The 259,235-nt window shown below is 41.5% G+C and overlaps 9 protein-coding genes and 2 long non-coding RNA genes across 20 annotated transcripts; 7 read left to right on the forward strand and 4 right to left on the reverse strand.

Moving 5' to 3' along the window:
• Positions 1-9,787: 9,787 nt before the first annotated feature.
• On the forward strand, positions 9,788-65,157 carry KCND1 (potassium voltage-gated channel subfamily D member 1). The gene is made up of 7 exons (XM_026711488.2): positions 9,788-9,981; positions 11,095-12,824; positions 50,106-50,268; positions 50,380-50,463; positions 53,086-53,181; positions 54,939-55,186; positions 64,941-65,157. Exons 2-7 carry the CDS (start codon positions 11,710-11,712, stop codon positions 65,155-65,157), a joined length of 1,923 nt encoding a protein of 640 aa, XP_026567273.1. The 5' UTR covers positions 9,788-9,981; positions 11,095-11,709.
• On the reverse strand, positions 30,841-36,101 carry LOC148127140 (uncharacterized). The gene is made up of 3 exons (XR_015741969.1): positions 36,064-36,101; positions 31,969-32,043; positions 30,841-30,878 (listed from the first exon to the last, which is right to left on the reverse strand). It is a non-coding gene; the product is annotated as an uncharacterized LOC148127140 (long non-coding RNA).
• A 5,757-nt stretch (positions 65,158-70,914) lies between the features above and the next one.
• OTUD5 (OTU deubiquitinase 5) lies at positions 70,915-132,577 on the forward strand. Of its 3 annotated transcripts, none has more exons than XM_026711325.2 (9): positions 70,915-72,152; positions 81,280-81,370; positions 123,509-123,573; positions 124,378-124,534; positions 124,667-124,815; positions 127,720-127,905; positions 128,076-128,286; positions 129,917-130,030; positions 130,846-132,577. In XM_026711325.2, the coding sequence occupies exons 1-9, from the start codon at positions 71,568-71,570 to the stop codon at positions 130,965-130,967; spliced, it is 1,680 nt and encodes a 559-aa protein (XP_026567110.1). In that variant the 5' UTR covers positions 70,915-71,567; the 3' UTR covers positions 130,968-132,577. The 3 variants fall into 3 exon arrangements, with proteins under 3 accessions (XP_026567110.1, XP_026567109.1, XP_087781812.1); XM_026711324.2 differs by having other exon boundaries at positions 70,916-72,152; positions 81,277-81,370; XM_087925686.1 differs by having other exon boundaries at positions 70,923-71,055.
• Positions 132,578-139,509: 6,932 nt separating this feature from the next.
• On the forward strand, positions 139,510-146,426 carry PIM2 (Pim-2 proto-oncogene, serine/threonine kinase). The gene is made up of 6 exons (XM_026711501.2): positions 139,510-139,805; positions 142,650-142,756; positions 143,076-143,126; positions 144,022-144,394; positions 144,975-145,151; positions 145,690-146,426. Exons 1-6 carry the CDS (start codon positions 139,766-139,768, stop codon positions 145,860-145,862), a joined length of 921 nt encoding a protein of 306 aa, XP_026567286.1. The 5' UTR covers positions 139,510-139,765; the 3' UTR covers positions 145,863-146,426.
• Positions 146,427-154,115: 7,689 nt separating this feature from the next.
• On the forward strand, positions 154,116-168,999 carry SLC35A2 (solute carrier family 35 member A2). 2 transcript variants are annotated; one of them, XM_087925691.1, is made up of 5 exons: positions 154,116-154,253; positions 156,864-157,046; positions 158,539-158,690; positions 159,821-160,542; positions 167,674-168,999. In XM_087925691.1, exons 1-5 carry the CDS (start codon positions 154,199-154,201, stop codon positions 167,699-167,701), a joined length of 1,140 nt encoding a protein of 379 aa, XP_087781817.1. In that variant the 5' UTR covers positions 154,116-154,198; the 3' UTR covers positions 167,702-168,999. The 2 variants fall into 2 exon arrangements, with proteins under 2 accessions (XP_087781817.1, XP_087781818.1); XM_087925692.1 differs by lacking the exon at positions 167,674-168,999 and adding an exon at positions 155,405-155,611 and having other exon boundaries at positions 154,153-154,253; positions 159,821-162,462.
• On the reverse strand, positions 168,940-175,943 carry PQBP1 (polyglutamine binding protein 1). Of its 3 annotated transcripts, none has more exons than XM_026711575.2 (7): positions 175,343-175,943; positions 174,048-174,158; positions 173,718-173,829; positions 171,968-172,077; positions 170,578-170,688; positions 170,401-170,461; positions 168,940-169,702 (listed from the first exon to the last, which is right to left on the reverse strand). In XM_026711575.2, exons 2-7 carry the CDS (start codon positions 174,112-174,114, stop codon positions 169,546-169,548), a joined length of 618 nt encoding a protein of 205 aa, XP_026567360.1. In that variant the 5' UTR covers positions 174,115-174,158; positions 175,343-175,943; the 3' UTR covers positions 168,940-169,545. The 3 variants fall into 3 exon arrangements, with proteins under 3 accessions (XP_026567360.1, XP_026567362.1, XP_026567363.1); XM_026711577.2 differs by having other exon boundaries at positions 175,403-175,638; XM_026711578.2 differs by having other exon boundaries at positions 175,580-175,599.
• Positions 175,944-176,019: 76 nt separating this feature from the next.
• TIMM17B (translocase of inner mitochondrial membrane 17B) lies at positions 176,020-184,233 on the forward strand. The gene is made up of 6 exons (XM_026711581.2): positions 176,020-176,084; positions 178,019-178,118; positions 178,849-178,912; positions 181,619-181,747; positions 181,848-181,958; positions 182,954-184,233. Exons 1-6 carry the CDS (start codon positions 176,059-176,061, stop codon positions 183,040-183,042), a joined length of 519 nt encoding a protein of 172 aa, XP_026567366.1. The 5' UTR covers positions 176,020-176,058; the 3' UTR covers positions 183,043-184,233.
• Positions 184,234-184,491: 258 nt separating this feature from the next.
• LOC113443381 (chemokine-like protein TAFA-1) lies at positions 184,492-186,401 on the reverse strand. Its single transcript, XM_087925694.1, has 4 exons — positions 186,127-186,401; positions 185,477-185,617; positions 184,814-184,938; positions 184,492-184,625 (listed from the first exon to the last, which is right to left on the reverse strand). The coding sequence occupies exons 1-4, from the start codon at positions 186,269-186,271 to the stop codon at positions 184,608-184,610; spliced, it is 429 nt and encodes a 142-aa protein (XP_087781820.1). The 5' UTR covers positions 186,272-186,401; the 3' UTR covers positions 184,492-184,607.
• A 270-nt stretch (positions 186,402-186,671) lies between these two features.
• LOC148127141 (uncharacterized) lies at positions 186,672-215,473 on the reverse strand. The gene is made up of 4 exons (XR_015741970.1): positions 215,407-215,473; positions 191,733-191,839; positions 188,765-188,852; positions 186,672-186,748 (listed from the first exon to the last, which is right to left on the reverse strand). It is a non-coding gene; the product is annotated as an uncharacterized LOC148127141 (long non-coding RNA).
• Positions 197,648-208,528, forward strand: CDK20 (cyclin dependent kinase 20). The gene is made up of 10 exons (XM_087925688.1): positions 197,648-198,086; positions 199,342-199,429; positions 200,465-200,554; positions 200,661-200,774; positions 201,444-201,632; positions 201,774-201,895; positions 202,228-202,290; positions 203,369-203,492; positions 203,622-203,777; positions 206,129-208,528. Exons 3-10 carry the CDS (start codon positions 200,480-200,482, stop codon positions 206,315-206,317), a joined length of 1,032 nt encoding a protein of 343 aa, XP_087781814.1. The 5' UTR covers positions 197,648-198,086; positions 199,342-199,429; positions 200,465-200,479; the 3' UTR covers positions 206,318-208,528.
• A 1,338-nt stretch (positions 215,474-216,811) lies between the features above and the next one.
• On the forward strand, positions 216,812-242,176 carry GATA1 (GATA binding protein 1). Of its 5 annotated transcripts, none has more exons than XM_026711444.2 (6): positions 216,812-216,981; positions 234,112-234,312; positions 235,639-236,031; positions 237,152-237,297; positions 239,446-239,571; positions 239,974-242,176. In XM_026711444.2, exons 2-6 carry the CDS (start codon positions 234,150-234,152, stop codon positions 240,286-240,288), a joined length of 1,143 nt encoding a protein of 380 aa, XP_026567229.1. In that variant the 5' UTR covers positions 216,812-216,981; positions 234,112-234,149; the 3' UTR covers positions 240,289-242,176. The 5 variants fall into 5 exon arrangements, with proteins under 5 accessions (XP_026567229.1, XP_026567232.1, XP_087781816.1 ...); XM_026711447.2 differs by having other exon boundaries at positions 216,812-216,899; XM_087925690.1 differs by having other exon boundaries at positions 216,838-216,981; positions 234,128-234,312.
• The last annotated feature ends 17,059 nt before the right edge of the window (positions 242,177-259,235 follow it).

Genomic DNA, 259,235 nt, shown 5'->3' on the forward strand with positions numbered 1-259,235 from the left:
TGCTGAATCATTCTAATGCAGGTGGTTTTTGTTGTGATTGGAAGGATCGGGACCTGTTAGGAGTTTTGAATCTGATGACTGTTAAATCGTGGATTGACGTCAGAACCAGGAAACGTTAATCTGTAGGGCAAGCCAGTTAATTAGCACGTTGCCTTAATGGGTATAAAAGGACACAGCTGAGCTGGTGCCTTTTGCCAGAAACAAAATGTCTATTTTAAATGAGGACGTTACTGCAAAGAGATCTCTGTTTGTTTGAATTTTGAAGGGAAGTCCTAACAGTTTTTGCCAGCCGTTATCTTGTTATTTTCTACAGTTTGATTTGATTGTGAAACGGCTGCTTTGTGTTTGTTCATTTGAATCTCCAAGAGGAGACATAACAGTTTTTAAGAATTCTGTCCCTACCCCAGCAAAGAGGGATTTGAAAAGGTTTAAGAGGTGATGATTGCATAAAAGGTTGTACTATTAAAAAGCTACACATGTATTATTCACACACACACACACACACATATTGTGGTTTTTAAGTCAATGAGATGTAGCTGCACATTTCTCAGTATAAATTGCAAGCGATTGGCTACTTTTAACTTTCAAGGAAAAGCAACAAGTAAACTTGGTTGGTTGATGGAAGTACAAAAATCTGGCTTTTCCACCTGTGGTCTTGAAGCCTAGAAATTTAGCAAATAATTCCTTATCTATCACATGTCAACAAACTCTTCACCTATTGAATTCTGCCTACCATGCCACAGTTAGTCAATCCAAAAGCCTTGAACATCAGAAATAAATGTGAAAAACTTAACAGCTGACTTAAGGTTTATCAAGGAAAAAGAGTGGGCTGGGAAAAAGATCATCTTAGGAGATATTCAGATTTGGTATGGTTGCTCTTGCCACCGGTTTGAACCATTGCAGACATGTTTCAAAGCTGTACATGGGTTCTTCATAAGAACTGGTATGTTTCAGAAGAGGGAAATTTTGATAGTACCAGTTAAAGAACCATAGTATAAAGCTCACAATGAACTCATCGCAGCCATATGATTCTTACAATTGGGTGTGTTCCCCTCTGAATGTTTTCCCTGGGACAACACAATTTTATATCTTATGTTCCTGTTACATCAAATGAAGAAAACTCCCCTTAGCTTGATTTTCTGACCATGCTCATCTCCTTTCCATCTCCCATCTAAGCAATGTAAACTCTTAGTTCTTCCAGGATTAAGAACCATTTTCAACTTAGATTGGTTTTCCCCAAAAATCTGTGCGTTAAACTATAAACAGGTCTTTAAACAATAGCTTTGGATATTGCTAGGGCTGCTGTATCTCGGTGATGAAACTCCAAATACTAGGTGGCAGTAAGGAGACTGTTTTCAGTATCTTGCCTTTTAATGGTGGTTTGGACTTCCTGGAAAGAGGACTGTAGTCTGTCAACCCAAAAGTTTGATGCAGAAACATCAAGGAAGCGTCATACTTTTCATACAATTGTCAACAAGAGCCCCATTACATCCTTTCCTTTTTGCTATGAATTTTTCTACTTTCCAAAATCAGTGTTTTTCTCCTTCCCTTTCTGAAATGGCTTTCCAATACACAATATTTGAGAGGCTGCAAAGATTTGCTTACAACTGTAAAGGTGAACGGGCCCCATGCCTAGTATTCATCAGCAAACTTGGCCTTCACTGAATCTAATGAAGTCGCTCCAGGTTCCTTAGTTTATTTAAAATAACCAAAGTTTTCTCACATATTGTCAGGGCATACTAAAGAGATTTCCTAAAGCTCAGTGCATTCTTTGCACTTTATTAAAGTTCACTGCAGTACTGTAGCTTTGTAGAGGAACAGTGGATTGGATGTTTCCATCTAACCAAGGATTTCAACTCTTCTGGGACAATCATTTCCCTTATTTTGCTTTGTTGGCTTGCTTCTTTGACATTGTGTACATTGCCCCATCATGATTGTCACTTTATTATTATACATTTAACAGCAATACAACAATTTGCAATCGTAAGCAAGTAATTACATTCATTTCTCTAAATGGGAACTATTGCTATGCAGGTTTCAGCAGAACAGACTTTGAAAAAAGGTACCCAACCAGGAAAAGTTAGTAGGATTTACAGTTCTGATCACTTGACAATCATACAATGGATAAGATGTTTTAAGGGTGCTCTGTTTTTTTTTATAGCTTTGCACTAGCTAGAAATCAACAAGTTATTTTTCCCCCAATACAGCAAAAAACCTGTACTGACAGTCATATAGCTGTAAAAATCGACATATAGTCTAGAGGAAAGAAAAAGACAGGAAGTTGCTTTATCATAAACCGGGGTTCAACAATAATGCTAAACCATAATGAGGATGGTATTTATTTTTAACTTGGCTTAACACTACGTGTGTGAACTAAACACACTATCTTGAAGAAATCAAGGTTAAAGCCAGAGGTGGTATTCAGCAGGTTCTGACCAGTTCTGGAAAACCGGTAGCAGAAATTTTGAGTAGTTTGGAGAACCAGCAAATGCCACCTCTGACTGGAGATTTTACAGGATCCTTCCCCTGCCACGCCCACCAAGCCACACCCACAGAACCGGTAGTAAAAAAAAATTGAATCCCACCACTGGTTACAGCAAACTGTACGGTTGCATAGATGGGAACCTAGCAAGTGCGTCCATCTACCAGGCATCCATATCTGGGTTATGCAAATCTAAAAGACCATTAGATGGCAACACAGAGAATTCACCAAGTTCTTTGTTATGGTCTGGATGTCATCTTCATTTTTACAGCCCAAAGTATGCTTATTTACTTCAGCACTGTACTTTATGATTAAAGCAACTCTCTGTCCCAGGTCTCCCCTAGAGGCCTTTTCTATCAGTTGTTACCTCATACTTTCAAGTGGAGATATTAGGGAGTGCACTACTGGGTTCTTTCTGCACCCCAAATAAGTTCCTGACCACCAACTTATGTTTGCCTTCAAATTGCATATACTTTCTGTGTAAAAGAAAATAGTGACTTACAGGCAAGTTACTGGGAGGAAGAGCTGCTTATCTTTATCCTGTCAACAACAGTGATCAAGATTATCTGGCAGAAGGAGGAAGATGGTGTAAGTGGTGAAAATGCAGAATGTTTGCTAATGGGCTGTGCAACCAGTGGGCCTCAGGGCCCCCCCAAATTGCACACCCCTGACTTGTAAAGCCAGTTGTCTTTGGCTCATTAGCTTAGCCAAATTAAAATACCGGTAAATCAAATTGTGGCTTGGGGCCATGTTGATTGGAATCTTTTTCTCTCTGGGCAGTGAATTGTGGGAAGTTGCTGAGATATTATTTATTTACTACCTTTTGAAACCAGTGATCAGCAACAGCTGTAAGACCAGCCCTAAACCATGAATGCAGAAATTCGTGGCTAAAGATAATGGGCGAGAGACATGCAAGGTTTTCATTATTTTTAAAGGCTTTCTGGAATGGGAAAAGGAAACTTGTAAAGACTTCCATTCTCGATGCGTTTATTATCTCTGGACTTTAAACTGTCCCAGGAGATGAACAAGAAAATAGGAAGTCTTACCACCGAGATACGACGAGGTGCAAACAAAAAACAAAACAAAACAAACCACACGTTCCACTTGGTTTACAAACATTTCCAGGTGCCTGTACTGGGTCCCAGCCTCTAATGGTCTCTCTCTTTTTTGCAGCTGGAGAGGGGCGAAGGATACAACGCAGCCTCGGGATCCCCGCAGCCTGAGGGAGTTCTTGGCCTGCCATGTGGCTACGACCACGTCAGAAAGTGGCCTCGGACCTCAGTTCCCCCAACCTCTCTGCAGGTGGCCGGGTTTGTTTATCAGCATCCACGCCTTCATTTAGAAGGATGAACCCTTTCTTCCTAAACATGGCTAGGACCTTTACAGGTAAGTCCTGATAGGTCAGAGGTCTCCAAACTTGGCAACTTTAAGACTTGTGGACTTCCAGTCCAAGAATTCTCCAGCCAGCTATGCTATGTGGTAGGCCCTTGACTTGCAGGACAGAGGGGGGGTGGGAAATGGATTGTTATAATAATCGGAATTAAAGAAACATGTGATCACGGCATGTTCTCTCCCTGCCGCTGGGGAGTCCTGCGTTTCCTCGTTCCTCTGACCTTCAGGTACGGCGCGGTCCTTCCCTGCTGTAGCCGGGCCCCTCAGATTAGGGGCAATACCTGGCTTGCTGATGATTCAGTGGCTGCCGCTTTCCCCTGATTTCAGGCAGAGTTTGCTAGGGGACTTGGAGGCTGAAAGGTAGGAAGAACAGTTACAGGAATGTCCGGTGGTGTATTAACCATTAAGCAGACTAAGCACGTGCTTAGGGCACCAGGCCCAAAGGGGGCACCACAAAAACTTTTATGTAGCCTAAGCTTGGCTTTGTTTGTACAATATGTACAAAGGGGTGAGGGAACCAAGATTTGTCAGTGCTTAGGGCACCAATGAGCCTTAATCCGTCACTGGGTATGTCTAGCTGCCCAACCCAACAGTTCTGCAACCCAACAGGGCAGACACAGACTTCAGAGGGTAACTAGGACTGCAGAAGAAACAATTACTACCAACCTGCCTTCAATCGCGGACCTGCATACTGCACAAGTCAAAAAGAGGGCTGTGAAAATATTTACAGACCCCTCACATCCTGGACATAAACTGTTTCAACTCCTTCCCTCAAAACGACGCTATAGAGCACTGAACACCAGAACAACTGGACACAAGGACAGTTTTCCCCTGAACGCCATTACTCTGCTAAACAACTAATTCCCACAATACTGTCCAACTATTTACAAAGTCTGCACTACTATTAATCTTCTCATCACTCTTTATCACCGATCCCCTCCCACTTGTGACTGTATGACTGTAACTTTGTCGCTGGTATACTTACGATTAATATTGACTCTTTCCTAGTATGATTGATTGCTTATTGTACCCCATGACTATCATTAAGTGTCGTACCTTATGATTCTCGACTCTTGACGAATATATCTTTTCTTTTATGTATACTGAGAGTATTTACACCAAGACAAATTCCTTGTGTGTCCAATCACACTTGGCCAATTAAGAATTCTGTTCTATTCTATTCTATTCTATTCTATTCTATTCTATTCTATTCTATTCTATTCTATTCTATTCTATTTGATTCTAAGGAAAAGAAGGACAAGGGGAGACACAATAATACTGTTCCAATATTTGAGAGGCTCCTACAAAGACAGGGCGAGGGTGGCAAACTATTTTCCAAATCCAAAGCAATAACAGGCAAGACAAGAAACGGTGGTTGAAAACTAATCAAGGAGAAAAGCAACCTAAAATTAAGGAGCAATTTCCTACCGTGAGAGCAATTAACCAGTGAAAGAAGTTGCCTTCAGAAGTTATGGGTGCTGCATCACTGAAGACTTTCAAAAAGGGGACTGGATAACTATTTGTCTGAAATGATCTTCTGCTTGAGCCAGGGGTTGGACTAGAAGACCTCCTTCCAGCTCTATTCTTTTGTGTTCCATGATCCCTAAAACGAGCAAGGTCTCTTGCTCTGTATTACTTTAAACTGGTAGAGAAAAATAAGGGCCAGGTGAAATATTCAGAGGGCTTTTGATCTGAGAGAACCAACACAGGCAGGGAACATCTGTGGGTACCAGGAGATGCTTACCTCTGCCTGACCAAAATAGCCTTCAAATTTGTAAACTGCCTTCCCCTTTGGGGACAGGAGATGGTATCATGGACAAAGGAAAGCTTTCCTACTGTTTTCCCTGCTAATGTAACTGAGTTTATGCTGGTTCTCTCATCTTAAAGGAGAGAGTTTATAGTGTATGTTTGGGATATGACCTAGAACAGGGGGCTCCAACCTTGGCAACTTTAAGACTTGTGAACTTCAACTCCCAGAATTCCTCAGCCAACTGGCTGAGGGTGGCAAACTGGCTGAGGAATTCTGGGAGTTGAAGTTCACAAGTCTTAAAGTTGCCAAGGTTGGAGACCCCTGCCCTAGAAGATGTATAAACAGTTTAAGAACAGCCTTGTGAATTATTTGGAATTTTAATCCATGCTGCTTCCCTCAGTTTCTGCTACTGAATAAGCATCAGTATCTTCATTTGCTCTTATTTAGTTTCTGTTTGGAAATGTGACATGATGTCTCATAGTCCATAACAATATAGCCATACCTTGTATTAGCTAAATAGGCTTACACACTTCCCTCCTTTCCTTGCCTCCATCTAACATGCTATACTGTAATAATAAGGTACAGGTGGCAATCTCAGGAGTACTTAAAGATGCACACACATCAATTGAGCAAAAGCAAGATGAAGTAAGTGTGATTTAGATCATTAAATTAAATGCAATTAAAGTTAATACGGCTACTTCTCCTGTATACTATTTTCCTCTTGGCTTGAAGTGACGTGGTGTATGCAGTTCATCTGCAAATATTCTATTTGCTCTGAGCAGTGGTGGCATTCAATTTTTTTTTTACTACTGGTTCTGTGGGCATGGCTTGGTGGGTGTGGCTTGGTGGATGTGGCAGAGGAAGGATACTGTAAAATATCCATTCCTACCCACTCCAGGGGAAGGTTACTGCAAAATCCCCATTCCCTCCCCACCCCACTAACCTGCTTTCCAGCTCAGTTCTCCTCTGTGGTGCAATAAAAGAAGACCCAGACGATCAGCTGGGACTTGGAAGGCAAAGAATAGTCAGTCAGAGGTGGCATTTGCCAGTTCTCCGAACTACTCAAAATTTCTGCTACTGGTTCTCTAGGTCAGAAGCTGCTGAATACCACCTCTGGCTCTGGGGAAGCTGAGGAGGAATACTGACTTAGCTTGTAGATTTGGTGTAAGCACTATTGAGGAATATATGTGAAATAAATTGAACATACAGGGATATTTTGGGTGTTGATTAATGTTGTTAATATCAGGACACAATCCTGTAACAGAATACAGTAACTCAATAACAGGACGCACAAGTCTGCACATCAGTTTTTGCTGACAAATTCCTTTGACCGTATCTTTGCTATTAAAATTGGATTTCTTTGCTTCTGAGGTTGGTAATGTGGGTTCTTGCTTTCTGCTGCCATGATGAACTGTCTGTCCAGCCTAATCCACCAGGCTTCCCTTCCACTCCTTGTTCTAGCCAATTCACATTTTAGCTTTTCTGCTAAAGGAAACCAAAGTCCAAGCAAGCTATTATCCTCTCCTGAAGAAGCCATATGTCTTCATGGGCATCTGCCAGCTGGGATTTTCTCAGGTCAAGAAGGAGCTAAATTCAAGCACCTTGAATGGGGGCGGGGAAGAGAGGATGCTAGCTATTGTGTTGTTGTGATGACAGGGGATTGCATGTGAAATAGAGTACGGTGAAAGGCAGCATCTAACCCTAACCTTGGGATGGAGACTGGGGGAAATTAAGAATATGGGGAATATGTTGTGAATATGGTCACAAAAGAGTTGCTAGGGAGTTTGCCGTTGATTTTGCCCAGGGAACAAAATAGGTTACAAAGCACTTGCTATATTAAAATCCTACTCATCTGCCCCTTGTATTTCTCCCCCTAAACACACACACACACACACTTACACTTTTGCAGGACTTTCCCCTTCTACTTCTTCCTATTGTCCATTTTTTTGCCATATGAACAACTTTACAAACTATAGTTTGGGATACTTGCAGCTTTCATTTTAATTCTATGGAAGTTTAAGAGACTCATGTGGGGCCCAAGGACATTCTCAGAATAAAGATGATGTTGATGGTTTGCTATAGGGCAGCTTTGCATTATTACATTTTATGTTACCATGCAAAAAAGATTCCTACCTGCATATTATAGCCCATGGTTGTCCTGCTAGGAATTCCTACAATAAATAGAGCAAGTTTCCTATCATGTGAATGAAGCAATAATTCTCCCTTTCATTTATGTTACAGGCTTGCCATTATCAAAAACCAAGAACTAAGCAGGAAGAGAAGATGATGGTATTGGGTGAGTTGGGTTGGCTTCAGAAGTGATGGGGGAATGAGAGTTCATCCTAGACACAGAGTGTGAAGAACTAGGAGTGACAAAAGTTGCAACTGCATGCTTTTTTGGGCAGATAATTTTTTGGTGTTTTTTTTTTGCTATTTTATACTGCATGATGTAGATTGATGAAGAGATATCATTGATTTATTGCACTTGCAAGTAGCTGTTTCTGCCAAGAGGCACTCAGAGAAGCATATATCAATTAAAAACAAAAACAAATCAATAAAACAGTAAAACTTAGAAATCATAAAAACACCACAGCAATCATAACATTAACTTAATAAAACATTGTCTTCTCTGTGTTACTTACTTATTGTTAATCTCCAGGCCTGTATGTATTAGTTCAGATGAAGGGAAATTTAAAAAAAAAACACTTCACAGCATTCCAGCAGGATCAAGAACTTAACCAAATGTAGGGTCCCTGATTTGTGCCAAGTGTAGGCCCTGCTGCTACTTTTGCTCCCATACCAGAAAAGAAATTTGGATGTTGAAAACCATCCCTTCCCAGCCTTCCTCAAGGGAAGGGGGATTATTATTTTGGGGGGGAGGGTGTTAGTCTTAAGAGGGAGAACAGTCCCCCTTGGGATCTTGTCACCCCGTTTCGATTTTGCGGAATCTGTATGAACCCAACGGTCAGAATGCGGGGCGCGCTCTTACAAGAAGAGCCGGGGTTCAGACGGAGCACCGCTCCCCGGGATCGCCAGAGGGGGCGCTGTGAGGGAGAAGCCCGGGATGTTTCTGTGCCGGGATCAGAAGGGAGGAGCGGCAGCCCAGATTCATTGAGAGAACCTCGCCCCACCCGCGCTGGAGCGATATTCTGCCCTCTCTTTCCCCTGATCCTCCTCCCCCTCTTTGTACTTTATCCTGCAAGGCACCAAATTTGAAATTCCTTATGGAGGCTCCTAAACGTTAAGGCGGCAGCCCTGCGCGCAGCTTGCGGAACACAAACCACAGGTCTGAAGAGCAGCCCTGGGAAGCAGGTTTCCAGCAGGAGCAAAAGGGGAAAGAGAAGGACGCGTGGGGGGGGATCCCTTGATAGTGGACCGGGGGGGCGGGGAGGGCGGGACGACACACACGCCTGATTCCTCAAGGCGTTTGAAGGGCCCGGGCGTCCTTTCTGCTTGCCTGGTCTCGACGGTCTTCCGGATTTCTTTCCCACCTGCTTGGCTGGCCCATCCCGGGCTTCTGCCTCCTTCCGCCTCAGGTGTCTAAGCACCTTTCTGTGGCTTGAAGATGCTATCTGTTGATCGGGCACTTCTTCCAGCCTCCCCCCCCCACCTGCCCCCGCTTCCCGCCTCCTGCAGCTGCCCATCTCTAGTTTCTGACCGGTCTCCAGAGCATCCCGGCCACGCTCGATGCACTCTTAAGATGTCCGGTTTATTTATTTATTTGTTCCCTACGTGATCTCAGTCAGGAAGCTCTTTTCCCGGTCCCGGTCCCTTTTTTTTGCCTCTTCACGCCAGCCAGGTTCTTCCTCTGTATCCATTCTGGGTTTTTGCTTCATTCTCCTGTTGAACTCCTCCGCCTCTCCCTGTTTTTTGTTCTTCCCTCCATTCCGGGCCATTCATCCCATTCCTTTCCTGCCGCCTCCGTCTTCCCAGACTCTTGCGGCCACCACCACCACCACTCCCTCCCCAGGCTGCGTCTTCCCTTCCTTCCCAGCTCCTGCTGGCCCCCGGCCGGCCCGAGCTTTGCCTGGGGTGCGCGCCTCCGCCGCCTGCGATGCAGCCACTCACTGCTGCCAACCGCTCGCTCTGCCCCCCTCCCTGACGAATGCAGCTCACCCACACTCGCGCACACACACTCTCAGATACACAAACACACACGGCGCCCGGAGGGTGGGAGCGAGGCACAGTCAGACGGGCGAGCCGAAGGGAGCGATGAGGATCGGCACCGCCGAGGGCAACCGGAGCCTTGTGGCTTGCGTCCTGGGGGCGGCTCGGCACCTCCTAACCCGAATCCCATTACCACACACCGGGGTTTGCGGTGGTCAGGCTACTGCCTGCTTCTCGGACAGTCTCCGGGGTAAGAGCCTTGCGTTAGCCTCCCCACCCCACCCCAATTACTCCACATACCAGTTAGATTGGGCTTGTTCATGCCTTCAGCGTCTTAGATTTGAATGCTTTACTCCTCCGAGTTGCCACCATTCCATCAGAGATCACCGCCTTCTCTAAATTTGCCCTTCCTTCCTTCCTTCCTTCCTTCCTTCCTTCCATCCTTCCTTCCTTCCTTCCCACAAGGATCTTGTTTTTTTTTTTCCATTTTCAAACTTGCCTTGTTCTTCCTTTTCCTCCTGCCCAAATTCTGGTCATCTTCTTTTCTTGATTCCCATCCCCCTCCCAGTTTTCCCCTGCACCTTAATTTGTTGGATTTTTTTTAAAAAAAATTCAAATTGTTTATAAAGATGTGGGCATGTCAGTAGTTTGAGTCTAGCTTCCAGTTAGAGGTGGGAACTCTTGGCACAACTAAATGGGAAAGTTTGTTTGGATCCTGCGGGTGTTTCCTGAGAAATGCTCTTTTCTCTCCCCAATCTCTCTTCTCTGGGGCTGTTGTTAGTTTGCCCTGAGAAACAGCAGTTTTCACACCCCTAGTAGGTACGGAGAAATGACAAGTGTTCCCTTGCCTCTGCCAAACTCTTTGACAAAGCTTCCTCATGCCACATCTTGGACACAGCATTATGAAGAGACATCATACTTTTCTGTCAGTGGCCTTTTGACTCTTACAATATGAAATAAGTCCTGTTGGCTTCTCTAATCATTTGAGCTTTAGATTCCTAGATGCTGTTCTAGCTTAGGAGAAGGATTTACATAGTTTTCTAAGAGCTGATTTCCAGATGTCTTCCTCGGGGATGGTGTGCAATTGTGGATTTCATTCCTTTGACCACTTTCTAGGTTTCTCTTCCAAAAACGCAGTCAAAAGATTGGATCCCAAACTGGTGCCTCTTAGGATTAGCAGTTAATTAAACCATATTTCTCATGTAGCATTTTGGGATTCTCCTTTTCAGAAGCAAGACTTAATAACTTAAGAACTGCTGCATTCACTCCAAATGCCATAATCTAATGGCATGCAGTTATTTCTTTCTCATAGTTTGTTGTTTTTCTATTTCTCTCTCTGTCTCCCCCCAACCTCTTTCTACAGCAATGTGCGTCCTCCCTAAAGGTGAAGATATCAACTGAGCCCCTTTCTCCTACCTTCCCATCCCATGTTGGTATCCTGCCATCCATTTTCTCTGCCAACAGGAAGAAAGGATCAAAAGACAAAGAACAGCAGAATGATATAATTCACTGCAGGTTTCCCAAGAGGAGTGTCCATTATGTTCAGTCTGGACAGGACCAAATGGTCAAATTAATCTGTCACCAGGCACAAAATATGGAGAAGACCCCTGTCAGCTGCATTATCTCTTTCTGATTCCACAATTATTGATAGTACAGCATCTTGATCTGAATACAGAGCTGGAATGCTGTTTGGCGGCAGGTTCTCGAATGCATCCAGATTTGTTAACAACCACTGAAAACAGCTTGGATATTTTTGCACAGGAGAAAAACGTCACTTTTTGGGATAGTTTGTTGTGCTTGGATATTTTAGACAGTACTAATTCAGATGCTATGAGACCTTCTAAGTCACTGACTTATGGTTGCAACTGACCAAAGTAACCAGCTGAAGAATTATTTCAGGCACCTTTCCACTAGATAGCCCCTATTTACCAAGAGTCTTAGCGCATAAAGGATTTGATGGTGATACAGCTTATACAGTATGGCTGCTGGAGTGGCAACCTGGCTGCCCTTTGCTCGGGCAGCAGCTGTGGGCTGGCTCCCACTGGCCAAGAAGCCTATGCCCAAACCTCCTCTCGATAATAAACGCCGCCATGATGAAATCTTAGTGGTCAACGTTAGTGGAAAACGCTTCCAAACGTGGAAGAATACCCTTGACCGTTATCCAGATACCTTGTTAGGCAGTTCCGAGAAGGAATTCTTTTTTGACGAAGACAGCAAGGAATATTTCTTTGATCGCGACCCAGAGATGTTTCGGCACATTCTCAACTTCTATCGTACCGGCAGGCTCCATTACCCCCGCCAGGAGTGCATACAGGCCTTTGACGAAGAGCTGTCCTTTTATGGAATCATCCCAGAGCTGATTGGTGACTGCTGCTTGGAAGAATACCGAGATCGCAAGAAGGAGAATGCAGAGCGCCTGGCTGAGGATGAAGAAGCCGAGATTGCCACGGACACTGCCTTGCCGCCAGATAGCACATTCCGCCAACAGCTCTGGAGAGCATTCGAGAACCCCCACACCAGCACTATGGCTTTGGTCTTCTACTATGTGACTGGTTTCTTCATTGCCGTCTCGGTCATTGCCAATGTGGTGGAGACAATCCCATGCCGGCCAGCTCCTGGGCAGAAGAGAAGCATGTCGTGTGGGGATCGTTTCCCCAAAGCTTTCTTCTGCATGGACACAGCCTGTGTCCTCATCTTCACTTTTGAGTATTTCATGCGGCTTTTTGCTGCCCCAAGTCGATTTAAGTTCATGAAGAGTGTGATGAGTATCATTGACGTTGTGGCCATCATGCCTTATTATATTGGGCTGGTGATGCCAGAAAATGAAAACGTCTCTGGGGCCTTTGTGACCCTGAGAGTCTTCCGTGTCTTCCGCATCTTCAAATTCTCACGCCACTCACAGGGCCTAAGGATCCTGGGCTATACTCTTAAGAGCTGTGCCTCTGAGTTGGGCTTCCTTCTCTTCTCCCTCACTATGGCTATCATCATCTTTGCTACAGTTATGTTCTATGCCGAGAAGAGCACAACGGAGACCAACTTCACCAGCATCCCTGCTGCCTTCTGGTACACTATCGTCACCATGACCACACTTGGGTGAGTTCCCCTCTTTCAGACATGGCCTTAAGGCCTCCACTCTACACTATTTATCTCATTCTTTTCCCTGCTCAAATAGGGAAAAAAACCCTCTAATTACACTTCTTTTGAAAGTTGATTATCAAGTTGATGTCTAATGGCATCCTGACTTCCTTGTTAATTAATGTGCCCCAAGTCCAAGCTGTCAGATAATGAGCTGTGAGAATTAAGAGCTTGTCAGTTTCCAGAATAGACGTAAAAGCCAAACCATTTAGGAGATGGGTAAGTATTGAGTCCATACAGGTCACTATATTGGTTTGGAAGTTATGTCATCTACAATGGGGTCCAAATAGCCTCTTCCCCAGACGCTTTTATAAAGTGGTGGAAAAAAGATGGCTCTGCCAAATGAAAGAGAAAACATGTGCTCTCACCTTTAGAGGATTCTGAGATCAATGTGGCATTATCTTCAAGGAGTTACTGTCAAAAAAGTATCTTTATCATTAGGGGAAGGTGAGAAGGCACCCATATGAGAACCAAGAGAAATGATGGAACCTATTGAGGTCAAATAAATGGGAGTTGCAAACTAAAAGGGCAATGGGTGAAGGAAGGAAGGAAGGAGGGAGGGAGGGAAGGAAGGGTGGCTTTAGGAAAGATGTATAAATATGTGGATCTATTCCCTCAAAACTAGAAGCATCATTTTTGCATCTGTTATGGATGAAAACTTTATCCTATTCTTTCAAATATAACATTTCCTCCATTTCACTATTCTGTACACAATGTGCTGACTTGTAATCATAGCTCCGGCTGCTGTACAGAAGCACTAATCTTCCCTTTTAAACTACAACATTGGGGGATTTGTATGCATTCTAGAACTGTATTCTGGAAAATCAAAAAGTGATTTTGGGTGCTCTTGTGCATGCATACTTGCCGGTTGGATTTTTAAATGTTGAAACTGGTGGTCTGGTACTTCAGAATGTCAGCAGCCTTCAGAGATTTATTTTATTCAGTCAACTGATTGATTCCCTTTTTCCTCTGAATTCCACTGCATATCATGTGTTACATTAGAACAGGAATAGAAATCTAGTGCCTCAAGATCTGTATAAAATTTTAGTTCCAGTTCATTTCTGGGGCTTTCCAGGATTCACATTCCATGATGGGGTTAGTACCGTATGATCATTTTTAGAATTAAGAGGTTAAATCAAATTATTACTAAGTTATTAAAATCATGTTGTTATTGATGTACCTTACATAATACGTAGCACTTTATAATTTACCATTAGCAAAAAAACAAGTTCCTTCTCTCAAAGGTTCATTTACAATATAAAGAGAAATTGAGACATTGTCAGAAAAAGAAGGTTCTGTGAGAAAAAGCAAGATGTGGGTGGCTATTTTGAAAGATTCAGGGTGGTATAGATCAAGGGCTTTTGGAAGTCTGCAGGAAGCCCTGAGGCTATGCGATGCTACTAGGTTTATTATTAACAAAGGGCTTTCCTATATTCCAATGCATCGTTATTTCTGGCATCTATTTTTGTACCTATTTTGTTTCATCGTTCCTGGGAGCATTCAGGCTGCCACAAGATTTCAGCGTAGAATCAAAGTTGGGGAGTTTTTATAATCCATCGGCTTCCATCTGAGAGAACTAATGAACGTGTGTTGAGACTGTGTGAAACCTATTTTTATTTTTAATTCTTTAATTCTCCCTGTAAGATTCTCCAAGGGTAGTAATGTCTGGAATTACCCCCAATTTACACTAACAACAATCTCTGGAGTTGGTCCAGGGTAACAGAAAGGGCAGTTAGAAAGGAGTGAGTTCTGGAGAGCCAAAGGCAAATGTCAAGGAGATTTGAAGAATCTGGTCAGATATACTGGGAGTACTTTCAGAAGTTGTCCAGAACAATCCTTTGGCCAACTATTAATTTCCAAGAAGAGGGCTCTCAGGCTTCAAGCCTCCCTGGGAGCCATTCTCAGTCTGCCTGACCAAATTTCCTAAATCCGCTTGACATTCGCTTATGAATCTCTACCAGCAAAGGATAAGAGAAAGAGATTTTGACTACAGAGAGAGAAAATATAAGTGCTGCTATATCAGATACTAGGACTCTGGTTGAAAATAAAGAATCGGGGGAAAGGAAAAAGGCTAGATAAGAAGTTAGTGTCATTTACTGGGAATTTTTTGGCTTAATTCTGATGAAGGGAGGGGGGAGGGAGGGAGGGAGGGAGGAAGGAAGGAAGGAAGGAAGGAAGAAAGGAAGGAAAGAAATAATCCACTTCTCAGAGATCAGTAAATTATTTATTATCTTACCAACTGGAATTAGTGTTTCTGCTTCAAACTGAAAATCTGGCTGATGGATTTGTTAAGGCAATCACCAACGATCACTTCCATTTTTCCATATTCTGACTGTGCGGCTGATAGTTCAGTGCAATGATGGGTTGGCCAGAAACACAGCAGGGGTTTAGGATAGAAGAAATTATTATGGTAGAGGGAAGCTCTGATACGTGCTCGTTTTTGATTCAGAATGTATCCATATGGTGATTTCCTGACGGTTTTGAATCATGAAAGGGTAGATTGTGCCTCCAGACAAGGAAAAATGGAGCCTTGATTCGCTCTATGTTGGAAGTGGGCCAGGTTGGGACTGAAGGCCGATCCTTCAGGATCAGGACTGTTGGGAGTCTGGCAAAGAGGAGAAGGAAGAAAGGAGCATGAACAGGTGGCGACTAGTTTGAATGAAAAGAATCTTCGTTCTCTGCTGTGTCTAAACTTAATGAGGATCCACTGGTTGCTATAACATTTCCCCAGTGTCAGCAGCTGAGCTAGCAAGAACTCTTGGTTCCCCTCCTTCCCAGTCTCTACTAGGCCTCTGTGGAGAATTACCCTTCCCAATAAATCCCAGCCATAACTCCCAACTCTTTTCCTATTCTCAACTAAGCCACAAAGCCCTGCTTCTCATTCCACTCTCCTCTCCCAAAATCTGATGGTTCCCATTACTGGGAAGTTTAATTATCTGCCCTGTTCCCATCCTGCTCAATTAAGTTTTAATAACTTGCTTGCCCTTGTGCCAGAGAGACACCCGCTGTCAGCAAACATACCCACTCCCAGTTCCAAGCCCTGAAGACGTCTGTGAAAGCCTCTGTTTCCACATAAAGGGGCACCGAGGCATCTGAGCTGCTTTCCCCCTCAGGAATTGGGCTAGGAAGCGAGGTCTCCTGGTACCCCCATCTCCACCCAGAATAAAGTCTCTCTTTGTCTTCGTGGCATTCTCCCTTGCCTGTTCTATGGCAGCCCTTTCTTGTTCCGCTGGGTGCCCATGGGCCAGCCTTTGATACTTTAAGCGACATAATATTAAACCAGACTCACCATTAATCACCACAGTAATCCCTGTGGCTCTGCAGCTCTTTTAGCTTGGCAGAGGCACAGCTTTTTCCTTCCCCCATGAGATCCCAGTGGGACTCCTGCTTTCCTGGGTGGGAAAAGCTCTTTGCAGAGAGCCCCGATGATGGACGGTCTTAGTAGTTTGGATAGAATGTATTTTTCTAGGAGTCATATAAATAACAAATCAAGAATTCCTGCTGTTGCCAAATATTACCTTGGGTATGCTTTCTAGAAGGAATGTACAATTTTATTTATTATTAAATTTATGAGCTGCTCATCTAGATGTGGGCCTACTCTGGGAGGCTCTGGTGTGGACTAGTGTGTAATATTAAGTCACAGCAGCCATTCCTCAGCAGTCTTTGGCCTTGGACTTTTGTCACACAGGCAGGAAAATCGTGGAACTGAGCTTCTGAGATAGCTGGAGAAATCCATTTGTGGGCAAAAATTAACAAGGTCCTACCTCAGGGGTCTTCAAACTTGACAGCTTTAAGACTTGTGGACTTCAACGCCCAGAATTCCTCTTCCAGTCATGTTAGCTCAGAAATTCTGGGAGTTGAAGTCCACAAGTCTTAAACTTGCCAAGTTTGAAGGCCCTTGCCCTACCTTGTCATTTCTATTCTCCACCTGTAAAATGGGAATAGAGTGAATTACCTTTCAGGATTGATGTTAATGCTTAATGGATCCAGTGAATCATATCAGGCAATCAAGCTTACTGCAACAGTTGGCCACTTAATTTAGATCCATCTGTGAGACTGACCTCTCTAAATTGCCTTGCTAGTTCAGATTGCTGCTGTTACTACCTCATATAGACTTTTTTTGCACAGTTTTTGAAAATACAGGAGACCCCCTCAGACTCTAAAAGGGCAGTTCAGGGACTTCCCCAACAAGGTCATGCATGCATGGAATGATGGGAATGGTAGTCTTCACACATTTGGAGGTAGGTTGGCTTGGGAAGGCTGGCTGGATCACCGTTTCCAGAATATTCTTGCTGTTGCTTGCTGCCATACTTGTCCCCAGGGCCTGGGTGAAGCTTTTCTCCAGCTCTCCATTCTTCAGCCTGACCTCTGGACAACGTCCTCAGTTATTCAGCATTCTTTCTGTGCCATCCTGCCAGGGGCACCTAGCTTGTCTTGCCCTGAGGAAGAATAAGTTGTACATACTTCCCTGGCTGCTGCATTCTTCCTCCTCTTTCCTGTCTCTTCTCCTTTCTGTTCCCAGTACAGTTTGTCTCTTTTCCGTCAATGTTCTTTTGCTCATGGATTTCTGGATTCTTAGCAGCAATCTCCTGACAGCTTTCCTTCCCCTCAGTTTTCTAGCCCTTGGTCTTCCCGCATACTCAGCTGACAGGACACCATCCTTCATGCAGAAAAGTCCAAATTAAAAATAGCTCTGGGGTGCTGCAGCTTCTTGTATAAGTGGGTGCCTTGCCACAGAATGGGTGGCATCAACATGTACTCAGAGAAAGGCTCAAGGTACCTTGTTGCTCATATAATAAGGCTGGGTCTTATTTTTTTTTAAGCCCCGAAAAAATGGCTAGGCCATCTTTTCGGGGGTGACTTAATGCCCCCACCTTGCATCCTCGGGCAGGCGGGCGGCGACGGCTTGGATCTGGACCTTGGTGTTGGTGGGGCAATTCGTATCAGGAGACCTTCCCCCACCGTTGCTTTCCCTTCTCCCATGCTGCTGCAGCATTTGGAGCAACGCCATGGCATTCAGCGCAGCCACGCAGTATTTGGCGCAGCCACGCTGAGCCGGCCAGGGCTCCTCCCTGCAACCGGAACCCAGTGGAGACACACAGCTTCAGGCGCTCCTGTCGCCGCCTTCCCGGGAATCGTTCAAAGGCAAAGCCCATTCTTTTAAAAACGACGCCCACTACCGGTACGACAAAGCCTCCCCTGCCCAAGAGGGCAGCCCAACCCCACACGGGGAGGCGAATCTTCCAGGGCCGCAGTGCAGGATTGGCCCACCCCGGGAGAAGCGCCCAGCTGCCATCCCTGCCTGGCACTGGGCAGAGCGCAAAGAGCTTCGCCTGGGGTGCCCAACGCAGCTGACAGGCAGGCCCTCCTGCCCGGTGGTGGAGCTCTGGCCAAAGCAGCGAGCGCCTCCCTGCCGGGCCATCCGCTCATCCCACCAGGGCCACACCGGAGCTGGGTGGGCTTGGCAGAGCCAGGAAAGCGAGCCGCGGGTGTGCCCTGCTTGCCAAGTGAAAGAGCCGGGCCGACCCGAGCTTGGCTTCCTTCCCAAGTCCCTCCAGCCTGACCCCGAAGTGGCCACTGGGAGAGGCTGCCCGAGGCAGTGATAGCGCCCACCCATCCGTGGACAGGGAGGCAAGGCAATGGCCCGTGCCGCATCCTCCAAGCTGAACCCCACCAAGTGAGCGCCAATGCCCATGCCGCTGCAACGTTTCGAGCTGCCAGCATGTTTGGAGATGCGTGGACCAGGACGGGGTGGGTGAGGGGTGGAAGGGACGGGCAGCTTCAGGCTGTCTCTGCTAGACCCACCGGCCAGGGAAGCAGCACCTGAAGCCGAGTGTCTCCGCCAGGCTCCGGTTGCAGGGAGGAGCCCTGGCTTGCTGCGCGTGGTTGCACCAAATGCCGCTTGGCTGTGCCAAACACCGCGGCGTTGCTCCAAACACTGTGGCAGCACAGGGAGAAGGGAAAGCAATGGTGGTAGAAGGTCTTCCGATACGAAGTACCTCACCAATGCCGAGGTCAACGCAGGCAGCACCATATCCGGGTGTGCAACAAAAGTACTTCCTAATGGCAACCCCACCCCCCGCCATTCCCCCCCATTTTGCATGTTTTAATATAGGCCTTAATTTGGGGGGAGGGGCTTAATTTCATTTCATGCCTATAAAACATGCTGGGACTTCCTATTGGGGGAGGCCGTATTGTTGGAGAAACAGGGTACATCTGGCTGCTCTTTCTATTCGACATCGCTCCATCTTTGCATCAAAGAAGACGATTGTTTAATTTAGTTTAATTTAATTTTGTCCCTCCCTCCCCCCACCATGAGGTGTTTTGAAAGGCATCTTTGGCTGTTTGTCCACTTTGCAGGGGCAATGCCAGTGCTGGGTTTCCCTAGCCTGGATGCAGCCAGGTCAGCAATTCCGAGCTTTTATTGTTGTTGCTGAGTAATTTCTCTTTATGGGCTAAGTCACTTAATGTGTAACCAAAGGGAGGAGAAAGAAATAAATAAATTTCCAGGCAGTGAAGAAGCCTACGTAGGAATTGAATTATTTATAGTAGGACCACAGAGAGAGGAGAGAACTGGCTGCCACTGAAACAGAATTCTGTTAAAATCGTGGCTGCAGGAATGGACCCTTTGGGGATGGAAATTTGGCTTGAAAAAGAAGGAAGGGGGCTAAATTAAGGGGTAAAGAATTATTAGGAGGAAGGACTAGTGAAAATGAAGAAGAGCTACTGGCTGCTTCCCATTGAACTCTACTGATCTGACCAGCTCCCCAACCTCAAAAAGGGAACTGGTGGGTTATTTCAAAATCTTTAAACTCAAGAGATTCTGGATCCTTTCTTTGCTCCATTTGGGCGGAGGGTGATTGGCACCAGTTTTCTTTTCAGAATTTTTAAACTTAAAATTCAGAAGCAAATACTGGTGAGGTTAAAAAGATGGTAATACTTGGATTTTGGGGGGTGGGTGGGTGGGTGGGGGAGCCTGAATTCAATTGCAGTTATGAAATAGTTCACAAGGTGCCTTAAAAAAGGCAGGGAAAAGTCAGCTGCCCTGCCCTCAAATTGGCAGCATTAGATTAAATCCTTGTGAATTCCTCGTTGGTTCAAGATCAGTCTGCACTTAAGCATTTAAAACATTTAAATGTTTAAGATCTCCAGCTTTAGATTTGGGACGTCTTATAGGGATGAAATTTATAAAATAGTTTGAAATGGAGTACAGTTTGTCTCATCCATTCAACCTATTTCAAGAGCTCATGTCAAAACTTCATCTAGTCATGGAATAAATCTCTCTCTAGGAATACCAATACAATGAGCAACAATTTGAGGAGGAGGCTCAAATCACTTTTTATTGTAGATGCAAAACAAATTAATGGTGAGGAACAGCTACTGCAGAATCTAGGAATCTAGCCATATTTATAGTTCCAGAGTTTAGGCCCTCCGTCTGTTTCTCCTCCTTTCAATGGGATAGAATTGAAGTTGCCTTTTCTCACACTTGAATGCCGATGAAACATGCTTGGGGTTCTTGATTACACAATTTTTGTCTTGCCACTTTCAACCCTTGTTAACTGGGCATGTGGGAGCAATGACTAGACTGTTTCTGAGATTCTATTTTCTCACTATTCAGTAGCTACAGCCATTTGCATCTGACGAGGGCAAATATGGATACAAAGAACCCCAAATCTTCAGAACAAAATGCAGTTATTTATTTTTTAAAAAAACAAAGAAAAATGCAAGTATTCACACCAAAGCTTCCATAGTGATTTTTTACTTGGCACAATTTTGCTGTTGCTTGTAGCTCTTTTCACCATGACTCCTGAGATTACCATAAGGACTAGGACCTTGCTTCTTTTTATAATGAAAATTGAAATTCTCAGGAACCTCCACTGCCCAAGAACCTCACCTGTACTTCCACAGAATTATGGTATATATACATTGCCCTGCACAGGGTTGAATAAACCTTGGCAACTTTCTGTTTAGAAAGAAAGGCAGAATTTCATAGCAAGGAGCTACCACTGAATAGACTTATTATGTAGGCCAAATGATATGGTTAGTTGATGGAAAAGCAGAATCACAAGTATGTGCGGGAGAGGAATGCATCTATTTTTATGCAAGCAATTATCAGGACTTTGAGGCTGTGGGTGAAATGAAAGATGGCAGTGCCAACCTAACCAGCTAGCCAGAGCCCAGTGGTGTTGCTGAATCATTAACCCCATCGTTCTCTGAATGCTGTATTAGTTGACTGCCAGGCTGTGGAGGGCTCCCGATTTCTACATAAATAGCTGCCTTGCCACAAGCCAAACCAATAATTCATACTGATCCTGAATTTTCAGGTCTTTCCTGAGATCCCTTCAACAGAGATTTTCTCATTTGCAGTGGAACATGGACTTTATCTCTGAGATGGGGCCAGGTTTGGCCTAAGGAAGATCCACGTTTTTCCCAATCTGCAGAGCCCCCTCCTTGTTCTCTCATAGGATTATTCCTCATTCTACTGCTGAAATGAATTTTGCTGTTAGGTGCCTAATGATTTATTGGTTCAAGCATTGGCTTTGTTTGCCTAGCACACTAAATCAAAAAATGTGGTTTACAATCCATATATTGAATTTTAGCTAAGCCATATTATGGTCTGCTTCTTTATGGCTTAGCATGGTGCAATCCACCAATTATGATTTGTTTAACAAACCATGATTAAGCAAGTAATGGCTTTGCATGGCATATGAAGTGAACCACTGACTTTCAGCTCTGTTTTAGGTAGAACAGAAATTAGAATAGAATAGAATAGAATAGAATAGAATAGAATAGAATAGAATAGAATTCTTTATTGGCCAAGTGTGATTGGACACACAAGGAATTTGTCTTAGTGCAAATGCTCTCAGCGTACATAAAAGAAAAGGTACATTCACCAAGAGTTAAAAACCATAAAGTACAACACTTAATAATAGTCAGGGTACAATATTGCAGCCTTGATGCACTCTTTTATTCTGAGTTTTCTAATCTATAGCTTTCTTTGAACCACTTTAGAAGTTTGGCACCAAGATCTCCAAATTGTTGTTATACTCCTGCTATTGGGAACACCTTGTGCTTAGAAGTATGAGCGTGTACAAAGGGTTCTTCCTCAACTACTGTTGAGAGTGAAATTTTGCAAATTGTTCATTATGTTGCATGCTGAATTGGAAATCCAGTTGACAGAACAAAATCTGTTTCTATGAAAAGAGGCCCCTTTTATTAAGTCCTGAAGAGCTTCTCCCTTGGCCAGAGTGGACAGGTCATATTAACCCTTCAGGTGATGCTTTGCAATGGATAGACAACAATGGCTGGGAAACTAATGTGGGATGTCATCCAAGGGAAATAGAACCACAGCCAATACTTTCATTCCCCATTCAAAACTTGCTACAGAAATTTCCTTTTATTCAATGCAGTCAGTTCTCATCTACTTGCTTTTGGCAAGCATTTTTCTCTTGAAAAAGGGTTTTGCAAACTAAAACACCCTGGGATCGATCACTTGCTTGGCTCAGGAGACCTTTGATGCATTTTAGATCCCTAGTCTGGTGCACTCTACCTCTGTAGGAAGATAATTCCCATTTCCCCCAGCCAGCACAGTCAACAGTGTTGCTGGCTAAGAAGAGTGAGAATCGCAGCCCAGTGCACTGGGAGGGCACTAGGCTGGGGAATGTCATTCTGGGTGTTTTTAATTTTTTTAAAAAGAAAGGTTTGGTGATGCTGTTCATTCTACTTTGGGGGATCTGTATGCAATGGTGCAAACAAAGCTCCTTGCCTTTGAAGCCCAGAAAGCAGCCACTTCCTCTAGCATCCTGTTTCAGAGGACTTCATAGCTATCATGTGTGCAGTTCCCCCGTCACTCACAGTCTCAGCAGGAGTGAGCTGGGTTTTTTTTTTTTTTTTGCATGAACACACACATGCAGGCAGCTGTTTTAATGTTTCAGGAAAGGAGGTGGTTTTGCTCATAACTGATCTGCTATTCAAAAAACTACCCATTTGGAAGGCTTTGCAGCTGCAGTCTACAATCACACAAAGCCATAGTGTGTTTGGTTTTGGCTTAATGCAATAAGGGGAACCCAACGGTTAGGTTTTTTAAAATCATAATTTAGAATGTTAGTGAACTCAGCCAGTGGTGGTCTTTCAGCATGTGTTGAGGAAACATGTGTTGGGGAAACATGGTTCATACTGAAACGGTCACTCAATCTCTTTAGTGGTGTCCATGGTTTTGAAGAAGGAATGATCATTGCCTAACTGTTTTGCCTTTGAGGAGGGTGTGACTCTGATGGTTTTGGAAGAGATCCAGAGTCCTGGGATGGAAGAGCAGGTGACAGCAGCGAAGGCTTTGAGAAATGGGCAGATTTGCCAACAGAAGAGCCTGCTATTGCCTTGACAAGAATGAGATTTATTGTTACAAATGTTTTCTTCAATATAGCTTTGCTTATGCAGTTTTTTTCTTCTACCACAAATTAGTAATGCTGCAGTCTGCTAGCTATTTGCTTGGGAGTAGAACTCAGTAGGGCTTGGTTTTTTTTTTTAAACTTTTAACATTTTATAAAGAATGAGGAAATAAATTTCTGCCCCATGGTATATATATACCCTGGAAATATATCCAAAAGAGAGAGTTGAGGAGAGAAAGGGAAATGAAGACAGTTCTATAGGAAAATTATTAGGTTTCTGAATTCATGCTGCTCTATCCTAAAATGGTGATGCTTGATATGGATTTTTACAAAAATTGTCCTGAGCAAGGATCATCTTTAAAGGATAGCAGATATCAATGGTTTTTTTAGAAAGGCCAATTGATTAATCTTACGTTTCAAAGCTATTCATTTATGTATAATATTAAAACAAGCATTTTGCAATGCAAACTTAGTCTCCAAAATCCATATTCCTCAGCCAGTAAACATGAGACAAATTGAGAGCATTTGCCTAATTTATTTTCATTTCTAACTCTACCTTGGTGTCTGATGGGAGAGGAATAGAACTCTGGGGACTTTATTCAGGTCTCCCTCTGAGTTCAGAAATTTCAACAGGCCCTCATTCCTCTAAGGCAGGGGTCTCCAACCTTGGCAACTTTAAGACTGGTGGACTTCAACACTCAGAATTCCTCAGCCTGCTCTAAGGAACAGAAACATAGGTGTGGTGGGGTTTTATTCCCAAAAAGCACAGCTGTTGTTCTCAGGATCCTTATTCACCCGGTCTTCCCTGTTTCTTTTTCCTTTGCCCTCTCACTATGTTTCTACAGAAGAAAATTGGAATATATTTTATATTTGAAGGGCAAGGCAGTGATGCAAAGTGTGTGTATATGTGTGTGTCAGGATTTTCTGGCTTATTTTCTGTATTTTTGTAAGACGTGGGTTGTTTTTTCCTTGCTTAATACAAACTTAAACCCACGAAACTCTAAACCTGATGCTTGATCTTTGGGACAGGAGGCTGCAGAGTAAGTTGGGCACCAGAGCACTCCTAGATCATAAATCTCATATCCTTGTCATAGATGCACACAGCTCTTGCTAAATTATATTAACACAGTAGAATCCAAAATCATCCCTTTCACTTCACTCAAACACTTTTCAAGTGCAATTTGATTTCTGCTGGTTAATCCAAGCAAATTTTAGTGGATTAACCTGGCATTTAAAGCTAAGTATTCCTGCAGTCCTTCGTGGTTGCCAAACTGGTATGAAGTGAAAATGCCTTGTCGTGCCACAAGCCCACAACTGTGCCTGGTGTTTATTTCTCTTCCTGTATAGATCCAGGCAAGTTCCTTCTTACGAAAGGATATGAGTAGTGCTGCATCCAGCAGAAGGGAAACCTACACTGACAAACCAAATCATATCCATACACACTCACACCCATTGTTGAAATCTTCATTATTGGTGGAGGATGTCGCTGCAATAAATTGAGTGGGGCTATTGACTCTCTTGGCTTTCTTAAGAACAGGCTTGGCCAGCAGACATGCTTTCAATGCATCAAAAACATCTTCCACCCATCCTGGACACGGGGAATTTTGCCAGTCCAATTTTCCCATCTCAGCCTATTCTCTGCTCACCATTTCTGTAGTGTGATAGTCTGCAATGCAAGGTTACTGCATCTTCTTTCCAGTGGAGTGGAAATGCTATGAGTTGGTACCTAGGGATTATATGAATATTTCATGCTATCCGTATTTATAATCAGTGCCAGCAAAGTATATCCTCCTTGAACGTAGAGAGGAAGGATCTATGGTGTTTCTTTTACAGCTGGTTGTCATATTTGTTTCCTGTCCGTTGCAAAAATGTACTTTCCCTTTTGACGTCTGCAAAGTAGAAAAAGACAAACATCTAAATTAAGAGTTTCTAATTACCAACTTGCCTTTGACTTGATCTCCTCCTGCTGTACCCTCAAGGTGGACAGAGATTGAACATTGATTTGTGACCAAAAGGAAGCCGGTCAGACTGGAAGTTATCAGTCATTCTTTGTAATGATAAAGATTGATATTGAAACTGGCCTAAGACACTTTATTGTCCCTCCACTTGGTGCTCGGCAACCAAAGAAATACCTCTTGGAATCAAGCAGTGTGAGCACTTTTCCTGCAACATTGCAAAAAACCTAGGTTTCGCCTTTTTGAACTGCAAGGAATTTCAATTGATGCTTCCTCTTCCAATGCAGTATTTGCATTTGAGTGGATTGTGGGTTGTGTTTTTTTTTTTCTCCCTGGAGCTGGAGCTCACCTTTTAAAGCAGACATGGCACTGCTACAAGCAGTGTGGTCCAAATCAAAGTAAACAACCAAAGAGATTGCAGTAGATGAACAAGAGGCCACAGGAGTTATTCTGAAAGAGAAAGGACGTTTGAATATTGTCTCAGTTGTCTAGGATAGAATAGACCAATGAGTTAGTCTTGCAGAAGTTGTTGGACTTCAACAGTCAAGGTCAATAAGTCATGGTGATGGAGGTTGTCAGTAAACATTTAAAAGGCTATCAATTTCAGCCCCTGTTCCGTGGTTTTGCCTTCAATCAATGGGCTGAGTGAGTTTACCCCTGGTCAGTTGCTAGCTGTCATGAGGGACTTGGGCCAAGAGATCTATAGGACTGTCTTCTTGCTGTTGTTACCACCAACTGCCAAACTCTGAGGCAACAGCATCTGCTTAACACCAAAAGCCATTTTCCAAACACAATTCTCCTGAAGCCTCTTCAACAAGTTTGAGAAGAAATTGAGAAGAAGGGGAAGGGAGGGATCATAAGAAATCCTGTTTCTCTTCTCAAACAAATATAGTGCCACAATACATTAAGGTGGAGATTTTCATTCATTCATTCATTCATTCATTCATTCATTCATTCATTCATTCATTCATATCATCTTCATGAGAACTGGTGAATTGGCTGATCCTTTCATGTAGTGGAAGAACTTACAGCAATCTCCAAAATCTTTATCAGTTTGGGAACCAACCATGACACTGATCACCTGGCTTGCTTTGCTGCAAAGAAAGAACCATGGAAGTCAGATTGATGCTTCTTCTGCTCCTATAGCAGGGCTGATGTCACACTCCTGGCCCACGGGCCGAATGCGTCATGTGCTGGCCACGCCCATGCCCGGTTTATGAAGGGGGAAAAGGTCCCAATATGTCACGTGGTGCTACTGTGACAACATGAGTTTGACACCCTGTCCTATAGCAATAGGAGCAGAACCAACTGACCATAAGTGTTTGCAATGGGGTCAGGTCCTGGCAGATGCTCAGTGATGGCAATCCTGCCACCCACCCACCCTGACCACTAATCAGGGATGTCCATAGGAGAGTCAAAGCAGGCAGGATGAGAGTTGTAGCATAGCAATTGAAGCCCTCCTATTGTATACACCATACAAGAGAAGTAGGCTTGGATTGTGATGCTATGACTCCATGCTGCAGACACCGCTGCCACTAATTGTGACTTGAGATCAATCATTATCTCTTTGGTATCACCTATGTTTTTGGAATTTTCTTTATTTTATTTTATTATTATTTTTGCTAAAACAGAAAGATTATAGGGTAGGGAAAGAAGAGAAACAACTTTTATAGAATGTTGTTCATGCTCATTTAATTGTCACAGCTCTTCTCCCCCAAATCCTGAATATAATCCTGAGAATTGGAGATTGGGATGGAGACCCAAAGAACTCTGTTCAAAACCTGTGCTACCTGCTGTATTTATTCTTTTTCCTCACTCATACCTGTGCTGAATTTCATTTGTGTGGTTTTCCTGGAAATTCAGATGTGTGGTTTTCTTTGGAAAAAGAACGGATATTGAACCAGTTTGATTGTAAAACTGGTATGTCTTGAGGAGAACGGATGGATGGGATGAAAGAGTCTTAGCTGGGGGGGAGATATAAGCCCTAGTCTTGAAATCATGGAAGATTTTTCTAATGGCTGTGCATTGTATCTAGTAATTTTTCTTTAAGGAAAAGCTCTGTGTAAACCTTTTATGCTGCACTGTAATTTCAACAGAGCATTTATTTCTTACCCAAAATAAACTGCTGCCCAAAACGTCGACAATGGTTTTCCTGATCTTCCAGAAATTAGAGATACAGAAAGCATGTCCTTGGGCAGGAGGGAACAGGTAACAGGTCCCATGCGGTTCTGTTGCTGAGTCTATATTGTCGTTGAAAGATTTATTGTAGCTTTCCCCATTGACAGTGCTGGCTGGGGATGATAGGGATGGCAGTCCAGGATCTCTGAAAATTTGTTTTGTCAGTTCTTTTTGTTGCCCTTGAAAATGAATAATTGTCTTTCAGGTTTTGAGTGCTTGGTGTGACATTCCTCTGTGGCTGTTCTGAACGCCTTGCTTTTTAGCTTGTATAGCAGCCTTTCTCCAGCTGCCATAATCTCAGGCCATTTACTATGCTGACTGAGGCCAGTGGATATTGTAGGTTCAAACATCTGGACTATGCTAGGTCAAGAAAAGATGTCATATAATCAAAGAATGCCAGTGTGGTACTTTGTCAAGATGATTTGCCATTCATTCCCACATTGCTTCCTCTACAGTTCTTTGCAGCTATTCTATAAAATTTCAGTCAGTTTAAATAAATGATATGGCTTTCTATGGCTTTTGAGCCTTTTGTACTCATTTTAACAAAGCAATGATGGGATCACAGAAATCGTGAAATTTCAACGTGTTCAGTTCATTTTCTGAATCTACTGTCATTATTATTTCTTTCATATTGTAAGCGCTCCCTAAAAGACACAGGGTAGTGGGTACTCCACAAGTAGATAGGTTCAGTGGAACCTCTCCAGATAAGGAGTGGATGGGAGATTACCCACATGTATAATTTGGAGAAGAAATAGGGTATGCAGTTTGGAGAATGGGGTCTTCCAAATCGTTGCATGAATGGGGCTTCTTCCGTTCTCCTAATCGTGCACCCATTTTCCTGAGACCTGGAAAAGACCAGAAGATTTCCAAAGGATTGTGAGAATGGACCCCACAATTTGGAGAAAAAAATGGAGTATGCAATTTAGAGAATAGTGCCAAGTGGCCACAGGAAGAAGGCCTGGCACAGCTAAATAGTGTTTTGCATAAAGTCACATCTCATGAGCAGCGGGAAAAAAATAGCAGAAGTCAAGTGGGTGTGGCAGAAACCCTCTTCAGCACCCCAACACACTTCATCTGCGACCTCTTCAACTTAATGACCCATGATTCTTGAATAATGATGGCAACTAGGAGCACCTGGACTGGGCTCACTGAGTGATGCAGTCATGTGACTTCTTGCATAACAAACACATTGTTTAATGACAGAAATTCTGCTCCTGATTGTGGTTGTAGGTTGAGTACTACTGGTATACTTGTGATGAAAATTGGAAGTCATTTCTTTAAATATTTTTCTTTTTTGTTTCCTTTCACTTTTTATCCTTTCCGATTTCTCTTTTTCTCACAGAGTTTAGTTTGTGTTTGCTTTTACTACGCGATCAACATTTTCACTAACAATTATTGAAAAAATAAACAAAATAATCTTTAATTTCTGAAACTTCTGTAAAAAAAGGCCCTCTTCATCAACCAAGTGGGTTAACAAAGCAAGAATATTAGCAACTTATATAGAACCATGGCAAATTTAGCTTAGAAAGCAATAGGCAGGGTTTTGGTTTCATCTGCCTGGAACTATTTGAAAAATAAATATTTCACAGGTTCAAGAAAGAGATTTACTTTAGAAGAGGTATAAGAATCCTTGACCTACAAGCATAATGGAACCTGGACAGGGGTGGGATTCAATTTTTTTAACAACCAGTTCTGTGGGCGTGGCTTGGGCAGTGGGCGTGGCTTGGTTGGTGGGCATGGCTTGGTGGTAATGTGACTGGCTCTGCATGGCCAACTCAATATCACTCACATCGAGGCATGCATCTCCTCGCCTGGCCTCTCGTGACTGTGGGGATGCTGCAATAGTCGTAAGTGTGAAAAATGGTCATAAGTCACTTTTTTCAGTGCCATTGTAACTTTGAATGGTCACTCCACACAAGCAAAGTACCAGCAAAGGAGGGGAAAAAAACTCCAGAGGCGTTCCTGAGATAGGAAGCCTAGTCCTGCCAAGAATGTAATAAGGGTTAACGGAGAGGCAGTTTCTGTAAGCAACACCAGAATGTTTCCTTCCTGCCTTTCTTACAGGATTAGGCCAGTAATTTCTCCTAACAAGCGGTTCTCCGAACTGCTTAGAACGTTAACAACCTAGTGAATAGGTGCGAACTGGTAGAATCCCACCCCTGAACCTGGAATTGCCATCACAAGTCATGATGTTTGGAAGTTGAAGCACCCATATGACTGACCTGATTTTGCAAACATTTTTGTGGCTGTGATTAAATAAATGCCACAGTTCTTAAACAAGTCAATGTATTCCTACAGATGTCTTTTGCTGGAAACAGACCGAAAAGCCCAGTTTCTTTCAAAAAATGTTGTAAATTTCATCACATGACCACCAAATACTGCAACTGGCTGTAAAGGAAAACCAGTTGTCAAGTGCCTGAAATGTGACCATGTGACTATGTGGGGGAAGGGTGCTGCCATCAGAACTCCAGAACTGGAGATCCTAACCAGTGGTTGGATTCAAAAAAAATTTACTAGTGGTTCTGTGGGCATGGCCTGGTGGGTGTGGCATGGCTTGGTGGGTGTGGCAGGGGAAGGTTACTGTAAAATCCCCATTCCTTCCCCACCCCACTAACCTGCTTTCCAGCTCCATTCGCCTGTGCAGGGCAACAAAAGAAGACCCAGCCAATCAACTGAGACTCAGGAGGCAGAGAGGCAGGGCCAGTCAGAGGTGGTATTCGCTGGTTCTCCAAACTACTCAAAATTTCCACTACCGGTTCTCCAGAACTGGTCAGAACCTGCTGAATACCACCTCTGATAAGCACCGCTTGGGAGGTCTGTTGTAAGTCTGAATAACTGCTAAGAAATTAGTCAGTAAGAGAGGACTACCTGTATTGTAACTTCTAACCTGCTGGATCAATGGTAGTCCTAGAAATCAGATGAAGGAAGGTGTATTAATGTGAGCCTAGAAATGACTTAGGGGAAATTCATACTTCTCTGTCTTAACAGGAATTGTCACAGCAGCACAAAATAGTCATTTGACTTCATATTGTTTGATCTATTTAGACTATACAGGTAGTCCTTGACTTACAACAGTTCATTTAGTGACCATTCAAAGTTACAATGGCACCGAAAAAAGTGACGTATGACCATTTTTCAAACTTACAACATTTGTAGCATCCCCATTATCATGTGATCAAAATTCAGGTGCTTGTCAGCGGGTTCATACTTATGACCATTCCTGTATCCCAAGGTCATGTGATCACCCTTGGCGGCCTTTTCACAAGTAAAATCAACAGGGAAGACAGATTCACTGAACAACTATGTTACTCACTTATCAACTGCAATTATTCACTTAACAACTGTGGCAAGAAAGGTCATAAAATGGGGCAAAACTCACTTAACAAATGTTTCACTTAACAGCAGATATTTTGAGCTCGATAGTGGTGGTAAGTTGAAGATTACCTGTATTTTGCTCATGCTCAGACATCAGGATTTAGGAAGGAACATTCCTGAGAAAGAATTCACATGATTTCAGTCATGTAGAAGCCCTTCTTTTGTTTTACAGAATCCCCAAGTTTACTAGTGTTGAGCACAAATGTAAAATTGTGGCTCAAAGAGTAGAAACTGACTGAAGCAAGGCGATGTCTAGAATCCATTACAGTATGTACACATGGCCTAAAACTACACCTCTGGCCTTCCAGATATTAAACTGCAATTCCCAGAAGCACCAGGGTTGAAGCATGTTGGGGATTTTAATTAAAAGCTAGAGTCTAGAATCATTTGGGAGAGGAATTTGATACTCATAGTGGCTTGTCTCGTGAGCAGTGGGTATTTGATTCCTATAGTAAATTCTCAGTTCTTCCCTCATCTAAAAATACAACTTTGAGACGGAAAATTTTTGGCTAAGGTCAGTTATGGTAATGACCTTTTAAGTATTTTAAATTGTGTCAATATAAATTTCCATATGATAGATGGAAAACACAAACTAGATGGACTTGCAGATGGAATTAAACATTATCATGCAGGCTACAGCAGCTCTTTTACTGTTATTGTTGTTGTATTTGGGTTACAAAATCTTTGCCGATCATTACAAAGTGCCAGAAATCTGATTTAGCATTTGCTTGCCTCTGATGATCAGGTCTTTCATTGATTTGTCCCCATGAACTTCATATTAGCCTTTCCATTCTCCCCTTTGCATTTTTTTTTCATATTAAAATTCATGTCTGTAAATACCTCAGGACATAAATGCTAGCAAAAATCCATATTCGTGCCCAGAAGGCTCCTAGTATCAATTTCAGCTATAAAGAAAATAGCAAAGATCAGGAAAGGAATTGAAATGAAATGAAAGGGTCTAACAAAGAAAGACTGTTGAGCAAATTATTAATATGTATTTCTGGTTTGTAAGAAGGAGGATTTGGTGGCTAAGACACAATCTTATTAAAAGAAGCATGTTTTAAAGAGAGAAATAATATCTTAAATGTTGATCTGATCCATATCTGATATCTTTCAGATATGTTGGGACTACAACTCCCTGCATTCTTATTCAACATATCCTTCAGTCAAAAGTTAGAAATTCTGGAAATTGTAATTTTTTTATACCTGAAAGGAAGATAGGGTCTGTTATTTATTCCAGGGAATTTTTAGTTTGGAGAGCAGTAATCCAGAAGGTATAATCTGTAAAAGAGATAACATCTAATGTTAATCATTCCAGCTGTATATATAACATATATACATCAGCCATGCAAATTATTTTTCCCCAATGGCATCATTCATACTGATCTTGGCATTTAAAATTTGTGAAGTCTTCTAAAACCACAGAATTGTAAGTGTTAAAGCAAGGTATTATGGGATAGCATACAAGTGAATTGATGGAGTATGGTGGCTAATAGCCAAGTCTGGTGAGTTCCCACCTCCAAGCTTGCCTTAGTCATTTATGTGAGGTAGACTTTCGCAAAGCCTAAGGGTAGTTTGTCATGTGAAATATACCAGTCATCATCATCTTTCTTGCCAGGTTTGTGTCCCAGATGATAAATTTCAAGGATTTTGAATATTCTTTGCCAGTACACTATGAAGAATCTGTCAGGGAAACCTAAAGTAGAAACGCTTTTAATGTTCAAGAATTCCTGGCCTTGCACCAATCAGGGTAAAATGTGGGGAGGCTGCTTTCCTTTCATGCCTCTTCCCATTGGTTGGGTCAGCTGACATCAGATCAGACCCTTTGGAAGAACCCATGAAGAAGGAGGACACTTAGACTCAGGAGTGGGCTTCAAAAATTTTATTAACGGGTTCTCTGCGAAGTTGCCGGATGGGGTGGCCATGGTGGGTGTGGCCTAGTCTGCCTACAGCACCACGGTGGGAGGGGGGGTTTGCCCTCCCTGGCCTCTGGAGGAGAAAACGGCCTCCCCGGGCTCCAGAGGCTCTCTCTCCCTTCCTGGACTTCCCGGAGGCCCATTTTTCTCCCTCCCTGAGCCTCTGCGCTCACCCTGCACTTACCTGCATCCAAAACGGGCCACGTGGGGACTCCTGGGAGGGGCAGGGAGGGGTGGGCAGGGCCAGCCAGGAGTGGGATTTGGGGGTTCTCCAAACTGCACAGAATCTTAGCTAGAGGCTCTCCCACAAACCCCCAGCATCCCACCCCTGCTTACGCTCCTATAGATGTTTCTCATCTCTGTGAAACCTTCCCTCCCACAGCATCGCCAGTGAGCATGCGATAGGGTACCACCAGCTAATGACATTTGGTGGCAGTAAGTCTGTTTTCCATCCAAGAGGGAGCCCTGATCAGACTGAGTTGTCAAGCCCACAGAATTGCTTAAGGTTATTATTAATGCTGTGATCTCGCATTTTTCAGTCTTCCATGAAATGAAGGTTACCAGCTGATCAGGAGCCTGGTCTGCTCCCCACTGTAGGTTCTGAATAGCATCTGGTCCATAGGAATTGGCAGGCAGTGTTATGGGGCATGGAGATAAAAACTGCCAAGATCCCTTTGGAATCCCTTCTGGGAGTCCCCTTTCCCTTTCTAACGTCTTCCCTCCGGTGAGGAACAGCAGTTTGGGGATCCCAGGCAGAGTGCTGTTTTCCCAGCTGATTCTTCATCTTTCCCCCACCCCTTCCCTGGGGCTCTTCCCATTTGAGATGATGGCCTTTGGGTTCTTTCTTCCTCCAATCAGCCTTTATTTGATTTATTTCTGCTCCCTTTCAATTAGTCGTGTCATTTCTGAGCATATTTTATTACATGATAGCAGATCACCTTAGTTAGATTAATGATATCCCTATATAAAGCGATTTAGCTTTCTGCAATCTCCTAGCACCAGTCCCTGTCCCAAGAGGTAGTGCTGTACTGGCTCACTGAAGAAAAAAAAAGGACGACCAGTTTCGGTCAAATCGATCTTCCTTCAGGCTGTTGTCCTTTTCTAGAGGGCAGAACTAAATGTGATGGCAGCAGACCTCTATTTTGACTGTGAGTTCAGCCAAGCAGAATAGGAATGGTGGTGGAGAACAGTGCAGGGAGGGAGATCCTTGTACTGGAGTGGAGAGCAAAGGCCCCTGCTTAGGCAAACTATATCTATTCATATCCAGATAATGAAGTTTGTTTTAATTAGCGCATCGTATCATGTCACAATTTGTTCCTATTAGATGTTTTCTCGAAATGCTGTAAATTCAGAACCATTACACAGATCTTGACTGGCTTGATCAGAGACTTCATAATTTCCACTTTTCTTTCATTCTGATTCTTCCATGTTCTTTATGAAAAGATTGGCTCTATTCAGAACAGGAAATAATGGTTTTGGTAAGGGATATAATGTCGATGGAGGATATTAGCAGCAGCAGACTTTCCAGCCTAATTTTTGAGGTCTGCTTTGTCAAATAAAACAGATGAATTAAATCTATTAGAGATTTAGCATATCTATTTTGTTTGTTTGTGGTTTTTTTAAATGGAAAAAATAGTGCCAGTGATTTTCAAATTTCATCTCTGGGGGGATTGCAGGAACAAGGAGCTACATACAGTTCTCAGGCTGGAGTTGAATGAATTGATATGCTGTCAGGTAACTTTTTTTTTAATAAAAGAAGAAACCCTGGCACAATCAATCAAGAAATAAGAACAAGGGTTAGCACCTAACCAAGTGATACTTTTGAAAGGCCTAACAAGGACTTGAAAGTTTTAGTTGTTGTACTAGATTAGGAAAAGTTTAATTAGTCCCACAATGGGCCTGGAACCTGGACAAACACAAGAAGCCTGAGTACACTCAAATCTGTATGGTTGTGACTGGACGCATCAGAACTTGCCTTTGCTACCTGGAACTAAGGGCCTTGTTTATTCAGAATCATGAGACTTCCTGAGGAATAGGCAAATTGTGGGATCTAAGATACAGATATGTATGCACATCTTTGCCTCTCTCTTCCAAAATATTGACCCTTTATAGACAGGTATATATATTCTACTTGATCATATACCCTAGTTTGGTTCTGAGTGTAAAAATTTCTGGCTTCCGGATTCGTGAGTGAAGCTTTATTTATCTGATGTGTTTCAGAAAGAGAAAAAGAGAGAGAGAGCACTTTCCATTAGTCAAAGCAGTTAGAAATAATAGAAAGCAAGCAAAAATCAAGCAAATTAAAAATAAAATTAAAAGACTTAATGAAAACATCGTTTAAAAAACAAGAACTATCAATGTCCACCCAACTCAACAGAAAAACGACTTAGGCCTGCCTCCATAAGAATGTCTTTGTCCACTGACAGAAAGAGAAAAGCTTAGATTTCATATGACTGTACCCTAACCCAGTATGCTTACTCTCCATTTCCTGACCAGTATCCTGATGGGTTTAAATTCAACATAGGACAATCCCCACCACAATTCTCCCCATCTAATCCTTTTCTTTTCTTTTGGACAGCCTTAAAATATTTGCAGCATCTGAACTGATTTAGAACTGTTTGAATGGGTCAGAGCGCTAGGTTTCGGCTCCCTCATCTGATGAACTTGAAGGTGCTGTGTACAATAAATATAAAGAGCACTAATCTGTGCTAAAACAAACCCAGAATCTTTTCAAGATAATGCAAATAAAGCCCTGCTCTGTGACATCTTGTTCTGCCGAGTAAGCATCTTCGTATGTATATTTGCTTAGTCTGCAGCCCTCTGTGCATTTTCTGGAAAGGAAGCCCCCATTGAGTAAAGTGGGGCTTTATTCCAAGGAAAATTGATGAGAATCAAGCTGTATGCCTGCATCTGTGCTGATCATGAGTGCTAATGTTAAGCAATTACATATAACCTCACCACTAGGGCCTTGGTCTGCATCAACTGCTGATTCTCAATAGCCTCTTCAAATCCTAAGATGTTGTCAAGGACTTGCCTATATATTATCAAACTTACTCAGTAGCTATGAGAGTTATAAATGTGGGCAAGGAGGGGAGACATGAATAAAAATATGGATTCTAAAGGACTTCTATTATATATGCTCTGCAGCACTGATGAGGATGTTTTTGAAAAAGTCTCCCTTCTTCATTGCATAGTTGATGAAATGGTTCCTTCTTAATCTGTTGCAACACACGAAAGAGTTCATTTTACTTTCAATCTGATCCTTCAGGTTGGGTACCTTTGAAACTGCAGTACAAATACATTGCTCAGTTGTTCCACGAGATAGATTGGCAGCAGATTTTCCATTTATTTTAAAACGTTTAGCTGAATCAGAATACTCCTTTACCTCGCATTCTCCACTCTTGATATAGTCCTTCTTCACCAACTAATGTAGATACTAAGATAGGAAAGATGGAAAAAATGGAAGGAAATTACTAAATAGAAGGTAGGAAAAAGCTGCATTTTTTTTTTCCTGGAAATTTATACACGGAATTAGAAAAATTGACTTCTGACCTAAAAGACTTTAACAGATTGGTGCTACTAAGACTAAATTATTGGGCACAGATCTTGGTCCAATCTTGACTCTTGGGGTTCTAATCTCAGTACCTACATAATATTAAAAATCATCAGAGATATTGCCACCTCCCACTTCTTTCTCTGTCCCTCCTCCTTCCTCAAAGTCTCTCTGGACAAGTGAAGACACCACAGACAATGGCTGATTTGTTCTGCAGGGCTCCCAACTGCTTTTAAATGTAGAAGGAGAGAAACAAAAGGTGCCTGTTAAGAAATAGGAAGGGGGATGTGCAAAGGAGGAAGGGAATACTAACAATACTCAGAAGTGTGCATATTTTCATGCACCAAGAAGGTATCTATCCTACCCAAGCGTCCTCAACTCCAGCAGCATGGCTGTTGTCTCCATCAACACTCTGACCAGCCTCCCATATTCTCTTATCTGCCTCTGATATGAGGATCAGGAACTAGAATGAAAGACAAGCATTTCTCTTTCTTTCCTAAAACTGGAGCCCGAGGTCTTGCAGCAAAGCTGAATAATGGGGATTCAAGACAGTCGACAGGTAGCACCTGTCCATACAATGCAGGTGGGAATAAACTTTATAGCTCCATCCAAGTGCTGTCCACCTCTGCCTGTGCTAGTAGAAAGCTACAGTAACATAAAATTGATCTCTGTGGTCGGGTGGGATTCTATCAGTTCAGCCTGGTTCTATAGAACTGGTGGCTCTGAAGAGCAGCTGACACTGAACCTTTTCTTCGGCTGGGCTTACCCACCCTCCTGGGCTCTAGGCTGTCCTTTATTCTTACCTTAGTTGCTTTGCGTGACACAGCTGAGTGCCGCGCGTCAGCAGGAGATGGTATTGCTTGCAGGAGAAGATGTTTTGCAAATACTGTGCACATGCACACTCACCAAACCGGTTGTTATGCAGGTAGGATCCCACCCCTGTCTGTGGTAGTGCCTGTATTTACAGCATACAGTACAAATAAGAATAGGATTTGGTGCATTTTCTCAGCTTTGTTTGTCTCTCCCCTTTAACATGGTCCAGGGGCTGGTCTTGGAAAGGAGATGAATTTCCACAGCTAGTTTATTGGAGTTAAACATCTGGCAATATGTGGCATGTTTTTGCATAAATATGTTCATAGGTTCTTTTTGACAGTTCGAGAGTCAAATAAAAAACATGTCCTTGACTCCTAGAGATCTTCCAATACATAAAATATTAGGCTTTTTACCTCTCACCAAGCTTAAGTCTAGGAATCTGCTTTGGGATAACATGCCACAGTCTTACTATCTAGATGAACAATGGCTATTAAGATGGGTGACTTTTAATAACCACCACTGAACAGATCGCATAGATCCAACAAAACCACGTTCAGGAAGGCAGTTGCCCTGAAAAATATGCAGCCACCTGAATAGAATCATTACAGGCCATGCCATAACTAAGGCAAAGCTCTTTAAATGGAGATGACAGAGACACCGCAATGTGCCTGTGATACACTAGACAAACAATAACACATATAGTTCAAGAATGTCTCCTCAGGAAATTTCAAGGCACTTGGGATAATCTTAGCACAGCCATATTAGAAGCAGTTAGATGGTTAGCTTCCTCAGATATTAAATTATAACATCTATCCCATTGCAAATCTATGGCTCCATATTATGACTATTTTATTATGGTTTAATCTTAATTTAATATTTTGTCTCCTATATTGTCTGCATCTATCTATCTATCTATCTATCTATCTATCTATCTATCTATCTATCTATCTATCTATCCTGATGTTTTATTTAAACTAAATTTGTACATCAGTGACTGCATGACCTCAGTAAGCTCAGCATGCCATAAGCTAAATAAATAAACAAACAGGTTCTTTTTGAACATAACTTTCATATTATTTCAGGAGAGTATTAACCCTGCTGTTGGTCAATCACTGTTCAGATTAATCCAGATTTCCAATCTGTTGAGTACAAGGAAGAAGCTGTTTTGAAACAACTGCATTTTCCCAATGCCAAAAAGAGAATGGCCCTGTGCCGAACAGTCAGAGAGAACACGGGGGCGTATCCATATCAGTCTAATGTGGCCAATGGACGCCACATGGATTGCATGTATTAGAGATGACTTCACTTTGCTGCTAATAGTATTTTGGGTGACGCTTGTTCACTGTATCCATGGTAAAACATGGTTTGGGAGAAGGAGGAAGCACTACTGTACTTGAAAACTGGGCAGCTACAGGGGACCTAATCAGAGGTGGTATTCAGCCAGTTCGGATAGGTTCTGGCGTACCAGTAGTGGAAATTTTGACTAGTTTGGAGAACCGGCAAATACCACCTCTGATTGGTCTCACCCACCCACCCCTGCCATTAGCTCTCCAATATTCCCTTGTTTTTTACCTCAGCTGATTCGCGCGGCGGAGCGTATTGCCTGCCTCAGCTGAGCTAAAACACAGCTCAGCTCACTCACCAGCGTTCGGACAGAGGTTGGTCTTTGAACCCTGTGCAAGCATAGAACTGCTCATAGGACCAGTAGGAAAAAAATTAGGAACCCACCACTGGACCTAATGCTATCTCATGGCTGAGCTGGTGAGCAGATGATGGCGATTTTAAGAGCAGAAAAAAGAGGTTGCAAGGTCATGTTTCTGCCACAGTTAACTTCAAGTGAACAAAATCCTCCCTAGAGAGCCACAGGTTCTTCACAGGCAACTGATTCAAAAGATGTCCTGTGCTGGAACTTTTCAAAAATGGGTGCCAAGGTGTTTTTTTTTTTCATGCAAACAATTTCTATTTTCTGCGGATATGGTTTGATTTAGTTCTGCATGGGTTTTGCTAGCACCTATACTATAGGTAGTTTTCATTTATTGTCCACAATTAGGACCTCCAAGCTGGTCAAGAGATTGTTAAGTAAAGTCATATTTTTCAAAATATTTTAAATTAGGTACATTTTCTTCTATACTTATACTTCAGCTTTCCCTTGTTTTATGGACCTGGGAAAGACCGTAAAAGTCACAAAGTCACTTTTTCATTACCATCGTAACTGCAGATGGTCACTAAATGAGGCAGTCACTAAACAAAGACTGCTTGAAATCAACTAATACAAAGCAAGAAATTATGCTTAGTTATTTTTTAAAAGACTTATTAAACTTTATAGGATAGGGAAGCTGTATCTCTCTAATCAGAAGTCGGCAAACTGTGGCCCTCAGGCCAAATCTGGCCTGTTTTTGTATAGCTTGCAAGCTAAGTATGTACAGGTGGGCAGGTGAGTGGCAGATTGCCAGGTCTGAGACTCAATCAAATCTTCTGATTTTAAACAATATACATTTGTTTAAATCTGTCTGTGAATCCAAACATAAAATTTCCCTTCTCGTTCTAGCATAAATTTGTCTTTGTAACATTCTAGACAATTTCTCTGGTGATTTACCAATGGTACATCATTTTATGAAAATTCTATTTATAACCTTGTGTAAATTTCAATACTTTCAGCCATATATTTTTCCATTGTTCCATCTATATATTATGACAAAAAATTTAGCTCAGTTTATTATCATACATTCTTTCACCTGTTCTTCTGTATCAAATTTCAATAAAAGTTTATACATTTTAATAATTATATATTCAACATTTGTACTAATTCTATTTCAAACTCAGTTGTACAATGTTCAAAACCATAAATACTTTTTTCGAAGTGCCAGATGCCTCACCTATAAAAATCAAGGAAGTTTCTGAAGTTATAAAGAAAATTAAATCAAGAAAGGTGCCAGAACCACATAGTATTAACATATTTATTATAAATGATTTAAGGAGGAACTTTTACAACCTTTACAAAACAGAACTTTATTTTTCAAGGAAGAAAAATGAGAAGGACATGACCTGAGATTTGGGTGGCATGGATATTTCAGGTATTACAAGGTCAAGATTAATGTGGATTTTAAGAATTAGTATGTTAAATGTGCCATATTGAGAATATAAAATAGATACAAACCCAGATTGTGCCCAAAAACATCTACGTGGTTTTCAGCACAAGGAGCATTTTATAGATGAGAAATAATAGGCAAACATAAATGGCTAACTTATCATCAGATGCTAGAATTTTGTGAGGAGAATGTAAAATACGGTGAAGTAAAAAATTGGTGGCAGAGGGATATTGTTGTCAAGGGTTTTCTTATTTACTTTTTAGTTAATAAGTCTCTTATTTTTGCAATAGGATCCTATAGTATTAGATTTTAGTTTAGTATTAGTTTATTAGTCAGGATAAACTTGGCCCTGGTTTGCTGAGTGCTAGTAAGAATTCAGGTTAGCTAACGCATTTATAGGGAATGCAAGTTAGATAAATATATAAATAAACTTGAGATCAGAGGACAGCCATAGCGAAACAGTTCTCATAGGCAAGGATGAAAAAGTTTGCTCTTTTGTAATAAAGCAAAGATTCTAATTATTATCTGGGTTTTTAAAAATGCATAAAGATGGAAGTTCAAGGGCTAATATAAATAATTGCGATAGCAGCAGCTAGGGGCAGCAACCAATTGTGGGAGAGGAGCAGTATGAAACAGGGCACCAGGAAGGAATGGAAGATAGGCTTGATGCTCTAAATCTAGCACTAATTATAATCCAGTTCTCAGTCCCTGGGATCCAATAGAATAGATAAAAATACAATCAAACTAAACTAAACTAAAGGTATAATCAATATAAGAGCGATTCTGACTCCATAAAAGACAATTTTTCCTCAGGCCTGAGACACAGAAAGGAGGCTGTGTGAAGCAATTTTTTCACTACAACATCACTGTTCAGGACAATTCAGATTTAGAGTGTAAGGCATCCAGAAAGTATCCATGATATCAATCACTCCGAGACATTTCTGTCCTATTTATTTATTTAGAAACAGATCTGGCATGTCAAAGGCAATTTCCCAAGTGAAATTATTTTTGCGCATTACACAGAATCCACCTTCTCTCCTCCCTTCTCTCCTCCCACTTCTATACTTCATAAATTACGAGAACCAAGTAACTGCCACTGGAATTTCTTAATATGACATACAGAATAACCTTGAACTTTTCAACTCCTCCAACTCTCTTAAAAAAATGTGGCAGCTGAATTTTAAAGCTGACAGGCGTCCCCCCTTGAAAACTCCTCCTCCTAAAAGAAAGGGAAAAAAAACCAGATACAGGAGTTAACACATTTTCCTTAACCCCCTCTCCCCCCTGCCCCATGAGGAGCTTTCAGTTTGTGGGGAAAATCCTCATGGAATTGGTTAACCAATTGATCAGCATGAACATCCCAACTCTTTACCCAACTAGCATCCGAGAGAGGGTAAGACCAAATATTGCAATCGGCCACAGTGTAATCTAGAATTGAGAATTTTTTGAATTTCATAATGTGTTTCCCCCTGTACCATTAACAGTTTAGGGGGAGCGATTGGAGATGGTCTTATCATTTATGTAGTAGCTGGTTTTAGTAAACTACAATGGAATACTGGATGAATTTTCCTCAATATTTGAGGAAGACTTAATTGGACAGTGACCGGATTGATTATCTTTGAAATTGGGAACAGACCCAAGAATTTTGGACCCAGCTTCTTACTGAGCAGTTTCAACCTAAGATACTTGGTCGACAAATATACTTTGTCCCCTACTTTAAAAGGCGGTTGAAGGAATCTATGTTTATCCACCTGTTTTTTATAATTTTTTGCAGCTTCGGTCAAAGCTTTTTTTGTATCTTCCCATCCTTTCTTTAATGAGTTCATCCATTCTGTTAGGGACATGGATGAGGGAGGTTGTCTAGGTAACTCTGGCATTGGGACAAAATCCATTCCAGTGTTGATTTGGAATGGAGTTAATCCCGTGCTGCTATGTACTGCATTATTGTAAGCAACCTCTGCAAAAGGTAATAACTCAGCCCAATTTTCTTGTTGATAATTTACATAGCATCTAATGTATTGTTCAATCATGGTGTTAGCCCTCTCCGCTGCTCCATTACAAGCAGGATGGAAAGCTGAGGATAACCCTTGAGAGGAACCAATGGATTTCAGAAACTCCCTCCAAAATTTTGCGGTAAATTGTACCCCTCTGTCTGATATTATTCTACGAGGTACTCCATGTAGTCTATAGATATGTTTCATGAACAGCTTTGCAAGTTTTTTTGCAGGCTATAAAATGGGCCTGTTTAGAGAATAAGTCAATTATAGTCCAAATGATCGTATTCCCTTCACTCTTAGGTAATTCAACAATAAAGTCCATTGCAATCTCTTCTCAAGGTTAGGTTGGTTCAGCAACTTGTTGCAGGAGGTTAGGGGGTTTTCCAATTTTGTTTTTCATTGTGGCACAAATTGAGCAACTTTTTACGTAGTCCTCGACATCAAGTTTCATTTTTGGCCACCAGAACTGTCTTCTCAGTAAATGTAGGGTTTTTAGGACTCCAAAGTGGCCTCCCAGCTGGGAGTCGTGACTACGCTTTAGTACCAGTAGTCTTAGGGTTGTGGGTACATAAAGCTTAGTCCCTTTCCAAGCTAGTCCATCATTCATTGTCAACTCGGTTTGATGGTCCAGGAACTAAGGGTCAGTCAATAGGGCCATTTTCAATTCTGTAGTCAGCTTATTTTCCAGGTGTTTGGGGTTGTGGTTGGCTTGGGCTTGAGTGGTCACTTGGCCTACCGATTGAGCATCTGAAATTAAGGCTTGTACTATTTCCTCTCAGCTGTCAAACTGAGGTTTTCTGGACAGAGCGTCCACCAGTACATTTTTCCCTCTGGGGATATATTTAATGTTAAAGTTGAATCGCTTGAAATATTGGGCCCAGTGGATTTGTTTGGGCAATAATCTCCTAGGGGTCTTTAGGCTTCTGGCACCCCTTCTAGAAAATGCCTCCAAGTCAACAAAGCCCATCGTACGTGCAAATGCTTCTTTCTCCCAGATCGCCCACCTTCGCTCTGTGTCTGTCAGCTTTTTGGACACATAAGTGCAATGCATCAGTCGGCCTTGAGAGTCCTTTTGCAGCAAATGGCTGCCACCACTACATCACTTGCATCCATTTGGACAATAAAAGGCTTGGTCACGTCTGGGTGTGGGAGGATGGGCTCAGCTGCAAAGAGGTGTTTTAAGGCCTCGAAAGCTTTCTGACAGTCCATAGTCCAAGCCAGGGGTTGACTTGGCTTTGGTTTGGTGGGCGATGGGCCCGTTTTTAATAGCTCCATCAACGGGAGGGCAACTTCAGCAAAGGATGGAATGAATTGTCTATAGAAGTCAGCAAAACCCAAGAAACTTTGAAGTTGTTTTCGGGTTCTGCGGGGTTGCCAGTCCAGCACAGCTTTCACCTTTCCGGGGTCCATTTCAATCCAAAGATTGGATATTCGGTAGCCTAAGTAGTCCAACGACTCTTTGTGGAATTCGCATTTTGAGAGTTTCACATATAATTTGGCGTCTAGAAGTTTTTCTAGAACTTGTTGGACCAATTGAACATGTTCTTCCATGCTTTCGCTGAAGATAAGGATGTCACCCAAGTACACGAGGATCCCCCGGAAAACGTGTGGGTGTAGCACCTCATTGATGAGCTGCAAAAACACTGCAGGAGCCCCCTGAAGTCCGAAAGGCATGACTTTGAATTGGAAGCTACCCAGAGGGCAGTTAAAAGCAGTTTTCCACTCATCTCCTTCTTTGATGCGGACCCAGTAGTAAGCTCCCCTGAGATCTAGTTTGGTCTCCTTCTTCCAATCAGACAGAATAGCAATCTGCCTGGGCTCAAGAAAGATTTCTCTTCAACCAGCTGGGTTACCTCTGGGTTTTAACAACTTCTTGAGTTGAAACGCTTCGGTATAGCTCCCAAACCTCTTTCCTCTACTGTCATTCTGAAAGCTTCTATCATCTCCTCAAAACAAAGGCTTGCAGATTCAATTAATGTTCCGGAGGGAGCGCCCCCATACTACCCCCCTTGAATATCTCCAACTTTGGCTGATTGTTGATAATTCTCCATCTCAGGAAAAAGAACTCCGGGGTATCAGCCAAGTCCCTTCAAAAAATAAAAGTTTAACTTGGGAAATAAATGTAAGGCATCCAGAAAGTATCCATGATATCAATTTATCCGAGACATTTCTCTCCAATTGATTTATTTAGAAACAGATCTGGCATGTCAAAGGCAATTTCCCAAGTGAAATTATTTTCGCGCATTACACAGAATCCACTTTCTCTCCTCCCTTCTCTGCTCCCACTTCTACACATCATAAATCACAAGAACCAATTAACTGCCACTGGAATTTCTTAATACAACATACAGAATAACCTTGAACTTTTCAACTCCTCCAACTCTCTTTAAAAAATGTGGCAGCTGAATTTTAAAGCTGACATAGAGTTAATAGCCCCAGGGGCTGTCCCGTGAACCAGTTTTGTCTGTCATAAAAATTGAACACAAACTCTGCATGCCCAGAATCCCAAGGAATGGGTGGCCTAGGGCAGAAATGAACTAATTTTCATGAATTTATAGATAGTACCTTTGATAACTCTAAACCAGAGGTGGTATTTAGCAGGTTCTTACCAGTTCTGGAGAACGAGTGGAAATTTTGAGTAGTTTGGAGAACCGGCAAATATCACCTCTTACTGGCCCTGCCCACATCTATTTTCTGTCTCTCGAGTCCCAGCTGATCGGCTGGGTCTTCTTTTGTTGCCCTGCACAGGAGAACGGAGCTGGAAAGCAGGTTAGTGGGGTGGGGTGGGGGAATGGGATTTTGAAGTAACCTTCCCCTGGAGTGGGGAGGGAATTGAGATTTTACAATATCCTTCCACTGCCACGCCCCCCAAGCTACACCCACCAGGCCATGCCATGCCCACCAAGCCACGCCCACAGAACCAGTAGTAAAAAAAAATTTGAATCCCACCACTGCTCCAGGCTAACAATTTCACCCAATAGTTTCATGTAGATATTAGAAGGAGGGAGAGAGTCAAGCCCTGAGACATAATAAAATGGAGGAGCTCAGGAGCAGACACAGCTGAGTGGAACTGGCCTTGGAAGAAGAACTATGGTAAATTATGCTTCCCCCACCCCCTAAGTACGCCTGCTGGCCTTCTGCAAACCTCTTAAGACCCAGCTTGTCTGTCAGACATGGTGGTCAGCAGATTGAGCTCATAAGTTACATGAATTTGTTGACTGATTTACCCTCAGTGATCATTTTTTTCCTATTTGATACAGCTTTATTAATTGCATTTTGTTTTGTATTGATATTTTTATTGTGTTAGCCACCCAAAGTCACTTTATGTGAGATGGGCAGCCATATAAATCTAATGAATAAATAAATAAGCTATGATCAATGGTATTGAACACTGCTAAAAGAGCAAGCGAGGACAGGGTGATACACTACCCCTATCCTAAGCCCACCAGAGATCAACAACAAGCATGATCAGTACTATCTCAGTACTATAATCCGTCCTAAAATGCAACTGAAAGGAATCCAGATAATCTGCTTCCTCCAGGGTCCTATGGAATTTCAGACCTGTAACCTTCTCAACAATCTTCCCTAATAAGAGACAGTTGGAGACCAGACAAAAGATTAGATTCAGTGATGCTTATTTCTGAGCTGCCCAGAGTCACCTTGAGTTTGGGGACCATACATGGTATATTAATTAATACATACATACATACATACATACATACATACATACATACATACATACCTTCTCAAGGAACCACCACTTTACCATGGCAAGCATTCTGTGTCGGAATTTCAAAAGATAGTCCATCTCTGGATAAAAAAAAGGAATATAATTCTTAATTGCTACTGAGAACAATATGAAGCTAGATGGGACCTCCCAGGAACACCAGAGCTGTCTGACTGATTAGTACATAAAATTGTAGAAGAGTGTAGCATAGTTGCATGCAAATATTTGGCATCCTGCTCAAATTTGTATTCCAGTGAACGATATTTGGAAGCTGTCATTTTTATCAAAGAAAATCTGATTGAAAGAGTACCCAGATTTTGGCATTTCCCATATTCACTGCTTCTTCTCTGAACCTGTACACAATTGGACATAAATTGTAAGCATGCATTAAAATTTACAGAAATATATGTTTAACTCAGTGTTTAACTCAGTACCAGGCAGAAATTGTTCAGCTTGTATGCATAGCTTGAGTTAGAGTGTTTCAATACTGTCCTTGATCTTCTCCAGTAAGTCACAATGTATGCTGGAAACGAGCAGGGACTCTTTTTCTAATAGCATGCCTATATATTTTGTATTTAAACTGCCTATATTTAACTACAAGGCCCTTGGATTCAGAGCTGTAAAATTTAGTGACCCCCCACCATACCCCACCCTACATTCTTTAACCCAACTAAAATGTGCACGTACAGGGAAGTTCTGGAAGTCATTGGGAGAAAGCAATGCTGAGTTGGATAAAATATCTGACCCCCGTTTGTTCATACCTTCCTTCCTTCTGGTCTCTGCTCAGTCTTAATATTCAATTACCTGCTTCCCCTCTTTCTTTCCTCAGCAGTGGTCCTATTAATGGTCTCCCAAGGGCCCATTCATCAGAATAGAACTAAAGAGTTATTAAGGCCGTAATTCTTGGAACCTGCTGTTCTCTGACAGGTGCCATAGATTCCCAGTCCTTAAGTCAACTGGTTTCATAGAGTTTGCTCCATTGTGGGCTGGAAATGACAGCTAGGTGGTATCCTTGGGGAGGAGGACACACAAGAAAGATGAGGAGGAGCCAGTTCCACCTACAGAATTTTGGGACCAAGATGACATGGGAAGATGTCCAGCTCAACCATGAAGCCATACTGCCAGAAACACTGGGGTATGTGTGTGGGAATAGTGGGTGGGGAATTTATCTCTCTGGATCATTAGGTATTTAGAAAGATATGTTGAAGAAAAAGAGGGGAAGAGTTTAAAGCCTGATGCTGGTGGATAAAAGGGAGTGGGAGTGGAAAGAGATTGATGCTTGAAAAATAGCAAACTTTTTATTATATGAAATGTGTCTGCCTATATTTGATGGGTTAATATTCTTTGAACTGATTTAAGTGATGTATCAGGGTTCCTTTCCAAGTCCAGTGTCCTCCAGATGTAGGATACCATTCCCAGCATCATCCTTCATCATAGCCCAAAGTCATTGAGAGTTGGGTGGCATACAAGTTTAATCAATTAAATTATTGTAGCCATTAGGTGGGAATTATAATATTTCATCCCAGCTATATGGAGGATGCAAGGATGAGGTACTTTTCACCAGACTTATATACAGAGAGATACGTTTTTAGGGGGAGGGAAGATCAGTTTCAAAATGTGTTGGACAATCATGAAATGAAACATTCATTACTTTCACTATTGAAGAACCAGGCTGGACATTTAAATCTTCTGTAGCAGTAGGATTAGAGTTGGTAAAATGGTGAAATTTATACATTGAGTCATATAATATTCTTACTAGTTCTAAGCATACTTATTGGTTTCATTTGGCTGCATGAAGCTTCTTTTGGGACTGAATATTTAAAAAAGTCATTCAAAACCTCATCAATCTATACTGCAAATCCTGCTTCTTCCTAAAGCAAATACCATTTTATTACCTTGATCCATTCTGATTTTTAGTGGCCAGTGAAAGTGGCTGAGGTTTTTTTGTGGGGGGTGGTTGTCTTCATATGTCTTTGTTTTCTTCTCATTGACATGAGTCTATTGATGTAGACACAAATTGAGGATCAGATAATTTCATACTAACTTTTGCGATCAATTCCACTAGATGTGTTGGATTCCAGCTTCCATCATCCCTATTTTGCATGCTGAATGGAAATGATGGGAATGGAAAGCCAACGCATTTGGAAGGCACCAGATTGGGAGAGATTGTTTTTCTACTCACTTTACAAGTAAAAAAAATTCTTTACTGTATATAAAAAAGATGGAATTCCTAATCATCCTTCTACAACACCAGTGGTTCCACTTCCCAGTAACGATATGAAAGTGATCAACCATTGTCTTCTTTGAAGATGTTTTTTCCAACTTCTGGTATTGTTGTGGTTCGCCGGCAGCAGGTGCAGACAGCTGAGGTCTTGGAGAGCGAGGACTCAGATGAAGGGTCTGCGTGTGATGCAGGGATGGGGCCAGGACTACCAGGGAGTGGCATGATGCCTTCAGAGATTGTGGAGGCTGGCATCAGTGATGAAGAGGTCCCCGAGGAGCCTGTGCCCAGTGCACGTGCACGCAGGGCTGCTCGAAGGAAAGAGCAGCTGCAGCAGCATGGGCGACTCGGGAGGAAGGCTGCAAGGTAATGGCCCCTCCCTTAAGAGATAAAAGCCAGCTGAGAAACCGGAGTTCTTTGCAGGAAGCAAATAAGTTTTGTACTCAAGTCTGGTGGACGTTCAGAGTATCTTGGTTGGTGTTTGGAGACTCTTTGTGTTTGAAATATTTCTTAGTAATCTAGTATTCTTGACAGCTTTGCACAACTTTGGCAAGGCTCGGTCTTATCAGAGACAATTTGTTTGGAAACAGCCTTTTAACTGTGAAGGAACGGAATTCGTAAAGAATCATTAAAAGGTTTTGCTGTTACCTCTGTTTCGTGTTTGTTTCCTTGGAATTTGGTTTGGGTTAGAACAGGTATATTGGTGGAATCTCATCCAACTATTAACCAGGGTCATTCCTCTTTAGCTTCTCAGCCTAAAAGCTATTATCTGAATAACTATTAGAATGCCACTTAGATATTGTAAATTTAGTCATTGTTAAAAAAAACATTTAAATATATGATTAAACCATAAATAACATTCTTGTAATACAAATTTAATCATTCCTTTTTGTAAAATATACTTAAAACTCACATAATTAGTATGGATATTTAAGCAATTATTTTCAAAAACTACATATGGTAATAGAATTGACTGGTACAATTGAAATGAATAACAAAAAAAGAATCTTTAACAGAAACATATTGGAAGTTCATGCTGGTCAAAGAAAGTTCAAGTTTATATGAATCAAAAATTCCAGTCTTGTGCTTACATAATCCTTATGCAGCACACACAACCCAAGCTATCTAGTAGATATGCCACCACTATTATTTAGTCATCCTCCTGGGTCCTTAATAGCAGCTTGTCACACAACTTAGCATTTTCACAGCATGGAAATCAAAGATCAAGATCTTTTCATTTGCTTGATTTTTTTTTACATCAAGCTGCTCTTCACAGTGTGCTAGAGGGGTCAATGAAAAATTCAGCATCCCATCCAAAATTTCTCTCCCCCTGCCCTCCCTCTCTCTCTCTCTCTCTCCCTCCTTCCCTCCCTCCCGCCTTCTCTCTCTCTCTCTCTCACACACACACACATACACACACACTCTCTTGATTCCCCCCACCCATCTACATTTATACTCAGCCTGATTATTGATTGTGAATCTGAATGTAATGATCCTATTGTATGTAGGCTCCCTTGATAAGGCAATGAGCCTGTCTTCGGTAGTGGTACCTACTCACTGACTTTGGAGTAAGCCCTGTTGTTTTCATCAGAAAGGCAATATAGAGAGAGGAGTAGAGGTAATACTGCCTATTGTAAAGATTTATTTTTCTAACGATGAAGAGAAGGGAAGATGTTTACGTGAATGATGACAATCCTAGTGAACTGCAGTATACCTGGTGCTGGCAAAACTGCAGTCCATTTCTTATTTGCCAGTTTGATTACTTGGTGGTGGGAGGACAGACGCAGACTGCACAATCTTGGATTCCAGACTTGAAAGTCCTGATTATGCTGCTGAACTGTCAGCTACTTTCTCCCCAGCCTTCTGTAACACTGGCCAAGAACAACCTTCCAGATACATTGGATTTCAATTCCTTTAATCCAGTGGAATATGACCTAAGGGTTATCGGAATGGAAGCTCAGCATATCTGAAAGGTTGGCAACTGTGAAACGGCTTATGGGCTGCAGTAACTGTTGTATCTCTTGCAGCTATGGTGACATGGTTCCAAGCACCATTGCAGGGAAGATCTTTGGATCCATCTGCTCTCTAAGTGGGGTGCTGGTCATCGCCCTTCCTGTACCTGTCATCGTTTCCAACTTCAGCCGTATCTACCACCAGAACCAGCGTGCAGATAAACGACGGGCTCAGCAGGTAGATTTGGGAGGAGGAGGAGGAGGAGGAGGAGGAGGAGGAGACTACAGACACGGGGAGCTCAATTATCTGTGACATTCCACAAATGGTTTTCTGTTTCTCCCTTTACAGAAAGTTCGCCTGGCCCGAATACGCCTGGCCAAGAGTGGCACTACCAATGCTTTTCTTCAGTATAAGCAGAATGGAGGCCTTGAGGTATGAACTCAATTGTCTGTCCACTTGGGTGCCCTCAGTTTTCTCCATGCTGGGAATCCTTAAAACAACGGCACAGATTGTTTTCTTAAAGCAGTTGCCTTTTCCTAGGTAAGGAAAACAAGGATCAGTGTGAATGGAAAAACATATGCTGTTCCTCCTCCTTGCTTGGGTCAATATGCTCAGTTGTTGTTATTGCAGTCAAAATGAGCAAACTGAAACCTTTGCTCTTTGGGGTTGACTACAGCTGGACTGTAGACATTCTCTCCACTGCGTTCCATCGGTGTTAAGAATTATTTGCCAGAGCTGCATGTTAAGCCAAAGATAGTTTTAGGCAGAGCTAGTCGCCGAAAGATAAGAAAGAAAAAGTAAAAGAATGGGATATACCAGCCCTTTTTCCCTTTCTTGGCCATCCACTTTCTGTCATATCTGTTATTGTTTTTTCTCTCTTGATCTGTTTTTCTATTCCCCCATTTATTTACTTTATTTATGGGGATGCATGCAGCACTTAGCCTAATTTCAGAAACAATCTGCAAATGATCAGTCTAGACCTCTGGCAAAAAAAGCCTGTCTCTTCTCTGGCAAAAAGAGAAGTTGATGTGATTGTTTTCAGAGGGCTTTAGAAATTAGGCTGAGTACCATGTTCATCCCCAGGGCCAATAGTTACACATCCTTGGGCCAAGCTTAGAACAGTGCTTCCACCATGAGTCACTTTCTGAAACCAATGCTGGAATGCTCTTCCCCAGGGAATAATTCTGGTTCTCTATTAACTCCAACACTTGTTAATACAATCACAAAATCCCTTGAATGGGTCATTGGAAATGTTGGCATTTGATTTAGATTTATGTCCCAAGATTCCCATCTCTATGTCTCCCTTTCATCCGATCTAGGGGAAGCTGCGAGCTTCTTTTGTGCAAAGTCCCATTCATTAATGAGAGCAATTTAATTAAAGTGCTGTCCAAATAAAACAAAGGCTCGGTTCAAGCATTGCATTATACTACAAAATAATTTGTTTTGTGTTGGCTTGGGTGAGCATATACATTGTTGTTTACCTAGCCTATTTTCATTTATTCAACAAATGGCAACTTAAAGAAATCATAGTCTACTATGTTTGCACCTATTCATTGTTAAGGAGAGGAGGGGGTCAGACTATTCTCCAAAGCACCCGAAGGCCAGACAAGGAATAATAGATGGACACTGTGAACAGCTTCATCACCGGAAGCTTTCAAGAAGAGACTGGACTGCCATCTGTCAGAAATGGTGTAGAATCTCCTGCTTGGGCAGGGCTGGACTAGATGACCTACAAGGTCCCTTCCAACTCTGTTAATCTGTTAAAGCTGTTAAAGGATAAAGGAAGACTGGCTGAAGAAACAGCTACTCTGGATGGTCTTCTATTCCATCAAAGGACCCAGTTCATAGCTCCTGGATTTTCAGGGCCTGCTGTTGTCCTCAAGCCTTTCTATCAGCTTTAGCTGATTCAGATACTGCAGAGGTGTCAAACTCAAGTTGTGTTTGACCTGTTTGACCTTGGGGGGCGTGGTCAGGGGGCATGGTCAGCTCCACATTACTCATGTTGGGGGCACCTGTGGTGGCCCGAGCACTCTGCCAGCAAAAACAGGCTCCCAAGCTCCATTTTCAGCTGCAGCAGCCTCCTGCAACCCTCTGCCAGTGAAAACAGAGCTTGGGAGGGCAGTTTTAACTGGCAGAGGCACTGCAGGCCTTTTTTGGCAATTTCCAAGGTGGTCCTGCAGGCCAGTTCTATGCACACGGCAGGCCAGGTTCAGCTCCTGGGCCTTGAGTTTGACACCCATGAGATACTGTGTCTCCTGTGGTGCAATAAACTTAACTGCTGTCATTCATGCATTGGTGTTTTCCAAAATACTCTGTGAGTCAGACTGTCCTTGAAGATGGTTTGGAAATGTCAACTGCTGCACAATGCAACCTCCTACATTGCTATCAAGTCTTGCACCACTTGGTTTCTGTTCTGATTGCTAATTCTTCCTCCTTTGTTGGTCAATTCTTTGATCTTAGTTAATACAGGCATCATAGAAGCCTACTCTTAAAATCTATCTTATTTGCGATATATTATATGACAGTATGTAAATATTTTTTTTTAAAAAATAACTTAAATAAAGTCTAATCCAGTGCTTCTCAAATGTTCTAATCTCAGTTCCAATTTTAAATAAGCTCCCGACTTTATAATGCAACTGGAGTATTCTTTGTTGGAAGGCTTCCTACTTTGAAAAGTATCAATTCCCTATAGACAGAAAGGTAGTCCATTAGAGAGGACAAATGTAACCACACCCTAACCCTGAAGTATTGTTTTCTAAATGCAGAAACCTTCTTTTCAATGGAAGGCCCTCAGATACTCAGCCACCCTTCTTGCAATCTGAAATGCAGTAATCTAAATAATGTTTAAAAATTGAATAGGTTTTAAAGCTTATGCACTTAAGTTTCCCATTTTTACATTTCCACTTCCATTTTACATTTCCACTTCCAATGATGGCTCTGATAATTTAGATATGTGGATATTCAAGCTGGCACTACCAATTGTTGAAATGGAATGATTATATGCTGGTATGTGCATCAGATATCCCATCTGCCTTTATCTTCTTTCTCCGTCAGGACAGAGATCCTGATGCACATGCCTTGGCAGCGCGCAACCGATCAGCTTTTGAACAACAGCACCACCATCTCTTGCACTGCTTGGAGAAAACTACAGTGAGTAATAGGAAGCGGGGGGAGGGGAATCAAAACAGGGGAGGAATCAAAAATGGGAGGAATATGGGAAACAGAAATGGGACTGATGGGTGAAGCCTGCATTTGTATTTACAAATGAAATCTGCTTTCTGTCCAATACTTTGTGAGTCAAGTTTTCCACTTTACACTCTACAAAATAGTGAGCTACGATTTTGATGCTCGGATGGAATAATGAGGCTTTTGTTGCAAAAATACTTGAAGGTTTCTTACTATGGGAGAGGTTGGAACTGTGCTGATTTTATTCTTAAGCAGTTTTCCCCCTGCCCCAGATACAAAGATGTATATGAAGAACTGCACCTAAAATAAAAGCAGCAACATTAAAGGGGAGAGACTCATTACAGTAACTTTGTAGGGCAGATCCCTCCCCCAATAATGGCTTCATTGCTTCTGGTAAAATGCTAGCTACTTTTATTGTAACAAGGATAATTGAAGTGCAGATTGCCAGCAGATGCAAAACTAAATTAGTTACAGCCCTTTGGTGTTTATTATTAAATTATAGTTTAGTGATTAAACTATAATACAGGACAGAAATCTTAGGATGCTATGTAGGTCTTGAAAGACTGAATTGTAGTCCCCAGAAGCTTAGCGTGGTAGTAGTGGCATAGACACAGTTTAATTGAGAATAACTCTGGAGACTGCATTATAATGTTCATATGGTGTAAAGTTTAAACTGTAAGCTACGGTCAACTAGAGTTCATATGGAGCTGTCCAAGGTCCTGTTTTCATTTGTTCTTGGTGCAGAAAGACTTTTGCCTTGATTCAGTTTATCTCAGCTGAACTTCATCACTGTCTTAACATTGTTCATCTTGATTGGAATATGGCTGCCTAGATTTGATATGAGAGTCTGAACTGATTCTACAGGTTTACAAATGTATGTTCTATATTATTCTGCTCTAATTGACAACTAATGAATTAGAAATGAGCAATGATTATGTTTTGCAACAACATTAATTTACTAAGATAGTTAAAACAAGAAGGGGCAGCAACGAAGGACAAATTTCTCTTCAGGCCTGGGGAAATGGTAATAAGATAACAGACTCGCTGTGAAAAAAGACAAGCGATGGGTATTGGGTGCCCTCCCGCCACCCTTTTTTCATAAAAAGCTGTTGATGGCTGAATTTGCAGTAACTGACCCAAGAAGGGGATTTTAGAGTTTTATTACTATTTCAATAAAAATGTCAGTTCAGTGCAGGAAAAAAGGCAGAAACTATATTTTTAGTCATCGTGAATGGAATTGATAATAAAAGTGCTAGAATCATAATGCCTTAATACAAATTAATGGTGTCTCCATTCTTAATATCCTATTCATAGACTTTTTTTAGTTGCGGTCGGTATTTCTCGGAAGAGTACTGAGCTGAGAATGCAAAAACAAAGTAATCCAAATGATTAAAAATTGTTGGAGCAAGTTCCTTATGAGGAAAAGTTAACAATAATTGAGCCTTTTTAGCTTAGAGGGAGGGGTGGCGAAAGAGGCAAGTGAAGGGGCCATAATAGAATTGTATTAAATTACACATGATGTGAAGAAAGTGTTTAGGGGGAAACTCTGATGAAGTATTAATTTAACAATCTGATGTGAATACACTTGCGGAAGAAGGGGCATTTGGGAGTAAGAATAGGTTTGTCCACTCACATAGGTTTGTCCACTCAACCTCTATTGTTATTTTTCTCCTTCTCTCTCTTCCCCTTCTCTGACATGTTTTTCCCTCATCCACGTGCAGAGTCATGAGTTTACTGATGAACACTCCTACAGTGACTTTTGTCTGACTGAACCCCTGGGTTACCGCACCAGCCGCAGCACTTCTCTCTCCTCTCAGCAAGGAAGCAAAGGGGTTCTAAGCACCTCCTGCTGCCCCCGCCGCAACAGGCGCCGCACCACCCGTCTCACCAACTCCACCATGTCTGTGAGCCGTGCCAGTGCTCAGGAGCTGGATATGCTGAACAGCCAGAAAAGTTCTGCCCCCCAGAGGTAGGAAGCATGCCTACAGCTTTTAACACCCAGCCAATGGAAAGAAGGGATTGCTTCCACTTGCATTTTTCATGCTAAAAAAAAACAAAAAACAAAAAAAAACACCTTTGACTACTTCTATTATCTGTAGGAGAGAGTGAGGATGGGGGAGACCCACTCAAATGTGTTACCAAAGCTATTCAGTACAGAGTGAAGACTCAGCTCAGTAGCAAAGCATTTTAAGCAAGTATTCTCAGGTTTAATCCCCAGGTGTTTCCTGCCTGAAGGGCCACTGATAACCAGCGCTGACTGTATTAGCGCTGACTGCTCCCAGATTTTTTTTTTAGATTGATATGCTGATAATGTAAACTGTGTCTCACTAATAGTAAAAAAATACATTACATATAAACAAATAAAATTTAAAAAAACTCATAGCCTTTCATTATTTCCCTTTATCCACCATGATTGTCATTTGGTTGGGGCTGCTGGGAGTTTTAGTTGGGTAATATCTGGAGTGTCACTGGTTCCCCATCTGTGCCTTCCTCCCTGAAGACCAAAGACCATCTGTAGAGTATGTAAAAATACCTCATGGTGATGTATAAAGAATACCCCTAGAACAGAGTACAATTAAATTTTTCAAAATTGTACACATTTAAAATAGAGTAACCTGATGATTTAACCTCCAGGTCAACAAAGTTTTTGGCACAGTAAATACATTGGTTGTCTTCACTGTAGATAAGAAAGTAAAAAAAAAAAGTCTGGATAGTGAACATTGCAACACCTGGACACAGCAGAATAGAAGGGAAAGAATCAGAGAAAATCACAAAATACAAAGACCTGTGCCAAAAGAAAGCAAAAATGGTATCAATAGGAACAGATGCCATGGGTGCAATTGCAAAACATTTGGAGCACCACTTAAGCATCATTGATAAAAATCCCCAATTGCAAAAAAAGCTGATTTACTTGCAACAGCTTACATCCTGCGACAATATCTCTAACACCATCAAACAAAAACTCCTGCCCACCCCAGGTCCTTGGGAAGGAGTCGATAGGAGGACAAAAATGCCAAATCCAATCTAAACATCTGGCTGACTGCCTGATTGCATATATGGCAATGTAATATATTGCTATTGCTGCTTTCCTTCTATCTCTTGCATAACTGATTTTACAGCTAATAAATATGACCAGATTTGTTTAATAATACAGCGGGTCAGATTGTACTTGCAGCTCAGCTATTCTATCAAGTACAACCAGATCCACCGTAGGATGAAGCATAAAGGACATTTATGACCAGTTTACTTTAAAAAAAAACTATTTGGGCTCTGCAGGAGGAAGTTGGGCAGTTATGGCCTTAGATAAATTGGATAGAGAAGTTTAGGGTTAGAGTTAGGTTAGGCTAGGGTAACATGGAGGAAGGGAATCAAGAATATAAGTGATATGTTAGTGCCCATGGATGTTGCAGATTGTATCAAGGCAGTCCTCCATTTACCACCATTCATTTAGTGACCATTGGAAGTTACAATGGCACTGGAAAAAAAAGTGACGTATGACCTTTTTTCACATTTATGACCATTGCAGCATCACTACAATGATCAAAATTTGGACGACTGGCAACTGGCATGTGCTTATGATGCTTGCAGTGTCCCAAAATCACGGAGGTCACCTTTCGGGACCCTCTGACAAGCAAAGTCAATGGAGAAGCCAGATTCACTTAACAACAGTGTTAAATAACTTATCAGCTGCAGTGATGCCCTTAACAACTGTGGTGAGAAAGGTCGCAATATGGGACAAAACTCAACAACTATCTTATTTTGCAACAGAAATTTGGGGCTCAGTTGTGATCTTAAGTAAAAAAAACTACCTGGAATGATTTTAGAAATTTTGCTATGGTTTGGGGGGCAGTTGCCATTGTTTGCCACCCAGGGTCACCTTTGTGAGATGAGGAGCTATACCAGTTGTTCAAATAAGTAAATGACTCAGGACTGGAGACTAAAGATAAAAGTCTCCGAGGTCTGACTCTAGGGGGCGGTGCTCATCCTCATTTCTTAGCCAAGGGAGCCTGCATTGTCCAAAGACAATTTCTGTGGTCATGTAGCCAGCATGGCAAAGGTGCATGGAACACTGTTACTTCCCACTGAAGTGATACCCATTAATCTACTTGCATTAGCATGCTTTCTAACTAATAGGTGGGCAGGAGCTGGGGCAAGTAATGGGCACTCACCCCATCTCAAATGCGGGCTGTCAACATCTTTAACTACTGGGTCATGGTTCCCCTTATTGCTGGTGGCTGATGGGAATGAAATCCCAAACACCTGGACACCTTTGCCTTCCTAGACTAACACATGAGCTGGTCTCTGTTGCTTAATACATATGAGATCTATGCCATGCAGTTCTATTGATTGATTTATTATATTATTCATAGGCTGCCTTTCAGGATTAAGTCTCCCCTTGTGGTTTGTAACATATTAAAATTTAAAATTTTCTTTAGAACTCTTTACAATTCAGAGCCTTGTACTCTAGAAATATTGTAGCAGGGTTATAGCAATGTTATGGCAGCAATAACATGCATGAATGCTTAAAAGTACACCCCATTGTGTTAAGTGAGACAGACACTTATTCCATTATAAAGAACTGCTGTTTTCTAATCACTAATTGGATAGTGATTAACTACAGGTGTCAGCAAGTAGCTGACCTTGGCTATTTCCCCAGAATCAAAGTTGATCTGACCTGGTTCATACATGGATGGGAGACCACAGGGAACCTGCTAAAACTATAGAGCAAATGGTTTGTAGTTAGGTCCCCACTCATTTTATTTAAATGGATTTCTGAGGGCTGTGAGGGGCATGGGTGATCAAACAAGGGCTACCTTAAGGGCTTTAAGGTAGAAAGTGAGAATTATTTCAGTGCAATGGGAGGGCAATGCTGCAAATCAGATTTTTCTGCCTCGTTTTGTTGTAATATTAGATTATTTTAGGACCATAAAGAGGTGCTGCATGTAGCTTGTTGGTATGAGTGCTTGCCTCACGTGGCTTTATTCCACAAAACACACTATACTACTTCCCACCAGAGTGGGGAAGCAAGGAATGTTATGGGTCCCCTTTCCTAAGAGGCCCATTTAATGGAATCAAGAAAAAGGGCCTTCTCCGTAGTGGCTTCCTCCCTGCAGTGATAAGATTGGCTTCCACTCTCACACTATTTTACGAGGCCCTGAAGGCATGGTTCTGCCAACAGGTTTGGGAAGCCCGGGATGATATGAAGCCCATCAACTGGCTGGTCTTGTTTTTGTTGCCTGGGAAATATTTGTTTTTGTACTGGGCTTTTATCTTTGTAAGCTTCCTGGAGTCAGTGAGAGTGTGTTGGGCAGCCATGTACATTTTCTTAATTAATTAATTAAGCCTTGGCTTAGTGTTCTACATGAGCCCAACTACTGTGATTCATTCACCCTAAAGGCTTTCATATTGTATGACTCCAGCCACTGCAGTGTCAAAATCATAATGGTTTGTTTCGTGAACCTCCCCAATGTTGGTTTATTCAGGAAAAGCATGGTTAAGCAAACCATAGCTCATTCTAAAACCAAGCTGGAGCTTGTCTTTACTGTGCTAGCTCCTTCTTGCTCTATACACATGACCTGTTGAAGCCTTTCTTGCTTAAAGATATAGCAGATACAGCAGTTTTTCTGGAAAGCTACATTAGAGTGGTGATCTGCCTGTAACTGATGAAAGATGAGAACAAAAGGGTTGGAGGGAGGCTTTCCATCTCTCCACATCACTGTTTTCATTTTCCTGGGAAGATTCACTCCTGCTGAGAATCTAAGGCTTAGTGCAGATTTAAGATTGAGTTGCATTAACATGTGAGGGGGTAGGATGACAGTTGATTACATCACCAAAAGAAAAAAAAATGTTTGCCTAAAGAAGTTACCAAATATTCAGTGGACATACTTTTAATAAACATCCCCTTTCCAAGAATGATTCTGGGGGGAAACTGAACTGATAGATGGGTTTGAATGGAAAGAAGTTTGAGGAAAGGCTGAAAGAGGCTGTGCAAGCACAGAGAAAAGAAGTTTTAGGGAAGAAGCATAAAAGCCATGTCCATTATCTGAAGGAAATGATAGGGAGAATGGCTGACTGCTTATTGGCACCCGTTCAGCAAGAAAAAAAGAATCTACTGCAAGAAAGCAGGCATAGCATCAGCATCTGGAAGGACCAGAAGAAGCATTCACTGGGGAGAAGCATTCAGTCAGGGGTGTTTTGTGTCAGAACTAGATGGCTTTTGATTACTGCTCTAGACTCCATTTGTGCTATTTCTGTTGAATCTTCCAACAGAATGAAGAGCTTGTCAGTCAAAAGGATGAGTTAAGTTATCTGCAGATTGACTGCTATAAATGTGATCTCTCCCCACACCCCACCTCCCTCTTGCAGTAATTGAATCAGCTGCTCTGATGCAACTGGACATTCAGGAGAATGAATTAGCCATTATGTGTATGTGTGTGTGTGTGTGTGTGTGTGTGTGTATGTGTATGTATATGTAAATATATGTAAATATTTTTATGGAGCATTTTCCAATAGTTTATAACACACAATGTTTACAATGTTTTTTACAATGTTCGCCATAATATAATTGAACTACTGCATAGGAAATGGAAGAAGCCAACTTTTCATACACTGAGGTGAGCAAAGTAAGGCAGAAGAATGCACACCCAGCTGTAAAATGGAAGCTGGCTGGGTGCAGGGATACCAGTAGTCTAAGGGCTGAAGGAAAAACGGACAAACAAGTGGAAAAACCGGAAGACACAGGAGACCAAGGAAACCTTTTGGGGGTCTGGAATATGGAAGTAATGGTACCCAAAAGACAGATCAGAAAGAGGTCCAGTCAGCAACTCAAGAAAGTGGGGGAGCTGAATTTAATATATGAATGATAAGCCAAATGTTAGGCTGCAGGTTTCCAAAATTGTTAATTCCAATTCCTTAATTTCAGCAAGACTCATGTTTCTTACAGGTTTTTTTAAAAATAATGGATCTTCTGCCACCTCCTGGTAGAAGGATAGCAACACCAGAGGAATAGTACTGAACCAAGAGCCAAGAGTCAACCATCCCACTGTCATATGCAGCAGAGGAAACTCCTGGGACATTATTTTACCAAGAGATCCGTATAGGTACAAAAGAAGCAAAGGCAGTTCTGAGGTTCTGGCACAAAAGGTAGCATAGTTAAACTCCCCCTTTTCCTCCCCAGGCCACCCTGTGTCCATTGTCCACCAATACCATTCAATCATATTGTTTTGGGAAGCAGTCTGCGCCGCACAAAAGGGTCCCATCAAGCGACCTTGAAATGTCGGGATTTTCTCAGGCTGCAAACAGCTCACATGAATGAGTAAGAAACATGAGACTTGCTGAAATTAAGGCTAGTATTTAGGAACTGAATTCAAAAATGTTGGAGACCTGCAGCCTAACACTTGGCTTATTTTTTGAAATCATGGATCTTCTGCCACCTCCTGGTAGAAGAATGGCAACACCAGAGGAATAGTACCGAATCAAGAGTCACCAAAGTCATTAGCTTAGAGTTAGAAAGGAGGCCTACTAATCATCGCCCTAACTTGGCATGTACACATTAGGCTAACTCAGAGGTAATGTGGCTTTCTTTGTTTGAAAGCCACACCCAACTTACCTCAGCAAGGCTGTATTCCAAAAGTAGATAAGGAAATGCTCCATGGGGTTCAGGGGCTTTAAGAAGTGAAACGAGTGCTTAAGACTTCGAAAGGTTTCAAGTACACAAATGGCTCCATAACTTTCCCAAACATACAAACATACAAAGCCAGGGTCTGAAATATTATAACCACAGCGCTTGGCCAACAGTATGGGTCATGATAGAGATGAGGATTGCACTCCAAAGCACTTTTGCCTGATGTGAACTCAGCTAATTGTGTCTTGCAAACCATGGCCTACAACTTAGCCAATTGCGTGAACCCAGCCATTTAGATCACACATACAGTAAGCTACAATGTGGTTAGTTTATTATATGGCAGTTTTAGTATGTTGTATGAATGCAGCCAGTGTTGTTTGTAAACTCTATTTAATTGTTTAGCTTGTTGCCCGGACCTCATCAATGGTGAGCTTTCTTTTTATCCTTTGACGTAACGTTTTCCCCCCTTACTGTATATTTCTATATTTTTAAAATATACATATATTAAGTACATTTTTACAAAGTGAAAAAGATAAATACAAAATTGTATAAAGAAAAAATTACAAAATGAAGGGAAAAAAAGTATTTAATCCCTTACTGGACATTTCTGAAACTGGGTTACATAATGAGAAAAGAATCACATTCTATACCTGCTGAAAGATGCACCTCCTCCTCAGCCTTGGCTGAGTTTTTAAAATGCTCACGCATGATTAAGAATAATTTTCCTTTGTAAGCACCACGGGTGAAAAAAAAGCAGTGCCGACAGGAAGCCTTCAGAGGCAAGTTTTCACTCCATTAAAACGCCTGAAACTTGAATGGCACACAATAAGTGTGAAAGATTTACCTCAGAGCCATTCATCTCTTTAGTTTCCCTGGAATGACTTCCTTCCTTCTCTCTTTTCTTCCTTTCTCCCTCTCCCTGTCGGCACACATATATTAAATCACTTATGCTTCTTTTGGTCTCATGAAGATGATCAAATAGAGTCTTCCTTTCAAATGATTGACTGACTATAATAGTTGCATCAAAATATAGAAAATCTATTAGGATGTTCATAAGATATAAGCATTTGATTCAGATTTATTTATTTATTTATAAAGTTTATTGGCTGCACGTGTTACCACAAGATGGTAAGTAGCTTATAGTAAAAAAAAAAAATCTATCTACATTAAAACATAAATTAAAGCCAAAGATTAAAATCTTAAGGACACATGGGGTGGGTGGGGACAGACTGGGAGGAGGTAGGATCCGTTGTTTTTCGATCAACCATTTCTACTGTTCTGCTCCCCCATTGGGACCCCCAAGCCAACTGGCAGAGACAGGTCTTTAGGCCCTTATAAAAGGATAGGAGGGTTGGGGCCAAACTCATATTGTGGGGGGAGATATTCCAGAGGGCAGGAGCAACAGCAGAGAAGGCCCTCCTCCTGGACCCCGCCAGCTGAAATAATAGGGCTGATGGGACCCACAGCCTGCCTCCTCTGCCAGCACAAGTGGGACAGGCCAGATGAAAGATTGGGTGCTGCATATTTACCAGCCAAATGCAGAAATCATTGGATAAGAATGTGTACAGTTCCAATTCCCTCACTTCACTCTTGTATTCTGTTACATATTTGGTCTCTTCCTTGTTTGGAGTGGAACTGGGCTATAATTCTCAATCATTCAAATGATTGAAAAATCTTTCATTTAGTAAAAGAAATTATCTTCACAGAGGCTGAATGCATGCACTGGGGCTAAGCCAAGTGTGACTTGTTTTATTTATTTATTTGCTTTTTAAAAGTAACAAAAAAGAAAAGGAATAAAGCACAAAGATAATTACGATTGATACCTTCTCAAAGGAAAGAATACATGAAAAGTGCTTTAAAAAGTTTTAAAATATCACCAAAAAGAAAGTACAGTATAACATTATCAGTTACAATATACAACACTGAAACTTATCTAATGTAAATATTATTCAAGTGTATGTATACTTTATTTCTATGTATACATTTATATAACCATTATTTTTTACCTATTGCATTTTATAAAAATGAGTTCCATATCTCGTTATACTTATCCATACAAAATCTATGTCTATAGGCAATCTGCTCCAAGGTGGCAAGTATAATCAGGTCTTCAATCCAGTGAAAGGGCCATTTATCTTTCCAAAATGCGATATCAGTATTGTTTGACCCTCAAGAAGAGCCATTTACATTGTCCACTTGTCACATTCCATGTTATAGATATGTAATTCAAGAAATCCTCTGAAAATTTTAACTTTTTGTCCAAAAGTCATATTTGTATAATCCACTACTTTCTCCCAACATAGTAAATAAAGGACTTTGTCAAACCATGCATTTTTTAAAAAAGCATTATCCTTATTACATCTTAGTCTTTTCTATACAAACATAGTAAAAACATAGTAAAAAAAATTGTTGTGTAAGTCTTCGTTTAAGATCCATTGGCACTCTTGCTATAGATGTTAAGAAACTCTTCATCATCTAGGCAAAATATAAATCTCTAATTGTTATTCCTTTCATTTCTTATCATCTTCATATAAAATTGATTTATCAATAAGTACTATAGGAATGAATTGCATGTTTTTTAGTTGTATAGGATTTAACAAGTTGTTCTACAATCTCAACGGTCTCAAAACCTGAAAATGCTACTGGTCCAACAGTGTTGTTAACAAATGTTGTAGCTGTAAATATTGCCATTTCAGCTACTAAGTTATTTTTTTGTTTATGGCTTAGCAGCCATTGTGAATCCGGTTGCTAATCTATATATACTTTTAAGACTCATTTATCTCAGCATGAGTATTCCCCCCCTTCCCTCCCACATTCCTCCTTTCTCAATATGATTAAAGTCTTTGCAGGGATCATCCTGTAAATCAAGCTATGTGGTTTAGTATCATTTGAAATATACCACATATTAATTTTTAATTTTTGCCTGTTATTGTTTTATTGTTATGGTTTTTCTTTTTGGAGTTTAATAAAATGCGTTTTTAAAAAAGCGACCACCGAGGAGACTGAAGGAATACAAGCAAACTGAAGATAAAGCAGCCTAGCTTTTGGACTATATATCTGAAATATAATGGATACTTATAACTAAATATTCACAAAATGCGGGGGTGGGATTCTACCAGTTCACACCTATTTGCTAGAACCGGTTGTTAACATTCTAAGCATTTGGAGAACCGCTTGTTAGAAGAAATTACTGGCCTAATCCTGTAAGGAAGGCAGGAAGGAAACATTCTGGTGTTGCTTATAGATACTGCCTCTCCATTAACCCTTATTACATTTTTGGCAGGACTAGACTTCCTGTCTCTAGAACTTCTCTGGAGTTTTTTCCCCTCCTTTGCTAGTACTTTGCTTGTGTGGAGTGACCATTCAAAGTTACAATGGCACTGAAAAAAGTGACTTATGAATGTTTTTCACACTTACAACTGTTGCAGCATCCCCACAGTCATGAGAGGCCAGGTGAAGAGATGGTGGCTCAATGTGAGTGATATTGAGTTGGCCACACCCAGCCAATAACATGACCACCAAGCCACTCTCACCAACTAAGCAACGCCCACATAACTGGTTGTTAAAAAAATTGAATCCCACTCCTGACTAAATGGAACTGTTAATTATTTGCTGATGGGTTATAAACAGCTGAGGAAACTGTTCTAAGGTTTGGACAGGGAACAAATGATGGAAGATGGACATGATATATTTCAAAATAACTAAAATGTTGGGAATCAGCTCTTTGGGAGAATCAGTTCTCTGCCATAGACCTTTGTAATCTGTAACCTCTGTAAGGAAGGCTGAAGTTCATTCAGCCACCTCAGAAATATATTGTCTGAAGTGACTGCATTTTTACAACAGGCTCCTTTTATTTAGTTTTAATATTTGTTAGGAATTTTTGTGGTTCAGCCCATCGCTGAGCCTCCTGATATGGCTGTTTATTTGCATTCTTCAGCATTTGCTATGGGAACAGGGAGTTATTGTTCAGCAATATCTGGAAAGTTTTTGATTCTCTACCCAAGGTCTGTTATTAAAGAATCTCATACTTTGAGGCTGGGATGACCTCTTCATTCATAATTTCTTTCTCTCTTCCTTCCTTCGTTTTCTGCTTCTCTAGTCGTTCCAACCTGAATGCCAAAACCCATGACAACTTGAAGCTGAACTGTGACACAACTGACTTCACAGCAGCCATTATCTGCATCCCCACTCCTCCTGCCAACACACCAGATGACAGTCACCCTCCGTCACCTAGAGGCCCGGGTGGACCCGTACGCAATTCCAGCCTTTCCCCTCCATACCTTCTTCACGAGACTGTCAAGATCTCCTCCTTGTAAGAGGAGGCTGGGGTGGGGTCGGGTTGGTGGTCCTTTCTCTTTCTGGAGTCCCTGTTGGTCAACAGAGTCTTATTTAGGATGTGGGGATGGGCTCTTCCACATCAGTGTTCCACCCCATCCTGTTGCTGCAACCTGGAGAAGATCAGAAGGAACCAGCTTTCTTTTTAGGGGTGACATTGATACCCACCAACACAGGGAGTTCTTACATAAGAGATGCCTGCCCAACTCCCATATCCCACTAGTCAAAGCCATAGAGGAGATGAAGTGGATCCCAGATGCTATGCAACTTCAGAAGAGTAGAGCAATGCAGGGAAAACTGGGTCACAGTAGATGGATCTCTGGGGTACTCAGGAACATATCCCAGCTATGGGGGATGGGTTTTTTACCCTTTAGATAGTTTTCACAATACCAAACCTCTTGTCTCTGAAGTTGTGAACAATGAGCTTTTTGTTCTCTCAACTGTAGAACTGAAGAAGGCTTTAGATTCTAGAGCAGGAAAGGAATCAAGGACTTTGGCACTCATGGCTTCAGAAAGGAAGAATCTAATGGGGAACTTGTAAGTTACCTACAGGAGTGTGGCCAGGGCTGACAGATGAGTTGCTGGCTGAATGTACAGCCAAAAAGGTCAGAAAACCTAGTCCTCAAGGTCTAGGTCTCTTAAGAGAGAGAAAACCTCTTTAATTAACTCTGTCCCCAGCATAGTCAAGAAAGTGCTGTGAAGTGATTAGAGTAACGACCCATGGATGCTTGCAAGATTTAAGGAGGGAAATGAAAAGGGGGAAAAAAGACACAGAATCAACAAAACTTCCAACAATTTTTCTATCTCCTGGCTAAGCCATGACATCACTGGGGTGGATGGAACCTGAAAGCTTCCCCAAAACCCCAGCTGCCACTTTTTCTCTTTTCTCTTATTCTCTCCTCTCTCCCAAAACCTGTTCGGTCTCTTGGAAACTGCACTTTAAAAGAAAAAGAAAAAAAAGCCTATTGCACCAAAATGCTACACCTCATGGGAATCTCATGTATTATGATCCCAACCATACAGACACACACACACACAAAGAGAAGCCTGCACTTCCCCACATTGTGTAGCATAAAGACTGTGCATGTGTATTATACCTCCAAGAGGGAGATCCCAAGTTCACAGCTGCAAACTGTCACATGCATGTATAGCTGGGTTCCCATCTCATCTCACCACCCTGATGGAAGATATGCTGTGAAGAACTGAACCAACTCTGCAGAGCAGGATACACTGGTCCTTGTGGCCATCCTTCTCCTACAGATATTTTTTGGATTAAATTAGCAGGGAGAGAAAGACTGGATCTTGATATTAACCAAGCACTGGGGAAGGAATTAAAGATGGTAGAAGGCAAAGAAAAAACAAAAGCACTTTGGTGGGATAATGGATACCGTTCTAGGTATCAAACCAGCCACAAGGCCCATAGCATGCATCAAGTTGGCCAGCTCTCATGTCTTGAAAAGGATTTTCTCTCAAACAGGAATGGCTTCTTTGTTCTGACTGTGTCCATCTTGACTGTTTTTTGTTTTCTGTTTTTGTTTTGCTAATTATGTTGGATTATCTCTCCTGGATACGTATCTGGAATAACAATAACCTACTATGAGACAGCTGAAAATCACCAGTCAATTAAGACACAACTTAGGGAATGTCATACAGCCTTCCACAAATTGCTGTCCTCCAAATATACTGGGCTGTTTCCCACAATTCCTCAGCCAGCATGAAATTTGGCCATGCTAAAGAATTACGGGAATCGGTGGTATCAAATTACAAAAAATTGTTCTACTGAGGCCTGCAAAAAAGCAGTATATTAGTGAATATGAATGGAATGAAATACATTCAGGCCAAATTCCTAAATTCAACTTTTACTGTGGCAGGTAGTTGACAAATGGGACCCATGGGGTGCTGAAAGTTAGTGTCCTCAGACAGACCCACATAACGCATACTCTGGCCTTTCTCCCTCTCCATTTGTTTCTCAGGGTTGCTGTTCATTTATGCACCAGAGTTTCCCACCCACAAGTAAAGCAATATCTCTATGTGTTGGATAGTTAAAGAAATGCTGTCATTTTTTTTCTGAGCACTGTAATGCTGATCACAAAATCTACTTTTAACAAACTGGGAACTGGATGATATCAAAAGAAAAGAATATGTCTTTTATTCTTTTTTAATCTCTCAAGAAAACCGGAAATGCAACTATAGTTTTAAGTACAAATGCTTGAAAAAGACCACACAGACAGGTCAGGAACAGAATATAATTTGTTTGTTTTCCTGAAATCACTTTGTTCCACCCTCACCCCCCCACTCCCCCCACTTAATGGTGCTATCAGGCATTCTGGGAATAAAGCAGCCCAACTGCACAATGAAAATCTCACTTATAACCACCCTAAATGTAGAATATTTTACCCAGTGTCTAACTGCTTCAGAGTTAAATTGAACAAGAGTTCTCTATCCTCATGAAACTGATAGCAATATTCCCAAGTTTTAGAATATATGCAAAGGGAAATTTGCATTTTCTTCCACATAGTTCCCTTCTCCGATCTCCAGATTACCGTGTGATCTGTCTCAAATGAAGGCCATAAATATGAGCATTCTTACACATCTAACAACAATGCACCAGAATCCACTTGCAAAGCTTTTTCTGGATTAGATAGTGTACTGCTTCAAGAATGTTATGGTAAAGGTACATGCCTGAATGATCCTCTCTAGGAGTAAAAAAACATGTCACCCAAAAAACTAGAAGGGACTTTTTCTAACTTGTTTATTCACCATATGCAAGATGTTTGACTTTTGTTTCTGATATGCAAACAAATCCTTTCATTTTCTGAGTGTCTGGGACAATGTTACTTGTCCATTTTGCTGAATATATGAATATTCTGGACAGCCCTCAATATGATAAAGTTCTTGCTTAGCCCTGTAGGAATGAGAGAAAAAAATTGGACTAGAAAAGAATTCCCTTTGTTCTCATGCTGTGTGGGCTTGTGATGTGTATAACTGTAGTTTCACATCAACTCAGGTTCTTATTTGGGTACAAATAGGAGAAACAAAACTGATCTGGACTGGAGGGAGGTTGTGTGTATTTTGAGGGAGAAATATGTCAAGCATATGGGATGGGGTTAATGGAGGGTTGGGAGGCATCATTACTGAATTATACTGGGAGAAAAGATGTTGAAGAGAGATGGACACTGTTGTAGTTTTGTGCCAATAAACAACATTGGATGAGAGCTTCAAAGCAGCTTTGTGCTCTTTTTATTCCATGTCGGGTTTCAGAGAATTTGAGGATGAGGTTGTATACTAGCCACTTCCATTATTATAAATATCATTTGGAAAGTTATTCAAATTATTATTCTATAAAACATTTTGTAATTAAAATCTAGAAAAAAGAAAAGCTTCAATCAGATTATCTTTTTCAATAAAAAATGTTTTTAAAGCATACATTGTTGGCATGGAAAGGCAAGTCTAAATGGGGCTGATATAAACTTTTTTTTTGAAATTTTGAAATTACACTGATACCTTGACATGCGTAAGATTTGTGAATCCATATGAATGGATATGGAATTTGACTACATATCACTACACTTGATTTTTTAAAAACCTCATCCTTAAAATAAGGAGAGCTTATTTATTCACAGGGTAATTTGAATCAAGAAATCTTTTACTGTGATTAACATTTAAGTATATAAAAACCTGAAATAAATATTTCGAATTGGCCTTCTTAAACTAGAGCTCTGTATTGCTACTAAGGAATTTTGATGTACTCCAATGTATTTTGGAGACACCAATACTGAAAATCAGTAATTAGGAAAAGGGTGGGGAACACTGTGCAAATATCACACAGCGTTGAACAGGGCTATTTTAACATATTCTGCCCTCTGCTTCCACAAGCAATTTAAATGGCATAATCTGGATGTAACAGTGAGGTTCAAACGTTGTCTCTGGTTCTACTTTTCCAGAATGTGCGATCACCAAGTGATTCAATTATTTAGCAAGTTATCATGTGACTGGACCCCATTTCTATTGCAGTTCTTAAGTGAATCACTGTGGTTGTGAAGTAAATCATGCAGTCGTTAAGGGAATCCAGTTTACCCCATTGACTTTGCTTGTTGGGACCTGGGAGGAAAGGTCACAAACGCCATCACATGACTGCAGGATGCTGTAACTGTGGTAAATGCCAGGTGCCCAAATTGTGATCACAAGATTGCGGGACGGTGCAACAGTCATAACTCTGAGGAGATATCACAGGTCCCTTCTTTCAGTACCATTGTGATTCCAAACCATTGTTAAATGAAATGGTTGTAAATTGAGAATCTACACTGCTAGATAACAGCACAGAGATACAAAATACAGAAACCTCTTGCTTCTCAATGCCATCTAGTTTAAGTCATCCAGATACTTGCAGCTCAGTATTCATGGTTTCTTAGCTGCTGCTACTACTAACAGAAACCATGCTTATAAATTCAGTGTCGTGTGCAATGTCCAATAGAAATCTTGTCCATATGTATTAACAATTCCCTTTTAAAACGGCTACTTCTTTTTAAAAAATTGCCATCACACTTCCCTTTAGAGTTACCTTAATGCAGACAACCACACCCCCTAAAAAATCCAAAACACCTAAACGAAAACAAATGAATAATGAAAACGATCCTACAAAACTTTAAGCCAGGTGTTTTTATTAACTAAAAGATTCTTCATACCATCCCTGGACTGTCTCTGCACCTCCCATAGGAAAGTGCACCTCAATTTAGGAAAGCTTGTATTAAAACCATGTTTCTGGCCCTATTTATTGCCATTATATTTATTTATTTGATTTGTCAATCGCTTACAAAATAATAGGCATAAGTATAAACATGAGTAAGAATACAGGAAATAGGTACAAATAAATGGGGACAATAGGACAGGGACGGTAGGCACGATGGTGCACTTATGCACGCCCCTTACAGACCTCTTAGGAATATATTTTATGTATTGCATTTAATAAACTCTAAAACCGTTGAGGAGCTTATTTCTAAGTTCATCTATAAAATGACGACTAATTTAATTTTCTCTCTCTCTTATACAAGAAAAGCAACCTGTTTAGTTCGCTCTCGACGGTTTTTTTGTTCACATGCTTCGGAGACACGGCCGGCGCAGTCACAAAGTGGGACTGCGATTCTCGGCATACTCAGAAAGCACGTCCTTTGAATAAGTATTCTGGGAATTGTAGTTTCAACTGTTGGGATCACATCGAGTTCAAGAAAACGAATATAAAGCACCGGAACACACTTTCTCGACTTGGACGGTTTAGGAATCGGGACTGTCGGAAAGCGCGCAGTAGCCAATCAGATCGAAGAATTTCGGGACACCAAAAAAGCCGCAAGAACTTTTGCCTCAACCTATCAATTTTTACACCCGGGAGAGTCCCCCAGCCAATCAGAAAGACTCTGCCCGTTTCCGCCAATTACAAATGAGATTTGCATTTGTTGACGAATTAAGGAACGGTAATTATATTCCTTAGCCCTATCGGAAGGAAGCCTGCCGCTAAGAACGCTTAAAAGCTTCCGCCTCCTTCACTCGGTCAACGGTGAAGCAGGGAGGACGACTAAAAAGGCAGGGTAACAAGCTAACTGACAGTAACGCTGACTACTCAAGGAAGGACTTCCGCCACTACCGGTCCATGAGTGTTTAAATCACGTGCCGCTCAACCATTAAGAAAGGGATGGTTGCTAAGGTCTGCCCAGAGACCGCCTCAGCTGTTGCTAAGGGGCGTGGAAACGGAAGTGGAGTTCGCCGGGGTCAGAGGCCGGCTGTGTTGATGTTGACACTAGGCCGGGCCCATAGATGGGCCATAGAAGACGCCGCTGTCAGGAGACCGCGAGAGGCCCGGAAGCTTTAGGTGCCAGCGGGAAAAGGTCCTTTCAGCGAAACTGGCCTGCTCGGGACGGCCGCTTCCCTCTCGGGCGCCTCCTGGGGATTTGAATGCTTCGCTTCCTTCCGCCTCCCTGCTGAGCCGAGCCAAGGCGCCGTGGGACGGCCATACGTTGTGCTTGAGCCTGTCATCCGGGCACTTCCCTCCACCTTCCCTCTCCCTTCTGCCGTCCCTTTCGACTCCTCGGCCCCGACGTCGCCCTTGCCTCCCTCCGTCCGTCCCCCTCCAAGCCTCAACCCCTCCCCGAGCCCTCCTCATCCGGGTAACCTGCCCGTGGCTTAGCCCTCCTCATCCGGGCACCCGGCGGCGGTCGGCCCCCGGTGCGCGGCGGTCTTCGTCCGGCCGCCGCCGCCGCCGCCGCCGCTGCTGCTGCTGCCTCGACACGCGGGTCCTTCCGCGAGGCTCCTGCCCAGGGGTCTCGTCCCTCGGTGCTCCTCCTCCTCCTCCTCCTCCCTGCCCCTTCCTGTCCCCTTCCCTCCCGTCCGCGCTTTGGCCATGACGATCCTGCCCAAGAAGAAGGCCTGCCCGGCTGCCGGAGACGGAGATAGGGACCAGCCCGGCTCGAGAGGGGGAGGCCCCGGCGGCCCAGGGGGGCCCGGCGGCGTAGGCGGCCCTGATTCCCGGGGCTGCTCCGGCGCCGATTCCCACCCGCGCGGCGTCGGCGTCGGAGGAGGCGTCGGACCCGGGGATCCGCATTCCGGGCGCGGCGGAGCCCGTCCCCGGGCTTCGCCTCCTCCCCCACCGCCGCGCTGGGGACTGCCCCCCGCTGGGTCCCCTCCGCCGCCCAATCCCGGTGTTGGAGCCGGGGGCGACGGGCCCGGCCTCGGCCTACTCGACCCCGGAGCGGCCGAAGCGCGGGGCGGAGTAGGCGGCGGCTGCTGCTCCGGGCCCGGCCACAGCAAGCGGCGGCGGCAGGGGGGGCCCGGCGGCGGGCTTGGGCTCGGCGGGGCGGCGGGGCCTGGGGGAGGGGGAGGCAACAGTCCCGAGCAAGATGACGTCGGCGCCGGTTACAACAGCGAAGATGAGTACGAGACGGCGGCGGCCCGCATCGAGAGCATGGACCCGGCCACCGTAGAGCAGGTACCCCTCTAGCGAAAGGATCCGAAAATCGAGAAGGGAGGCCTCTGGACGGGCAGGGAAGAAGGGAGGGCATCGGGCTGGAAGCCACCTTTGGTGTGATAGCCGAGGGAGGGCATCGGCTCAACTCTGGTTTATAAGACAATTATGGTTTACTTAGCGCTCCCCCTCCCCCCAATGGTTAGACATGGTCAACCGAGATGTGGCTAAAAAGTACGTGGCTGGCCTACCAAATTGCTGCCCCTGTGGTATTCCCGATGAGTTTAACCCTTGATGCACAGGTTTCCTGACCATCTGCAACTGCTGCTTAACCTGTATGACCTGGATGCTATGCCTCTTTTCTCTTGAAAAAAAGTTGCACCATCTTTAATTTTTAGTTTGCTTGTCCGTGGCAATGAGGTGTGCAAATTCATGTGTCTGAAATAATTTGCTAAATTGTCAGGATTGCATCAGAAAGAAATAATCCTTTCCCTATCTGGATATAGGCCTTTGCCATTTTTATTTAGGAAGGGAGTTGGTTCAAAAGGGGATTGGGGGAGGTGGGGTATTGTAGTAAGGTGTTAGTATGCGATAATCCTGAAAGGAAGAACAGTAATTGAGGATGTGGATGAGAAAGTGAACCTCTTCTGCTAAATCTGCTTAGCTGATAGTGACCATGACTTTGGCAATCATGGAATATGAAGCTATGCTAATGTGAGGCAAAGGAGAATGGGGATACTGATGTTTGGGTTCAAACATGTGAAGAAGGGGGGAAGCTGTCCACTGGAGTTCTATGTCCTGTTTGGGAATAAAACAACCTTGAATCAAAGAAAACTTTCTTCCCCAGATTCCAGTTTGGTTTTTGATAGCAGCAATAATGATATTGTGTCTCTTGTTCCTGTTTTAATATCATTTAAAAAACATTTTTTGCCCAAAGCTTCATGCAATAGATTAAATTCACTTATTTTGGTTGTTTCACTCCCCCCGCCCCAAATTGGTTAAGCTAGTTGATTGATGGTTAACTTTTATTTCTTATGTAATCACAACTAGGATATCATATTTGGTGATGTGTACGAGAGATGGATTATACCTGGTGAGGGTAAAAAAAAGGGTGGGCATGAAATGTTAACTTTAGTGGTAGGCAAAAAGGGAACAAGGGTTCCATTGTAATCAGGAAAAAAAAAGGCAGGTTTGTTTTAGGTTGAGAAAGTATAGCTGTAGAAGTCAGTGAAAATTGTGATTTTTTTTTTCTGCAGTTTTGGAAGAGATGCAAATATAGGTCTCCATGCTTGATTATTACTGATTAATCTGTGATGACAGTTATGTATTTGGCAACTGCCTAACAATGTGGAGGATATCTATACAAGAAAGAATTTGCCTATTGTGAATTGGAGAGACTGAGGAAAAGTTTGATGGAAGAAATACTAACCGTTGCAGTTACAGGTCCAACAAGTATGCTATTCAGAAATTAGATTCCAGCATTTATATGCCTGTACAGTATGTATGGCTATATAACGTTGGTTAGGTTTTCACTTATGTCTAATTATGAAACCCAGAACATTTGTTTTTAAATAAGCTGTTCTTCAGGACTGGGCAATGTGAACTTTTTAAAGTGGAAATATTTAATTGAATTTAAAATGTAGTGTGTGGTTAGTAAGCTTTGAGCCCCTTCCATTTTAAGAATAAACAGATTTCTTTTTGATCCATTAATTGCCCCCATGATGTTCTCAATAGTGCTATTGCTAAGCATATGCCAGACATCCCAGATAAACCAGACGCATGATCGGTTGAGCTAATTCTGCTTTATTGTGAGGTACATTAACAGAGTCTTGCAAGTCTGAAAGTACAAATCTCCTGCTGTCTCCTTTGCAGTCTGAGACGAGGTTAGGGAGGGTCCTTTTTGAGCCCATTTCTCTACTCGTTATGCAGCTATGGGTTATGCTCTCTCTTACCTGATCATTTCCTAGGCAGCATCTCCCCATTCACTCTCCACTCAAGATGTTTCTTACATAACATTTCAGCATGCTTAAGTTTTAACTTTCTTTATAGTATGTCATTTCTTGAGAGTATGTCAGTATGTTTTACCACGCTTTATTATCAAAGAGCCTTCTTAGCTCAGTTGCTGTAAGATAGGTCTTATGGAACATGCAGAAGAAGTTCTGGTATTTGTGATTCAAATCCCTGGCTTGAGGTAAACTAGAAGACTGTCGAAATTGTGAAATACAAGTGAGTTCTCTTTATCCCAACATACCAGTGGAAAGCTAATTTGAGTTAGGCACTACCAGGCTGGCTCTAAAGCAAAATTATTCATGTTTTTAGCTTAAAAATACTGTATTTTCCTTGCCTTTAAATCTGCTGTAGAATCATTTCATATTGTATTGGATTATAGGCATATTTTTAGTAAAATTAAGCCATTTGAAGTTATTTCAGCCAAAGAGATATGTGATGTTAACGTGGCAAAAGAGTAGCTGGAATATTCTATACTACCACCCTAGCCTTCTTTTAGAATTGATGCGAAATCTGGATGACAAATAGTTGAAACAGAACACCTGACTTGGAATTTAACTTAAGGTTCTGGCAGATGCAGCAATTTAAATATATTAAAAAGCCAGATTCCTTCTGCCATAGAAAAAGAAGGCAAAGCAGCTGTTTTAAACTGTAGCACTGTGAATTTGAGTCCAGCATTAGAGGGAAAACCTATTAAAAGCAACAATTAGACGACAAAGCAAGTTGTTTTGGAAAATCGCCAAGCTTTGTGAACTGAAAAAGCCCATTAAATGTTTATACTGATGTATCTAAAAGTTTGGGGCAAGTTAATTTGTCTTTCGTCACAAACGTCAAATCAAAAAGTTCTTAATTCACTTAAAAGGGTTTTGAGTAGCAGTGCAATTCAATTAAGTTCTGGGACAGGCTAGCTTGATACCCTGTTTGTAAGTGTGTGGTACTAAAGTGCCAGATCCTAATTGGTGTACTATATTCTGTTAAGATGTGCATGATTGGACTGTCAGCAATAATTAGGAGGAGTAATACAGTCAGGAGCATGTGAGCAATGTATTTTAGGGTTAAACCAGGCTGTTTGTCCTTTCTTCTAAAGAAAGGGGAGAGGATATATTTTGGTAAAATTCATATTAGTCTTGCTTCTTCCATTGACTGGGTCTTCCTCTTTTGATAAAAAAGCATGCTTGTGAGTATGAGGTGGTTTCAGAGGCTTAGAAAATTGTAACATCATACCTGTTCCACTGAGGTAGAACATTGACATTTGGCAATTATATTATTTAATAAATAGACTGCAGTTTTGGAAAAAAAATCAGTCTGGCAACTTCCCTTGGGATAAGAGATCCAAGTTGTAAGCCAGCTACAATGTTACCCTATTTTAAGGTAAGACCAGAAATTATGGTAATAAAGCAACACTTATTATAGAGATCATTAAAGAAGACCTACACAATACACAAAGTTATTTCAGACCATGAAAGGCAGCTCATCATAATCTCTCTGAAATGTTCTAGATATAGCAGGTAGTTTTGGGGAAGATACAAAAAGAATAAACTTATGTATAGATTATAACTGGGTTATCACTGTCATCTTCAATCTGTGACTGTCAGAGTATTTTTTAGGTATTGGGACTCAAGATGCTTATATCTGAGGAGGCAGTTATTTACTCTGAAGTGTCCTACTGTTGTATCTACCTAAGCATCCACATTTCTTGGATTGTAACTTCACTCAATAAGTTGGTCAAGGATTGTGCGAGTTACATAAGAATATAGTTAGAGGGGGCCCACATGGAGTAAAGCGAATGTAGTTTTTACTTTTTGTTTTATTTCGACCTGGGTCTTGGAATCAGTATTGATTCTGGTGACTACCTGGAAAGCCTCTGCAGTTTTCTTGGCAAAGATTTCAGAAATAGTCTACCATTGCCTCATTCCTAGGGCTAAAAAGAGTGACAGGCCAACTGGTTTTGTGCCTATGGCAGGACTAGAACTAATGGTCTGGTATCTACCCTGATGTTTAACCACTGCACCAAAGTGGGTGTCTCTGATTTTTGCTTAGGTCCCAAAATCCATATTGCAAAATGTGCTACTACAAGTAGTTCAGTGGACTCCTCGACTAAATGAAGTTGGATTCCATATGTGCATAGTTTTCTGTGCATTAAGATTTGCACAGAAAAGGAGTTTGAACTACAGTATTTAGATACAGGTAATCCTCAACATAAAACCACAGTTGGGACAGGAATTTCCATTGTAAGTCATTGTGATTGTAAATCCTTGTGATCATATGATCAGATCTGATTTACCAAAATCATAAGTCATTTCACTGTGATTATAAATGTGAATCTAGCTGAAAGAATAGTGTGCTTCGCTAAAAACTGGCAAAAAAAAATATGTTACAAATCATGCTCATTACAACCAGTTGTAAATGTGAGCTGATTGTGCCCAAATTGCGATCATGTGACTGTGGGGGTAAGGTGAGGGTTGTAAATTCGAATTTATATCATAAATGATTTTTTTTCAGAGGCTGTTAATTTGAACTGCCATTAAGCAAATGGTCATAAGCCTCAGACTACCTGTGAAGCTATGTGATAGTGCATCATAATTACAGATAAATTAAGCCTTGAGCAAGAGTTGCATTTGGCATGTGACATGGCATTGAAACATTCATATCAATAATGTTACTAAGATTTCTCATGATTATGATATATCATTTGAAACAATGGTGCCTTTCAAAATAGTTTACCACCGGTTCGGTGGGTGTGGCTTGGGGGTGCGCTTTGCGCACGTGCGTCAAACACGCACTTTGCGCAGGCTTTTCGACTCAACCTCCTGCAGTCCTGCATTCTCCCTGTCGCTTCAGCAGCTGACGCGCGGTAATCTGCTGTGGCGCGCAAAGCAACTGTGCTTCAAAAGCAGGGAATAAAGGTCAGTATTGGAGCCCAGGCAGGTGGGAAGGCCCAACAGCAGGTCATCCGAGAAAACCATTTCAGTCTCTGCTGATCTTCGGTGCTACCGATATGCCAGAACTGGGCCGAACCGGTAAAATACCACCACTGATTTGGAATAGATGAAAACTGTGCCTTGCCCCTTCCCAGTTAAGGATATAAGGAAAGGAAGATGTTCATTTTCATATTTTGTAAAGCGGTTAGACAAATTATACTCTCTGTGTGTGCAATTTTTTCAGCATGATTGTGATAGGGGCATTACTCATTTCTTAAGAATGATTGAAGGTCACTTGCATATAAACCAGATGTATGTAACCAGATTGGCTGTAGTCCTGATCTCAACTGGTTTCCTTTGTGCTACCATCCATGTACTTACCCACTCTAATTTCATATCTCAATATATTTATACATTTATTTCTTAACTTCAGTTTAGAAGTGAATTGGTAGATGAAGGACAATGAAGGTGGAAAAATGATAAATGATTTTTAACAATTGAAGTGATACCTGTATGATTTGTTTACTGAATAGAAAGAATATGAACAAGAATGTTACTGTTGCATAGTTGAGAGGTTGAGAATAACTGTTTCCTCATCCTATAAGTTTATGTTGAATTGGGATGGAGAATAGAAGCGCACCGTGTGTGATGAAACTTGAAATAAAGAAATATTGCAAAGTCAGGAACTATATAAAATAAGGCCTTCTTTCTCTTGCTGCATGTTCACTTCAAAACACCAAAGATTTATCCTTTTTTTACATATCCCAAAGAGGAGGTATATAACCTTATATATTTTGGCATTATCTGCTAGTTGTATATAAAAAGGAATTTCCTGCAAGTTAAGCGGACAGCAAGGTGAAGGATAATGGAATTTTCTTTTTTTGTGCTTAGCACAGAAATATAGCAAGTTGTTATGTGAGAAACAGAATATCCCAGTCTTTTCTACTGATCTGTAGGGAATAGTAAGTCAGCAGAAGGGTGAATTTTGTGGAGTCGCAAGTCTGGATGTGTTGTTGATGTATCTTGGAGTTTCTATAGCCTGGGTCATCCTTCTAACTCCCTAGCTCTTCTTCCTATTGCTGAGAAGTCTGGGAATTGGAGTCATCATATACCAGTATGTGATATACTCAGGCTGCAGCACGTACCCATTTCTTACAATAATTACACTGCATTTTCTTATTATATTCATCTTCTCTGCATTTCTTTTGTGCCAGATTGCCTAGAAAAGTTTCTAATGAACTAATCAACCTAAGTGTCATAGTGTTCCTGCCTTATCCAGTGAAAAGTATAAGTTCTTTTAAAGCCTATTAAGTCTAAATAGTCACATTGTGTGGTTACCTGGTAATACAGGTGGTCCTCAAGTTACGACCACAAAAATTGAGCCCCAAATTTATGTTGCTAAGTGAGAAATTTGTTAAGTGAGTTTTGCCCCATTTTACTACTTTTCTTACAACATTTGTTCAGGGAATCACTTCAATTGTTAAATTGGTAATACTGTTGTTAAGTGAATCTGGCTACCCCGTTGACTTTGCTTGGCAGAAGGTCCCAAAAGGACATGACCCCGGGACACTACAACTGTCATAAATACGAACCAGTCGTCAAACCTCCGAATGCAAATCACATGACCATAGGGTGCTGCAATGGTCGTAAGAGTGAAAGTGGTCGTAAGTCAGTGCCATCTTAACTTTGAACAGCCACTGAATGAACTGTGGTAAGTCGATGGCTACCTGCAGTAGAATTCATTAGAGATCTTCATGCATATAAGCCTAAGGAATCTTCACAGGATAATAAAAACATATTGGTTTCCCCCCACCCACCCATTTCCCCTCTTTTTCCATTTTTTCCCTTCAGTGATAAAGACTGCTAAATTGGCAGGAGAGCCATAAAATCACAAACATCTGGAAAACACTAGTTGGAGAAGCCAGATCTGTATTCTCTTTGCTAAGTATTAATTGACGGTGAGCATGCCAGTTTGAAAAGTAGCCAAAGAAGGAAGTTTTACATCAAAACATAGCACTTGAAGCAGCCACAGTAGTTGTTTTCCTATCTGGGGGTATATTCCTATTTGTTCATGGTTGGTCTTTGTCTCCGAGGAAAACAGTTGGAGTAAGCCTAAACTTCTAGTAATAAAACAACTATGAATTTGAAAATTTTTGTTTTCAATCTAGCTTCAGGTATGAAGCTTTTAAGAAACCATCAAGATGTTGTTTTGAAGGGTCAGTGCTCCTTTTTAATACAGGATTCATTAATTGGTGCTTTGCTTTATGCTCTTTTTGTAATCTTGTAGCAAAAAACATTCTGTTGGACTGAGAATTGCATTTTTGGTTTTCAGAAAATTGTTGCATGATTGAATGTTTACAAGATTATAGAGTAAAGCCAGAATTAAAGGGAAAAGAAACACCAGTTGAGGTCACCTAATCTTCCTTATGTCCCTAACCTAGTGACCTGACTCTGCAAATATCCTCTTTCCCTAATCTGTTCAAATTCAATATTACTGGGGCTGATAGGGAATGGTGAAAAGATAGAATTGCTAACAAAGGGAATAAGAACATCTTGATTACTTGAAAACCTATCTCTCTCTCTGTTGCCAGTAGATGGCAGTGAAACTATTTGAGCCAAAGACAAAAGGCTCAATAAATTTGGCGTAGCATTCTTTTGAATTACCCTTAATGTAACTTTTTTGAATTACTTGTGTGCCATCATGTTGGTATCAACTTTTAATGACTAAAGTCTTTGATAGGTTACTGGAAGACAGTATGTTGTTGGTCATTAAGTGAGCATTTCTTGAACAAAGTAATGTACCTATTCAATACAGATATATCTCAATTAGTGCAATAAATGAATCTCACAAAAATGGTTGCATTATTCAAATTTACAATATTCAAAGTGATATTTCTATGAAAAATAGGGTAATTGGCTCTAGGATGAAACATAAATGTTTACATATTAATGAGACACTGTAAAGGAGGATACATGCAAAGTACATTTGCTATCTCCTATATATTCTGCAGGTGCATTAAAAACAAGTTCCTATCACTTCATAATTTGCAGTAAATCAAGTATTGTGCTATTCAAACTCACACTAATTGTAACCTACTGGTATGCTTGAAGCAATGATATCATATGAAATTGTGAAATTTACTTTGAAAGTGACTAAATATGTTTATTTAGGAGAGAAGAAAGGATTATTTAATCAGAATGTGAAGAGGGTGCTTTTATTTCTTTTTTTTTTTCCTTTTGAAAAAAGCAAATTGCTAATCCTCCTATAGGTTGCAGAGTTGGATATATGGGTAGGATAATGCAGAAAACAGAATTGTACAACTAGGCATGACTTAAGTGCTATTCTTAAAGCGCTGGGTATTTGCAAAAAATATGGGTGTTGTACCAAAATGAGCTTGTAATCATGAAGCCTCTGGAAGGATGCCTTGTCCTGTATGAGTTCCTTAGCTGTTCTCTTCCTGCGTCATTACCTCTCGCCTTCTCTGTACAACAAGCATGGAAGGTGAAGAACTTTAATTTGACTTTTGAATATGGGAATTGTGCTTACTGGGTTCAATCTAAGAAGTTGGGGCTGACCCGTATAGCCTTAAATGGCTTAGGATCAATAAAGGGATTATTTCCACTGTTGCAAACCTGACAATCTGTCAAGGTTTGTAGGAAGAATCCCATGCTGTCAACAGCCCATCTTTCCGGCACGCATAGGAAAAGAGCCTTTTCCTCTGTTGCTGTCAGAAAAAGGAGCACTTCCTTAGGAGTTTCCCATCAGGTTTTTAATTAATTGGATGCAGTACAAATGTCACTGTTAATTTATGTTTTGTACTGTTTCAATTTTAAGTCTTTGTTAGCTGATTTACATTCTTATAAGTAAAAAGGCAAAGTATAAAACAGATACATAAATAAAATTGTGCATGTTTCTATTAGTGCCAATCCTATATAATTCTATTCTTGGTTACAGCACAATTTGGAATTAACTGGGGCCAGGGTAGTAATGATAATTAACACAGGGTTGTAATGATCGCTGCTTGGTGTTCCCACAGCCTTTAGTGGTTACCTATTGCATTTGGGTAATCTTTTTTCTCCAATGTGGCTTTTCCACCTGGTCTCCCTTTTTATAAGTAATCATGGGTAAAACAGGAGAGAAAGTTGGTTATGTTGCCCTCCCTCATTTGTGGGATGGGGATGCTGTCTAACTTGCTGACATCTGCCCCTCATGTCACCAGCAGGAACACAGGTTCGAGAAGGCGCTGAGAGAGAAGAAAGGGTTCATCATAAAACAGATGAAGGAAGATGGGGCCTGCTTGTTCCGGGCTGTGGGTAAGTCCTGCCTGCTGATGGGATCTACCTTAGAGACGTTGGACAGAAGGCAGCACTCAAGCTGAAATGAATCTCTTCCCTCAGTTTTTAAAGTCACATATAGCCTCAGGTCAAATATTTACACTGTGTTAGTCATAGTATTTCAGATCCAGTGTTAAATTTCAGTATTGTAGATTAGATCATTAACATTTAACATTTGATAACTGGTATTGCAGCTGAGTTTAAAAAATCCAAATGTCCAATACCCTATTGAAAATGGAACCCAATTACTGGCATATTGGAAGTAAGGCGATCATCTTGATTTTTTGGTCTGCCCTGTTGCTGCCACAGTTTCACTTTTAACCTCATTGGTTCCTTGAGCCAGAGACCTAGTAGTGGGATGGGATGGAGTCAAATACTTGGGCAAATTCAGACTTCCAGTATTTTCTCTGAGCGGGAAATGTTAGTAGTTTTTAACTTTTGCTGAGGAAAAACAATCTACCTATACTTTATTATTTTATTTTATTAGCTAAAACTTTTGGCATTCAATGCCTGTTGTTGGTTATCTGATTGATGTTTGTGGAAGAATCTGTTGCCATGTATATACCAGTGATGGAAAATCTCTGTACCACTAGTTATTTTCTTTTCCCCAAAACAGAGAACCTTCTTCAATTGGGAATGCCTCCTGCCTTATAAATCAGGAAATAGGCATCTTGGCAAAGCGGAGTTGTTGCTTAAAGACGCTAAGGCTTTATTGTGTTCTACTCACTGGTGGATAGGCTATGGGATTGCAAACTAGAAACAAAATTTTTGCACTCCGTCCTCTTCCCACTCCTGAAGGGGTGGGATGAAAAATTCTGGCCATGTTTATAGGTTTAAGGAGCAAATAAATGTCAATTGGTCCATTATCTAGATATTTATATTGCTTTAATACATCCAATTTGGTTGATCTGATATTTATTCTGTACAGTCTTGATATTATCTCAAACTCTGTATGTATGTATGTATGTATGTCCAAAATTCATTATTTATTTTATTCATCAATTTGTCACCCATTTTGCAGTTCAGACAAAATTTAACATCTTAGTTTTCTTCCTTAGCGATCTTCTCACTGATTTTTTTTAAAAAATCTATCAATATTCTTCTTTATTTGATTAGCTTCAATTCTTAACTCAGAAATTCTACTCTCACTTGTTCACAATCATGCAAGTTTTCCTTGGACAGAATAGTGAAAATCATGTTCATTGTCATTGGCAGGCAGAAACCCTGGTTAATTTTACTCTTGTAACTTCAACTTTATATTGTTCCTGCTCCAGTCACTCTATAGTTTTGTAATTCTTATAATGCATTGCCTTTTTGTAAAGCCCTAAATGGTTTCCTGTCTGTATTTCATATAATGGCTGTCCTTTCATCTTCTGTGACTTTCCTCTATATCCTTATCTGCAATATACCTTTGTCCTTTTGAGATAGGGAACATTTGATCTATAACCTGGATGTACCCAGTTGGACTTCCTCTTTCAGCCCCAGTTTGCTATACCTTCTGTATAGCTATGACACTTTAAAAGATTGCAGCTTTTCAAATGTCCTTGTGATTTATTTTATTTTGGGGGGGGACGGACGGACATGGTGTTACCTGGGTAAGGAAGAGCCAATCTCCCCCCCCCCCTTCATATACTATGACAGACACTTCCTTTTCTGCAGCACAGTTGTTCTGAATGGATACTTTCTTAAGGCCAAATGTTGAATAATGAAGAAAAGTTTTGCTGGGGAGAAAAGGGAATATAGAGGTCAGAAGGAAGAAAGTATGATTATGAGATAACTCCATTTGCACCATTGATGATATGTGGCTTTGAGTATATTTCCTGCAGAAAAATTCTGCACTTTGGGTGGAAAAGATTTCTCATCTCTAACCCTGCTTCTGTTGGCAGAGTTTTATTCATTCATTTGTGAAATGTTGTAGTCCTACAATCATGTATGTGTGATGGTATTCTTTTCCAAAGAATTGTTGTAAATTTGATAGGCAAACAAGAAAGGAGTGCTTGGGGCAAAAAAGGAAAAATAAGACTTAGAAGAATGTCTTGATTTCAGTTCCATGGACTTTTGCTTAGTTACCATAAAGTACAGGTAGTTTTTGCTTAACGACAGTAATTGGGACTGGCAACTCGTCAATGAGTGATGCAGTCATAAAAGTGCAAAGTCACATGACTGCACTGACTTACGACAGCAATTGCAGTAGTTATCGTTAAGTGAACCCATAATGGGTCATTAGGTATCACATCACATGATCACTATTTGCGACCATCTGCTGGCTTCCCCATGAACTTTGCTTATCAGAAGCTGGAAGTGAAGGTCGCAAATAGTGATTACATGATGGTGGGGAAAGGCAACAGCCACAATTATGAGGGTTAGTTGTAAGTCTCCTTGTTTGGTGCTGTCGTAACTTTGAACGTGGTTCAAAGTTCAAGTGATTGTTACATGAGGGCTTTCTCCTCCATGCTGCATCGAGAGCCCAGAATGGGTTGACTCCTTCCAGTCATAGCTGAGTCTGTACTAAGATATAAAAGCCAGCCCCTGGGGGGGACCCCAGCTTTTGACTCAGCTCCTTTCAGTCAGTAGCTGTGTCTCTGAAAGTGTTCTGAGGGATCGTAAACATGATGGGCAAACTGATAAGAGCTCAAGCCAGCTGATCGTGTAGCTGGTTACTGTGTTTTTCCCTTGCTGACTTCGCTCGGGACTCTGTATAGCCTAAGGAGCGATTCTTCAATCTTGGAGCCTGTTTTCCTGTAGTCAGTGGCCATCTTGGATTCAAGCCTTCCACCACGAGGTGAGCAGCCATTTTGTAAGCCCGGGGGCCATTTATACCCTAAGGGGCTTAATAGAAAAATTTCTAAACAGCTTCTTTCCAACGCAAGAGCCTTTATTTTACAAATGGAGCAAGATAAGGCTCTGGCAGAGCTATCCCCCCCAGTGGAACTGTCTCTTAAGCCCAATAGGAGAAAAAGACATAGGCAATGCACCCAATCAGTCCAGAGGGAGGTGGCTGCTAAAATCAAAGCTAAGGCTCTAGCTCCTAAGAAGGCAACTCAGGCTGAATTGAGGGCAGAGGAGTGCAGACATGCAGCTCTAGAGAGGCAGTTCAACAGAACTATTCAACAGAAGAGAGTGCAACTACAGCATGTTTCAGGTGATACTCGTGGGCCCCAACCAAGCCCTTCCAGGGGAGGAGAAGTTATCTATGAGCCTTTCCATCCTCCATCCTGGTCTCCTAAGGCTCTTGCTGTACAGTCAGATCCTCAGGATTTAAGCAGATCTGGGCCTTATTTCCAACAGGCTTCTGTGCCCTATGCTTCTCCCCCTCCCTCCAGGTCTCGAACCTCTCCTCAATCTAGGCCTGAAGCCACCTTCACTCCCACAGCAGCGGGCCTTCGGCCTTCTGCCTCTACCTTCGAGCATAGACCAAGGGATATCCAAGAGGTAGTCTCATCAGCCATTAGGCAGGGATTGGCTGAAGGCTTCAAGCAAATTCTTCAACCTCTGGAAAAGGTTCAGGCCCTTCTCCCTTCTCAATCTATAAGTTCCTTGCCTCATCATCCTGATTTACACAGGCCTCAAGACCTCAGGGTCCATTCTTCTTCTCTGGGAGGAGATTGATGAGGAAGGAAGGCCTTCACCATCTGAACACAGTTACTCCTCTCATTCAGAGAGTGAAGAGGGTGAGATTTTTGACCAAAATCTTTCAGAGGAAGAGGATTCTCGCCCAGAGCAGACATCCTCTGCCTTGATCTTCAAACCTACTCTCTTCAGACCATTACTCAGCAAGGCCTTGGTCACTACCAAGCTGTCGCCAGAGGAAGAGGCTCCCGAGCCACAAGGAAATCCCTCTAGCCAAGGGGATTCCGCTCTTCTCCAAGCCTGTAGTGCATGCAGAGGTTTTGCCTTCTCCCATTTTGTTCCTGGACATGGTCAAGGAACAGTGCACTTCTACTTCGGCAGGTCCTCACCCATCTTCTCTAAATAAGCATTTCTACAATGTCAGCACAGCTCTAGACAATGTCTTGGCAGTGCCTTCTGTTGACATTCCAGTTCTGGCCTCGTTCTCATCTTCTGGCACTTCCATGGAGCCAGAAGATATCCTGAAACCGGATGATAAATGTTCCGAACAGACCCTCAAGCGCAATCACCAGGCTGCTGCTTGGGCTGTTCAGGCTTCAACAGCAGCATCCTTCTTCACCAGAGCATCCATATGGTGGCTGCGCCAAATCCAGAATAGATTGCCTGCTTCTGACCTTCGGTCTCACCAAGACCTTAATAAGATTATTGCAGCGGCGGAATTCACTGCGGATGCCACTGTCAATTCCGGCAAATTTGCATCCAAGGCCATGGCATCTTCTGTAGCAGCAAGAAGATTTTTATGGCTCTGAAATTGGCAGGCGGAGTCATGCCGAAAATGGAAGCTGGCTTTAGTTCCTTTTGCAGGCGATAAGCTTTTTGGCGATATTCTGGAACCTTATCTCATCGAAACCAGAGATAAACATAAAATTCTCTCTTCCTCTGGGAAGAAAGCCGACTATCACCCTGCCCTTTATCGCCCTCCTGCCTTCCAAGCGGAGACCTCATCTCGCTTCCCCCGCTCTCACAGGCCATACTCCCAATGCCAAGACCAATGGGCAGAAATATCTGGCAGGCAACAACTTTCTGTTGGTAAACGGCCCTTTCGGGGGGGAGGGGGTCGTTCCTTCCATCGCTCTAACTAATCCCTCGTTTTCCCCACCCATCGGAGGTCGCCTAGCCTTCTTTGCCTCCAAATGGGAGGAGTCAACGATGGACGCCTTGGTGCTCAACACTGTTAGGTCAGAGTTACAATTGGACTGTCTAACCCCACCCCCCAAAATTTTTTTGATCTGTCCTGTGTCTCGGGACATTTCCAGGCAAGCCCTCATGAATCAGGCCATTCAGCACCTTCTTGAAATCAGGGCTATTCAACTTGTTCCCCCATCTCAACGGGGACACGGGCTTTACTCTCGCCTTTTCATCGTTCCCAAAGCCTCAGGGGGGTGGCGAGCCATCCTGATCTCAAATTTCTCAACCAATTTGTAAAATGCAGGTGATTTAAAATGCAGACTCTGCATTCTATTTTAGAGAGCGTTCGGGAGGGCGACCTCCTCTCTTCCATTGATCTCACTGAGGATTACCTTCACATCCCAATTTGGCCTCATCATCGCCAGTTTCTCCGTTTCTGTTATCAGAATACCCATTACCAGTATCGAGCACTTCCCTTCGGCCTCTCATCGGCTCCAAGGGTCTTCACAAAGGTTCTGGCAGCATTGGTGGCATCTCTGCGTTCTATTCCGGTGAGGATCCAATGCTACTTGGACGACATTTTGATTCTTTCCTCTTCCATCCTTGCGGCCCATCGGGATCTGCAAATTACCCTGTCATGTCTCCAGAGCCATGGATTTTCCATCAACACCAAAAAGAGCCAGCTCTCTCCTACAACCAAGTTGCAACACTTGGGAGCAGTCATTGATACCATGTTGTGCCAGGTTTTCCTGTCCCCAGCTCATGGAAAGAGCCTTGCAGAGATCATCAGCCAGATCCAGCAACATCAAATTGTCCCCCTGTCGCTGCTGTCCAAACTTCTGGGGAAGATGGTTTCCTGTATTGAGATCGTCCCGTGGGCTCGGCTCCACTCCCGAGCCCTCCAATGGTTCCTGCTTCCCTACCAACGAGTACATCCATCAAGGTCCCACTCCCACCACAAATCTGGAGATCTCTCAATTGGTGGCATTCCCCATCTATCTGGAGGGGACTCCTGTTCAGGGACCCAGACAGGCTAGTGATAACCACCGATGCCAGCCTCCTGGGTTGGGGTTCCCATATGCAGGGCCAGATAGCTCAGGGCGTTTGGTCCAGATCGAAACAGACCTTTCCCATAAATTGGCTAGAGCTCACAGCCATTTTTCTGGCTCTCAAGCATTTCAGGCAATCAGTGACTGGCTCTCATGTTCTAGTCCTTACGGACGACATGGCTGCAAAGGCTCATGTCAACCGGCAAGGGAGGACGAGGTCCAAAGCCCTCATGAGAGAGGCTCTACGGCTGGGGTTATGGGCAGAGAAACATCTGTTATCGATCTCGGCGGACCACATCTCTGGGGTCGACAACTCCCAGGCCGACTGGCACAGCAGGAGCCTAGTCGACAAGGCAGAATGGTCCATTCCTCTGTCTCTATTCAGGGATCTTTCCCTCAGATTCGAAACACCGGAGGTGGATCTTTTCTCCACTCCTCAAAACGCCCAAGTCACCAGATTTTTCACCAGGTTTCTTTGCCAGGGAGCGGAGGGGACCAATGCTCTTTGGTGCAGATGGCCCAAGGGTCTCCTCTACGCCTTTCCCCCGCTTCCCATCATTCCGGCAGTAATTTGGAAGAGGTTGAGGAATGTGAGGAGCTCCTCCTCCTGGCACCCTATTGGCCAAGGAGGCCCTGGTTTGCAGACCTGGTCAACCTATTGGTGGCTTCTTCTTGGAGGATCCCTGCCCATCTAATCTCCCTTCACCAGGGGGCCCTGCTCCACCCAGAGCCCCAGTGGTTCAAGCTGACCGTGTGGCACTTGAGCGGCAGCAGCTAGAGGGGGCTGATCTTCCAGAAGGGGTCATCCTCACTATCCTGGCTTCTCGCAGACCTTCTACAAGGTGCATCTATGATGCCACCTGGAAGGCTTTTTCCCGATGGTGCCTCAGGGAGGGTCTTTCTCCTGCTTCAGCCCAGTTGGCAGAAGTTCTTAGCTTCCTTCAGCATGGGCTGGAGAAAGGTTTGGCCCCCAACACCTTACGCAGGCAGGTTGTGGCCCTCTCCTCAGTCCTTTCATGGGGTTCGCTTCCTTCCTTATCCCATCACACTTCAGTCAGGAGGTTTTTGAAAGGGGCTTCCAACCTGCACCCTCCCGTGGTTCACCGGTATCCTTCCTGGAAACTTCATTTGGTCCTTAATGCCTTTACAAAGCCCCCCTTTGAACCCCTTAGAACAGCGTCTCTCTGTTTCCTGACTCTGAAGGCAGTGTTCCTTGTTGCCATCACTTTTGCCAGGAGAGTTTCCGAGCTTGCTGCTCTTTCCATCAGACAGGACCTTTGTTCCTTTCACGATGATAGGGTTGTTCTTCGTCTGGACTCCTCATTTATTCCGAAGGTTAACACCTGGTTTCACAGGTTCCAGGACATTGTTTTGCCTGACTTCTGTCCTCTCCCGCACCATGACTTAGCGCGGCAGTGGCACACGCTAGACATAAGAAGGGCTCTTAGAATATACATTAAGCGCACTTCCTCCTTCAGGAAGTCGGAAGCCATGTTTGTTTCCTTTTTCCCTTCTCACTTGGGGCACAAGGCCTCTTCTCTTACTATTAGCAGGTGGGTCAGGTCTTGCATTGAGCAGGCCTACAAAGCTGCGGCCCTTCCTGTTCCCCGAGGTCTGACGGCGCACTCTACCAGAAGCGTGGCCACTTCTGCTGCCTGGGCAACCCAAGCATCCTTGGAGGAGATTTGTCGGGCGGCCACGTGGACATCCCCATCTCCTTTCAACAGACATTACCGTCTGGATGCTTTTGCCTCGGCGACTGCAGCCTTCGGCAGATGGGTGCTTTAACGAGTGGTTCCACAGTCAGTGTGATGAGCCAGACGAGGCCCCACCCATGGACATGCAAGCTTTGGTATGTCCCATCCTGGGCTCTCGATGCAGCATGGAGGAGAATGGGCGTTGGTAGAAGTTACCATGAACGCCCTTTCTATCTATGCTGCGAGAGAGCCCAGGAGAGAGAGCCCTCCCTTGATTCGTTCGGAGAGGGTAAGACATATTTCTGTATTTATTTTGGGCTTTCAGAGACACCTTTCAGTCTGTCAAGTATCTTCGCCAAAGCTGGGGTCTCTCCCAGGGGCTGGCTTTTATATCTTAGTACAGACTCAGCTATGACATCACAGGAAGGAGTCAACCCATCCTGGCCTCTCGCAGCATAGATAGAAAGGGCGTTCACGGTAACTTCTACCAACGCCCAATCTATCTTAGCTAGAACTAGGAAATGATCCAAACCCTTCCCAAAATAATGAGATTTGAGGAGTTTCTTAACCTCTTTTCTTCATCAAATGTCAGCCATGTGATAAAGATCAGTGGTGTTTTACTACTGGGAGACCTTTGGACAAGGGAATAGTAGAGATGGATAAGTGATGGAAAAGAAATGCTGAGAGAAAATCAAGAGTTTTGAAAGTTAGGAAAAGAACTTTGTGCAAGGTTAGGGACTGGATGAGAAGTCAGAAAAGGGCTTAGGAAAGGCATAGGATCAAAATGATGAGACAAGTAATTGCCATTAGCAGCTGAGTATTGAGTGGATTTGATGGTGATTCAATAAAAAGGGCTAGAATTCTCCAGGCAAAAGGTGTCCGGATCTGACAAAACATTTTGCTGGATGGAGAAGGGGCTCACCTTATTTTTATAATGGTGTAAATCACATAAATGGGGTGTCAAAGTGGGGGGGGGACATCATTTGTACCTGATACTGGTAGTCCTTATAACCAGTCCCTTAGCAATCTTTTGATGTTATTACCCAAAACATCACTAAAACCTGGTTCTGAAGTTCTAATGGCTGCACCTACCCCCATGGTCTTGTGACCACATTTTGGGCACTCAGGAACCGGCCCACATTTATGGTTCTTTGCAGCAGTCGTGTGATCAAAGTTTACAACATTTTTGCTGGAAACTGGTGTTTTCTTCCATTTTCCAGTTTAAAAAAAAAGATCCATGCTCATTTAACAACCACCCCGCAAAAAGTAAAATCAAATTGGTCACCTGATGATCTACTTTATGACTATCACAACTTATGAACGGAATTTCCAGGTTTAATTAGTTATAAGTCGAGAACTACCTGTGCAGTAGGGTAAACATTGTGAAATGGTTCTTGAAACTACATTCTTGGAATTCCCATGTGGCTCTAAATTTTTATAGAAATCTGAAATTTCATTTAGTGTTACTTTTAAGTGAGAAAGCACCCCTTTCTGTTTCTCTTTTCTTCACCGCCTAGCTACATTTACTGGAAAGACTAGTGACCTGGTCGCTTTTATGAGAAACATGCTAGAAATTTCCTGCTAGCTAATGGTAATGAGAATACTGACCACTTGTTACTCATGCATTGAATTTTCTGAGCAAAACCTCATTTCTACTTTAAAATGTTTGGTCTGTGCAGAGCCCCATATATAATTTAGTGTTAGATAAAACAATTCTCCTTTTCTTATATAGCATAATCACTGGCAATTTTTAATATGATACATTAATACAGCAGGTAACATATGAAGTAGTGAAATTTGAATCGTTTCAACAAAGCCAAAAAAAGAGGCTTATCTGAGATTAAGTGGATATAGCCCTGCAATAATGAGTGTGGATTCAAATTGCAACATAGTCATGCAATTGTCATGCATCTGGACAAACTAACTAGCCGTTAGCCTCTATTGCTCCATCAGTAAATAGATTCAATTTAGTTGCTGTTATTATTCATTGGCTGCATTCATCACTGAATTAGAGAGTAAGCTACTTTCAATCTGTTTGCTATCATTTTGCTTTTCTTCGTTTTCATGTATGGATATTCACTGTGGGAAACGTATCAATTGATATGTTGTCTGAATTTGGAATGTGGGCTAAATACAGCTAGAGGAAGAATGCTTTATTTGTGAACAATTATTATTTAAGGCCAACAATCCTTGCTCATGACAGGATGCTGAATTTTGAAAGTATGTATGCAAGCTATGCCTGAATTCAGAACTCTTCCTCTGGAATTCCAGATTAGCCTTTTACAAGTTAACGCTCCCCAAATGTATTGTGCCTGCAGTTTGTAGAACTTTTATAAATCCATGCTGTCTGGGAATTGCAATAACATTACATTCAGAGTGCAGCAGCTTGAGGAAGACAGCTCCAGATGATTCATTCATACAAGTAAGCCAGTTGCTTTTTGTTGCAATCTAAAGAATCAAAGGGCACATATGAAGACCTCCTGCAACAAAAGTGGTGCCAATCAAGCTGCCTCTTACATCATTATTCTTGCCTGAGTAGAATTGGATAATACTTCTAGGTAGTTAGAACTTACAAAACCTGACACATACCCTACTCCACATGATAAATACTGTGCTAGTACCATCGATGAATAAAGATTCTTCCTTGTTGTAAAGTCTAAAGAGAGCTAGTATCATTACTTAACTGGGTAATCAATTCAGGCTTGAGATGTTCAAATGTCAGTTACAGTCTAGCATTATAGTTTGGCTGATAGGTTTGGAAAGCTTGTAAAGCAGTTGTCTTTTAAGTGCTGAATGTAGAAAGTTCACTAACAATAATATCCTGTAGAAAGTTCACTAACAATAATATCCTGTTCCATATGGAAACATTTATAGTTGTTCCATTTACTTCCCTTTTTTATTTTTGAAATGGTGACAGATAGCTTTAAGTGCTCCTTTTTGTTTCTGAATGTCTACCTGCCTTTCTAAACCCTTCTTCATAAGTGGTTTTGTCCTACAGGCCTTTTTTTTCAGGAAACCACAAAGCAGCAGTAAATATCCATCATGGGACCCAAAGAGCTACATTTTCAGGCACTTGCACATTAAATCATACAAAATGTAGTACATGTTGAGAAGCCTGCTACATTACAGGCTGAAGTAAAACTTTTCAAGCATTCCTTTCTTCACCCTATAGTAACTTACTATTTTTTCCTTTTAATTATATTAAACAAGATAATTTTCATCTTGTCTTTTTACCAGCTATTCTCCTATTTTGTTTAACTAATTGAGTTTCTGGGAGAATTGACATACCTTCTATAATTTTATTCAACCATTAAACTTTTGGCTCTACTAACTCACTTTCTTTCCTTGGAGATATCATAAAGTAGTTTCTTCAGCAGACTTGAATCACTCCTCACAATGGCCTTCTACAGTCTTGCTGCTTATAGTCCCACTATTGATAAACTTTCTACTTTGTATTACTGAGTATTTATCAGCAACTCTGCCAGCATGGGATTTAATCTCAGAAGGAAGATTTGGTACAAACCTCCCTTGATTGGTATTCTTCTGGACTCTGTATAATATAGATGATATCAGGAATCTGTCAGGATAAATGTCTGTGGAGATTCTGTGATCCAGGTTATGGTTGTCCCAAAGGTGCTTTTTCAAGAGGCAACAGGACTTTCTTTAAAGTCCTGTTTTTCTTTAAAGATGTTTTACTTCTCTACCAAGAAGCTTCTTCAGTTCTGACTGGACGGAGGCAGTGGTGGGCTGCAACCCGTTTAACCACTGGTTTGGTGAGCACGCGCAGCGTTCAAAAACCACCCCTTTTAAGCTTGAAACTTACCTTCTATGTTAGCGCTGCTGAGTAAAACAGCTGAGGTGTGGCAATCCGCTGTGCCACACAAATCAGCTGCCTAAAAACCAGGGAAATATAGGACAGGAGAGGGCGGGGGAGGGGGGGGGCCCAGAGATGGTATTCAGCAGGTTCTGAGCAGTTCTGAAGAACCAATAGCAGTTGAGTAGTTCGAAGAACTGGCAAATACCCCCTCTGACTGGCCCCGCTCCCATCTATTCTTCGCCTCCTGAGTCCCAGCTGATCATTGGCTGGGTCTTCTTTGGTTGCCCTGTACAGGAGAACGGAGCTGGAAAGCAGGTTAGTGGAGTGGGGAGGGAATGGGGAATTTAGAGTATCCTTCTCCTGCCCCGCCCACCAAGCCACGCCCACAGAACTGGTAGTAAAAAAAATTGAATCCTACCACTGGTGGGGCCAACTGCTCACCAGAACTACCAGTTTGCTAGAACTGGTCCAAACCAGTAGCAGCCCATTACTGGCCAGAAGGGAATGGAACTTCCATTCCCCACCATCCAGTCAGAACTGAAGAAGCTTCTTGGAGGAGAAGCGAAACATCTTCAAAGAAAAACAGGCCTGGTTGCCTCTTGTAAAGCACCTTTGGGACTACTAGGATAAATGAAAGAACATTCTTCAGCTGTCTTGAGGTCACTCACATTGCAGTCACTTCATGGCCACGCTGCTTCCAAATAGCACCTTGGATTTCAGTTAATTACATATGCTAGAGTAGATCACTGGTCCATTCAGACTCAATTTTTTTTATGATTAGTCAACCTATAATTGCTAGAAAAGCCTCAATACAGCAAAGCGTATCATTACATCCTGGCCTTCTACTCCATATTCTTTTCAGATTCAACCACCAAATTATGTCTCCCTCTACTGAGGCTACTCAGCATCAGAGCAGGATTCAAAAACCTTATCCAATACTAGGACTGTTACCTTGTTTCAGCCACTCTCTGTGATACCATTTGCATCTGGAACAAAGACCATCCTTTTTTTTTAAATAGAAAGAGCATATTGTTCCGTTGCTTCTTGATAGATGTTGGCACTGTCTATACCCAGTCTTTGATTTGATCATGACATTTCTCATATGGGTTATTAGAAGACTGCCTAGCTTACTTTCAAGTTGTAATTAATGATCTTTGGATCTGGACAGTTATCTTGCTTGGATTTCGTAACAAACTCCAGAGTAATCCCACATCAGATTGTCCTCTTGCTTCTCAGGCATTCCAAGGATTACTTCTGGAAGTTTCCCTTTTACAAAGAAGCAACTGAGAGCATTTCTGAAGGAGTGTTCTATGGGGTCTTTCCCCCCCCCCCCAAAAAAAATATTTTACTATAACTAAAAAGAATGGGCTGAGATCCATATCGGATTTTTCCCGTCTTAATTTTTCAGATGCTCTCATTTTGTGATGATATGAAATGAAATTATTTCCATTAGTCCCTTCTTGCAGAAGAGAATGTGGCTCACATTTATGGATTTGCAAGATGCATTACTTTCACATGTCCTTAATAAACTACCCTCACTTCTTCCTTTAGATGCATTCACCAGTTTCATTTCTTATCATTTAGATAGATGCTCTGTGACGCCAAGAATTTTTTCTACACGCAGAGCTATTTCATTTCATTTTCTCTTCTCCAACTATCATTATGTAGATGATACAGGTGGTCCTTGGATTACAACCACTCATTCAGTAACTATTCAAAGTTGCAGCAGTGCTGAACAAGGGGACCTGTGACCGGTTCTCAAAGTTGCAGCCATCAAATCATCCTCACAGTTACGTAATTCCAATGCAGAGTAGTTGGCTACTGGCTTGCCATTATGTTTGCACTGTCCTGAAATCATGTGACCACCATTTGCAACTTTACATGCTGGCGTCCTAGAAACAGATCCCACGGGAAAGCTGGCAGGGGGTCGCAAAATCTGCTGCCACTTATTCTCCTGAGGAGCCCTCAGGCGGCATGTGGATCTTGTACTCCATAGCATCTGCCTGTAGTCTGTAGTGCCCACCTGTGGCACCCACCTGTCCATACTCTGTAGCAACGGTCGCCAGCCAGTGGGCCGCAAGAAAATTTTGCTGGGCTATAGAGAAATCTCACCCCCAGAGCACCCTGCAAAAGCAATTAATCCAGGCTACGCAGAAACACAAGGCTGCGCCACCCACATGGCCTGTGGGAACCCTCCCCACCCACTCACTCCTTACCTGGCAAACTTGCCTGCTAAATTGCTATTTTTCCTTTTTCTGACCATCAGCTGTTCTGCTGTGCCGGGAAATTTAGATTAGCTAGAAAGCAGGAAATGGCTGGATTTCTTGCTTTCTAGCTAATCTTTAGATCTTCGGCTCTGCTTTTAAGCACAGCTGAACCTCCTTTAGGACTGAAGATTCTATTATTCAGTGCAGACTCACGGCAAGCAAATTTTATGTGACAGACTGAGCTAGCCGATGGCAGATAGATAGATCACTGAATGATTCTGTGAGCAACTCAACCTGCCTGCCTGCCTGCCTGCTCTGGGTAAAAGTTGCTCTTTTTTAAATAAAAAATTCAATATTTATATAAATATAATATTTACATACAAGCTATACCCAGCCAGTCACATGACCACCAAGCCACACCCACAAATTAGGCCACACCCACAGAACCGGTTAGTGGTCCCTGGGATTTAAAATTATGAGTTTGGTGGTCCCTGAGGTCCACAAGGTTGGCGACCCCTGCTCTGTAGCACTTGCCCACAATACCCACCTACACTCCAAAGCGCCTGTTGTTCATGGCATTTGTCTCCCCATACTGGATAGCACCACCAGCCTTTCCATACTCAATAGAGCCTGCCTATGGCACCCATCCACCCACACTTCGTAATGCTTGCCTATGGCAGCCGCCTAGCCTAGCACTCCATAGCACCTGTTCACAGTACCTGCTCACCCATACTGAGTAGCATCCACCTGCCCATGCTGCAGCCCCTACCTGCCTGCCTACAGCTCTCACCGGCTGGTCTAGTGCCCAGTTTCCACACCTCTTCCCATATCACAGTCATGTGTGGTCCTCATTTAACAAGGGCAATAGGGATGGTTGATATTGCTGTTGCTAAGCAATATGGTCACATGGTGTCATGTTTTATGACCGGATCTCTTGGTAATGGAAAATGTAGTTCCAATTGCGGTCATAACTTGAGGACTACCTATGGTTTCTTACTTGCATTTGTGTCTCAAGTTGTGTTATAACATAGCTCAAATCCTTCTGCTTCTGTAGCATTTCATCTTTCTAGTTGTCTGGGAAGCCTTGCTTTCTTCCATTGGAAATAGTTTACAGGGGGAATGCTTCATGTTATACAAGAGTTATTTCTTCACTGTTGTTACAACTTGGTATGATTTAGGTCCTAGTACAGAAGATCCCCTAAGAAAAATCGGAACCCACATTGTCCTGCAGCAGCTAACAATATGGCTGTCCAATTGTTTGCTTCAGCCATCTTTGGATATGTTCCTTACAGTGTGGCATCTGCATTCTGCTTCTCTAAGACATGGAAATAAGACAGTCCTCCTCTCAGTTCTGCCCTGTATCAAGGAATCCTTCTTCAGATGGTTGTTTTCAGACAATCTCATTAAAGTTCAAAGCTTCCCCCCCCCCTTTCTTAATGACTATCCCTAACTATTGCAGTGTGAATGTCTGGATGGAGAATCTCCTTCTAAGACAGGTATTTGGTCCAGGTGAAACACATCAGCTCTTCTTCATAATTAGGAAGGTATATGAAGCCTTCCAAAGGTGGTGTGGGTTTTTTTTGGCCACAAGTTCTATGAGATCTGAAACAACATTGCAAAAGTTTGCCCCTCCTTTGAATTATGGATTTGACATAGGTGCCTCCATCACTCCATGACAATTCATACGACTAGAATAGCTGATCCTTGTTGCCCAGATCAGCCATTTCAAACAGTCTATACTGTAAATGAAAAAGATATCCCCATTAAATTCTGTTGGGGCAACCCCAGAGCCAGTCTGTTTATTGAGAGTTCTTAATCTTTTGCACTAGTGTCAGGTGGACCTTGACCTTCTCAGAAATGTCTTTACATTTTTAATGGGCTTTTTATACACTCCTGTATCTTGGTGGCCTTGATAACTGCAGTTTATCTCCAGTTGCTGTCTTTTCCATGGGGAATCTATGCTTCCCAGCCAATATGTATTCCTCTCCTTCCATCATCCAGAACTCAATTTCTTTCTATCTTGATGCCTGGAGGTTTCATTTGTGCAATCGGTCTGAGACAAGGTAAAACAGATTGTGCTTGCTTTGGGCAATTAAATGAACATCCTTTGATACTTTGTGCTTAACCAGGGGTTAGATTCCCTGCAGTGTCAAGATCATTACCTTTTGGGGCTTTTTCCTTTCTTTTGCAATTGTGAGACTTGATTCTTTTTCTGTAGAAATATTTCTGTTGCCGGTTCTTCTTTTTTTCCTTTGTCAGGAGTTGTTTCCCCCTAATTTTTTAATTGTTTCATTAAATCCTAAACTAATCTCTGTTCTTCAGTTTCCCTGTTGCTTTTGGCCTGCAGCCTCTCCCTTGTTCCCATTGAATAAATCAACCTTCTTGGGAAAATAGCTTTTTGGATAGCTGTGATGTTGGTTCATCAAGTTGGAAAACTCTGGATTCTGTAAGGAATTCTCCCTTTGCCCAGATATTTCCTCCCCAAGTCAGCCTACCATTTTCCCTATCCCCTAACACCACTGAAAACATTGTTTAATTTTTGAGGAGTGACGGTGTTCATAGTGTTCTGCCTTATTGCTGGAGCCATTGTTTATTCCTCACCTTCCAAGACTTACTTAAAGAGAGCAGCCTTTTGGTATAGCATTTCTCCAAATGTGTATTGGCAGCTGTCAGGCTTTTTTTTTTACAAGCAGATCAAATTACTGTGTACTCTTCCAGTCTGCACTCCCTCCAGAACAACACAGGCACCATTAGATCTTTTCTCTAAGATATTGTTGGAATTATGCCAAGTGACCAAGTAGCTCTATGGATTGGGATCTCTGCTTCCTGAGAGATGCAGATTTTGAAAGAGCCATACTCTCTTCTAGTTTTTTCCCCCTTGTGATGATTGTACCTTCTTTAGGTAAGAAGCTTGGTCTTCACACACATATGTACAGTATTATGGTGATCACAATAAGGAAGATCCTCTTCTATCTAGCTGTACTTCAGTTGTCTGTGAACTCACACAGCCTATCTTCTAACCCATTTGGTCTCGGGTGATTTCCCTGTTCCATCAAATCTTTGTGTTGGTTTTAGCTATGGAAGGGTTTTGGTGGGAGCCACATCTGTCATGTAGTATGGGGGGAGGGGGCCTCAGAGCTCCTGCCCCCAAATTCTACAGCCTCTTAAAGGTTCTCAGTTGAAATTGCACACAATGCACTAACGTGCATTCACAAAGGACCATTCAAAGAACATCAGTGATGGGTAAGTCACCAATACTTATAAACCATATTTTATTTGATCTAGTGTTACACAAGGCATGAACGTTTAGACGGCTTATATACCATTAAGACTATTTTGAAAAATACAGAAGGAATAAGGGAATGCTGTAAGGTTAAAAAAAAGAGCTCCTCTTGGAACGAGGTAAGATAGCTCACATTAGGCAGCATTTTGAAATCTACACTTCCATATTATTCCATGATGTACTTTTTTATGTACAGCAGGGGTTCCCAACCTGGGGTGCTCGCACCCCCTGGGGGTACGAGACGATATTCCAGGGGGTGCAAGAAAAGTCCAGGTAAATAATAGGATATTGGCTATATGTTGGCATTTTTATTTTCAGGGGGTGCGAGGTTCGAGTGAAATTTCTTTAGGGGTGCGGGGCGAAAAAAAGGTTGGGAACCACTGATGCACAGTATTTTTGTATTTGAATGAAATTAAGTTCACGGGTAGTAGTTCCCATCTGTGGTCTGCAGAGGGCAGCATAAGGCATTACAGTACCTTACCCAACTTCAGCTGCTGCCTAATGATAAAGCCTTCCAGAGAAGTTCACCATAACACACCCTGCATTTACTGACTCAGCAGACCAAGAACCCTTGGAGAAAGCATGACTCTGCCTTTTTTTTTTTTTTCTAGTGACGCTGCATTTTTGAGAGAAGTGGGACTGGAACAAATGGCTAGAAACCTTTGCTTTTAGTCACGCCAAACTGCAAGATTATATATATATATGTGGGAGATGGAGTAGGAAAGTGTTGCAAAACATTAGAAACTAATATATTTGCAAAACAAAAAAAGATATGCTTCTATAATTCGATGCAAATGGCTGGGAGTATGAAATAGAACTCTTGCTTCAGTTAACTGACATTTTAGATGTGTATCTGAAAGCCCTGCATAATGTTACTTGATTCTGTTAGACTGCGTAGACAAAGTAGCCCAGTGCATTTGTGGCAGTGAAATTGGCAATATCTGTCCCAATCTATTTTCAGAGGCAGAAGGAATGGGACTCTCTCATTCTTCTGTAATTTATATGGATCCATTTGATGAAAAATAATTAAATGAATGGTTGATACTATTATTTAGTTAATGCACAGTTCCATCATCTAACATCTATATATCATATTTTCTTTGAAAAATAGAAGACCATAGTTAGAAGATATACATTTTGACTTCTGAATGTTTATTTCGGTGATTTTGGATTTAAAACAAAACAGATGCATTCCCAAACTATCGTTTCAAGCTTCGGACAGCCTCTTCGGACAGATATTTTGAGCTCAAAAATTTTTCCCCCGGAGTTTTATTTGTAGGCTACAACAAAATACTCAAAGCATTTTGAGTTTGTTTTCCCTGATGGAACATAGGCAAATCATAACACTTGAAATGGAGCTGTTCTTTTCTGAGATCAAAACAAAACACATTTTCTAGCTCTTGTACATTTTCTGGTCAGGTTCCCAAATCATTCTTAATTAAGCTGAAATGCTTTTCAAACTCAAAACATGGTGACACTTGGCACCTTAATTCTGAAGCAACATGAATTGTGTGGGTGGTCTTGTATTGTGATTACTGCCAGTGCCACTTACCTAAACTAAAGAGTTCTCTTCTTCTCCACTCTATCTCCACTCCACTCTAGATACCTCCATTGGTTTTAATGAACTCATTTGAGAGTGACAAAATGGGACATCACTGCAATTCTTTTTCAATCTGCTTAAATACAATTCTTATTGCTGTTGCAACTCTCTTTCCTAGTGTACCTCTCTAGCATGTGCTGATACATGCAGCTACCTTCCTGTACCTCTAGATGACTAAGACCCTGTGATGTCCAGCTTCCATTTCCAGCTGATGTGCCCGAGCAGAGAGTCTCTTAGTTGCTACTATGATTTTCCTTGTCTTGTGTCATTCAGAACATTCTTTATTTATTTGAGGACATTCTGTTCATTTTCTGTAATGTCAAAATCCATATCTGCATCAGCAGTGTTTCCCAGTTTAGTTCTACTTCCTTTCCAAGGCCAGCAGTAAATAACAACCCCTAGAATAATCTTAGAGGAATTCCAGGAATTAATTTACTCCTTTCCCTTTCCCTTTCCCTTTCCCTTCCTCTACCTTGTATGCTCAAAAACTCAGGGTGGCTCACAGCAATCAAAACAAGGACATTGCAATTAAGAAGGTTAAAAAAGAAAGAAAGAAAGAAAAGATGGCAAAAATGACAGACCAGCTGGCAAAAAAAACAAAGGGCTTCACTTTCTATTGTGAAAAGCCTGGGCAAAATGCCAGGTCTTCAAGGCTTTTTAAAACACCACCCGGGTGATGGTCAGTTGGATCTCGGGGAGAACCTTATTCCACAGGACAAAGACCGCCACAGAGAAGTGCTTTGGGATTCTGATAGATGGCAATACTTAATCATAGGAACCCAGAGCATGCCAACCTTGCAAGAATTGGCTGGGTAGGAAACAGGCAGCTCCTCAAGTATTCAGGCCCTATTTCATATGTGGCGTTATAGGTAACCAGTACTTTGAACCACATCTGGAAGCAAACTGGCAAACAAAGCAGAGGTGTTACATGGGCATACTAAACTGGCACGTTCTGGAACAGTTGAAGCGTCAAAGTGGTCTTCAAGGGCAGCCCCATGTAATGTGCATTGCAATAGCACAATAGTGAGGTGAACAGGACACGTTACATGATTATTTGCTCTCTAGTATACAAGGCTTTGTTTTTTTTCCATCAAGCTCAGAGCAAAGGGGGCGGGGGAGACAGCTGCTTCCTTTAAACCAATAGTACCGGCAATCCTATGACTAATGGGGACAGCTAATCGTGTCCTGTAGTTGTCCTGTAGTTCTGTCCACTTCTGAGCAGAAACTGCTGCTGCTGCTGCTGCCGCCGCCGATGATGATGATTTTCAGCTATTCTAATCATGGTAGAGATTAGAAAAAGATTTCAAGCCTTAACAGAGGTTGTCCATCTGAGCCTTAAAGTTGCCCAGGAAGACAATTCCTGTTGAAATATCTGAAATATTGCAAAAGAATGCCTTGCAATGTCACAAAAAGAACAAAATAGACACAAGCAAAGGGAAGCTCCTGATTCTATGATGAATGACAAAGGGCAAAACAACCAATAAAGGGGTGTCTCCAGAATTAGAGGCTGGAGCTGGCTGAATAAAATAGGTTTGCCTTGATATTGTTTTGTCAACAATATTCACTGAACTTTGACCTTTATATTTATTTTGTCTATTTTTTAAATAAAAACTGATAATGCAGGAGCAGCTGTGATAATTTATACTGTAACCTGTACAATCAACTTAGCTTGTTTTTAACCAAGAAATCTGTTAAAAATTTGTGGCAGAGAGTTATTTGCAGCAAGAAAAGAGCAATAATTTTAACAAGCTAGTATTTTGCTGCAATGGGTTGGCTTTCAAAAATGGCAGGTTTTTAATCAGCAAAGTTCTAATCCCTTCAGCCTACTATTACTAAATTTGATTCAAAGTAAGTAATGAATTACTACTTTTGCCAAAAAAAACCCCACCGTCCCTCAGTAGCTTGATCTGCATTGTATTAAGCACTGAAGGATTCTCAGAAGCCTCTGAGTCAATTGTTCTTAATGTCACCAGTTGATAAATGTTATCACTCTCTCGTGGTTAACCACTATTTCTTACGGCCTGTTGTCTTGCCAAAACCACGCTGTTAATTCTGGTGTTCCTAAACACAGCCTTTCCTTGACTTGCTCTCTTCCTTCAACTCACTCAATTCCTTTGGCAAAGCAGGTGTATAAGACTGATTTTAACATTTCTGCAGAGCATCAGATCTCTAGCAATCATGTCATTTTTTTTCCCCTGCCAATAACAGAGGGCAGAGAGGGGCAAAAAATCTCTTCTTTTATATTGTCGAGTAAGAAATGCATATTCTAAGTATGCAAGTGTATGTGTTTCACAGCCAGAAGGTCAGATATAGTGAGATTATCCAGGAATATCCTTGAATTCTTTGGTGGCCCTTGTTAGTTGTCTCTTGTTTATTTATTTCATAGTCGAAGCAGCTCTTAACCTCCTCCCTGAATGGATGAGCAGAAGCGTACTGCAATAGGTAAAGGCAACTTTGTATGAGGCTGACTCCTGATTAATGCATTGCACTTTGGATTTTATAGCATGGGTTTACTGTTTAATATCCAGTTCTGCCCATTCTTAATCAGACAGTCTCTTGTCCCAATGCTTTTCCTTTCTCTCTCCTTATCTCTTTCTCTCTGTCTGTTTGGCAGAAGTTGTTTGCACTCATATCAGCCACATACACTAACTGGGAATCTAGATTCTGACGCAGTAGCTGGCATTCCAAGAAACTTGCTTTCTTTTCCAGAGTCTGTCTTGTTCTTAGCAAGAACCGGGGAGGGGGGGGGAGAAGGGGGGGGAGACCGGAACGCAGTACTGAAGGAATGTCAATCCACACAGGCTGCAGCAGCTATAGTCAAGTGTAGGAATTCAAAAACTAATTTTGAGATGTTCCTCTTGGTGTCTTGTGAGCTTCCTGATTTAATAAAACAGAACCAAGAGACACAAGGAAATTCATTTGCATTATTAAGTTTACACCAAAAAACAAAACAAAAGAGCATGAAGTATTTGTGGGGTAGACAGGGATATAAATAAATAATAACTATTTTAAAGGTTTGGATTTTTGAGATCATGTAAGAGCTGGTCAGAAATTCCCCATGGCCTTGGAACATTGCAACTGCCTCCTAGTTTGCATGATTATGAATAGTAACAACTGATTTTATCTGTTTTGTAAAGTTTATTGAGTGGATGAAAAGTTTGAGTGATCAATTGATTGATTGGTTTTAAACGCCTTTGGGCTACGTATTTCTAAGCTCAAAGCAGCTTGCAACAATAAAAAACCCCAATGCACAACCACACAATCATTTTATTTATTATCTTTGTTCATTTGTTTGTTTAGAACTGTCAAACTCAAGGCCCAGGGGCCGGCCCGCAGGGTGCTTAGATCTGGCCTGCAGGACTGCCCTGGAAACAGCCCATGGTGCCTCTGCCAGTGAAAACGGAGCTCAGGAGGGCCGTGGGCAGTTCTCCTGAGCTCCATTTTTGCTGGCAGAGGGTTGCAGGAAGCTGTTGGAGCCGAAAACAGAGCTCTGGAGCTTGTTTTCGCTGGCAGCGTGCTTAGGCCACCACATGTGCCCCCAACACAAGTGACGTCAAACTGGCCATGCCCCCCCGCCCCCCCAAGGTCAAATACAACCCTGATGCAGCCTTCAGTGAAATGGAGTTTGACATCCCTGGTTTAGAAAATTTCTATACCCACCCAACTTAAATACATAACTCTGGGTAGTAAGCAATATGGAAATTAATAATAATCCATAACAAAAGAAAAGAAAAAGCAGTAAACAATAGTTTTACAAAAACAAATATATCGGGCTCCCCTAACATCCTAACCCTAACAAATGATGTGGGGGTGAGGGGGGGAAGGAATCTGGTCTTAAGAGCCCTGTAGAAAACTAAGAGGGACGGGTTCTCCAAATCTCAGCCCAGAGGATCTTCCGTAGGGCAGGCGTTGCAAGAGAGAAGGCACCCCTCCTTGGTCCTGCAATTTTGCGCTTTTTCATACAAGAGACCTGGGACACACACACTCCTGGTCAGATCTGATGGAATGAACAGAAACCCTCAGAGACAGACAGTCCTGCAAGTAACCTGGCCCTGTGCCATGCAGGTGATAACCAGCACCATGAATTGCACCCAGAAGCATACATGAATTGCATATGGAAGCCAGCGTGCAAGATAATGTTCCATTCAAATCATTTAGATCTAAAAGCCCAGGAATGCCAAGTAACAGACATACAGCCAACCTGTTGCTGGTCAAAGCCTTCCTTAATGCAATGGTTTTCATAGCTTTCCAAAATCCTAATCCAATGATGACTTGTCTCATCAGAGGGATAAGGTGTTGTAAAAGTATTATATAAATATGCAAGCTGTTATAATAATCAGCTATACTGAGTTGTTAAAAGGTTATTTTAACTTGCACTGAAAGTGGCTGGGGTTTAAAACATGCACTGAAAGTCTGTGCTATAGAGAGCATGTACCTTAGGGATATGCAAAACATTCTGAAATTGAAACATCTAAGCTCAAGGTGGCTGTTTTGAGTTCAAGAAGCCTTCTAGTTTAGAAATGTTTAAAGCTGGAAGCAGATGTATTTTGGCTCAGAACTCTTCAGGCAAAGGAATTACAGCTACAACAGTTCATTTAGTGACTCTTCAAGGTTACAACGGCGTTGAAAAATGTTCTGACAGTTTTTCATACTTACAACCTTTGTAGCATCCCCATGATCATGTGATCAAAATTCACATGCTTGGCAACTGGTTCATGCTTATGACTGTTGCTGTGTCCCAGGTCATGTGGTCACCTTTTACAATCTTTTGACAATCAAAATCAACGGGGAAGCCAGATTCAGTTAACAATTGTGTTACTAACTTAACAGCTGCAGTGATTTACTTAACAGCTGTGGCAAGAAAGGTTATAAAAGGAGGCAAAATTCACTTAACAAATGTTTCACTTAACAACAGAAATGTGGAGCTCAATTGTGATCGTAAGTCAAGGACTACCTATATTGTTTTAAATTTAGAATCCAAGCTGTTTTGTAAATAGTTGTGTATGCATATCAGTACAGATATATGTGTACCAAGAAAACGTTGTTTTATGGAATATATGTGGTTATATACACAACAGGCAACCAATATTTAGCTCTCCATACTTCTGAGAAGACAACAGCAGTGCAGATTGTCTCCAATTTTGGGCAGAAAGTTTATATGCACACAGTGTAAGCCTCCAACAAGTTTGCCACATCTAAGGCTAAATCCCTAAACCCTCCTAAAAATGTGAATGGTGAATCTGAAACTCCTTTAGTTAGTGATGTTACATCATCACTATGCCTGCTCTGACTCTTGATTGTTGGGAAAAAGTTTAGTCTCATTACAAAATTGTCTCCTGATGCCATACACACCCTTTCCTGTATCTGAATATGTTTCTTTAATATTGCTTTCTTGGTAATGTCCTCTCAGGGAGCTTCTTATTAGATGGACTCTCAGTTTTCATGATTTGATTGTTATGTGTGGGTACAGCTTTTGTAGTTACCAACTCTGTGAGCCAATGGACAAGTTTGCCAAAATTATTTATCAACAACAGTTTCTTGGGGACTAGTACTGTAGGTGCATGCTTGTAAAATCAATGATTATCAACCTCTTTTTCCATATAGTTTTCGATTTTTCCAAGTGTCAGGGTCTTCCTTCTGGATTATATTTCCAAAATACTTAAGCTTTAACTTCATTGTTGGTACCTACTGGGTTGTCTGTTTTTACTTCACATGATATTAAATTATTTGTCCAAGATACTCTGAACTATTTTCTCCAGTACTACAGTTTAACAGAATTGATATTCATTCATCCCTTTGATCCAACTATCATAGCCAGATTTACAACTGGGAAGGGTTTAGCCTGCTCTTTGTCAGTCTTTATTTTATGTTTTAAATTAACTTTTTTGTGGATTTTTGAGGCCAGGAATATAAAAGTCTCTTACTGCATCCATATCTACTTTTGTTGACTTGACACTAGCAGTTGACATTATCTCAGGGATTTTTTTAATGCAGTATATCAGAGTGACCTTTACCCTCTTATTTCTTCTTCATAAGAAATTTCTTAAATTTTCCTCACTTCCTACATGAAAGTGGTTTCATTAACTTGATTCTTTAATGTTAGGAGTAGGTGGTCTGGTACACCCTTGTTTTGAATGTCTGCCCACACTTACTTGTGGTCTGTGATGTAAGAGGTCTTTGTATGATTAAGAAAGCAAAAATAAATATCTTCTTTGAGATATTTATCTCAAAAATATTTAGATATTTATCCCATTCTATCTTTTAATCCATTGTAGCTCTGATGGCCTCCATTTAATGTATTCTTGCTCTTTGGGCAGCAATATTTCGAGCATATGAAATAAATGCAATTGTTTAATTGTTTGAGCATTCATTAGTATTGCTCTTTTTTGTATTGAAATATATTTATTCGTTTAGAAAACATATATGGCTCACAATGACATTCAATAGGAACACAATAAACATAACCAACAGCACCCCACAACAACACCATGCATCTCAACCCCACCCCCCATAATGCCTTATTAATTCTACATTTCCTTTTACTGGGTTTGCTTCTGGCCCGGTGCCTGAGCAAAGAACCAGGTCTTCACAGTCTTCTAGAAGGTTAATATGAAAGCTAATATAAATTAATATTTTTCCATCTGTTTAGACTATACTATGTTTTCCATATCTGCTTACAAATTGTTATTGCTGTCATCTTCCAAGGCTTTAAAACATTCTGCTGGTATTTCCTCAACCCCTTTATCTTTATTTTTAGTAGTATTTTCTAGGATTCTCTTAAATTTATTTTCTGAAATATCTGGTTTTACATTCGTTTGAAGGGCGGGGGGGCTTGTATAGTTTCCCCTTTATTTTTGTTATCTCCTCCCTTTATTTTTTTTAAACTCCAATGGGTGATTGCCATATTATGCTTACTTTTGTGTAACATTTTCCTTACTTTTCACTATTTTTCTTTAAAGTATTGTCTATAGGGTGTTGCTTATTTAAATATAGCTCCCTATCTCTTCATTGGTCTTTGGAATCTGATGTTCAGTTGGATGCATTTTCTTTTGTTGTTGCCTTCTGCTTAAAACCTTTGTTCACCTATTTTTATTATAACAGTAGACCATCATTTTGCCACCTTCTGGTTTGTACAACATGGAATAAAGCGCTTGATCTTCAATATCAAAAATTTCAATTGAGAGTTCTTCAGACTTTCTGTTGATCAAATCTAATCCATTAAATCTACCCTTTATCATTGTTACATTATGTGAAATGTTGATGAGATTATGTACTGTTAGCTTGATTGTTGTGTTTGCTTTCATTAGTTGGAATTTTGCAGGATTGTGAACTGAGCCACAATCAGCTCCAAGTCTTGCTTTTGTTGGTTGAGTAGAGTTCCCCATTTTTGCTTGCAAAATATATAGACGGTATGATTCGAATAATGTCCGTGTAGTTACGTTCACATATGGAGTCATCCTGGGATAACTCATCTTCTTTGTTTCATATACAAAGAAATAATATAATTATATAATTTATATCTAAAACTAATAAATTACAACTGTTGAAATTTAGATCTAATTCTTTTAACCTATATGATTTAATACTTTAAAAGGATTAAGAATATAGAGTAGAACTTTTAATAGTCCTAGTAAAAATCCTGCAAGATATAGGCATTACATAATTTGCAGTATTGGGTGGGTCCCTTTTTCCTTTAATCTAGCTGCTCTAATAGCATGAAAAGCATCCTGCTGTGTCACAAGTTGTAAATATCTTATAAGAAGTATTTCAGCTTACTTTCAACATTCCAATTCCTCATATCATCAAGGAATGGAAATCAATAGTGATCCCTATATTTAGCACCCGGCAGCATTCCAGTAGGTAACATATCAGCTCTTCTATTTCATCTGCCCTCCAATACACAAAGTCTGTCTTGCACTGAGATACTTCAGAATCTGCCCGGTTCAATCAACCAGTCGCTCAAATCTGAGACAAGAAAGGCTACAACCCCTTTCATTGGAAAAGGCAGATATTTTTCTTCTTGAAATCAGGATTTAATTCTTACTAGCTATTTTATTGAGTATGTAATTGAGTGAGCTGCTATGACCCTCTGTCCTCTAACATCAGATGTTCTTGGTCTGAAAATGTTTCTTACATTTGCGCTGGGTGTACTTAAAGTCTCTACAACCATAGTGTAACGACAGTTTTGGAAATTTCCATAATCAGAACTTGTCAGGGAATTTGAACCATCTGCTCATTTAGAAAATTTTAGGAAGCTTACTCTTCACTCCATTGGAGTTTATTTGATCCAATAATTAAATATATATCTTAAAACAACATTACTATTTATATCTAAAATGGATTATATGTACAGTATATCTACTGTACTATATTGATGATATGTGCTGTGGAAACTCTTGACAATCCTAAGATCAAACATAAAAAACAACGCTGAACATTTTCAGTTCGCTTAGTTATCAAGAACTTGTTCAAAATTGGAATATTTTTTGCCTTCAGTTCATTCCTCTCTAAGCAATGCAGGGTCCTACAGATGGAAAAAAAACCTATACCCATGTAAAGAAAAGATCCAACCTATTCTACTCTATGGGAATTTAAAAACCACTTATATTGCTTTTTTTTCCTGCAGAAAGCCACCACTTCATTAATCATGCAATTAATTGCTAAGTCATTGTTCAGCCTAAACTTTCATATTAAACTTTCTTGATTCTTTACATAACCTCACCTGGATTATGGCTAATTGTTGGCATTTAACAGAATATTTAATCTTCTATCCAAAACTATTGGTATATGGAAATCCTGCCTGTAAACCGTAGATTTAACCCAGGGCTCATATGCATCCTTGACATAGTTTTGTTAGTAGATGGGATAAGATTATTGATGATTGATTGTCCTTGACTAAAACAGGCTGCTCTTCTGCTAAAATGGAATTTTACTCTGCCCAGTCAATCCATCAATTTCCGAAGGAGGAACTTTGTATATTTTTTTTGCTGAAATATCAGAGAAATTGGTCTATAATTTCTGAGGTCCACTTGATTACCTATGTTAAACAATGATACTACTACCGGTATACTAAGCTTCCATTCTTGGGGAGTGCACCCTGTATTATTTATGTGGGTGAACAAACTGGTCAAACTTTCGCACAGCTTTATTATTTTTACTGACTATGTTAGATTTTTTATTTTCCATATAATAAATGAAGACTATTTGTGTAAATCAACAATGAGGATTACTTACACTTGATTGTGAGAAAGAATACTAATATTGTGGTAAATTGGATTAATATGAATGATGCTCAGAACCAACACTATTCACACATAATATGGATGTATATTAAAAACAAACCTCCCGAAAAGTATTTTCTTGAAGGAAAAACTTGCATTTCCTGAACAACTCAGCATAAAAATCATAATCCAACAAAAAACATGTTGGATTTTTACTTATATATTCTCCTTTTAAAACTGTTTAAACATTTTCAATAAGCAAAAGCTTTGGGATTAGAACTTTTATTATACTCTTGTCTAAGATCTGGCCTAAGTTTAAAGCCTTTGCACTTTTCTCATTGCTTTCCTTGCATGCATGCTCAGATCTCTGGGCTTGATACCAAGCTATATAGATTTTGAGTTCATTATGTAATTAAATCTGACCTATGTTATTAATAAAAAGTCCAATGAGAGAACAGATAGACTGATAAGCAGGTAGTACAATGTCAAAGTTTGAATCTGTAGAACGCACAGTACTGCCCGGATGCTCCTCCTGCCTCTGAGGTCAGAAAGGTTTTAACTTTTAACAAGCTCATTTGCTGCCATTTTAATCTTTTCTCATATACTCAGTTCAAATTTTGTAATATCCGTCTGTCAGATAGAGATATTGGGCGTTAGATCAGATTCTAGGAACAATTGTGTAGATATCAGTTAGCGATTGCTCTCTGCTCTAGTACGAACTGAGATGCCAGAAAACAAATGTCCTATTTTGCTTAGGTATACATTGGAAAATTCCATTAGTCTACCAATTTTAAGGGAGATAGTCTGTTCTGGCAGTAAAGTCATTTGATATAATGATTAGCACATATAGGTAAACTATTTCTTCCATCAATTTTCTAAACAGGAAGTAGATTAACTGCAGAATTGTACGGATAGTTTACTGGAGGAATATTATTTGCCAGGATTTCAATTACACTTGGGGATTTTAAATTAAGACCTATTCAATTCCAGGGCATGTCAATATTGACCACAATTTACTTGACAATCCTATGTCTTCTTTAACAAATATTGACAGACCACCTATTGCTCTACTCTTATCTTTGATTTTCAAAGCGGGTTTAAGCCATGTGTTATCTCCTGGTGACAGATTATCTCCTTTAATTACAAACGAAGTTTCTTGAAGTGCAATCCCATCAAATTTGGAGACTAATTCCATCAAGCCCTTACTACAGATGCAAGGTTTCCAACCAGCTATGTTCAAAGAGATGGTTTTTAACTGGCAAAATTGTGGAATGGGAATTGCGGCTCGCAGGATGGAATTATATCTGGGTAACCCTCAACTTACAACAGTTGATTTAGTAACTGTTCGAAGTTACAATGGCACTGAAAAAAGTGACTCGGGACCATTTTTCACACTCATGACCATTGCAGCATCCCCCTGGTCATGTGATTTACATTCAGATGCTTGACAACTGACTCACATCTGTGATGGTTGCAGTGTCCCGGGGTCATGTCATCTTCTGTGACCTTCTGACGAACAAAGTCAACTAGATTCACTTAACAACCGTGTTACTAATTTAAGAACTGCAGCAATTCGCTTAACAAATGTGGTGAGAAAAATTGTAAAATGGGGCAAATCTCGCTTAACAAATTCCTCACTTAACAATGTAAATGTTGGGCTCAATTGTGGTTGTAAATTGAGGACTACCTGTATTTTTGTTATACCTTATATGATGCAAGCGGGGAAAGTTCACTGCTGATCTTCTAACTGGTAGCAATGCAACCTGGTATCATTCTGGATTAACTAGTTTGAACAGAGGGTTGCTCCCTTCTGGAATCCAAAGGCATATAAGTTCATCTTTGAATTGACTCAGTATACTATCATTGAACTTTGCTGGACACAGTGTCTACAGTTTCACTTGATATTTTTTTTCTCTCAATCACTTCCCAAGCTGCTGTTATCTGTGTGCCTCATTTCAAGCCAGTTTGCATCTATATCAAAACCCTTTCTGTGTACTTCGTTTGACTCAAGTTGCTTTTGCAACACCAACATTTGTTTTTGATGTAGTAGCTCCTGTAACCCTCAACCTTCTCCTAGGGTCTTTCTTTTAAGCTTTTCTTCCTGGTGCAATTTCTCCACTGCTATAATTCCTATTTAATCATTGCATTGTTTACATTCCCTCATCTCACAGTTGTGTCTACTCAAGATTCCCCAAGAGATATCTGTTTTTAAATTAAACAATTCCTCAGCTGATCTTTTCGGTCGAGGCTCTACTTGAAAAATTGCTGTCCAGGACCAGAATGTAGTCAAGAAAGCTTTCTGTTCAGGGCAGAAAGATTCTATCCTTCAATAGATATTTGTTTGATATGTGAATAAGCACCGAAGTTTTCCAGTTTGACTCCTGAGACTATATCAGGCAAGATGGAATTTTGGAACCAATTAAAATAAACATATTGAGGATATCTGTCTTCCATTTAGTCCTTACCTTTAGGGGATACCTTTTAAACATCCAAAGGAGATTGATTTTCAAGAAATCTTACAATAGTTAAACCATACTCGAAGAACATCTCTTTGGCTTTTCATGATCAATGATGTAGTCCAGGAGTGTCAAACTCGTGTCGTCATGGCAGCATCACGTGATGTATTGGGACATTTTTCCCCTTCGCTAAACTGGACAGGTAGTGGGGCCAGCAGATGACGCATCTGGCCCGCGAGTTTGACACCACTGACATGTCTGTTTGATTGTCTGTTGGAAGTTCTTTTTATTTGGTGAGGCTTATTTTGCTTAACTCCATTATTATTTTTGCAAACATCAGATTTTAACTGATTAGTCTCTAAAACTGGTCCTTTACCCAGGCTCTTTTTAAAGATCCTTTCCTAGCTATAATGGACCTTTTTACTCCCCTTTCTGATTATTTTTGATATTTTTGCTTTTCTCCTGGGTTTTTCAGGCACCTTTGGAATCCATTTTGGCTTAACAGATATTGACCACTAAAACAGAGCAGCTAAAATTATATTCTCAGCTGGACAGGATTCACAGAAACAGATGAAATGTGTAACTTTAGTTAAATTCACATCTATCTCTCCAAAACGGAGAGATCCAACAACATCCATGTAGAGCAAATGGAACAGCCATACCTTTCTCAGAACAGACAATACCACCATAGACCATTCTTATAGTTTCTACATACCTTTTTAATTAATTTATCTTGCAAATTAAAAAGAAAAGTCTGTGGGATTTAACACCTTTTATGAAACTGGTGCATCTATGCAGTGCACTGCTCACCAGAGCAGGGGCAGTTGTAGCGTTCAAGCATTATGCCACTTGTCCTGGTTCATGAGTGATGAGGTAAAAGATGAAAATTCTTCTCCAGCATAGGAAATCCTCAACTTACAACCACAAGTGAGCGCAGAATTTCCATTTGTAAGCAAGGCAGTTGTTGAGTGAGTTTTGTCCCATTTTATGACCTTTCTTGCCAGAATTTTAAACCAATCACTGCAATTAAGTGAACGATGTGGTTGTTAGGCGAATCTGGCTTCCCTCATTGACTTTGCATGAAGCCAGCTGGGAAGTTACAAATAGTACAAATGACCCCAGAACAGTGCAACTGTCATAAATATATGCCAGTTGCCAAGCATCTGAATTTTGATCCTGTTACCATGGGGGGTGCTACAGTGGCCATAAGTGACAACTGTCCAGTTGGCAAATGCAGAAAAAGAAACTCATTGGACATTGTTTTACCAAGAGTATGAACTTTACTGAATAAATTCCACATTGGCACAAAAGCAGCGAAACCAGCTCTGAGCTTCCCATGCGAACACACACATAATTCATTTCACCTACATCATGTCCACCAATCACTTCTATCCATTTGTTTTGAGAAGCAGCCGATCACGCTGTGGCATTGACTCTGGGTTCCCTTGAGGAGAGGGGAGCCGGCATACAGGAACCAACAATTCTGGGAAGCCACCCCCCTCTCCCTTGCATTCCAATCCACACACACACACACACACACCCATTCTTTGGTCAAGCTGCAAGCAAAGCAGAATATAGATGAAAGTTCGAGTCAGTCTTGACAATAGATGTGAAAAACGGTAGCAAATTGTTTTTTTCACTGCCGTTATAACTTCAAATGGTGACTAAATGAACGTTTGTAAGCCGAGGACTACTGTATAGGAATTTCCAGCAGCACTACTATTTGAAATCTTTAAAGGAGCAATAATCTCCCAACGTCCTTGGCAAAGAACTGAAAAGGAGATAGTACAAAGAAAACTAAACAAGAACAGAGCTCAAAACCTTGAGGCACAGATTAAATCAGGTGTCCTTTGCTTACTGACGCTATGTTGCCGTCATTATGAGGAGGCCATGACGTGGCTGCCTGCAGCCCACTTGGATTGCCTGTCCTGTCCGCTCCCTTCCCATCTTATAGCAGAGGCCACCCGTGTGGGAGGAACTGTGGGAATCTCATGCTCAAAGAGCTTAGTTGACTGCAACCAATAGTTTCAGTTTCTGTCAAAATACTCTCAGGTTTCCCACCTTAGGTTCTTTAGTGTAAAGTTAGGTTCCCCTTTTGTTGTATATTTTAACTCCTACGCACTATTTTTTTTTTAATTAGCATGGAAGCCCCTATAGCTTATTGACAATAAATGCTCTGCTTTGTTCTGTTTTTTTCACCCAGAATGTTTATGTAAAACAGTGGGGTTTTTTTAAAAACAAGAAACAGGCAGAAAATTGGTGGGGAAATCTCACTGATGAAATAAGGATATTATAGGGAATCTCCAACTTGGAATGTGTGTACATTACTATTTTATTGGAGACATTTGTGGACCTTATTATTTGAAGTTCTTACTTGCCATGTAGTAGAAGTAGGGAGATTTAAAACTGGAACAAAACCAGCCTGCCCAGTAATGCTGAAGTCAACTTTTCCAGCTTGAGTTCTAGATATGGCCACAATGGCTGAGAATTCTGAATATCATCATCTACAATATTACCTCTCTCTCATCCCAAATCCTGAAAAATTTCATAATCACCTTTATGGAGACACGATTACAGAGCCAAACCTCCAAATTGTCTTTTTTTTTTCCCCTTTCTTTTCAGAGATTGGATAAAACCCTTGTTAGTTTCCCCAGCTTCATTCAGTTTCATTTACTCTCTCTGAAGTGGCTCTTTATTCACAGCTGCACGAGAAGCGAAACGTGACCATGTTTAAGAATGTGTAGACAGGAAAATATGACTTAGGAACCACACACACACACACACACAGAGAGAGAGAGAGAGAGAGAGAGAGAGAGAGGCATGTGCACGCAACTCTGGGCAGGATAGGGTAAGTGGAAAGGATGATAGGATCTCTTTGTGTGTGTTTGTCAAAAAACAGGAAAGTGAAAAAGTGTCATCTTCCTGGATGTCAGAAATTAATGTCATGTCATGGAGCTGCAATTGTTTTAACCATTTCAAGGGTGAGACATGTTGCCACATAAAGAACAACCAAGTGGCCCTATAAAATTTATATTTTTGTAGCATGAATCAGTTTTTTCTCATTGTATGACATTAGTTCAAGAAAATGTTAGAATACAGCCCATTTCATCATCTGTGTCTCTGTAATTGGCTGTAGTACAAAAAGCATACTCAAGCCTTCCTCCCGAGTAGATGCTCTCAAAATGCGGGTTGAGCCTGATATTAGAGAGTAGTATTAAAACATGTTTTTGGCCTTGAACTGGTAATCCCCTTAAGACTCTTGCACAGAGATCAAGAAACAGGTGTACCGATATTTATTTTGAAGCCTTCAAGCAGGAGCATTTGGTGGACTGTTTCAACCTTCTTGCTGAAATATTTTCTTCCCTGCTGTAGGGTTTTCAGTTGAGGGGTATGAAATTAAAGTGCTCTTCCCATTGGGTACCTTTTAAACACGTTGGCCAACAATGGTTCTAGAAGAGCATACAATATTATACCCTGGATCAACCTACAGGAGGATCAGCCTTCTCCAATGGTTGTGGTAGCTGGCAGTTCTGGAGGTGAAACTAGGACATACTTGGAAGGTGGCAGACTAGGCAAGGACATCCAATATAGTTTCACTCCTGAAGCAATTTTGCATCTTCTGTCAGTGGTGTCCTTCCTTCAGCGGGCCCAGGTTGCTTGACTACAGAAGACTGGAACAAAGAGGGAAAAAAAGGATAGCTGACTGAATATGGATGTGGTGGATTGAAACAAAGGGACCCAATTGAAATGATGCCGAAGGATTGGGAGTTTACAGTGCATAGTTTAAGCAAGGCCTGCTGTATTTGTGTGAAGGAATGATGATGAGGTGGCTGTCTCCATTTGGGGAAAGCAGCTACAATAAGGCAAAAATGCTTCCCACTCCCCACATCCCTCAGGCTAAGCCCAGGCTTGCTCCCAAAGAGCAATAAAAGTTTACAGGCTCCAGAACCTTGAAGGAGATAGGCTCATCTACCCATTCCTTCCTTCCTTCCTTCCTTCCTTCCTTCCTTCCTTCCTTCCTTCCTTCCTTCCTTCCTTCCTTCCTCCCTCCCTCCCTCCCTCCCTCCTTCCTTCCTTCCTTCCTTCCTTCCTTCCTTCCTTCCACCCACCTATTTCCCCGCTCCAGTTTACTCACAAGGATTCAGATGTCAAGCTAATTGAGCCACACCTTGGCATTTTTAGGAACATGCCAATGCTCATACACAACTTCCACCTCATCTATCCCCCAACCTACCAAAGTGTGGGTATGTAGGAAAAGGGGATTAGAAGACAACAAGCAGACAAGGAAGCGGGAAGTACAGTCTGGGAAATATATAATGATTATAGGCAAGTAAGAAAACTATCAGTCAAATGCCAAGACCACAAACTGCAATAAGCAGCCTGTGGCCTGTTTCCTGCCTGGAGCTTGGTAGCAGCCAGAAGAGGCGTAGCTATCCTGGGGTTGCACCTAATCCCAACAGGGGCAATAACTTTTGGGGGGAGACAAAGGTTGAATCCTTTATAAGCTTTAAGACTTTTATTTGTTACATGGTCTTATTTGTGTGGCTACTCAACTTGCAAAACTTAGGAGGGTGGAGTTAAACAGCAGCCTATTGTTGAGAAAGTTGTGTGCTACAGTAAAACATTTTGTACAGTTATCTTCTGTGCTGTGTCTGATCCATGGAAAACAATCCTCACAATCTACGGTCTTTCTGATGATGCTGTTCACAAGGAGTACCTTCCAATGATAAATTTGTGCAATTGCTTTTACATACTGTAGCCTCAAATTCGGAAGTTCTTGCCAGATCTACTTCTGCAACTTTTGAGTAGAAATGCAAAAAGTAGAAGGATGCCAGACTTTGCCTGGAATCTCTCAGGATAATTTTGAAGATTGAATTCTTTTGCATCTTCTTGGGGTGCTGCATTTTTATAGTTTATTATAACAATAATATGGTTCCATTATTTGATTTTATCATATGTTTTGTTTGTTATAAACTGCTGAGACTCAACCCCAATTTTAGTCAATTCAATCAATCAATTAATAATTGGTGGACTTTTTTTCCCCCCAAGCAAAGCCACATAAGTTTTACTGGCAACCTTTGGCCTCAGCCTTTATTGAATGGGGAAGGGGAATGACACAGGATTTATTGATAAAGATAACTTGGTTCCTTGAATGAGATAGAACTTGACTCCCTAACCTCAGGTTTGGGGGTTTCTTTTATCACCTGGATAATTAAAGGAAGTAAAATGGGTTCTCTGAATGGTTCAACTTGATTCTTGAAATAGTTTAGTTTGTTTGTTCATATAAATCAGTCAATCCAGGGAGGGAAAGAGCTTTTCAAGAAAGCAATGATTTACTGTACTGATGTACTCTTAATTTATCTACTAGCTAATTCACTGCAAAACAACCTTTCCTGGGCTTTATCTAGTGCAGATAGTCTCTCTTTTAAATCTAACACCTTGCTTAATTTGTTTTTAGATGTGTGGGGGAATTTTTTGATGTAGGCTGATAATTTTTAGAGCCCAAAGAGCATAGAGTTTCTTTGAATTGTATTGTAGTTGATTTTCTGGAGATTAGTCACTTGCCTCTGCTTCCCATTTTAATGTAATTTAATTCTACCCAGAAAAAAATAGATTCTGATAAGACAATGCTGCAAGAGAAAAGGAGACACAGAAATGGAGCGCCCATTATTTCTGATCAGGAAAGTTTCTTCAACTTCTTCCTCTTTATTATATGACCTCCAAGTCTGCATTCTTCATTCTACCTCTGGCCTTCACTGGAATGCTTTGGGGGTTTTCCCCCTTGATTTTTTCAAAAGAAGTATTTCTGATTATAAATCTGTGGGGTTTCCCCTGGACCATTTGTGCTCATGTGCAAATAACCCTGTTTGATGGCAAAACAAGAGCTCACATCCCTGAACATCGTAAGACAATATTCAGAATCTTGTGATCAAAAGATGGCTTGAGCTTGCAGGACTTAACGTTGATGTGACTAGCTTTGACATCAATTTCCTTGAGACATCCACAGCCTGGTGACTTGGCTACTGATCAGTTAGCCTTAAAGGACAGTTTCATCAGTACCGGTTGCGCTGCCAGGTGTTCTCAAGGAATTATTAAGCAAGATGGATCAGCTTGTTAGCACTTGGTTGAAAAAGATGTGAGCAGATCATGTTAGCACTTAACTGCTTCTTTCCAGGTCTTTCAAAAAATAACGCAAGTGTGTGGCAATGTCAACTAATCAGGACTGAGGAGCATCTTGATCAGTTTTGCACACGCACTGAATCAGCAGCGCTACTCCTGAAATTCTCTGAATTTCAACCGTTTTGAAAGTGCAGATAAGAGAGGCAACAATACTATGGGGTTGTGGTCAACCTTATTGTAAAGCTTGGACTTCTTCACCCTTGTGCCCTTGATACACATTTGTTTTACTGGGATATTATTGCTGGTTGGAATGATGGGAGTTGAAGTCCAGGACCTCAGGATTTAGGGAAGGGCTGCCTTCTATGTTAAAAAAAATGTTTGGGGTTAGAAAGATATTCTTGGTATCTGCAGATAACGTAGCTTATATTGGGGAATGCTTGGTGAAGTGTTTCATTTACGCAATTGTCTATTCCAACAGTTTTCTCTAGAAAAAGATCAGTTCTTGAGGTAAAAGTAAAAAAACTGAAAAAGGAACATATAAAATAAGATTTTGTTCTTCAGCACTTTTGCTGTCACATTTTTATCCTTAACATTTCTCTTTATTTTCTACAGCCTTTCCTCCTCTGCTTTAATGGCCTGGCTGAGGGAATAGCATCACAGAGGCCTCTTTTTTTAAAAAAAAGCCCACACAGTCATGGCCTGGAAGATAGTGTAGAGATCCAAAGTCCCAGTGATACCTGTATCTTCTATTTCTAACCCGTAGTTGGTGCATCTGTGTGTAGTATGCACATTTACCAACAAAACCGAAGCTTAGCTAACCGCAACCCCAGTTTCGGAGAAAAGCCCATACCCCATGTGATTTGCTGGAACTGCTGGCTTTACTTCTCCACATCAGAAACCACATCCTTGTTTACATGGGGGGGTAGCAATGAGTCACTTGTTCCCATGATGCAGTGTGCAGCAGCCCGCCAAAATATTTTTGAGCAATATCATTTTGACTGTTGCTTTGACACTGCTACCTGATGAGGGGATGGTACTAGAATGAGCTTAGGTGAATACAGCTCTAATGAGACCGGGTGTGTCTAATCCTTGAGAGACAACACATCTAATAGCTCCTGTTTCCTCTCTCTTCCACTGTACAGAAAGTTCCAGAACATCACTGGCATAGGGTGGCTTTGAGGATAGGTTTCCTTCAGTAACACCATGTTAATGTCATGCGATGTGCCATTCCCCTGGCTATTCCTGCTTTCCTGCCTGGCTAAATTCTGAATCTGTGCAGTCTTGTGGCAGGCCAGGTTTCCCCCGCCCCCCTGAGCATTGTACAAGGAGTCCTCATTTAGCAACTGCCTTGTTTAGCAACCGTTCACAGTTACAACAATGATGAAAAAGTAACTTTACAGACTTTGCAGGTCTGCAAATCAAAGGAAAATTGAAATAAGGTCTCAGTCACAGTCACTTAGTGACTGGCTTGCTGAACGACCAACTTGCTGCTCCCAGTTGTCGCTAAATGAGGACCACCAGTAGCTCCCTATGTATGTATTCATTTACTTCAATTTTGATGCTACCCAACTCCCAAGTGACACACTGCAGTTCACAATGTAAACCAGTCAATAACATAATTTAAAAAAAAAAATACAAAGGGAGAACGTTTGGTGCTGGAAAGCTGGCTAGTCCATCAATTGACTTCTCAGATGAAGCTACCTTAAGTAACTAGGAGCTGTTGTCCCATTCTCCTCCGAAAACGGGTCAGAGCTAAGCATTTCAATAAGGATTGGCTCTCTGAATGACTTAAATTTAGTTTGCAGTTGTGTTTGTGGAAGAAGTGTAACTTTTATTTAAACCTCCTCAAAAGAACCCGCCCAAGAATAACAAGAACCTGCTGCTTTACTCTCATTGATGTGCCTTTCAAATGGGGGTGGGGGGTTGTTGCTGTTTGCTCCAGATATACCCCATGAGGATGTTGTGGTTCCTGACAGCTTCAGAGGAGTTGCACAAAGAGTCTTGTTTATGCCTGAAGCAATGGCAGATCTGCTAGGTGGTTGTGAAGGCAGGAAGAGAAGCTACCAGGGAAGGCAGAAGGCATAGTGCAGAAAATGGGAGGGATTGTGGCTTACAAGGATTTAGGTAGAAGCAGGAAGCAGGCATGGTGGAACCTGATGCCATTAAGGAAGGGGTCCATAGGTTTTATCCTAGAAAGTCGGTCGTGCAGTTTTTTCTGCTTTTTAAAATTTGCTTCCTCCGCTCCCCTGGTTCTTCCCCTGCCATGCTAGCTCCACTGAATGGAAAGATGCAAAATTCTCCCTCATCACTGCTACAGCAGCTTACAAGCTCTAACACACTGTATTGTCACCTAAGCTTTGCTTTCCACCAAGGTCAGACTGTTGCACTAATCCTCCCACAGTCATTGATCAGAGTTGTTAATGAGAGTTGTAATTAAACACATCTGGAAAAAGTCTGCAGCAAAGTAGTGCCTGTGTGGTTGAGGGTATCTCCTTACTACAGGTAGTCTTCAACTTACAACCATCGCTTAGCAACCGTTCAGAGTTACAACACACCATTCCCCCAGGGATATTTGCCACCCAGATTTGAAGTTCTGATGTCTATACACACACACAAACACACAGACAGATGATCGTATTTTGGTGCTCAGCAACCAACTCACATTTATAGCTGTTTGCAGTGTCATGGGACTGCAATTTCCAGCAAAACAAACATACAAGCACCCAACATTGCAGTAAGTGGGTTCACTTTTCCACCATGACATTTGCTTTAATGACTGCAGTGTTTCTCTTCACCGCCAGAAAAAAGGTTGTAAAATCAGGTACAAACAGATGGGTGGCCCACTTAATGACTGGCACAAGTTATACAACTGTAACTCCTGCCTCAATTGCAATTGTTAAGTCAAGGATACCTGTAGTTCCTTCTGTCCCCTGTAGGGAATGAGAGGGTGGTCTGCAAAGAGTGCAAGGGACTCCATTTTACAGTTTGCCCAAGGGCCCTGCGCCAAGATTGCCCCTCTGAAATGAGCTTCAAGACATAGAAGTTTTCAAGCCCAACTTTTTTTTTTCTTTTGCAAAACTATAAACATAAAATTATTTTTTTATTTGAAGGCCCTCGTGGTCTCTCTTCTCACCTCTTCGGCCCATCTCACAACTGACTGAAGAACAAGACCATATTGCCACCATTTGCACCAACAATTGTAGGGTATGATCCAAAAGGACATATAGCTCAACAAAGAAATCCCTCACACTGATTTTGCTGTGTTTAATTGGATTCTCAAGGAATTCCTCTCTGTTTGGGATCCCATTTCCCATTTTCTTTGGATTTGTGCTTTGATAAGAACAGAACTTGGAATCTTTTTTTTTTTTAAACAGTCTGAATGAGATCGACTTTCACAAATCTAGTGCTACTGATTGAATTAAGTTAATTCACTAATTTAATTAAATTCTGTTATGTCAGTTGCAGCAGGACAAGGAAACAGAAACTGTTTAAACAACTCAAAATAGGAAGAAGTGTTAGCACTTCTCTGTAAATGCTTCTTTGATACACTATGGTGCAGTCAACCTTATTTATTTTCCAGAAATATTCCTTTGCCTGCCTCTCATTTTCGTGATCCTCCTGAACTTTGCATCAATAAGCTTTTTCCTCACTTGTCTCTGGAATTATCTCCATCTAACCTGCAGAGGCTTCCATTTTAAGATGGGAAAGCTGCTTTGTCTTGCTTTTCGTTGTCTTTTCAGCACCTCTTATCAGTTTCATTACGGTTTCATTTGTTCTTTCATTGTGGTTTTAGTTGATGAAGAATGGAACCAGAGCTTTCGGGTTTTGATTGCTAGATTACTCAGTGAAAGATTTAGTTTGACTTATTTTTGAACTGCACGTAGAAGGGTAAAGTTATGGCAAAAGGGGGAAACTAGTACTAGAAGAAAGAGGAAACAAATATTTTTCAATTTAATGGATGTCCCTGATCAAGTGTTTTTTAACTGATGAAACATATAACAAAGATGTGTTGCAGATGGTACTGATGGAGTAAAATTGCATACTATAAAGGCAAACCCCCTAATTCCATGTTTAACTGCCATGAGAAGATTTGAATCTTGATGGAAGTTGTAGAAGTTGATCAACCAAATCCTTCAAAATGAGACATGGGATTGGTAGTACTTGCCTTCAAGAAAGTATTGAATTGTAGAAGCCAAATAATGATTGCTGACTTTGTATTTCAACTTAAGAGAAGGAGAGAAGCCAATGTCTTTTATGGCATCTTTTACTTCCTCCTTCTTTGATTTGTTGTACTGCTAAACAACTTGTATTTAGTTTGCTGATGACACAACAGTGATTGGTCACATTCGAGACAACGATGAACCCGCATACAGACAACTTATACAACTTGCCTCGTGGTGTGACAGGAACAATCTGGAACTGAACACACTCAAAACCATAGAAATAGTGGTAGACTTTAGAAGAAACCCTCCCATTACTACTACCTCTTACAATACTAGACAACACCGTATCAACAGTAGAGACCTTCAAATTTCTAGGTTCTACTATATCACATGACCTAAAATGGACACCTAACATCAAAAACGTCATCAAAAAAGCACAACAAAGAATGTTCTTTCTGCGCCAACTCAGAAAGCTCAAACTGCCCAAGGAGCTGCTGATACAGTTCTACAGAGGAACAATTGAGTCTGTCATCTGCACCTCTATAACTGGTGTGGTTCTGCAACCCAACAGGATAGACACAGACTTCAGAGAGTAATTAGGACTGCTGAAAAAAAAAAAAAACTACTAACAACCTGCCTTCAATCGAGGACCTGTATACTGCACAAGTCAAAAAGAGGGCTGTGAAAATATTTACAAACCCCTCACATCCCAGACAGAAACTGTTTCAACTCCTTCCGTCAAAACGACATTATAGAGCATTGCACACCAGAACAACTGGATACAAGGACAGTTTTTTCCCAAAAGCCATCACTCTGCTAAACAAATAATTCCCTCAACCCTGTTCAACTATTACGAAGTCTGCACTACTATTACTGTTAAATCTTGTCATCACTCCTTATCACCCATCCCCTCTCACTTATGACTGTAACTTTTTTGCTTGTATACTTACAATTTATATTGACTCTTTCCTAGTATGATTGATTGCTATTGTACTCTATGACTATCATTAAGTGTCATACTTTATGATTCTCGACTGCTGACGGATGTATCTTTTCTTTTATGTACACTGAGAGCATATGCACTAAGACAAATTCCTTGTGTGTCCAGTCACACTTGGCCAATAAAGTATAGTATTCTATTCTATTCTATTCTATTCTATTCTATTCTATTCTATTCTATTCTATTCTATTCTATTCTATTCTATTCTATTCTATTCTATTCTATTCATAAATAAATAAAAATAAAAAAACTTATTTCTTTGCTCAGAAAAAATCTGGAACTGAATTTCCATCCCAGTTAAAAATATCAAGATTTGGGGTTGAGGCTTTCTTGGCTGCAGATTCCAAAAGAGTTCACTTTTTTTACTCTTCTTGATCATTCTTCGGGATCTTTGAATAGCTTACATACAGTCAGAAAACTGGTGGCCTGGAAGATATGACACCAAAAGGAAAAAAAAAAAAGCAAGGTGTAGGACTGGGTGAAGAGCAAACCTGGGTACTAATTGTTAAATAGTATTGCTTAAAAGGTTAGTTAAGAGGTCAGAGTAAAGATGAAAAGAAAGGCTTAGAAATTGGCCTTCAGGCATTGCTGACGATGGGGTGGCTCTACGCCTCGTCTCTTTCCCAGAGATGCAAGGAAAAAAAGGATTGAGGCCTACATTTCCGCACCTACTTTTTCTAGGCCTTTCTCGGGAAGCCCCAAGTGTGGTGTTGCACTGACGCTGCTCTCCTGTTTCCTTTTCCTAGCTGACCAGGTATACGGTGACCAAGACATGCATGAAGTGGTCAGGAAGCACTGCATGGACTACTTGGTGAGTGAGAGCGGGAGTGCTGTGGAGGGCAGATTTCCACCGCCATCTCTGGGTCTGACATTCAGGACTGCAGCTGTCAGGCATCCTGGCAAGAACCAGGGCAGATCAGGTTAGGCTCCTGGGCAGCTGTCTCTGGAAAAAGTGCCTCTTTCCTGCAGAGGAATTTCTCTGAAACCTGAAGCTCTGTATCTGCTATTACACTCCTCAGTTATCCAGCCAGTGAAAAAAAGGCCTCCCTTTTTTTAAAAAATTTTTTTGCGTCTGCAACGCATAGCCGCATTTCACTGTTAAGAACAAACCCAAAGCATTCCTGTTCCCCCCACACACACACTCCACGCCCACACCCCCAATTTGCTAGCACAGATCAAAAGGTGTCAAGACTAAATTTCAGTCTTAAGCAGCTGCTTCTGAAGGTTGAGGTTCAGGCAGCCATCTGTAAATGGCTTCCAAGCGATAGGGGCAGCACTGGCCTTGCACAATCTCATCGAAAGGGAAACGATTCTGCAAAATTCCTTTGGGTACACGGGAGGAGAAGCTGCTTCCCTCCCCACTCCCCCCCAACAATTCCCATGTCTTTGGGTTAACTCGGTTGTACAGGTGGCCTTGTTTAAACATGACTCCCACTGTTTGAGCTCCAGTGATCGGGGAGCCAAGGGAGCCCTTTTTTTCCCACTGACTGGATAAAACGTCAAGGATTTATATTGCAAGACCACCTTTGGTCGCTTATTGTCCTCCTCTTGCTTCTTTTGCCCACCTGGGAGTCTGTCTGCTTCCCTCTCATCCTGAGGCCATCTCTCATTTCAGATGAAGAATGCCGACTACTTCTCCAATTATGTGACAGAAGATTTCACCACTTATATTAACCGCAAACGGAAAAACAACTGTCATGGCAACCATATTGAGATGCAGGCTATGGCAGAGATGTACAACCGACCTGTGGAGGTTTACCAGTATGGCACAGGTATAGGCACCTGTTCCCTGTTTCAGTTGCATCCCTGATTCTTCCATCCAGGCAAGTGGAGTTGTTGTTTCCCTGCCTGTCCTACAGAAGAGCCAAGGTCACCCATCCTGTGCTGCCATTTTTCCCTTCCAGAGCCCATCAATACTTTCCATGGCATCCATCAGAATGAGGATGAGCCCATCCGGGTGAGCTATCACCGCAACATACATTACAACTCCGTGGTGAACCCCAACAAGGCCACCATTGGGGTGGGACTAGGGCTGCCCTCCTTCAAGCCAGGGGTGAGTTTTTCCTGGTCGATATCTGGGGGGAGGCTTTTTAGGATGGGCAAAAGGTTGGTGACCAATGTCCTGTTCCATTCTCCTTCTTCATGAGCTGGACTATTATTAGCTTCACGATTATCCAGGATAATAGCCAGGAACGTGGCCACAGCCTGGCTTTGGAAAATTGGGGCAAAGAGAATTTTATAACTGTTATAAGTTACAAGAAACTTGCATAGTGTGTTTTGTGAACACAACTTTCCAATATGGACACACAACATTGGGAGGGGATGTTCTAAGATCTGCATTTGGCTTTTGCAGCTGCATTCCAAAAAAGGGCATGTCTAACATAAAGTAATATCTGGACCCTAGGCAAATTCTCATTTTGATTGAACTTTAACTTAATTCAAGTCCTTAACTACGGCTATCATATAATTATTTTCCTTGTAATCATTATGTTACTATTTTCCCTTTCTGCCTCATTCAAAAATACACTGCTCAAAAAAATAAAGGGAACACTTAAACAACACAATGTAACTCCAAGTCAATCACACTTCTGTGAAATCAAACTGTCTACTTAGGTTAGCAACACTGATTGACAATCAATTTCACATGCTGTTGTGCAAATGGAATAGACAACAGGTGGAAAGCATAGGCAGTTAGCAAGACATCCCCAATAAAGTGGGGTTCTGCAGGTGGTGACCACAGACCACTTCTCAGTTCCTATGTTTTCTAGCTGATGGTTTGGTCACTTTTGAATGCTGGCAGTGCTGTCACTCTAGTGGTAGCATGAGACGGAGTCTACAGCCCACACAAGTGGCTCATGTAGTGCAGCTCATCCAGGATGGCACATCAATGTGAGCTGGGGCAAGAAGGTTTGCTGTGTCTGTTAGCGTAGTTTCCAGAGCATGGAGGCGCTTCCAGGAGACAGGCCAGTATATCAGGAGACATGGAGGAGGCCATAGGAGGGCAACAACCCAGCATCAGGACCTCTACCTCCGCCTTTGTGCAAGGAGGGACAGGAGGAGCACTGCCAGAGCACTGCAAAATGACATCCAGTGGGCCACAAATCTGCCTGTGGCTGCTCAAACGGTCATAAACAGATTCCATGAGGGTGGGTATGAGGGTCCGACGTCCACAGGTGGGGGTTGTGCTTACAGCCCAACACCGTGCAGGATGTTTGGCATTGGCCAGAGAACACCAAGATTGGCAAATTCACCACTGGTACCCTGTGCTCTTCACAGATGAAAGCAGGTTCACACTGAGCACATGTGACAGACGTGACAGGGTCTGGAGATGCCGTGGAGAACGTTCTGCTGCCTGTAACATCCTCCAGCATGACCGGTTTGGCAGAGGGTTAGTACTGGTGTGGGGTGGCATTTCTTTAGGGGGCCGCACAGCCCTCCATGTGCTTGCCAGAGGTAGCCTGACTGCCATTAGGTACCGAGATGAGATCCTCAGACCCCTTGTGAGACTATATGCTGAGTGGTTGGCCCTGGGTTCCTCCTATGCAAGACAATGCTAGACCTCATGTGGCTGGAATGTGTCAGCAGTTCCTGCAAGATGAAGGCATTGATGCTATGGACTGGCCGCCCAGTTGAGACATCTGGGACATCATGTCTCGCTCCATCCACCAACGCCATGTTGCACACACGAACTGTCCAGGAGTTGGGGGATGCTTTAGTCCAGGTGTGGGAGGAGATCCCTCAGGAGACCATCCACCACCTCATCAGGAGCATGCCCAGGCATTGTAAGGAGGTCATACAGGCACGTGGAGGCCACACAGACAACTGAGCCTCATTTTGACTTGTTTTAAGGACATTACATCAAAGTTGGATCAGCCTGTAGTGTTTTTTCCACTTTAATTTTGAGTGTAACTCCAAATCCAGACCTCCATGGGTTGCTAAATTTGATTTCCATTGATGATTTTTGTGTGATTTTGTTGTCAGCACATTCAACTATGTAATGAACAAACTATTTAATAAGAATATTTCATTCATTCAGATCTAGGTTGTCTTATTTTTGTGTTCCCTTTATTTTTTTGAGCAGTGTATATGTTCATGGCCACATTTGGAGTGAAGGATGCTGGAGAAGAGGCCTACCCCCCAAATTTGGGGGAGCTTTAACACACACACCTCTTTCCCAAAGTATAAAACGGTTGCTCCAATAGATCTTTGTCACATTTGATAAAACATAATTTGACCCTACTTTATCTGTCTTCAAAAATACATTTTAAAACAGATAGCTCTTTTTAAGGTGTAGTGCAGTATTTTTCAGCCTAGGCAGCTTTAAGATGCGTGGACTTCAACTCCCGGAATTCCACAGCCAGCATGTTCACACATGCATCAGCCAGTCCACACATCTTAAAAGTCATCAAGGTTGGGAAACACACACTGCTATAGTGCATAGGTCGGAGGTCCCACATCCTGTAGGGACAAGGGAATCTGTTCAATTCATGGCCTACTACTGTAGTCATCCTGATATCTCTGTACGTTTCTCAAGTAACCACCTGGCCAAGCAGCTCTTAGCACATCCTCTCAGCTGGGGAATTCTGGAAATCCACATATCTTCAAGTTGCCATGATAATAGAAACTTTTCCCGGCCTGGCCCCTCAGCTACTAAGAGACTACCTCTGGTCTCCCTCCTAGTTCTAGCAAAGCAACCATTCTCCAAGGCTGTTTCTATATTGTTTACAGTGATTTAACCCATCTCTTCCCTGTGCCGGGGAGAAACTGAGCACCTGTCTGTTGTCTGTTCTCCCTAGGTGACCACCGGGAAAATGCTTCCCATTCTGCCCCAGTGCTGGTATTTGGAGGGATATTCACATTTTGAAGCTTCTCTGTTCAAGAGAGGAAGAGAGAGAGAAAAGGCTTCGGGTTATTGGGACTGCGATGGGCTTGCTAAATCTCCTTTTGCTCCTTGTAGTATGCAGAGCAGTCCTTGATGAAGAATGCCATCAAGACCTCAGAGGAGTCCTGGATCGAGCAGCAGATGCTGGAGGATAAAAAGCGAGCGACTGACTGGGAAGCCACCAATGAGGCCATCGAAGAACAGGTTGCCAGAGAGTCTTATTTGCAGTGGCTGCGTGACCAGGAAAAGCAGGCCAGACAGGTTTGGCTTTCTTTTCTTGGTACAGGGAGGCAAATAAGAGCTGTCGGGATACCTCGGGGTCCCTGCAGGACTGCGGGCACGGGCATGAGTATAACTAGCCCTTTTTGGCCACGGAAATTTTCAAAAAGGCCCTAGCCCCCTGACGGGTACCCTTGCTCTTCTTCCCTCAGCCCCGCAAAGCCAGTGCTACTTGCAGCTCTGCCACGGCGGCCGCAGCGAGCGGTTTGGAAGAATGGAGTGGCCGTTCCCCACGCCAGCGCAGTTCAGCTTCTTCCCCAGAACATCCCGACCTGCACAATGAGCTGAGTGCTGCCAAGCCCCCTTCTCCTGGAAGCACTGCAGCCCTAGCACTTACCAAACCCCCCTCGCCCTGTGCTCCAGGTGAGTGTTCTGTGGATTGGGGTGTAATGCTGTAAGATAATTCTGTGGATTGGGATATAATGCTATAAGAGTCACGCTGCCAGACGCTGCCCTATAATATTCTCTCTTGTAGCATTTGGGACATTATAGGGCAGTGTCTGGCAGCGTGACTCTTACAGCATCCTTAGACAAGGCCCGGGACCTCCCAGTTTACAGAAATGTCTGGGATCTCCCTGGGTTACTACATATTATAAGACTGCAGTATTGTCGTGCGATATCCCTAAATTCTTCATACCATAAGTTTTCGGACACTTAATGTTTCTGGCATGAGGCACTCAGACCATTACGTGAAAAGATTGCTAAATGAATTGGGAAGTTGACTTTTCCTTGAGACACAGGACAGCCAAGTGCCAGCACATCATTTCAGTATAACAAAACACCTGCAAGATTTTTGGGGGGATGCGGGGAGAACAAGGCTTCTATGTATTTTTAATTGTCAGCCATAAGACAGGGATGGTTATGCAACATGTCAGTTCCTGCCTACATAGGAAGTAGTTGCCCTGGGTTTTCATCCAGGAACCAAGTTACTTGTGCAATAGTATTAAAACCATACTACAGATGCTACTAAACAAACTACAATATATCTTAACTTACAGAGACTGGATGAAGGTGCAAAGGGTGACTGGAAGAGCACTGTGCTTTCTTCCTTCATAGCTTCATCCTTCCCAGCCAGTTTTGAATTCTGACCATGCAGTTCGGAGAAAATAGATGATAATCTGATGAGAGCAGGAGTGAAGATGAGAGAGCTTATTTTTTCATACATTCGGGAACTTGCCAGACACTTTTTAATAGAGCTCTTTGAGAAACTATATTAATGAAAATATAATAGTGTGTTAAAGTCTACACAAACAAAAAGTCAGAGATAATGCCCTTTTTGGCCCAAATATCCAATTCTTAAGCACAGATAACTTTAACATAAGATTTAGCTTTGCAGAATTACAAACTAAAAGAAGGCAATTCAGAAGAGCAGAACAACCCAGAGACGCAAATAGCTTAATACCTAGTAGTTAGAAAGGAGGCTTTTTTTCCCCCAAAGGCAGACCTTCGTATCCATGTTCTGCTGAAGTGCCATTGTTGGGAAGGGATATCCTAATCAGAATTTTATCTTTGTTTTCTGGCCTAGGGGGTGGAAAAATCAACCACTGCAACCCATCTACCCAGAGTTTAAATGGCATCTTGAATGATTCTATTGCAGAGAGAATAGTAAATGGATGATGAAGTTAGGTCATAATTTATGTGTCATGTTCCACAGAATCCACACTGTTTTTTTAACCCTTGTGCGTTACATTAGGATTGGTAGCTACACCGCCCCCCCCTTTTTTTTTTTAAAAAAAAGTTGAAATTCTTAGGAATCTTATCTTGCCTTGTGGATTGTTTTATCAAGGCTAATTTCTGCCTTGCAAAATAGTGACAGACATTTTGCATTCCCAAGAAATGTAGATCTTTTCAACGGAAAATAATTGTTGGCATTTGTCTAAAGAAAGTTGCACTTATGTAAACTTCCAAGTCTTCAGATCACCGTCTGCAATAGGTCACTCAGTTCTGAATCCTGCAATGCAAAGTTTTCATTTGCAGTTTCCACCTCTCACAGGTACAAGCAGCCAGCTGTCTGCAGGCGGCGGGCGAGTAACCCCACCCTTAGTTTCATTGTATCCAGCTCTGGAGTGCCGGGCAATAATGCAACAGATGTCGCCCACAGCGTTCGGTAAGCGCCCTCATTTTGTCCTGCAGGCATGGCTGGAATCTGGGATTAGCTGGTTTTCAGCTTTCATACCTTTCAAAAGCAATGCCTTCTGGAGCTGAAAGCCATGCCAGTGTTATAGTCCGTCTCTTTAGTTTCACTCTACAGAACCTCACGTGTTAAAATGCTCCCAACCTTTGATCTTTAATCTTGTGGACTGGATGTAAAGGTTTAAACTGCTCTACGAAACAGCTGGCTTTTACACAAGGTGACGTTGTCTAGTAGCTGCGGCCACACAGGTTTCCAGGGCAACCAGATCTTAATATTTATTTATGCACAGCGTGATGATGATCACTTGCCTGTTTGTTTTTCTTTCTGGTATAGGAAAAAAAGAATATAGTCAAAATAAGGGCGTTCTAATTTCCATTAGAGCAGCACACTTGTTTTTAGAATTTACCCAATTAAAAAAAACGGGAAGGGTGGGAATCTCGCCCAAATTCAGCAGCACAGGGTCCATATGGGCTCTGTAGAAATGCACCCGGGAAAGCTTACAAGGGGTTAAACGCGCAAGGTCTCCGCAGCCCTGTTCAGAGCATTACATGGGCTAGTGGGAATGGATTTGTGGCAGGGGAATTAAACTGACTCTGGGTGTGAAAGAGGACGGTGGCCCGGAGAATCAAGAGAACAGGTGACGTGGGCAGTACAGAGCAGGATTGGAAGAAGTACCCCGTTTCCCATCCTTGAGCACGGACCGTGCCGGTAGAGGCAGAGCCGAGCTTATTCGATAGGCACGATTCCCTCATTCTGCTCTCTCCCCTCCTTTGACTGTCTTTGGCCAGGTCTGAGCGACTGGGATGACGATGAGATCCTGGCCTCGGTGCTGGCCGTCTCGCAACAGGAGTACTTGGAAAGCATGAAGAAAGGTGCCCTGCACAGAGACAGTGGTTCTGACAAGAGTTGATGCCCGATGCCCGGCTCTTGCGCTCTCCTGACACCCCTTCGGTGCATGTTTTTGGCAGGAAGGATGATAACACTTGGGACCCCTCCCCTCCTCCACCGCTGCTGATCAAGGCTCCTTCCATTGCCCCCTTTGCTCCCCACTTTTGGCTCTCCACAGAAGACTCTTCCCCCCCTCTGGTGTGCTGAGAAACAGACCGGTGCAAGAGAGGGACAGGATCTCTTCCACAAGGAGCTGAAACACTCACAGACTGGGGCATGCTGGGCTTCCCCTTCATCTGCCGTTTTTTCATTATTAAAAAAAAAAAAGAAAGAAACAGGAATTGAACTGGTCCTCGAGAGAGACCCCTTCCCTTGGATTGGAGAGGTAGAGCTTGCCTGCGGGCGATGGGGGGAGAGAAGGGGAGGAGAACGGACGTTGGCTTTAAAGGGTGTGGAGAGAGAGAGCCTCAATAGAAGGAAAATGCCACTGTGCGGCCTGCTGGTTTCCCTCACCCTGGAGGCTGCGGGGGAATCGTGTACTTTGGGGGCAAGGAGAAGAGGAGCTGATAGGACACCACTTGTTTCTTTGCTCTTTCAGCCACATTCCCTGCCCTGAGGGAAACTTTTTCAGCAAAGCAGGTCCTAAATCTGCAGCCATTTGAAATCATTCTGCCTTCCTCCAAAGAAAACTCCCCCTTCCCTCTTATCTGTAAGATGCTGTCCTTCCTTTTTCACTCAGTGCAATAGCCTCCCTTTTCTCTTCCCACCCACCTCTTCTTTTTTTTTTTTCCACTTGTGGCTCTTGACCACCCGGCAGGCACCCCCTCTTCCACCATCGCCAATGGGTTGGTCCAGCTCTCTGGTCTAGCTGCTCTCCTGGCTCTGCTTCGTTGGCCTTGGTCCCTCCTGCTGCTGCCTTTTCGATTCTCCCTGTGCCTAGCAGCAGCAGCAGAGGGAGAGGGGGCACCGCTCTCCAGCCAGGGTCAGGACCTTCCCCCTGAGCAGGTCTGCCTTGAGGGGTAACGCTGAGAGGAAAAGAAACGGGGAACCAAATGGACTCTGGACAGAAAATAACGCGATGGAGGCTGCAGCTAACATGGAGGCACGCCAAAAGCTCTCCGGGGGCAAAAATAGACTTTGACTCCCACACTAAGGGCTGGTTCAAACGGGGGGGCATCTCCTGGGTCCTGGACTGTTGATGGACTGGCTTGAAAGTTTAAAACGAAATGAAACGAAATGAAAAAGCCAAGGAAGGAAGTATTTCTGGCAATCTTACCTTTTCCAGGGGTGGTGTCTTCCTCACTACATATGTAGTTATAATCTACCTATTGCGGCCATTTAGCTGTCCAAGCCTTGGTCTGAACAAGTGTTTCTTTACACTCCGATGTAAAGAAGCCATGTGCTCAGCTCCTCTTGGCGTCTTCATGCTGAGTCCCAAATTCCTGGAGGGACAGGAGAGACGCTGACATTCCTGCCCCCCCATTTGTTGCTCTCTGACGCTTCAAAGAGACATCTTTGAAAAGTGGGGAGGGGAGTCATCTGCTGCTTTAGAAGATGGATCCTGGAGACTCCACGGATGGCTGGTCTAAAAGTGGTATTTGGTGCCTGAAATAAAAATATAGGCAGAGTTGACCTCCTGCACGCTCTTTTCTCTCTCATTGTTTTTTTCTTCTTCAATTTTTTTGCTTGTGCACCGTGGATGATGAGCTTCTCTCTGCATTGGAGGAGGGGGAAGGAGGAACTGAATTTGGAAAAGATGAGATGGGTGCTCTTACAGTCTACAGCAGGGGTGTCAAACTCATGGCGGTGTCACGTGACGTATCGGGACCTTTCTCCCCTCCCTTTGCTAAACCGGGCGTGGGCGTGGCCAGCGTGTGAGGCATCTGGCCCGCAGGCCGGGAGTTTGACAGCCCTGGTCTACAAGAAGCAAATATTTATGCTGCTATTTCTCAAATGCTCAGTTGAGTTTTCTGCTTTCCAGAAACCTATTCTGTTGCCAATGAGGGGTTATGGTTGGTTGATGAATCTGGTTGAAAAAGCACCATTTGACGATGAGTCTGGTGCTTTTCTAGGGACCCTCGATGGACAGTTCTTTAAGTCACCCAAGTAGAAACAATGGGGAAGCCATTGTTTACCTGCTGAAATGAAAATGCCACGTGGCTCCCTCTCCACTGGGTCATGTGCTCCACCCAAGGACTGCCCATCCAGTAATGAAGGTCCCATGATCAAAAACACACTTTCTGTGAGATCAGTCTCAGCAGAAGAAAATCGTGTACATGTGACTTTGATCTAATAGGACCAATCAAATGGTTTTGAGGTGCATTCAGTGGAGGATATCCATGCTCAGTACCATTAGTCATGGTTCCTTTGCAACAAATTGAGATCCTAAGCAGCACGATAGACTTGAAGGTGGATACTGAAAGCCATCTTTGCATGCAGGATTTCAGTCTCTACCAGGGAGGAAAAGACAGATCTCATCTCCTGTTGATCTGTTGTTTGCATCTGGGCCTCATTCCTTGCCTGCCCTCTTTGTCACCTAACAGGCTGCTGCTGGTCTCTTGATGAGATCTTGAAGGTTTCTATGACCTGCTCTGCTATCACCTCTGAGGGAGAACAGGTTTTTAATTGACATGTGGCAGTCAGGGATTGGTATTTCCTTTTCCATGTTTGTGTATTGAACTGGGGAGATAGCTGATAAGTAGCAGTCAATCTCCTCTCTGCTAATGCCAATTCCCTTCTCAACTCTGCTTGCACTGATAGATTTGAGGGCACTACATCAGCGCAACTGCTTAAGTTGTCCAGAGTTGGAGAATCCTGGTCGGATAGTCACAATCTACTTTTACCAGAAAATATTAAGAGAGAAACCACAATAACAAAGTGGTAGGTTTGAAGCCACTTTCCGCTGGCTTTTTGTCACATCAAGTCCAAGCTGCGGCCAAAAAGAGGAATTATTTGGAAGTAGTACTGGAGCTGTTGAAACTAAGAATGAAAGAGCTGTGTTGGGTCAGGGCTCGAAATAAGCCCTGTTGCTTTCCAGTGAGGCAGGAGCAATTTTGGTCAATGAAAAGTGATTTTGAATTATTTTGGCTTCCAAATATAAATGCAGTTATAGTGATGGGATGATAAGAGTTGTAGCCCAATGTTTTTGGAGCATACCAAAGGCAGGCAGATGGAGGGTTAACACGCTAAGGATGTATGTTGGACTGATCCATATTTGGACCAGAAAGAAACCCAGGCATGCCAAGATGACAGAATAAAAAGCCCTTTCAATATGCCTTGGCTGCTGTGTTGAGGGAAATGCTTCCCTGTAAATAACTACAAGCAGAAAACCAACAAAAGAGGAAGTGGGCAGAAATCATTTATCTGACTGCTAGTTACGTCTTACATTGTTTGCATGAAGCTTAGTAAATAGAAAAGCAATAAAAATAATACCCGGATGGTACCAGTTCCTGTTGCATCTTGTAGATCAGACAGCATGATGTCAGATGTAAAATACTTGATAAGTTAGATTATCCTGGATGATTCCCCCACCCCACCCCAAAAATCTATGCTTTTCTCTCAAAGTCCCCAGGAGATCTATATATTTCAGTGATGTAGATGTTGCTAGTACATTATCCTACCTCACTTTTCTGAGTCTGGTACTTTCTACCATTTGCGGAGGGTTTGCACTGCAACTTGGTTAGCAGAGATCCTTTTTTGAGGGGGCAGGGGATCCTGTAATGTATGTCCTCTGACACTCCTTTTGACATCTCCGGAGATATTAGACGAAGATGCCGCTGCTTCCAACATTGGAATAATTCAGAAATAAGCAAAGTGGGGGGAGGATGGTAGCCACATTCTATTCATGTCTAAGGACGTTGGGGGTGGGGAAAAGGAAAGAGATCAGTGCTTCCAAGATCTGGGTAAATCATTCATAATTGAGTAAAAGTGGTTTTCTTTGGTGACAACCAACAAACATGTCACAACAAGGATATTTAAATCGGTTTAAAGACTGACATGCATACTAAAAAATATATATTTGAAAATCTCCCAAAGTATTCCTATTAAGACAAAAACCAATGAATTTACCAATGATAATTTGTTGAAATGACATCAAGATCCCTCAAAGATGTGTTCTGATAATAAAGGGAAACCTAGTTCCAACGGTCTACTCAACTGCTGAAGTTACAGTGGTGCTGAAGGAAGGGACATATGATTGTTCCTCAAAGACTTTCTGATAAATGGTTTCGAGTAAAAAGTTTGGAAACCACTGACTTAGGCAGTTCCTAGGAAGGAAATGGAAACTTATAGTGCTGCTACTGATGTGACAGCATCAGTCTTGTTCAATCCAATGCTGGCTATATTTGTGCAGTTCACTGAACCAGAAACTTGCCAGCCACATTTTAGCATAGTATATTATATAAACCTAGTCCATGTGATTAAAGTTCAGTAGGTTGGATGAATACCCAAAAGTACATGAATGCCATTAATGGATCAACTCCACCTCTCCCATAAGTTATGACTGCTGACCTGAGATTACTTCCCCAACAATACCTACTTGGAGGCCCAGGGAACACCTTTTGGTAGATGCTAAGAGCTGGATTTCCGGTTGTAGATCAAACTTTATTAAACTGACCTGGCATCAATTTTGCTTTGAGAAGAAGGCTATAACAATTGAATGTAACAGACAGCAAGAAGATATTAGGATAATACTCTGACTAGACCAACTTGCTAGGTTTTAAGAAGTGAGCCTTTTAAGACTCCGATCTTTCCATCAGTCCATTGGATGTTCTTCATCAATGTGGTCATTTCCCATAATTCCCAACCATCAGTGATATAAAATAATCTGGAGGACACAGTTTAGGGAAGGAGGGCATATCCAAGATTTATACTACACCTGGGAAAAACATTTCCCTCCCTACAAGACTGGACTGAAAAGTGTAAGGTAACCTGAGCTACATCTTTCCTTTTAAATTGATGCTATAAATTAAAATTAAGTGATATTTTCCCCTTTACGTGGCCTTTTCTATAAAAAAAATGGCAATTTGGACCGTTTTTAAGGTACTTTGTGAGCGCTACTCAAAGCTTTGGAAGGGGTTCTTCTGTGCCTTAAGGTTGGGTCGTTTGTGCTGTCCTCAACCTTTCTTGGCATCTCATAGAAGGCCTTTATGCAGATATGGCAGCCTGGGTGGTAGTAAACACAGAATCCGCCCTTTATTGCATCCCAGTCCATGCAGCTAAACCAAAACCAGTAAATCACAAGATAATTTAGCACAGGGGTCTCCAACCTTGGCCTCTTTTAAGACTTGTGGACTTCCACTCCCAGAATTCCTCAGCCAGCAAAGTGGCCAAGGTTAGAGACCCCTGATTTAGCGCAAATTGTGAACCAGGTAATTACCATCAATTAGCTGACTCTTTAAGAAGTGCTGCTCCTGTCACAGAAGGACACAGCTGTTCTCCTGCTGTGGATAGGCCTGGACTGAGCACAGCATGTTAACCCCCCACCCCACCCCCCCAAAATGAATAAGAGCAAAGTCAGTTCAAGGAGTAGTTGTGAATCAGTACCCAACTAGTGGAAGGGAATGTTGAGGCCAGAGCAGACGCAGCAAAGGTTCCACATGTGTCTCTCAGCAAGACCTCCTGCCTCAGTCAGAAACTAATCCTGAGCTGGGACCTTGTTCTTCAGGCTTGGCTACCCACAGGTGCAACCAAATGACTCCAATGCAAGGAATCCTGTTGGGCTTGCTTTGCAGCAGGACCCACACAGAGAAGCAATGGGTCCTTCCCAAGCCTTTTCCTCATGCCTTCCATCCACCCCAGGAAAAAGACAGTCAAGATTGAGTAACTTGCTCTTTGGACGCACAGCTGTGGGTCTTGCCCAGAAAATGTCAAGCAAGGAATTTTCAACAGGTATGAGGAATTGGTTTCCCTCCTGCTCTCGCCGCTGAAGTGGAAAGAAAGACTAAGGCTACAACTCCAAACTGACCTTCTTGTTTCCCAGAGCTTATTTTTTTGTGACTGGAGATTTTCCTCCATTTCTCTCTCAGGGTTGTCTGAGGCATTAATCTATATGGGCCCAGTCTGCATTTGCATCCAGTGATTTAAATTTCTTTTTAAATCCCTGAAGCTTGCAAAGTAAGCTTTTGCTCCTCAACCCTAATAGCGTTTGAAAGATGCTGATGGTGGTAGTGATAAAAATAGGATCAAAGTGGTGATATTGTTTACATGAACAAAGGTTAGATCTGTCTAAGAGCTGTCACAGTGACATTGCTGCTGGCTGGGGAATTCTGGGAGTTGAAGTGCACACATCTTAACTGTTGATAAGGTTGGGAAACACTGGACTAGGGAGTATTTGGCAAGCAAAGGGTGCTTGAGGGCACAGGCAATTTTGGCACGCAACTCAAAAACAAAATACAAGACTTCAGCATCAAATTAATTCCAACCCAGAAATTTTAAAAAAACAAACAAGCACCCAAAGTTTGTACCTGCATGAGTTTATCGAGATTAGTTGTGGCAGATAAAGAGTAAAGAACAAGAGGATATAAATCACCCAGAATTTCTGGGTGTTGGGTAGCATAGAAATTTTAAATCGTTGTTATGTCAGGTAATATGGCTAGATTCACACACCCACTTTAATCTGTGATGTAGATTGAACATGTGTGAATCCAACCAATTCTTAATTATGCTTCTGCTCATATTGGTAAGCACAGGTAGTCCTCAACTTACAACAGTTTATTTAGTGACTGTTCGAAGTTACACCAGCACTGGAAAAAAGTGACTTAAGACAGTTTTTCACATGACCATTTAAGCATCCCTATGGCCACGTGATCAAAGTTTGGACGCTCGGCAACCGACTCATATTTACAGTGGTTGGCAGTGTCCCAGGACCATCGGATTGCCCTTTGCGGCCTTCTGAATGCAAAGTCAATGGGGAAGCCAGATTCACTTAACAACCATGTTACTAACTTAAAAACCACGGCGATTCACTTACCAATGGTGGGAAGAAAAGTCATAAAGTGGGGCCAAATTCACTTAACTGTTTTACTTAGTAACAGAAATTTTGGGCTCAATTATGGTTGTAAGTCAAGGACTACCCATACTGAGCAATGTGTCTTTTAACTGGGAAAGTTGGTTCGAACAAAAACCTTTGCTAGGAGATTAGAAGTATTGACAAAACCCAAATGTATCCTTTTTGGTCTAGAACAGGGGTATCAAACTTGCATCGTCACATCGTCACGTCGTCACATGACGTATCGTGACTTTTTCCTCCTTCGCTAAAATGGGGGATTGGCATGGCCAGCGTGTGACACATCTGGGGCGCAGGTTTGACACCCCTGGTCTAGAAGCATGAGGTCTCCTCCTCCATTTTATATGGTGGCTTCTCACTTCTATTAATGATCTTGCTAGATCATTTTTACCCTAGCCTAGCAGGTTAAAATAGCTATAGTGTACATGTTATAGTACAGTATTACAATCTCTCTCTCTCTCCATCTTTAGAGAGTATCCATCTCCCTTATAGAGTGAATGTGTATCGTATTATTTTACTTACCAAGCGTTCTTTCTTGTGTCTCTGTGTGTGTGAGAGAGAGAGAGAGGAGAGGGAGAGAGAGAGAGAGCACACACACGAACCATACCAGTCACAGAGAAGAAAGACATTGTCATGTTTCCACTGGCTTAGGAGCTCAGGATGGCTTTTTAAATGTTCTCCTGGCCTATTTTGTGCTCTGCTCAAGTTTTTACAACATCGGTAAGATCCCAGCGGAGTGTACCTGCCTGACCCACTACCCACCGATCCCAGCCTATCAATTTTTATGCAGAACTGATTACCCTTTGGTGATCGGATTAGCAAAGAGGGTGAGGCTGGATTTTTAATACTGGAGGTTGCTTCTTCAATTACATAAAATCTCATGGCAATCCTTGAAGATGCCATTCAGAAGTTTCCCATTTCACATGCATAAAAAAACGTGGAACCTATTTTCAGCTATTGTGCCCAGAGGAAATTACAGGGCCAAAAAAGGAGACGCTAATGGTAAATAACCATTTATAAGGCCATCCTCATCCTCATCAGAGCCATTGTTTATCCACTGCAAAGGGATGTTTTTTATCCTGTAGGATCCATCTTTGGGCCACCTGCCATCAGTTCTTCTTGCCGTGTGACCGGCCCATTTCCATTTCGTATCTTTTACTCTTTTGATGGTACAAGAGAGTAATAACAGACCTATTTACTGATTTTTGGTTCAGACTTTTCAATGATAATCACTACAGTTTCATGGAAAGGGGAAGTCCAACGATTCTTCCTCTGCGCCCTCACTGAATAACTGAAATTCCGAGGAACCCGCTGCCTTTGGAGTGAAGGGTGCGGACTGTTCCCGAGAAACAGGCAGGGGGGAAGACAAGGCGCAGCTCCGTTTCCACAGCGTAACCGCTTTACGTTTATTTGTATTTTTTCGAGCCATTGCGCAAGACCTTTCCAGGACACGGGCGGGGACTTCCCCGCGTTCCACTTCCTCCTCCCTCCTCCTCCTTTGCATTGGTGGGCGGGGCGATGCAAATGCACTCGACTCCCTGATAGGCCAGAGCGCGGAAGGGAAAGGAGCGGTTCGTGAGTTTCGCCGGGGAAAGGGAGACGCGGCGCTTGGCGAGAGGAGACGCGTTTTGTTTTGTTTTTGCGGACGCCAAACTCCGGATTTGCCGGGCAGAGGATTTACTCCGTTTTGTTTTTTTATTGACGTAGCCATGCCGGGGAAGGGAGCTCGTTAAGCTGGGCTTAAGGCAGCCTAGCTCCGCGCTTTCCTTGCTCCTGGATCGGAACTGGGGACTTACCTGGCCGCGTCGGTGACGATGATCCCGCAACGCAGTGAAGTCGCTTGGAGTCCGGCAGGTGAGCTGGAAATCTCCCGACCCCCTTCGCTTCGCTTTCTCTGCGTCATCGCAAACCCTTTCAGCCGGACGGCGGAATTAATCCGTGTTGTGGGCTCTTTCGCAAGACCCTTTGAGCCACAGACGGGCCGGGTTTGCACTATGCGCTAAAACGAACCAACGCAAAAGGGCGTTTTCTAACTTAGGTCCGCGTGTTGTGTGAATCCAGCTTGTGCCGTTCATCCGAAGGCATCGCGCCTTTCTCTCCTTCCCCACTACTTTAGCGGATTCTTTCCCGCGATTAAAGAATAGCACTACAGAAGCAGTGGGGGTAAAAAAGCGGGACGGTTTTCAAATCAATCGCTACCTCGGGGCACCGTTGGCACCCTGCAGCTGGGAGGGTTCCCCAATGAAACCCCTGGCCCACCGCACACTACCCTGCTCAAGTTTTTTTAGAAAATGTGGCCAGTCTTGGCTTCTTGGATCCATAAGTTGCACATTCGGCTTGCTTTTAAATGAGCCCGCCCTAAGGAGACCGCTCTCGACGTAGCACCTGTATACTACTACTGTATACTGTATACACTACTACTGTATTCTTAGAGTATATCGCCTTGCAATAAACCCGTGCAAAGCATTTAAGAGGGATTTTTCAAACAACAGCAGCAACACGGTTTTTAAAACCACGGTTGTCTAACGAACGGTTTCTTTGCGGGGATAACACCTGATCCTGCTTTTAAACGGGGAAATGTTTGGAGGCTAGGACTGAGAGAGAAATTATAACAAGTCACAAAACTCTCTTAAGGTGCCCGAACCTCAGCAGCAGCACAGTGGGAACTGTCTGCAAAACCAACCAGCGCTTAACCTGAGAGTTATTGTCTAACCAAGATTAAGGGTGAGGCAACAGGGCTCCGTGGACAGTAAAAGTTTGGGTTTTTTCCTCCTTCCTAGGACGGGTTATACTGGGACTCGGGGAGCTGCACCTGTTGCAGCTCTTGGCACAATCTTCGATAGCTCACACGCACACGGGTGCACACTCTGTTCCTTTACCGCCTTCATGGGTGTAACCACCTGATATTTAGGGGTATCCCTGCTTGCACGCCCAGAGACACGGTCGGCAAGGGGACGAGCAAAACCTTTGCTCTGCCAGACCGACCGCTCGGGATTGGGCAGAGCGAAACTGGCAGCCGCGGCTCAGGCCTGCCCTCTGCTGCCGAAAGGGCGCGCGTGCAAGTCAGTCCCCATCCCTCCGAGAATGAGACGGTCGGTCCTGACTCCTAAAATGCTGGGTTTAGTTTCCTTTTCCAATTAGAAAGCCAAGATCGGCAGGTGGATTTTTTTTTGCGAGTCCCTGCTTTGCTTCTGAACATTGGCTAGAGAAAGCAGCAAGGCCCCGGTCGGGCTCCCTCCAAGGAGATTTTCAGATTCCCACCACAGCCCTACTTAATTCCAGCTAGTCGTTTGTTTCTCTATTTATTCCAAACTATCTGCTATTTCCCTTGTACTCTGTTCTCTCACAACCATTCAGGAATCTCCTGAGGCTCTCATTCAAAATCCGAGAGCTTCCCAACCCCTTGCTAATAAGCTGATTAAGTGAACCATCAAGTAAATTTTGTGGGCTATTAACTATCAAGCTGCCTCACAAAGAACTGGTGGTTAAACAGAAGTAACTCATTTACAAGACTATCTGTAATTTAGGATATGGAGTAAATAGCAGAAGTGTTGTTGTTAGTGAAGGTTGCCAATTTGCCTTTAGTACTTTATAAAACCAGGAAGAATGGAGGTCTAACTGCTAGGGGAAAATGGCAGCCAGGATTGTTCGTGTGGATTTGTATATATCAGCCCACAGTAAAGGTTGTTTGACCAAGATTGTTTGCCTTGTGAGACTTGGATCATAAAGAGAAGCATCTCTCTCTCTCTCCCTCCCTCCCTCCCTCCCTCCCTTTCTTTCTCTCTCTGCCTTTGAGTCATTGCTAACTTCTAACAACTATCTGGTATAGTCCCTGAGGTTTTCTTCGCAAAGTTTTTATAAGTGGCTTACCCTTGCCTTCTTCCCAGGGGAGAGTGTGTGTGTGTGTGTGAGAGACTGGCCCAATGTCACCCAGCTGGCTTTGTGCCCAAGGTAGGAGATAAGCAAAGTAACAACAGGTGCAATCTTCCTCGTTCTCTGTATTGCCTTACTAGAGAAAGCATCATTCGCAGACTTATTCCTGTTAGACAGCTGTTACAGACAGAGGGTTACCGCTGACATAAAAGAGGGAACTTCCACTCGTTGCAAGAGATATATAAATAGTAATAGTCAAACCCATGATATCCTGACCCAGGAATTCCTCTCTCCACCCATATTGTTTGTACTAGAGCTGAGTTCAGAGAGGTAGTTCACCAGGTTGCCCTGCTCTGTATCATCTCTACAGAGTTGGTTCCCGGAAGGAGGGGCTGAGACCAGATGCCACATCTGTGAGTCACTGAAACTTTGCCACCACCTCATTTCCCTACATTAAAGTGATGCAAGAATAACAATTAAAAAAAAACCTGAGAAAACACATTTGAAAGCCCATTTCAACATCCCAGAAATGAACAGAATGTCTTAGCTGCTCCAGTTTCTTCCCATCAACAAGCCGGATGAGACTGGGTGTGATTCCAAGTGCAAAAAAGCAGTGCTTCTGGGTGCTGGGAATTGCTGCTGGAATGCTGCCCTAAGTGGAGTGAATACCAAATTACCGCTGTCTCAAAAGATTCCGTAGCAGCCCTGCCCTGTGAAGCTCCTTTGCACCTTCTCCCATGGAAATCCTGACAATGGCTAAAGAGTTTTGTTCACTTTTATTTATTTAAACCAAACTTATAATTTCTCTCTTTTGCATTTTTCTAGGCAAGGACAAGGAATCCTTTGAAGTGCTATACAAACGAGGCAATCTGCTTGGCAAAGGTGGCTTTGGAACAGTGTATGCTGGGTACCGAGTTACTGATGGGCTGCAGGTGAGATGGCCGTCCATGCTATGTAGAAGCAAGTGTTGGCTCTGCTTTGTGTACATTGCAATGTACTTGGGAACTTGTTTAGGGATGTTAAAGCGATTGGGCTTTGAGAGAGCTTTGGGTTGCTTTTGGCAAGTAGTCCTCATTATTTCCATGAGCACCTTCTGTACCTGGGAATCAGGAAATCTATAGTTCTACAGAATAAAAACCTCTAGCTCGGGGAGAGTTTGGTCTAAGGAAATCTAATTCTGCTTCATCTCTATGGATGGGAAGGAAGTTGAGTGTTGGAGCTCAGATCTCTGTGTTTTTTTTTTTTCAACAGGTTGCAATCAAACACATTGCCAAGAACAAGATTACCGAGCGGGCTGAGTTGGTGAGTATGCAGAATATACCTATTCCAATCCTGGAGTGGGAAAACATTATAATCGACCAGAGGCTGGAAGAGAATAACAAGCGATAGAATGGAGGCTGTGGGTTGGGGCCAGGCTAAAAGTGTCCTCCTATCTGTGCTGCTTTATTTATAGCTCCAGGATAAGTAGATTGTATCCTCTCTCTTATCTCGTAATGCACTTCATAATTTTTATAACACACGATGAGTGAAAGAGTTAGAAAGGCAAGGGAATTTTACTGGGTGTACACAAGAGTATAAAACTAGCACTTCAGTAGGTAGAACTTTTCCGAAGTGACCTTGAGCAGAAACAGGGAGAAGAAAGATGCGGTACTTATCCCTAAGCAGCATCGTTGAATTGACTTTCTCACTGTGAGAATTTGGGGGTGTTGGAGGCCTTTTACAATTCTGGATCCTGCTCTGCCTTTTCCCTTTGGAAAGGCTGGAAATTGTAGTCCTGTGAGAAATGAGCCAGAGATCTGCAACATAGATTTTGGGTACTTGGATACTTTGCAGCAAATCCATTTTTCAAGGTTTGTGGTCATCATGTCCCATGTTTGCTTCATAAGACACTATGATTTTGGCAGTTTAGGACTACTACCTAGAAATAAAACCTGGTTCTAGACAAGGATCATGGAGTAGAATAGGCTCTGAGCATTTTTTTAACATTTTATTTCAACTTACTCTAAGAGGGTCTCTTCAAGAGTCTTGCATTAGCAAATCCTAGATTTCTGGCTAACTAAAAAAAAAAAAAGAGTGAGGAATTCTGTGAATTGCAGCTCCAATACTTTTATTGGATATTAACTTGGGGAGGACTGCTGCCTTTGGTATTTTTGTTCCTTGCCCCTCAATTTAAACCCTTCTCTCTTTCCCATTTCAGCCCAATGGGACTGTGGCTCCACTGGAAGTAACACTGATGAAACTTGTTGGGTCAGGATCTGGCCACCGTGGTGTGATTCGCCTCTTGGACTGGTACGAAACTCCCGAAAGCTGCTTCCTGGTCCTGGAGCACCTTGAGCATTGTCAAGATCTCTTTGATTATGTCACAGAGCAGGGACCACTTTCAGAGAAGCTTTGCCGACACTTTTTCCAGCAAGTGGTCGAAGCAGTATGCCACTGCCATGCCCAAGGGGTGGTCCATCGGGACATCAAAGATGAGAACATTCTGGTGGATGTGCGCTCTGGCAACATCAAGCTCATCGACTTTGGGTCTGGAGCCTTGTTGAGGGATTCCGTCTACACAGATTTTGATGGTGAGTGTCCATCCGGCATCCCTCCAATCTGCTAGTCTCTTGATAAACTGGATCATAACCTTCTTCAACCTGTACGCCCAATGGCTGCCCTATATGATTTCATACAGTTATAATGTTAATGCAGGGCTTTGGGGCAGTTGTCCAGAACACCCTCACAGTGATTGGATAGCTTGGACTGCCTGATCCAATTTGTAGGAGAGGAAGTGTTCCGGGTTACTATTTAAAGAGGGAAACCTCATAAGAACATCGAATCCAAGCCTAAACTAAATTCACTGTTCATTACTCAGTAACTAGCTGTGATGGAATGTTGTCTGGATTCACAGGGGGGGAGGAAGTGCATTCCAGAGGAGCAAAAACATCGCAGTTTAGTTAGTTTGTGTGGGAGAAAGAAGGTAAAGAGGGCTGCTCCCTAATAGTTCCCAGAATGTATGTTTTATGGTGCAGGTAGTCCGTTTTAGTTTGATAAGATTTCTATCTATACTGAGGAAGAATAAAGGAAGCTGCTTAGAGAATCTCCATCATGTCTTCCATGGTTTTTGGAGCTTGACACAAGAGGTTTCTTTCCCCCATCTTCTTTCAGGTACCCGTGTGTACAGTCCACCAGAGTGGGTGGAATTCCAGCAGTACCATGCTCTCCCAGCAACTGTCTGGTCCTTGGGAATACTGCTGTATGACATGGCATGTGGGGATATCCCATTTGAACGAGATGAGGAAATCATGGCTGCCAATGTGCAGTTCCGCACTCCTGTCTCTCCTGGTGAGTCCTCTCTAGCGCTTCTTGGTTGTATGTATGCATGTATGTATGTATTAATATCTGCACTGCTATCTAAGTGACTTTCTAGGTGGCTAGGATGAATCAGTCCTCCATTCTCAGCTGGGTGGTGGGAGACATCTACTTTCAAATTCAGATGTGATGTCACTCAATCTGATCAGAGCTTATTAAGGACTAATAAGGCATCCCAGGCTGCCTCATATTTTCTATGCAAAGCTACCTCACTAATGCCACAGCCCTACCTTTGGGGCTCCCCAATTTGTCACCAATCTGAGACTGCACTTAGAAGAGGCTGTCTGGTGCACTGCAGAATACCATTGCATTAGTAGAGGGCGTGTGGAGGGCTCCACCAATTGCCTATCCATTTTCTATCTCTTAGCAGAGTCTTGGGAACTAGTTACTCTCTTGGGACTTTCTAATAAGAGAAAGTAATCAAAGTTTCTCAAGAAGTACTTCATGAAGCCAGGGTACTGAATACCTTCCAAACGGAGGGCTCTTTCTAAATGTGATTCTTCTTTTCTAGACCTCAAAGACCTTGTCCAATGGTGTTTGTCTCCAGAACCGTCTGAACGACCCACATTGGAGCAAGTGCTTTTGCACCCCTGGCTAAAACGCGAGCCCCATCTTCACCTTGAAGAAATGCAGAGCTCAGCATCGCCCAGAGCTAGTCTGCCACAGCAGTGGTTGAAGGACTAAACCTTGTTTCCTGATCGTGCCTTTCCCCTCTAAGATGGGGTAGTGGTCCAAGTGGTAGCCACCGAACCTCAAGCAACCAGATTCAGTTACTGGTTGAGAAAGTGTAACCTGGTTCTACAGGCTGGTTTTTTATTTTCAGAAACTGAACCATGAAAGGGAACTTGAGCTGGGAGAAGCAAATTCATTGACCCAGGCTGAATTTCCTCTCAGCTATCAAGAAGATGTTTCAGTTCTGGCTTTGACCAGGAGAGGACATCTCAATATGTGTAAATACTTGGGTATTATTATTTACAAGGACTCCTGCACACTTTCGGAGAAGAGAATTCTTGGGTGGATTTCTGCTACCCATCCTTTCCAAACTCTTTTTGAGGCTTCTGGCCAGAGGAGAACCGGAATAGGGTGGAGGTAGTATCTGGTTTACATGTACAGGTGCATAACTTTGGCTTATGGATATGTGTGTCCTTTTTAAAAAAAATGTATTTAAAGAAGCCATCATGCAAAGACCTGGCCCTTAATGTCAAAATCTGAGTGGAATTCTATTTAATAAAATAGAACTGAATCCTTGTTGCTGTCGCTAAGAAAGCTCATTGGTCTCATTTTCTGATTAAACATGAAGAACTGTTCCGTCTTTCTGGGTTGGAAGCTAACTCCAAGGGGTTTGGAATCTCAAGGGAAAGCAATCTCTCTTGCCTGGGCCTGGGTAAGCTGTTGGAATCATATATCAGTGAAAGGACGGGGTCTTTTTTTTTAAATGTCCTTTTGAGCTGAAGCTGGAAAATTCTGATAGTTGAAGACCACACATATTAAAGTCACTGAGATTGAAAAACAGTGCTCCAAAGCCTTGGTTTTATCTCTTACTTAGATAATCTCCATTGGGCTAGACTTGTACTCCTGGTGACTTTCTGGACATACGTAGTTGGAAGGTTTTCCCAGAGTTTCTTGGATAAATAAGTGACTATATATATTTGATAATTCAATAACCAGCCAACTAGATTTCTTAATGTGAAAATGCATTGCCTTTTCCAATATGGTTTTTAGTTTTCCCGGCTAGCTAAAAAGCTGTAGAGGAATCTGGCGGCTTCCCATATACCACCTATCTAACATCTGATTTTTAAAGATGAGCAAAAGTCATTTACTGTGATCTTGTCCCCCTTAGCCCTCCAAAGAAGTACAATAAAGAAACAAACATAAAAAAGGCTGAAAAGGATTCTTGCTGTTCCTGCTTTAGGGGAACCCATATTGTATTTACATAACATTATTCATTTTTGGGTTCCCCATCATAAAATGAGGGCAATTCTTTGACAGTTGTCATGGAAATTGCTAAGTCACCAATTAACTATAACTTACTGTAATAAAACCTAATTAGCTGGGTTCACATGAAGTACTAAACCACACACATCCGATGAGTTTGCACAACACATTAAATCACAAACGACCTATTTATGTTTTAATACAACATGCTGTATGAAGCTAGCTTTTCAAAAACAATACCAGGTCAGGAAGGTATTTTATTTTATTTGTTAATCGCTTACAAGATGATAGGTATAAGTATAAACATGAGTAAGAATACAGAAAATAGGTACGATTAAATGGGGGCGTTAGGACAGGGACGGGAGGCACGATGGTGCACTTATGTACCTTAAAACACTGAACATTAAAAGTTAACAAAAAAAAAATAGATAAGAAGGAATCAATAAAAGGAGGTGGAGGTGGGATCTTCTTAGCTTGTTAACCATCTCCAAAATGGGATGCCTCCATCCCCAAGCCAATCAGAGAGACAGATTTTCAGGCCCTTTTGGAAGGCCGAGAGGGTGGCATTAGATCTCACCTTGAATGGCATGACATTCCAGAAGGCGGGAACCATGGCAGAAAAGGCTCTTCTCTTGGACCACTCCAGGCAAAACTCCTTGGCTGACAGGGTTGGAAACATGTCCTTTTTGCAAGATAGATTGGGATGGTCCAATCCCATTGAGATGAGACAGTTCCTCATATACTGTAGCCTGGTTCCATGCCATAGACAGCTTTAAAGGTAATAGCCAATACCTTGTAATTGGACCTGGAAACAAACTGACAACCAGTGCAGTTCCCTCAACAGGGGTGTTACATGGCTACCCTGCAGATTCCCACCATGTTTCTCATATAGTAAGGCCGGGTCTTTTTTTTTTTTGATCCCCCCAAAAATGGCTAGGTCGTTTTTTCAGGGTTGACTTAATTCCCCCCCTCTTGCATCTTCGGGCGGGTGGGCGGCGACAGCTTGGATGTTGACCTCGGCGTTGGTGGGGCACTTCGTATTGGGGTCAACACAGGCAGCACCATATCCGGGTGTGCAACAAAAGTACTTCCTAACAGCAAGCCCCCCACCATTCCCCCCCATTTCGCATGTTTTAATATAGGCCTTAATTTGGGGGGAGGGGCTTAATTTCATTTCATGCCTATAAAACATGCTGGGACTTCCTATTGGGGGAGGCCATATTGTTGGAGAAACAGGGTAGTTGTCTATGGGGCTGCATGCTGTGCCAGTCATCGCTTCCAATTTGACAGATACAAATAAGTTTGCACTTGAAAAGCCCCTCCCCAAATTTCATAGGAACTCAGTGTCCCCTGTGGTTCGCATGTTATGACACTTGCAATGATTCACATTTGCCTGTTAAATGCTTCTTGCTGATGACAAAGTCTATAGTTTGCCACATCAGGGTGAAGTAAAAATGTTTATAGTCAGGCACTCTGCATCGTGGAGGAAGGAGGGTGGGAGAGAGGGAGAGGGAGAGGGAGGGAGAGGAAGAGAGCATTTCAGGTTTCAAAAAGCAGGCCACTGTTTTCACTCCATTGTTTTCAGAAGCAATTTGCACTAATAACTTTCCCTCAGTTTGGTGATATATCTTAGAAGGTTCTGGGGATAAAATAAGGGGAGAGACTGTCTAGCAAGCTGCATACCTGGGTTGCCCAACCATATTGTGTAGAGTTCAAACTACTGAATCTTTAGCAAGGCCTTTGGTAAAGTATCGCCAAGCTCCAGATCCAGCCTGGAAAGGCCCTACACCACTGATCATCAGGGGTCACGGTTACGCTGCCATGGAAGATCCTTCTACTCGACAAGCAGTGTGGGTTCCAGCACGTTGTGTTTGTCCATATCATGGCATGGCATCAGGGCCTTCACAACCCGATTCCGGATTTCAATCTTCATCTGAACACGGAAGTCCGTCTTCCAAGGTCGACGCACCCGCAACCTATTACTTGGGGCCAGGTTAAATCTACTACATATCAAGCTCAACAACAACTGCAACAGGCCTCATTACCTCAGACTCCTGAAAAACTTGTTGCTGCTGTTTTTGCTATCATTACTGCTAACTCTGTTACCATTTTACTTCGTATTTTTTTGTTTATGGTTAATGGTGTTTCTGCTCAAAATGACACTTCTGTGGTTCGTCTTAACCCTAATTAGTGGGTTTGTCATGCCCAATACATGTTTATGACCCATGGCACAAATATTACTTTATACTATGAGCCCCCAATGGCATTTGGTCAAATTTCTTTTACCCCTAACTTGATCATGTCTTCTACATTTATTGTCTCACAACTACAATCTATTTCACACTCCTGGCTATTTTCTACACCCCCTATGCAATTGAATTCTGTCCGTTGGCGTTACTTGAAAGTTAGTTAATTTACAAGGGGTCTGTGTTTCTGTTGTCACGCTAAACACACTTGGCTTCATAATTGGTCTGATTATGATGCTGCTCAGCACATATTAAAAAAGCTAGGGAATTATTGTTATTGTTCTGACTACTATTGGTTGCCAGGTACCTTTAATTCTTCTTTGCATGGAATTAATATAGCTCCTGATATGTATCCTGACAATTTTCCTATTTTTAATGCCTCTGATCAATCTAATACAGGATCGATATGCGCTGGTTGGCAGCTTAAGGATCCTAATATGTGGTTCTTTTTTGATAAATATGCCACTAATGTTCATCCTCAGAATTATCAATGTGCAACTGTAAGTTATTTTACTCTACCTGTTCAAATAGGTATGCTCCCATCAACTCGACAGCGGCGTTCCTCTCTGGGGCCTACATGTAATGATGAAGTCATTATTGACACACAATTGTCTTCTGGTTCTACATTTGGCCGTGCATTGGCAGGGGCCGTTACAGGAGTCCTTACTCTAGGCTCTTATCCTGGCATAATTGCTCAAGAAAACAGACGATCTATTCTTGGTCTCACTGCAGACTTGAAAAATCCATCAATGAAACCGCTGCTATTATTCGTGATTTGCAGCATGAAATAGAAGACTTAAATCAAGATGTCTTAAAGCAGCATTTTGCCATAGACTATCTTTTAGCCCGTCAGGGAGGGTTCTGTACGTTAGTTGGACCCCGTGGATATGCTGTGCATTTTCATTCTTTGAATAAAACTATTGAGGATGAGCTTGCCAATTTACAATCATACATTCAAAATAATATCCATGCTCATTACTCACCTTTTGAGTGGCAAACCAATTGGCTCCCTGATTGGTCTTGGCTCAGACAGTTTTTCTTTTATGCTATAATTATTATTATTGTACTAATTGCAACCTGTTGTTTTATTCAATGTATTCCAAATTTATTCGCATTGTTTCATCCTGCTTCCCCTTCTCTAACTCCTTTACAGTTGCGATACATTCATAAATCTTTGAATCCTCCATTTAAAATAAAAAACGAGGATATGTAGAGTTGTAACTGCAGGAATGTTCCAATCTCGGATGGCAAACCTCAGATAAAGAATGTTTCCAAGCAAATACAACTCAAGTAAACAAAGTCACTAATCTAAAGGAGGATTAGAGAGAGGAAGTAAACATATGTTAGACTTTAACTAGAGATAATTAATTTTATGGATTACTGTGCTAAACAGTAACGAAAGTTAAGCAGTAACCAAAGTTAACCAGTGATGGAGGATAACTAAAAATGTGTATAAATGCAAGACTAGACTCCAATAAAGATCATCATGATTCAGCTGTTCATGATCAAACAACTCAACTGCCTCGTCATTATAACACTATTGCACTTGCTGCAGGATCCCAATTAGGTGAAAGTTATCCATGCTACCATCTCCTCTAACATCACAATGGATCCGATGTGTGCACAAATGCACCACACACATATTACATGTACCTGTCTTTATTCACCAGTCTTACATGCAGATAGCATTATTTATATTCAGACCCTCCTAGAAGAAAAGAACTGAATGTAGGTAACATTAGGCATTCCTCTCACCCGGATTTGACCTGAGGTTCACACCCATCATTAAATGTAGAACATTCCATTACTGGGAAGAATGCCAGTCTAATGAAACCAACAAGACAAGTTCCTGTAAATTCCACCCTCTGGGGTGCCAGTCTGGGAGTGCCAAGCAAGTTCTAGTAAGTGACGCACCTCCAGCGTCACACAAGAGTTTACTTAGCACTTGAGTACACAGGAAGTCTACACCCTGACAATAGCTGGTCTGTCGACCTGTATGCCTTTTGCCTGCATCCGTGATGTGCTGGCTCTTGCCCTTCCCAGTTGCAGCATCTGCTAAGAAGAGTAAATCTGAGGCATTAGATATGATGAATTCTACTATTGAAGCTGGATGCTGCTTTCTAGGTGATTTAAGACGGCAATGAGCTGAAATGCGACCTTCTCTTTTGAAGTGCCACCAGGCCTCATTCGGTTAACATGTTTTACTGGCAAACTACTACTCTTCTAAATGAGAGGCAAATCAGCACTCCATCGTGATGAGTAGTCCACAACTTACAAGTATTCATTTAGCAACTGTTTGAAGTTATGGCACTGAAAAAGCGACGTATAACCAGTCCTCACCCTTACAATCATCCCACCTTCCCTATGGGAAGGTGATCAAAATTTGGGTGCTTGGCAACTGGCATATATTTACAACAGTTGCAGCATCCTAGGATCATGTGATTGTTATTTGTGACCTTCCCAGACACCTTCCAACAAGCAAAGTCAGTGGGGGGAAGCCAAATTCATTTAACAACTGTATGATTGATTTGCTTAACAATCATTACAAAAAAGGTCATAAAATTGGGTGCAACTCATTTAAAAATTGCCTTGCTTAGCAATGGAAATTCTGGTCCCAATTGTACCCTGTTTCTCCAACAATACAGCCTCCCCCAATAGGAAGTCCCAGCATGTTTTATAGGCATGACATGAAATTAAGCCCCTCCCCCCAAATTAAGGCCTATATTAAAACATGCTAAATGGGGGTGAATGGTGGTGGGGGCTTGCCATTAGGAAGTACTTTTGTTGCATACCCGGATATGGTGCTCCCTGCGTTGACCCCAATATGAAGTGCCCCACCAATGCTGAGGTCAACATCCAAGCTATCGCTGCCCGCCTGCCCAAAGATGCAAGGGGGGGGAATTAAGTCACCCCCAAAAAGACGGCCTAGCCATTTTTTCGGGGGTCAAAAAAAAATAAGACCCAGCCTTATTATATGAGAAACACGGTTAGTTGGAAATTGAGATCTACCTGTCCTCCAAATGCATGTTTGACCTGATATCACATATTGCACTTAAGGTAATCTAAGGCAGTGACCAACTGAAGTGGAGTCAACCAGATTAATTTCATTCAGAAATGCCACACCGATCCTTTTATCAATTGACCTGTTTTTCTAACATCCTAAGAATCCAATTGGCCCTTTACTTGCTCCAAATCATGTCAGAACATCCTTTATAATAGCGGTCATTTTGGACACAATATGCAAAGTTCTCTGGAGAAGGCTCTAACCTTGAGATGATGACTAGTAGCAAGATGGATGGACTCAGTTACAGTGACAAGAAGACCCATTGGAAGACCTGAACCACCAGGTTAGAGCAATTTATCATAAATAAAATTATGCGGTCACTAAAAGTTGATACTACCGTGATGCTATATAATCAATAGCAGAAACTGGACTGACACGAATGTGGTACTCTTGGGGCTTTTTTATTAACAGACTATGACAATGCCTGACGCCAGTGGAATCCACTGAATTGTTTTGTGTGGGTTTTTTTGCATGTGTAACACAATTGCGCACATGTACAAAGGGGCAGAGTTTTGATTGTATGGTTGCTCTGTCTTGACCCACTTTGTGACCAGAAGTGTCCTAGAAGTATCACATGCAGTGATACTCCCTGGACCCACATTGGAGTGTCATGCCATCATGATGTTCTACCCTTTATGTATGTGTATCATAGTGTTGAACACATAAACAGGCAGTGTTGTTTCTTTGTCAGAATGAGGAAAGCCTCCAATCTTGCAGATGCCTCTATTGTCTTCTTAGCAACTTGGGAGGCAACTCAGATTCTCAAATGACAGCAGTCCAGTTTCTGAGATTTCTGTGATTCAGGCTGAAAGACTTTTATTTTCTGTTGAAGTGGGTCACTAGGAGTTTGAGATTGTGGCCCCAAAACCCCCACAATCCATTTCTGAATGACACATCCAACTATGTTCCTTTTGCCTTGTCCTAAGCCCACCATAACCACCTCTTAAGGTTATATTTAGTTCTCCAATCTTGTTCTTTTTTTAACTTCTTGCACAATTGTCAAATACTTGAGGATACACTGAGTACCTAGTATTGGGCCATCTCGTTGAATCAGTTTTGAATAAATTTTGTATAGTTTGGAAGCGCTAACCCAGAATCCAGGAGATCAAGTCCTGTTTCACACATGAAAGCCAGCTGGGTGACTTTGGGCCAGTCTCTCTCAGCCCAACTTACTGGATAGAGTTGTTGTGGTGAAAATAAAAGGCAGGAGTATCAGGTTGACCTGGTTGCAACATTGACTGACCAGTTTGTTGCCGAAGCCTGATATCATGGGCTGAAAAGAGACTGACTGGCCCAAAGTCAGCTTTCATGCCTAAGATGGGACTGGCCTCACAATCTCCTGGTTTCTAGCCTTGTTCCTTAACCACCATACTAAACCCTCTTCTTCATCTCCTTGCCCATTGCAACATCCCTCCTGTCTGACCAATGCCCCCTGTAAAAATCCAGTTTTCCTTGGGCTACAGCTTTCTGGCTTCTGCAGAAGGACCCCAACACTTGACCAGTACTTTATGTTTTCGCGAGTCGAAAAATGCGCAATTGATCCGTCTCTCTTTGCAAAACTGTACAACTCTTCTGTCAACATCACCACCTCGGCCCCGTTGGGACGCTCTAGGAAGAATATTACCAAAGCTGGAATTTGACCCCGCCTACGCTCTCGCTTTCAGTGCTATCTCTATGGCTAGCTAAAGTTTTCCCGGAAGCGGAACTAGGCCGGCAAGTAGGATGCGGAAGTGTCCGTTACAGTAGGAAAGCTCGGCTGCCCAGCGGTTGCCACCATGGCAGCGGCTGGGGGCCCGGGAGGCGGCGTTGACAGTCCGGTGGCGACGGCAGGTGAGAGAGGAGGAGGAGGGAGGAGGAGTGGGGACGTTTCGAGTTTCTCCTTGTGTAGCCACCAAATTACAAATCTTTTCCAAATGACCGATTTCCAATCTCCCTGCTCCCTACGGTGAGGCTGTGTTGCCTCCTCCAGAAAGGTTTTTCCTTTCCTTCGAGCGAGCCTTCTCTGAGTTTTTGGCCTCGGGGAGGAGAGGGAAGTGTAGCTAATGTGCTGGAATGGGTAGGAATTCTTCAAGAAATGAAATAGTCCTCAACATCCTTCTTCCCACATATTTGTGTGTGTGTGTGTGTGTGTGTGTGTGTGTGTGCATGTATGTGCATGTATGTGTATGTATGTGTATGTATGTATACATACATACATATACATATATACATATACATGTATGGTATTCAGCTTTGTTCGGGTATTTTCCCACGTCATTATAGCTGTGCTTTTAAAGTTGTAGCAACGTTTCGGCAGAATCTCATCTGCCATCAGGCTTCTGTATTGTGTTCATCTGTGAGTCAGACTTTTACAGTTGTAAACAATGTTGCTACAACATGTAAGTACCCGCAAAAACTTAAGAAAACATACATATACATATATACACACATACATATACACATACACACATGTATATGTATATACATATACATTATACACAGAGAGAGAGAGAGACACCCATTTACTGCTGAGAGTGGGGTGTGTTAGCCAATTACTTAATTTAAAAAGTACATTGGAAGGGCTGGTAGTTATCATAGTGGCTGCAAGAAGAGTTCCCTTGAGGTTTCAAGTAATAGCTATTGGAGATAATCCTGAAAACATTGTTATACACAATTTCCTAATGTTAGTTTCCTCATGTGATGCAGGTAATTGCTGTTGTGGACAAATGGACTACTTAAAACGCCGTAATAATTTTAAAACTATTACTGCAAGCTAAGGTAGATACATTTGAAAGCTAGTGTGGTAGATCAAGGATAAAACAGTCCTGTCTTTAAGCTGGCAAGTGTGATTAGGGAGCAATTTATTGTAAGGCAAACTTCCTTGAAACATTTCATATATAAAAGTAGTGTATATTATCACAATTGAGCTCAAAATTTCCTTTGCTAAAGAGGGCAGTTGTTAAAGTGAGTTTTGCCCCATTTTATGACCTTTTTTGCCACAGTTATTCAGTGAATCACTGCAATTGTTAAATGAATCATGAAGTTGTTAAGCAAATCTGGCTTCCCCCATCGACTTTGCTTGTTGGAAGCTAGCTGAAAAGGTTACGAATGGCAATCACATGACCCCAGGATGCTACAACTGTCATAAATGCATACCATTTGCCAGGTGCCTGGATTTTTATTGTGACCATGGGGATGTTGCAACAGTCGTAAGTATGAAAACCACTCATAAGTCATCTTTTTTCAGTATTGTTGTAATTTCAGATGGTCACTAAATGAATGGTTGTAAGTTAAAGACCAAATGTAGACAATTATGTTTGAAGTGCATCATATTATAAATAAGTCCTTTTTTTTTACATTAGTTTCCTTACTGTTTGGTTTTCATTCAAGAAACAAATTAACTTTTGTTCCTAGAAGGGGAATTTTGCTCTGCAAGATAAGGTTACACCTTTTTTTTTGCTCTCTACTTCCTGTCTAACGTGCCTTTTAAATTGACAGGCACAAGAACAAAGAAAAAAAATCCAATTTAAGCATTAGCACAGACGGATGGAAATCCTTAACCTTTTTTTGATATTGCTGGAGTTCTGAGATATGGGTCATTAGATATTGCTTCTGAATTACTTTTGTTATTTGCCAATTAAATTAGAGAGAAAACATGTTTCCATTTGACGTCAAGAAGCTACAGTATTGGATCTAAGTGTTTATCACTCATATTTATCAAAACCAGACACATTTCAAACAAAAAACATACACTATTCCCTTTTGACATGGTCAGTAATTTATTAAGATTTCTGCTCTTGGAAAATGAAAGTGGGTAAATTGGAGTTTTTCACTTCCATTCCTCAAGATTGGTTCAGACTTTCCAATTGACTCTATAGGATTACGCTTTGAACTTTGATTGCATCTGTAAACTAGTGTTGGAAATTTAATCAGGGATGATGGCTGACATTGTTGGCCCTTTGGGGTAATAGGTTAAGGGATGAAATAAGCCCCAATGAAGTTAAATGGAAAGGAGGATTAAATTTTGATAAGAAAAATGGTGCCTGCAGAAACCTGTGGTTTTGACATTGAATTTTGACAGTGCAAGCTGGAGTCTAGGGACTATAAAACAGAGCCTGCAGATCGCTTGTGTCAGCCAGGATTGTCCTCTTCTACTCACCTTGACAATCCCCATTCTGCGTCCTAGCTAGTGGGCTGGAATTTAAGGGAAGAAGGTGGGAATTGGTCTATGTGTGTTTGTTGGTTTCTGTGAATTCAAGCCTTGATTATTTATGTTAGTGGTTTCGGATATAAGAAACTTAGAGGGGACCCAGAGGTTCTCAATTATTTCTTACATCAAAATTTCTAGTGCTGTTTTTAGATGGGGATCATGTTCTCAGTGCAGTAGTATCTCTTGTGAATCTGTTGGGGAGTGATATTGGTAAAAGGATACTGAGCTGTTTTCTACTCTTCCTTTTCTAGGTAACCGACAATTGAAGTACATTAGTTTAGCAGTCTTGGTGGTGCAAAATGCCTCTCTCATCCTCAGCATTCGCTATGTGCGCACCTTGCCAGGGGACCGATTCTTTGCTACCACAGCGGTGGTTATGGCTGAAATTCTTAAGGGAATCACCTGCCTACTGCTCATCTTTATTCAGAAGCGAGGTGGGAATACCACACCAAGGAAAATGGGGGCCCTTGGGGAAGGGATTGCTTCTCCCTACCTTGTTCCATGTTCATTAACAGTCTTGCTGAATTGAGATTTGTGTTTCTGCCTTTGACCCAATCTAATGGTCGAATTGAAAAATCTAAACCTCTTTTATGTCATTCCTGCGCATTATTCCTTATGATCATATCTAGATTTGGCTCAGCATAACTTTAAATAACATGATTGAGTACTTGCAACTTGTATACAAAAATGGGTTGGATGTTGACCTCGGCGTTGGTGGGGCACTTCGTATCGGGGTCAACGCACGCAGCACCCTATCCAGGTGTGCAACAAAAGTACTTCCTAATGGCAAGCCCCCCCCCCCCCATTTTGCATGTTTTAATATAGGCCTTAATTTGGGGGGAGGGGCTTAATTTCATTTCATGCCTATAAAACATGCTGGGACTTCTATTGGGAGAGGCCATATTGTTGGAGAAACAGGGTATTACTATTCATCTTCTCATCCTTCCTTTCCCTACCACCTTCCATTTATGACTGCATGAATGTAACTTTGTTGCTTGTATTTTTATTGACTATTTACTAGTATAATTTGATTTGATTGCTTATTATGTTTCCTAGTATGATTTGATTGCTTATTTGTACCCTTTGACTTCTATTAAGAGTTATACTTATGATTCTTGATGAATGTATTTTTTTTCCTTTTATGAACACTGAGAGCATTTGCATCAAAACAAATTCCTTGTATGTCCAATCACACTTGGCCAATAAAGAATTCTATAAAGAATTCTATTACATAGGGAGTGTCATAGCCATTGTGGCTGAAGCCTAAAGAATAAATCAATAAAATCAAAGCCCCAGCAGAGACAGTCTTTCTAATTACCATTTTTCTTCTTTTCCCCTTGATCTCTTTTGCAGCCTCCATTTTCTTAGAGCTGTCTAGAACAATTTATTGTTGCCAGGGGGCTTACTCACAGAGGTTTTATTGAAATTAATTAAAGGATCTAGACCAGGGGTGTCAAACGTCATCACGGTGGCATCACAAGATGTATTGGGACTTTCTCCCCCATGCTAAACCAGCATGGGTATGGGCAGTGCGTGACGCATCTGGCCTGCGGGCTGGGAGTTTGGCAGCCCTGATCTAGGCTGTAAAACTCTAGGATGTGCAATACATACAACTAAAAACATTTCTGTGACGTTTCTTCCCCTCTCAATTATAAATACCTGTGACTTTTTCTTACGCCTGAGCGCTGAAAGAAGAATTATTGCACACCATGTCCTCGGGGAAGAGTAATATTTCTGGTTCTGTCTTTTTTTGCTTTTTCCTGAGTATTCTCAAGGACAGGAAAAGAACAAATATTTGCAATGTGTAATAACTAGGGATCTCTCCCTTTTGCAATTGTCATTCATGTCAAAACAAATAAGACTAAAAAAAATCTGTTGTGCTTTGATATGTACAAGAAACAGTTTCCTGTCTGTATCCTTTTCCAGGTAATCTGAGACAGTTTGGTGCCTCTTTGTATGATTCCATTTTGGTACAGTATATGGACACTCTGAAGCTAGCAGTGCCTTCTCTCATTTACACCCTCCAAAACAATCTGCAGTATGTGGCCATCTCCAACCTGCCAGCAGCTACCTTCCAGGTGAGATGCTCCTCCTACTGTCACTTCCTCTCTAAGGTGCTCTCTGGAAATGTTAGAAGCATCTTTCCAAAGGAGAATGTCCTTCAGTTTCTTCCACTTTATATATAATCTGCCATTCTTTTAATATGTCCCTCTTCCCCACATCAAAGTAATGATGATGGCGATCCTGAATTATATTCCTTTAAGTCTCCTGGACAGTTCTTATTGAAATCCTGTATACATACCTAGAAATACAATGAGTTCCCCGTGTTATTGTTTGATTTCATTTATTTGGGTGGCATTAAGGTTGTTTACCACAGAGGTGGGAACTGTAGCTACCTGTCTGGAAAGGACTGCCAATGTCCGATTATTTCAAAACCATATATACCTGGATATGTGCAAAGGGAGCCTGTTTTCTGTCTTTAGAAAAAGCTAAATGATGTTTATGTGAATTATGGAACTTAAGCAAATCTCTTGCTCTGCACAATTTTGAATATTTTTATGATTTGGTCTAATATACTTCATTTCTGATAATCAATTAGGGGGGAACATGCTGAATTACAAGGTTCTGAAATCTTAGCAGGCGTTCTTGTTATTGTCAAACAAACAGACGCACTACCATAGATAGCAGGGAATTCCTCTCTCTTTAAAAAGGAAAGCAAACAATGATGGGATGCTGAATTGGCCAAACCGTTGCCATCTCCACTTTTTAATCCACTTTTAAGGGATGAAATAAGGGTACACATACAATCTTGGCTATCCGATATTTGATTCTAAACAACTATAGTTTTCAGTAACCTCCTTTTTCCCCCCAGTAAGATTAATAATTTAAGGTGGATTAAATCAGTGTGGTAGCATTTTGAAATTTTGGTCTCATTTTGCAAATAGGGAGTAAGAACTGAAGAGGGATCTGGATCGCTATAGTGATTTAGATTAACTTTCCCTAACCAGATATCTTCTGGATGAGTGGAGCTGCCACTCCCCCAAGCTGCCGGGAATTCTGGTCCCATCAATCTGGAGAGTCCATGCACAATGTAGAGTCTGGGACTAAGGAGAACTACATAATCCTTAGGCCCCTGGCTTGGTGGCAGGCAGCTTCCTGATTCATGGCATATATTGGGGTGGCTACTAAACTGCACTGCCTTTCCCAGGTCACCTACCAGCTGAAGATTCTCACCACTGCTGTCTTCTCGGTACTGATGCTGCGCAAGAGCCTGTCCCGTCTTCAGTGGCTGTCCCTCCTGCTGCTTTTTGCCGGCGTAGCCATTGTCCAGGTGGAGCAGCAGCAGGGAGGGGGCAAGCCCGCCCACAAAGGCCAGGGGACGCAACAAAGCTACATGGTGGGACTTGTGGCCGTGGTGGTGTCCTGCCTCTCGTCTGGCTTTGCTGGGGTCTATTTTGAAAAGATCCTCAAAGGCAGCACAGCCTCGGTTTGGCTACGTAACGTCCAACTGGGCATCTTCGGGACCTTGCTGGGGCTGTTGGGGCTGTGGTCCACCGAGGGGGCAGCCGTAGCTCAGCACGGATTCTTCTTTGGCTACACCCCACTGGTGTGGGGAGTGATCCTGAATCAGGCTTTTGGTGGCCTCTTGGTGGCAGTGGTTGTGAAATACGCCGACAACATCCTCAAGGGCTTTGCCACTTCCTTCTCCATTGTGGTGTCCACCGTGGCTTCTATCTACCTCTTTGACTTCCACCTCAACCTACTCTTTGCCCTAGGAGCAGGCCTGGTCATAGGGGCTGTCTATCTGTACAGCTTGCCCAAGGGACCATTGTCCAGTCGATCCCTGGTGGGTGCAGCTATCCAGCAGCAGGGCCATGGAGCACAAAGCAAGGAACTTCCTTCCGTGACTACAGACGGCTTCCTGTCCAAGTCAGTACTGATCAGTTGAGAAGAACGGAACACCTCCTGCATTACCTGTCACTGGTTTCTTGTGAAGGTTCCCAAAACCTGGAGCCCTTTTTGCAGTGTCCATCTTTTTCACTTCTGGCCTCTCTTTCCCTAGGTCTTCTCTGCTTTTTCATCTCCTCCCCCTCTTTGCCTTGGTCTTTATGTTCTCCGCTGTCTGCTGACCACTCATATTGTCTTCCTTTTTCTCTCATCTGCTTCCCAACTTATTCAGCTTTATAGACCCATAAATTGTTATTTTGTCCAATTACATGTTTATGTATAATTCTCCACACACTTCAGCTGGTACCTGCCATTGTTTGCTTGAATTGTTCACCTTCTCTTCGACTTCTAACTTTCCTCTCTGTCCTGCACTTGGTGACATTGCCTCCTGAAACGCAACTCAAGGCAGAACTGTTTTGGGAATATTCTGTCCCAAGAACTTCCTTATGTCTGGTCAGCAGGAAGAAATTTTATAAAGAAGTGTACTTCTAATAAAAGTACACAATCACAAGATATAGTCAGAAGAAGGATTGAGAGGGGGATATATATCAGCACATAAAGAGAGAAATGTGAAGAAACATGTCATTTGCCCTTTGCGAACATACAAATGGTTTTTTTAAATGCCAGGTGTATGAAAGTAACAGGAATTAGCTTGTTTAGAGCTGTTTGCTCAAAAATTGAAAAATGTATCTACTGTAAGCAGATGAAAAGTGAACAAGAAAGGTTGTGTATGGGTGTGTGTGTGTGTGTGTGTGTGTGTGTGTGTGTGGCAGTACCAGGCCAGTGAAAACAAGGTATTGGGTATTTGAGTTGCTAGGCCTTCTGTTTTTGTTCCTTCTCCAGCTCTGCTGTTGAACCATTGTGGAAAGGGAACCAAGTTTGAGGTGTAGTTAATTCTTTCCTTCCTTCAGTTTATGTTTAGAATATTAAATGTTTGGGAGTTACCGGGCAAATGTTGAATCATTAGTAATTAATTTGTTTTGTTACGGACAGAGAAGATGGACTGGAACAGATTGTCTCATTTCACATAAGGCACACCTGGCTTGAAGTAAGAAGAATCTCAGGGTAAAGGTTATTAGGGTAGAGCCACCAGATATGAGCATATGATGTCTATACAGTATGGGAAGGGGAATTTGCATCAGCCAGAGATTAAAAGGATGACCATCTGCTGGTGTTGTGGCTATTAGAAAGCCAAAATTGGCCTTCTGGAACTCCAGGACAACCACTGAGGAGCCTGTGGAGCAGAAGCTAAGACTCTGAGTGCCATTCCTTTCTTTTGTACTTTGCGAGGAGGAGAGGTGATTAAATGAAAACAGGGTTCTTAGTGAACATCTAAGCCCATTTCAAGTATGTGTCCTCCCTCTTCTCCCATCCTAACCCCAAGAGGTCTCCCTTTGATCTGCCTTCCCAGGCAACCATCTGTACAGGCGCACACTAATTGTCCAGCTTGATGGTTCACATGTTGTGTACATTTTGAACCTAAAAGCAACAGGAAGGAGAGGCTGAGATTCTGAGAAGTTGGAGCCCTCCTCTGCCTCAGTTTCCTTGTTATGCTAATACACGAGGCTTTTTGGGGTGTGAACTGCCAACTCCTTAATCCTTAGGTGTTTTATCTAGAAATACAATGAGATTTGTATAGGTTTGTTGGTTGAGGGGGGAAGTACACTAACCCTGGAATGTGTATGAAGGGGGTGGGAGAGTGTTGGGTGAATTCTTTTTCCCTTTTGAAATGGGAAGAATAAACACAAGTCACCATGATGTGTGTGAGTGTGTATGTACATGTTTTTTTACATTGCTAATCATTTTTTTATGAATTCTGCTTTTTTAAGGAAAACAATCAAAGAAAGCCTGTACTGTTTGTCAATGTACATAAATTACAGATGAATAAAGAGCGTGTATTTATTTAGCCTTCCTGCTTAATGATTGAGGAAGCCTTGAAAATGGCAGATCTGTCTCATGCTGCATGTCTAACCCTATTAACACTGGGAGATGGCTGGGGCAAGGATGGGACAGCCTTCTCAGATTGAGGTCAGCTGGATTGATGCGATTCTGAGCCAGAATTCTGACCAGCCTTCATCAGCCTGGTAGTCTCCCTCCCCACCCCAGTCAGCCTGTGGCCAAAGAGCTGATTGGCTTGGGGGTGGATGATAGGAACTGTAGTTCAAACCAGTTGGTGGGCATCCAAACAAACAAATAAAAAAAAGGCTGGCATAGTGTTTTTCACCATACCTGTGAGTCAGTTGGAATGTAATGACTTATGTACCTGAAATAATACATGCACGTGATGGCATGTTGAAGTGCAGAAAGCCATTCAAAACGTTGCAGTTTGGTGGCAGCTTTTAAAAGGGTTTTTGGGGCCACACTCATGTTTTTAAATGACCACTGACAGCCTCGAAGCCTCAGATAGCACATCCCTATCAGAAGGAACAGCCATAGCCTTACTCTTCCATTTGATTTAAGAATAAATAGCACTCTCTAATAAGTTGAGCTTGACTGTACCAACAGTTAAGTTCCACCTCAGGTGTTTGGATGCTGCATCTGAACTTCGGGGCTTAGACACCTAAACCCAAAGTAGAAGATTGGGTCCCTAGAACTGTAGGATTCCCCTCCCAGTCAAACGGGACAGAAGCAATTTCCTGTTATTGATACTGTAAAACCGAAACGGTTTCCAAATTGGGGGGGGGGGATTCCAGCCCACAAGATAGTTTTGCCTACTTTGCACTTAAGTCTTCAGTAGCCCTCTTTCCCAGGAGAATTAAGGGTACGCTGTCGTGATCCAGAGATTGTTCATCTCTAGTCCAGAGGCAAATTTGCAGGCACGAGGTTCTGCTGACCTGCTTTTTCTTTGCTCCCTACTTCTCTGGATATTTGCCTAGTAGGCATGAGCTGTATTTTTTATTTATTTTTTTTAGAAAATTACTACCAGATGCTGGGGAAATCTGAATTTCTTTAAGAAACCCTTCCTAGGAAAAGAAGTTCCAATGAAGTTTGACTGAGGGTGCAGAAGGAGGGAGAAAACATAGCGGGCACAGTGTAGCAACATAGATAATTACTCCTCTTCTTTGACCCATGATTTATTCCAAGGAACCAGATCTGGAGTACATGAAAGTGGGGTCGTGTTGGTGAGGTGCATTCCCCTTGAGGCTCAGTGAGCCTGGGGCCCAATGTAGCATTCTGCCAGCTCTGATGCACCACCTCAGACTGCAGATGACAGATTTGCTTCCTTGAATTGATCCTCCCCTCCCCATGACTAAAGTAGAGAAGTAAAATGGCAAAGACCGAAACCTTGTGGTTTCCGTGGAGAAGAGCAGTAGGTAAGTAGCATGGGATTAGGTCAGTCTTGAGATCTCCAAGTGGATCTGGAAAAAAGCTGTCCTCGAAGCTTTTAAAGATACGGCTGTGGAATTTTAGTGGCCAATAAACAGGATTAAATTGCATTTTCAAAAATTCATCGAATGGATTTTCTGTGGTCTCCAATATTTCCTTATCTCACAAGAATACCGGAAACTTATTCATAAGGATGAAGAAAGTTTAAAAGTAAGCAAAACAATGCAAATTTTGCTTAACTGATAAATTTGGAAGCCCTCAACTACTGCTTTTAGAACACTGATTTTTTTTAAAAAAAGTTGCAGAATCCACCCAGGGTCAGGTAAAATATTTGATGCGAGCTGCGGATGAATAGCTAGGAGTCGCTGAGCCAAATCAGACCAGAGGAATTTCTGTACCGCAACTAGATTGTCTTCAGCATTGATAGATGAATTTAACTACAGCCTAAATGTTTTTTTTTTTTTTTTTTTTTCCCGGTGAGACTGGTCTGTTAGAGCAACCTGGTGTACCCAATTATGGGACAGAGCATACTGGAAGCATACTGCTTCCGCTTTTGCCTTTTAGCCCCAATCCAGGAACCTTCGCAGGCAGTTGCTTAGCGAAAACTATTTTTGTGTTAAATTTATGTTTTACCAACAAAGAAATAAAGGGAGACTAGGTCTATTTCAAGCTGTTTAGTTCTCATCAGCAGCCATACCCTGCTAGGATTCGAACAGACTTAACTACAGTCTGTTTTCTGGGTAGCTCCAAATGAATATACTGCATACCTCTTGGGAAGCCCTAAGCCTCTCCTGCAACTATTAATGTTCACTACTATTAATGTTAATTTTCACTATTAATTTTCACTACCTGGGGATTTTACCACTTCTCCATTCTGGATTTGTAACAGTACTGACAAATTTTTGCTGCTTTGGAGTTCATATTTGAGCACTAATTTATAATTAGATTAGAACCACCAGCAGTTGTTTGCTGTTATTTCCTACAAAATGCTATTAATATTGTGAGTTCTGTGGCTACTTTCCAGGCAGAAAAAGTTGTCATGGTTCACATATTACGCTTAACTATGAGTTTATTGAATAAATGCCTACGTAGTTTTTGCACAAAATGCTGAGCCATTGTTGAACTAATAATGAACTAATAAATATCAATTAACTGAAATGGATTTGATTCAAACAACATGCTAACCAACTAAGAAAGCCACAATTATGTCTTAGTGCAATGTCTAGGTTCTCTTTGGGAGTCCATTTCAAATGCAAGTTGAGATATTTGCTTGCTCCACACAACAGGCAACTGCTGTGGAGATAACTCCTGTTTTGGCACTATTTTTTGCTAGATATGAGAGAAAATTATTGCTCTTTTTTAAAAAAAAAGTGATCAGGAACACCCAGTTTTGTGAGTTGCAGAAAAAAAGGACAATACAGATAAAGTTTGTTTGGGCATAGTTTTGATTCTGCAGCTGAAATATAGTATAGTGTCATAGAATGGAGGTCCTTGAAAGAGCCTGTCCTTTTCAATGGTATGCTTAATCTGAAGCCATCCTACACTGCCTTGAATGAGTTATATCTATATTTTTCAATGCTTGCTTTAATTTTTAACTCTTTCCTAAAACTGCAGCTAAAGCAGGGCTTTTCCTTCTAAGTTTAATTTCTAATTGGAGTTTGTTGCATGAAAAGAATTCAAAATAATATTCCCCCAACTTGGGGCTTGTTTGTTTTTGGCTCAAACTACATTGCTTGTTGGCATGATTTATTATGGCTGTACATATTTACAGATCTGGCTCAAGGAGCAAAAGGAGGAAGTACTAAATAGGTCAGTATCCTAGTTACTGTGACAACATTGTCGTAGCAACCTTGTTAAAATAAGGACACAATGTCCCATAAACCACTAAACATTTTAGCCTCGTGTCAATTCTGACAGACCAATTCATTTATAATTCAGTGCATCCTGCAAACCCAGGAATCTGAGTAAACCAATTGGTTGGGATAATCGGCTGAGGATGTAATTGAAACACAGCAAACTGTTATAATGTGCTTTTAAAAATATGCCATTGCTTATATGACATGGAAGCTGCATGATTCCTCTTTGCCAAATAGGTGCCATTTCCCCTAATCTATAAAGTGTACAAATGGAATAACTACTAAATTTTGGATCTTCTCATAGAATGCATTCAGATGCATTCTTTGCTCACTTCACTCCAACCACTTTAGGTGGCTCTAGTTAGAAGGGGACAACTCTCCAATAAACAGAGCTTTGATGTTGCCTTTCCTGATCCAAATGTACTATCAGGAATAGAGTTGATCCCATATTGTATTCTAAATGTTACCAAACCACCACTCCAACATTCCCACCCAGCTTGGTTAGCAATGATGCTGGGAGTTGTAGTTCCTTGCTATTTGGAAGGCCACAGATTACCCATTCTGGCAGGTTACCATGTGGTCTAAGGATACCATACTTAGCAAAGCTATCACAACCAACAAAGAAGTTAAGCTGAATTCAAGTCTCAAGTGAGAGAAAACCAATGGCATGCTCTCCAGTCCTGCTGGATGGTTTAATTAACCATCAAAGAGATCTTTTTCTAGGGATATCCACAAGGTGTTAATAGTGTAAAAATGGGAGCACAACTGGATGATCATGCCCCAGTCTCTCTATGTGAACCTAAGATGGGGCAGGATTTTAATCTGCCCAGTTCTGCCTGCTATTTTGCCTCTAATACCCCTCCTATCCCCAGTGTCCCAGCTGAATGTCTTTGAAGCCCTCGTAAGTATAAAGAACTTGGGAAAACTGTAACAGACAAATATAAAAAACAAAAACAAGAAATCATTGGAGTTATACGCCTGTGACATAGTTGGCTCTTGCTTTCTAGGCAAAATTCATTTTCTAATATATCCAAACTTGAAATGTGTTTTTTTGTTATTCCTGGCACTGATGAAGTTACTTAATTTGATAATAAAATGTCTTCCAAGAAAGCCACCAGGCTCACAGAGTAACCAAGGACTCCACAGTTGTTATTGCTGCCTGTTGCAGAATGTTTTTGATACCTGCAGACTAGGAAAAACGGCTTATTTGATTAAATTTCAATTGGTAACACCAAGGCCCAACAGACTGAGAATATTTTAACCAGAGTTAAAATGGGATTTGCATTAATACATTCAGTTATAAATTGTTTACAAACCATGATTGTGTTCAAAAATCACAGTAAATCAAAATTATCATGGTTTATTGCAGTATGTGAACCCAGCCACTATTCAAACTATCTGGCATAAGAGCTAGAAGCTTGCTGTTTTCAATGTTTTGGACAATGGCAATTCTGAAAGAGTAAGATCCTCAACTTAGGGCCACCTACCATCATCACACAATATATATATATATATATATATTTATTTCTGGTTTTGTTTGAGCATCAAATCCCATTATCAAAGTGAAGGGCCTTCTCAGAAAGTCAATTAAAGACTTATAAAACCCCAAGGGATATTGTTCTATGTTATCCATGCTTGTTTATTGGTAGAGTGCATGTTCAAATCCATAGGATTCGGTAACCAAGGCTAGAGTAGTAATAAAGTTTCTTTTATCTAAATTCCTGATTTTGGGAAAGAATAAATTGCAGAGGAAGAAAACATATGAGGGATCCCCCTTCCCCTATATCCTCTAGATTAGTGAATCCATTTCCAGATTGGGGAAAGTGAGTATAACTAATTTGCTTAGAGGTAGATGGAATATTCTAAGGGTTGACCGATCTCCAGGTCCTGTCCCCGACTGAGCTTAACCATTCTTCTGCTTTTTTTTCAGGGTCTCAGCTAAAGAAAAAGGTTCTTAAAGCAGCAGAAAAAGCGCCACTGAAGACTTCCGCAGAATTTCAGCCATGATGCTTTTCTAGATTAACGAAATCTTCTACCTGCGCTTGCAAGATGCAGAACAATTCATGGCACTGAGCGCACAGGAAAGACGGGACTAAGTTTCTCCGATGTGCCTTTTGGTTGCCTGATGCACTTTAGCAAGCTGAACTGGCCTCCGATTAAGATCTGACTCAGGCACAGGGCTGAACCCTAGGGGTTCCAATAGAAATTGAATGATTCATTTAGATCAGAGGTGTGAAACCCGCAGCCCGGATACGTCACACGCTGGCCACACCCATGTCCAGCTAAGCGAAGGGGAAGTCGCGATACGTCACGTGATGATGCGAGTTTGACACCCCTGATTTTGATGATCAGTTATATCTTTCCAGAGGAGTAAAGGAGCTATTAGAGCCAATTATTTTTTTAATGAAGCAATACCCTTAATTGATTGTCTCAGTAGCCTGGTGTGCAATTTGAATTCTAAAGTTTGTTCCTAGGGTTTGCCAAATTCTGCCAGGAGTCTGTTACACTTGCAACACTAAGGATCAACTTCAGACTTGGGCTGTTTTCTTTCACCTTCCCCTATTCCGTTTTGTTTACAATACAGCTGGGACAGGGTGGGGAGGTGGGGTGGAGCAGCAAATTTTGTAAGTTCAAAAACTTGTGATATTAATGTTAATTACAGAATGGTCCTATGTGGCAGGATGAGTGAGTTTAAGAAAGAAAACAATCATGTGTGAACCACGTTTAGCCCTGATTCTGGTGAACTGAGATTGATTCCAAACCACCATTCTGTTCCGAATGACAGACATTATCGGAAGGAGTTGTAACTTGTCCAAGGCTTTTGATTTTGCTCCTATTCCACCTGAGAATCTGCAGCAGAGACTAACCAAGTCTAAATTCCATGGCTTCACTTTGCATTACTTTCCGCAGCTGAGCTGGCAAAAGTCTGGCCTGGGCAAATCCAGCCTTTGGAGACTAAAAAGAAGACAACATATTGACTTCTCCTGGCTTTCCATTTCCATTTCTCTTTGTGCACTGAGCCTTTCCCTCCCCTCATGCAAAGGGAGAGACAGTATTTATTTTTTTTACTCCCTATCCCCAGCCATATATTTGCGCAGAACTGTAGCATCCTATCAAGTATTAATTGCATTATAAAGGCAGTGTTGAGATAGCTATATGGAACTAACGTGTTACATTTTAAATATACTCACTAGGCAACTTTGTATATTTTATTTATTCTTGTAAAAGCATAATACAGATTTCTAAAGCAAGCCAACCCAGGTGTCATCTGATCATTTCAGTGGAATCAAAGAGTCTTACAGCTACTCTGAGCTGGGGGAGGAGAGGCATTCTGTCTTCCGTCTCCTTGCCTTGGCTGGTCCTTACTGGCCAGACTCTACAAACCTCTTTTCAAACGTTTTTCTTTACGCTATACAAATATTATAAGCTGATCAAAAATTGTTACGTGGGAAAAACCGAAGCAGGTTTTCTCTCAACTTTTTTCTCTTTTGAGAAATTCAAAGTGGGATGGGAGAAGGAGATGGAGACCGGTGAGGAGACTGTTCCCTGCAGAGGTCACTCAGGTCAAACATGTAAAAACTTCTTCTGCAGGGAAACAATGCCTCCTGAAAGCCCCAAAGATGTTGGGAATGTGCAGCTTTTCGGAAGCCATTGAACGACAAAAATCAGCCTCTCTTACCGCTGACATGCCAGAGTTGTTGTAAAGATTTGGAAAGGCTACCGCCGGTCCAGTCTGTAGTCCAAAAAGGAGTCAGAACTTAACGCTCCAATTCATTCACGGATAAAAGGAGCAGTGGGCATCTCAGTCCTGCTGCTTGGCTCGAGAAGCTTCTGCGTTCGCACGCAAGACTGCCCCAGGGCTTGGATAAGGGCGCTGCTGGAACAGTGGGCCGGCGGCTGTGGTATCTGCACCAGTTTTGGCTTCATTTCGCTTGGGCAGCCCCGTGGACCAGGTTCCCCTTGAGAGGTAGAAAAGATGGAGACAAAGTTGGCATCAATGACTGCTCTCCGACTCTGTCACTGGCCCTTATGACTCTGTTTTCTAACTTCATCTAGCCTTGGTCCTACCCCACTGCATCCACTCTCCTACCGTAGTTCTCAGCACTTAAAACAGCCTGAAGTGTCTGGTGACCTTTAAAATGCCATGAACACCATAAGACGCCAACACTTTGAGCGCCCGATTGGTATAAGTTTGAGAAAATGAAAGAATGTAGTTACAGAGATAGAAAATTCATTTCCTTATAACCCATCTTTCCATAGAAAAAGCAAGTTTGTAGTCCTGATAGATCATACAAGTTATGCTTGGACATAATTTATGTACAGATGTTAGAAAAGTCTGCTAAAATATAAAATGGGTAATTTAAAATGCCTGAATGCATCTCACTGATAATTCCAGCAGACAACTGGAACACACAAAACTGCCATAATATATCAAATCCGAGCAATGAAAGATATAGTCCAATCATTATTTCTGATTAGTGAAAGCTCTTTAAGATCCAGCAGGGAGCTATTCACATTTAAAAAAACAAACAAACCTGAAATTGGACCCATTTGTCCTCTCCCAGGGCCTAGTACTGCTGATCTGCCAATCTAGCCATTTTTCCGCAACGATACTCGGCTTTAGCAGTAGGGGGAGCTTTCTATTGAGCAGACTCACCGAGGAGCGTCTGAGTAAGCACTGGGGTCCATAGGATCAAGTTCTTCATCCTTTCGGCTTGCTGCAGAAGACAGACAAGAGGGATGCCAGAGTTTGACAATCACGTTGGGGCTAAGAGGATATGCCTCTAGCCAAAACACCTTTGGGAGCTCAGGGTAGTAGGGCATCTGCTCTTACCCTTTTTGCTCTTAGGGTAGGGGGCTAGTTCTTCCCGCCGGTGGTAGCGACGTTCCTTCACCTCTTCCCGCTCCACCTTATCGTGGAACCGTTCCGTTTTGCTTTCAGCATCTAAAGGAGATGAATATTTTAGTTTTAGTTTTCTGACAGTCTACCACTTGCCTTTTTCTTCTGCACTGTCGTTTTTCTTTTGGTTATTCTTAAACAATAATGTAGATAAGTAGACATTGGAGTCCAGCACAGGTAGGCAGTCCTTGGTTAGAGACCACAATTGGAACCAACAGCTTGATTAAGTGGTCGCTACACAAAACCATGACTTTCTGTATGGTCTTACTTCAGCTTTCCTTTGCTTTACAAACCTCTGAAGGTTGTAAATGCTAGTATTGGTAATAAAGTTACTTTTTTCATCGCTGTTGCTAAATAAGGCAGTCACTAAATGAGGACAACCTGTAAGTAGATTCCCCCTGCTTTGGAAATCTTTTTGAAAACTGAATTGCCCAGAAGCAGCAGAATCAATGGCCACCCAACACCACCTTAACAGCTCCAAAACAAGTTAAATATCAAAACAGCAGCATGCACGACTCCTTGTGAAAGAAAGGGGGAGAAGGTCATTGAGGCAATTTTAATAGCCTTTTACTGCTGGTGAACACTGTGAGTACAACGATCTATTTCCTCTCATATAAAATAAAATTGCCCACTGACTACTTGCTATGATGCAACAAGCTACTGTGGCAGAGAGTAGATGAAGCTATCTTTTTCCCCCCCGAGTATTATCTGTTAAATGACTCCAAATCAAATTGCTGTTAACTCCATGCTTCCATTATCATCTCTGTTCATGACTGCACATATCTTCTGTTTGACCCAATGTTTCGAGGGAGGGAAGGAGGGAGGAGGGTATAACAATTATGATTCACTGTGGTCAGAGAATCTGGTATGGTTCAAGTTTTTAGATAGCTGGGTTTTTTTTTACTTCTTTCCCACCTCAAAGTGATGGAGAAATGCACCACTCCATTTCAATCTAGAGTTTCTTTTTCCTTTTAAAATAGAGGGGGAATCATACCAACACTCATGGTTTCACTTAGGGATCACTTTATTTAACTGAGTTGGTTCCAATTGTGGTCTGAGGACTACTTCTATATGCTTACTACTTTTGTACATTTTTGTTTAAGAGCAACCAAAATAAAAATGCCAGTGCAGAAGGGGTGTTCAGAGGCCATAGGTTATCCATCCCCACTTTGTAGCCTCAGGCATACGTTCATTCTCACCAGAAGCCAGATCAAATTTTCTGTGCTTTCAAAGATTAATTCCCCTATTCAGATCAATGTATAGTTTTCCTGTTATGATCTACACTTACACCCGCAAAACACTATATAAAACAAAACATTCTTACCTAAGTTGTTCTTCAACTTCTTGGCTGCTTTGGTCACCACAGAGTTGGGATCATTAGGTGAGAGCCATGAAACCAGATCACTTTCTATGTTCCAATAATAAGGGAGGCAGCTACGAGCAGAAGAGAACTATATTTGTTACTTCCAGAGCCAATAGCAATAGATCAAAACCCCAAATTCCCCCATTCTCCAAAAACACTAAAACGTATACTCAACACTTTCTGTAAAATAATCACCGGCATTTAACTTCAGAAAACTGAATTTATTTTAGTTAGACTGATACCCCACTGTTTTTTTCCACAATTCCCTGCTTACAATTGGGTGTTGTTTTTAGGATTAGCTGCCAACAGGCAGCCAAGAAATAAGCTGCAGCCTAGCATTTGGTAGAATAGTTGTGAAGATATTCAGATTCTGAGAAAGATCAAAGATATTCAGATTCTAGAAAGATCAAAATGACAAAATGACACTATGTGCCTGTGACATGCTGTGAAAGCAATGGCTAGACTTTTAAGCAGCAGGATAGCTAGCTTAGATCAGGGGTGTCAAGGGCCTGCAGAGTGCTTAGATTTGGCCTTGGAAACAGCAAAGGACGGCCTATGGTGCCTCTGCCAGGGAAAACGGAGTTTGAGAAGGCCACGTATGGCCCTCCCCAGCTCTGTTTTCACTGGCAGAGGGTTGCAGGCAGCTGTTGCAGCCAGAAATGGAGCTTGGGAGCCCATTTTTGCTGACAGAGTGCTCAGGCCACCACAGGTGAGCAACACGAGTGATGTTGAGCTGGCCACACCTACCCTGGCCATGCCCACTCAAGGTCAAACACAACCCTGATGCAGCCCTCAACCAAATCAAGTTTGATATACCTGGCTTAGTTAAGAAAACAAACATATGGATCAAGTAACATATCAATTCAGAGTTTTTACTTATGGCGTGAATGATCATATTTTGGACACCTTATGCAAAGACCAAGCACTCTTGAAAAGTCTACAATGTTGAGAAAGGTGGGAGGAAACAGAAAATGATCAGCAGCGAGCTGAACAGACTCAGTTACAGCAGTAATGGGTGCATCATTCACCCTTCATTCAGGAAGACCTGAAGGATCAAGATTATGCTAGCGAAAACTTATTTATGTGATCACTAAGAGTCAACATCAACTTCATGACACATCAACATCATCAACATGGTTAACACAATTCACAGGCTGGTATAATATTCTGATTCCAATCTAGGTAACATAATCAAAATTTTCAGACACAGAACGTTTCCCCTCCCAACCTAACAAACACCATCTATCGTGTAAACGTAACAGCTTACTCAGTAATATGGATTGGACCTTCTTTTCCCAGTGTTCTTCAGAGAACATAAAAGCATAACCTTTCAGTTAGGCATCTAGCTACTTCCATATTATGTTAATTGATTTTTTTGCTTTTAAATCCTATTGTACTGTATTAATACTGTATGTACCCCAAGTCTCTAGACTTGGAAAAATATATGTCATAGTAATAATATTCTGCTGGACCAGAGATATGAAAAATAATAAAAACTTTGCCAACTCAGCAATGGCTAGACCGCACAAAGTAGCCTTCTAGAACCATCACATCTTTCCTCCTTCAAGTTTCAGAGATCAGCTAACAGAACCAGAAACATCTCCCTGATTGGGTACTGATAAATAGTGGTACCAATCTTGCGAGCACAGACAAAAAACACTCTTGATAGAAATCATTATCACGGCATGCTGAGCACTCACTATATGCTTACCAAACAGGATCAATGACTTTGTACCAGTTTGGTGGCAGGTTCTCCATTCTTGTGGCTTCATAGTCAACATGATCATCATCATAATCTTCTGCAATTATTTCCTCTTCTGGCTCTTATATGGAAAGAAACAGAATCAGGCTTGAAAAAAAACATGGGGTCAACAGGTGGCAAAATTGCACAATCTAGATTGGATACCAATTTTAGAGAGCCCAAATAATGCCTTGGTAACTAACCAGCTGTAGTTCCTGGGAGCTATCCCTGTAGCTCATCCTTGGTTTGTAGACAGCCCACACAAGTTATCTTCCTCCTATTTTTTCCCCCTGTACTTACCAGGTTCTACATGCTTCAGCAGGCCTCGCCTGGCTAGGCGGGACTGCAGTGCCACAGGCAGAGGCATCAAAGCGGAGCAGATGTGCAAATGTTCCTTTTCCAATCACTTTTCTATATTTGAGCAGACAGAGAAATGTCAGACATTACATTTAGTGCTTATCATTACTCTTTCCAGAACATGCACACTACTCCATAAATTTTCATACCAGAATTCTTTAATAGTATTTTCCAGACTATGTGGGATTCAATGTTTAAGACAGATGGTGGATATAATCCAGCAGGGCACCACTTCGGGCGATTTATACCTTTTTTTTTTCTTGTCTACATGCATTTGTAAGCCGCCTTGAGTCACCATGGGCGAATAGGCGGCAATATAAATCCAATAATAATTTCCTTAGGAATCCAGTACAATCTTTAAATATGTACTTGATTCCCTTTCACCAACTTAAATCATAATTTGGAATGATGTAAAATGGATAGCTTAGTAATAGCCCCACCAGATGATTGGACTAGGAAATCAACTCCATAAGAAGGCTAAAATTATTTCATTGATCTTGGGTATTGCAACAGAATCTTGCAAGTTTAGCCTGTACCTTGGGAATGTACTGATCCAATTCTTACCAAGCTGATGAATTTGCTGCCACACCAGGTCAGACTCCATTCTACAGTTCACTTAGTGACCAAAGATACAACGGCACTGAAAAAAAGTGACTTATGACCGTTTTTTCACCTTTACCTTTCCAGCATCCCCGTGATCAAAACTTCAGCTGCTTGGCAACTGATTCCTACTGATGACTGATGCTATGTCCCAAGGTCACGTGATCCCCTTTTGCGACCTTCTGACGAGCAAAGTCAATGGGGAAAGCCCAATTCACTTAACAACCAGGTTACCAACTTAATCAACTGCAGCGATTCACTTAACAACCGAGGCAAGAGGGGAAAAAATGGGGCCAAATTCACTTAACAAATATCTCCACAACAGAAATTTGGGGCTCAACTGTGGTCATAAGTCGAGGACCAACTGTAAAATGATCATATTCATACTCTAACCGTGATTTTTTTTTTTAAGAAATTATATTCTGCCCGAATACAAACGAAGAGGACAAATACGAGAGTTCTTTCCATGTTTAACGTATTTTATCCCACTCTGAAAAGGTCAGGACCTTTGCCTAACGAAGCTCTGTTGATCGTCGTTTCTGTGTCAGAAGTGATCCTTGAAAGCCCTCTCGGCTCAGGCTCACGAGAAGTCTCGCAAACGGTCTCAATTGACACCCCCAACAATTCCTCAGCCTCACCTCCTTATCCGCCCCAGAGGGTCAGGCGGCCGCCCGCGCGTTCAAGGAAAACCCCTTCACCTCACAAACAGCCCCTTCCCGTTACCGGATTCGAAGCCGCTCCTGCGGCTCCAGGAGCCACCTCCACGTGACACACTTCCACCAATCCGCGGCCCAACAGAAAACCCCTCCTACTACGCTTTTCCCAATCCCCTCGCCTGGTCGAACGTCATCGCTACGTGAAAAAAACCAACTGACCAATCCCCGGGTAAGAAGTCTCAATTAGGTCCGTCCTCTTCGGCGCCTTCTTTAAGCCTATCAGAGCTAGTTTCCGCCTCCTCCGGTAGTGACGAAAAACAGATCTTGATCGCATCCTTCGACCCCACCCCACCCCTCAACTTCCTATCTTGATCGGCCAAAGGAGGGAAGCTACAGTTACAAGGGCGGCACCCCACACGCGCGCGACAGTTCGGATCTGTGTTGTAACTCCTCCCCCTCTCGTTTGTTCCTCAGTTGTCAATCCGAGCGTTTGAAAACCACGCCCCCTCCGTTTGCTTTCCACTCCTGGGGGAACCAACCAGCGAGCGACGTTAGGCTAACCGTCGGTTACTTTCCGAAGCGCGAGCGGCTTCCACTCTTGCCACGTGCACCTGCCGGCCAATAGGCGCTGGTCACGTGACTCGCCCGGAGGCTTCTTCCTTTTTCGCGTGGGCTAGCGAGCTTAAAGGCCGGGAGCTATGGAGGAATATGCCCGGGAACCTTGGTAACCGAGGCGGTTGGGTGGACGGAGGGCTTGGGCGCTGGCCTGCCTTCGGGCCGGCTTCGTTAGGCGAGCGGGCGTCCTTGCGCTGGGCCGGCTTCAGCTTCCTTCGAGGCCCGCGGGGAACTTTAGGGAGCCTTTCCCCGCCCGCCATAGCCCGGCTCCTTCTTTTTAGTTCGCCCCCTTCCTTCCATCTCCGTCAGCTGCTCCTTTCCCTCTGCACGGGAGGGAGGGAGGGCCTGTCCCGTCCCATCCCAACAGCCCTGCGAGGTAGCTCAAGGTCAGCGGAGAAAACGAACCGGCCTCCATCTCGGTGCGGGGTCAAATTCCTGAGAAGGAATTCTTGAACCCGCCGTCCAAAGCCCTGAGAGAGAGATTGGAGCTGCGCTGGGGCCGCCTTGGCTTTTAGAGCAATGGCACTTAAGGCTTTCTCTCTAGTGATATCCTTGGACTGCTTTTCCTTCCCTCTTTCTTACAAAAGCGGCAAGGGCAGCCTTGCTGTTGGGAAGCATTGCGTGAGAGTCACAAAGAAACGAGGCGGCTTTTCACTTTAGCCGACCTCTTGGCCAGGATGAGAGAAGGGGAATGGCTCCAAGGTCACCCCGGGGATGTTATGAAACAGGCGGGTGGTCTGTATACGGACTCGGGTTTCCTTGCTCCCGTGTCCATCTCTCTGCCCGCTGGCTTAAGAAATGTACTTTGCCTGCTGCCTTCTGGTGTGGGGTGTGCTGTGGGGTAGCTGTTGGTACTTAAGCATCTTCCCTTTTTGCTTATTAGCCCTCATGGCCGTGTAATCAGTCAATTGGGAACTGGCAGGTTAAACGGATAGGCTGTTTATAACTAGACAAGTAGTCCTCGATTTGCAGCAGTTCATTTGAAGATACGGCAGTGAAAAAAGTGACTTAGGCCAGTGTTTCACACTTTATGACCATTGGGGCATCCCCATGGTCACGTGATCAAATTTCAGCTGCTTGGCAACTGGCTCATATTTGATCCCTGAATCATGTGATCACCTTTTGACAAGCTTCTGACAAGCCAAGGTCAGTGGGGAAGCCAGATTCACTTAACAACCGTGTTACTAACTTAACGGTTGCAGTGATTTGCTTAAAAACTGTGGCAAGAAGGGTCATAAATTGGGGCAACACTCACTTAACAAATGCCTCACTTAACAACAGGAATTTGGGGCTCAGTTGTGATCGTAAGGCGAGGACTCCCTGTAGTTGGTGGTGGTGTTAACCCAGTTGTCTTTTATTCAGAGGGACGTTTCAAGTTTGTGGCAGCATTTCAACATGTACTGGAATGTTTAGGAAACCCTTGTGTGGGTCAATATCTGTAACATTAGCATGTGTAAAGTGTTTTCAGCCTCATGTAATTTCTGCAACCCTTATGCTTTTGAGTTATCTGTAATAGTTTTGTTTTAGGGATTATATTTTCAAGCATTTCATGCAAGCAAATCAGTAAAAATGTATTTTAATACATTTGAAATGAAATGTGATGCATGGACATTTGTAAATAGAAATAAAAGCAGGAAATTCACATGAATTGGTTGTCAAGGCAGTGAGGTTTTTGAGAGGGAACTAGTACTGTATGGGCAGCAGCTCAATACACTAGCATTTGTGTTTTTATGCAGGCAATATTCTGTTGCAACTATGTTACACTTTTCCCCAAGCTGGTGTATGTGTCTATACTTAGGCTGGTAAATTGTTGATTACTTGTTTGTGTATTTGTGTGTGACAAGGAGCTCACTTATAGGCTGCCAGTCCCGATGGTTTTCATTTGTTATATTAAAACATCGGTAATACATAGCAGTATAACATTGAGGTAATATAATACTTCAGAAAAATTAAATTTAAATACTTTTAGTATTAAACATAAATTCTTACCATAACAGAGCTTCCTAAGTGAAGAGCCTACACTGACTTGTTTCTATCTGACAGCCCCTGGAGGATCGTGGATGACTGTGGTGGTGCCTTTACTATGGGAATGATTGGCGGGGGTGTCTTTCAGGCAATCAAAGGCTTTCGCAATGCTCCAGTGGTGAGTTCTACATATTTTATTTTTAGTCTTTGTTTCATTTGATTGTATTATCTTTTGCTCCCTTTAAGCAGCAAGCAATGAGGAAATAGAGAGTGTTGGGTCAAAATTCTTGTTTCAGTGACATTTGCTGTAATGAATGTAGAGGCAGTGCTGGGATTTAATGTATAGTATTTTGCTTTATGATTTAACAATATGAAAATATGGTTATTGTTTGCATCCATGCACCCTTACTGCTCTGCAATCTTGTTACTTATTATTGATTGAGCATGAAATTTCTGTGATCATCCAAACAGTTCGTTCTTACTTTCAATTGTTATTTGATGATTGGTAAACCTGTTTCATAAATATAGTATTATTCCCCTCAGTTTGATACCCTCTAGGGCAGGAGTGTCAAACTGGTGGCCGGTCGGCCAGATGCGTCACGTACAGGCCACGCCCACCCCAACTCTGTGAAAGAAACCCGTGCTCTAGGGGGTTGGTATTGCAATTCTGACAAAGGATGCCTGACTTTTAGGGATGATGGGCATTTGTATTCAATATCTCTGAAAGATTCTAGCCTTAAAAGGATGACTCTAATGAGAGAAGTTCACATATTTATTCATTTTTCTTTGCAAAATCCTAAAATGAATCCTAAAATGTAAGTACTGTGTGCGTTGCTTGAATTATGAGTCCTCTTTTAAGTATGGAGTTAATCAAAAGGATTTCTGTTTCTTTTTTAAAAAAAATTCAGGGTGTCAGGCATCGATTCAGAGGCAGCATCAATGCTATCAGAGTCAGAGCACCACAGATTGGAGGTAAGATAAAGGGTTTGGCAGGGGGAATGAGTGTCATAAGACAGGGGTCCCCAACCCCCAAACTGCAGCCCACTACCGAGTTGGGCTGAGTTGCAGCCTGTTCAAAACTAGGCCATGGTAGAGATGGGCAAGTGCATGTGCATGAAGCTTCACTCTGATGAATGGCAGACAGGTGCGTGCATGAAGCTCCACTCATATGAGTGGCAGATGCTTGCACTTGTGGGCGAAGCTCCATTCATGCAAATAGCAGTGCCTGCCATTCACATGCCCCTGCTCTTTCCCCTCTCCCCACCGTGCTGGGCTTGCAAAAGATCAGGGAGAACCAGAATCAAGTTCTGACACTGTCTGACAAGCAGAGGAGTGACTTTGCATCAGTCTGTTTCAGCTTGACTTACTCTTTTTTTGTTGTTATAAGGATTTAGGTGTCTGGAAAAAAGTGAAGAATATAAATTTAGGACTGGGATATGCAAAATTGTGTAGTCTCTTTCCAGAATGTTCTGATGCTTCTTCATAACAAACTGATCTAAGAATTTGGGAGAAATGGTTTATCCATTTCTGCAAGTGAATATTCTGCAGCATAAAGAACTTTGTAGTCTTCTGGTCTACAGACAAAGTATTTTTTGATGGTACAGATGAAGACAAATTAAACATCTCAAGCATGGACCTTGCATTTTGGAATTGGGTAATCGGATGGCGGGGGTGTCCTACAGCCCTTACCCTGGTTTCAGAACTCAGCAAGCTATCATGTAAGAATGGTTTGTCCCAGCCTATGATGAGGAAAACTTAGAAGAAGGTGGCAAAAGACAGAGAAAAGAAAGGATGCCAGGCAGAGAATGGGTGACTTCACTTAGCCCAGAATGTTTGAACTCCTGTATAACTTATATTATTCTGAAGAAAGTGGAGTACTTGGTTGGAGTTGTTTCCCAATCCTGCTATATTTTTTTAAAAAAATAAACATTCCAAGCAATGGAAAGTGGGAATTAATTGAGAAACGTTTACTTGCTGAAATCTTCACCAGCTTGGTGGCCTTCAGTTGTGTTAGACCAGTTTGTAGAATTTCCAGTATAGCCACACTAGCTTGATATATTGGACATGGAAGTCCAGCATATCTGGTAGGCATCAAATTGGGGAAGGAGGGTTTTTCCCTTCTTGAACTTTGCAGTCCTATAAATATTTGAGTAAAGTAAGTAAAGATAGACTTCATGTTAGGATTAATTCAGCAACTGTTTGACATTACGATGAGACTGGACGAAGAATATACTTGAAGTCCTTGAAGTTCCAGCTATTGCAATAAAATTCATGTGCTTGGCAACCATCTCATATTTTATGACGGGTTGGTGCATCCTGCAGTCATATGGTCACTGTTGTTGACCTTCTCTGCCAGCTTTCTATAAACAAAGTCAATAGGGAACCTGACAGGGAAGGTCACAAGTAAGTCTCTTCTCCCCCTCCCCCCACCCGCCCCAAACCACCATGCCCTCCGTTTGCTTGTTCTTCTCTCCTTCCCTGGCCTCCCATTTGGAGGACTCCTCACACACATGCACATATCTTACACCCTCTTTCCTTAGCCTTTGTAAGCTTATGCTGCACTGGAAGACACACACACCATTCACTCATAGTCTGCGCCAAGCCTCCTAGGGCAGCCCACTCCACTGTGCCAGTCCATGTTTCTTACCTGGGATTCCCTTAACTTCTGACATAATGGCCCATGTGCCTTGTGGTTATGATGACAACTGGGATTGGCCTGGATTGCCATTGCTAAGTGACGTGGTCACATGACATGCTTTACACCCACATCATTTAGCAATAGCAATCTTGGTCCCAGTTTCCATTTTACCTTAAGGATTACCCTAATACTAATTTTTTAAGTTCATATTATAGGTAGTCCTCCACTAACTGCCACAATTAGGACTGGAATTTCTGTCATAAGTTGTGGTAACTCAAGTTGGATTCTATTTTTCAACAATGTTTATAGTGGTTATTGGTGAATTACTGTGATGGTTAAATGAATCACAAGGTTGTTAAACAAATCCAGGTTCTCCAGTGGGTGCTTTGTGCTGTTTTTTTTGCTGGAAATCAGTAAAAAAGGGGTTGCAGATGATGATCATGTGACCGCAGGTTGCTGTAATTAGTCATAAATGCAAACTGGCTGCCAAGTACCCAAATTACAATCACATGACTTGATTACTTGCATCTATGAGACCATTACTTGCAGTAAGATGCTATGAGATCTGTTTACTTCTAGTAACCTATCATGAATCCTATACCTGTGTAACAATTTATAGAATGAGCTCACATATTTAAAAATACCAATGAAAACAAAAAATCAAGTCATTTGCATTTTCTTATGCTTTCCTGTGTGTTTATTCATACACTTCTATTTTCAAGAAATTGACACAAGATTTGAGATTGCAAATACTTTAAAAAATGTAAAGTTGTTTCGGTCTTTCAAGGTTTGGGTGATAAATTTGAAAATCAGTTGCTCGGGAGGCAGTATCTGTGAATTGCTGCCCCTTTTTGAGACACTGAGTATCTTTGGCAATGACTTCTAAGACTCTGGGGTATTTTGATCCAATTCTCATGTGCACCCAACCAGTATCTATAATAAAGTTACTTAGTATCAGGCAAGGGCTTTTTTGGTGCAAGTTATGAACAATTCAGCATTCAACTGGTGATTCCAAAGGCCTTTTCTCTTTCTCTTCCCAGGGAGCTTTGCAGTGTGGGGTGGGCTTTTTTCTACCATTGACTGTGGTCTGGTGAAGATGCGAGGCAAAGAAGATCCTTGGAATTCCATTACCAGTGGGGCACTCACGGGGGCTGTATTAGCATCGCGCAGTAAGTGATGTTTCTTAGCTCTGCCAAATACACATCACCCATTTATCATCACTTTCTAATAATTGCTTCCTTGGGGCTTACTAACTGCTTTTTCATTTAGGTGGGCCGTTGGCCATGGTAGGATCTGCTATGATGGGAGGCATCTTGCTTGCCTTGATAGAAGGTGTTGGAATTTTGTTGACAAGATATACAGCCCAGCAGTTCCAAAACCGTAAGTTATATTTCTGAGAATAAAAAGTCCCAGAAGGAGGGAGGATTTGGGGGAATGTGTAGACCTCCAAATGTAGTTGCAAGAAAAAAGTCCTTTTCATTGTTGGCCTTGATTCCGGGAATGCTGGAATTGAAATGTAATAATATCTGGAGGGTTAGAAGTCTCCATTACATCCAGGGTAATATGTTTGGAATACTTTTTCATACTACTATTTTTCATACTTTTTTATACTATTGCTTATGTGTAGAGGACCTGCAGCCTTTCAAACACTTTGTTGCATGCCCCCTAGAGTCACTTGATTAGTGAAATGGGTGGCTACATAAATGTGAAAAATAAATTCCCAGTAGTCTCAGCTAGCATTATTAATAGTGAAAGATGTCATTCAAAATCCAAAGATCCAGATGTTAATGCACCTGCCCTTGTCTATTACCTTGTAACGATAAAATTTAGTGAGAATATTATGAACCAATTGGCACTAGAGCTGGGGGAAGTGGTGTGAAGTCAGTTCCACTTTGTGGTGAAAGAGATTTTGGCTTTTCTAATCTGATGTTTCTTTGCAGTTACCCAGAGTGCAAGAAATGTCTCTTCCTGATTGCCATACCTCTCCCCATTCTTATCTCAGATCTTGGTGCATCTATAGGGAGGAAGCATGGCACATTCCTGTCTCCCCCCCATCTCCTGTAATTTAACACAATTTTTGCTAATGGTTCTATAAATGTGTTCCAGGGTTACACGTCTTCCCATGCTGTCTGGCACCTTCCTCTTCTTTATTTACTGATTGACATTTCAACCTCCTTTGAATTTTCTAATAGTAAAAGTTGAGATTTTTCACTTCATTTAATGAATCACTTCTCCCTTCAACCCCAACCTTCTTTCCTCCTAGCTTCACCGTTGTTACTTCTGCTTCAGAAAGCTTTCCCCTGCTAATTCCTATCATGAATAATAGTAACCTTATGTTTTCATGTATCACTAATGGATCCTTCTTTTCTTCTTAGCCAATCCCTTTGGAGAAGACCCCAGTCAACTGCCTCCCAAAGATGGTTCACCACCTACAGGATATACAGGCTATGGACAATATCAGTGAGCCAATGTGGGGCCTGAATCACTTCTATTTTTAGAATCGAGCAAGATTTTTTCCCCTTGAAACTAAGACATTCACCCAAGAGTGCAAACAAAGAATGGAAGGGATTTGGTTCTTAGAGTTATCTTTTAGGTTTGGCAGAGGGGAGGGGCAAGGAAAACGTGGTTGGGGGTTTGAGCTGTATAATGTCTACCTCTATGAGGAGTTAAAGAATCTTGCAGTTATGAAATGAGGTGCCCCAAGATTAATTGCATACAATGATGGAACCAAAGCTTATTAGGAGAACTTGGAATCCTAGTACGATATTTCCCTGAAAAAACTGGGGTGTGCAATTACAATTAATCGACTATGGCAAATTTTGAAGGGCTGTTTTCCTGACTTTCTGATGGAAGGACTCCTCCAATTTTCTCTGTTTGGTGGAAACTCCTCTTAAGTTATATTTTTAAAGTCTGTAAACAAATAATGTGTTTTCCCAAGCCTTGGATGAAAGAGTTATTATAACAAGGGGAAGCCCTGCCACTCTACCAATGATGATCTCCTGTGATAGGTCTCTTCTTTGTAGGTCAGGTGCCTGTATGTTATTGAGCCAGAATAAGAAATGCTGCTACCCTGAATCCTCACCCTTTTCCTTCACTTGATAGTACTGTTGTTGCTGGTTGCTTAGGTTTTTTTTTAAAAAAAGAGGGAATAATGGTGGATCAAAACAGGGTTTGTGGCCTTGACTCACCTTAAAAAGCTGGATAGGCCTCTCTTAGAATTAAGTTTTATTCCAGTAAAATGCTGTGTCAGTTCCATCTTTAGAAAAACTAAGACAGACTGGCAGAACAGAGAGTGTGCTTCAGTCTCTTAGGTGCATAAAAAAAAACATCCAGTATATTGAAACAGTGCTTTAGTTATAGATACTAAACAACCCAAAGCTCTTTTGGGATCTAAATTGACATTACCCCTCCGCCCCCTGCCCATCTAAGCCAAGCCACCTCTAATCCGGCAATATAATTTTAGTTCCAGTTTTATATACTTGGCCTTTTGGGCTAAGGACCTCAATTCAGAATTCAAAATTAAGATAGGATTAAAATTTTAAAGACCTAGTAGTCCATTTTCTCCAGCTTGAAGATCGCCTAATGGTGGGGCAATTGTATTTCAATATCATTGTAAAGAAATACTCTGTATTATATTACAGATGTAAATACAAAACTGGCTTTTTTGCATCTGTTTTGGAGAATTTAATTATCCATTTGACAAAAATGATAGTTATATAGGAAATGTCTCAGCAGTGTTTCACAAGAAAGTTTAGAATCATTTGAACCAACTTGCTCTACTGTTCCCCCCACCCCCCCAAATAGGGTTAAATCTTCCATCTGTTAATCTTTGATTCCATTTCCTTTAACAAAGAGCAGCATTGTCTTCTGCAAAGTCACAGTGCATCCAGCAATATGATGTTTTTGTCCTCCCCAGTCGACAAAAAGTTTGCATACCCACTAGTATTCATCATGAAGTTGATGATAATTACACTATTTGAAATTCTGTCATGCCCTCTTCAGAGATGGATTTTCCATTATAACAGACTTTTATTTCCTGGGATGGATCTGAAAAACAAGCCATGATAAATTGTTAAATGGAAATTAAATCTCCTCCACTATTTGTACAATGGACTTAAAAAGAAAAAGAAAAAAAACCTTCACAATCCTTAAGACTAGATATACATTTGAGATACGGGAAAAGAAGTGGCATCCTGTACAGACGTGACTTTTGTCAGGGTTGTGAGAGGCCTTACCTTGGTGGTTTTAACACGGTTTCCTAAGGAGCACATCCAGCCTGAGTTGTCAGGTAATGCTTTGCATTCCTCTTCAGCCTGGCAGGGCTGCATATCACACCACCACTTTCCTGTCACAATGGAGGCTATAGAAAAGAGGGAGACACTTGTTACCATCCCTCCTTAAAGCCGTGATCTTTACTGACATTGGTAACTTGTTCACTGCAGATATGGCATTTCAATAGGTTTTGTGGTCAAGATGGAATGCCTCTAGTCTATTCGGGCCTCTTGGCATCGAGAGGTTATAGACCAGGGACAAATGGGACTTCCTGAATTCCATGCTAACTAACCAACTTATCTCTGCCTTGCTTGAATCATGGAAGTCTTAGCATAATAAGTACTATTTGAGGACTTTAAGACCACTACTTACATCTGCCCTGAAAGAGCCATTATATTAAAAAACACAGTCCCCTAATAAAAGAGGCTACAACTATATGCTAAGCCATCCTCATCCTCACCCATATCTATTTAAGCACACGGGTTTTTTTTTCCTCTTTAGTTTGGATCCATGTTTCAATCTCTTCCCAGAATTCTTATTGCTTAGATTTTTGGTCCTTATATCCCCTTGGATTTTCCTGCCACTTGGGGTTAGGAGAAAGAAAGATCTTGACTCCTAGTACTTACTATCCACACAAGAAGGTTTGCCACGGGTTGTGCCAGCCACTTTGCCTTGGAGACAGGAGCATTGGATAGTTTGGGACCGTTCTTCAATATGGTTGCGGTTGCAGCAGCGTTTGACAGCAATCACTTTGCAGGTGCCCCCACCTGTGGTTGGGAGCAGATGAGAGGGAAGATGGAGGGGAGGAAGCAGCACTGAGGATTTTTGTCTGTTTTGCCTTTTTTTTCTCTAGCACAGAAGAGTGAAGGTTCTAATCTGATGTCAGCTTCTACACATGCACATGTACTATACCTGTTATGTGACAAAACTGCAAGCAAATTGGAATGCATCTGGATGGTAGTTACTTGAAATTATTTGCATTGCCAATTTTGCTGTCATTTGGATGGAATTGTCCTGGGATGCTTAGGGGCGCACTATGACTATTTGGAAGACTCTCACCTCCACACTTTAAGAACTAAAGTATACAGTAATTCTATTTGTGCATAAAAACAATTGGCACTCAAACAGTGATGTTAACAGAAAATACACAAACTATTATCCAAATAGATAACTTGGGAAAAGACAGTAGACCCTAAATTTCCAAAATGAAGGCTGATGTTAATACCTTTTACTTGGATACTCAACCTTCCCCTTCCCCAGAACAGAAGAAACTCACTGATCACTGGGATTTGATCTACTGTTGTCTGGTACCAATATTGATCGTGATGATGTTGACTCTGAATGGGAAACTCTTGAGCAAAGGTGCCTGGCCGCATGAGAATGATGGAAACCATTAGGAATGCTGTAAAGGGGTGGCACATCTTGATAGAGCTGCAAAAGAAGGATGAGATTGCACAGCAAGAAGAGGAAAGGAAAATGGAATCCTATTTTACCTGGTACGTCTTATTTATCCTTAGCTTTGGCAAAGTTACAGTGAGGAGAACAGTTGCATGATAGCCATCTGGGACTACTTTTCCAAGAGAGGGGACATATTAAAATGGAACAGCTTGAAGACAGTTTCTTCCACCTATGCTTAGAAGGAGTGTAATTCCTGACGTACTGTTATAATTTGTTTTGAAGTTGGGAATTAGCTTTTCAGAGAACTTGGCTGCTGAGTCTCATTTGACAATCCTGACTTATGAAGTGCATGACCACACAGGCCCAAGCTGACAGAAAAGAGAGGGATTTAAAAAAAAACCCATGGAGATAATTTTATGATACCTATGTACTTTTCTTCAGGAAAGATTCCCCAGATCTTTGGAGGGCCTTTTCACAGTGTGAATTCTTAAGAGTTGTGTCTTCAAAAAAAGAAAGAAAGAATTAGTATTGGGCATAGTTGCAGTACATTACTAGTACATTATCGAAAGTGCATACATGCCTATTAAAAATAATTGTGAAAGTTATACCATGAATCTACAAAAGAGTGTGTGCTAATTATATGGGATTGTGTATATTTGATTTCCTACACCACTTTAAAATACAAAGTGAAACGAAGCTAGGATTCACTTTTCCAGAATTCTGTATTTGTTAGGACTAATATTAATTTTGAGATATACTTTCTTTATTTGGGATATTCTCAGTTTGTCCTGGACAAAATATACACTTCTCAAAAAAATAAAGGGAACACAAAAATAAGACATCCTAGATCTGAATGAATGAAATATTCTTATTAAATACATTGTTTATTACATAGTTGAATGTGCTGACAACAAAATCACACAACAATTATCAATGGAAATCAAATTTAGCAACCCATGGAGGTCTGGATTTGGAGTTACACTCAAAATTAAAGTGGAGAAAAACACTACAGGCTGATCCAACTTTGATGTAATGTCGTTAAAACAAGTCAAAATGAGGCTCAGTAGTGTGTGTGGTCTCCACGTGCCTGTATGACCTCCCTACAATGCCTGGGCATGCTCCTGATGAGGTGGCGGATGGTCTCCTGAGGGATCTCCTCCCACACCTGGACTAAAGCATCTCCCAACTCCTGGACAGTTCGTAGTGCAACATAGCGTTGGTGGATGGAGCGAGACATGATGTCCCAGATGTCGGGCGGGCCAGTCCATAGCATCAATGCCTTCATCTTGCAGGAACTGCTGACACATTCCAGCCACATGAGGTCTAGCATTGTCTTGCATAAGGAGGAACCCAGGGCCAACCGCACCAGCATATGGTCTCACAAGGGGTCTGAGGATCTCATCTTGGTACCTAATGGCAGTCAGGCTACCTCTGGCGAGCACGTGGAGGGCTGTGCAGCCCCCTAAAGAAATGCCACCCCACACCAGTACTAACCCTCTGCCAAACCGGTCATGCTGGAGGATGTTGCAGGCAGCAGAACGTTCTCCACGGCATCTCCAGACCCTGTCATGTCTGTCACATGTGCTCAGTGTGAACCTGCTTTCATCTGTGAAGAGCACAGGGCGCCAGTGGTGAATTTGCCGATCTTGGTGTTCTCTGGCAAATGCCAAATGTCCTGCGCGGTATTGGGCTGTAAGCACAACCCCCACCTGTGGACATTGGGCCCTCATACCACCCTCATGGAGTCTGTTTCTGACTGTTTGAGCAGCCACATGCACATTTGTGGCCCGCTGGAGGTCATTTTGCAAGGCTCTGGCAGTGCTCCTCCTGTCCCTCCTTGCACAAAGGTGGAGGTAGCGGTCCTGATGCTGGGTTGTTGCCCTCCTATGGCCTCTTCCATGTCTCCTGATATACTGGCCTGTCTCCTGGAAGCGCCTCCATGCTCTGGACACTACGCTGACAGACATAGCAAATCTTGTTGCCCCAGCTCGCATTGATGTGCCATCCTGGATGAGCTACACTACCTGAGCCACTTGTGTGGGCTGTAGACTCCGTCTCATGCTACCACTAGAGTGACAGCACTGCCAGCATTCAAAAGTGACCAAACCATCAGCCAGAAAGCATAGGAACTGAGAAGTGGTCTGTGGTCACCACCTGCAGAACCACTCCTTTATTGGGGATGTCTTGCTAACTGCCTATGCTTTCCACCTTTTGTCTATTCCATTTGCACAACAGCATGTGAAATTGATTGTCAATCAGTGTTGCAACCTAAGTGGACAGTTTGATTTCACAGAAGTGTGATTGACTTGGAGTTACATTGTGTTGTTTAAGTGTTCCCTTTGAGCAGTGATGAGCAGTGTATTTTACATTCCTTGACTTTCACACTTTTGGCAGGTATGCTAACACACACTTTGCAGCCCTGCACTGATCAGGAATTGTTTGAAGGCTATCTGACTGCTTTCTATGCTGCAAGTTCAGGAAAGTATGTATTACCTGCTTGGGCCAACCTTACTGACCTGAATGGGCACCTTGTTTCTGAATCAGCACTTGAGCAGCTCAACCAGCAGCAACACTTGTTTCAAAGGAGTTTGTTGTTTGTCAAGCCTAGTGGAAAGAGGGAAGAATCAAATCGGAAAAGCAAAGCAACCTAACTACAACAATCAAGTAAATGTTTCTTTTCAACAAGAGAAACTGAGATACGTTCATGTGTTGATTTTTACAAATCCACAGGTAGTTCTCTACTTTCGACCACAATTTAGCCCAAAATGTATGACATTTGTTAAGTGAATGTTGCCCCACTTTATGATTTGTTTAAGTGAATCGGTGCAGTTGTTAAGTTAGTAACATAGTTGTTAAGTGAATCAGGTTTCCCTATTGACTTTGCTTGAGAGAGGGTTGCAAAAGGTAATCCTGGAACACTGCAACTGTCATAAATGTGAGTCAGTTGTGAAGCATCACGTGACCATGGAGGATCAGAAGTGTGAAAAACAGTCGTAACTTTGAACAGTCACTAAGCAAACTTGTAAGTCAAGAACTACCTGTATGATTTGTTGGTGAGGAGTTTGGATCATTTTGTGATGTTCTATGGGACAGTGTTAATGTATTCATTCTGTGGTATGATTAAGGAAAAAGACCTTCAGCATATCTACAGGTTTTGTGCTTTGGGAATTTTCTATTGGAAAAGTGGTATCTGCTAGTATAGCATCATAATAACTTGGAGGTGGATCTCCAGTTTGTCTAGAATTCTCTTCTGGTGTACATGATAAATTCCCAGTTTTTCAGCAGGCATCCTATAGTGGGAGGAAATTGTCTTGTGCTTGCTTCAAATTAGTTTCCATAAGTTGACCTGCAAACTTAGAAGTCTGATCTAAATGCATGGTTACTCATTATGTAGAGAAGCCATTTCCCCAGCTAGATGACCTGAGCTATTTCTTGAAGAAGCAACAAGGAAGCATCTTTTCTGCTGGCCCCCACCCTATTATCCTCCTGGGGGTGAGGTTCATCCCACACACTTCTTGGCCTTCCAGAAGAGCACCAGTAAGTGGTGCTGAGGAAGCACCTTGAGGGAATAATAGATGTTGAAGAAAATAGTTCAACCCCATATAGAAGACAACAAAATTTGTATACATGGATCATGGCTAGCATTGGTAATGAAAGAGATCTTGGGTTAATGGTAAACAGTTCAATGAACATATCAACACTATGCCTATGCTGTAAAAAATGGGCAGTAGCATGTTACGAATAAGATAGATATATAATATTCAAGATATTGTCACACAATTTATATAAAGACTATAAATTGTGTGACAGTATCTGGAATATTGTGTGTGTTTCTAATTGCCACACCTCAAAAAGGACACAGTGGAGCTGGAGAAGGTTCAGAGGAGGGCAACTAAGACCATCAAGGGACAGGAGCCTTTATGAAGAAAGGACAGAATGTTTGGGAGATTTTTAATCCAGAAAGAAGGCAAATGAAAGGGGACACAACAGAGGTGTAGAAAACTATACGTGGTGTGAATAAAGTGAGAAAGGAGAAACAATTTTCCCCTTCCCAAAATACTACAACCAGAGATCACCCAATGAAATTTGAATCCTGGAAAAATCCAGCAATGCATATAATAGTATCTAAGATAGGGATATAAATTCCATCTTTATTAGACCCAGCCCAAGTGATCCCTGATTATTTCACAAGAGAAGGCTCCTTACAGAAAGCATGTCTTCTCATTTGATCAAGCCAAATGGTTTAACTACGAAAAGCATTGTTAGATAAAGGTGCCAAGACTGGTATATGGTGTAATATAACCATTAAGTCAGTTGATTCCTCCCCCACAAAAACCAGTCTCCAGTAGGAGAGGATGATATTACACTCGGTCCCTAGAATCACAGATGCTATTAAATCTAACCTATTAAAAACATTCTGTGTAAAAAGGGATTAAGAGAAATATTTAACATTTTCTACTAAATGGTGGCTAAATAATCCCTGTAAATAATAATGTGTCTGCTGCTTTTATTAGAGGTGTTTTCTTGTACCCTTGGAACAAGAATTGAACTGGATGTCACAGGAACATTGTTTTTTTTCCAAGGGAACAACTAGAAGGGAGGGGGGACAGCCTCTCCCACAGTGTATTTTAAATCAGTATCTTAATTAGCATATTATCAAATCTGCCGTATAGAGAAAATACCTGCTTCCAGAGTCAAGAGTGTTTAATACAAGAAGTGCATCTCTCATAATCTAGTTCTCATAAATTTCTATAAGTTTCTATAGTCTGTGTGCTGTACAGTAAAAGGCTAAAAAGGTACTATATAAATAATGGGCTGTATTATTTAGAAAACCAAAATAGAAAAGATATTGATTAGTGATTTCAAGTGTTACCATAAGCAACGTCTGCAGTAGTCAAATGGAAATGCAATAAATTGTGCAATACCTTGTATAAGAACTTTTCAAGGAAGGGCTCATTGAACATCTTGTGCAAATGAAATCAAAGACCTGGATTTGTTACTCCTGTGGGGATTAGAATGTGCCAGTGACACATTTTATACCAAAGAGTTCAAAATGTTTATCCTGCTGTTAGGAACTTATTCCTAACTTGGGAGTTTTGTCCCACTGTATTGAGGATAACAAAAGATTTATTCTGAATTTTTCCATTCATCAAAATATTCTGCCATAGTCTTTTTATGATTTCCCCCCATGTTAGATAGGTTCAAATGCAAAAGTGGACAGAAATGCAGAATCAATTTCTTATTATGTAATAGGTAAGTGATAAATATTGCAGACTTAGTTCAAGTGGGATTCTTTTACTGTTTATGTCAGGAGCAATGATAAATTGCTTGAAAATTTGAGACATTTTTAAAATGACTAGTTCATTCCATAAAATATTGATGTAGTTTATTTTTTTTTTGCCACTTCTCCAATATATCATTACCTACTACAACATTACCTGAACAAGCTTTAATAGTCACCCAGGCCCCATTCTCATTTCTTACCTGTGATCCTGTCCTTGTTGCTGAAGTGTTCTCATCTCTCTGTCCCAGCCATGGCAGCAGGGTCTAGGGAGCCTGGAAACATCCTCTTCTTTGTTCGGATTAATTCTCTTTTTGGGGAAAAGGTGGAGAAAAATGTTCTGAGTGCTCAGAGTTCTGGAACCAAAGTCACTGTTCTGGCATTGTTGATCTGCCCTGATCATAACCTCCTCACAATCTAGCAACTCACTGCTCTCTCAGCCAGATTTGGTGCCAGAACCAAAAGTTCTGGCTGCCAGCCTTCCTTCTGCAACCCAGCAGATGTCTCGGTATCTGAGCAAGATTTTGAGTCTCTGTTCTTCAGCTTTGCTTTGACTGATATATGTATACACATGTGTCTGTGTAGGAGAGATCCAGACGGCCTCTTTTGTGCTTTTCTCCTTTACGCTTTCTGTTCAAAGAGCCCTCCTGCTACATCCCACACAGTGCTGCCTCCTCCAGATTTTGTTTCTGACACCACTCTTGCTGGGATATGAGCCAGCTTTGATGGTCTCTCTTTGCCTTCACTGCTTCTCACTTTGGGATGAAGTGTTAAAAAAAAGTTGGATCATCTAGAGATTTCTGTAATTCTTTGAAGGAAGGAAGGAAAAAAGAGGAAGGAAGGAAAGAGAAAAAAGGAAGGAAGGAAGGAAGAAAAAGAAAAAGAAAGAAAGAAAGAAAGAAAGAAAGAAAGGAAAGGAAAGAAAGAAAGAAAGAAAGAAAGAAAGAAAGAAAGAAAGAAAGAAAGAAAGAAAGAAAAGGAAAGAAAGAAAGAAATGCCATGCCTATTTTGCTGCTCCAGGATTTGTGACATGTTTTATTGCTCTTTTTATAAAACAATGGGTGGTATGTTTTATTTTAAAGCATATTCTTTGGTTTGCAAAATAATACGTTTTGTATGAAAATTGCACAGGAATAAGGTGTGGTTATACTGTGGTAGATATTAATCTGTAGCTGAAATTTCTGATATTTTAGTGACGTTATCTCTTAATTTCCCCATTTGGGACTACGTGGCTTGTACCAGCATATTTTCTTCTTACTCCTTTTCAATCTTAGCCACCCATCCCAATTTGCAGATCCAAAAGACAATTACTGTATGTATGATTGGGATTGCAGAGATTAATGGTGGAGAGTGATGGATGCTAGTGAATCCCATTGTTATCGATTCCATCATTAGCCACAGATGGTAACTGAGATGAGGTTGACAGACTGAAATTACAATTTATCCTTTCCACCTTTCTCTTCCTCAACCTCATTCTGCATTGATGATAGATTTCTCCACAGAGAAATTTAAACACCACCTTCACTAATACACAGTAGAAATCGTAATTGTCAATGTGAGCTCTGGTGTCAATAGAAAATGAGGGTGTGAGGAGTGGAATGTGATAAAATGTCCTCCTAGACAAATCTAGGTTTGCTATTGACCCAGTATCACTGAAGATGGTGAGAATAATGACAAAGTGTGCATGTTGGTGTAATATACAATTTATTAATGAGGCCAGATATGAATAGACTCTTTAATTGTTCAGTTACTTGATGGGGTTTTATGATGACTATCTTATACTGTATTGAAAGTACAACTTTGCTAGTGTAGCAACCAGTAGTCCTGGGATTTCAAAAAGCCCATACGGGTAAACTAGCTTGCCTGGAATGTAAACTACGATTTTCCACTGATAGGGTTTTTATTGTTATTATTTTTAAGTGCATTACATTATTAAAGGGACATTGTTCTCTTGGACACATCCAGACTATGCTTTCATAAAAATAGGAAAGATTAAAATTTTATCTCTAAATACAACAGTTACAACAGTTTCATTTAGTGACTATTTGAAGTTACAACAGCACTGAAAAAAAGTGACTTATGAACATTTTTCACACGTATGACTGTTGCAGCATCTCCATGGTCATGTGATCAAAATTCAGCCACTTGAGAACTGAAATAAAATATATGATAGCTGCAGTCTCTAGGGGTCACGTGATCACCTTAGGCAACCTTCTGACAAAGTCAGTGGGGAAGCCAGATTCATTTTACAACCATGTTACTAACTTTACAGCTGCAATGACTCGCTTAATAATTGTGGCAAGATAAGCAGGGATGCGATATGACAGGGTTAACTATCGGTTTTGGATTTATGAGCTTCCCTGCATGCTGAGAGCCACGCGCCTGTAAATCGTCATCAGCAGGCTGCATGCAGAGACACAGCCTTTGAAACAGCCTCTTTTTCTGCCTTTTTAATTGCAGCTGTGCCTCATTTGGCAGCTGAAGTTGAAAAATCAGGAAATAAAGATCAGGTAAGAGCCCGGGTGGGCAGGTGGGCAAAAACATCAGACATAGAACTGATTCTATGTCTGCTGCTCTTCAGAGCTACCGGTTCTACAGAGGTGAACAGAACCGGTAGAAACCCACCCCTGAAGACAGGTCATAAAAGGGCAAAATTCACCTAACCAAGGTCTTGCTTAGCAACAAAAACTTTGGGCTCAATTGTGGTTGTGAGTCAAGGACAATCCTGTATTGCATTCCCCCTGCCCCCAATTCAGGATGAGGATTGGCTTTGATGGCAGGAAGTGCAAGCTGTACACATTCAGTGGTGGAATCTTTTTTATGATTACTCTTCAGAAAAGCAGGTGTGGATCTTGTTCAAATCAGCCCCTCACTAACACAGTTCCCTCTTTTTAGGCTCTTTGAAGCAATACCACATTACACAAAAGATAGATGCGCTTAGAAAAGAGTTTTAGCTTTCAGTAAATTTCTGTATGCTACTCACGAGACTGCTAACTGCATTTTTCCAAATCTAACATTTTACTTTAAAAAAAAGTATTTCTCTTCTTTTTATTCAGTCACAAGAGAAGCAATTGAAAGGGAGTCAAGTTGTGCTGTACAGTGCGTATAATAAGTGAATGAATACAATGGTGCCACTGAAAACATCCAAGTTAAAATTAAACAGAATAAAAGCAGAGCCCCCATTGTCCACTCTTGAGCACCCAAATAAAGGGGAAAAAAACATAGACAATGTATTCCAAATAAAAAGTTCAGATATTTTTAAGAGATACAATATAGTAGAGATGGGCAGACTGAAATATCCTGCCATCCGTTGATAGATAAATTCAAACAAGCTCATCCAGGGATGAAAAATGGAAGAGAGCTGAATTTAATGTGTCTACATAGAAAAGTGAGGATAAAATCTAAAAAAATCAAAGGAATGACTATGAGAGTGGACAGATCACAGAGACAGAGATGGTGTCAGGAAAATCAAAGCTCAGAATGGTTCAAGGTGTGCATAGGAAGTGATTTAAAACAAAAGAAACTATTAATTGTTCAGGGAACACAGAAGAGAAGGTGGGGAAGCATTTACAGTATTCAATTCCTAACCTGGGTCAGACTGAGAAAAAGAGTTTACTAGAGAAATATAAAGAAAGCAATTAAAAATAATTTCAACATGAGCTTGATAGAAACACAGGAAATATCTACTGATCTTGATTGAATTCAGATTTTCAGGACCAGATAGAGTGCATCAAAGCTCCTGAAGAAAGCTGGCCAAATCTTGGTTGGTTGATTACATTTATTCATTAAATTTATATGCCTCTCATATTACTATTGAACTCTGGGACAGATTACAAAATGATAAAAATATAAAATAATTAAAATTAAGAAAGATTAAATAAAGGCTAAAAACCAAGAGGACGGCCAACATAGGGATGGGGATCTTTTCTCTATCCTGTCAGCCACCCCAGCATAGGATACCCGCATTGGAACCCCAGGCCAACAGGCAAAGCCAGATTTTAAAACTCTTCTGTAAGGCCAAGACGAGCATGGGGTGAACCTCCCTTCCAGCAGAATAGGGTGGGAGCCAGCAGGAAAGGCTCTTCTTTTGGACCACCAGCTGAAATTCTTATCTTAAACAGGCCTCTTCTGCTGGGATGAGCCAATCCTATTAGGAGTAAGATGGCTCTCAGATATTTTTGTCCTTGAAAAATCTGGAGGAGGGGACATCCACTGAGTGGAGGATGGCAAGCATTCCTATTCCCCCCACCCAGAAAATTTGACACACTAGAAGGAAGTCAGTTTGTCATCAATAACTTTCAAAGGCAAATAGTCTTCACCATGCAAGACCTCCTCAGATGCCAGAAGTACTTGTGGAATGTAATAACACTGAGAAACTTAGCACTGTACAGCAAAACAATGGTCTTTTTCAGAATTTTGAGGAACCTGGATGTAGAGGTATATACAAGACATCTTTATTCAATCAAGATGCTGATACCTGTCTTTAGAACTGGAATTCTACATAGCTGTAATGGCAGCAGGTGGCAAGTGATCTTGGATTTCAGACAAGACAAAAAGAAAAAAGCAATTCCCTATGGTGAAAATGACAATTTGCCATTTTATTGGCAGTGGATGATGGGAAGGCATTGCTCACTTGATTTTGCTATCAGTACTTCAGCCAGCAAGGTAACCATCAGACTTGTACAGTAGTTTAGTAACATCTGAATTGGCATCTTTAGGAAGGAAAAGTCCTATTCACAAGTATAAATCCACTAAAGGGTGATATTTACTAGGATCAAGTACATAAGAGAGGGGATTCCAGGATTTTTGTTTAATTTAAAAGGGGAAAAATAGAAATGTTCAGGGCAATGAATGGAGGTAAGGCCAGAGTAATTTCTAGCAGGTCTTCATTCAATGCTGCCTGTGGGGCAAATGAACTCCCTGGCTGACACAGCTCTTTTTATAGGAAAATGATCAGCCAACAACCAATCAGGAGATAGTATTTTCCTGCTCCAATAGAGGACCAGAATGAGAACTTCAACTGACAATTCTACCCCATATACAGTATATACAATACATAACAGAACGTTTCCAAATGAATGAGTACTTTTTAATTATGTTCTAATTCTTGATCCTTCAATGCTGTTTTTTGTCTTCTATACTACCCAAATTTTTGGATAATTCAAAAGCTGTCATGTGTAAGCTTCTGTCGCAGCGCTTTGCTTTTCGAAAGGAACTGTTGGAGTCGGGTTGCTAGGCAACGCGCTCCCGTCTCTGTAAGCCCCAGCAAAATCACCACTTGGCAAAGAGGTAAATTGAAAAAAAATCCCAGTCATAGAGCCATCATTTCCGGCTCCGATTAGACTCCTCGAAACTTGAAGGAAGGGTGGTGAAAGTACGCAGCCAAACCTATATATACTCGTTCAACACACCTTTTTGTGGCAATGCCTTCATCACGTGGGGCGAATGGCAGGTTATCGATCCCAGTTCGACATCCTCTTATAGCCTTAAGGCGTGAGAATCTTTTATTTACCTCAAATATGATAGATATTATACTGTCTTTATTCCGAGGAGGCAAAATACGATAGATTAACCTTAAGCAATACGCCCATACCTTGGCGTTTTGGTCAAACATTGATTTCTGGAGATGTGTAAATTATATTCCTGTTTTTAACAACAACACAGCAGGCATAGGATGTTCAAAGTCTCCTTGCTCTCTCCATCACATCTCCTCTATGCTGGAGATGGGCGCTTTAGATACATGAAATGAAAAGATACATTTTGTAAAATATGCCAAATGAAAGTACAAACGGACCTTAGCGGTCTTATACTCCTCTCTTCTAAGGGATGTTTTTGAACCTTTTACTCGGGACAGCCAGAGTTTGTAGCAGGACAGAAAACTCGATTTTGCCATAACCTGCAGGATTTGTTTGCACGAAATTTGTAAATAAATATGAGCTTGTTTGATGCACAGGTTGAAAAAAAGCACAGGTTGAAAAAAAAAAGTGGCCAAAGAAATGCTCAGAACTCTACTGCAAAAATCCGGTAGAACACAAAGTGGTTGCAGGGGTGAGTGTTGTGGGCTCCTTCAGTTTCCTCTAGGGCAGGGTTTTTCAAGTTTGGCAACTTTAAGGTATGTGAACTTCAATTCCAGAATTCTCCATGATGGCTGGGGAATCCTGAGAGTTAAAGTGTGCACGACTTACACTTACACACACCAGTTTAGGAAAGGCTCATATGTGAAGTTAGGCTACCGGTTGCAATAGAGCAGTGTGGACTTCAACTCCCAGAATCCCCCTGGCAGCATGGAATTGTGGGATTTGGAGTCCGCCCATCCTAAAGTTGCCGAGGTTGAGAAGCCCTGCAACAGAGAACCCGAACTCTCGTGGAAATGCCGGGGAGATGCTACTTGCGGGAGCGCGCGGCATGCTGGGAAACGACCAGCGCGGAATCCTTTGGACCGAGCAGCCTCCTGATTCTTCAGGGAGCCGATCGGAGAAAGCGGGCTGACTGGCGGAATCCTGCATCCACCTCCCTGGAAACCTTTGAGGGGCCCTGAGCGTGGGCCCCCCAATACGGTAAGGAGGGGTTTACTTTACAGGGTTTTGCATAAGACGACGCGGAGCCCCACTCCAATTATTCCTCCAAGCTGTTCCCCCTCCGCTTTTTATTTTGTTTCGTTTTCTTAAAGCGTCATTACTTTTAATGGGGTGGTGGTGGTGGTTTAGGAGAACAGATCCCACACTTTTCTTGAACAGGAGCAGACTCCACACCGAGGTGCTCTGCATTAGGAAAAGCGGTGCACTAGCGCCTTAGGTGAAGAGAGAGAGAAAAGCAACTTACCTCTTTTCGCATGTTAAATATGCGCGTGCACCGTAACGAGAAAGTAAGTAGGGATAGGGTTTTTTTGTATTTCTTTCGTGCAGTTAGAGGAATTGCCCAGTTGGATGGGCAATATAATAGATAGCAGCAGCATCGAATTAGAATCAATCCCGGTCACTGCTTTAGTATATTACGATGGTCGTATCTTAAATGTTGATGTCTCTGAAAAGATCCTAGGTATATGTGCATAAAATTAATACCTGCTGGTTGTTAAATATTTTGTAAAACAATGAACTTATATATTCAATAACAGTATACTACTGAATATGTTGTGGGGGGGGCAGTCGAGAAGTGAGAGAACATTGCTGCTGTGAAATCCTGTTTGCAGAGATCTAATCTAATCTAGAGATCCATCTAATCCAGGAGAACTGTTGAAATTGATGATTTAATTTATGATTAAAACTGCTTCCTGTTTTGGATTAAAGAAGGTGGAGTGATAAACATCTTGACACATACAAAGGAATTTGGTACTTATTTTTAAAGCAACTATCCCAATATTTCAACACAGATATCTGGGATAAGTTTTATGCATATTTATCTTTCTAAATTACATGCCAGACCTGTATTTCAGAGCAACCAGGTCCCAGTTACTGAGAAAATTGCTTCTTTCATCCAGGATATAGCAATAACACTTAGATTTATATACCACTTCACAGTGCTTTACAGCCTTCTCTAAGCGGTTTACAGAGTCAATATATTGCCCCCAACAAACTGGGTTCAGTAATGAAAAACACTTAAACAAGAGGTGGTTTTGCTTTTGAATCTTTTAATAAAAACAAGCTTATCACATATTATTGAGGAATTAATTCTGGTTTGCTATATTCTGACTGATGTTGAACTTGAACTCCCATCCCATATAATATGATTTGTAGTTGGTGTATTCTTATCCTGTTTAGTATTGACTAATTTATAATAGGCTGGGTTGTTTTATGTTTTATTTTTCTGGAAAAGGAATTAGAACAGCCTGACTTTGCTTCCTCAATAAAGTATAATACCTTTGTGAAAGAATCTTGAAATCAACTCTGGAGAAATCCACAAGGTAATCTAGTTAATATCCTATTATTCATTTTTGGAAGTTTACTTGGGTTTGCTTGAAATTCTCTTCTATACCACCAGGAATTCTGACTTTTAAAAATATCTTGCCACTCTGTATACATGCTGGAGTAGAGAAAGTTCAGATGTATTTATAGCATTGAAAAGATTTATAAGGCTACTCATCTTAATACAATATTACTTTGGCTGCCTAACAACAGCTACATAAAGAAAACACTGTATATAACTAAGATAACATTATATTCCCACCCCAAATATATATGTGTTAAACTCAACTCCCAGCTGGGCTAGTGATTAGCTAGGGGAACAAGTCTTAATGGCCTTATAATATTTTCCTCAACTGATATGTGCAGTTTAATGTGTGTATTATAATGGAAATTTGTTTAAATTCATTTTATGTTCACTGCCAGGAGTCATTTGTTGAGATGGGCATCCAAATTGAATAAATATATAAACAAATAAATATGCTCACTTCAATGGATTCATTTCAATGAATTAATTCAAAGAGAGAATTTTATGAAAGATTTAACTCCTAGAATGTTTTTAAAATTGATTTCTCAAAATGGCTTCCCCATTAAGAAATTTTGAATCTGTAAAGATCATTGGTTTTTGTTGTTGTTAATTGCATTTTTCAGTGACTTAATTTCCTTTGTTGGAAGCCAAATTAGTTAACCAGTTTCAAAAAAAATAGTGCAGGAACATACTGATAGAAATCTGCAGCAGGCAGGATGAGAGGTGATCCTCTTTTGTTATTTGAAAGTTTGTTATCAGATGTAGTTCTTTATTTTGAGCCGTTTAAACTGCTGTAGTTTTATATAGATTTTAAAGCTAATTTTAAATTGTTTTAAATTATGTTTATTTTTTGAGGTGCTTAGGTTAGCAATGCGATGTTAGCATGAGAAAGAAGGGTGGAACATACTTTTAACAAAGAAAAAGGGAAAGATGAATCGCAAGCTATTTAATAAGAATGCATGAATCCCTGGCTGGAACAGATGAACTGCCTTTTTTTTGTCTGTTTCAGTTATGAGAAGGCACCATGGATCAATATAGCATTCTTGGCCGTATTGGAGAAGGAGCCCATGGCATTGTTTTCAAAGCCAAGAACATAGAAGTAAGTGGAATTCCTCATGGGGCCAATGTACCAGCGTTTGTTTTTTTTCCAAGTTCTGAGGATGAACATCTGCTTCCAATTCTTATTTTGCTCCCTTACCTGTCAGACTGGAGAAACTGTGGCCCTGAAGAAAGTGGCTCTCCGCAAGCTGGAAGATGGGATCCCCAATCAAGCCCTGCGAGAGATCAAGGCTTTGCAGGAGATTGAGGAAAACCAGCATGTAAGTAGCTTGTGGAAATGACGATTCATGCGTTAACTGGATCAGTTAACTGGATTCTCAAATTCCATCTTAGGCCAGTCCTCCAGTAAACTAACATTTCAGAACAAATTAGCCTGGTTTACATATTGCACTAAGGCAAAATAACCTGAGGGAGAATGTTGGGAATTCAGATAAAGATTATTGATGAACTGATCTATTATAACTTTGCCATGACTTTCCCTTTCACTGAAACAACTTGCTGCCACTTCCTTGGTCTTCAAGAAACAGGTAAAACCCCAACTATAATAATTACTAGATTTTTATCTAATAATTGGATAACCTATGCCCCATTGAGTCATTGTTAAACAGAGAAGCAGGATTACCACAGCAGTGGGAATGGAAGCAATTTCCTGCCAGTTTCACACACAAACTTGTTTTGGAGCACTAACTGACTGACTTAAAGAAGCTTAATGAAATGTGTCCAGCATCAAAATACAGTACCGTAGGTGTTGGAGGGAATAATATAACTTAAGGCTTTGTAAACACCTTCAGATGGCTCATGCTGTGTCAGACATACAGTGACTTAAATTGCTATACTGAGGATGGATGCCTAGGTAGATCTTCATGATATAAATTGTGGGACAGGTCACCCAATATTGAAGCCAACTTGTCTTAACTTCTCTCTTATAGGTGGTGCAACTAAAAGACGTTTTCCCTCATGGCACAGGGTTTGTGCTGGTATTTGAGTATATGCTGTCTGATCTGTCCGAGGTGATCCGCAATTCTGAACAGCCTCTTACTGAAGCCCAAGTGAAAGGCTACATGCTGATGCTGCTCAAGGGTGTAGCTTTCTGCCATGCCAACTCTATTATGCACCGGGTGAGGCCTGGTCAAGCTTGACCATACAATGGCTTCTTTCTCCCAGGAAGATCACACCTTGTTATTTGACCCATTGATGCTGTGCATCCCATTCTTCCTTAGCTTCTAAGATGTTTTCAAATTCTGGCCTTGTCGTTTCAGGATCTGAAACCAGCCAATTTGCTGATCAGTTCCACAGGGCAATTGAAAATTGCTGATTTTGGCTTGGCCCGAGTGTTCACCAGTGATGGAGATAGACTATATAGCCATCAAGTGGCCACCAGGTAAATAACAATGGGCATGGGATATGGATTGAGCATTTTGCCAGGGAAGAGAGAATCAAACTGGAAGATGCCTACATCTCCAATTCATAGCCACAGCGAACATGTTGAGTGCTAATGTAAGTTGGACAAGATAGTTCAGTGACTTTCCAAGGGGGTCTTAGATTCCAAGTTAAGACCTTATTCCAAGACTCTTGAAATCAGTCCTAAATGTTAAGAAAATGCTGGAGGCTTGTTGGCACCAGACTTGAAAATTATGGGGAGGAGAGTTGAGTTTCATTGTGAGAGATAAATAGAGTTGTGTACAATATAATTTGTGTACTCTTCCTAATTAGGTGGTATCGGGCTCCCGAATTGCTGTATGGTGCTCGAAAGTATGATGAAGGTGTAGACCTGTGGTGAGCAGCTTTGGTCTTTCATGTAGTGAGTCTGGATTATTCTATTTCTGGGCTGTTTTAAGAGGGCAGCCTTGGAGTGTTAGAGATGCAGTTCTTGAACTGACTGAAAACCTTGATCACAGTGCCATCAGATGTAATTGATATGCACGGTAGATGGGAAATTGCTAATGGAATCCAATGCAATTATATTTTTTAAGGGAGGAAATTATAAAGCAAATGTTGAAGGAAAGTTCAAAAAGAATCCAGGTTTCTCCAAAATGCTAGGAGATCACTCAGAATCACAATAATCAACATTTACCTATAAAATATTACCTAGAGCAGGAAAAGTGTTATTACCATCCTGATTAATCGACAGTGTTAAGGAAACTTGGAGAAAAGGACTCTTCCTTCAGAAAAGGGAAGCCTTTCCCAAATGAGGAAAACAAGAAGGAATGCAAACTTATACAACAGAAATGGAAGGCTATACTTTCAGGGATCGTTTCTATAGTATCCAATCAGAGAAACGAACTCAAACACTGGAGGCTTTCAGGAAGAGATTGGACTGCCATCTGTCAGAAATGGTGTAGAGCAGGGGTGTCCAACCTTGGCAACTTTAAGACTTGTGGACTTCAACTCCCAGAATTCCTCAGCCAGCAAAGCTGGCTGAGGAATTCTGGGAGTTGAAGTCCACAAGTCTTAAAGTTGCCAAGGTTGGACACCCCTGGTGTAGAGTCTCCTGCTTGGGCAGCAGGTTGGACTAGTTGACCTACAACAGAGGTCCCCAAACTTGGCGGACTTTAAGGCTTGTGGACTTCAACTCCCAGAATTCTCCAGCCAGCTAAACATCTTAAAGTTGCCAAGTTTGGGGACCCCTGACCCACAAGGTCCCTTCCAACTCTGTTAATCTAAAAGTGGTCTAAAATGGAATGTTGAAACATTTGCATGGAAAAAAACCGTATCGAAATCAAGAATCAAAGACGTTTCACTGCATAAGAAGCAGGAAATTGTTTGGAGAAGGGATTGATTGTTTGGATGACAGGGATGTTTCCCCTTATCCCTTCATCCAGTTACCTCTTTTTTTTCCCCACTCTTTAACCAGGGCAGTTGGCTGCATCTTTGCTGAACTTCTCAATAACTCTCCCCTCTTCCCTGGAGAAAATGACATTGAGCAGCTGTGTTGTGTCCTCCGGGTGCTTGGCACACCTAATGAAAAGACCTGGCCGGTGGGTCCAATAACCATTAGCTTGCCTGCAGGGATTAGGGTCCGGGGAGGAGCGGGGAACCTTTAAAACTGAAGAAACCAACAGCCAAGTGTCCCCCCCACCCCCATTGTTATTCTTTTGCTGGGACAGGAGATTACCGAGTTGCCTGATTACAACAAAATCTCCTTCAAAGAGAAGCAGCCCATCCCTTTGGAGCAGGTGGTGCCTGATGCTTCTCCTCAAGCGGTGCAGCTCCTGAAAAAATTCCTGGTTTATCCTTCCAAGCAACGGATGCAGGCAGCCCAGGTAAGCGGGAGCAGTGAGGCTGCCAGAATAGTGCGGCATCCTGCAAAGAACAAAGCAGGGGTCTTTATGGGATCGCAGGAAGCAACTCATTGTACACAGTGTGCAGGCAGTCCTCAACTTGCAAAAGTTTGCTTAGTGACCATTCGAAGTGACAACAGCGCTGAACAAATGTAACTTTGTGACTGTTTTTCACACTTATGGCCGTTGCAGCATCCTCATGGGTCATGTGAACATGTGATTTGGATGCTTGACAACCGACACGTATTTTTGACGGTTGCAGTGTCCCTTGTGGTCTCCTTTGCAACCTTCTAACAAGCAAAGTCCATGGGGAGTCCAGATCCACTTAACAATCACGTTACAAATGTAATAACTGCAGTGATTCGTTTAAGAAATGTGTCAAGAAGAGTCGGAAAATGGGACAAAAGTCACTTAACAAATTTCTGAGCAACATAAATGTTGGGCTCGATTGTGGTCATAAGTTGAGGACTACCTGTATTGACTATCTGTATGAGTCTTTCTTTGAAACTACTACATGTAGATTAAGGAAGGAGTAATTTGATCCCCTTGTGACTGTCCAAACCCAATTAACCCATGCTGCTTTTTTTAAAAAAAAAAACTCACATTTTTCACAGTTCAGCGAAAGCAGTGGACACAGAAGTTTTATGGATGCCGAATTTTAATAGACTGAAATGGTGACCCTGCTTTAGTAAAATTCCCTTTGGAGGTTAATGTCAGCTGCAAAACTACAGAGGAAAGCAAGAATACAGTCCAGGGGTGAGACTGGATTGTTCCCCTGCCGTGGAGATCCTTTAGACTGACCCACTCGTGGGCATCTTCCACTCCCTACCCCAGGCTTAGCTTGTAACAAGGAAGCTGAGAAAATAAGCAGTGGTTTTACAAGCACTTTTGTATAGCATTTGAACCTGATCTAGGTTATCTCTTGGAGTTTCCTAAGAGCACCCAGGATTGTGTCCTTATTTTGGATACTTGTTGAGATACTTGTTTAGAAAGTACTATAACAATGATGGAACTAACGGAAGCATTTAATAGGCAGAATAATGGAAAAGCACCAGGCCCAGACGGGCTCCCGGCAGAATTTTATAAAACATTACAAGAATCGTTGAGCACTCCACTGTTAGAAGTTATGAATGAAGCCACGTTAAATAAGAAAATACCCAAAACATGGTCAGAAGCTTATATCACACTTATTCCAAAAGAAGGGGCCGATCCATCACAAATTAAGAACTATAGACCTATTTCTTTACTGAATGCAGATTATAAAATTTTTGCTTCCATCTTGGCAGAAAGGCTCAAAAGATACCTAAATAACTTTATTCATTCTGACCAGAATGGATTCCTGCCAGAGAATCAACCCTGGAACAGTTTACTTCTAAAATTTCTTGAGAATTTTTGCTCATTGAGAAGAAAGCAAGTTCATTCTGTTATCACCAAAAGAGGGCACTCCAACCCACTTTGCTCTTTTGCAGTGGATATTTGTCTGTGACCTTTTGCACAGCTGTGAATCTCCATTTCCCTAAAGATGCTTCTCTAGCTAATGAGCAACGTGTGGCGCTAATTCAAAGGCAACATGCAACTATTCCACCTTAAGAGAGATGGGTTTTTTTTTTTTAAGAAAAAGAAACAATACTAAGCAGTAGCGGGAAAACACGAGAAGATTTAAAGAGGGAAATTATATCCCCTACCTCATGTGAAATTCTGTGAACAAGGTGGAGGGATTGCATGGTAGAAGCTTGTTCAGACTTTGTTCATCCAGCATGAGTATGCCGTTAGCAGCCTTCTCTAGCTGATACACGTAGTCCTTGATTTATAACCAGTTGCCTAGCAACTGTTCAAAGTTTCAGTGGACCTACCCAGAGGGTACTTATGACCCAGATTGGAAGATCCAACTCTTGGACTCCCTCCCGATCACGTGAACATACTTTGGTTACTTAGCAGTTGGGTTGCATTTATGGCCATTTGCAGTGTCCCACAATTTTACAAGGGTTTTGCTGAAAATTGGCGTTTACTTCTGTCCCAGAGCAAACCACGGACTTAACAATTGCCATGTTCATTTCATGACGGATGCAAAAAAAAGGTCGTAAAACCATACCATATAACCATGCAATTGTAATGGGCAGGCTTCATTACAATTATAACTCGAGGACTACCAGGACTTCTTATAATGCTCAACCAGTAGGAGATCTGTGAACTGTAATACAGTTCCCTCCCCAACCCGCCCCTCACCCATTGGGGGAAGCTTTCTGAGAGCTTCCAGGATTATCCATGTAATGAGAGACACTATCGGATTTGGTCAGAGCCAGTCAGATGATTTCTTTCCTTTTGTTCCTTAGGCACTTCTGCATCCTTATTTCTTCACGCCTCCTCTGCCGGCCCACCACTCAGAATTACCAATTCCCCAGCGTGGGGGCAAAAAAATTCGTCAGGGGCTCCAACACCAGCGTGATTTCCATGTGGAGCAGCCCCTGGAAGGGTCAGTTGTAGATCTGGAGCTGGTGGCACCGTATGTGATTGATGTATAAAAAGGGAGTCTTCTCTTGATCGGGCTTTTAAACCATCTCATGAAGCAAGTTGGTTCTTCATCCGAGGCACTTTAAATTCTTGTGGGAAGAAGCTGTGCATTTATTGGGACTATGTGTGGGTAACCACAAGGCTGTAACCCAGTGATATCACACAAATGGCTGAAACGAATCCAGGACTTTCAAAAGCACGAAGGTTTTTTGACTTGTTCCATCATACATGAGCCTATTAGACTGCTCACGTCAGTAGTTTCTGGTAGATATTTCGTTGCCCAAATTCTGGGCCTGCAAAAAGAGAATAGGGAGGAGCTGTATGTACAGCCGGCATTTGTCCCGTTTTATTTTCATTTGTTGAGTGATTTGGTGGCAGCAGAAGATAAAAGACAGAGCCGAGAGCATGCTAAGCTGCCACTCTGGCAGAAGGACCAAAAGAAACTGTTCTCTCCAAAGACTCACAAAACCCTCCAATGAGGAATCTGACAAAACTCTCCTGATAGTCCTCCTTTTTTTTTTCAATGATTTTTTAATTTTATTCACAGAGTTAAACCACGTTAAACCACAAACTCCAACCAAAAGGAAAAAAATATACAAGAACAAAGTAAAACTACACAGGAAATGTAAACAAATGTGCATTTTTAAAAAAGGTTATCCTGATATTCTCCCTGACCACATTTTTTCTTCTTCTTGGGATAACAAAATAAGGCCCAGATGTATTCAGGGAACAAGGTCTCTGTTCCACTGAAGCGGGGTAGGCCCAGAAGCTGCCTGTACCAAGTCCCCTCCCCAAGTTTTGAGGCCTTACCTCAGGCTTTCTTTTCTTTTCTCTTTTCTTTTCTTTTCTTTTCTTTTCTTTTCTTTTCTTTTCTTTTCTTTTCTTTTCTTTTCTTTTCTTTTCTCTTCTCTTCTCTTCTTTCTTTCTTTCTTTCTTTCTTTCTTTCTTTCTTTCTTTCTTTCTTTCTTTCTTTCTTCTTTCTCTCTCTCTCTCTCTCTCCCCCCCGCCCCCGTAATTTCCCTTCTTATGCAATGACAGTTATAACAGTTGATAATTAAACAGGTAGGCAATCAACTAAATTCCTGGGCTGTTTATTGGCTTACAGATTTTGTGGCTGAACCCTGAGGAGCATGGTATCCAATGGGAATGACTTGTTGGGATCTGTTGACCATTTAAGAATACTTCTGAGAGTTGCTGCTGACAATCTGCTACCCCAGATCGTGTGCTTAAGACTGATTTAGCAATCGCCTGCCTAAATTTACCCTGATGCTGATGAAGCAGGGATTTTGTGGGGAATAGGAAAGGGAAGAGAATAAAGAAATAGTTGCAGTTGTAGAAAGGGAAATTAACACGTCCCCAGATTCATAATCATTGATACAAAATCTTGACCTACTGAAAAAAAGAAAAACGATCACTCATTTTTGAGTCTTCTATGACTGCAGAAACAACAGCGAATTTACATGCTGCTCATAGCAATTGCTCTGTTTAAGGAACTTGGCTATGTGTTTGTGTATAAAATTAGCCTCCGTTAAAAAGCAAAACAGGGCCGTTTGAATAGTTTTCACTCTTTTCACTCTCTCAATCGAAGTAAAAGGGGCAGTAACCTATCCCCCCACCCATACATTTTTTTCTCCATATTTCCCCCTATGATTAAAAAAAAAAAGAACTGTTACTTTTAAAGAGAAAAGGCCTTCTGACCTCAAATTAACTAAAATTTTATTCCTTTAATGGCCCAAAGCAACAGTTCTTTACATAACAAACTCTAAATAATGTAAAGTCTCAAAATACAGGTAGTCCTCAACTTACAACAGTTCATTTAGTGACCATTTGAAGTTACAACAGCACAGAAAAAGGTGACTTATGACCGTTCTTCACAGATATGACCGTTGCAGGCTCCCTCTGGTCACATGATTTTACATTTGGATGCTTGGCTACTGACTTCACATTTATGACAGTTGCAGTGTCCCGGGGTCATGTGATTGCCTTTTGCAACCTTCTGATAAGCAAAGTCAATGGGAAAACCAGTTTCACTTAACAACCATGTTACTAATTTAACAACTGCAGTGATTCACTTAACAAATGTGGCAAGAAAAGTCATAACATGGGACAAAACTCACTTAACGAATGTTTCAGTTAGCAACATAAACTTTGAGCTCAATTGGGGTCGTAAGTTGAGGATTGCCTGTATCAGGTTTTCAATAAATATTTCCTGAATCAGCAAAGCCTCCCTTTTATTTTATTTATTTAATTTTTATTCATTTATTTTGCAAGCTCTAGAAAAATTACACATTTGCCAGGCATTGATTTATGCACTCCCCTGATTCCTGTCTCTGTTCAACCTTTTTTGCTTCCCATATTTTTGATACCACACCAGGATTTTAAGATTGTTTTCAAGCATTTTTCTTTTTTTGCTGTTCAGTTATCAGTTCCATTTGCAAAATCTTAGAGTGAGTAATTTTACTGGGGGAGAAAACCTAGCTTTCACCAAACAATATTTCAAAATCATTTCTGGCACAAAATAAACAATGCAAGTTACACAAAGGATGCGGTTTGATGATTTGATCTAAGAAAGCAATCATTTTTGACAGCTTTTAAATTTCCTTTAGTGGAAGTAACAATAATTGCTCAGAGATGTTGATTCTGTACAAATTTATTTGGACTTTGTGTCTGACTATGGAATAGGACGTGAAAATAATAAAAGGAAACAAGAAAAGCAAGGGAAGAAGCATAATTACAATATAATGGTACACATCAGGAGAACCGTAAATACAGGTAGTTCTTGACGTATAATCATTCGTTTAATGATCATTCGATGTTACGCCGACACTGAAAAATGTTCTCATATTAAACAATTGTTACAGCATCTCCAGGATCACATGATCAAAATTAAAGCTCTTGGCAACTGGCATGTATTTATGACAGTTGCACTGTCCTGGGGATTATTGGTCACCATTTGTAACCTTCCCAGCTGGCTTCCTACAAGCAAACTCAATGGGGGAAGCTAAATCTGTTTAATGATCGCATGATTCTCTTAACAACACCAGTGATTCGCTTAAAAACTCTCAAAACAGGTTATAATATGGGCAAAGCTCACTTAACAACTGCCTAGCTTAAAAACAGAAATGGGGGTCAATTGTGATTGTAAGTTAAGAACTACCTCTACTCTTCATAAGAACATTTTTTTTTCTGTGGGCCTCTCAGAATCAGAATCAGGCCCAAAACCAGGAAAGGCATATGATGATTCTTCTAAATGGAGTTCTTTATTGTTTCACACAAAAACAGACATTTATTTTTTCGCCAGACCGAGCACTCTATTATCTGCATCTACAATATATTCTGTGAACTATTAGGGAGGGGCTGTCTTCAGCCTCTTTCTCACACACATAGTATCTGGGCTGAGTTGACTCTTACTCCTCTGGAATGTACCCTCTGCTTCTTGGAAATCTGCCTCCTTACTACACTCCATCACAGTAATGATCGGATTAGGTCTCCCATTGAGTAGGTCTCCATTGTTACAACGTACTCCATATGTGAGAGTTCCATCCATCCATTCTATTTTCTTTTTCAAAAATACATATGGGGAATGTTCCAATCCTCAATTTAGCTATGAATCATTGATTAAATAACATGGGACTGGATGTACCTGGGCTTATTCTGTCTAGACATTTGAGTCTTGGTGCTATGTGCAATATTGTTTCTAGATTATAGCAACTACCCTGACATGTCTCAGCCGTATCTTCACTACCATGAAGTTTTCCCAACCATAAGAAGGAACAGTGTTTTTCCCCTCTTTGAGGAATATTGATGATGTCAATTACATGGAAACTGAACAAGAAAAGATTTAACCTGGAAATACGGAGAAACTTTCTGACAGTGAGAACAATCAACCAATGGAACAGCTTGCCCTCGGAAGTTGTGGGAGCGCCATCACTTGAGACTTTCAAGAAGAGATTGGACTGCCATTTGTCAGAAATGGTGTAGGTCTCCCTCTTGGGCGGGAGGTTGGACTAGATGACCTACAAGGTCCAACTCTGATTATCTGTTATCTACATAGCTGCAACTGTATAGAAAAGAGTTTTACAGCTTAAGCAAGGAACGAGAAAAACCCTCTAAGATTAGGATAGGCAGGGTGGAAATTCTTTCTTTTTCATTGCTGAGAGTGGAGTTTGAATAGCCTAGGATGGATAAGCAGGCAGGGCCAAAGACCTTGAGACTCCGTTGGAACTCCTTGGTCATTATCCTAGCTGGTGCTTCTTTTCACCACACTGCCTGGCTTCTACAGATAACTTTATCTCTACTTGTCTATCCTGCTGCATCATGGATTAGCTGCTTGTTTCCAGCCTATGGGTGGAGCTTGGGGTGCCTAAAGGGCAAAAAGGCAGCATTTTTGTAGAATGTTTCTTGGGTTTACATTTTTACTAGTTTTTCACAAGGGCTTTGCTTCTGCTTCTGGTATTTCTTGTTTCAGAACTGGGAAAATTAATACTTCAACTTTGCCCAGATGGGGTGGGAGAGAGAGAGGTAGTTTACCTCAAAAACCACTCTTCGTTTGTATATCCTGTACATCTGATTTTACTTGAAAGAAAGGAACTTTCCATATTCCAGAATTATCTGAACCAGAGGTCTCCAAACTTGGCAACTTTAAGACTTGTGGACTTCAACTCCCAGAATTCTTCAGCCAACAAAGCTTGTTAGAGAATTCTGGGAATTGAAGTCCACAGTCTTAAAGTTGCCAAGTTTGGGGACCCCTGATCTGAACCATCCTCTGGAAATGAAAAATAGTGTTCTCCTCCGAAGCGACATCTGCTGTGGGGAAATTAAAAACACTAGACTAAGAAGGAAGAGAATGCTATTTTTCCAATCCTGCCACTGCCTGTATAAAAGATAGATGCTGAAACATCTTAGCCTGATAAAGCAAACCAAATACAATCAGAAAACAATATGGCTTCATTTCCAGAGACTGAGTAAAGAGATCATGATACTGTGGGGCACTTCTGACTGGAGCTCTTACTTTAAGGTTTCTTAATTGAAAGGTCAAATGAGACAAGGGATATATTATATATATATATATATATATTTCTGAGGTTCTCGCAGGTATTTGTATGTGGATCTTTGGTTATTCGGGTTTTCTCCCGCGTAAGATTGGAAGTATCTAGGCGACATTTCGATGAAGTCTCATCATCTTCAGGCTTGTTTCTTCGGCTCTGAGAAGCACAGAGCTGAAGACACAAGCCTGAAGATGATGATATATGGTATTCAGCTTTGTTCGGGTTTTTTCCCATGTCATTATAGTTGTGCTTTTAAAGTTGTAGCAACGTTTCGGCAGAATCTCATCTGCCATCATCAGGCTTCTGTATCGACGTCAGACGAACACAGTGGCCACATCAGTTTCAAGCTCCCACTTCAGTTGGATTTTTTAAATATACTTGATCATTTATCAACCTCATGGATTAGCTCCTTTACCCATATCATCAGATTGTGTAGCCTTCTTACACAAGAAAGAAGTGTCTTCTTTCTTATACAAGTGACGTGTATCTTCTTAAACAACCTTTCCAGCCTCTCTTTAAACTGAAGAACCTTCTTGGATGAGATGTGAAATGATTTCAAAGGGGGGAAAAAAAAGTCCAGTTGCCTTTTGGAAAAAGCTCCTCTGGGATAACCATGACCTGGATGATTGAGAATCTTCGTAGACACCCATGAAGTTCTGCTAGCTAAAAATCTCAGAGGAGAGAAATACCCAGATCATAAACCACCACGGAAAAAAACTTCTTTGGAAGTTTCCTATCTCATCTAAGATGGCAGGAACATCCAGAGCTGGTATTTTCTTAAAGTGTTATTAAAGATATATAAATATGCCCAATTTCCTCATAACATAGAGCTAGTCTAGAGCTCTATAATGCTCTAGACTAGCTCTCACCCCATCACTTTTTAAAAACTAAGACTCCATCTCCAGATATTCTCATGCAGTGAGTAGGGGTTTGAAGTGAAGATAGAGGAGGGACATTGAAACCACAAAATACATATTTTGTCCCCAAATAGCTTTAGCAAAGATTTCTTTTGAATTTCCAAAAGAGCCTCTCGTGTGCAGGACTAAATTTCTGCCAATCCCTCTCATCCCCAATAACAAGTTCAGTGGCTGCCATTATTAGGAAACCACCTGATGTTCTTTCTTAGCTTTGTCTGAATCACACTCCCAACAGGAAAGAGAGATTTTAGATTCTCATAGTGAGCTAGTCTGGACAAGTCCTTGCAGGTTTCTTGGCAAGATTTTAGAAGTGGTTTGTCATTGCCTGCCTCCTCAGGCTGAGAAATAGTCCTGGCCCAGATCCCTCAGCTAGCCTGATGTTTTAAGTGGAACTCGAAGTCAAAATCTCCAATTTCTAACCTGATACCTTAAAGTGAGTCCAATTTTAAGACTGCCACTGTCTTAAAGAGAAGGGCCCATCAATGGATCTCTGAATCTTATATAATGATATAGTAACTAGAGTACCGAAGCAGACCTAACTTTTAAGTCCATTCTTGGCTGTGGAAACACACCAGATGAATTTTGACTGGTCACTCTCATCCCGGCCTATTTCAATGGGTAGCTACTGAGAAAGTAAAGCAAAAAGTGAAAATCAAAAAAAAAAAAATCCTGGAACATATTTTTGTAAATAGTTGACTGAATAAAGGATACAATTTCACCCTTTGTGGTATTAGTGAAATTGCTTAATGCTGTGGATAATGGGGCTTCTTCTTTAGGTGCTTTAAAATTATATTATTACAGCGGCCAGACTAGCGTTTGCTCAATGCTGGAAGTTACCTCACATACCTACAGAACAGATGATCATCCAAAAAATCTCAGATTGTGCAGAAATGGACAAACTAACTCTAGCCTTAAAAAATAAAGATTCTTCAATATATTATAACAATTGGAATTGCTGGTATAAATGGTTAGACCAAAGACAGATCTTATATCATAAGGTAAAAAAAGAATAGGACAAATTTATATGAGTGATATATAAACATATATATGGATGAGGTGTACGTATATGGCATAAATCAAGAAGAGAAAAGATCTTACAAACTGTCGAAAATGAGAATGTTTTTAAGTGTTCTTTTTCCCCCTTTTTTTTCTCCTTTCTTTTTTCTTTTTCTTTTTCCTTTCCTTTTCTTTTTTGCTCTTCTATTTGTGTATGTGTTGTTGATTTGTTTTTAATTGTAAAATTAATAAAATTTGGTTTATTTAAAAAAATTATAGTTATAGACCTGATTACATTATGTCTCATTCTCAGGATTAGAGAGTACCTGTTGAACTAACGGGGTAACAGCAAGTGGCCTTGCTGAGGTTCTTCTCATGTGGTTCCAGAGATAAGCCAATATTCAGAGACCTGCTTAGACACATCAACTGAATTTTGCATCAGAAATCTATTCTGGCTCTATCCGCCACTCTTTTCAAGAGGGAGGGAGAGGGAGAAAAAAAAGGGGGGGGGAGGGAGGGAGAGAGAGATGTCCCACAACATCAACACATTCTCAAAAAGGACAATAATTTCAAGTTTCTAGCCTTCATGTTTGTAAGGTGTCAACCTCAGTAAGCACAGTTTTACAGCTGATTTGTAGTTTATACCTCCTTTTTAAACAAAAAAGTCAGGAATCTTTCAGGAAAGCTATTATTATTTGGAAGAAAATCATGGGAATGAGAACTGTAATAGGCTGTAATAGGCAGAAAAGGACAAACAAATATGACAGAAAAAGAACATTCTGTAAGAAAACTTGGAATTAAAAAGGCCACATTGATCAATACTTTCTTTTCCTCAGGGCAGAGAATCTTTTCTCAAATTGCCCTCTTAATGATTTGCCCATTCCTTCCGTTCCCTACCTTCCTTCCTCTTGATAATACATGTATGTGTACAATGTCTGTCTGCCATAATTATATCATGATTGTCCAACAATGAGGAAAATGGGATATAAATAATGAAAATAACTAAAGCCCTTCACTTTTCATTGGTTTAAAATGTGAGGACCAGCAACTTGACTTTGGCTCCTTTCTCTGTCACTGAGATGAAGAATGATCATTGACTTGCCCCGAGGAAATGTTCAGGTTTTGGGCCCACTCTCAGTTTTGGCCTTTTCTAGGATGCCTGATAGCAGGCTACAGTTTGCAACTGTTTTTTTCTCTCTCTGAAGGCTTCAGAGAAGCTGCTCCCCAGCAGTCACCCATGCAACCAATGAATGTTTTGCTTCCCAGCTCTGCCCTGTCACTCAGAGCCCAAACCGTCAGTTCAGACTTCTGATAAGGCCTTATCAGAGCTGCCCAGCTCTGCTAACTCAGAGCTACTATGCCTTGCAGCTTTCGCACCGCCCTAAGAGCTGGGCTGGGGAAAGCAGCAAGCCACATGATGCATAGGCTGGGGAATTCAAGGGGATGACTGAAAGGATTGGCTCGCAGGCACCCCTCTGTTCCCTGGCTCAGCCAGACCAAATGACACCTGTGAAATGGTGGCAAGATTTGCAGAAATAGGCTTGCTAAAAGGAGGAAGGGCAACCATGTTGGCTTGGTCCCAAGCAACCCACAGGCAATTCAAGAGGGGCAATCCCAGACCACCTCAGTGTTGCAGTGAATGATGGGAACAATCATATCCTGCAATCAATCCTATGGTTGCTCCCCTCTCCTCACATCCTCTATGGTGTTGCGGTGAAATGGGCCCTTCAGAAACTTTGCCTTACTAGGTCCCCAGCTTCTGTTGCCACTTGTGAGAGCTGTAGGGCAGCCAGTCAGACAACCTGATTTCTAAGCCCACTTTCCAAACAATACTGCAAGCAAGACCTATATTTTCTGAAGCATTTGCATTCTTATACTATAATGCTGTATTAAAGGTGGAAGTAATATATATATTCTTCCAAATGAAATCAAGCAAGATTTGGTAGAAGCATAGAAAATATAGCCTTTCCTGAGATGAATTCATGACTTTGCAAGTCTCAGCAATGATAACAGTAACAAGAAGAAGAACAACAATAATAATACATTGCATCAAAGAAAAATTGATAATAATTCTACAGCCTAAACATTCTGCCTGACTCTGTGACTAACCCAAATAATACAACAAGTTAGAATTTTTACCTTGCTATCGTGGTCTGTGCTGCACGGTCTTCTAAAATGAGAATGGACTGGCCAACTAAATATGATAGTTGTTTCCTAATAAATCTAGTTGTCCTTTTCAAGCACCAGAGCTTAACCTGATAGCACCTGCTGCAATTCACTATCTGAACAGGCAGACCTACAGTTGCAAGGAGAGGAAGGGGAGATTGTGCACTGCCATTTTGCATCCATAAATACCTATTTCTAGGCATCTCTCCTTATGTCAAGAGGTGTTTGAGCTCTAATTTCAAAGGCCTTTAATTTCTTAGCTGGGGGAAGAGGAATGGGGGGAGTGAATTGTGAAGAGTGACAATTCCATTGTTAAAAGGCACTGGACAAAACCATCCTAAGGGCAGGGTAGGAGTTTTAATGGAGACTAATTTAGAGAACCAAAGAAGGCAGTTATTGGTTCTACTTCTCTGTCCTTCAGCATCACTCTCAGACCTATTTTTCTGATCAAGACTAATTACAAATAAAGCCAGAGCTCTGGTTTGAAGAATAGCTCTGCTGGACCAGTCACCTTGTATAATAAGCAGCAAATAAATTTAATAAATAAATCAGCCAAAGAACCAGCCAGTTAAGCATTCTGTTGTCATAATGGCCAATCAGATGCCTTCAAGATGCCCCTAGCAACCTCTTCTTTATGTTTCCCAGAAATTGGCGCCCTACTTCCAGCACAGGTCACACATAACCTTTGTGATCTACTGTACAACCGTTGATAATCTTGCCCTCCATTAAGTAACTATACTCTTTCACTTTTACCTCCACTGTGGTGCCATCTATACTTTTCAGTATCCAAACCCAGAAGTTACTACCTGCTGTCCATGCCACCTTCTTTACATGAAAGCTCTGGAGAACAGTAATATGAAGCTGGAGAAAAGAGGGAGGGAGGGAGGGAAAGTCTATATCCTTCCCACCATGAAAGACTCTGCAAACGATATCTCACATTCCTGGATTCAACTAGTAAGAGATAAGACCGCAACAGATATGTTACTTCGATGATTAACTTCCTTGTTTTGTTTTTAATTTGCAGAAACTTAAATTCTCCTGTTATGTGTGGATGAGGTCTGGAGTTCTGTCATCCATGCTTATCCCTCAGCTTGCTAAACACAGTGGCCATTTCAGGCTTTAAGACATGTTCCCCGAAGTTAGATTTCTACTCTCCAACTTCAGACTCTGGAGCTTATCCTTGAAATGATTGCAGTAGGGAAGTGTTAATTTCATTGGGTTCATATAGAAGCCGTAGGAGGGTTCCCCCACATATAAACACACGCGTATACAGTCTTTTTCCCTGTTCTTCATCCTCCTTGTCAGGGCTCTTTGGAGAAGGCGGAGACATCATTTGGGTGTCTGCTTTTTCTTTTTGGTCCCCTCCCTGTTTCTCTTCAGTCTTCTCTGTCATCAACAGGCTGGGATCTTTTAAGAGGGTTCAATTGAACAGATCAGCAGCCAGAAGTGGAAACACTTTCTTCAAGGTCAGCCCAACTTTTCTTATTCTCCAATTCTGTGGGACCAAGAGACGTTCAGAACGTAGAGAAGGTTTGTCCTCAGCATCAGGTCAGTTTGATCCACTATATGGCCCAAACGCCGTGGTTTAAAACATGCCCGTTGCTTTATGGTTGGGATTTTAATGACCGAGAGATGGCCTGGAAATGCTAAGAAAGGGAACTAGTATTAAATAATAATTAAAAAATAGACTGAAAAATACAAGCTGGAAAAAGAAATGGCACAATGGTTGGCTGAAAATAAGCTCTATCTGGCTGAAGTTGGTCTGCTTAAATTGAAACATAAAACAGGGCTGGTTGTATTTGTCTGTAAGGGAAATGCATTTGGCACATGGGTAGTGGTACCCTATCTTAGCTCTTGTTTTGCATATTTGGGTTTGATAAAACAGGTTCTCGGGTGGTTTTGGACAGCTTGTCATGCTTCTCGCGTTTATGTATGGCATGATCACAGCTGTAGGTAATGGAAAAATGAGAGGTCTTCTCTGTCGGAAGTAGTAAGATGGGTGGTTTACCTGCCTGCTTTCTTCCTTTTCTAAAAATTAAGGAAGGGATAATATTCCAACCAAACGTGTTAGAAATAATAGAATCATTGGAAAAAGCTACTGATAACAATGGAAGTGAGTATTTACTTCTAAGAAGAACATATGAAGTGGTCTTAGAATATGTGATACATACAAATAAGTGAACAAAAAGTATCTTAGGGAATTGAGATTGGTTTTTTTTAAAGCTGTACATTTTGGGGGTAATGTGGACAGATTACCAACAATTCAGAAAGATTTCTGTAAAAAAATACAAATAAGATAGCTTTGATCACTGAAGAGCAGGATATAATAGAGGCATAAATAAACAGATAGCCGATGCATGTCAATTTCTTGCCAGGGCAAGATGAGAGTCTCTATCTGGAGAATAAGTCTTAACAGATAGATGGGAGACATTCATTGGGACCTGGTGAATGCAGTAAGACTGGCTTTTGCCGAAACATATGAAGGATCAGGTAGAGTGCACTGATATTCTGAATTCTTCCAAACTGGGTTGGAATTCTGAGTTTTTCCTTCTTACTCAGTGAAGTAGCATTCTGCATTCCAGTTGTTGGAAACAAAGTAAAAAAATAATCAGAGAAAACATGGCATATTTTTTTTTTTTGTCCAGTTACTATGAAAAATTAATGTGGAGAACTTCAGGTGTGAGGAAAAAAAGGCTTGGCAGCTAGCTAATGATCAGTAAAGAGGCTACAAGTTATTATGAGAGGAAAATATAAATTTAAAAAGAAAATATGTACTGTATGGTTGGCAGAACAGAATGGCAAAAGGAGAGCCTTGCTTGGAAATGGAGAAATGGGTCGCTTAACAGTGATGTAGTCATTTTTAGAAAAGCTGAAATGCCCGACTGAGAGACTGATATACTGTAAAATAACTGTATTGAGTAAAGAATGGAAGGCAGGCAACTGCCCTTTCTTAAATACACACAAAATGAAAGCATGGGGTTGCTGAGATAGTGGATGGAGCAGAGGCAGAATGCTAACAAAATGTTTGGAAATAGAACAGCTGGCTGGAGAATTCTGGGAGTTGAAGTCCACAAGTCTTAAAGTTGCCAAGTTTGGGGACCCCTAAAATAGAAAATCCCCCATTCACTCCAAAGTGTGCATCAATCATGTTCACCACACAATATTGGAAGAATATGGTAGATGGCCCAGACATATCAATCTAACCAGTTCCTCTTCATTTTCATATGAAGCCCCCTCCTACACTATAATTCCGTGCCCTTGCTTTTCAGCCAAGAAGGATTTTGCATTCATTTTTATAAGCAAGCCATGAGGCCAATTGGGTTATGTCAGAAAGATGCTTGAGGAGTAGTTCCATATAACTACATCTAAAATCTGGATGTTCAACTTCCTGGGGGGAAAGAATGGACCCAGCACTTTATGTGACATTGGAACAGTGCAATGTCATGAATGAGCCTTAGAGACAGGGAACCTGACTTCAAGCCAGGATTTAAACACTGATTCCTTCGCTATGGACATAATATCCCGAGTTATGCTCATGTATGCTCATGGATATATAAACAGATACGTTTAATTTTCATTGAACATTTTTCTTAGGAGAAAAAAAAACGCCTCAAAAGTCTGCATCCAAAGAATGAAGAAGGGGGAGCATACTGAGGCTGGGACCCCATGACTGTGCTTTCCTTTATGCTAAGCAGACTTGGTTATGCTATAATTAATCTGAATTTTAATGGAGCCACAAAACCCGTTGGTGTATTAGCAAGATATAATCACAATTCTCATGGCACTGTGTCCTTGCAATGATCTCACAATGCAGACCATTATTATTATTCCCATGTTGTGGTGGGTGTGTGGGCTAAGAAAAAGTAGACCCCTCCTTTCCACCCAGTGAGTTACTTTCAGAGGCAGTTTGGAACTGAGAACGTTCAAGCTTATATTCTTTGTGACTATACTATACCAAATATAAACATGTTTACTACCTATATAAACTTCCAGGATAGAAGGAATTATATTTCTAATGAAAATTCTTTAGAACCAAAAAGGAAAAGCAGTTTGGTTCTGTGATTAAGGTTCCAGGCTAGAAAACAGGGGGACTGTGAGTTCTAATCCTGTTTCAGGGATGCAAGCCAGCTGGGTGACTTTGGGCTAGTCATTCTCTCTCAGCCCAGTCCACCTCACAGGGTTGTCATTATGGGGAAAATAGGAGGATGAAGGAGTATTAGATATCTTTGCCATCTAGAGTTTTATAAAAATAATGAAAGCCAGTTTTTTTTTTAAAAAAAGAAGCTCTCATCTTTAGTTATTGGCAGTAGAATGTTCTGTCAACCTTGACCTTGTCCGAAGTCCTTGTGACACTGGCTTTGTCTTGTTCATCGGCCAGAATTTCCCAACAGTTTTTTGTAGTCTAAAGTACCTGACGGCTATAAAAGAGAAAGGAGTCAAGAGAAGTCATCGTTATAAGGACAGTTTGTTCTCCATCATCACAGAAAGGATTTGCTTCTACTAAGAACGACTGCTGGGAAAGATAAAAACATGAAATTGGGGAAGAAAAGACTACTTATGAATGAGTCTTGAATAAAGTGAAGAAGAAGAAGAAGAGGAGGAGAAAAGAATTGTAGCATAACAGTATATGGAGAAAGGTTACAAGAAACTGCATGGATGAATAATAAAGATGAAGACATAGATTGGCAATGAAAATCTGGCTTGATAATATACGCAAATCTGGAATGCAGTGAAAGGGAGGAAATTCTTATTAGTGTTTCTGTCTCTCTCTGTAAAGCCTCCCTGCCGACTTCCTTCTGCTCCCAGAAATATTTGAGTCTGATTTAGTACCTGTCCTGGTAAGAATCCATGCAAGGTTTGGGAAATAGGTTCGATTTTCCTTGCCTGTTTGGGTTTTTTTTTTCTGGTGAGGCAGAAGTGGTTCTCTTCCCATCCTGGTTCAGAATGCTGCCAAAACTGTTTAGAGAGAATGACATCCATACCCAATATTTCCACACCCTCTTTCCAAGCTGTTGATTTACCTTCAGCCTTGGCTCTCAGATCCCTGGATTCTTTCAAAGGCTGAGGTTCCATCATCCTACAGAATTTCTGATGGGAGACGCAGTGAGTTGAGAGAGGCTCACTGCAGGGAGCATCTGATCTGTTTCAAGGATTAACTTTGCTGTTTTAGTTGCCCAGGCACCCCGATAACAAATGCCCTAGAGAGAATTATCTGAATTATCTGGGGTTGGTAATGATAAAATGCTGTAATCATCCCTGGGACCCACATCCCTTCTTCTCTTTCCCTGCAGCAGGGTTGACTTATGGGTAGGGCATCAACTGTAATTTGGGCTAAAATGAAATATTAAAAAGGAAATTTCATTCTTGCTGATAACAGCTGGTGCGGCTGAAAGATAAGGTGATGTCTCCAATGTTTGTGACAGAGTTGGTTTGATGTATCACTGTTGAGTGGGGGAGGGAATAGAAAATCTGGAACATTTTTACTGCTGAGGCTATGTTGGATGTCAGCAAACATGCCTACCATTGCAAAAAAAAACCCAAAACACCCCAACCAAAACACCATTCTTGTTTTGTCCTAGAATTACACAGCAAAAGTTGGAATGTGCTTCATTAGAATTCACGTTAGACAATGTGAATGGACTGCAGAGCAGCCTTCTACAACCATTATAGCTAAAGCAAGTTCCTATAAATGGGCAATTCCTAAACTAAAAAAAGGCAGTTCTGGAGCTGCAAATGCTCCTCAGGAGTCTCAAATGCAATTCCCAAGGTTCTCCAAAGGTTGCAACCTATTGATATTTTTTAATATAAGATAAATGGGAATTCATTACATGCATGGGGAATGATGCCAACTTTGTTTATTTAAAGGTAATTCTATTTAAATTAAAAAGAACTAAAGTCTAGTTAGCTTTATCGTTGTGCTCATTGTCTAATTTTGAAATGCATATCAGCTCAAATAGTATGGCCAACATCTGGAAAAACGTTGCGTCTTTGGATCCTAGACTTACCAGTCAAAAGTCATGAAGCAGCTTTCTGGGGTCTGGGGAAAACAATGGAAGTCCTGGGGATGCACTGAAGGATGGCTGCTGGAAAATGGGCACACCTCCCCATACCCCGAAAAGATAATTGCATAATAAAAACCTGGTCTTTAAACACTCCAAATTCCTGTCAGCATCTAAACTAACAAATGCTCTGCAATCTATAAGCTTAGGCCTGAGCAATTTTTTTCTGTTAAGAATTCACCTGTTCTGGAGGAAAGTCGGTGGGGTCTGCATGCTAATAAATAAGTAGGGCCAAGAAGGTTTGGCAGAAGAGGGGAGAGCCATGCTTTCTCTTCATCTAACCCTTCTTTTTCCTGTGGTTTCTCTTTTTTTTACTCTCTCACTTGTTCTCTTTTTCTCTCAATTCCCCTGCTTGTGCCTCCACATAATAGGTAGGTATGATGACCTGGGGTGTGGAACAAAGGCAACACAGTCAAATAATCCCTTTATTAGCTCCAATTTTGCCCCCAATGTCCTGGTTACCTTCTGGTCTGGAGAAAAACTCTCCCAGGAACAGCCTTTGGCTGCAGAGAACTGTAACTATAAGTCCAATCAAGGCAAAATGAGGTAATTAGTCCAGCAGGGCAGGAGCAAGAATTCCAGACGTGAAGGCACTGCAATAACTCAGCATGGGTAGGAAGATGTCAGGAACACAGATAATCAGCAGAAGATAAACTCACGTTTGCTCCCAGCAGCTGCTGCACTCAGCATGCATTTCTTTTAAACTCTCTTCCCAGGTGTGGTTAATGAAGGGAATCAGGGCCCTTTCCTCCCCCATAAGCCATACAACCCACACTGCTCTCTTCTCTGTTCCTCCCTGCGTGCCCTAAGATGAAGAGGGGGTGGGCCTGAGTCTTTCTCTGAACTCCCTCTCCCTTGTTCTACCTCTTCCCTGCTCTGCCCAGCCAGATTTTGCCCTTCCCCAGTTTCCTCCACAGCCAACGGAGCCACACTCCCACTCCCTGTCAGCTGTTCATCTTCCTCCTCTTATTCAGACTCCAGCAGGGGCATGACAGTAGGCTTCAAGTGATAGGCTAAGATCCAGAATAATTGCTTGTTGGAATCAGCCCATGAGCTGCAAAGAAATAGGTTAAAGATCACAAGTTGCCCATTCCTTTCATGAACCAGTATGAAACTCCATTGTACTCAGGAGGATTTAATTCAGTGACACTGTAGGCATGCTTGCAGAATTAATGCTTTTGTACTATAATCACTGTACTGTAATCGCTAAGGGAACTATTTAACCTAATTAACTTAGGCTTAGGGGAGACCTGATAGTCATTTTCCAATACTTGAAGGGCTGTCATAGGAAAGAGGGGGTGGATTTATTCTCCATAACACCTGAATGCAGGACAAGCAATGGGTGAAAACCTGTCAGAAGGAGATCCAATCTGGAAATAAGGAGGAATTTCCTGACAATATCTGCTGGCAATATTTTACCCTCTGTGTTCTTACTGATTTAAGTTCTCAAGAAACACAAGGGAAGGGGCACAACTTGGCTAATTTTTGATCTGCAAATAGGCAACTTTAAAAAGCCTTCTCAAATGGCACAAATAAAATAGAAAAAATAAGTAAACCATAGTATTGGAAGGGATCTTGGAGCCCTTCTAGTCCAACCCCCTGACCTTATACCATCCTGGACAAATGGCTGTTGTTAGGAATATAAGTCACCTAACAGGTATTTGGGTTAGAAATATATAAACCAGGATAAACATTTTAGTACTATATCTTTAAGGGAATGCAAGAGCATGCAATTGGGTGTGGTTTCTCAAACAGCCATAAGATGGAGCCAGAAACTGGGGTTGTTTAGTCTTAGTCTCAGAAGAGAGTGTGTCTGAGTGAGTATCTCTGTTTCCTTCTGTTGGAAAATATTGCCGTTCCTCCATTTCTTCTAATTGACTGATATTACTGGATTTAATGTAAGTCTGATACTGAACTGTTTTTGACACTGGAATTTGATATTTGGATTATCCCTGGATTGAAAAACTGACTGATTTACCTGTAAATGACTTTTGGACTGCTTACTTTGGACTTTGCTTAAACCTTTCTGGAAGTAAAAACCTACATTTACTGTACAGTGTATCTGTGTGCTCTGTGTGTATTATTCCAACACTACTCTCTATACGTCTCCCTGTATGCGCTCATTCTCCTAACGGGGAATTACCTCAACAGCTGTCCAATCTTTTCTTAAAAACCTCCAGCCATGGAGCACCCACAATTCCAGGAGGCAAGCTATTCCACTGATTAATTGTTCTCACTGTCAAGAAATCCCTTCTTATTTCCAGATTGGATCTCCCTCTGACAAGCTTGTCTTGCACTCAGATGCTATGGAGAATAAATCTAACCCCTCTTCCCCATGACAGCCCTTCAAGTATTGGAAGATGACTATCAGGTCTCCCCTAAGCCTTATCTTCATTAGGCTAAATATGCCTACTTCCATCAGCTGTTTCATCATCATATAATTTAGCCCATACTTTCTTTGTTGCTCTTCTTTGCACTCTTTCTAGAGTCTCAACATATTTTTGTATCATGGTGACCAGAACTGGACTCAGAATTTCAAATGTGGCCTCACTAATATAGTATAGAGTGGCACTATCATTTGCTGTGAACGATGCTGTCCCTCTATTGATGCAGCTCAGGACTGCATTGGCTTTTTTCGCAGCTGCAGTGTACTGCTGACTCATACTTAAGTGGTAGTCCACTAGGACACCTAGATCCTTCTCACAGGTACTACTGTTGAGCCAGGTATTGCCTATCCTGTATCTAAATATTTTGTTTTTTTCCTGCAGGACCTCACTTTTCTCACCACTGATGAGAAAAAGTAATGTATATGTCCCTATATAAATGGCAACATAAAATAAGCGGGAACAGATATCAGAGAGCAGCCCTGCAATAATATTCTTCACAAACTCACAAAACAACATGAAATGCAAGAAATCAAAAGTGTGCTGTGCGCTCAGATTAAATACGGTACCTATGCAGTCCAGTATTCTGTATCCACGTTGGCCAATTGGAGTCTCATAAACCTAGAAGTTTTTCTACTCACAAAAGACAGATTGCCACTGATCCTGCCTCTGAGCTATTGTTACTGTCAGTAGTGATCATTGATAGCTGTATCCTCCATTACTCTATGGAGATTTTCAATAATCCAAGTCATAGTTGTCCCAAAGGTGCTATTCCAAAGGTGCTTTTCTGGACTTCCTTGTTTTTTTTTCATTGATAACGTTTCACTTTCTAATCCAAGAAGCTTCTTCAGTTCTGTTCAGTTCACTTCAGAACTGAAGAATCTTCTTAGATAAGAAAGTGAAACGTTTTCAAAGAAAAAACCAAGAAAGTCCAGAAAAGCACCTTTGAGACCTGCATCATAGTTCTTAGTTTTCTTTTAAAGCTGTCCCTTTTCCTTTGTCTTGAATAGCAAATTCCATAATTTTGTTCAAAACTTTTAGAAAGTAAATATCATCCACTAAATCACCCTGTCCATATTTTTTGATATTCCCTAACAACTCAAAATTAGTAATGTGTGTAGAAGCCAAGATAATTTTTCTTCTGTATGGAGTAGTTTGGTTCTTAAGAACAGATTCCACCAGTTTGCCAACATGAGATATTAAATTATTTAGAGTCCTTTCTCTCAAATTCTGCTCATTTTTTAAAATAGCATTACATTGATTTCTTTTCCAATATTCCAGAGAGAGCAATCATAATTTGTTAACCAATGAGCAGAGTCTTGATCAAGCACTTTGCCTGCTATCAATTTATCAACTCCTAGAATTGCATTTTCAGTCACCATTATTTGTCACACCACTTTGAAGTGTTTTCCTAAAGATGCAAGTTGAGACTAGAGCTCTCTCTTACATTTTTTGTCATGAGAAAAGGTCTCAATTCGTCATAAACGTTTTCTGCAATGTCATTATTCTTTTCATTCTATATCCCAACCATCCTCTTACAAGATTTTTGGCTTCTAATATATTTGGCTACATTTCAGTTATGTCTTTTAATATTACTTGTTGTTTTTAAATCTTATTTGAAAGGGCATTTGTTTTGCATGAGATTGCATTCCTTTATATTCTTCTCATTTACATAAACCTTCCCATTATTCTTTCATTGATATAATTCCCAAACATTTTGGAGAAATTTTTCATATTTTTTTCCAACATCCTTTTTACTACTCTGCTGATTTTTGAGAATGCTGTTGGTTGAGAATCAGATATGTTGGGGTGGAATTTTAAAAATGCAGGAAAATAAAATTACCCTTCCTTTTCCCAGTTAAAAAATAAGAGCAGCTTCTTAGAGACACCCAAAGGCCCTATGAAATAAAAGACCAAATCTTTGGGATAGGTTGGGCTCCTGCAAAAGGGTGTTCCCTAGGGGCAGGCCAGCCATTAAGAAGGCCTTCCTCTGGTACATACCCACCAGAGGTGGCATTCAGCAGGTTCTAACCAGTTCTGAAGAACTGGTAGTGGAAATTTTGAGTAGTTTGGAGAACTGGCAAAAACCACCTCTGACTGGCCCCTGCCCAATCTATTCTCTGCCTCCCACTGAGTCCCAGCTGATCAAGCGGGACTTATTTTTGTTGCCCTGCACAGGAGAACAGAGCTGGAAAGCAGATTAGTGGGGTGGGGAGGGAATGGGATTTTGCAGTAATCTTCCCCCAGGAGTGGGGAGGGAATGGGAATCTTGCAGTATCTTTCCCCTGCCATGCCCACCAAGCCATTCCCACCAAATCACACCACTCCCACCAAGCCACGCCCACAGAACCGGTATTTTAAAAAAATGAATCCCACCACTGACACCCACCCACTCCTGATGGGAGGAACCCAAAGTATTCCCTCCAGGTTGTGTAGATGGATTCAGTTGGAAGGAGATTCATGTCCTTCACAAATCTGAGCAACCCCCATTTATAATTAAAATGATAAAACTTTTATCTATGTAGTTGATTATGAGCTGGTTCATTTCTTTTCTGAGATCAGAATAGGCATTTATCCAGAATGAGGATAATTTCAGGCCTTTATTACTATATCTTTTTCTTCACCCCAGTCCCTGATCGCCTCCCAGATTTCATTCCTGATCTCAAAGTCATTTTGGTTAAAGAGGAAGTTAAATTACTTTTGTGTTGAGAATTTGCATTCAGTCCCACAATGAGTCTATGAAATAATGTGCACTTGTCTAGTTGGTTTGACATGACACCTTCAATGATTTGTATTCTTCCCATTTTTAACGTCTGCATTTGGAATCAGTCAAAGTTTCCAGCTATTTTGTAGTGTAAATGTTCTAGTGTAATACTACTGTCATGTAAATTATGCATGTTACGATAATCTATGCATATGTGACAGTAATTTGATTTGTTTTCCCGGAGAGAGTACAATGGGGGTACTAGATGAAGACTTGCAAAGATACTGATGCCCACAGCTCTCAATCAGGAATAATAAGGAGTCTAAGAACATAACCAGATTACAAAGGAAGTTCAATCTCATTGGAAACAAGCTGTATCTCTGACCTCAGATTAGCTTACTTTCCAGGCCCTTCATGATTGACAAAAGCTATTTTGAACTTCAGGGGTACAGTTCCATTGCTTTGCATTCTCCACCGCGCTCCTCGTTTTGTTTGTATCCATGTAGGCTCCTCATGCTATGCAAAGCCTAATTCCCCAAGATGTCGGAACCCCCATAGGAATACAAAGGCTTCAGAAGTCTTCATCAACATGAAGAAAAGTTTGCAGAGAGCAGGATTAACACAAAGATTATGATCCCTTTTCTTGAGCCTTAGCTAAATTTAGTTATTGGACATATATGCTCCTGCAGGGACATAAAGCAAAGAAGATTTTGATTATCAGGGTTATTTTTTATTTTTATTTATTTCTATCCCATCTTTATTATTTTTCTAAATAACTCAAGGCGGCGAATGTATTCAACACTCCTTCCTCCTCCTATTTTCTCCACAACAACATAGGTCTCTTTATTTTGTGTTGCTGTTGGGAATTCTCAAATAGCAATAGCACTTAGACTTATATACTGCTTCACAGTGCTTTTACAGCCCTCTCTAAGCAGTTTACAGAGTCAGCCTATTTCCCCCCACAATCCGGGTCCTCATTTTACCGACCTCGGAAGGATGGAAGGCTGAGTCAACCTGGAGCCTGGTGAGATTTAAACTGCTGGCAGTCAGCAGACTTAGCCTGTAATACTGCATTCTAGCCACTGTGCCACCGGAGCTGAAATGAAGACAAAGCTCAAGTTTGTAGTTTTTGACACCAGATTAAAAGGCTTCTCTTCTATTATTTGATACTTCTGTGGAGGGAGGCAGCTACTGCTTGTGCTTAAAAAATGGCTTGAAATTAAGCGTCAGGTTTAAGCATTGCCTTAAAATGAAAGTGAGATGAAACTTTGATCGTGAAGTTTTCCTACCTTATTCAGCAAATTTTATGCATCGACTTTTCTACCTTTCCTAATCTTCCCCACTGCCGTATTCCTATTCTTTTTCCAGAAAACATCCATTTAAAATATTTTAGTTGAACAGTGGGAACTTGAGAATACTCTAGTTAGATCATCGGTCCATCTGTCTTGATACTGCAGCAACCTGTCAAAAAGGACTGCTGTCCTAGCTGCATGAACTTAATATTACTTTACTATCAGAAATTTATTCATGATCTTCTTTTGTTTGTGGTTGGGCACAATGTCACCTATTAGACAAATCAAATGAACATAGCACAGCCTTTCTTAATAGATTTCTTCTAAATATTTAGGGATCACAATTCTCAGAATTTGCAGCTAACATTCAGAGAACATCAGAGTTGCCGGCAGATTGACAAGCTGGTGTCCTCCAGATATTTGAACTGCAGGTTCCATAACCCTTTACATTTATCATAGTGGTTGGATTGATGGGACTCATGATTCAAATATCTAGAGGAAATCAGGTGTCTACTTCCGACTGGAAAAAATTCTATTCATTACGGATAATAGGATATTGGTTACTGAATGTTCATGGCTTTAATATTCCTCTGACAGTTTTGCATAGCACACTTGAAGAATTAAATGGGTGACAAGTTTGTGGTTCTTGTGTGGTTTGGCTTATAACATGTTGCCTGAACTGGCCCACCGTGCTGTAGGTCTTCGAATTTGTTATTTGTTTGAACATAGCCCGTGATGGTTAAGTAAGGACTTGGCATGTTGCATGAACCAAGCCCATGTATCATACCCCAGATGGCATCCAGAATTAGATTTGACTGGTGGAGGCAGATTATGAAGTTGGTGAGATATCTAGACATTGTTTATAGATTCATACTCTTAGTAAATGCATTTGCTTCGTATTTATCTGGAAAGGTATACATCTTTTTCTTTTTTTAAAGGAACACTGAGTTATTAACATTTTCAAAAACCTTTGGACATTTTTCCTCAGAAAGCAAATGATGCTAAAACATTGTCCTGGGCCTTCCTTGGCTATTAGGGAAGGTGATTAGTATGCATTAAAGAAGTTCAGGGGATGATGCAGAGGAGGCCTCATTATTTAAAGAAAATATTTTTACCTGGAACTCGTCACTTTCACTATGATGGGTGAAGCAGTATCTACTTGTCTGACAAAAGAGTGGTTTAAAATAGGAATGGGAAAATACCTATTCCCCCCCCATCTGCTACAAATGAGGAGGCAGGCAGGTTTGGAACTTAAGGTGAGAAGAACCACTTATGGTTCTTCCTATTCCTATGTGCCATAACTTTTCTCTTAAGCCTTCAGAACTGCACAGAAGAACCAGGTGGCAATTATCTGGCTTGTGAGCAAACAGCTATTTCCTCTGCATCATGGACCACTTTCGGCTTTTCTTTTGCTTTTCTCTCTCTAAACTCCTCCCAACAGTACTAAATTAGACCAAAAGGCAAGGTGAAGTTAGTCTGAGGGCTGCTTGTGGTCCTTAGCTGCAAAGTATCTGTCCTGGTTTAAGAGAAATAGATGGAACTTCTTAAGTGGATCTTTGTCTAATCTGTTTAGCATTTGTGACTGGCCCAGCACCTCTGGAAGTTCAGAAGCAAAATGGGGAAGGGCAGGTGGGGAGAACCCTCTGTCAATTCCGGTTATATGCTGCCTATATCCAGTTCCTCTGAGGTTGTCAGGTTTTACAGCTAAACAGGAAGCTACCAAAGATAAGGTTGCTTACACACAAGTGGGTGCTTACATTTTATTTAATTTACACCACCCAACTCTTTACCAATTCTGGGCAATGTATAATAAAACCCAGCAAAATAGAAGTAGAAAAATTATGAAAAAAAAGAAAAGAACTGATGGTAGATTCGACTAACCATACAGACACCCAATTGGCAGGGCGTCCCAAGTGCCCCAGCCCAAGGCCTAGAACCACACGGCCTTCAAGGTTTTCTGAAATGCCAGCAGGATGGGAGCCACAGGGACATCAGAGGGAACCTCACTTTACTTGCTCTGATTTAGTTATTTGGTTTCAAATAGCTTTCTTCAGGTTGGCGTTTTTGAGCATAACTCCCATCTTCCCCCAGCAGCACGAACAGATGTTATCTAATGCAGGTAGTCCTCAACTTATGACCACAATTGACCCTGAAATTTATGTGGCTAAGTGAGAAACTTGTTAAGTGAGTTTTTACTTAGCGCCTTTCCCCCCTTGCCATTAACTATGGGACAAAGCATATCCTAGCTGGTAGCATTTATTTTTTTCTACCAAACCTCTAGGATGCTACTCTACCAAGGGCAATCCCAGATCCTCTAAAAGGAAACCAGGCAGCTGCTGTGAATGAGGGAATTGGCAAGATTGAAATTGGGAATGGGCCCATTCTGTGCGCATAGAGTTTTTTTGCTAATTCCAGGTTGGGTAAACAGTATTTCTAATCAGTACAGGAAAGACCTGTAGCATGTTAAGTGAACGCAGCCTGTTGTGACTTAGTTGATAAACGTGGCCAAGAATGAGCTATGAAGTCCATCCAAAGCCTGCTTGAGGCAATTCTGTCTCAGTCCCGTCACAAGCAGAAAAATCACTGATGACTTTCTCAAAGGTTGATCATGGTTAAGGCAAAAGGTGGGTATTTCTGATCTGCATGGTTGCATCACCATCGTTACTGTTTTATTGTCAACAAAATTTTAAAAGAAGTGTGGGCAGAGAAGAGAGACTGACCCTAAATCATTTATTTATTTATCACATTTATAGGTGCCCATCTTACTGAAAGCAACTCTTGGTGATATGCACAAGTCTTCCTGTGAAATTCATGACTAAACGGGGATTTTTGAACCGGGGTTCCCCAATGTGAGATACATTGCCTTTCTGCATTATGTTCAGTGTAATAAGGGGAGTCCCTTAGTAAATTTGTATCATTGCACACATGGACACACACACATACCCACAAGGCTAGTGCAGAAAAATACACTGTGGGGGGAAGGAATATAATCAGATGCATAGGCTCTTATCTGAGAAGAAAACACGCTCTAAAATGAGTTGTCAGTTCTGAGAAAGAGATCAGAAAGAAAGATAGAAAAAGGAAAGTAATTTGGATGCCTCCATTTCTTAATTTCAGAGTAGTTTTAGATCAGGAGTAATATTGCTAGGATCTGGGAAGACAACTGCATACACATAATGCTCTCTTACGGGCATGATCATGTCCAGCTGAGGATACATTAATATGGAAAGTATATTTTTACCCTGAAGTGCCCATGATATGCAGTACTTACCATTTATCATCTTTTGAAAGGAGAATTGTTAATCCACCAGAGTAATGCTACTGTCTCCTCTGTTTTGTGCAAGCAGGATATTGTTCTATGGAAAAGGTGTTTTTTTTTAATCAACTTATTAAGAGCATCATTTCAGCTGATAATTGGGATAATCCAAAACAGAGAAATATTGGTTACTTTTATTTTAATCAGTGCATGCACCCTTAACTACTCCAAAAAGTCCTGGCCAGTTCAAAATTTGACTGTCACATCTTATTTCTATGACAATCACCTACAGAAATCAAAGATCAAGCAAATTATTGTCTGCAATTTCAGCATATAAATTGAAGATATTTATCATAACAGATATAAAATGATGAGAGTAAATAAAAGATTAATGAGAAATCATATTATAAATAAAATAGTGGGATACAAGAGCAATTTCTCAAATTATTTTTTCAAATACAGAAAGGGTTTAGATAAAGTAGAATGAAAGTTTATCAAGAATATGAATTATTTCACCTGGTTGATTAGTTTGTTGAAATATAAGCATGCCCTATAAGGAATAATAGGAAATTTAAAACACAGTTCAGGAACAATAATAACAAGCTGGAATATGCCTAGAGGACACAGAAGGGTGACAACGATGGTAAGGAGTTTAGAGTATAAGAGAAGTGTGAGAAAAAATTATAGGTGATGATGGTATACTTTCCTTTCTCACAGAAGAGAGAGAGACTGGGTAGCTAATAAACATTATATTAGTACATTTTCTGCAATGGGATGTTCCAACAATGAACCTGTGATTAGACTGACAGAATGCCCCAAGTGCCTGCTGATTCATACATTATAGCCTGTAAATTGTGCCATCTGAGGAGACATTTTGAAAATAAATTTTCTTGAAAATTCCACATTACCCAAGGAAATGAAGATTTTTCAGGAAATATTAGTCTTTACCTCATCATATACTTTACAAGTTCTTTTTTTTTTTAATTTAAAAATAAACTTTATTAAGATTAAAAAGAAAAATATGTACAATACATAGAATAAAACCTTTTGTTACAAATGAAATCAATATACAATTACATAACAAATAAACGTAAGAATAAAATGTATCTGTTTCTAATCAACTAAGAGTGTGATCTTCTATTGAAAACAATTTTACTAATATTCAGTTCCTGTTTTTTAAATGCTCTTAATCTAACCACTTCATTTTTCAAATTCTTATCTTTTAATTCCCTGGTTTTTTATCTTTAATCCACTTGTTCCATTTTTCCCAAGCTGTCTTGAATTTTCCTTATCTAGGAATTTGGCTCACAGCAAGATGTTCAACAATAAAAGAAGATAATTCTGTAAAATTATTGTTAGAAATAAAAAACGACGTAGAAAAATAGGGGAAACTACAACTATCAATGCTAGGGAGAATTGCAACCATTAAAATGAACATCTTGCCAAGAATACTATTTCTCTTTCAAACTATTCCAATTAAATTAGACAATTTTTTTTTAATGAATTAAATAAAATTACTATGAAATTTATTTGGTTAGGGAAAAAAGCAAGAATAAAACTAAGCTCATTATAAGGTAATAGATGCAGAGGTGGATTTGGACTCCTTGCTTGGGAACTATATTATAAAGCAGCAGTCCTAACATGGATTAAAGAATGGGTTAACCTAAGAAATAAAAGAATTTTAACCCTAGAAGGTCATGATCTGGAGGCAGGGTGGCATGCCTTCATGTGGAACCCTGGAAATAAGAGTTATACACACTTTAATAAGCATGTAATCTGAAGCTCACTATTGAAAATGTGAAAAGAGATTAAACATAAACATTATATGAAGATTCCAGGGTGAATATCCATCATGGAGGCAGTGATCCATCCCAAGGCTTTAGAAACAGGAAGAAAGATTAGATATTACGATGTCTTAAATTCTCAAGGAGGTTTAAAGACAAACCAAGAACTTAGATAGCAAGGGATGAAAATAGAGTGGTGACCTTATATACAACTTAAGAAAAGGTATAAAAAAGACATAGAAGAATTTGGAATTGAGGGAAAACCAAACCAATTAAATAAAATAGTAGAGGGAACAGATGAAAAATTAATTTCTAAAATGTATAATTATCTAATAGAATTTGAAATAGCGGAAGAATTAGTTTAAAGGCCCAATGATTTCATGGGCAAGGAATGTAGGGAACAACATTAATCTGGAAGACTGAGAAAAAGTTTGGAAACAAAATTACAAAATAACAAAATCAGCTGTCTATAAAGAAAATCAATATAAAATGTGTCACCGGTGGTACCTGGCACCCTCAAGATTAGCGAATATGTCCCCAAACTTAAGTCCGACTTGCTGGAAATGCAAGCAAACAAGGGGTACCTTCTTCTACACTTGGTGGCTTTGCCCAAAAAGTAAAAAATACTGGAAAAAAATTAGAATTTGGATAAAAGAAATTACAAATATCCAACTAGAACTTAAGGCCGAAATATTTTTGTTGGGAATGTTAAAAGGGGACTATGTAACAGAAATGAAATATTTAATTCTCTATATAATAACTGCAGCAAGAATTGCATTGGCACAATGCTGGAAGGCCAACAAATAATTTGATTATTCAGAAAGTTCTTGGCTGCGCTGAAATGGACCTACTTGCACAAAAACTTTACAAGTTCTTAAATAAAATTAAAATTCTTGAAAATTCCATGTTTCATTAGTGAAGAAATAGATCCCAGAGTTCTAGTTCCTATCATCCCTCTAAGCAAATGTTTTTGCAGCCTTGACAAATTTAAGAAGTGTGGACATCAGCTTCCAGAATTCCCCAGCCAGCATGGATGGCTGGGGAATTCTGGGAGTTGAAATCCACACGAGTTAAAGTTGCCAAGGCTGAAAAACACTGCTCTAAGTACTAGATTCTGAAATAATACTTGATTGCAACAAATATAGCATTGTTATACCTAGTATTTTCTGTTTTGTTTGACAGCCTTTTTTTTAATATAGGCTTTATCGTTTGCAGAAGAAAGCTCTAAGACAAGAAAATGGATTACACCAGTCAGGATTCTGTCCCACAATATATAGAGTCCTCTCATTTGCAAGAAAATGACGATTCAGACCTTTTCTTTACAAGTCCTGAGGGAATTGATTCCAATGCTTTGCCCACATATTTCTCTCGAATGCCTGAATCTTACAGACATTCTCCAGGTAGGTATGAATGTAACAACTGGGTTAGGCTTTGCTTCATTGAGGCCATGGATGCTGTGATTTTTGGAAACCAATGTCAGTTTTTTAAAGAAAGGCTTGGACACCTCAATTTCATCTGCAGCTTATTCCCAATTTAAAGTCATATGCAGAGGTTTATATTAAAGCCAGGGATGGTGGTCATTGTAGCCTAATACATTGGAGGATATCATATTAGAAAATGCTCTTCTATTCAGTCATGGATGGTTGTGCAAATCTGTTGTGTTGGCAAAATAGCTCACTAAATTCTCAAAATTAATTTTTCTACGTCTTTCTATGCTACAAGCTTGATTTAAGACCCATCATTAAAAATTAATTCAGAGACAAGCACTGGTAAGCCTTGGCTTAGATTAAATTCTCTGTGTAACAGGCTCCTTTTTATCATGTTTGCTCTTCTACATAGCCTCTACACTGTTGAGAAATTCTGGTTGCTTGGCTGATATTACATGCTATGTTCACATGCTATGTTCAGTTTAGTGAGTTGTATAAACACAACCATTGTGGTTATAAACCAGAGTTTATGGTTAAGTATGCTGGCTGTATATCCAGAAAATCAGATTTATTCAACAAGCCACATTAAAAAAGATTGTGGTTGATTTCCGGCTGGACTTCCATCACTTTCAAAAGCGAGGACAACGAACACTATCGAGACCATAGCTACCCTGGATGGGTGGTGAAGAAAAGGGAGACCACCTGGCAGGTAGAGGAGAGCTGCATCTCTCGTCTCTGATATGGAAAGCCCCCTCATCCGAGGACAAGCTGCAGCGGCAACTAAAATGGCTGCCATGAAGATGGAGACAGCCTGAATACCTAAGACTGTGCAGGAGATTGTGGCTTAACATTACGTGTAAACTGTAACCGTTATTGTTGTGTTTTCCTGCTGCAGACTTTTCCAAACATTAGTGTTTTTGTGCTGCAGACTTTTCCAAACATAAAATACCATAGAAATGTAAACACACACATGCACATACGTTTGTATGTTTGTGTATGTATATATTTGTGTGTGTGGCAATCATATTTTCCTTTCATTTCCTGTATGGAAATCTGTCAAGCTTTTCCTCAAATGCAATCAAAAGTAGGTGCATTTGTTGTTCAGATTAGATGGTGGAAACCATGCCTAGCATCTTATCTACTAGATATCTTTCATTGGGCAATGTACTTTTTCCTTAGTCTACAAGCGTGCATACACATGCTCATTATAGTGTTATTTTTTGCATATAATTATATCCTCCTCCTCATCATCATCATCACCACTACATTTACTACTATTATGTTCCATCTCTACAACAGTGCGGCAATTATACCCTCTTCTCAATGGTTTGCAATGGGGGGACAGCCATCCCTACAGCACAGCAGCCTGGGTGTCCAATTCCTCTGGGAAAAACCACACTGGACTTCCTATCTACACCTCTGCCACGTCCTCCTACCACACCCTGCATTCACCACCCTCTCCCAAGGACCTTTCCCCTGATGGCAAGAGCAGCCCCAGGTATCTGGAGATGTTGAAGACAGAACGGATCAGCCCCACTCACGCTGAACTGCTGCCCCTCGGGACCTCAACTGGCATGGCCCTAAGTCCTTACACTATGGGACAGGAGTATGGATATTTCCCGATGCCTGGAAGCCCCCTGACAGCTGGATATTCCCCTAAACTCCGAGGGACAATGCAGCTCTCCCCCAGTGGTGAGATCTTCTCTTGGATATCTTTGATGTTATAAAATAATTGCAGGTTTGGAATACTAGAACCCTATTCACAGGTTTACCTTATGCTAAAAATGTATGTCTTATCCACAGTATTAACATTTTAAAAAGTAAGAAACTAGAGTGCATTTTTTTTTGACTGCTAAGGACATGGATTTTAATTTAAAAAAAATATTCTGAGTTTCCAATGTTAGCAAATCAAGTTACATAGCAATTTGGATTTGATTCCAAAAAGATTATTTGGATTGGGCTGAGAAATGAACCTAACACCTATCTACAACATCTTAAGCCTGTGTCTTTTCCAAGGACTGTGCACTGGATTCTCTAATAGCAATAGCAGCATAATAAAAATAATAAGAACAGGTCAGTGATGGAAACCCCAATTCTATCCAAGTATAATTGCCTAGTGTCACTAATTATTGTATAATGAGATAAAATACAGTTCCCGAACTTAATCTTGTTTTGGTTTTTAAAAGAGATGGCTATTAAACCGTAGCTACTACCCCCGTGATCCTAGGAAAAGATTCAGCTATTGAACAGATTTGCAAACAGCTGTTACCATTATAACCTTGCCCACTCCAATCTTTTTGAAATTAAATCTCTTAAATCCATAGCATTGCCCAAGAGCTTCACAATGCAATTTCTCCCATTCGGAATCTCGTGAGACCAGACCTTTCTTGTTCTCCTGTAGTAGACATGCTTCATGAATATTGCAACATTAAGAGCAGATGCCATTCCAGAGAAGGTCCTTCTGCAGCTAAAGGCAAGATGATGCCTGTCAAATGCAGCAGGATGTCTTTTGAAGGTTTTCATGATTGAACAGGTCTCTACAGCAGGGGCAATCTGACAGGTCTTCTAGTTCTGAGTTATTTAAGCTTTGTACTGTATATTCAAAGCAGAATCTTCTTCCTGATTTGATAGCTCATTGTACAAAATGGGTCCTAATAGTTTCTTGCCCTCTCCCAAAAGGTCCTTCTCCAACACAACATTGTTTCAACAAGAATGACAGTCTTTCCTAGAAGCGAAAAAACACATGGTATCCTCCCACTTGAATTATCATGTTGTCTGCTCCTTGAATGTCTATTTCCACCTCTTTCTGCAGAGGCACGTGAGTGTGTGAATTGTGGAGCTACAGCCACCCCACTGTGGAGGAGAGATGGCACTGGGCACTATCTTTGCAATGCCTGTGGGCTCTATCACAAGATGAATGGTCAGAACCGGCCCCTCATTCGGCCCAAGAAACGCCTGGTAAGTCAACACTTGCTTTCCAGCAAGTGCATCCTGCTCACCTTCTTAAGAATTCCATCTCAACATTGCAACTCTTTGCTTAGTTAAACAGTGTCTTAATTATGTTTGTTAAAAAAGATGCTCTTTTAAATACAGTAGATCAGAGCTGTTAAACTCCCAGCCTGCAGGCCAGATGCATCACATGACAGCCACACCCGGTTTAACGAAGGGGGGGGGAAATCCTGATACATCATGTGACGCTGCTGTAATGATGTGAGTTTGACAGTAGATGGTTGCAGCAAAACCTGGCACCTCCAGACCAAGTTAAAAATGGTTGCCCATCCATCCTCAACTCAGAATAAATGTCTGCTTGAAACAGAGAATCGTCTGGTCTCAGGAGTGAAGTATCCTGCTTTTACAGGGCAGCATTCGCCTGTGTTGGTAACCATAGGAAAGACATGGCTAATTTCTGCTACATGTCCCTTTCACCTTTCATCATGATGAGCCAACCTTTCTTGATGCTCTTACAAGATGAGCAAGTTATGGCTAGTCCTCTGATACCACATTGCAGAAGCTTTATAGGTAATAATCAGCTGATGAATTTGATCTGGAAGATCTTTGACAACCAACACAGAACTGGGCTTTCAAATACTAGTTGAGAAATATACTTTACCAGCACTACTGTGAATTTCCCCTAATGGATTAAGGAACCATCATGTGGCCTACTTGGGACTTTGGCTTCAACCAGCAGAAATCTTTGTAGGTAATTTAGATTTTTTTAAAAATTAAATATTCTGAGTTCAGTGTGGAAAGGGTGTTCTGTAGTTTCCATGATCTGCCAAGGTTTTCTTCCAACCAACTGAAGAAAATCTCAATGACTCTTCTTGGGGATATATTTCATATCAGCCTGGCCGAGAATAATCACAAAGTTTGCTTTATTATGCCTCTCTTTGGAAGGAGAAAGGCATTATAGACATTCCTGGCTTTCTTACCAATAACATATGTAAATGAGCAAATCTAATTGTACTATTGGCTTCTCCTTGAGATCTTAGCTAGGCATAAGAGGTCTTCCTTCCCACCCAATTCTTATCCTCCCTGTTGTATTATTAGAAATTAAGACTTTTAGTACAAAGAACGCTGTCACTTTTCTCATCTCGTTAGGAATCTGTGGGTTTAAAAACCTGACATCTAACAGCAAGTCATGGATGGTTTGGGGACAAATAAATCAGGAAGTGAGACAAGAATTTTTATTATCTCTATTACAAAGGAACAGAACAGGAACAGGAAATTTCTGACCTCAGCAGATACAATAAAGTTCAGAGTCATCTAGTGGCCAGTCTCTTGCTTTCACAGACATGTGCAAACATTTATGTATTTATTTATTAAATTCTATAGCTGCCCATCTCAATCAATGACTCTGAGTGGTTTACAATTCAAATATACATATATCGCCATTATTTACATCTAATTCCCTGGTTGAGCTTACTGTATCTCTTTAATAACATAACTCAGATTGTACTACTATTAATTACAGCAACTGAGACTGTAATTAAAGTTGAGGATGGGATGGGATTTGGCCACCCATTACATCTCAGCTATTGTGATTTGTTGGGAACCTATGCAACTGACTAGATTCCCCCTGGCAATAGTTTTGCTACAAAACATATTCCAAACTTTTAGATTTTACTGTTTTAAACATCAGAGTAGGGGAAAAAATATTGAAGTTGAAGGGAGCCATCAAAAGAAAAAAGAAACATATAAATGATTCAATATTTATAACAATTGCTCTTTTCAGATATAAAGTATTAAAATTAATTAATAATAATTAAACCCATTTGTTAATATAAACTCTTTGAGGGGGATAGGTGGTTGAGAAGTGTCAAATATAAATAAATACATTTGCATGAAAAAGCCTATATGTTTTTAAAATAAAAACAATCAAGAAAAAAGTGCCATTATTTAAAATTATTTAAAATTCTTGCAAATGTCTTTAATATTTAGCAAATAATTTTAATTTCACGAACCTCTGAGAGAATCTTGGGGAGTCCCCAGGAGTCCTTGGACCACAATTTAAGAAATGTTGCTCTAAGGAAACACAATGGGCCCTGGGTATCATTTCCAAAATTGATAATGTGAGTATCTATTTCTCCTCCTTGTTCCATGATGCAGATTGTCAGCAAGCGAGCTGGAACCCAGTGTAGTAATTGCCAAACGACTACCACAACTCTTTGGCGCCGTAACATGAATGGAGAACCCGTATGCAATGCCTGTGGCCTCTATTACAAACTGCACAATGTAAGACAATAGGAAGAGAGTGGAGGACAGTATATGTACATGAAAGAGAGAGGTACTTGAGTGGGTGAGTGGGAGTTGGTTGCTTCCAGGAATATATTGGAAAAGGTCCCACAGGTTTAGGGGCATTTAATATATAAGCCATCCTTGAATAGCTCAGGGAAAAGATCTGGGTGCTTATTGTCCTTCTATGTCATGTTGTTCCATCCTGTTTTGCTCATACCACCAACCATTTAGCAGACCAGAGGTATGACCTTAGTTTTAGGCTGACAGAATAATGTCTTATCATAATGTAATTGTATTGTTTTAAAATGTATTACAATAATGTAATATACTTATCACCAGATGAATTGTCTCTGAGATCTTAATCTCACCTTCACTTTTTCTCTTATTGGTACCATACAGGTGAATCGTCCCTTGGCAATGCGCAAGGACGGGATTCAAACACGGAACCGCAAGGTCTCCTCCACCAAATCCAAAAAGCGCAAAGGAAATTCTGGGGAAACCACAATCCCCGCAAACACCCCCTTGGAAATGATGCCCTCTTCCTTGATGGGGGAAGAAGCTGCTGCCCTCTATCCTCTCAGCCCCATGATGCTACCAGGACACCTGCTCCCCTTTGGAGCCAATCCTCATTTTTTAGGATCTCCAACAAGTTTTCCTCCACAGGCTTCCCCCATCCCACATGGTTCCCCAGGTGTGGTCTCCGCTCTGGTGTAAACAGCCTTGTAGCCTGTGCATGCACACACACACTTTTATGTACAGAGACTTTGGGAAACACAGGGAGGGAGAAGAGTCTCCTAAAACAAGGATAGCTCCATTAACAGTTTACACCCCTTGAAAATGGTCCCTGGGGGGGTGGGAATTGAGACCCCTCCCCGGTTATCAGAGCAGAGAGAAAGTAACAGTGGGGTAATTCATATAAATAATGGAAGAGCTGGTGAGGAAGGGGCAAAACTGTTTTCTGTGAAGGGATCCTTTTGAAGGGCCAGGATGGGATGTGGAAAGCCGGGGAGAAAACAATTGCTGACTATACAAAAAAAAAAAATGAGGGGGAAAAAATATAGGCTCACATTCAGGATCCTGGGATCAATAGTTATATGTGTGAAAGTTGATTTGTTTATTTCTTAATTCAGAAAGTCCTCAGAGTTTTGCCATTTTATTATACCCCTTCGTCAACTGCTTATGCCAATTCGAATGCGACTGGAGTAATCCAACTTGCTACCCACCCACCCCAATATGTAAATAACCAGCGCCATGACTATTTTCTTTCCTACCCACTCTGCAAGAAATGCACTGTAACCCAGATGAGTATCTCTGACCCCAGAAACAATCTGTACCTGCTCCTCCTTACAACTAAGTATTTACACAAGTCATTTATGAAAGCACTGTGGATGTGTGAGTAGATGTTTCACCCTGACTGCGTGGCTATAAATCTATCCCAAGAATTTCTCCACCATCAGCTCCACTATGGTCATCACTTGGCTCATTGAATTGGTCCATCATCAGCAGGAAACATCATTGTTATTGACTTCATATTTGGAAAGCTGACAGAACTCCAATCTGTTGCTAGTGAAAATTAGGGTCTTACTGACTGCAGTTGCCACCAGATGGGAGAACTGATCGTGCCCTTTTCATTTAGACATTCACTTTGGTTATATTTTAACTTCCCTCTACAAGATCAAGCCTGTGATATTTTCCATATGTGATAAATCTTGGACATTGTAGAAAGACCATTTTGAAGGAACGTCCTCCCAAAGGTTAAATCCTATTGTCCTCACAATTTTCGTTCCAAGGACTCGCTTATCAAATGCACCTTTTGTGCATCAGCAGTGTGTTTTATCCCTTCTTGGTTTGAAATAAGGCTCCACTTTAAAACTGCTTATCTCAGCAATAGTTCTGAACCAAGAAATGGGCTGGTGACCTTTTTGTGACCTTTTTAAAAAGGTCCTTCAATATGTCTTGAATCTATGAAGAAGGAAACATTTCTTAACTGTTTAAACATAACTAATCTGAGTAATAGCTGTTATTCTTTTTCTAGCCCATTTTCTACCAATGGGGGAAATATATGCTTTTGTGAATATAAAATTCACTTAGATAAACTAGACCAAATTTTACTCAGGATTATTTGCAAGAATCCTCCCAACAGTTAGCTGGCAACTATATGATCCCCTCAAATTTTCCCATAGATTTCTTTCTTTCTTTCTTTCTTTCTTTCTTTCTTTCTTTCTTTCTTTCTTTTTCTTTCTTTCTTTCTTCACAAGCACACCTGTACAATATCACTATATTCTTCTCTTGATGAGTTATTTTTACTGTCCTCTCACCTCTGAAACACCACAGTGTAGGAAAAGAGAAGACATATTGTGTTCTGGCTAAGATATTTACAGGATTTGCCCTATTTTATTTGCTGGGTTTATATATTTCTAGAACTTTCCCTTCTATATTAACAACAGAGGGACAAAGTTGAAATGCATTTTCTTGAGAGGCAACTTCAACACAACATGAAGAAAGTTCCCCCAAAGAACGACAGTTTTCGCTTAAGTGTCTTTGAAAATTATTTGTATCATTAAATTTATGTTTTAAATAAAATCTCATGGGGAAATGGGAAGTCCTTTTTTTTCTTCCTCTGTCTTCTCTGCGATGCAAAAAGAATGCTATCCCTTGATATTCTCACAGCAGAAAATTGACTAAATGCCAGCCTCTTTGGCCAAATTTAACTGGAGATGGTTGAAAATGTTAGTTGGCACATCCTGATTTGTGGTAAGTGTTACTGTTATTGGCAAGATAAATTGGTTTGGGTAGGTAGGAAAACATGCTAATTATTGTGGGGTCACTCAGCCTATAGCCCTTTAGGTGAATGAGCTTTCCTGAGCACTAAACACAGAGACCAAATGCAGAGAAATACTATCCACACTGTGCTTGGTGGATCTCAACTGGCATATGGTATCTCTAAAATAAAGAATAAGAAACCCAGGAATGAATCTAGCAAATAAGTTTATTGGAGCAAGGATCAAATCCAGCTATCTCCCCCCAGAATTCAGGTTTTCCTTTAATTCAGAGGGGAGCACAGTTCAAAGTTCAGTGCTATTGACTACAATCATTATTGGGAGGGTGATCCACACTGAACTTACTGACTGCATCTTCCTCCCCATCCCTTATGTTATACATGTAGTCCTTGACTTATGACCACAATTGAGCCCAACATTTCTGTTGCTAAGCAAGGCAGTTGTTAAGTGAGCTTTGCCCTATTTTACAACCTTTCTTGCCACGGTTGTTAAATGAATCACTGCAATTGTTAAGTTAGTAATACAGTTGTGAAATGCATCTGACTTCCCCACTGACTTCGCTTGTCAGAAGCTCACAAACAGGGGACACTGCAAAGTCATAAATATGACTATGAATCAGTTGCCAAGCATCTGAATTTTAATCACATGACCAGGAGGATGCTGCAATGGTCATAAGTGTGGGAAATGGTCATGCCACTTTTTTCGGTGCCATTGTAACTTTGAACAGTCACTAAACATCAGCAAGACAAAGGAGATAGTGTTAGACTCCCGGAAGCAGAGAGGGGAACTTGCCCCACTCCTACATCAAGGGAGGCTGTGTGGAGAAAGGCCTCCTCTTTCAAATTTCTGGGAGTCCAACGTTAGCCAAGATCTCACCTGATAAAATAATACAATCCAGGTGGTCAGGAAGGCTCAACAGAGACTCCATTTCCTTAGGGTCTTGCAGAAATATCAGGTGGAACGACTGATGATTTCCTTTTACCAGTTTACGATAGAAAGTGTCCTTACATATTGTATATGGTAGGGTATGCTGGATTGACAGCTACAGACAGAAAGGCATTACAGAAGGTGATGAGCACAGCACAAAAAATTATGGGCTGTCCCCTGATACCATTGGATGAAATCACCAGGACTCACTGCCTCAGTAGAGTGAGGAAAATCCTCAGGGATGATTCACACCCTGGTCAGCACTTCTTTACCATCAGGCTGGAGATATAGAAGCATAGCCAGCCGAACGAATAGGCTGAAAAATAACTTTTATTCATGGGCTGCTAGACTTCTGAACACAACATAAACATCAGAGGTGGTATGCAGCAGGTTCTGACCAGTTCTGGAGAACCGGTAGTGGAAATTTTGAGTAGTTCGGAAAAGCGGCAAATCCCACCTCTGACTGGAGATTTTACAGTATCCTTCCCCTGCCACGCCCACCAAGCCATGCCCACAGAACCGGTAGTAAAAAAATTTGAATTCCACCACTGATAAACACCACAATTAGGTTTAATATAGACTTGCAGGGCCAGCCCAGCACCAAGGAGGCTCATTTCAATTTCATTGTACATATGTTGTGCGTTGACAATAAATGTTTGATTGATTTGATTTGATTTGATTTAAATGAACTGTCATAAGTCAAAGTCTACTTGTATGTTATTAGCTTCAGCTTTGCAATGAGTTCTGAATGCACTGAGATATATCTTAATAAGAAAGAGTTTTTTGAGCATGTATGAAAAATCTTCATCTGAGTCACTGATTAATCACAATCACGTGTGCCAGGGTTTGTTTAAAAAAACAATGATGGATTTGCTTGTTTAGATTTAGTAAATGGGCTTAAAAGCACAGCAGGGGGACTGGGAGGATAAAGAAACATTGTGGAAGAAAACAATGACAACCTCTTGACCTTTTGGTGAAGAAGGGCACATGGATTTGTGCATGAAGTTGTCAGAGTCAAGCTTTGAAGGAGATTTTACTTTTTATACTAAGCTGCAGGTACAGCTAATAAAAAGAATTCGACTTCATGTGAATTTGCAAAATTTGTACCTGCTTAGGAAACCATATGGGAGGCCTCTTTCCATATGTCTTTTTTTTAAAAAAAGGATGGGGTGGGGGAGAAGAAGAATACAATTGCTTTGATTTGCTTCTACTATATAAAGTTTTCTCAAATAAAAAAGTACTTGCCAGAATGCCTGAGTTAATAGCTTAAAAAATAACCTTGTTGTTCCTCCTTTCCAAAATCTTTCTGATTTTGCTTGCTGCTTGAGATGTCTGAGGGACTTCTTCAGGGATGTAACAATCATCCACCCTGGCTAGCTTTTTGATAGCTATGGAGCTGTCACTTAGATGGGGCAGAGTTGGCTTGCAAAAGTGGTTGTGCCACCTCCTTCTGTTTTGCTTCTTCAAGAACGTGTGTTAGTTAACTGCGGAGGTGAAGATACGGCAACTTTACTTGATTGCTGAGTGTCATCTTGTTTCGATCATGAGATGATTTCCCTAAGTTGTAACTAAAATCTAGGAGAATCCCTCCAAAGTCAGCCCTAGACTCTCTTGAAGCATGGGTGGTGAAGAGGCTTATCGCTCAAGATCTCTGCTTCTCTTTTTTCCCATATGCTTCAATAGAATCATCAAAGAAGGCTGTGGGATTTTATCTTGCCCATCAAGTCACTATGAGATCATTGCTTGTTCTCCCACGCAATGGTCTCCTTTTTGGATAAAGGACTGGCAGAAGGAACTGGGGAAAAAGTTTCCAGGGTTGCAAAAGATAGAGAAGGATGCAGATTGGCGGGCATTCCTCCCCCTCTCCTGCCTCCCACCCATACATAAGCTTCATTCCTCCATCCAGCAAAAGTTCATGGCTGTGTTACACTGTCTTAGTAAGGCACATCCTTCTACAAACAAAGGAAGTTAATTAGCTGGAGAAGCAAAAACATTTGAAAGCACAAATTGATGACCTTGCCTGCTAATCAGAGTTGCATCCAATCCTGACATAGATGCTGTAAGTACTTGGCATCTATATCAGAACTATATACTTGGAGTTTTTAAATGAACCTTGTTTTAATGTTGGGTTTTGAAAGTCTTTCAAGAATACTAAACATTATTTTTAGTTTTTGTTTTATGCAATCATTCTGAGTTCCTCCAGAAGAAAGTGTACCGATAAATAATAGGAAAAATAGTAATGGTTAGAAAATAATAACAATATTTTTTTATGCCATATACACACACCTAATCCTTACATATATCTGTGTATCACTACTATGGATTTATCCTATCCTCTTTTGCCTTTTAGTGTGAAGTCGTTACCATAAATCCTCTGTCAACTCAAGCACTAGCTAGTTCACAAACTGAACAACCAAATGCATATAGTACAGTATGCAAAAATATGCAAGGTTGATATACTGACTTCAGTTCTCATCATTCTAGTAGCAGGACCATGGTTCAGGTAGTGCTATCAGCAGTTAAAGCAATTGACAATTGAGCAATTGCTCATGAAAAACAGTAAAAGAGATTCCAAGTATTCCAACAGACCAGAGACGATGCCTGATTTTTTAAATATCTACTCCTGTTAAATCATCACTTAAATGATCACTTAATTAATTAATTTTTGGTTATTTTGCTGGAGGACTTACTTGAGCAAGAAGATTAATTGATTGATTGATTGATTGATTGATTGTCTTGCTTTTTTGCTCGAGTAAGTTCTCCAGGTTAACACTGTTAGCAAAATAACAACAATATAAAATAGCATGCATGGAAATTTAATTAAAAATTATATGCCCAGCAAAAATGATGCATCTTAAATATTCTTCCAAATGTGGAAATGTGGGGGATATGTGCAACTCTCACGGGGGGACATTTAATAGCCTCTTTGCCAGTTGAGAAGGATAGGCCATCCTTCTCCACAGTTTCTAAAAAAAATTACTTCTCTATGTGAGAGTGGATGCTTCATATTGCCAGTGTACATGATTATGAATGCAGAGACAAAAACCCTGGGAGTAAACTACTATCATGAATCATTATCAAAACTATCATTCTTGCTTTTTCATTCCTTTATAATCTTACATTCTTTCCTTTATGAAGAAATCTGCAAATATTAGTAAGCCCTAAAAAATGAACAAGTAAAATAAAATTCTCTTAGTCAAATTTAATAGCCATAGCCACCCCCAGCATTGAGATAAGTGTATTAAATCCATTTGCCTTCTAACTCCTAAGGAGAAGCTATTGAAGAAGTTGTTTGGTGAAGAAAGAAGTAGAAATCTTCATTTGGAAGAAAATTTTAACTTACTTTTTCTTTCTATATTTTACATTTTATAAATGGCTGATGAGATGTCTTTGTTTTGGAAGCATTTTGGGCCAGATTGCATGTCTCATTTCTTTTCTTTCTTTTTCTCTTTTTGCATAGGCACAATTGTGAATTACTATAAAATATAGTGTTATGTTCGGAGGAAGGAGAGACTTAGCCAGGGCATTGCAAGCAACAAATACTTTATTAATAACAATAAAGGGCTGATTGAGCTCGCCAGCCTGGAACGGGCTCGCAACAACCAGCGGCTAACCGAACCCGCAGCCTGCTTATATAGCCGGCTGCTGGGGTGGTCAGCCAATGGGAGGCAGTAACGCCCCCACAACTGGAGCGGACCTGAGTGGGGACTGTGGGTAGTCCCAGGACATAACACCCCTTCCCCCAGATGTGAACATGAGTAATCGTTCAAATAAGCCAGAGGTCTGTGCTGGCGCTCTGAGCATCGTAGCTCGGGTGCGTTGACCACTGGTCCAGAGCCCGATAGAGATGGTCGAACTGGTGAGGAAACGCGGGCATGCTCAGCGGGCTGCGTTGGTACGGGGGTAGAACAGCCGACTGGCAACGGTGTGACCTCGTAAGTTGGTTCGTGTGACATGCCCTCTGCGTGGTCTCTGTCTGGCTCCTCGCTCAGTGATGCACGTGGAGGTGGTGGAGTATCTCCCGGGCCGAAGTTGAAGGGGTCTGGCTTGGTGCCTGTGTGTTGGGTTGTGCCCATGGTTCTGCGCAGGGTGTAGTGACTAGGCGCTTCACGAAGCTGGTCCAGGTGTCTCCTCCAGATGCGACCGTCATCTAACTGGACTTTGTATGACCTGGGACCGGTGATGGCAATGACCAGGGATCCACAGTGGGTCTCCTGCATAGTTCCTCGCGAAGATGTTCTCCTGTAAAACAAAACCTCTGCTCCCGCTGAAGAAGCGAGGGTGAGTCAGGGCAGTAATTAGGTGTAATCTATCTAACACGGTTCTTAGGCGTCTGCCCATCAGTAGTTCGGCCGGGATTTATTAGTGACTGTGCACGGGGTTGCGTGTTGACCCAGCAAGAAACGGGATAGTCTATGGTGCCAGTCTTCATTTCCGAATCTGGCCAATGCTTCCTTTGTGGTTCTAACGGCTCTCTCCGCCAACCCGTTGCTGGCGGGGTGAAAGGGAGCCGTGAAGATGTGACGGATGCCCAGGTTTGCGGCGAAACGGCTGAACTCTGTTGAGGCAAACTGGGGGCCGTTGTCGAAACTATGGAGTCTGGAAGCCCGTGGGTCACGAACAGGCGGGTCAACACCTTGGTGATGGCTTGAGTGGTGGTGGTGGATAGTTGGGCCACATCAATCCACTTAGAGTATGAGTCCACCACCACCACCAAGAACATTCTGCCGTGAATTGGACCTGCTAAGTCAATGTGCAGTCTGGACCAGGGTGCGTTGGCGCTTTCCCACTTTGTGGGGGTGGTGATTGGAGGATGGTCTAGACTCCTGGCAGGGTTGACACGAGCTTACCCATTTGCTGATGTCGTCGTCGAGGCCAGGCCACCACACGTAGCTGCGTGCCAACGCCTTCATCCTGACGATGCCAGGGTGGCCCTCGTGAAGTGCTTCCAAGACTCGGGTGCGCAGTTGGGCCGGGATGACCACTCTGGTGCCCCACAGCAAACAGCCCTGCAAACTGGATAATTCTTGTTGGCGTATTTTAAAGGGTGTGAATTCGTTAGAAATACTCGTGCCCGGCCACCCCCTCCTCACCCAGTCCAGTACCTGGGCAACCGTTTTGTCCTTTTTGGATTTGGTGGCGATGTCGAGGGCAGTGACCGGAAGGTCGAGCTGGGTGACCTCAAGATTGCGTGGACTGGGGCCGGATCTTCAGCTGGAGTAGGCAGGGGCAGCGGCTGAGAGCGTCTGCATGGCTTAAGGTTTTTCCTGGGCGGTGTATGAGTTTATACGAATAGGCTGCCAAGAATAGGGTCCACCTTGTCATTCTTGGGGACAGCACTTGTGGGGTTTGTTTGTCGCCGGCCAGGAGACCCAGGAGAGGCTTATGGTCCGTGACTAGTTCGAAAGAGTGGCGAACAGAAATTCATGAAATTTCTTAACTGCTGCTACGGCAGCTAAAGCCTCCTTGTCTATCTGGCTATAGTTTCGCTCTGTTGACGAGAGGGTTCTAGAAAAGAAGGTGATTGGTGCCTCGTAGCCATTTGGTAGTCTGTGGCTTAAAACAGCTCCAATCCCGAAAGGGGATGCGTCAGCTGCCAACACTAGTGGAAGATGGGGTCAAACTGAATAAGTACTGCGTTAGAAGTGAGTAACGATTTGACTGCGTGAAAAGCAGTGTCTTCCTTGTGACCCCAGTGCCAAGGAGAGTTTTTATCTAAGAGCCTGTGGAGAGGCTCAGCTACTGAAGCTTTATGGGGCAGGAATGATGCGTAAAAGTTCAATAACCCCAAGAAGGCTTGTAACTCTGCTTTGGTTGTAGGTGTGGGTGCTTCATGGATTGCCTTAACCTTGGACTCCAGGGGTGAATACCTGAGGCGTTAATTTTATAGCCCAGAAAGTCTACCTGTCTAGTGGCAATGGCACATTTCTCCCTTTTAATTTGAGCCCATGCTGTCTAAACCTATCTAACGCTGCTCGAACTCTCTGGAAAAGTTGGGGTCTGTCCTGGCCGAGATTAAAATGTCGTCGAAGTAGGGCACTACGCCAGGAGACCCTGGAGTATGCGCTCCATGAGGGACTGGAAAATGCCGGGGCAACGCTTACGCCAAATTGGAGACGCTTGCAGCGGAAGGCACCCCTGTGGGTGACTATGGTTTGCAGTTCGGCTGTTTGATTGTCAACAGGGAACTGCTGATACGCTTGAGACATGTCCAACTTGGCGAAAATGTTGCCGGGTTCAAAAGTGTGTAATAGATGTTGTATGACAGGGACTGGATAAGCACTGACTTGTAAGAATTTGTTGATTGTGGTTTTATAGTCCGAGAAAATTCTCAGACTGCCATCCTTCTTGAGGGGGGTGACGATGGGCGTCTCCCACTTGGCGAAGTCTGTTGGTTCAATGACCCCTTGCTTCAATAACTTGTCTAGTTCAGCATCCAGTTTAGGCCGGATGGCGAATGGAACTCTGCGGGGTTTGAGTCTAATTGGCACTGCCTGGGGGTCTACCGTGAATGAGATGGGGGTACCGTTATAGCATCCCAGCTCATTGCTGAATACGTCTGAGTAGTCAGCGAATAAGGAGTCGGTGTCAGAGGTGGAGACAGCATGGACTCCTGTTAACCCTAGGCCGAGATGGGGAAACCAATCAAGCCCCAGTAGAGAGGGGAGGTTGCGCTAACTACCACTAGAGGCAGGTAGCCTTTGAAAGCTTTAAAATTAACATGGAACTTGCCTTTGCCAAGTACCGGAATGTCCTTCCCTGGTAGTCCCTCAAGGAGAGCTGGCACTTCTGGAGTTGGTTCCTGGACAGCTTGGGCTGTAGCTTCTTGAGGGTGTTCCATGAAATAATTGAGAGCGCTGACCCCGTGTCAACCTCCATTTGACATGGTTTACCTTCTAATAGGACAGAGAGCGAGATTTTACTAATGGCATTGCAGGTATGTTTAGCAAAATGGCGAGTGCGACAATTTAGTACTTGCCCTTGGGGATCCGATCGTGAGAAGGAGGAGGGCCCCTCGTACGTGGGACAGTGAGCAGCTTGGCAGACTCTGGCTATGTGCCCCTTTTTGAGGCAATTGTTGCAGGTGGCTCCCTTGAACCTGCAGGTGGCCCTTGGATGAGATCCTCCACAGGACAGGCACAGGGTGATGTGTTTAGGCGGATGGCTGCTTTCTTGCCTGGCTCCTACCTGTGGTTGTCTGGTCTGAGCAAGGCGGTGGATGTCGGCCTGGTCGCTGGAACCCTCTGTGTTGACCACCTCTTCTGAATGGATGGTGGCAGCGGTTTGTTTGTGCACGGGGCCTTGGATTTCCGTGGCTGATTGGGTAGCCAACTCTGATGCCAAGGCTTCCTCGACGGCTTGGGCGAGGTTGAGGTCCTTCTTGGCCAATAGACGTCTTTGGAGATGGAGGTCCTTGACCCGCAAGATACGAGCTGGTCGAGGAGCATGTCATCAAGATAGCTCCCGAACCCGCAATGGAGTGCTGCAGTCCTCAAGGCTGCCATGTATTGGTTGATAGACTCTTTTTCAGTCTGTTTCCTCATGCGGAAGGTGAACCTCCTGGCAATCTGTGAGGGTCTAGGAGAATAATGGTTAGTGAGGATTTCTAATAGTTCAGTCCAGGGACGTTTTTAACTCACGTGGAGCTACCAGGGCTGTGGCCGTGTCAAAACGACGGCCCCGCAGTAGCTCAGGAAAAATGATTTCTTCCGGTGCTCCCCGCATCAGCCAGCCCAATGGCGTCGATATAATGATTAAAACGGTTCCTGTATGACTCCCACTTCTCCTCATCCGGTTTGAACACGGGAAGGCTGGGTGGGAGTTCATGATGAAATCCTCGTTTGGTGACCTGTTGAGAAAATCTCTCTGGGTAGCAGTAGGAAAGGTTTTTGTGCCTGCAATAGGCTAGTGACTTCAGCTCTGGAGAGGTGTTTTACAACTCTCACTTCTTCTCTCTGGGACTGCTGGTGTTTTGGCTGCAACGGCCGATGGCAGCGTTTTTGAATTTCGCGCCAAACTTCAGCTCACAGCACCGCGCTGTTACTAGACGGAAGTTCAACTGACAGCCGTTTGAATTTCCCGCCTTTTAGAATGAGCGGCTGCGGCTCGCAGCGCTTCACTTCCTACTGTAGCAGGCTAGCAACGGCTACAGGCGTCTCTCTTGCTTTCGTTAGTTCGCTGACCGCTTTCTCTCTGGTTGCGGCTCAGCGTTCGCTGCAGGCTTAGCAAACGGTTACAGCGTTTTTTCACTTTCACTCGTTCGCTTTCGTTGCCGGCTGATCGCTCTCTCTCTAGCTGGGATCAGCGGCTAGTGACTCAGCGGTTGCGTTATGCCTCTGGAAAGAATCCCATCCTCGTCGCCAGTGTTATGTTCGGAGGAAGGAGAGACTTAGCCAGGGCATTGCAAGCAACAAATACTTTATTAATAACAATAAAGGGCTGATTGAGCTCGCCAGCCTGGAACGGGCTCGCAACAACCAGCGGCTAACCGAACCCCGCAGCCTGCTTATATAGCCGGCTGCTGGGGTGGTCAGCCAATGGGGAGGCAGTAACGCCCCCCACAACTGGAGCGGACCTGAGTGGGGACTGTGGGTAGTCCCAGGGACATAACATATAGAGTGATGGTTAAAAGATGCCAGAATCAGATATATTGGTTCAGGTTGACATTTGAAAGACCCGATTATAATGATTCCGTGTTACTGGTCCATATTTACCTAATTAGCAGGATTAAAAAAACAACCCAGTGTTTTAGTCATCACTCCATCAGTTTGATTGTCCTGATCCAGAAGACAGAGTAAAAGCCCCAGTTAAAGTCCAGCTAGAATAAACAGTTTTATCTTATTGTTATCCTAAATATTATATCTTATCTTATTTTTAGGGATAACAATAAAATAGTTGGGCAAATACAAGTGCTAAGAATTCCTGCTACTTTTCCTAAAGACTGGTAAGACTGTAAAAATATACTTGAAGAATTATATAAGTAATTCCACAATAACTGGATGTGGTAACTAATATAGCACTTTAAATCAGAGACTCTCAAATTCTGGGTTGGGACCACCAGGAGTTGGAGATGGGTGTCACATAAAAAAAATTGCTCAGGCTTGCATGGGTAAATGGGAACATTATCAAAATTTAATCTGGGCCTTGGTCCCTGCATTATCTGTTCAAGCTTTGGACTGTCCTTGTAACAATGCTATTTGCTTGTGGTGGCAAAAGGACTGGAAGAATTCATTGCCTTCATAAGCCCTCAGAAGGCAGTTTGAGACAGATAGATTAATCTGTAATTAATATATGGGTGGTATGTCTTACACAACTCTAATATCCATGTCCATACAAATTGTTCAAGAATTGGGAGTGACTGGGATGGCAAATATAGGTAGACCTCACTTAACCACTGCCTTGTTTGATGACTATTCAAAATTACGAGGTCGCTGAAAAAAATATCTTTATTACCAGTCTTCTCACTTATGTCCATCACAGCATCCCCCGGTCACAATTAACATTTAGGTATTTTGAAAATGGCACATATTTATGACAATTATAGCACCCCACAATCATATGATCACCATTTGCATGCTTCACAACTGGCTTCCAACAAGCAGAGTCAATAGAGAAGCAGGTTGACATGATGATGTCCCCCTTAATGACTTTATGGTAGCTTGTTTAGCGATTGAATGGGAAGCAACGTCATAAGTCACATGATGTTTCATTTGATGACAGAGTTGCTGGTGCCAAATGTGGCTGCTACAGGAAGACTACCTGTACACTCCAGTAAACAAATAAAAAATAAGTTATTTATACATGAGAGTTGAACAGATTTGCATGTATCATTGTAAGAGATTATAGTTCTGCAAAGTTTCAGATTTGCTGTTCTGATTATGTGCTATCAAGTCAGTGTTGACTCTTAAGTGTCTACAAGACTTTTTTTCCTTCGTGTTTTCCACTGATGTAGCCATTGCTGCTGTAACTAATTCATCCACCTTGTTGCTGGTCATCATTCTTTCTACCTTTCCCATCAACAAAGCCTTCTCCAAAAGGCAATGTCTTAGTATAATGTATCCAAATAATTTGTCCACAATTATTTGATAATTTGAGCCTGGTCATTTGTATCTCGAGTTAAAAATTCTGGGTTGATTTCTTCAATGACCCATTTGATTACTTTCTTGGCTATCCACAGTATTCTCAGGAGTATTTTTTCCAACATCATCCACTGTCTTAGAAGGTAGAAAAAATAATGATCCTAATAGGTTAGCTGAAAATAATAATTAAAATATATACAAAAGGTCTTGCTTTAGAGAAGAATGTATAGATAGAGCAGGACAATTGTATCTTGGATTCTGGAACTATAGCTAATAACAATTGACCCCATGGACAACATTCCTCAAGGACTGGCCTTTCTGTCCTCTACCATCCACCAGAGTCCTTCCAGCATCATATCTTTTTGCCTTTTGGTACTGTCCATGGGGTTTTCATGGCAAGGACTCTGAAGTAGGTTGCCATTTCTTTCTCCAATGGATCATGTTTTGTCAGAACTCTCTGCTATGACCTGTCCATCTTGGGTGGCCCTGCACGACATAGCTCATAGCTTCATTGGGCTACATAAGCCCCTTCGCCACAACAAGGCAGCAATCCATGAAGGAGAGTTTTTTTCATGCTTTTATTTTATATAACTGAGGGCAACATACTAATGTCCCTTCCAACTCCAGCAACATTATGGAAATGTAGAATATGCTGAAAAAAGAAAAAGGTTAAATAGCAGACAAAAGATTGAAGTATTTTTAAGAAATGTGCATGCATGACCTGTGTGGAAAAGGACACAACTCATGTACAGTAGACAGGGGCAGGGCTTTGATTGCCAGCTTGACTTTTTCCATTATAATATTGCTGTAAAACTTATATTGAACATTATTTTATTTCAATACTATGGTGTTTATACAATGCTCATCATCTTGGAGTCCCTCCAAAGACAACCCTATCTTCCAATTTTATGATTCTATGATATACATCAGTTCTGATCTGATGGAAGGTGAGAAGATAAGCTGATTGCCTTTGACATTCTTCACTGCAATTTGGCCTTCTCACCTGTTCTCTCAGCCTACCGCCCAATTCACAGGTCTGTCTTATTTTTAAAACATGTGAGACCTGCTCACAGTCAGCTATCACAACCTAGGTCCATTCTTGTCACCTTCCCTCCTTCCAGAACAGGATGTAGCAGTCTGTATCAGCTCCTCTGGGTTCATTCACACCAACACTTTTCCAAATGCCAGCATATTACTCCCAAGGAGTAAAGTATTTCACTTCTTCTGTACCATTTGCAGATACTTTGAAGGTGAGGAAAAGGAATGACATGGGCTCTCCTTTCCTTGAAAAAAAGATATAACTTTCTAATGTTAGAAGCAAAATTCTGGGTTTGAATCTAAGTTGGGTCCTCCATAGAACACACAGGGCAAGTTTCTTGAAACAGAGACTGAGTTTATTTTGACAGCATAAAGTGCAGTACAGTTCTATAGGCTAGAGTCACAGATTTGAGGTGCTTATCTTTATAGAAAAAGCAAATTGTTACCATCAGGGAGGCATTATAGGTGTTTTAAAATGAGAACTAATAGACTGAGAAACAATTTCTTTTCCAAGGCAATAATTGTCTTGAATCAAACAATGCATATGTGATTTAGCCCTCTGTATATAGTGGCATTTTTAAACTATCTAACTTACTATATGTTTTAGATAGGTTTTAGACTAGGTTTTTAATTATTATTTTAATTATTTTAATTTTTAAATACTCTTAGTGTGATTATGATGTGGTGTTTGGGACACTGTGCTGGAGTAGCTTTCAAATTTCATTGTATTTGTAGAATGCAATGAGAATAAAGGTATTCTATTCTATAAATCTCTTTGCTCCTCCCAAGGAATAGAGCCTGCCCTCTAGTAATTGGGAACTGCAATTAGCTGGATGCCCCAAAACAGATGTTTGTTGGTTAGGTACCCTGCTAGGTTTGTGCGTTTTTCCCAACTCATTTACCATATCGTGCCTTATCTGCTTAATTACCATTGTGGCTGGAGGTAGCAGTCAGAAAGAAGGGAGAGAAGGGACCTTCTATTTATTAATAGGTGTGATACCTGCCATTTATCTGAATGGATTTACAACCCTTAGTCAACTTTATCCTCTTTGTGTGTAAAGGATGTCCATATCCAGAGGGATGTAGAAGAGCAGGCAGGACTGCGGGGCAGAGTTAAACATGTCATCAGTTTAGAGTCCTTGGATTGCCACAAGAAATCCAAGTTTTCCCCCCACCCTGTGAATTCCATTGATCAGAGGTGGTATTCAGCCCGAGCGCGAGACAAACGCTGAAGAAAAAGAAGAAAAGAAGAAGAAGAAGAGGTGGTATTCAGCAGGTTCTGACCAGTTCTGGAGAACCGGTAGTAGAAATTTTGAGTAGTTCGAAGAACTGGCAAATACCATCTCTGACTGGAGATATTTATTTATTTATTTATTATTTATTTTATTTTATTTGTCAATTGCTTACAGGATAATAGGTATAAGTATATACATAGTGATGAATACATGAAATGGGTACATATAAGAAAAATAAAAGAAACAATAGGACAGGGACAGTAGGCATGTTGGTGCATGCCCCCTACAGACCTCTTAGGAAAGGGGTGAGGTCAATAGTAGACAGTCTAAGGTTAAAGTTTTTGGGGTTTGGGGAAGAAACCACAGAGTCAGGTAGAGTATTCCAGACACTGACCACTCTGTTGCTGAAGTCGTATTTCCTGCAATCAAGTTTGGTGCGGTTAACCTTGAGTTTGTATCTATTGTGTGCTCTTGTGTTGTTATGGTTGAAGCTGAAGTATTCATTGACAGGTAGGACATTGCAATGTATGATTTTATATACCATACTTAGATCAGACCGAAGATGGCGTAATTCAAGGTTTTCTAGGTCTAGAATTTCAAGTCTGGTGGCATAAGGTATTCTACAATGAGTAGAGGAGTGGAGAACTCTTCTTGTGAAATATTTCTGGACTTTCTCAAGTTAATATCAGATACGTAATGTGGGTTCCAGACTGATGAGCAGTATTCGAGTATTGGTCTAGCAAATGTTTTGTATGCTCTAGTTAGTAGTGTGCTATTACCAGAGAAAAAGCTACATAGGATTAGGTTAACAACTCTTAATGCCTTTTTGGCTATGTAGTTACAGTGGGCTCTAGCACTTAGATCATTAGAGATGAGTATTCCAATGTCCTTTACAGAGCTTGGAGCATCAACAAGATCTTGACTATTCAGCTTGTATTTTATTTTCTGATTTTTTTTGCCAGTATGTAAGACAGAGAATTTATTTGTTGAGATTGAAGTTGTCATTTGTTTGACCATTCTGATACATAGTCAAGATCTTTTTGAAGGGTAGCAGTATTGTCCGTGGTATTGAACAGCTTTACATCATCAGCAAAAAGAACGCAGTTGCTCTTAATATGATCACAGAGGTCATTTATGTAGAGCATGAAGAGAGTTGGTCCTAGAACACTGCCTTGGGGGACACCACTATTGACAGGTACAGAATTTGATAGGACATTCCCAATTTTGACCATTTGTTGTCTGTTTGACAGGAATGCTTCTATCCAGTTGTGCAGTTGTCCAGCGATACCATAAGATTTTAGTTCTGGGGGTAGTTTGTTGTGTACCACTGAATCAAAGGCTTTACAGAAGTCTATGTAGATTGCGTCCATTGCTTTGCCCTGATTGAGTTGTGTAGTCCATATGTTTTTGTAGTGTAAGGGTTGCAGATTACAGGATAGCTTTTTCCTGAAACCAAATTGTTTATTGGAGAGTAGGTTGTCTCTAAGTGGAGGATAATGGATTGGTTAATAATTGATTCCATGACTATACAGGTAACGCAGCATAAGGAGATTGGTCTGTAATTTTCAACTAGAGTGGGGTCTCCCTTTTTGAAGATGGGGATGACCGTGGCTTGTGACCATAGGTTAGGCAAGGAGCTGGTCCTGAAAGATTTTTCAAAGATTATGCTTAGAGGTTCGGCTGTGGCAGTGGATAGTTTTTTTAAGAAGTAGGCACATATTCCATCCGGTCCAATAGATAGAGATGGTTTTAGATTGCATAGTGCTTTTTCAACACTGTCTTCTGTAAAATCAATATGTGTTAGATCATTGTAGTTGTCTGTGGTTCAGCTAGGAAATACTGGGCATGATCCATTGCTGTTTACAAATACTGAGCCGAAGAATGTGTTAAAGATGTTGGCTTTAATGGTGTCGTCATTGCAGTCTTTACCATTAGGTCCTATCAGGGGTGGGATGGACCTTGAGTCTTTTAGTTTGTTATTTACAAAATTGTAAAAAGCGCGGGTGGAATTGGTGCATAGAAAGTTTTCTTCTTGTTTAATGTGATAATTGGTGCATTCAGTCTTTATCTGGTGGCATAAATTTTTGTATCGGCTTTTGAAATTGGCAACGTCACCGGATTTGTTTTTCCACCAGAGTGATCTCTTTTTGGATTGAAGTTTCCTTATTGTTATGGGTAATCTGTTTTTTTTGTTTTGTTTTGGGAGTTGTTGTTGGTACATATAGTTTGATGACTCTTTTGACTTCAAGTAAAAATACATTGTAATGGTCTTCAACAGTATTGCATCCAGTGAATAGAGATTGCCAATCAAGGGATGAGAGATCATTGTCTATAAGATCATAGTTGCCTTTTTTGAAGTTATAATTGGGGATTATGTCATTGTGATGATTTTTGTGTGGGCGTATGTTGAGACAAAAGTCAATCATATTGTGGTCACTGCTGGAAAAGGCTTCTTTAGTTTGTATTCCGTAAATTATATTCAAACTATTGCAGAAGATGAGATCAAAGCAGTTGTTTAACCTAGTGGAGTTGGTTACTAGTTGTTCCAGTCCCAGATTTGTAACAGCATTGTAGAAGGTTGCATGTATGGGTTCAGTTGTACATTCATTTAGGGTCCAGTCAATATGAGGTAGATTGAAGTCACCAAGAAAGATAAAAGCGTGTGGGCAGGATGCTGCCCATGTTAGTAGTGTATTTAGCTTGTTTACATGTTCAATGTCATAATCAGGTGCTCTGTAACATAGTAAGAATCGAAATGTGATATTTAAGGATAGTTCACAGATGATGGTCTCAGGAAGAGCAAGCTCCTGGGTAACTTGGATGTTTTTAGATGTAAGGACTTTTTATAGAAGATAGCAACACCTCCTCCTCTACGAATTTCACGATCTGATCGGTAAACATGATAGTCTCTTACTGTGGTAATGGAGTCAAGGAGAGATGCATTGAGCCATGTTTCACAGACAAATATGATGTTGAATTTAGCCATATTTAGTAAGAGAAAAATTTCAGGTATTTTATTTGCAAGGCTTCTTGCATTGAGTAGCTTGCATTTAAGGCCAGCAGTAATTGGAATTGAGGTAGTTAGGGGCGTGCGTGCCTAGTCTTGGGTGATGGTGGATTGGTTGAGGTAGGGTTGTGGTTGAAGGTTAAAGCTGAGTTGTGGGTTGTGTGACTTACTTTTGATACAGTCAGCATGGTAGTCAATGTACAGGTCCTTCTCTCCATTGTCTAGACCAGGGGTGTCCAACCTTGGCAATTTTAAGACTTGTGGACTTCAACTCCCAGAATTCTGGGAGTTGAAGTCCACAAGTCTTAAAGTTGCCAAGGTTGGACACCCTTGGTCTAGACGTTTTTTGAGTTCAGTGCGGAGTACACAGGAGCGGGTATGTTGCTGTATGGTTAAGTCAGGGCGACAATGGAGGTTCTTATGGTTGGTGTTGGTTTTGGCGAGTGAATTTATAGTGTAAATGAATTTACGTTTGCTTGATTCATTTTTGCAAATGACCCTGCAGAAGTGTGGGGCCACAGAGCCATCTCTGTTTTTGAGCTCTCAGCCAATGTGGGAAATGTCAAGTATTTCATCAGGGGAGGTGGTTGATGCT

Source organism: Pseudonaja textilis, chromosome 2 (assembly GCF_049901715.1).
Source record: "Pseudonaja textilis isolate UNSWEBS1 chromosome 2, rPseTex1.2, whole genome shotgun sequence".
NCBI classification, from domain to species: domain Eukaryota; kingdom Metazoa; phylum Chordata; class Lepidosauria; order Squamata; family Elapidae; genus Pseudonaja; species Pseudonaja textilis.

What these genes read in the sequence shown, in the direction of transcription:
- KCND1 (XM_026711488.2), top strand. Translation starts at nt 11,710, where the DNA reads ATGGCTGCTGGAGTGGCAACCTGGCTGCCCTTTGCTCGGGCAGCAGCT. An exon ending in AGCAGAATGGAGGCCTTGAG is followed by an intron (nt 50,464 to 53,085) that starts GTATGAACTCAA and finishes TTTCTCCGTCAG; the next exon opens with GACAGAGATCCTGATGCACA. An exon ending in AAAAGTTCTGCCCCCCAGAG is followed by an intron (nt 55,187 to 64,940) that starts GTAGGAAGCATG and finishes CTGCTTCTCTAG; the next exon opens with TCGTTCCAACCTGAATGCCA.
- OTUD5 (XM_026711324.2), top strand. Translation starts at nt 71,568, where the DNA reads ATGACGATCCTGCCCAAGAAGAAGGCCTGCCCGGCTGCCGGAGACGGA. An exon ending in CTGCTTGTTCCGGGCTGTGG is followed by an intron (nt 81,371 to 123,508) that starts GTAAGTCCTGCC and finishes TCCTTTTCCTAG; the next exon opens with CTGACCAGGTATACGGTGAC. An exon ending in TGCCCTCCTTCAAGCCAGGG is followed by an intron (nt 124,816 to 127,719) that starts GTGAGTTTTTCC and finishes TGCTCCTTGTAG; the next exon opens with TATGCAGAGCAGTCCTTGAT.
- PIM2 (XM_026711501.2), top strand. Translation starts at nt 139,766, where the DNA reads ATGATCCCGCAACGCAGTGAAGTCGCTTGGAGTCCGGCAG. An exon ending in AGTCGCTTGGAGTCCGGCAG is followed by an intron (nt 139,806 to 142,649) that starts GTGAGCTGGAAA and finishes GCATTTTTCTAG; the next exon opens with GCAAGGACAAGGAATCCTTT. An exon ending in CCGCACTCCTGTCTCTCCTG is followed by an intron (nt 145,152 to 145,689) that starts GTGAGTCCTCTC and finishes CTTCTTTTCTAG; the next exon opens with ACCTCAAAGACCTTGTCCAA.
- SLC35A2 (XM_087925691.1), top strand. Translation starts at nt 154,199, where the DNA reads ATGGCAGCGGCTGGGGGCCCGGGAGGCGGCGTTGACAGTCCGGTGGCG. An exon ending in CATCTTTATTCAGAAGCGAG is followed by an intron (nt 157,047 to 158,538) that starts GTGGGAATACCA and finishes ATCCTTTTCCAG; the next exon opens with GTAATCTGAGACAGTTTGGT. An exon ending in ACAGACGGCTTCCTGTCCAA is followed by an intron (nt 160,543 to 167,673) that starts GTCAGTACTGAT and finishes CTTTTTTTTCAG; the next exon opens with GGTCTCAGCTAAAGAAAAAG.
- PQBP1 (XM_026711575.2), bottom strand. Translation starts at nt 174,114, where the DNA reads ATGCCTCTGCCTGTGGCACTGCAGTCCCGCCTAGCCAGGCGAGGCCTG. An exon ending in CTACCCTAAGAGCAAAAAGG is followed by an intron (nt 170,462 to 170,577) that starts GTAAGAGCAGAT and finishes TGTCTTCTGCAG; the next exon opens with CAAGCCGAAAGGATGAAGAA. An exon ending in GCTTACTCAGACGCTCCTCG is followed by an intron (nt 169,703 to 170,400) that starts GTGAGTCTGCTC and finishes CTACCTCTCAAG; the next exon opens with GGGAACCTGGTCCACGGGGC.
- TIMM17B (XM_026711581.2), top strand. Translation starts at nt 176,059, where the DNA reads ATGGAGGAATATGCCCGGGAACCTTG. An exon ending in GAATATGCCCGGGAACCTTG is followed by an intron (nt 176,085 to 178,018) that starts GTAACCGAGGCG and finishes TCTATCTGACAG; the next exon opens with CCCCTGGAGGATCGTGGATG. An exon ending in CAGAGCACCACAGATTGGAG is followed by an intron (nt 178,913 to 181,618) that starts GTAAGATAAAGG and finishes TTCTCTTCCCAG; the next exon opens with GGAGCTTTGCAGTGTGGGGT.
- LOC113443381 (XM_087925694.1), bottom strand. Translation starts at nt 186,271, where the DNA reads ATGTGCCACCCCTTTACAGCATTCCTAATGGTTTCCATCATTCTCATG. An exon ending in AGATCAAATCCCAGTGATCA is followed by an intron (nt 185,618 to 186,126) that starts GTGAGTTTCTTC and finishes TCCCAACCACAG; the next exon opens with GTGGGGGCACCTGCAAAGTG. An exon ending in CAAACCTTCTTGTGTGGATA is followed by an intron (nt 184,939 to 185,476) that starts GTAAGTACTAGG and finishes TCTTTTCTATAG; the next exon opens with CCTCCATTGTGACAGGAAAG.
- CDK20 (XM_087925688.1), top strand. Translation starts at nt 200,480, where the DNA reads ATGGATCAATATAGCATTCTTGGCCGTATTGGAGAAGGAGCCCATGGC. An exon ending in CCAACTCTATTATGCACCGG is followed by an intron (nt 201,633 to 201,773) that starts GTGAGGCCTGGT and finishes TTGTCGTTTCAG; the next exon opens with GATCTGAAACCAGCCAATTT. An exon ending in GATGAAGGTGTAGACCTGTG is followed by an intron (nt 202,291 to 203,368) that starts GTGAGCAGCTTT and finishes CTCTTTAACCAG; the next exon opens with GGCAGTTGGCTGCATCTTTG.
- GATA1 (XM_026711444.2), top strand. Translation starts at nt 234,150, where the DNA reads ATGGATTACACCAGTCAGGATTCTGTCCCACAATATATAGAGTCCTCT. An exon ending in AATGCAGCTCTCCCCCAGTG is followed by an intron (nt 236,032 to 237,151) that starts GTGAGATCTTCT and finishes CTCTTTCTGCAG; the next exon opens with AGGCACGTGAGTGTGTGAAT. An exon ending in TCTATTACAAACTGCACAAT is followed by an intron (nt 239,572 to 239,973) that starts GTAAGACAATAG and finishes GGTACCATACAG; the next exon opens with GTGAATCGTCCCTTGGCAAT.